Source organism: Lissotriton helveticus, chromosome 3_1 (assembly GCF_964261635.1).
Source record: "Lissotriton helveticus chromosome 3_1, aLisHel1.1, whole genome shotgun sequence".
In the NCBI taxonomy this organism is placed as follows: Eukaryota; Metazoa; Chordata; class Amphibia; order Caudata; family Salamandridae; genus Lissotriton; species Lissotriton helveticus.
Genome location: NC_136061.1, coordinates 1,864,668,658 through 1,864,946,855, shown reverse-complemented (window position 1 = coordinate 1,864,946,855; position 278,198 = coordinate 1,864,668,658). Strand labels below are relative to the sequence as shown.

Sequence of the window (278,198 nt, the reverse complement as noted above, 5' to 3'; positions counted from 1 at the left end):
TCTGATCTGACCAGATGCAGTATTAGAACCATTTATATCGAGTAAAACTTGACAATGACAATTTTTAATTACCTTTAATTGATGATAAAATTGGCCCTGTGTAAGGGAACTATTTTTAAACTTTCCAGGCAGATATTTAAACTCACAAACTGAAAATGATAAATACAACAAAACAACAGCAAAACGATAAAAAAAAAGAAGAGGAAGGAGAAGAAGAAGTAGTAGAAGAAGAGGGCTAAATAGAAGAAAAGGGGTAATAATCATAAGAAGAAGAAAACAAAGATGATGGGGAAAGGAAGAAGAAGAAAAAGGGGTACAAGGAGAAGAAAAATATGATGGATAAGAAGAAGGAAGAGAAGAATAAAATAAACACCTTTCTGGGATTTATTGGCATAAATGTATTAAGGAAGTATTCGACATAAACTTAACCTGGCAGAGTGGAGTCCGCAGCTAGAGGAGATGAAAACATGGTGGAACAATAAACCCTCGAAGGGGGTGCCAGGCCTCTGCCCCATCAGCATGGCTGACAAGGATCATCTTAAGAAACAAAAGTAGGCAAACCAAATTGGTTTCTGGGCGTGCCCACAAAGAGAAGTAAAGAAAAAGAGGAACCTCTGTACAAAACATCACAAACACAGCAAAAACATGGAAAGATGGACAACTTAGGTATGAGCAGAGCCGCACCCAGCATGCGGTTCTCTGTCCGCCTCAAGCAAACAGACAAACCTCACTTCCTCGTGAAATGTCAGCTGTTTGTGTCATTGTGGCTCGGAGGAGGGGTTACAATCTTTTGTTAAATGGCCAGTTTGTTTGCTTGTTTCCTAGGCATGACTCTCGTAACTTAAGGACCGAGGAGAAAGGAGAACATTGTGGTAACAGCTCTTTGCGTCATTACGTTTGATCTTGTCCAGAACCTGGAAGATGGAAGGGCTGGGTCAGAGTCTAAGAGTATCTGTGAAGCTCACAGTCTCCCTTATCTTCATCAAACACCATCAAGAAAATTACTTCTCTTTAAAATATCAGTCTCGTGCCACATTTTGTGACGGAGGAAGGCTTACTTAGTTTTTTCCGAAGTGCATACAAAATACCAGATGAGCACGTACCTCACATTGCAAAGCAAATAAACACCACAAAAGAAAAACAATGAAACGTAATGTTTTGTTTGTGTGTAGCCCAGTGCATGCTGTGTGCTCCTACAAGCACACCACTCATTTGCTGCCCTCTACTTCAAGAAACATGCCGTCTGATGTCAGATGAAGCCCAAGATCAGACCCACACGTCTACACATTTCCGGTCTGGTCTTGACACAAGGACAGCACATGTTTGCAGACCCACTGAATTAGGATTCCAGTGTGTCTGTTACAGAAGTCAGGGCTTTAAGTGGGCCGGGTCTCACCGGGTCTGAGCACCAGCAGTTTTTTTTAGGGGGCCTCGAAACGGGTCTCTATTGGGCCCTGGCACAGGTGGTCTGTTTTTCTGTGGACTGCAGTGAGCACAGGCACATCGATGTGCACAAGCTCACACTGCTCACTTCTCACTAGTGGAGAAGTAACGTCATGACATCATGCCAGGTGAGGGTTGTAGGGGAAGGGAAATCCTTTAATCCCTTGGCCGCGGCGGTAATTCCGCCACGGCGCTGCCATGCTGGTGACGGAACCACTCCGTCACCAGCTACGGGCGCGCTGTGCTTGTGACGGAGTGGTTCCGCTCAATAGAACACGCCGCGCAGGCGCGGAATCGCGGCAGCATGGGCGGGGCGGCGCACCGTCACGGAACCACTCCGTCATTAGCACAGCGCGCCCATGGCTGATGACGGAGTGGTTCCGTCACCAGCACACAAGGGGTTAAAGAGAGTCATTTTCTCTCTAGATTTCCCTTCTCTTTTTGAAACTCAGGAGCAGCAACATCGTGTGGTGTCACCAGGGCTTTAAGTGGAAGCTTTTTCAATATTATATACAACAACCCATAGTTGCTGCTTATTTGTCGTATGCAACTAACAACCATTGACAAAGCCAATAGTCCTGCCTTATTGTAGGTATGATTTTACTTGTTGTATCATATATCTGGATTTAATGACAGAAACTGCAAAATACAAGTAGGGTGGGCGGCACACTCTGCTAAGCGCAGATTTTTAGTTTATGTGTTTTAAGCCACGCCCTTAATTACATCGGCCACGCCTCTTTTAGAGATCCCCGCCCCCCCCCCCGTTTTTTCATCCCACTTAGAGCCCTGACAGAAGTGTTGATGCATAAGGCACCCACCCCCTCCCATCACAGAGGCGTAGGCCAGTGTATTCCGTCAGAAACGCCCGCATGCGCAGCGCGGATAACAGGTGTCACCTGCATAAGTCTGTTATTAAAATAATTGAGGCTGCCTGTGCGCCTCGCGCCGCAGACTGCAGAACAATGACTGGGGCCCGGCGTCTCGCGCTGCTTGACAAACCGGCTCAGCTCCAGGTCCTCGCTGCTCAGGTGGACAAACTGCTCAGACAGCCTGCCCCATATACTGCAGGACCTCGCCCACAGCAGTGAAAGAAACACTCAGCGGTGAAACAAGTGCGGTTGCATTGTTATCTAATTGCAATTATATAGCGCTTCCTACCCATGATGAGGTGCTGAAGCACATTAGCAAACTGGCAGCATGGTGGAGGCAAATTCTGCACAGGACACTGAAAATTCGGGATATAGAGTGACATTTCAGTACAGTAATTCAGGCCCAACCGTCAGTGTTACAGACACATCCGAGAAGTGCGTTTATTTACTATTTTTTATATTGTACTATGTCTTCACTGTACTCTATGCGATTGCCTCTAGGTGTGTCACAGTCAGGTGGCGCATTATGTCTGTGTTCAGTTATATATTGATGCCCTTGAGTACAGTGTCAAGGGCATCACCCCTACCCAAATATATTTAATCTTTTTTGGAGAGAAAGCAACAGAAAATGTTTGATTATGTAAACAATAAGGTATGATACTTTCTTCATCTTCTGCTAGTGAAAACAAATCGAACAAAAACATCTGGCTCACTTGACCCTCCACTAGATGTGAAACCTAAAATAAACAAAGGATAGAAGAGGAACACATACAATAATTCCAAAAAATCTCATGAATTTCATACCAAATATTTGTTAAACAGTGCACCACGACGTGCTGCACAGTGCACCATTACCCATTGTGTAGTGTGCCTCCACCAATGCCAAAGTGCATCACCACGGATAGCACAGTTACTCGGAGCAGTGTACCACCACCCTCAGACCAGTGCACCATCGCCAGCTGTGTGGTGTTTGTTAGAGCTCTGGTGGAGACAGGGCGAAACCAGGCCAAGGTTAGTGTTGTAGCAGTGGGACTTCCTCCGGCGTGTAGCCTCACTTGTATGAGCCACACACATACCAAACTGGACGGGGAGCAGAATCCTGGGGAGGCCTGACCAAGAAGAGGTTGTCAAAAAATGGCATTATAGGTAAAGTGCTATAAGAGCAAAGGGAAGTAAGTTAGCTCCCGTTGTCATGCATGAAAATGTTACATATATGGAAAAGTAGAGAGAAACAAATAAATATAATCTAAAAAGTCCTTCTGTTCGGAATGGTAGTCAGAGTTGTGATAGGCAGGGTAGGGGTGGGCCTGTACAAGGGTTTGTAACAGAGGGGAGAGTATGTAGCATTACGGCTAGAGCAGTCGACCTTGAAGCTGGGGAACGACACTCAACATCCTGTGATTCTGCACAAATCACTTATTCTCCCTGTGCCTAACAAAAATGAATGTATCTGTAATAAACTGGTGCTCATGTAAAGCACTCTGATACCTGATGTCTTGGGTCATGTTTCGCGCTATACAAAAATACAGGTGTTTAACTAGACAGACTGCAAGTTTCTATGCGTGGTTGCAATATCAGACAGCAAGCAAAACGTTGGAGATGTCTTTCCATGATGTCCCACACTGGACGGTGATGTTCTGCAGGTTTGTTGGTGATATGTGAAATTGGGGGCCAGCAGTGGGGATTACGGTATGGGGTGGGCAGTCATTTTTCTAAAAGGAGTTAGTGCCCATATAGAATAGGACATTGCAGTAGACCCATAGGCTATTTTAAGCAAGATAATTCAGTAGAATTTGCGCAAGATGCATTGGCCGATTTATCACTTGCAAATAAAAGGAGCACATCCTGCCATGGTCAACCCAGGCGCGTATTTTCTCCACCACAGCAAAATCAGTAAGGTTGAGTTTTCTAATAGTCACTTCAAGCAGTTAGTGGCGTGTCTGCTCAATAAAATGGCAGAGTGATGGTAATGCATTATTTTCCACTCTGACATTTTGGTGACAAACAAGATATTTTGTTGGGATGGGTATGTTGCTTGGGTGATACACGTGTGTTCCCCTGTCCCGATTGCCTAATTGCATGTATATCTGGTATTCTGCCTTTTTTTATTGGCCCTGGTATCACGCTAATATAATCATGTGTACAGAGGCCTAGGCTTGTCACTGCCCACAAGAGTTCACACAAGGCTAAGCATGTTCAAACTGTAGTAATAAATCACTGCACCTGAGTCTGATTCATGCCATTGCTGATTATTCTACCTGAGGTAACCCAGAACCAGGGACAACTCCAAGGGAAGGGGAAAGATAGTGGGAATACCTACAAGAGATAGCACCCAGATCACCCATGTAGTGTAGTGCAGTATTTAGTACAACTGTGTGATTAAATTACTTTTATTTTTGTAAAGCTAAGCACTCAGCTGGACTTCAACTATATGGTGTTTATTGGTACCTTGTTGAGTACTGATCTGCCTTCCTGAGAAACCGGTGAAAGGTCACCATTGCTACCCTGAGGGTCAAATGCGGAAGGGTTGTACTTGGCCAAGTTTGCAGAGTCAGAGTGGATTGGGCCCGGCACATCAGTGGCAAATAACCTTAAGCTCCCATGGCAGAAGCCAAGTAGCTCCTGCCTGCTCCCATGGCCCTTCAAACAGGGTCTGACAACAGGGTTGTCAGGCAAACTGTATTTTATTTCTGCACTGGCAGCACTGCTGTACATTTCATAGATGGCCCAATAGACACTTAACAAGTATAAGCTAGACTGCCACAAAATGCGCAAATAAATAGGTTTAAGATAGAAAAATGTACTTCCAAAGAAAACGGGCACAGTTGAAAAATTCAATAGGAAAAGGGGATGGTTGAGATCTCAATGTCCATGTTTCAGCCAATTGGAATGCCTTCTTCAGGAAAAGCCACAACTTGAAATCTGAACCTAAGATATGAGAATGTTCGGACCGATGGAATAGGTGGGATTGCAATATAGAATTATTTATAGCAACACGTCTGGAATTATCAAATGTGAAATGACTCTTAATGTATCTCTAGAAAAAGAAAGACAGCAGGAAAGCTTGGGGTTTTCCAAAAATGAAGGAATCATGATATATGCACTCCTAATACTGGGTCTGAGTGTCTATCATACGGGCAAACCTTTTTTCCAGGGGTGTGTGATACAACTTAAAGAGCAGGTTCTGGGACGAGGATAATTAGATGCTTCCAAGGGTTATATAAATACTGCTGTAGATCACACATTATTGCTGGAAGTAGGGCCGTTATGTCCGATTTGGAGTTCCGTGCGTAGAATATGTTATATCCATACCCACCTATATAGTCTACAACGTAATTTGCATCAGATATCACCAACTATTCTAAACCACAGATTTTATCGTTGGCTTGTTTATGGATTTACAATCTTGTATTGTGCAACCAAATTGTGAGTTTTTATTGTACATATTCCATATTTTTAACTGTGATGTATTTTGTGTGCCCTGTTCCTGTCTTGTTCTCATTGATTGTACCATGCGTTATATGTCCTATGTTATTGTGATTTTCTTTATATATCTTTGAGCACATACTTTGTATCATTAGATTGATGTTCTTTCTTTGCTTAGGAGGTTTTCAGACCCCATTGAGCAAATACAACATTTGTGTATAAAATAATGTACGTAATTTCGTTTTGACGTATGCTTCAGGCCCGTATCTATAGAAGTTGGTCAACTTAAACTCAGGTTGCCAAGGGGTGTTTACATACAATTGTTGCTTTTTCTCCTGCCCTTGGAACTATTATCCACTTTCAGACGGGGTCCCTTTTTCTCTGCACACCTACATTAATTTCAATCCTTGTCATATTCATTTCAATGTATGTTACATTCACTTCAAAATGTATCATATTTCTTTTCAATGCATGCCATAATCATTTCAGCAAATATTATATTTTTATCAGTGTAGTTCATTTTAATTTTAAGGTATGCCGAATTCTTTCAAATTGAGATTGTATTACTTACGATGCATGCCTTATTAATTTCATGGCATGTCATATTCATAAGCCATATTTATTTTAATACATGTCATATTCCTTTAAAGAGGGGTCATACTCATTTCAATGTAAACCATAATTAATCCAATGTATGGCATTATTATATCAATGTGTGTAATATTCATTTCAAAGCATGTCATAGTCATAAGCACATTGTTTGATTTTCTCAAAGGTCAAGTGTTTAAAATAATTTCAGGGCATCTCATATTCATTTCAACAAATTGCAAACTAATTTTAAGGATAGTCATTTTCCTCTTAGTGCATCCCATACTGATTTCAGTGCATTTCACATAAATTATAGTGTAATCACAATCATGTTAACACTTGTCATACTAATTTCAGCAAATTTCATATTCATTTGAACATGTGTCATTCGTTTCAATGTGGTTTATATTCATTTCAACATATCTTGTATTAAAGTTCACACATGTTATAGTCATTTTAAAGTGTGTCATATTCATTTCAATACAAGTCACACTCATTTCATTTGGGCCATATTCATTTCAACACCAGTCATATCCCCTACAATATTCTAGCACTCATTTCATATTTACTCAACTTGTATTCATTTCAAAATACAATTTATTTATTTTAAAATGTGTCATAATCTTTTCACTGCAGGTTGTTTGTTTAAGTGCATTATATTAATTTCAACATGTGCCATATTTCTCTTAATACATGTCAGTCACTTCAGCGAATATCTTATACTTTTTTTATGCAAGTCATATTCATTTCAGAGTTTGCTATATTCCTTTCAGTGAGGGCCATATTCAGTTCAGTAAGGCGGCATGTATTTTAGTAAATGTGTTATTCAGTTTGAAATATGCTTTATTAATGTCATTCATTAAGCAAAGTATTCATTCTGCAGTGTATCATATTTGTTTTGCTACACAGAATATTGATTCTGCCATGAATCGTATTGGTTTTCAAATATGTTATATTCATTTTGGTTAGTATTACATTCTTTTTGCTCTGTGCCATGTGTCATATTTCTAGAGCTGTAATTTTGACATGAACAGCTTCCCATAGTATTATTCTACTTGGTGTTTACAGTTAGTCACCTTTTTTATTGTAGTTAAATATTTCAAACCATGTGCTTTCCTTCCCACATCACTGCATAACTATGGGTACACTCTGAATAAAAACTGTCTGGTTGTATTAGTGAAAAGGTACTCAGAATTTTAGTGGACTATGATGACAGAACCTAAACAGGCTCTACTATGTGTAAATACCACAACAAAACATGTAATCATTTAATTGGTATCAGTCTTGTAGGATGCGTGATGTTGGTTTGCAAGCAACTGGTTTAATTAGTTACATGGCAGTGATGCAGGACGTATGTGATTACTCAATAATTCCTACAATAGTTGCCTCACAGTGACAGTTCTGCATTTCTGTTGAGCGTGACATTTAGACACTAAACAGGATGATTTCTTGGTGGCTAGGAATATTCCAGAAATTGTGGCTTTAATATTTCAATTTATCGTATAACAGTGGATTGTTCAATCTCCAGTGCCTCTTTTTGCATGTTCGTAGAAAATAGTTTTCCCCTGTAGTTTTCTTAGTCTTTTTTAAACATTTTTGACAGTACCCTTGCTTGATATTGTCTGCTTATCCCACCCCTCCATTGGTTACTGTTTCCTTTGAGCGTAGCCTATGGCTCGCAAAGTTTCCCTAAATATACGTCCAGCCATTACATTTTACTTCTAACCCTTTAGCTCTCACCTGACCTGGCTAGAGTGGTGGTCCAGCAGTAACCTAGCAATGGCCTTAATGTGTGTCTAAATCTAGATCCCTTCAAAATGCCCAATATAGCACTACCTTCCAATGCACATAATGTTGTTTCTACCTTTCGTACATCCCCACATAGCGAGCATGCGATCCCCAAAAATATCCTCTATTTCCCTAACATCTGGCATGAAAACTGACATTTACTTAAAACTTCTGACTGTAGCCTCCTTTTTTATTTCAAATGTTAGCTTTTTCCCCAACATTGACAAAGAAGGCAGGCTTTAATTTGATACACAGCATTTATGAATAGCTGTTCTTAACATAGTAGGACAAACAGCCACATTTCTCATAGCTCATCAAAGATCACTTTCTCTCCCTCTAACTAAAAAGTTATTTGATGCCCAACTATAAAGCTACCTCCCACCAATCTCAAACCCTTCACTTAAATCCTAAAGCGCGCACTCAGAAACGATTATTTTGCAAATGGGAACTCTCCTGAGTCTCCAGCCACTCTGAGCAGCTTAGGCATTGTTAGTGTGCAAGCCGTTGAATCAAGTTTTGGCATGTGAAATATTCTTCTGTATGTTAAGTGGTTTATAGAAGTGTGGCCATTCTTGGGTAATGTCAACTGGTTTGTTGGCGGTGTTACTGTCCTTTTTCATCAGCATCAGCACCGCATTCATTCTCTCCCTGTGCTAAACTGTGAGCAAATGATTTGCCCATTTTCTTTCTATTTAACCCCTCCCCTGCTGGTGACAGAACCACTCCGTCATCAGCCGCAGCCGTGCTGTGCTGATGATGGAGCGGTTCCATCACGGCCCGCTCGGCACGCCTTCGCAACACGGATTCCGCGCCTGCGCTGGACGTTCGATTGAGCGGGCGGGGCCGTGACGGAACCGCTCCGTCATGAGCACAGCGCAACCGCGGCTGGTGACGGAGCGGTTGCGTCACCAGCATGCACCTGCTGCGCGGCCGCCCCGCCCCCTTAGCAGTACGGCGGAATAGCCGCCGCAGTGAAGGGGTTAAGTAAGAATAGTGAGACATCAATTGCATCGAATACACTGTTATTATGATGATACTTGGCCTTGGTCAGGATTACCTGTGTCCGTGGCAGTGGGTCGTAAGTAATTGCAATTGCATTTTTATAGTGCTTATTACCCTTGATGAGGCATTGAAGGGCTTTATGTCAGGCAGCTCACTGATCTGGAACGCAAGGTTAGTGGTTAGGCCAGTATTATTTGGTATTGTTGGCTATTCGGATTTGTCTTGTGTGCTCCAGCAAACCATTCCATGCAGTCACTCCAGTTTCTTGTGGTTAATTAAAGTAATAGGAGTTGTTTGTGATCATTAGAGGAGGATATATGACACAGGCACATGTTTGGTGGGATTAACCAATGAGCTAGAGGAGATTAGTTATCCTTAGGTTGCTGGGGTATGATTTTCAGAGGAGGAAAAGTTATGATCTTGTAAATTAGTTGCGGGCTGTTTGGAGAGGTACAATATTGTGGATTAAGATGAACATGCATGTGAAAGTAGGTTGTGCTCAAAGAGAGGAGGCATGAAGAGTACGAATGTAAAGAGAAGGTCTCGCATTACTGAAAGTTTGAGCTATTGGCGTTGCATTATTATTTGCAATGCTGGTAGGTCAAACTTTCAGTAATGCGCGACCTATTGCATTGCAAATGCTTGTTAAATGTTGATCTTACCTCCACGATCTCATGACGTTCTTAATGATGCCAGGGGGCTGTAGAAAAGGCCCTAAATGTTCCCCCTCCAGATAACGACATGGATGTTGCATGCGCGTGAGGGATGTGCAAGGAGGAGTCAAGAGATGGCCAGAGCTGGCCAACCAAACGAATCAATTAGTGAAGTTCACTGGGAGGGAACCAGGCACCGAAAGATGTGACAGATGCACAATATTAACCAACCAGAGAAAAGGAATTTTTTAAAAGTAGCCCAACTAACCAAGCAGAAGCGGTGGGCGTGTCCAAAGTCCCCATTAGCCCATATAACGAATACAGCATGGCTTGCAGAGCAGCACATATGCTGCCCAGGCTTGACCTAAAAAAGGATTGCTTTCTGAATAGAAAGCTTATAACACATAATGAGCTGAATTTGACAGCGTGATGATTGAGTGTACTTTCAAATGTAAAATAGCCCCTCATGCATTCCAATTCCTGTAAGTTGGATTGATACACCTATTAGCCAATAGCACAAAGAAAGATAGTATTTATACTCTAGGTGAGGCGAAAGCCCACTCTATTTTATTTTTTTGAAGAATTGGTACCAATATGTCTGCTGCACTATCAAGCCAGGCATAAAAGCCACCTTTTCAAAAAGCTGCATGGTTGCCGTACTGTAGGGTTGAAGTGTGAACGCACTGAATCTCAAACAAGAATATGGTACGGAAAGTCCCTTTATCTATTGCACCTGTTTATCGACTGAAAATGTACGTTTTGCACCTCAAAGAGCAGGAGGTATTTAATTGCAAAAGATCGGATCCTTTTGAGAGAAATGATTTTATTCTCGATATCTATAATCCTTAACATCCCGGTGCCCTCAGTTAACACAATCAAATAGTACAGAGAAGCAGTGAGTTATATACATCTCTAGCGGAGAAAAGATGCAAAGTATAGCGTGATATCAGGGACACGTCTTAAATTATGTTTTTTTCAGTTTGTGACTCAAGGTCCCAGCTGTTTAGGTTTTTTCAGACGACTTCAAAGGTGCTTTTTTGGGCCCTAACAACACATTCGCAGACGGATATAGTAACAAAGACAGAACATAGCGGGGAACATTTTTTGCCTTTCTTTTCAGCTTGTTCTCTGCATGTGTCTCCAGCAAACAAATGATTATAGGCTGCAGACTGTGGTTGCTTTTGTTCCTGAAGGATGGGTTTATGAAAGGCGAGCAAGCATTGTAATTTAGTGACATCACGTCAGCTTTCCAAGTAGTGCCTTCCGAAGAACAAGCTTGTTAAAAAGATCCTGTCTTAATTTTGGCATCATTTTCCTCTAAATTAATTCAAATTCTATGACCTGGGACTTTGCAACTAGTGCCATTGTGGTCAAATTCCAGGCACCCATGCCACTCTGACAAATTAGGCGATGTGCGCGTGCTGCACTTGCTGCCTCGCTACATATTATGAGGACAACATATTTCCAGTCCTGGACTTTTTTTGTTACCATCCTTTGAGTTGGTTTTTAGTCCATCTGGTTCAATGGGAGCAAATTAAGACCACAATTCCCAGAACCCATTTGGTTGTGAAATGCTAGCCTATGTCTGTTTCGTGGTATCCCAATGAGATGGAGCAAGGTGGTCTCTTCATACTAAAGATGGGCGAGCCAATGCAATAACAGGGCGTGCGGTGCCAGAGCTGAGCCCCTAGTCTGGCTGGGCTGTAGGAGCCGAACCCTGAAAATGGTTGGCACATGAACTGTTCAATGAACGCCATGTGAAATGTGAGAAAGACTTTTCGGAATTAAAAAAAGATATATTTATTTAAGATGCAGAAGCGTTTCAGCTTAGTTCACAAGGCTGTATCAGTGCATTGAGCGCATTTATTAAAAGTGAAAGCTTTAAACATAAGCTTAAAAATATTCATGCCACCACCCGCAATGACAACAATGCCATTAGCGAATTAAGAGGCAAGTCAGTTGTCATGTGCACCCTGTATGTGGCCTAGATTTTTACAAAGAGCAACATTATCATCTCTTTAAATCAAGCACCAGAGAGGCGCTTGCATAGCACACACCCTGAACTCATATTTCAAAGTGCTCTCAAATGCGAAAAAGAAAAAAGGAACCATGTTGAAATAAAATATTTGCAGAGGAGCACACAGTGTGGCAAAGCCCGGAAACCGGGGAAAATCCCAGGTTTTCTCATTTCACTTTGTGTCATTCAGCCAGGGTATCTCTTTTCCTCTCCTGTTTTACATCAAAGGTTAATGTTTTATCTGTAATTCTTGGCACTTTATGTTAGAGTGTGGAACGCAGGCAGATGTTTTGATCGTTGTGGGCTCAAGGGTCCAAGAGGTGCTTAAGTTGAGCCAGAGCCAGGCATCTAGCTTGAGCCTGGTCGAGCCTTTAGTGGCTCGCCCACTTCTACTTTACACATAGGTCTCCACATGCTCAAAAGTTAAGACACAGTCTTCCCAACACCCTGCAGGGGGCATTCATAGAATTTCTAGTTCAGGCTTCAACGAGTAGCTGGTGAGCTACAGGAAGCTCTCCAACTGACTGTAAGTAGCTCTCTTGTGTTCATCCAAGTCTAGTAAGTAAGAAGCTTTAGCTTGGTTTAATTAATATATGTATATCAAAATTGAGTGCTTGCTGGATATGTAAATGTATGCAGTGTTTTCAGAACGCATTGATGTTTGCAGAGAAAATGGCTGCATTTCCAAAATATACTGAAAGCTGGTATTTCAGTGACACTAGTATCATTCTCTTGGTGCCAAGGTACAGTGGTGGCTGGGATGTATTTTCATTGAGCATAAGTAGCTCTTTCTACAGAAAGGGTTGGAGACTCCAGTTCTAGTATCATTTTTGGAAGACGCTTCATCGATGTGTGACCTCCAGTACACTCGCAGTCTCAATCCTTGTCTCTTAGTCCCCATATAAGGGCCAAAGGCCGCAAGGCAGAGGGGGCTGTGAGTAGCTGGGTGGGCCTTCATCAGAAGGCCTTTGGGCAGAGCTAAGGAATTCTGGGCTGTATCCCTAGGGTGACCAGAATTTTAAAGCCAAAAACCGGGACATTTCACAAAAATAGAAGAAGGACTACAATTTTACTTCAAGCGATGAGAGCGCTCCTCAGCAGAGAATTACAGAACAGGCAGTAAGAACATACATAAAATGCAATTTTTAAGCCCAGCAGCTTGCCTGTTAATTAAATTGCTTTCCTGAAACAACTGCTAACTATCCCTGCTTTGTAAAACATAAAAACCACCTCCCACCGTTTTCAGTCGACCCTCTCCAAAAACGGGGACATGAGCTAAATTTCTTGAAATTTGCTGGCACAGCAGGTTAAAGACAGGGACCGTCCTGGCAAAACGGGGACGCCTGGTCACCCTATGTATCCCTCAAAGACAACGTCTCGGGGGGGGGGGGGCACTGTGTTTGGCATGGCAACTATGTCTTTAGCACTTTCTATATCACTGACTACTCAAGCCAGGTCAACAAACACTGCTGTCACTAGACAAACACTGGGGCAGTTTTCACTTGTGCAAGCACCAAAGCGGTTTCATAGTTACAGGCGCCACAGCTCCTCTCTCTTAACACGCCCCCTTGTGACAGCATTGTATCCGGCACCATCTGACTGTCCCCAGACATGGAGAACAGAAATAGGTGGTAAAAGAGATGTCGTTAGCAAGAGATAGATACAGAGAGGCAGGAGTAGAGACGGAGAGAGGCAGTATTTTACAGTGACCCAGGCATGTTGCCTTGCGTGACACACTGAATGATTGGTTGAATGATGGAAAGATGAGACGCGTGCACCACTCTGTCACGCGGGCCTGCAGAGGTCTAACAGAGCAAATGGAAAGAGCCTTAGCCTGCTCAACAGGACTAGCATGCTCCGCAAGCCGTGGCTGGAACAGTTTTGGGGAACCCGTGGCCAACACTAGGGCAGCACTTGGAAACCGCATGCACGCCAGAAGTGCGGTCAACAACCGTTATTTTTGGACCGTCCTCTGTCCTCCCTACTACTGCCGGTGCTACCCGAGAGCATAGAGTGGAAGTACTAAGCCAGACTGTCCCTCTCAAGGAGTATGCTCATACCCAGCACTGTTGCAGCTTCCTGTGTGGTTCATCTCCTGCTTCGGCTATGCTTTAAAGACCCTGAAACTAAGATGGATTCCTGTCAATTTAACCTATTAAATAGCCCTTCTGAGCGGCAGAGCCTCCTGGGGCGAGGCAATACAGGGGCAAGGGTCTATCTTGCTCCTCACAGACTTAACCAGCAATTTGAAGAAACAGCGGCAATGTCCTCCTCGTCAGATCTCTAGGCTAGGCCATCACCACCCAGCAGACTGCCAGAGAAGTACATTTGAAAGGCCACAGCCAAGCCATTCCCACCACCCTCCTATGGAAATAGAAGCTTTCCCTCCTCCTGGTGGCCATTTTACCCATAAGTAACATTAAACCCTTGTGCTGTTTAATGCCTTCCTCAGCTCGGACTGGCAGACCCATTACCATAGCAGTGTGTGGCACTGGGCAGTCCAGGCTTGGGCAGCTTCACTCACAGACTCAGAAGACAACAGAGGGGCACCCTCGTCCCAGCAGATAAAGAACAGAGACAGCTCTTCTCAGTGTCCGAGTTAGTCCTCCAGAGCGAGGCTACTCATCACAGCGTTCTCTGCAGCAGGGACATTAACCTTTAGCTACAGTTATCAACAGGCGAGGGCCCTGGAATCAAACCTGGGCTGGAAGAGTGCCAATCACAAGGGAGGCAGACGTGCAACTAACCCTGGGATAGCCTCACCAGCACCACAAAGCACTATCCCTTGTGTAAAAGTGCATGGCCTGCCTTTACTGGATTGTGCCGTTTGAAAGTTCTAAAAAGTGCTGGTACTGTTCAATGAAGAGGAATACCTGCAGCCCTGCTGAAAAGTGCTGGTACCGCCACATCAAAAGAGGAGCAGCTCTTCGGAGCTGCTGCTGCAAGACAAGCACACTGGTGTGGAGAAGAGATGGTGCTGCTTCATTAAAATAACATGGTACCCTGTGTCATAAAATGATTACACTCACCTTCTGATAACTGTCATAGATCTGCTGAGAAGTGCTGGTACTCTCCAGTTAAAGGGACTGCGGTCCTGCTGAGACATGCAGAAATGGCCCCAAAGTGTGACTGCTGAGAGGTGTTGGTACTCTCCAGTTAAAGGGACTGTGGTCCTGCTGAGACATGGGGGTACAGACTCGAAGTGTTGAAGCGCCTCTGAGAAGTGCTGGCACTCTCCAGTTGAAGGTACTGCAGTCCTCCTGAGGCGTTTTGGCTTAGCCCCAAAGTGTGACTACTGAGCTGTGCTGATACTCTCCAGTTAAAGGGACTGCGGTCCTGCTGAGACATATGGGTACAGCCCCAAAGTGTTGCAGCCCTGCTGAGAAGTGCTGGTACTCTCCACTTAAAGGTATTGCAGTCCTGCTGAGGCATGTTAGCTTAGCCCCAAAGTGTTGCAGCCCTGCTGAGAAGTGCTGGTACTCTCCAGTTAAAGGTATTGCAGTCCTGCTGAGGCATGTTGGCTTAGCCCCAAAGTGTTGCAGCCCCACTGAGAAGTGCTGGTACTCTCCAATTAAGGTAATGCAGTCCTGCTGAGACGTGGGGGTACAGCCCCAAAGTGTAACAGCCCTGCTGAGACCGAGAAGTGCTGGGTCTCTCTAATTAAAAGAACTAAAGCCCTATTGAGACGTACGAGTATAGTCCCAAAGTTATGTTATGTTATGTTAGGGATTGCTTGTATAGCGCCTATCACCGCCGGTCTCTAAGCGCTTAACCAGAAAGAACATAACACACTGATGACCCTAGAACCTCAGTTGTTTCACCTCCTATGATGTCATGAAAGCCTTTCTGAAAAGATAAGTTTTTAGTTTCTTTCTGAAAGGTAGCATCCCTGCTGGGAATTGTGGGTAATATCACAGTAAAACTTCCGGCAGGCTGTAGTAACATTTTGATACTGTTATGTCATTGTTAGGATATGTCATATTAAGGATTATTATAATGTGACATTCCTTTGTCAAAATACGTAATGTTAGGCAAAATATTAACTCATGGCGCAAAAACTATAGAAGTTCGACCAATATTTAGCCACAGTTAAAAAAATTGCTTTATTCTCTAAACATTCTAAAACCTCTTGGAATTAAAAACATAGGTTCTGTGGTGCATATTTGTTATTCTTTAATTTATTACAAAGTTTTATAGAGCGCTCCGTCACCAACTGGTATCCTGGCGCTGACCAACCCGGTTAGAGCAAGTGCATGAAAAAGAGAAAAAAGAGAGATCATGAAACAGGATAAGACTCAGTATTACGGAGAGAAGGCGGCTCGGTAGAGTTATTTGGGAAACAGCCAGGTCTTGAGCTTTTTCCTAAACTTTAACAAGTCAGTCATAGCTCTTAGAGAGGATTAGCTTCAGGTGCATAAACTTCACCTTAATTATATGAATTCAATGAATTGTAATATATTATATTAAAATAGTATATAGAAAAGTAATGCCTTGGGGCTGATTGTTGTCTGGGGTGTTATTACCAGCACATTCTACTCCCTAAACTCTTATTTAAGTAAAGGAAATAACGCACAGTCATACATTATTCAAAAGCCTATGTGAGGTATATCTCCTGTTGATGTTTCTGCACCTCCTCCAATTTGGAGTCTCCTTCTCCAGGACAATTTTTTGTTGAAATTGTGATAATGTTCTCTGCACCAATTCAATGAAAATCAAGCCCTTTCAGTATATGATAGAGAACTGCTGGGTGGTGGTCCTTTGGGCCTTGGTTCACCATTATTTCTATAGAAATCTGTGCATTTACTTTTGATCTCCTTAGGTACAGGGTGATTTCAAGGGCTGAAAGGTAATAAAGACTTTATTTCTTAGTGTTTATCGATTTTCTGCCCACTATGGTTGTCGCCGTTAATCAATCAATGACATTCTAGTACTCTGACATTAATATTGCAACACCCCGGCAGTAAAATGCCGATACGCTGACTGCAACAGACATATCTTCGTACTAAACACACCGATGCCCAGATCGAGGCCATTTTATGAAAACCTCTTTCTGATGGTTAACACCCCCTTCCCTTTGCACGTGGCTCTCCCCGCGCTCTCTTCACTGCCCTGACCTCTGAGAGGGGTTTGGTTTGGGTGGGTTAATCTCCACACCTTTCTCCTGTGTGGCGCCCTGTCCTGCCCCGTGGGCTTTCCACTCTCAGGTGTGTGACTGGGCCCGACTGTGATGGAGCCTGCCCAAGGCTGCAATCCGGGGACATTTCTAGTGGCCAAGAGGCAGCGTGGCCGGCTTGCCTGGTCCTGCCGGTCACCTTGTCGCCGGGTCAGTGGGAGATCACCGGCTTCCCATGATCCGAGTGCTTGGTTTTTTTCCTTAAGCCCAGGCATATGAACTTTGACATCGATCACACTAGAGATTAGCTTTGGCAGCGCCTAGAGGTGAAACGGCAAGTCCCTTGAGTGCCCGCCATAGCGTACTGGACCCGGTGACTGTCTCAGTGGACGGTGAGGGGTAAGGGTCAGGAAAGGGTCATTAGATAGGTAAATCTCTGAAAGACAGAGAAACGATAAGGCTAAGATAATGTGGGCAAACAGTGATTGAAACTCGTAACTTTCAACTCGCTTCAATATCCACTAGAGGGCGCCTGCTCTTGGGGAGCAGGGAATGGAAGGTAGACCTGGTCTGTGGGAATCACCATGACCAAAGACCAGGCGTCTCTACTGTGGCTAGCAGAATTTTGTTCACAGAGACGCAATTAATGGTGAAACCGAAGCTACGCCCACCTCCTAGAGAAAGGGTGAGCTGTGGGGCTAGGGAAGGCGCTAGTTTCCGAGTGTGTGGGGGCGTTCGTTGCTGTGTGTGTGCTTATGTACCTGCTCCTGCTGGTAGGTCCACAATGGAGAGGGCGTGGCCTGCGTGGTCAGAGGTCATAGGAAGCTCTGTCTCACTCACAGCCAAGCAAAAGATAACCGAACCGAGCAAGCGTCAGACCCTCCATGTAATGTCCGCTTTCGGGTGGGAAGCACTGGTCTGTCTCTCTAAGAGTGTAATGATGCCAGCGTCTGCCCTGGGCCTGCTCTGGTGCCGACTCAGCCCTCCGAGGGGGAGCCCAGCATGCTGGGCTATCCGAGGTCCACATGTTGATGGAGACCAGTACCTCCTCACGCGCTCGCCTCTTTCCGGTTCATACAAAGGGAGGTGTGCCTCCTCTACAAGCAGGATTTACCAATCTTAGCCCTAAAAAGAAGTTTATTTCCCCAGTAGACCCTGTCCCTAGATCTAGTGTCTCACCCAGCAGCACCTTCAGTGGTGGCTGCTTCAGGTTCTCTGGGACTACTCAAGAGTATTGTGTGGTATACAGGCTCCATATGTTTACCTATCCACCCACATCTCCCAGCGGCCTGATTCGAACATTGAATGAACCAATGGAAGGTACAGAATCCCGTGAGCCACTGTATGTGGCTAGAAGTAACTGTGTGGCTGGTGGACAGCACATCTGGGAAAACATGACATGAGCAGATGCATGAAATGAAAATTAATTCTATAAAGCCGCCTATGCCCGAAGGCATCTTGGCGCTATCTAGACAACAGAAGAAAGAATAAAACGGAAAGCCTAGTCAGATTTAGAAATTAAAAAGCAACTCCTTGACATTTTTCCGGGAGGAAGACAAAGAGATGCCAGTCTCCAAGTGTAATGGCAGAGAATTCTACTGCTTAGTGGAAAACTATTGACCCCGTTTGCTAATAAGATGTGGCCACCAGGATGGTGAACAGTTTACTGTGAATGTAGTGTTACTATCTGTCGGTGGTGGAGGTGGCCACAGGTTGGAGGGTTTTTTCTTGTGTTGGCGGTAGTATCACCATCTCTTTGTAGTGGAAGAGGTGAATCGGGTGGTGGGATTGTTCTTGTGTAAGAGGTGGTTGTACCACTTGCCCATGTTTTAAAGGAGGTCACTCACATGCTGGATTTGTTCTTGTACTGCAGGTGGTGTTTGGTCTTGTATTTAAAGCAAAGTCACCATCAGCTCACGTTCTGCTTTCTCTCTCCATATTTCCAGGTTTTGGCTCTGTTTTAGGGTGGCATTCGTCAATAGCCTCCTATGAATGGGGTTGTTTCCTTGGACATGTTTTTCTTACTTTTTCGAAGAGCTGGACAAGCCCGTCCAGTACATACTTCAGCCGGTAACACCATCTGGTGATTACCATGGTGTTGAGGGAAGGGGTTAAACCGGAGTGTGCTCGTGTCCACTGTGCACCCCTCTCCGCCCCCTGACAGGGGCATGCCTGGGTTTTGAGGATCCTTCCACTCAATCAATACAGCAGCTAATCAGCTGTATCCAGGCACTGATTGCCCAGGCAAATTGGACTATTATCTGGAGTTCTCCGAGGCCTCTCAGGGGATTAGCTTGATTATGAATTGCAACTGGACAAGGTGTAAGGGAAACAACGAGCTCTCCCTCTGCCCTGCCCCCACCCCATCCATGTCCTGGTACAACTCTATGTGCAGGGTGGCATCTTGCAGCTCGCGCAATGAACACCCTAAGGCTGGGCATCCCTATGCAAATGGCACTTGAACATATTGGATTGTAGAATTTGATATTTTTTCGTATCTGACAATTATGTTTTGATCAGACTTCAAAACGCAGCTGCCTCAATCTCAGGAAATCTCTGCCGGATGTATGGTTTGCCCACAGGACTTCCCTGGCCTACGCCACCTCTCAAGGACGCAGGTGGGTTGCGCCTTACGTGGTTCTCAGTTGGGGGATGCGAGCCGCAGGGCCCCTTGGTGCTGGAGCGATAGAATGTGTTGCATATAAGTCAGTCAGTTAGGCTGATTGTTTAGGATGCTAATATTAAAAGTGGAAATACTGATTAGTGTTCAATTCCTTAGGTCACCAGAAAAAATGTAAATAAGTAATTTTCATTTGTAATGTTTATGTGTGATGGTGTGAATTAAACATGGCCGTTTGTACCCACAACTCTGGTATCAAGTATTGATTTGTGGGTTCCATGGGGGCGGGGCAGGGAGCGACCTGGGGGGTCCGGGCTCTAGTGCACCTGAGCCCCCCTTGTCAATTGATAATGGCCGCTGGCTGCAGTCAGATGGTTAGATTCTTGACAAAATGCAGCACTATTTGGAACAATCCCTGTGAGATGGTAAATGTTTCTCTTTTGACTAGAAATAGAGGCGGTTGTTGTTAAAATGGCCTTTGGGTGGAGAATGTGCGGTACAGTTTTACATTGGACCAGCCTGCATGCACAGAGGCGGCCTGGCATACATGGAACTAAAGAAAAGCATTAAAACCGTCAGCTGCTGACTCTTCCCCAGGCAAGCAGACCTCCCTGACCTCGCCTCTGGCTGACCCTGCATAGCTGGGATCTCACAGGGTCTTACAATGGGCCCGATTCACAGAACTAAGACAAATTCCTAAACTTACTACCATTTTGGTATTCACAGAAGGCACTTACTCATTTCGGTATTCACAGAAGTTAGGAGTCCTAACTTTAGAACTCCTAAATGCCTTCTGTGAATACCGAAAGTCCTAAAGTTAGGATTTTTCAGGAGTCTTTACTACTCCTAAACTGATAAAAATCCTAACTTTAAGACTTTTGGTATTCACAGAAGGCATTTAGGAGTCCTAAAGTTAGGACTCCTAACTTCTGTGAATACTGAAATGAGTAAGTGCCTTCTGTGAATACCAAAATGGTAGTAAGTTTAAGATTTTGTCTTAAGTTAGTTCTGTGAATCTGGCCCTCTGTGTCTGGGGAATGTGTCTCAGTCCTAGAGGTCAATTTCCTCAAGAGCTGCTCAACCTTCCCTTTTGCAAATTGGAGGGGATTATGGAGACATTGGAATGCTTCACCCCTGCCCCTCCCCACCCTCTTCCACCGCAGTTACTACCACAACAGAAAGCAGTGTTTGGGGGAGGGTTGGGGGAGAGGGAAGAAGGGAGTGTGACGTATGATAAAGCATCCTTTTAAGAACATATAGAGGGAACATCTACTTGACTATCTAGGCGGGAGAGTTACTCTGCATTGCCATAGACCAGTGTCTGTGGAGGCCTGGCGGCTTATATGAGGACAACTGGTTGTTAAACTGGCTGTGTAGTTCTACTAATACTGCCCTACATTAGTATTTACTTAAAACACCTGAACAACGTGCTGTCACCGAAGGCTGGCAGAACTTGCCTCTCTTGGTGCAGTGAGGGGGTACTGCCCTCGCCAGGGGTCGAGGTTCCTTGCCGTATGACGGGTGGCCTAGGGAGGTGGCGCACTTACTGCAGTTTTTGAATATCCAGGCTTTAGTAACAGAAGCGCGGTTCTACCTGGTGCAGCTGCCGGTGACTTTGAGCTTTCCCCTCTCTGTAAATTCTCCTTCGTGGCGGAGTCTGAACCAGAAACCAATCAGGTGCCTCGGTATGACGTCAGAGAGTTTTAGACTGAGTTCACAATGTTCCTCTTTTTACCCACAAGCGAGTACACTCCCGGGGGGAGTACGGTTAACCAACCAAATGTTTTTGTTTGTCAAGTGTCGTGTGTTTGACATTGCGAGCCCCGAGGCCGGTGGTTAGGTGCCTCTGTCTGTATTAGTGCACGCAAATACTTCACACAACACCAAACGCATACGTTAAAACCAAGCCACACCTATTGGCTTTACAAATGCTTGGTAACACTGATTTTCATTCAACATCAAATCAGTAAGTAATCTCTCCCATTCTTCCTTTCCTCTACAATCAATCTGTTAGCCAGTTATGCCCTTTCCGTCATACATGTTTCATTCTAAGTCCCTCGACTGCATGCCTCACACGTCATATCCTTCCTCTCCAGCGCTGCTGTTTCACTTTCTCCTTCTGCATGTGCATTACTTTCATCTCCTACACTTCTCCTGCCCTCTCACTATCTCTTACACACACACACACACACACACACACACGCACACACACACACACACACACACACACACACACACACGCTTGTGCGCTACAGTTTATTTCTTAGGCGCTGTCAATATTTCAACAGTTGTGTGTCACCTTCATTCACTTCTTCATAGAATACAATTGACACATACGTGACCATGTCCCTGTCCAATCTGCAAAGAGGCCAAAGATAGGATGAGCATGATGGTTTAACACATCTATTACACAGTGACAAACAAAACACTGTGGGAAACACACTGTCTTCAGCCTCGGCAGTTGAGTTCTCAGTCATGTCCTGTCATGAACAATCGTTCACAACATATCACCCACACACCTAGTTGTGACTCAGTTTGCTGTACGCTCCATTGTAAGCTCATCTGTTACATGAAAAACAAACTATAGAAACACTTGAAAAAATGAAATACTTCTAAGGGAATATGAACACATGTACCATGTATCGAGAAGTTCAACGTGAAATACAGTAGGGACTGCATGGCTGATTAAAAAGAGATTAGTGTCTCATACTTGCAATGTTAAGGATATTAATGTAGGGCTTAGAAGGGATCCCTTCCAATTACTGCCAGTGATGTGCCCCTCAAAGCCACCTGGAGAGCTCAACCCCTAAATGGTTCACACATTTACTGCCAGACATAAGAGACAGAGTAAGTCTAAAGGCTGTTGGGTGAGCATAGGGACATCATAAGGACTTTAGGGGCCCCTGTTCTCAACAGCTTTGAATTTATTATACGTCAGGTCTTTCATGCCCTCTTTGGCCAGGTCACTGAGAATGCACAGGCACACTAGTCCAAATTCTAAATGTGTTTACATCTATTTTTCAGGGATAGTGATGTGTGTTATCAATATTGTAACACAGAAACAGGTCATTTATATTACTGCAAATAATATATTTGACATCCGTCCATTTTTCATATGTGAGGTCCTGTTTTGATCTAAAAGAACTTTTTTATGGCTGTTGCATGAAACATAAACACAACATTTCTCTGCAAAATGTTGTAATAGACTCTCACACATCACCAACGTTAAAAAATAAATCAAAGGAAAAGGGTATTTAAAACAATATGTTTAAGAATTATTCAAGATCATCAAGGCTTGCCTTTGCAGAACAGAGCTGGCTTTATCAGGGCGCCACTAAAAAGCTGGGGCCCGGGGCCAGAGCCTACTTTGCCCATGCCTTCAATCGTCTCTGGGTGAACAGATGGGTTTGAAGTCGTTTTTCGTAGGTACGAGTCAGCACCGCATCCTCAGTGGTAAAACTTGCACATCAGTGGCTCAACCCTCGGAAGAACCATCACGTAGCCACCTGATTTACATGTCCAATTCTTAGATGTAAAGCGTCTTTTGAAAATACATCAGTACCACTGTTTCTGTGATTTTGTCAATATGTTTATGTCTATCTGTTGTATTTTGTATTGTTTATTCTTCTAATTATGTTGAGATGCTGTTTCATATGTGTATTAGGAAACCGATGATGTACGCATCAGAATGATTTTAAAGAATTTTGTATCGAATAAATGAATTTTTAATGACTTATTGTGTACACTAGTCCTTAACATTATGGTGTTGTGCTGTTAAGTCGTAAAGATGTTATAAACCTTTAGTTGCCTAGGTTTTTTTCCTTCAATTATGTTATACCCCTGCCCTAGGAACCTACATTAGTAGCAGAGGATCCTTGATTTTTGAAGTTCAACCCTCGGTTACGACACTGATGGGTAGGGTAAATGTGCCTCCTTAAAGATTTAGGGTGTGTCCCTGCAGTGTTGTCTTTGTGATGATAAGTGTCTTAGAAATAATAAAGACACTGGAGATGGGTTAATATGCGAGTGTTCTGTGTTACAACAACAAGGGCCACTGGAATTATGCAGCAAATGAAGACAAGATTTTGCAGCACGGTTGACCAAATTATCTGGCAAGAAAATGCATTTTATGTGGCATAATCTGGGTCATTCTGTATTAGCTTCATTTTAGCTACATAGTCATTTTTAACATGCACTAATACTGTCTGAGCAGAAATTTCACCTAGTTAGTATCAGTTTAACAATTGACTATAGCTGTCAGCCAAAGGAAGGTAATATTTTGTTGAAATCTGCAATTATGCAGCAGACTTTGGATTACGAGGCAAATGCATAATTATGTGGACACTCCATGAACATAGAATCTCATAATTGCAGTAGCATTGATCATAATTCAAAGAGCTGTCAGAGTTCCTCCTCGTTAACCTTTTGGGATGTATAGTACACTGATCATAGAAGGGGCGAGGCTAGACTAATCCAAGCGAAGTTTGCTTTAATTTAAACCCTATACTGATGTGGGTGCCCATGGGACCTGTGCTGATTGTTGCACTGTTACCTAACTAACTTCTGACTTAGTCTGTTTAAGTCTCTGACATAGTCTAAGCGCTATGATGTGCTTGGCAATAGACTCCACACAAGTACACACAAACATATTACTGGCTATCTTCCCTATGGAATCTCAGATGAGCTCCTGGATCTAATCTTCTTCACCTCCAGCAGCTTATGAGTCACTGCAGCACTTACTGTCTCAGGGGTGGAACTCCCTCTTCATCGGAGAAAGGGAAAGTGCTGGCATGACCTGAGGATGGCATAGGCATGCCCTGTCATGCCCTGGTTACAGAATCTCTTAATTCAGATCCAGAAATGAAGTCACAGCAAACAACTGAAGAAAGGTGCCCTCCTGCACCGTGGTCAAAAGGTTCTATCCCAGCTCTGACCAATATATAAAATTATACAATGGCAATCTAAAACATATAAAACCAATCTCTAGAGAAAATATACAAGTCTAAAATAAAAACGACACTCTGCTTCACAAAAGCTGTCAATAAAGGAATGACACTCATTCCTAAAACACAAAGTAAGAAAAAAGACATGGTAGTTGGCTCTTTTGAAAATGAGTAGTAATACAGACAGTCTCTTTAGAGGGCCACGAATAAAAAGATTTCGCGATCCGAGAGCCCAGAGGAGAGAGATTGTGAAGTTTTGGATAAAGCACTAATATTTTAAATGAAACATTATGATTTGTAGGTTCAGACAATCATTAAACTAAAACTATTTAACTAAAAAAGGCTGCCAGACTCTTTAAGAATGACTGCGATTCAGGATGTAATACTTTCCCCTGATACTGAGGGAGATGTCTGTAACATGTTTTGCTTTTTTGCCTGAGTCAGAGGGTGTTTGGTAGCCCCTTGTGTCAGTTGTTTTTTTAATGGATTTTCAGATGAAAATATTATGTGCAGAGTATGGGGTTTCCGTTTTTCATGGTATGCTGTAGGTCACACCGGAATTATGAACAGTAACCTTACTACACAAACCAGTGCATTCTGGGACATAAAATCTCTACAACGGAGGTGATTGGACTAATTCATCCAGCACTGTTTTTTGGTTGTATGATCCTGAGTTACAGGAGTTATTTGCACAATAAATAATCATACTTTTGTTTCTGTATTGAAGCTTTTGGTTAAGAAATATTTCAGGATTATACATATCTGAATGCAAAATTACAATTTGAAACACAGCTGCTAGCACACCCTTTCAATTTAGGAATATGTACAATAATGAACATAACATAATCCATTTTAAATTATAAGACATCATTGCTTTTAATTATCTTTGTACAGGCAAACAACGGGAAAAAGATCTCTATAAACATGCATCACAATTATTTTTTTAAATATATCCTGTTGCCACAAAATGAAAATGCTTAATCAAATGAGAGAGCTAACAGACTGGCAACATAGTTTTTCTATTTTTGTCGAGTCACTTTAGTTTCAAGATGTCTTTTTTGCTGTTTTCAGGCTTGTGTATCACCAAACATACTGTTCTATTGACAAATATATTTGTGCCAGCTAAGATATGAATAAAAATGGCTAACTTGTGTTTTGTGGGGATAATTTTCTTGTTCTATACTCCTTTGTGGCAGTAGTGCTTTCAGCGCTCTCTCAGAACGGACTTTGGCTCTCAAGATTGCAGGGAGTGTCTTTTTATTTCTTGCACCTCTTATGGCTCTGCTACATTGTAAAAACAGATTTTTGGTCTGAAATTTGTGCAAGCATTAGCATATGTGTAATTCTATATGGATATATGGGTTTCTGCTCTATGTATTCAAGATAGAGCTGATTCTTGGTATTAGCCTCAGATGGAGTAATTGCTTTTGGTCACAGTCCTCAGTGGAACTTGAGTGCTTTTAACACACTATGGGACTTCTCAAAGTGCCGAGGGCTGCTACCCAATGAAAGGGTCGGCTGGCACCTGTCCAATTAAAAGAAGGGCTACTGCAGGTAACGCAATGCTGTGTTGGGTAGCCAGTGGTCCTATGCAATACAGACATCAGGGTCGGGCTGGGACAGAAAATAGGCCCGGTACCAGAACTAGAACTAAAGTGGCCCTTATTAGTGACTGCGATAGTTAAAAATGTGAACCATGTTTGCAAATTAGGGCAGTTTTGAACTTGTAAAGACATGCTGTATAAGTGTTTTAGGGAACTGGAAGACTGCATAGATTTTAGTTGGCCGCAGGTAATGTTTGTTTTAATATCATGGGAATTAACAGTAAATAGTGGCGCAGCAGGCCATAAAACAGGCCTATAAACAACAACAAAATGGCCCAATTACTGGCCTGTCAGACCGGGCATTGCCTTCTTTCCCTATAGGCCAGTCCAACCATGACAGACATTGTCCTCATGTTGAATTGGCTGGTGCAAGCAATATTCCCATGAATCGCAGGGTGGGTCATACAGTGCTTCCTTGTAATGCAGTTATAAAGTACAAGGGATACCCAAAGGAGCAATAGGTGAGGGACCTTGGGTGCATATACTATTTCAAGGAACACTGGTCCCTAACATGTAAATGATGGTAGAGAATGAATATAGATCAAGAATGAAATCTATATAATCTGTCCAGCCGGACAGGGCTTAATAACACAATTTCAGGTATAGTCAGTCAATCTTGTACAATATCAACGTGGGACACAGCCTGTGTCCTACTACTGTATAGAGACAATTGTGACATACAAGAACGGGTGAGGCAAGAACGGGCAGTCTGCATATATTCCAAGTTTCGCAGACGGATATTACAAGAAGTACATTGTTGTGATTTAACCAATGACACAATCAAATCATCAAGTGTGAAGTGTCGACGGCGTTTCAATCCCCTTATGACACAGCCGGATCATCATCAGGACATTTAAGATTCATGCCTTTACATACTAAAACCAGAATCAAGCCCAAACATGTAAGTGAACCATAGAGACATTAATACAAAATAGGAGCAAAAAATGAGGAAAAAACAGGATGGGTAGTGGGGAGGAAAAGGGGTACAGGGATTAAGGAGCATTGTCATATAGAGGAACAAAAACAATGAACATAATGACATGTCTACTGAAGTGAGTACAGCCTAGGCTAAGCAGTGAGACAATTTACTGTAGTGGGGCACGCATGGTGCTGTGAGGTGACTATCGGTGTTAAGCAGGTGACAGTCGGGCGGATGTGGAGCAGGAGTAGTGAAGATTAAAAACCGCGATGTGGGACAGGAATGGTGAAGATTAAAAACCGCGATGGCAAAAAATTGTCAAAAGCAGTACCGGCGAAAGGATGGACCCGTGGGGTTAAAGTGAATGATTACCGTGTGAGGAAAACGATTGAAGGAAAAACAATGGGTCCTCCTGGGTGAAAGTAACCGGGAGTGAGGAGGAACTGTGACTGTGTGATTGAAAGCCGGTAGCTCGGCTTACCTCAATTGGTGCGAGGTGTTCAAGTCTAAGAAGATTAGACTTGGGATTTAGGTTAACATAGACCTGTAAAGAGAAGTACATAGTGAGTAAGGCGTTCCTGGAGATCTGAGTGTACTATTGAACAAAGAGGAGTTGAAATGGATACTCCGGACCAAAAGTATCCATACTGGCCTCAACCGCCTTGAGGACTGGACCTCGTTACTATAATCCTTAACCTTGAAATGAACTTTTCGACTGGACCATGTACTATGGTTACACACACAACAGTTCTGGCTTCTTGAGCCCTCCTAATCTCAAAATGTACCTTAAACATTATGTTGGCTAAATTGTATGTGCTTGAAAAGTAATTTTTTAAAATCCCTTGTTTACTAGCTGTGCACGTTTAATTCACTCTCTTTTCACTGAACTACTCCTCTTACTGCACTGAATTGCACATCATAAGATGGCCGCCGTGGTTTCCTAACCCAGCGCCTCCATCAGCCCCACTGTATCACGTGACCCTGATCACATGACCGCCCGGCTTCCTTAATGGAGGCTTCTCCTTAGCCTCACAGTCCACCCGAGCAACGGCTCCACGCGGTACCAAGAATCCAATTGCGGAACTGGACCAGCACATATCTCTGGTAAGCATTGTCTATCGCCCTGTTTACTCTGAGCAAGCTTCCGTAAGCACCAGCTTGCGCTCTACCGACTTGCCTCCCCCCTTTTTAGGTCGAGCAGACCTACTCTCAATGCGTGAGCATTGAGAGTGTCTGCTTCAGACCTTTTGTGGCCCGTATTTAGGAGAGTGGACAGCTACCAGACGCGCGCTTTGACGTTGTCAGATTTCACCTCGGGAGCGAGCGTCTGGTAGCTGCGCATGCGCGAATCAAATCCCTTGCTCACACACACACACAGGCAGCCCCCACCCCTCTGCATGCACGCACACACACACACACAGGCGCGCGCATGCACACGCAGGCATACGACACACATACAGGCACACATACAGGCACACTATCCCCTACCTCGCATTCTCTCTCAATCACACAGTCACGCATGCGCACACACATTCCCACACGCACACACGCGCGCACACACTCCCCCTCCCCCTCCCCCACCCCTTCCAGGCATACACACAGGCACGCACGCACTGCACTTCAGCCCTGGGCCCCACTCACCGACTGCGCTCTTCCGGCGGGCTCCTCTCGCGCTCCGCGCCTCACGGCGCGTCTCGTCTCCTCTTCACAATCGGGGTTCCCTCAGGTCCGAGGAGCCCCGCAACAGACGCCACACTCCTCCTTCTCCCCGGCCCCCTCCTGGGGACCCGGGCTGATTCGGACAGGCAGGGCGCTCCATGCGCCGGCAGCTCGCGGACCTCGGGAGGCGGGACTTCTGGTCGGCCGCGACCGGATTGGCCGGCCGGCCAAGAGCTTCCGGGTCGCCGCGGGACTTGTTAACACTACCGTCCCTGGTATGGCAAGGGTGGTAGTCCACATAAATGGCCACCGCAGACATAGTTCGTATGTGTGGTATTGTTTGGGTGCGATTACATGCAGCCCTCGCGTGTACCTCCGACATGCTAACATCGCGTGCGTCGACCAGGGGGTGGTGCTATGTGTGCTTGGAGTGTTTTTTCCTGTCAGGGGCATGGATGCGAATACAGAAAACTGCATTTTTCTTGTGACACCCCCGCCTGTTAACACCGTGAGAGCGCGAACGGTTGCCCACACAGTAAACCTATACCACCGTCTCCATTACGTGCGGCCTCCGGTCATACCTTGAGAGAGACGCCACGCGATCCTGTCTAACAACCCTGGCATTATGTGGGAGTATTTGGGGAACGGGACCCACGATTCTCGCACTCTGGACGTTCCCAACGATGTGCCAGCAGTGGCACGTGAAGCTGCAAAAAGCGCGTTCTAGTATCAAAGAACGGTTAGGTGGCGCGAGATGCCGACATTAAAGACCGGTGGGCGGGGTCATAACGATTTCTGGGTTACCTGCTAATTAGAAGCCCTTGAGCAGGGGTTATACGTGTTGTGTATAGCCTAATGTGTCCTATTCTGGATACCGTAGTTTTCCATGTGTGTCCCTCATGAGCTCTTCACAGTACGGTAAATGTCAATGTTTTCAATTGGGCAACTGTCCGGTCTTCTCAACTTCTTTTTGAGGAACACTTTTCAAAGAAGGGGCATGGCGCCCAGGTGCTCATGCAATCACGCGCTCTAAACTCCCTCTTTAATTTGGGGGGCATTTTACCTGCAGGACGTGACAGGCTCACTGTAATAGGGAAATAAAAGTAAAACGATGCAAGTGAAGTTCGTATTTTCAGTTTATTGCAGGAACATGCAAGGGATCAGTGCAGTTCTAAGATCAGCCTTATCGTATTTCATAATCGGTAAATATTTCATGAGCAGCTGGTATTACGACAATATTCGAGTACATTCTTGCTCTCCCAACAGTAATTTGAACCCAGGTTTCCTGAGTTGAGCTCCAAAGTTTCCAGCAATGTTGCATAAACCTTAAAGCAATTACCAGCACCGGTAACTAGAAGTGCTAAATGTCAAGATGCACCTCTGCTGACTGTAATGCAACAAACGACAGAAAGAAAACTATGGCCCGTTCACTGAAATGAAAGGAAACAAGCACTGGCAAAGCACATAGGACCGACTTTCCAAAGAAGCATGCGCAGACCGAAAACGCTGCAGCCAGAGATACACATGCTCCAAGCACATACACACAGGCAACATGTACAGGCACAAAGCCACCAACGTAGCAGACGTGCCGCATGCATACAGGCACCCCACCTGTGCATTACAATGTGTTCAATGACACCAGTACGCGCTGCCTGTGTTTCCATGTTGTATGTGTGCTTGTGTTGCATTGCGTGTATGTATATCTGACTGCATGTGTGTTACACAGATTAAAGACTATGTGGAGCCTTGAAATTTTTTTCCATATGGTGACTCCTGTTGTGCATACAGACTAGGGTCATGCGTCATATGACAGTAAACGTGCTGCTCCGAGTGCGGGCGCGAGCCTGTCCCGGCTCTGAGCAGCACACTGGTGAAAGACAGACCAGATCTTTGAAGACGCCAGTCAGCATCTTGCTGCATACATGGGCATCGCCGGAGTTTAGAAGAAGGATCGCACCACAGGTGGGTGCCGTCACTCACTGAGCCCTGCTGTGAAGAATGCCTGGGGGCAGGGCTTTAAGTGGACTGAAAAAACTGGGGGGTCTCTCAAAGGGGCGTGGTCAGTGTAATTGGGGCGTGGCTTTAAAACACTTACGCTAAACATCTGTCTTTAGCATAGTGTGCCACCCAACTTGTATTTTGCTGTTTCTGTCATTGCATCCAGATATTTGATGCAACAAGTAACATCATACCTACAACAAGTAAGGACTATCGGCTTTGTCAACGGTTATTAGCTGCAACTATGGCTTGTTACATATAATATTGAAAACGCTTCCAATTAAAGCTCAGGTGAACCTACCACAATGTTGCTGCTCTTGCAGTGTCGTGTGCTTGGCTTTTTTATAAGTAAAATTTAGCAGAGCGTCTTTCAAGCATATTGCATTAGAAATGCTATAGGCGTCGCATTTACGATAGTTATAACTATTAGCATTGTAAATGACATAGCTATTAATTTAGCTATTTTCAAAAACAAGACATAAATAAAAAATGTGTCATTTACAATACCAATAGCTCAAACTTTCCTAATGCGAGACCTATTGCATTGTAAATGCTTGTTGTTTTACAGGGGCTACTCTAACGTTACCCGTTTCACAGCAGAACTGCGCTTGCGGTAAGCCTCCTAGGCATGTTCCCGCCGCGTCACTTTGTATACTAGGAACGCCTTACTCACTATGTACTTCTCTTTACAGGTCTATGTTAACCTAAATCCCAAGTCTAATCTTCTTAGACTTGAACACCTCGCACCAATTGAGGTAAGCCGAGCTACCGGCTTTCAATCACACAGTCACAGGTCCTCCTCACTTCCGGTTACTATCACCCAGGAGGACCCATTGTTTTTCCTTCAATTGTTTTCCTCACACGGTAATCATTCAGTTTAACCCCACGGGTGAAAAGAGAGTGAATTAAACGTGCACAGCTAGAAAACAAGGGATTTTAAAAAATTACTTTTCAAGCACATACAATTTAGCCAACATAATGTTTAAGGTACATTTTCAGATTAGGAGGGCTCAAGAAGCCAGAACTGTTGTGTGTGTAACCATAGTACATGGTCCAGTCGAAAAGTTCATTTCAAGGTTAAGGATTATAGTAACGAGGTCCAGTCCTCAAGGCGGTTGAGGCCAGTATGGATACTTTTGGTCCGGAGTATCCATTTCAACTCCTCCTTGTTCAATAATACACTCAGATCTCCAAGAGGAAGAGATCTGAGTGTACTATAGAACAAAGAGGAGTTAAAATTACTTTTCAAGCACATACAATTTATCCAACATAATGTTTAAGGTACATTTTCAGATTAGGAGGGCTCAAGAAGTCAGAACTGTTGTGTGTGTAACCATAGTACATGGTCCAGTCGAAAAATTAATTTCAAGGTTAAGGATTATAGTAACGAGGTCCAGTCCTCAAGGCAGTTGAGGCCAGTATGGATAATTTTGGAACTCAGATCTCCAAGAGGAGGAGATCTGAGTGTACTATTGAACAAAGAGGAGTTGAAATGGATACTCCGGACCAAAATGATCCATACTGGCCTCAACTGCCTTGAGGACTGGACCTCGTTACTATAATCCTTAACCTTGAAATTAATTTTTCGACTGGACCATGTACTATGGTTACACACACAACAGTTCTGGCTTCTTGAGCCCTCCTAATCTGAAAATGTACCTTAAACATTATGTTGGCTAAATTGTATGTGCTTGAAAAGTAAATTCAACTCCTCTTTCGCATCCGCCCGACTGTCACCTGCTTAACACTGATAGTCACCTCACAGCACCATGCGTGCCCCACTACAGTAAATTGTCTCACTGCATAGCCTAGGCTGTACTCACTTCAGTAGACATGTAATTATGTTCATTGTTTTTGTTCCTCTATATGACAATGCTCCTTAATCCCTGTACCCCTTTTCCTCCCCACTACCCATCTCGATTTTTCCTCATTTTTCGTTCCTATTTTGTATTAATGTCTCTATGGTTCACTTACAAGTTTGGGCTTGATTCTGGTTTTAGTATGTAAAGGCATGAATCTTAAATGTCCTGATGATCCCGCTATGCCATAAGGGGATCGAAACGCCGTCGACACTTCACACTTGATGATTTGATTGTATCATTGGTTAAATCACAACAGTGTACTTCTTGTAATATCCGTCTGCGAAACTTGGAATATATGCAGACTGCCCGTTCTTGCCTCACCCGTTCTTGTATGTCACAATTGTCTCTATACAGTAGTAGGACACAGGCTGTGTCCCACATTGATATTGTACAAGATTGACTGACTATACCTGAAATTGTGTTATTAAATCCTGTCCGGCTGGACAGATTATATAGATTTCAATCTTGATCTATATTTATTCTCTACCATCATTTACTTGTTAGGGACCACTGTTCCTTGAAATAGTCCTTGTAATGCAGGCAATACTCCATGCAACAGAGTAGCATAACGCAAAACTCCTGGGTAGTGCAGAACTGGTGCAGGTAAAGCTGCTACATGATACAGCAAGTGCTCCCATGCTGTTCTTAGTGGTCTGTCAAGAGAACTATGCACTGCAGGGCAAATCAGACAGAATTCCCACGTAGTACAGCACATGAGTAACAATCCTTCCATACATGAATGTAGCAGCAGCCCTCCTAAGTGTTTCAGGAAGGGCCTCCAAACAATGTATAGTGGACCAGCTGTGTTCCCGTACAATCTAGGCCTAAGGCTTGGCAGTGTCCCTGTGCACAGCAAAAACATGTGCCCCCCATGTTGTGACATGCAAATAGGCAAATTGACAGGCACAATAGTAGGGGCCGAACATGTTTGTCAAGTGGCCTCATCTCACGTGTAACATTTTGTGTCAGTTCTGGGCTTTTAATTCAACTTCACCCTAGGATGTCTTTATTTCTTGTTATAAATCAGAAAACCACAAGTTAAACCATGTATCAAGATGTAGACCAGATAGGGAGGACCAGTCGAAGGAAGATGCCAAGCTCAACTTGGGGCCACTTGACGGCTAGACAGCCAGTTAGCCCACTTTCAAAGGGTGACCAAATGGCTCAATGTCACTGGAACACCACTTTTCCATTGCCGGACCTTGCTTTTACATATCAGTGTATCCTGCAAGTGGTAGTCTTGGTTAATTTTCATTGAGCGTATTGGACCAGCACACCTGATAACCATGATATGTAAAAGTCTAGGAAAGGAAAAGTGTTGTTCTTGTGACACGTAGCTATCTGGCACCCTACACTTGCAGGGAACAGCTGAAGCACACAATAGCCCTGTGCATTTTTAATACATTTAGGCATGAAACTAGACTTACATGTAATAACTGAAGGGACCTGCCACATGTTGCTGCCCAACGAAGGACTTTAATTTAGTGCACCACGGCAGGTCCCAACAGGCTACATACTATGACCGCTTATTTTCATCTCACAATGACAATCAGATATGGCAGCGTTTCCCAATCTGTGGGTCACAAACCACTTTTTGGTGGGTTGTGAAAATCCAAGCAATAAATAAAGATGCCTTTAAATTTGCATTTATCTTGTCACATTTGCTGTGCTTCAATGACAGAGGTAAAATGCCATGCTTAAATTGCTGATTCTTTTTTAACATGGGGATTAGTGTTTTCAGACTGTTCTGACTTTGCACTCAGAGAAAGAAAAGTAACCTGAAATATGTGGCAATCTTGCTCGGCTACAGAGAGTGTGAAAGGAAAGGCTATAGGGTGTAATTTTTTGTAATACAGAATAGAATGTAAATACCTGTAAAAGAACTGTACACGTTCAGCAGTATGGAAAGCCAAAATGAAGCACGTTTGTGGTAATTCTGAAGTAAAAACAAGACATTTTACTTGGTAATGCAGAAACCAAATTTCCACATGTTTATCATCTAAATTTTATGTTTGTGCACATTTAGTAGCCAGCCATTTAAATTGAAAAAGTGCTGTCTGTAAATGACAGAACACTACCATTTGATGCTTTGGTTACATTAAATAATCGCCTGTCTAATGTTCATTGGCTGGATGGGTTGCAAAACCTTATCATGCTACAAAGTGGGTCATGGTTCTGTTCTAAAAAAGTTTGGGAAGCACTGGAATATGGGATATTTTTGGCAAAGTACATCCCAGCAGATCTCTTCACTGTGTCTTCGTTCCTCCACCCCATGCCTGATAAGGACCACAAACTTTAAACAAAATATCTCAGACTAGACATCCCAGTGAATTAACCAGATAAAGGGATTATAATCATAAGAGATGCCATGATAAGACCTGCAGAGCTGTTCAAAACTCCCAGCTTGATGGAAATCACAACTGTGCATCCCTTTTCCTCGCAATTCTTCATCCATCACAGTGTAAAGCGCCACTTCCCATACATAACACAGTAACTGCTCCTTGGTGGCCACCACGCACAACATTGAAACACTTCTTACATAGGATCAAAACACAGTCAACACACTTCCAACCACAAACCCTTCATGGTGAGATAGTCCACTCCCATCTTTTTTCTTAGAATTCTTGGACTTGTAGTCCTGGTTTCATACCAGGTTAAATAAGACTAAGACCAGTTCCAGAATTCTAAGATTCTAGACTGGCCTAAGTACACACCCATGGATCTGAGAATCTTGGGAGCTAATCTGCAGCCAGCTCTTCAGCGTCCCACAAAGCGCTATATAAATGTTGAAACACAATAAAGTTAAAGTAAATCTGCAATAAATCCTGCAAGCTATGATTCCAGAAAGAGCATGCAACGTAAAGCACAGAGTAGCACAATTGCCAGGAATGCAGGGCTCTGACAGGTGCAGAAGCCCTGTACAGCAGTCGGCGCTAGGGCAGCAGGAACTGAAGGAGCTTTGTGGGTTGTGTCGATGCAAAGGAGGGGCGCAGAAGCCACGCCCACACCTGCCAAGCTGGGCCCGGCGAAACTGGAGCTGCGACGACGGCGGAGGGGCACGCGCTGCGAGAAAGGACCAATGGAGGCAGGCCGGGGAGGCGAGCGCGAGGCAGCCACAGGTGGCGCGGGAGCGCGCGCTTCACATTCTTGCAAGCTGCAGGAGCGCGCGCGGGGAGCTCAGCTGAGAGCGCAGCAGCCGGGCCAGCACCTGCACGGAGGAAGAGGGGAGTCCTGGTGCAGCAGGTAGGACCAGCTGACGCCCCTCCCTGTAACGTGCGGAACCCCGTATGAGCCAGATACATGGACACCAAGCCGGCAGCTTGACGCCTCCTTTACTTCTTGTGGAGTTGTTCAGTGTAGTTTAAACCTGTGACCCGCACTTACGCTGCATCGCCTCCCTCCACCCCCCGGCTCATGGTACGCACGCACCCCCTGTACCCGGGTCCTTCTGTCAAGCCTTCTACGACTCGGTTCTAGAAGGTTTCCTTCTCTGTACTCCACCTGCAGGGGCACTTTTCCTGGCTGCGTCCTACCTGTTCCGTTGCAAGTATTGTGTACAGCCGCCTTTTGTTGTTAAGCCTTAGCTTCTTGACGTTTTGTTTTAAATTATTTTACTTACAAGTGTTGTCTTCGGCTCTTTCTTTTAACTGTGCTAAGTTACGAAGCTGTAGAATGAAAGGCTCGTGAACTAGGGACTACTTTATGAGTTCGAAAACTTAAGTCTCTGTAATAACCCGCCTGCTGCTCTGCCTATGAGGGCATGCTCCAAGCTGAGGCTTGTTATGTGCCATGTAGGTAGTAGTCTGGCGTCGTGGCTGTCATGGTATGTTGTATACATCCCATCTCGGTCATCGTGATGCTTCAAATCGAGAATAACGTACGTACACCTGAGGTGATGGGTCATACACCTCCAAGTATTTAGTAAAGGGAAGATACAGACAAGAGAAAACGGTGCCCTCTTTTTATTTGGCGGAGGTCGTCGCTGGGCTCCCAAGGCGCCGACCTGTAGAGTTGCTTGCCCTTCTGGAAACCGGCTGCAGAAAACTCTGCAGACGCTTAAAGGGTATCCTCTCAGTCAGGCTTCTTTATGCTCTTGAGTCGGCTAATCTTCACAGTGGCTTTCTCTCCTCCTTTGTTCCCTCTCCCTTACCCTTCTCGAGCTCTTTGAAACAATGTTTTCGCTGCATCAGCACTTTACAATAACACCAAGTGAATTAAAATAACAGTATACGTGCCTGAGTACTACAGGTGTGTGAAGGGTATCTGCAAGTGCATCCCTCCCACCCCCCCCCCCCCCCCCCCCCTCCACCTCGTCTAGTCTTTAGCTGAGGTTTAAAATGACAGCGCAGGCCCAACACAAGTAAGTGCATGTCTGAGGAGGAGGCGACTCCGAGGCTGGAGGTCAGGAGGGGGCGGATTAGGAGTAACAATAAATATCATTTCTTGGAAAGAGGCTCCTCTCCACCGGAGAGCAAAAGTCAAAATAGTGAATTAATTAACAAAAACAAAAAAGGGACAGACACTACCTTTCTCTCTGAAATCTGCGCAGCATTTCTGATAGAAAGGTCCCTGATTGTTTCTAAATAAGTAATATGAAAAGGTTATCCATATACAACTTAGTTGGCAAAGCTTGGGCTCGCTTTACCAGGGTGTTGCTCCGATTCACTCGCTCCATTTTATTCCTGGGCTAGATAATCTCACACCTCCTGGAAGAAAAACCTTTCTACATTGGGACCCGGGTCTACGCCAGTTGCAGGGGAAAACTGACATGCTGTTTTTGCCTTTCAAACTGTATATATACCGTCAAAACGTAACGTGTCAGCCGTCAGTTGCCTTTATATACTGTTTTTGGAAACAAGTTTTATTTTCCTGTGGCTTGAGGGTCTTTTGAACCCACAAATATATGACATGGTGTGGGTGCATGCGTCCTGCCCCTGTCTTTGATTCAGGGAGCTGTTTGTTACACTTCAGGGTAGTTGTGTCGGGTGTGAGTGTTGTGAAATGCCACACTCTGGAGAAGCGTGTTTACACAGAGCCGGTGCCAGACGTTCAGGGCACCGCCAGTCCTTCCCTGACCCCAGCACTGCCCTCTGCATGGCAACCTGTAAAAACAATCCGATTTCACTGACCAAATGCAGTCCATCTATGAAAACATTCAACACCCTCCACCCTCCAACCCTCCAATCCTTGGAAACAGCTAAAAACAGATGGACTCGATTGGTGCAGTGAAAAACGTATTGGCGAGTGGTTTTAAGTAACTTTCAATACTGGGGAGCCCGGGGAAGAACATGTATTGTTAGGGCCACGTGGTAGATGCTCTTACCTCCTCATGGTTCAAGTGTGACATCTGTATCTTTCTTAACAATATTAAGTGAACTTCCACAAGAAGCATGCAGCAGAGCATCTTGTATGGTCCTCGAGAGCTGAGGAGAGGTGTATAAACCCCTGTCTATATTACCCAAGCGGCGAAGGTTTCATTTTACAGTGCTAAACTGCAGGGCCGGTGCTCAGACTCCCATGTAGGTGCATGTTTCATTGGTTAATCCAAACCATATATTTATTACCTATTACTCTACCATCTACTATATAAGTACAGTACAAAGGAGTTTCGTTGGGATTGGCCTCTAAAACATAGATACTGTCCGCCTGGGGTGTAGAAAATCAATATATATTTTGTACCTCAGTGAAATGGCAGATCTGAGTTTGAAATGAAATTAATTATAAAAATGATGGTTGTATATTCATTGTTCAGAGTGTGTGTACTGTTAGGTCAGCATAATATAAACATTCTTGCAAAGTCATCCGAAGAAAGCAACAGTCAATAGCCTGCTCGTGCTACCAACATCATCTATTTGCAGACTCTTATAACACACCGGATCACGCCTGCAGGCTCTCGAAGGAAGCATTTTGAAAACTCACAAGACAATTATGCAGAGGAAATCCTTATTTATACAAACTGATTGCTGCTGCCCACTGATCTTGGGACGGTGGCAGGGTGTGTGGAGTTTGAGTGTTCAGCACACTTTCTTTAAAGGCAATAACACTTTGAGTCGATGGATGCTCAAAGATTAACTAACTTGTACCTTAAAAATTGATTTAATAAGAAAATTAGTCATTGGCACAAAACATGAAATTGACAGTTTGCACATGCTCATACATTTGATGGATGTCATGTTTGTAGTGTTTGTTTAACCAGAGTTTTTGATCTCAGAAACAGCTAATGCACACATAGAGTGCCTGCTTAATTTATTTCAGATTAAACGTTCTTTGAAGGAACCAATATCTTTCCTTGGATGGGTTTTCATTTCTGTAATGAACACTAGTGGCCCTGTCGTGTGACTCCCGCACTCGCTGTAAAGTCATACTGTAAGTTCTGAACAATGGTGTTTTAGCGCAACAAGTGCAGGAAGTGAGGTGGGTTATGGGAAAGAGGAGGAGTGGTTCAGAGGCAATGCCAGTGCCACCCACTGATTGTAGTGGATGATCCACTAAAATTGTTGTGACCCCAGTGTTGGCTCCAGGAGGTTAATTTTGTGTTGGCCGTGAAGGTCCTGAGTTCATAAAACAAGTTGAGGGAGCAATGAGCAGTTGTGGAGGAATGCCAGTGTAGCTTGGCTTTCTGGCCCCAATGGCAGAGGCATTCTGTCTGGGCCTGACGGCATGTTGGTGCACAGTGCAGCCTAGCATGAAACGGGATTAGTGGACTCACGGCATGCAGCTTTTGGGGAAACAATGGTGAGGAAACAAAGCAGCCCTGGCCTGAGATGGATGGAATCGCTGAGTGCATATGATTGCCTTACAAAAGAACTGCGCCAAGTCCCCATCTGTTTTCGAGGGTCCGATGCAATCCTGAAATGGGAATGCCATCAGTAATTGAGATGAAAATCTAGTCCTACATCCTGGAACTTCATTTCCTGATAAATTTTGTTTTGTGGGAATATCCAACAAAGCTAGCAAAACTTGGTAACTCGTGGCTCTGTTACAGATGGCTTCCAGGCCAACATTTCAGTGACTCTGTCTTCACTCTTTCTCTTGTTCTGCAAGGCAAACAAGAGTAGTGCGCAAAGGCAATAACATTCCCAGCCTGCATGGTACTTTACGCTACAATAATCAACTTTCAGGAGGAAAGTATACAAATGGTTATTGATGGCAGACATCAATTTATCATTTTATAGATGACCAAGGCAGTTCAGGAAAGCTGTGCAACTGTAATTTCCATAAATGACGACCTACAATTTTCACTACTCGGTGATCTTCATAAATCCTATGGAAGTTCACAATTTCCAGAACGATCCTGAAAACTAATTCTGGCAGTTGTTTTGTCATTGTGTTGGCAGGCAATATTTGTTGACGATTCAGTATTGTTTCTGTGTTAGCAATTTTCAGGTTAAGGGTGAATTGTAATCAAGGAAAGGTACTTGGGCACTGTGTGTGGACATGGTTGCTCCAAGTAATGCTGGGTGATAATTGTCTGGAATCGCACCGACTCCACTCAGTGCCTTGGATTCTAGTGTTGTGTGCTTACAAGATCAGGCAAGTTTCTGATAGCTGGGCTGGGTCCCATTTCAGGCACGATTCACAAAGGGTCTCTGCACTCAAGGCAGAGGCCTTGCAGTCATGGCAGGACCTCTGCATTGAGAAACTACTGTGTGGAGGTCCGTCCATGAGCGTGGGGCCTCCCCCATGCGTGTGGAGGCCCTTTGTGAATTGGGTCAATCAATCAATCAAAGTATTTATATAGCACGCTACTCACCCGGAGGGTCTCAAGGCGCTTGGGGAGGGGGGGTCCGCTACTGCTCACACTGCCAGGTCTTGAGCTGCTTCCTGAAGGCGAGGTGATCTTGGGTCAGGCGGAGGTGGGTCGGGAGGGAATTCCACGTCTTGGCGGCCAGGTAGGAGAAGGACCTTCCTCCTGTGGTGGCTCTTCGGATGCGCGGGACGGCGGCGAGGGCGTGGTTGGCTGATCGAAGCTGGCGTGTGGGGGTGTAGAAGTTGAGGCGGTTGTTGAGGTATCTTGGGCCTTGGTCGTGTAGGGCTTTGTGTGCGTGGGTGAGGAGTCAGAACGTGATTCTCTTGTTGACCGGGAGCCAGTGCAGGTCTCTCAGGTGTCCGGAGATGTGGCTGTGACGGGGGATGTCCAGGATGAGTCTTGCTGAGGCGTTCTGGATTCGCTGGAGTCTCTTCTGGAGTTTGGCAGTGGTTCCGGCGTAGAGGGCGTTGCCGTAGTCCAGTCGGCTGGTGACGAGGGCCTGGGTGACCGTCTTCCTGGTCTCGGTGGGGATCCATCGGAAGATCTTACGTAGCATGCGCACTATGTTGAAGCATGACGAGGAGACGGCGTTGACTTGTCTGGTCATGGAGAGGGAGGAGTCCAGGATGAAGCCCAGGTTGCGTGTGTGGTCTGTTGGTTTGGGTGCGCTGCCCAAGGCAGGGGGCCACCAGGAGTCGTCCCAGGCGGAGGGCGAGGATCCCAGGATGAGGACTTCCGTCTTGTCTGAGTTCAGTTTCAGGCGGCTGTTCATCATCCAGTCTGCTACGTCTTTCATCCCTTCGTGTAGGTTGGCTCTGGCGGTGCGGGGTCGTTGGTGAGGGAGAGGATCAGCTGGGTGTCGTCGGCGTAAGAGATGATGTTAAGGTTGTGTTGGCGTGCGATGGCCGCAAGGGGGCTCATGTAGACGTTGAAGAGGGTGGGGCTGAGCGAGGAGCCTTGAGGGACGCCGCAGATGACTTTGGTGGCTTCTGATCTGAACGGGGGGTCCTCACGTCTGCTGGTTCTTCTCAGGCTCCAGGTGGTCTCTAGCTTTACCTTTGTTGACCCTGTCACAGGGGCTCATATTCAAGGTTTTCCCAGGTAGAGGGCTATTGCTGTTTACACCGGTGTGTGACGGGGATTTCAGTGACACCATCCAAGAGCTATCCTGCTTACTTCAACACTCTCTTGGTTTTCACCTTTAATTGTCCAGAACAAGAGGTACTCCCAGAACTGTGGTTAGGGCAAACATAAATCCTGGTTAAAGATAAAAAAAATAGTTAATGCCAAGGGCTCCAGAAGCTTTATTGACCAGTCACAGATTATAGAACGACCCCAGAAGAGGCCCTCCGGCTAAACTTCGAGTTGTTATTGGAGTCATGAGGCCTGATCAGTGTTTACTTTGTGTGAAGGCGATAAGCGTGGACTTTTTGTACAGTGCGACTTTCCTGGAGTCTCGCTGTTGTCACACCTGCTGCAGATGCCCTGCTCTCCTGAGCGCAGAGGTCACTCACCCTCCACTCTGACCTTGTTTACGTCAGAGCAGCCGCTGATAATTCACAGCACGAGGAGGCATGTGGCAAACCTTGGCTTTTTTCCCGCTGCCCACCGCATTGATGACTCAGAAATCCTAGTGCGACAAGCTCGGTGAAGCCTTGGAGCCCCCATGCACTCACCACACACCCCTCTCTTTCTTCACCCCACCGGCTCGAACGTGTAAATTGCAATCAGACTGACATTTCTACCAAGTACTTTGTTTTCAATGTCTGCTTTTGTTTCACATGCGATTCTTGTTCATAAGTACGCTATCTATTTTCTTTATTTGTCATTTTGTAAATTTCGTTAACATCGTCGAGGGTGTGTGACTGACTTTTTTCTCTGCGCCTCTCAGCACACCCTGGGAGTGCGGTGAAATCTTTTACTGCGCGCCCTATTGTGCGTAATGACCTACTTATTAACACAAGTGACCCCTAACCATTCTGTTGGCAGGGTTGTCGGGGAAACACTAGGTTGGCGTTTGTTGACGATTTCTTTCTTTTTCAGCTACTATCAAGAGTCCCCTCCCCCCTGTATACTGTTATAAGTAGTTTGGACAGGAAATTGCATTTCTTTGTGTTTAAGTCTCGTGTATAGCATCAATCATAAGGGTTCTAGGCGCTGCCTGAAACCTCCTCATGTGGATGGTGGGGGCGGAGTGTGTACCCAGACAGGAATCAGCAGTGTTACTTGGTGGTATTATACTTAAACCATCTATGTTTTGCTGATTCCATGGAACTCGAGTAAATTTAGGTCATTTCATTTTTCAGTTTTTAAAAAAAAATATATTGTTTGAACACCCCAAAACAATCACTGATGCCATGAACTCAAATTTAAGAAAAAAACAGTCGACACTATGCTCTGTATTTATTACCACCCTGAATTCGAAGTCAGTGCTTACCGAAGGGGGGGGGGGGGGTAAGGAGTGGGCGCAATCTGCTGCATGGACGTGGGCAGCTAATCCTGTAAAGTTATCAGCTCCCGTGACAATACCCATGCGCCTCCTATTTCCCAGGCCTTTTCCTGGTGGAACTTTTTTTTCTATTTTAAACCCAGAGGACGAGGGGTGTCTTGGCTGGCACCCTGATGCCGAGCTGACGCGCTGGTGTTTCGATTGTCAATAGTGGTTCTGTCTGTGTTATGTCTTGGGGTGAAATCCGTAGTTGTGTTCGTTGTGACGTGTCCTCTTAAGGAGGAGGCGCGAGACTGTCGTTTCTTGTGGTGAACCCGAGCGTGTAAAAGGGGGGTTTCGGGGCCTGGCAGGCCTCATTGTTCCTTTTATCAGCTCTGTCAGAGGGGAGATAAGATTGGGAGAGCGTTGCGTTCGTTCCCAGGCTTTTTGGTTTCGCACACCGGGGACTAATGGGAAGGTGGAGCGATAGCACCTTCGGAGTGGGGAGGAAATGGGCCTCCTGTGTGGCTGCGAGCACGGGGCAGCCCCTTCCACAGGTGCCGAGGAGGCCCTGGACTCCCCGGTGCTGTTACTGTTAGCCAGGCCCAGGTGCAGCTGGAGGGGGTGTTCATGCAAACACCACGGGGGCTTCGGAGCCTTCTGGGTGTGTGGGGTTTCCCAAGTTATGAATCCTGATAACGTCAGCAGGATGACGCAGCTGAGCCGTGCACAGAGGCACCGACCGTTATTCCCCTCGTTTTTTTGATGTCCTACACTACGCGCCGAGGTTGTGCGTGCGTGCGTGGGGGAAAGGATACATTGTGTGTGAGAGCCCGGGTGGCTCTCTACAGAAACGTGTTACGTGTTCAATAAAGTTCAGGGAACTACTCATGGTGACGTCTGTCGATGAAATCCCCAGTTTTACGTTCTATCATACAACATTCCATTGTAGTCTGCGGTCAGATAGTGCATGTTTTCACAGCCATGGGGGTCTGATCATTGACACGCACCCCCACTTCTCTCTCGACCCTGCCTTCCCGCCCCCCCCCCCCCCTCTTATCTCAAGCCCATGCACCCTCCATGTTTACTCCTGGGATGGCGCTTTGTCTCGTGTGTCTGTCTGCACTGTTCACTCGCACCCTATCCGATTAACGGAGCTCGGGGGATTTAGGCTCGGACAAACAGCGCATCCGTTTTCACTACTCGGCGAGTCCGTGCGCGGCGCCCAGGACCCAAGGAAAAGCACCTATAAATGTTACGGAAGCAGTTTTAATGTATACTTCAGCCATTCTATCTACCTTTTAAAGATATATTCAATTTTTTCATTGCCAAAGGGCGCTTGAGTCTCACATTTATTTGAGAATAATTATTCTCGGATGAGTGACCCTCCTGGATGGCGGATGTCTGTGTCACGCTTGTCACGCCAGTGGATCTGATGTTGGAGCAAGCCATTTGTTTGAATTAAGTTGTTGTAAGGGGATTTTGTCTCATGCCTCCCCCTGCCAGGAAAGCACATTCTTGGGGCAACTCCATTGAAATAGAACATAGACATCCAGTGGTGATAGAGAAGACAAGAGGAGGAGGCTAGAGCGTCCCCTCTCACAAGCACACTCTGGCATCTTTGAAGCCTTCACAAATGTGTACGGAGACCGCTATGTCCTATCTATCAAATTAACGTGTTCTACTAGAAAACATCCAAAGCAGCAGTCCAAAATCGCCATCACCCACAAAATTATTTCAAAGTTTTTATAATTCCCAGATGCTCCTAATCTGAGATTTGATTCTATCCTATCCTAATTTGTGTCTTAGCTTTGTTAGTTGCTGCTGTTTAAAGGAAAGCACATGTAAGATTGCCATACTTCACTCTCTATTTTCCCACCTTAAAAAAAGGAAACGTTTGCTATTTTCAGAGACTAAGTAGGTCAGCACACTTGCTTTCAGTGTTTAACTACCATGCACCCAACCCTAAAATTATATTTATCACAACTAGCTTACTTTGAATGTTTGGCCTAGAGAACTCTTTTTAACTTTTCGCCAGCCTTGTAATAAAAAATCACAAACAATACATAAATGAATATACACATAGTGGCTTTGGAGTTTGAATCCGCCTTCTTCATCTGCTGCTTTGTTCAAATTGCCCTTCACATTTTGCTTCCACCCACCTAAGTATACTACTTATGGGGCAGTGTGGCAGTCCTTTTCAGCTTCTGCCTGTGTTGCAATCCGAAAGCAGGCATTTACCTGACCCTATGTGCCCATCCACCAAAAAAGAAGTGAACTTCAGTGCCAGGGGTAATCGGAAATACTTCATTTTACCTGTGTTTTTATATTTCATTTAAAAAAAAACATTTTTAGCCATACATTTGTGTTCAAACTATGTCTTTAGGTTGTGCTTATTCAAACCCAAAGCATCTTTTTATTTGCACCAACAATAATAATATTTTCTTGTGATGTGCATTAAAAACTAAAAAGGGGTTTCATACCTGTTTTAAGTTGGCAAGTATTTTGGGGTACATGTACTCTATAGTTCAGTGCCTCCAACTCCACCTTCAGTGTTTTATGTATCCCAAACTTTCTTATCGGAAGGTAAATCCAAAATGGTAATACAACATATGATGATTATATATAAAGTTCAACTATGTTGTACTCCGATTTCAATTTTACAGGGATAGTCAACACTTTTTTCGCTGTAACACCTCTTTCTGAAAGCTGTAACACATAAAATCATTATATTACACAATAAAACCTCTATACAAATTGTACATAACATAAGACCGATTTGAATAAGTTACCCTTTATTCTCTTACACCAGGTATGAATTATCAATCATCCCATAACCAAATTGCAGGAGAATAATTCTCAAACTTAACCTTACCGCACTTACCAAAGTTGTTTAATTTCAAATGTTGCCTTGCATCTGTGTAAAATTTTAAATTAAACCTCTTGCCTTTGCCAATGTTTGGTTTTAGTGATCTCACTTTTCATCTAGTGAAGGGCCAGAAGTGGCACGCTGAACACAAGAGCTGACTGGGATGCCACATGTGCTGTGCCTGGCTCCAGTATATCCTGTGAGAGGATGGTCTCAGTTCCAGAATCAATGAAATTGGTGAATGGTTTAGGAATTTCTGGAATTCTACTCCTCCACCCCTCCCCCACCACACACACACACACACACACACACACACTGCCCTCGGCTCTGGCCTGCACATTCCTTATGAATAGACTCACTGATAAATAAAACAGATTATGATTCACGAAAGAAAACATGAGGTTCCATCGTTTCTTCCCTATTATGTTTTGTATTTTACAGTGCTGTTCCTGTTATAACACTTGAAAGCTTTTATTTTTTGTCATATCAGTAGGTTATTTGAGCGAAAGACAAACTTGAAGAATTTATGATGGGTTTTACCACAAAAAATTGTTTTTTTCTCCTTTTCTCCATTTTTTGGGTCTCGCTGGCAATGCATCCTGCAAGGATGCATGTGTCCAGCTGGAGACGTATAGCGATCAGTCTGGGGGGAAGGAGGACAAGAGGGTGTATGAGCTTTTTCTCCTGTATTCGTCCTGGATTCGTGTGCGCGAACGCGCACGTCGCGTCCCGCGCCGTACACATGCCCTCCCATACTCCCGTGCACGTCCCCTGAACACACACATGCAGGAAGGCGCACACACGCGCGCACCCCCCCTACTTCCCGCACTCACCGGCACCCCCCGCCGCACACACACAGGAGCGCACCTACACATACAGAGCCCCCCCGCCGCCGCATACATCGAAGCGCTGAACCCCCCCCCCCACGCCGCCGCCGCATACATAGAAGAGCCCCCCCCTCCCCTGGCCGCCGCCGCATACATAGAAGAGCCCCCCTCCCCTCCCCCAGCCGCCGCCGCATACATAGAAGAGCCCCTCCCCTCCCCCGGCCGCCGCATACATACAAGCGCCCCCCCCAGGCCCCACTTACCGTCATTCTAAAGTCTTGCAGCCTCCGCGGGGCTCTCCCTCGGGCATGGGAGCCCCGCGTCACCAGCACTGCTTCTCTTTTTCATTCGCGGCCGATGAGAGGCGGGCCGCTTTGAACTACAAAATGACGTAACCAACGTAACGTTTGTAGTTCAATGCGGCCCCTCGCCTCCTGGTAGAGCGGGGAGAGGTGTTGGGCTCGTAGTCTGACAGAGTTTCTGAGTTTATTGTGAAACAAACAAGGAGGGCACTCGACCCAAATCTGTCCCACAAATGTTAACGTTAGGTTACAATGGGGAACTCATAATCCGTGCCCGGCCTGGTTCATCTCAGAGTGTACCGGGAACTTTGGAGCCGCCCCCGCGAGCCCCCGGCCCCCCACTGGTGTCTATGAGCTCTAATCAGGCATCCTTTACACGCCAGCCCCCCGCCTTCTCCCCCGCCGGGACGGAGGGCGCATTTGCATTCAGATGGGTGACGCGTCCATGCCTGCGCGGCAGGATCCAATAGCCGCGCATTATTATCAGTCAGGATATCGCTTCACACCCTGCAGAAGAGAGCTCCCCTCTAATATTTATACTCGGCTCTGCCCCCCTCCATGGGCTCAAGGTTAAGCACGTCACCGGACAGACGGGAGGGATGCGGGCTGGCTCCCCGTCCCTGCTCGACGCAGTGCGGGCCAGGAATTCAGGCTGCCTCGAGTCCGACCCCAGAACTCAAGTGGTGCTATGTCAGGCCCCAGAACTCAAGTTGTAATAAGTAAGTTGTGCTATGTCAGGCCCCAGAACTCATGTTGTGCTAAATACGTGGTGCTATGTCAGGCCCCAGATCTAAACTCAAGTTGTGCTATGTCTGACCCTAGAATTCAAGGTGCCCATGTCGGATGCGATTAGCCCAAGTTTCCCCTTAGCCAGAAAAGAGGCACAAGAAATTCTAGTTGCCCCTTATCGGGAGCGACTAACTCAAACTGCCCCCTGTCCGCCCAGGAACTCCAGTTACCTATGTCAGGTGTGGGCAACTCACACTGTCCATTTCAGGTGTGAAAATCTCAAGCTGCCCCATGTCAGAGCTAAGGGCACTAGTAACTCCAGTTTCCCTGTCAGAAGCGAGTAGCTCATCCCATCTACGTTATATGCTATTTACTCACTGACTTGTAGTACTGTGATTACTCCTGGAATACAAAATTACAAAATTACAAAATAGGGGCATTTTTTCAAGTGGAGAGGAACCAGCAGACACTGGAGCCTGTGCCCCAGCAGGGCTCAACTGCTAAGAGCCCCAAAGACAAATTAGGCATCTACATCCAGTCCTGGTTTTAACAGGCATCGTTGTGCATTCAGGGTCTTGCAGTTTCTATTTGTGCATTACACTTAATGTAAGAAGTGGGTGATTAGTTTGGGAAGGCGGTGCTCTTTCCAACTTAATAGACACACCTTAGTTAGCTCACAGCACAGTAAGGAGTGGCAACAATTTTCAAGTAAAGAACAGAACACAATAAAGTTCTAGAACCAAGTAGGAAAATAGAAAAAATTTAGCAGGCAAAAAAATAAATAAAATTAATACCCACACAAAATGCTCAACATCAGATAAGGGGAAGCAAAGATATGAATTTTTCCCCACTTTTTTTGGGTAAAATAGCCTAAAAAAGCAAAGCAGTCAGCGGTTGACAGGAACTAGGGGCAGTTTCAAGTCGACTGAGAAGAGGATCACCTTGGCGAAAGTTTTTGCCTTGAGACTTATTCTACTTTTTGAGGCTGAACATCTTCCAGCGAGAGAGGTCTAAAGCTAAAGCCAACCTGGGTCCCTCAAACTCGGATATGGTATAGTAGCACTCGTGTTGAAGCCGTTGTTCTTCCTGACAAAAGTTCTGAGCAAGACAAACATGGATTTGATAGTCACAGAGGTTCATTTGCTGCTGAAAATACATTTCTGCCTTACCCAGGTCCCAGGTTTTGCCTTAATTCTTAGGCACTTTTTTGATTCGCCAAATCTCCTAGCGGGGCAAGGCTGGAACCTGTAGCCGAGTAGGAGTACTTGAGGTCAAATACCTTTACATGATGGGACAAACCAAGTGAGCAGCCTTTGTGGGCAAACATCTGCATCCTGTCCCGGGGATCTGGATGAGGAAAAAATGTATGTGTTCCACTTTTAATACAATTCCTGGGAAAATTCCTTGTGTTCACTTCCGCCATCCTCAGGGCTCCACCAAGTCTTTCTTCAATCAGGGCTTCTACAGGGTCCAAACCTCATTGACCAGTTTGCCCTTTTTAGGTCTCGCTGGCAATGCATCCTGCAAGGATGCATGTGTCCAGCTGGAGACGTATAGCGATCAGTCTGGGCGGAAGGAGGACAAGAGGGTGTACAAGCTTTTTCTCCTGGATTCGTCCTGGATTCGTGTGCGCGAACGCGCACGTCGCGTCCCGCGCCGTACACATGCGTGCGCAGACAGACACTCGCTCACACACACACACCCCCTCCCCCACAGTCACACACACGCACTCCAAGACACATACACACACACACACACACACACACGCACACACGCACACACACATACACAGCCCGCCCCCTCCCCCCCGCACGAGCGCGCGCACACACATGCTCCCCCCGCAGCTCAGCAACCCACTCACCGGCTTCCTTCGTGCGGCGGCTCTCCTCAGCTGCAGGGCCCGGCAGCAGGACTCTTCTTCCCTCCTTCGGCACCGGGGCGCAGGGTAGGCTCCTGCCTGCTCCGGTGCTCCAAACAATCGCGGCTCTTCCGTGGGAGGCGGGGTAGGCTCCCGCCCTCCTACTTCCTGTTTCCGGTTGTCGCGCCGTCCTGCCTGACTTCCTGGTCGCAGGCCGGCAGAGTGACGAGGATGTTTTATTTGCGGTATTTATTTATTTATTTATTTATGCATTTTTATATAGCGCGGACTTTACCCGAAGGCGGTATTTATTTATTTATGTATTTATGCATTTTTATATAGCGCGGACTTTACCCGAAAGCGGTATTTATTTATTTATGTATTTATGCATTTTTATATAGTGCGGACTTTACCCGAAGGCTTCAGAGCACTTCACATTAGGAACAGAAATGAAATATAATGAGAAACATTACAAAAGAACAGGTTGCAAAAACATACGTTACTTACATAAGGTAATAGTGACAATTGTGAGCAAACAAAATACATGAGGTAGTAAAAACTATGAGCAACCAAAAATACATGAGGTAGTAAAGGTAATAGTGACAATCGTGAGCAAACAAAATACTTGAGTAAAAATTGTGAGCAACCAAAATACATGAGGTAGTCAAAAGTGCACAAGAGGAAATGAAAGTGACAAGTGTGCAGTTATAAGAGAAAACAGAGTATAATTAGAGGTATAGTCCTGCAATAAGTGCCAGACACTCAGGCTCAGGAACAAGCGTTACATGGGCAAGGTGGCACTTGTGCAAGTATCAAAGGCAAAGACATGTGAGAGGTAGCAGCCGTGTGTTGCAAGGGCAGAGTGGTGTGTGCATGTTACAAAAGGGCACCGAACACCAGTACATGGAAAATACTGCAAAAAGGCAGACCCTCCAATCACAGGCATACACTGGGAAGGCACTTCCATGGTCATGGAAAGTAGAAATTATCAGTAGTGGGAAGTCTTCCTCACAAATAGCAAGAGGACGTGAATTACTTTTGGAGGTGTCTCTGGAGGAGGAGAACTTTGAGGTCCCTTTTGAAGGCCTGGGAGGAGGCGGTGGTCCGGAGCTTTTTTTTGTCCTCTCGCGGTTTGTAAATACAAAACGTATTGCATTACAAATGCTATAGGTATCACATTTGCGAAAGTTATAACTATTGGCATTGTAAATGACGAAGCTATTAATTTAGCTATTTAAAAAAAAAGAAACATAAATAAAAACTTTGCCATTTACAATACCAATAGCTCAAACTTTCCTAATGCGAGACCTAATGCATTGCAAATGCTTGTTTGGACTCCTTTTCAGTGAATAGTCCCTGTACAACAATCTTATTTTCAATTGTTTGCTTGTACTTCTACTCTGCAGCAAGCATTTTATACCATACATTTTGAATGCTTAAAAGTTCCGTCCAAATACAGTTTCAGGTTATAGGTAATTCAACCTTAATACGTTTTAGGACTGTTTGAAATCGCTTTAGCAACATTTTCACATAACACAAGAATAAACAAGCACTGGCAATGACAATAGTTCTGGCTTATAACTGAAACTACCAACCTCAGCAGAACGAAGCAGAAATGTACTCACGTTTATAATATGAGATCTTTCAAAGATAGTGGCACTACCTGGTATATGGTATGCCCATTCGACAGTTTGGCTATGAATAACATATGCGTACTTCATATTCTCTCTCCTGGAATGCAGATCTACACTTAAAGAAATATGAGAACCGAAAAGGTGACAAGAACTCTTTGCAGGGGCATGTGTGCTGAGACTCCACAGGTTGTACCCTCACATATACTGACTGTTAAACCAAAAGGCACTGCACTGCAGATGGTCACTCAACTTCCTAATAAGATACAAGAGTTAAGGTATTATCTATCTCCTGTGTCTGTATTGATGAGACCATAGATATAGACAATATTGATGTTGACCAAATGCAGTTGTGCATAACCAACAACTGTGCGGTCGCCTATCTTAACGTGTCCATTACCATATGTAAATTCAAAAAAGAAAACAAATGTGTCAACATGAGATCGACAAATGTATTTATTAAAAACTGCAGGACATTCCCAGTTTTTAACTTGTATAAATTTGGCACAGTTTATAATCTGTCCAAGTGGATAGTGTTTCAGAATAGTTGACTAGTTTCTGAAAATGTGCTTCCCAAGCAAGACTACCACCTTCAAAAGAGCGACATCCTTATGCAACTTATTTGAAGCGAAAAAAAAAATAGACAAACAATTAACTCTTGTACAATATTGAAAGCAATGTTTAGCAGTAAACGAGCAGGTGCTCTTTCAATATAGGTGTGTAAAGCTACGATGTCAATAAGCTGACACACATTGGCGCTCAACGGATGTATGACATTACAACACATGCTTTTACCACGCATGCCTTTACAACGAGGTTTTTACAACGCAAACCTTTACAACGCATAGCGCTTTGGGGTGCTGGATAGTGAATAGTTGAATTTACTATTCCAACTCCAGTCCCCGTGGACACTAGGGAAGGTGTTGGATAGTAAATTAAACTTATTCCCTATCCTAGAGCGCACCCCAGCGCAATGCGTTGAAATGGTTTGCGTTGTAAAAGTTGCTTCGTTAAGGCACTGTGTGGTAAAAGTTGCATTGTAAAGGATGTTTCCTGCGCTCAACTCATACACAAAGCCATTCTTGACCGAGGAACATCCAAACGCGCTTGTATATTCGCTTTTCTAGTGCGAGTGTAGAGGCCAGTCACTTTTCTTTCAATTTTTATTTAAGTTTGGAAGTGTTATATGAATAATGCCCTTGCCTTACTCCATCATAGAGGGAGGAGTCGCTACAGGGAGGCATCATGATCAGGAACTCGATAAAGGTGACTAAATAACTAATGAAGGCAGTTGCTGTGGAGAAAGGTAGCAGGGAGGTGACTGCTGGGTTCCGTGTCATGGCAGCCAGCAGAGGGGTCTGGTTTGCTAATTTCATCTTGCGGACATTCTGAAAGCTTCCCTCGGAATGGATTTTGCCCATTTCTTACCATTTGCTTTGTAACTCACAATTGCTTGCTTTCTATTTGCTGGCTTTATTTCTTTTAGTCTGTCCAGTTTGAGTTCGTCCCTCCCGTGGAGCATTGTCTATTTACTGTATTCATCCACCAGAGCTTGTTTCTGTAAACAAGTCTTTAAATCTTGTGCTTAATTTGTCACATTTTCTGTGCATTGAAAGACAGAGGTCAAATGTCAGGCTCCATCTTCCTAGGAGCCATGTTTTTTTTTTCTTTCTTTGACTTCAAAGTGAGAGGATTTATCTGACAATCATGCTGGCTGCAGGGGGTGCACTGGAGGAGGAAGGCTGTGCAATGTTATATTTTTCTAGCACACAACAAAATTAAAATGTCTGTAAATGAACTGTGCAAATATTTAGGGATATATCCGAATTAGGAAAGTACAAATGAAGCACATTTTAGGTAATTGTGATGGGAAACGAATATTTTAACAGGAGCAAAACAAATTGATACACTAGGTATGAGATTTCCACACACTACCGTTTGTATGCTAAATACTTTAATCAGTAAAACTGTATGTCAGTGCAATTGTAATGGTCATTTCAATTGAAAATATGTTGTCAGTAATGATAGTGCGCTACCACACCATGCATATTCTACTCTACACCACTCCACTCTGCACCATTTCACATCACAGAACTATTGCACTCCACTCTCCCTTATTGCACTCTACTATTCACCAATCTTTTGTACGCCAATGCACTTTACGTCAGTCTACTCTACACCACTGTGCTCTTCACCATTACACACTAAATCAATCCAGTCTAGGCCACTTCACTCTATACCACTCTACTCTGCAACACTGCCACTCTCGGTCTTTTTACTCCACTCTGTGATGCAACACTCCACACCACTCTCCTTTACACCACTAACTGTTAGCCATGCTGAACAGCTGCCATGCTGGTGCACATGTCTAAAACACATTGCCAAACCAATAGTTCTTGCATAGGCAAGACTTATTGGCTTTGCCAATGTTTGCTGTTGTGTCCTGTCATGTGGGATTCTGATCTATATTCTTCTGTGATAGCTGACAAGCCCCAGGAGCAATTGGGTGGTCCTCTGATAGTTCTCTGCCTCTGAGTATTGAGAAGGGCTGGGCAGGAGTCAGGGCAAAGGGTGTGAGTCCTCTAATCATTATGCAATTCCCTTGGAGAGGTGCGGCGCTAGGACCCGGGACCACCGTCGGTCAGTGATAGTTTAATGCACCTCCACTTTTAGGCCAGGTATGTCCTGTTGCCTCTCATCGCAAGATGTGGCAGGGCCGATAGGAAATGAAGGGTCATGAGTCTTGTATGTCACTTCCGAGGAGGCAAGCTGTGCATCGCTAGGCGCATCAGCATTGTCTTGGAGCTCAAGGGGTAGGCTCCACCATGATCAAACTCTCTTTCTTTCTGTCGTGGATCACCGCAGCGACCCCAATGGCAGGCACCATTCACAGCGAAGTTTGGTACTCCCACTGCTCCCCTTTTGTTTTGGCCTTATTCCCACCACGCGGAGCCTACTAACCCACCACCCTCTCAGGTAGTGGTTTTACCCCTGCAGCCCAATCCATCAGAGCCTAGAGAGGTTCTGTCTGTCTTGATGGACATTAGGCAGGCCTCGTCCGTCCTGTCTTCGGGCTTTTATGGGATCCCCTGTAGAGCAGCCATCAAACACCTTGACAACCTCATCTTTACGGAGACAGCCCCAGTTAATCACCCCAACCCAGTCCATGCCACTCCCACATCAAGACCAAGACCCCCCCTCTGCTCAAGGAAAGTTGCCAAATTCACAGGATGCTACGGCTGAGTTTAGTGGCCAGATTGCTCGCCAAGTCGGCAAACCTGGCAGGTAAGGTGAATGTGACCTCCTCCCTGACTTCCCCATGGGCCCCATCTGACACGGTTCTTTCAGCTATCGTGGATTTGGAGAAACCGGTTGAGTCACTCAGCAAAACACGTGCTAACCTAGAGGGGGGTAGGAGCAAAAGTGAAGTTAAATCATCTGGGGCCCAGGACACTATGATGGTTGTATCCGGTAAAGAGACTGTTGTGGGTGTAGAATAGGGAAGTTCTGCATCCACTAAGGCGATTGGGGGACAAGACTCGTCCCTCTCCTGGCCGAGCAAGTTGGCTTCCCATGTGTCTGCAGACATCAAAAAAATATTTAGAAAGGGGATATTGCAGATTTTTTTTCATTGATAAGGGCTAAGAGACGGGATGGCGAGCACAAAGATAAGGAAGGGAAAGATTCCTCAACAAAGGATAGGAAACCTAGAATTGAGGAGTCCATTACAAATTGGTTATTTGGCTTCAATGTTTATGTTGAAAATGGCCCTTTTTGCAGGATTATCCCCAAACCTTTAGCTTCTTCCTCCTATTTTTTCTTGACTTGTCTGTGTTGGTTTTAGGACTCTGGGCACTTCACCACTGCTAATCAGTGCTAAAGTGCATATGCTCTCCGTGTAAATTGTGTTATGGGTTGGTGTTTCCATGATTGGGTATTTAATTTACATGTTAGTCCCTAGTAAAGTGCACTGAGTGTGCCAGGGCCTGTAAACCAAGTGCTACTAGTGGCCCTGCAGCACTGATTGTGCCACCCACGTGAGTAGTCCTAAAAAAGTAAACTCAGACCTGCCATTGCAGAGTTTACGCGCAGTTTGTAACTGCCATGTCGACTTGGCCAGTGCGCACACTTGCCAGTCCCTAACCGTCCCTTTTCTTACATGTCAGGCACACCATAGGAAGGCCCAAGGTACCCCTGTGGGCAGGGTGCAGTGTCTGTGAAAGGTAGGACATGCCCTGGTGTGTGTGGCATGTCCTGATAGTGAATTACAGCCCATTTCGTTTTTCACTATTGTAAGGCTAACTGTTCCCCATAGGACATAATGGGTAGTTTGTTTATAACATTTTATAAACACAACTGGCCCTCCCTGGGAACTAGGTTAGGAAAATAAAATGTAGTATACCTGAACTCAGAATCTAAAGATGCATCTTTTAGTGAAGGCGAATTTTACATTCTGTGTTTGAAAATACCACTTTTAGAAAGTAGGTATTTTCTTGCTCAGTCATCCTGTGTGTCTCTGCTGGAATGTGGATTGCCTGTCTGGGTTTTGGATGACTGAAGGCTGGGGGAGCAGGAGGGGCACCAGATAGTCTATGTGGGTCAGGAAAGGGCTGATAGATCTGGGCTGCGATGGGGGAAGGGGGAGGAGATTTCATGCACCTCAAAGGGCCCGATCTGCCTCTGACAATGCCGTCTCCACCTCCTGCCAGGAAATCACACCAGAGAAGGCAGAACTGGTTCCGGCTGGGCACAGACACTCTCTGCCTAAGAGATCAAAGGATTTTGGGACATAAATATTGGGGCCCAGACCCCTGAACTTTAGAACTCTTTTGGATCAGGAAGACTACCAAGAAGAAGAGCTGGAGAAGCTGTGAGGAGGAACTACCACTTTGCTATGTGCTTTGCTGTGTTGGCCTGCAGTGGTTGCTTCTGTCTTGGGAAGTGAAAGGACTGGACTGAACTTTCTGCAATGTACTTTTGTGAGGTTCTCCAAGGGCTTGAGGTAGAGCTTGCCCCCTGTTCAAGAAGTCTCAGGAACAGCAAAGACTTCAATCTCTTCTGCCCTCAGCACTGGGGACTATGTGTTTGGTGCTGCAACAAAAGAAAAGCAACCTGATGATTTCTACGACACCGCTGCAGACTCCGTGTCCTAAAGGCACCACAGAGGGCACCGCTGCAACACCGCACCGCGACCCTGGTCTCACCGACGACGCCTGCTGACGCTGCCACCGAGCCGCTGCTCGCACCGCGACCTGTGGGTACTGCACTCCGCACCGCCTCCCTTCACGACTACGCCTTGGCACCGCAGAGGGCACCGCCGCAATGCCGCACCGCGACCCTGGTTTCACCGATGACACCTGCTGCCACCGCCACCCAGCTGCTGCTCGCACCGTGACCTATGGGCACCGCACTCCGCACCGCCTCGCTTCACAACGACGACCTGGCCTCCCCGCTGCCGCCGCTCCACTTCGCACCGCAGCACCCTATGCCTGCCGACGCCAGCGCTCCTGACTCCAACAGAGAGATCGACCTGTGACTTCAAGGGCCCTGACGACTCCTGCACTGGCCTCCAGAACCAACGCCGGTGGACGCCGTGTTTTCGGAAACTCAACGAGAGGTCGCCGGCGCCTTGCATTTCTAAAAGGAACTGTTTGCGGGTCTTCCCGACATCGTAGCTGGCCCGCGACGCCGAGGTCAGCCAGAACTGTATCGATTAGTTTGCTCGCCGTGATAGCCCCGGATGGAGATATCGACATCAAGGAATTGTTTTTAAAGCTTATTTTGATAACTGTAGATTTTTAAGTAATGTATTGTGGATTTTTATCATTTTTGGTCGCGTATATAAAAATATTGGATATTTTTCTAAACTGCTGTGGAGTCCTTTTGTAGTGCTTACACTGTATTACTGTTGGTTATGTACAAATGCTTTACACACTGCCTCTAAGATAAGCCTGACTGCTCGTGCCAAGCTACCAAGGGGGTGAGCAGGGGTTATTTTAGGAGTGTAACTCCCTTATCCTGACTAGAGTGGCGGTTTCTGCCTGACTTTGGCACATGCCCTAGCCGACCAAAAATCCAATTTCTAACAGTTTACAAGTCGGTAATGCTCGAAAAGTAACCGGAGCGCGAACCTCCATGATATTTTATTCCAACAATCTACTTATAGTACACTGTGTATGGGGGTAATGTGTGGCTGGATTATCATTGCGATCTTAGATGGACCAAAGTGGAGGATCCAGACATAGGGAGGGATCAGACAGTGGTCAATATCTGGTTAGAAAGCATCAATAACAAGACTCCACAGAAGCCTCCTTTTTGTCACCAACTCTCATGGGGCAGGAAGGGGTCATGCTGGGCATTCAATAGGAAGGTATGCACATGCCCAGTGGGGTAATGTAAATGCAAGAAATGTTGTTCCTTTCGCGGCCATCCCTCCCACCCCAAGTTCAAGTGTAACAAGAAGTCCAAGGGAAAAAGAAAGGACAGTGTTACGCCCTCCAACTAGATTTCAGTTCCCAACACTAGTACAGGTCACCAAGTTACTGGTGAATTTGTATCCCAACAAAGAAGCTCCACAGTTGTTATATTTGGGTTTTTCCACTGGTTTTAGGATCCCAGCACTTGGACTGGCCGCCATTCTTCATTGTAGCAATTTGTTTTCAGCCCACCTGCATCAAGCCGTAGTCTACAAGAAGTCAGTGAAAGAGGGTTCCTTGGGGAGGATTATCGGGTCTTTTCCCGCTCCCCCTCTTGAGGATTTTGTCTGGCCCCCACCTCTCCCCCCCCCCCCCCCCCCCAGGCGTCATACATAAGAAGGAACCTGGGCAGTTTATGTTGATTCATAACCTCTCAGCACCCAAGGGGTCTCCTGTGAATGTTGCTATCGCATACTGCATCTTACCCAGCCCTTCTCTGAATAGAGAGAAGTGCTCGGCAAGCTGTACTTGTAGGCTTACCATCCTCACTACTCCTCCCCCCCCCCCCCTCCCCCGTCACTGGGTTGTGAGTCCTCGGAGTGAGACTAGGCTGGTCTGCCTCTGCCCTTCTGGCACGCCTTGATCTCTCACTCCCAGCAGTTTACAGCTTTCCACCTCTTGCTTGAATACCTGTGTCCCTGGACTCCCTGGAAACCATTTTTACAGCTGCTGCAATTCTCCACCCTGGGAATCATTAACCCCTTCTCCAGTCTGCGGCAGTCTGCGGCAGCAGGCAGTCCCTCTCTTTATGCCTTTCCTTTCTTCAGGCTTCTGTCCGTGGGTTTATAGCTCTTATTGTTGTTTGAGATAAAGACAGGAATAATGTCCTTTCAGGTTGGTGGCAAACACCTGTTTCTTTGTTTTGACAGGTACACGTTAGCTTTTCTCCATATTATTTGTCGAGACTCCATTGGGGGGCCTAGGTTTTGGGTGTTTCTTCGTGTTTCCACACAGAATGGACACGGTAAAGGCCGAACCTAGTGTGTCTGCAGCATTGCACGGGGATGCTGGTACCGCTCAGGTTTAGATGCAGGAGCACCTCTTAGAAGTAAGAGCCACTTTGTTTTCTGGGTCGCAGCATCTGTATAGACTTAGGGCTACCCTGTACATTAAATACATTGAAGGAGTCTCTCATAGATAAGCTGCGCGCACTAACTTACATGCAAAATATTGTTTAATAAATAGTCCCACAGATTCACTGCCTCTAATTTAGAAATTCTGCTAAAAATAAACCAAGTTGAATCTTCTTTTTAAAGGTTCCTTTTGTTATTGTTAACTTTAAGTGGACAGGGCAGGCATATAACAATATTGCCTGTAGTTTCAAATGAGATAAATCCCTGGCATCCAAAGGTGGATGGGATCAAGGTTTATGTTTGAGAAAATAACAACCTAGGCAGTTTGTAAATACTTGTCTATTCAATAATAGAAAGATAGGGAACCAGAGACAAGTGAGCAAACACAGTATTCAATTATCCAAAACATATAAAGCATTTAATTAAAACAGTTCTTTTTATTTCACAAACAATTAAAAACATATAAATGAACTGAAAATACAGAATAAAAAAATAATATATATATATATATATATATATATATATATATATATATATATATATATATACAAACAAATCATTTATTACACAAATTATAATTAAAAGGAAGAGTTAAATTGTCGACGCGCGTTTCGGCGAACCAGCGCCTTCTTCAAGGTCCCCTATCTTTCTATTATTGAATAGACAAGTATTTACAAACTGCCTAGGTTGTTGTTTTCTCAAATGTTTTTTCCCTGACCTAGGAGTGTATTCACCCATTTTTCAGGGGGTCCTTGTTTTACACGTGATCAAGGTTTATGTTGTCATCGTAATCTTTTATTACATCTCGTTTTAATTACTAGACTGAAGGATTGTCAGCTCACTCTCTTAATCGAGTATTTAAAAGGAAATTATATTTATCTGATTTGAAACTACAAACAATATTGATATCAGTCTACCCAGTCCACTTAATTATCTTTGCTACTGTAGGTTCAGTGGGTTTTGCCCACACTAAGGGTAGGACAGTCATATTCAGATGTTCAGCCATTCTGGGGTAGTGCAGTCTTCGGGTTCCTACCCCGCTATTCTCTTGACTTTTTTTGATTTCAACGTATTTTAATACATTTTACATACAGTTATCATTGCTTTACCATTACAGGGGATCAGTCCAAACTGGTGGTCAATGCCATGGTTACAGGTAGGTGGGATACATGTTTGGCTGTCCCCCTTTCCCCTGTCTTGCTAGGAGAATAAGAGTGGTTGAAAGGGAAAAGAAAGAGAATAGAAGAGAGAAGAGAGGAGATAGTATACAAGAAGATTACTTTAGTCGTGGGCCTATTCTGGGCCTGTGGGGTTATGCTTTGTGGGCAGGCGCCCTTCTTTAGCGGAGTTCACGGGGGTTTGTTGGGGTCCAGGTACTCGTCCAGTGATGCCCACATTCCCCTGGTTGCTGGTCTCCAGGGTGAGTTCCGCAGAGCGGTACTGTCTGCGCCTCTGAGGTATTGTTATTAAAATAGATGTTCATTCACTTCTCCATACAATTCACAAACCACAAAATATAAAAAATGCAAAAAGGTTTTTCCACTCATGATACCTCTAAAAGAGGTTTCATCATGATATAATTCTGTCATTCCCCAATGCATTTCGGACATATAGTCCTTCATCATTGCGGATTACATTGGAGAAATTAATTCCATTGTGTTCTCACGGGGTAGGTTATCGGAAGGAGGGTCAGGAGCCACCCTATTCTTCCCCTTTTGATGGTCATGGCAATGCAGGACCAGACTTTGGCACAGCAGTCAACGACAGGATGGAGTTGGGAACAAGGCAGCCAAGTCAGGGCGTGGTAGAAGGCCACTGATCTACCTTTCAGCTCAACATACCTGTCCTTCTTCAAAGCTCCCTGGGGTTCCTAGAGAACATCACGATAAAGCCCCTGACAATCGACCTCCCTGCTATAGTCCATGGCCTTTCTTTGGGGGCACCGTCGTCCTTTGCTTACATAGCGCGTTATGCAAAACCAAATTTGTCACACTCTCTCACTCGTCTTCAATTATCTGTGTGTTGAAAACTTTTAAGGGGCAGGAGAAAGATGAAGGCGAGGGGCAAGGTTGAGCAGCTCTACAGGAAGAAAACGAAACCAAATGAGCACACAGTCACTAGAAACCTTCTTAAAGTGCTTAAGCACTGTTTTCTTTGTTGCTAGGGCAAAGGGATACTATTGCAGACAGCTTCAGTGCTCCCCTGACTGGCAGTACCCTAAGGGTGGGCCCAACTTGCCCATGCTAAATGTCGGCCCTGACGGATGGTCACGGAGTGTCCCTTTTTTGTCTCTTTGATAACAGCGCAGTCACTGCATAGCATGGCCGAGCAGATTACCTTGTTTCTGATCTAAGGTGGCAGTTTATTTTCAAAGCACCATGTCTCCTTAGTGGAGGGACTTCAACCATAGTGTGGTCTTAGCCTAGTGTGGCGACCACTTCTCGCACTTAACCGGCTAACAGATGCTCTCCATGCTGCCATTGCTTAATTTTAAGTCTTTGTGTCAGCATATTTAATTCTGGTTGCTTCTTAAGCAGAGGAGCTGGAATATCAATGTTGCACATGGCCTGGCATCGCCAAGGCGCTTCAACACTAAAACCGCAACCAGCCACGTCCTCCTGTCACCCCACCCCACCAGAAACACCAACACTACACAATTCCTTGAATTAAGGGTAGTAAACACCGGCCGTATTTTATTACAAACATTAGTAAGAACGAAAACCCACAACGTTTTTGTATGCTCACACAGTAACCCATCATGTATACAGCTTTATTTACACCAGGTGATGCATTCCTAACCTTAACAGAGACGCTAGACATCATCTTTCTGCCACTATCTAGACATGTTCCTGCGTATCCCAAATTGCCTCAAGTGAGATCATTGTTGGCTCCCCTGATATCACCCCTGTCCAGGCCCAACCTATCAGCTCAATGACCTGTGGTGGGTTCCTCCTTCTGGGAGGACCCCACACCTCCACACCCCTTGAGGGTGTGCCTGTGCCAAGAGCCCGTCTGCGTGCTAGGATACCTTCCTTGGGTGCCCTCTCCACCTGTCACTTCTCACCCCTTCCCCCCCCAAGACCAGTGCTAGGCATGCCTATTGCACATGGCCAGATGCCAGTGATCCCTCGCAACCCCCACGCCCCTTGATCTTCCCATCGACCTCCTGCCAGCACCCCTTTGGGGGGGCCCATGTCTTCTCTGTTGTCAATCAATCAATCAATCAATCAATCATAACACTTGTATAGCGCACTACTCACCCGGAAGGGTCTCAAGGCGCTTGGGGGAAGGGGTCCGCTACTGCTCGAACAGCCAGGTCTTGAGTTGTCTCCTGAAGGCGAGATGGTCCTGGGTCAGCCGAAGGTGGATGGGGAGGGAGTTCCATGTCTTGGCCGCCAGATAGGAGAAGGATCTGCCTCCAGCGGTGGCTCTTCGGATGCGTGGTACGGCGGCGAGGGCGAGGCTGGTAGACCGTAGCTGGCGGGTGGGCGTGTAGAAGGTCAGGCGGTCGTTGAGGCACTTGGGGCCCAGGTCGTGGAGGGATTTGTGTGCGTGGGTGAGGAGCCTGAACGTGATCCTCTTGCTGATGGGGAGCCAGTGCAGGTCCCCCAGGAGGCCGGAGATGTGGCTGTGTCGGGGGATGTCCAGGATGAGTCGGGCGGAGGCGTTCTGGATTCGTTGGAGTCTTCTGTAGCTTGGCTGTGGTTCCGGCGTAGAGGGTGTTTCCGTAGTCCAGTCGGCTGGTGACGAGGGCCTGGGTGACCGTCTTCCTGGTTTCGGTCGGGATCCATCGGAAGATCTTGCGAAGCATGCGTAGGGTGTGAAAGCATGACGAGGAGACGGCGTTGACTTGTCTGGTCATCGAGAGGGAGGAGTCCAGGATGAAGCGCAGGTTGCGTGCGTGGTCTGTTGGCTTGGGAGTGGTGCCCAGGGCAGGGGGCCACCAGGAGTCGTCCCAAGCGGAGGGCGATGGTCCCAGGATGAGGACTTCCGTCTTGTCTGAGTTCAGTTTCAGGCGGCTGTTCATCCACTCAGCGACGTCTTTCATCCCATCGTGTAGGCTGGTTCTGGCGGTGTCGGGGTCTCTGGTGAGGGAGAGGATCAGCTGGGTGTCGTCGACGTAGGAGATGATGTTGAGGTTGTGTTGGCGTGCGATGGCTGCAAGAGGTCTCATGTAGACGTTGAAGAGGGTGGGGCTGAGTGATGATCCTTGCGGTACGCCGCAGATGACTTTGGTGGCCTCGGATCGAAACGGGGGGTGGCGGACTCTCTGCGTTCTTCCGGCGAGGAACGAGGTGATCCACTCCAGTGCCTTCTCTTGGATGCCGATGTTGCTGAGGCATTGGACTAGGGTGCGGTGGCAGACAGTGTCGAATGCTGCAGAGAGGTCCAGGAGGATGCGAGGGGTCGAGGGATCCGTTCATCTCGAGGAAGGCGGCAAGCTGTCTGTTGACGATCTTCTCGATGACTTTGGCAGGAAAAGGGAGTAGTGAGATGGGGCGGGAGTTTTTGAGGTCGGTGGGGTCCGCTGTTGGTTTCTTCAGTAGGGCGCTGAGCTCGGCATGCTTCCAGCTCTCCGGGAAGGTGGCGGTGTCGAAGGAGGTGTTGATGATGTTCCGGATTTGGGGTGCGATGGTGGAGTCGGCCTTGTTGAAGACGTGGTGGGGGCAGGGGTCGGTAGGAGATCCGGAGTGGATGGTGTTCATCGTTTGGATGGTGTCTTCGGTGGTCACCGTGGTCCAGGTGCGGAGGGTGGCGGTGGGGGGCGTTGGTTCGGCGGTTGGGTGCGTGGATGGTGCGCCAAAGCTGTTGTGGATGTCGGCGATCTTGCGGTGGAAGAACGAGGCGAGAGAGTCGCAGAGATCTTGTGAAGGAGTGATGTCGTTGTTGCCGGTGCTGGGGTTGGAGAACTCCTTAACGATGCTTAAGAGTTCCTTGCTGTCGTGGGCGTTGTTGTCCAGTCGTTCCTTCAGTGATTTCTTCTTGGTGGTGCGGATGAGCTGGTGGTGCTTGCGGTTAGCGTGTTTGAGGGCGGTCATGTTGTCAGTGGTTTGGTCGAGGAGCCAGGCTTTCTCGAGGGTGCGGCAGGTCTTCTTGGAGTTCTTGAGTTAGTCGGTGAACCAGGGGGCCTTCTTGCTTCTGGGTCTGCTGGGAGGGTTCTTCAGTGGTGCGAGGTCGTCGGCGCAGGCGGTCAGCCACTTCGTGAAGTTGCGGGCTACTTCGTTGGGGTCCGTTGTCCTGGCGGGTGGGTTCTGGCTGAGGGAGGTGGTGAGCTGGTCGGCGGTGATCTTGCTCCAGCTCCTGTGAGGAACCTGTTGTGGGTGGTGGTGGGTAGTGGTTCTTCTGAAGCTGAAGTGGACGCAGCTGTTGTCGGTCCAGTGGAGTCCGGTGGAGTGGCTGAAGGTGATGTGCTTGCTGGATGAGAAGACTGGATCGAGCGTGTGGCCGGCGTAGTGGGTGGGGGTGTTGACCAGTTGCTTGAGTTTGGCGAGGTTGTCCAGCAGGGTGGCGGTGTTGCGGTCCTTGTTGTTCTCCAGGTGGAAGTTGAGGTCCCCTAGGAGGATGTAGTCGGCGGAGGGGAGGGTGTGTGGGCTGATGAAGTCTGTGATGTCTTCGCTAAATTGAGTGCGTGGTCCCGGGGGTCTGTAGATGAGGGTGCCTCTGAGGGTCGTCCTTGGGTCGGTGTGAATTTGGAAGTGGAGGTGCTCGGCGGCGGCGAAGGAGTCGTTGGAGTCGGTCGAGATGCGGATGGTGTTCTTGTGGACGATGGCGATGCCTCCTCCGGTCTGGTTGACGCAGTCCCTCCTGATGATCTTGTACCCGTCCGGGATGGCGACGGCGATGTCGGGCGCTGAGGAGGCGGTCATCCAGGTTTCCGTCAGGAAGGCGACGTCTGGTGATGTTGTGTCGAGCAGGTTCCAGAGTTCGACGGCGTGTCTGTGTATGGAGCGGGTGTTGAGCAGGATGCACTTGAGGTGGTTGCTGCTGGTGCTTGGCTTGGCGGGTGCGGTGCTGCTTTGGAGGCAGGTGAACTTGCAGGTTTTGCAGGTGAAGGGTCTGTGGATGCGTTTTGGGGCGGCCTGGTAGCAGGCGGGGTTCCGGCCGGCATTGAGTGCGTTGAGGGCGGCGGCGTCGTAGGTTTGTCGGGTCGTCTTGCCTCGGTGGGGGCCAGGTGTCCTGGCACTGGGCGCGGTCCAGGCGCGGACGGGCGCAGACGGGCTTGCCTTTGGCGCTCCCTCGGCGCACCCGCTGCGCGTACGTGCGGTCGCCATTTAAGGCTAAGTGGGAGGGAGGAGCAGGGAGCGGGGCGTGCAGGCACAAGGGGAAATACAACAACTAATTAACAATTAGGCAGAAAAATACAACAACAAACCGAGAAACGAAAATACGGCGGAGCTGCTGGGTAAGGCACAACGAGGCTGCGAGCAGCGGCGAGGGGGCACACACACAGCTGGTGGCCGTGCGGCGCGGGGGTGTCCTGAGAACAGGTCACACTCAGCTGCGCCGCGCGGTCGCCATTTAAGGACAAGTGGGAGGGAGGAGCAGCTGGGAGGTGGGAGCGGGGAGGGCACGGAACAGAAGGGGGCGTGGCCGCGTGAACGGCGGCGCGGGGCGGGCAGGCACAAGGGGAAGTACAACAACTAATTAGCAATTAGGCAGAAAAATACAACACAACAAAACGAGAAACGAAAATACGGCGGAGCTGCTGGGGAAGGCACAACGAGGCTGCGAGCAGCGGCGAGGGGGCACACACACAGCTGGTGGCCGTGTGGCGCGGGGGTGTCCTGAGAACATTGTGTAAATATACGGAAAGGTAGCGCCTAATTGACCCCAAAATCATGAGCCCCACCCCCAAGGTGCCAAACGAAAAATACTACAAAAGCATTTGACTTGAAAATAAGACCGATTTAGTAATTAAAAAAAAAAAAAGCAGGCAAGCCTCGTACCCCACGTGTGCACAACTTAACCCAGTGTGCTATGGACATGGTGGGCAGGGCAAAAAAGAGGCCACCGGCCATTTGCGGCAGGAGCAAGTAGTGAGGGCAGCGTTCTTCCGAGGTGACAATTGGGAGAAGAAAGGCCCGACCATCCCCTCACGCCCCCTTTTATGGGCAGGGCTTCGCCGTCTTATCGGACGCTTGCCCCGGAAGCCAAACCTATGACTTCCGGAGTCTCAGCCCTGCCCGCAGCCAATTGTCATTCTTATTGCTCCTGGGTGGCAGTGCGACGTGCTCCTGAGCTCCGCCCTTTCGGTGACACTGGCCTGGCGAAACCGCCATGTGTACGGCTCTCACGAGGTGGGTAAGCCTTGGCCATCACTGAAGTCAAATGGATTGTGAAAAATCGAACAGTCCCACAACAAAATGTGTGGCAAATGAGCCATGCCCATTCTGCAGGAGAATGGTAAGGGTGTGGTATGAACCCAGTGGCGCATTTTGGAGCACAATGTCGCAAATATACTACTAAAGCATGGTGTGGGAGCGCACTGTAATTTGACTGCACCTTTTCTACTGAAATGGTAACTGAATTTGCACAGACAGTTTTACTGATAGAACTATAACCCCTTCCATGCTCGCATCAGCCAACGGCTGTCGCGAGCACTACCTGGCTAGTGATGCGCACGTCCATTGGCCGACGCGGCCCGCCCCCTCTTCAGAACTCCCACACCGCAGCGGAATTTGTGCAGCGGTTAAGGAGATATAGGGCACAGACAATAATAATTGGAAATGTTGTTTACATGAAAATGTATTATTTGTGCATCATCACAGAAAGTGTCATTGATTAGTTGTGCTCCTATTAAAATCTTCGTTTCCCTTTACGCTGACAAAAATGTGCTTTATTTGTGCTTTCCTGACTGCTTGTACAGTTCATTTACCAGTATATCCATGTTATGTGGTGGAAGGAGGGGGGACAGCGGAGAGTCTTCCTTGGGCACTGGGGTATCTGCCATGCACATCCAGGGCGTGAACAAACAGTCACCAGCTGATACTGCTGGATACTTTCAGCCTCCTGCAGGAGGGGACACTAGCGGAAGAATCCCTGATGCAACCACTGGTGTCTTGTCTTCTGTAGCACAGTTGCTCTCACCATGTTGGCTGATGGTAATAGCAAGCCCTCCACTGATCAGGCCCCTTATTTCACCATGGGTTTCATCTGGCACCGTAGCCACCCCAATTACTGATTTACGAAAGCAAGTTGCTACATTTCAGCATAAGTGAAGGGAGGGCATCAAAGACCAACAAGCCGCCCACATTTGAAGACACACAAAATAGGGTGAGGGGGCTCCTGTGAAGGGTGACCATTCCTCTCTCAAGAGAATTGGGGGTGTTAAGAGACTGTATTATCCTAACCAGAAAACGTTGCCACTCATCTATCAGTGGGCGTTATAAAAACGATCTGGAATGGGGCTTTTGTTGTGGTTTTTCTCTAATTCATTCGAAGTGTAGGAAGCTGGGGACAGAAGAGGAAGTGTGAAAGGATTTATCAAAAGGATGATCAAGTCGAAGCAAATAAGAATATCTAGAACTGCCTGTTGGACAACTACTTTGGTGTAATTCTGGAGAGTTTACATAGCACACACCCTTAGGCGTGCTCGGCCATAGTGTGTGGGACACCCGTGGGGCTGCATCCCTCTTTTGCCCTTACGACTCACTGACCGAGTCGGAAAGGGTGGTGGTAAGAGGTGCTTCCTGCCACTCGTCTTGTGAGTCACGAGATGGGGTACAGGATTTTACGGACGTGCTTAGCGTGTCAGTTCGCTTGTTGCAATACCATAGGGGTAATTAGAGGTGCCAACTTAAGGTCTCCTACTGTTTGCTGGGGGGGCATTGAGACTCAGTGACCAGGAGGAGCTCCGTCAACTGCCTTTCCTAACCCACCAGGACCTTTGTCTAGTGACAGAGGTAATACTGGCTCCTCACAGGGATTAGAATTTTTTTCTACACCAAAATACCTCATAGGGCAACAGTGAGGGGGATGAGCAACAATACTTAGTTCTTTTTTTTTTAAGTTCAAAAGTAAGTTTATTGAGGTAAAGGAATACATTAATGCAAAAGATATGATAACAGTGGAGATAAAAGAATTGCATACAATATATCATTTGGAATTACTTAATAAGAAAGGTTTGAATAAAGAAATAGTCAGACATAGCTTATATGAACATAATATGGAAAATCGATATGAAAAAGATGTGTATAATGTACAAAAATTCACATTGATAAAAATAGAATATAAGTTAAACTACATATTATCAACATGGAGGAAGTCATGGAGGTTTAGGTACTTCTTGTTATAGGGGAGAAGGCGACTGAGAGTGTCTGGTGCTTTTGTCGATGAATATCGTAACAGGTGCCCACAAGTCTAAGCGTTTTGTTGCCATATGTAATGGATATACAAATGTTGTGTCTAATCTATGATTATAGCAGACAGCATACCACCAAGCTTGATATGATAATTTGGTGAAATCCTTCCAGTTCTTTGTTGAAAGGCCACTGCTAACAGTAAATCTATTATCTTAACATTGGAATCACGATTCTCCCAAATAGGGGATAGACTGCCTAAACAAATGTGTGAAATAGAAAAAAGGTGACTGGAATTAAAAATGGAGTTAATTTGAGACCATATCTTTTCCCAAAAGTTCTGAACAAGTTTGCATGTGAAGAGCATGTGATGAAGGTCAGCACATGGTGACGAACAAGACCAGCAAGTATCCGGGGGCTAGAGTGTCTTGCACTAAGAACATGTGGAGAAAGTAGGAGTCTATTGTAGATGAAGACGAGTGTTTGTGTGGTATTTGCGGCTCTAGAGGATTTCCTAAGTTTAAGCCAGATTCTATCCCAAAATTCCACAGACCAAGAATGTTCGAGATCTCTTTCCCACAAAGTTTCTACCTTGGTTTTGTCTCTCGGATTACATGAATTATGTAGAAATGTATATATAGTGGATGCCTTAGATTCGTTAATGATAAGGGCTCGTAATTTATCTGTGTGAAGAAGTGCAGGGGGAGTGCATGGTTGGGGAGGTATATATTGTGTGTGAGCAGTTTGGATAGCTTTCATTAAAAGAGAGTATTTAGAACTAAAAGTTGAAGGCAAGGCAAACAAAATACGGGCTTGTGCAAAAGGTATAACAAGGTTCTGATCATATAATTGACGTACCCAAATAAGGCCTCGCTGTCTCCAGGATTTCCAAAATAGAGGTTTGTTGTTTATCAAAATGTGTTTGTTATGCCATATAGGAGAATTGAGAAAGGAGTTTAAAGAGGCAAGTGGGATTATCTCGGAAGTGTGGTTAATTATAGGGGTGGATACAGACTGCGGTTTGAGTGTAATGGAAAGATACTCCTGAAATGAGAACGGTAAAAGAAAGGATTGTTCAAGTGTAGTCCAAAGAGGAGAATTTATGGAAGATTCAGAAAGCCAGTGTGACGCCTGGTGCAGCAGGAAGGATTTGTGATATGTAGGGAAGTCAGGAAAATGTATCCCACCCTCTGACTTTGGACTAATCATTTTGGAGATGGACATACGCGATTTCTTATCTATATATAAAAACGAATGTCTGTCTGTCTGTTTGTTCTTTATGCATTACTACACCATTCATCCGATCGCCATGAAACTTTGGGAAGTTGTTGAGTACACTCCCGTGAAGGTTTCTGGCATACATTTTTTTAAAATATCGGCCCCCCAGGGCCCTCATAATCTTTCGAATACTGATGTACACACCAGACGGAAAAACAAAAAATCGTGTATCCACAAGCACTCGAATAAATAAATAGAATTAAACGACACTTTGAAATGTTTTCCATATTAAAATGAATAAGTTTCAATAAAAATGACACCATGTAAATTGAATGTTATCATAACGAGTTTCCTTGAATTTCCTTTCTTCGGAGATCGCAGCAACGCGCGACAGGTAAGCTAGTTACTCCATAAAAAAGAGGACAAAATGGAATTAAGTCTTTTAAAATATTTTGAGGGAATTGGCACCGGGATATTAGAAATCGTATATAAGACAATAGGGGTAAGCATCATCTTTATGGTGTCTAGGCGACCTCACCAAGATAAATATAGGGGATGCCATTTCGTTGTTAAAGATGACAATCTTTGTATACAGTTCTCTAAACAGCGAGATACCGTTCCTGCTGTAGATGAAGTAAAATGTAAACCTAAGTACTTAATGTACTGAGAGCTCCATGTAAAACCTGAAGTAACGAAATCAGCACTAAAAGTATACTTGGTTAAGGGTAAAATCTCGCATTTATCTTTGAGTTTGTATCCAGAAAAAAATGCAAAGGAGTCAACTTCTAAAAAAGCAGGAAGGGAAGCTTGAGGCTGTGATAGGAATAAAAGGACATCGTCAGCATAAGCTGCCATTTTAATATTGGTCTCCTTAAAAGTAAAACATGAATATTGTCATTTTGGCGGATCCTTAATAAAAAAGGTTCTAGGGCGAGATTAAAAAGAAAGGGGGAAAGTGGGCAGCCCTGTCTGACACCTCTACCAAGGTGGAAATAGGAAGAAGTGTCTCCATTTGCTGATACAGCTGCTCTTGGATTAGAATACAGGATAGATATTAAAGCAGTATTTTGGGGCCAAAGCCAAACCATTGAAGTGTGCGAAAGAGATGGGGCCATTCGACTCTATCGAATGCTTTCTCAGCATCCAAAGTTATGGCCGCCAGGCAGTGGGAAGTATGTGAGGCTTTAGAAAGAATATCAAAAAATAAGCGAGTATTGTCTGTGATAAGTCGTCCCTTAACTAAACTGGATTGTTCTGCCCCCAACAAATCAGGCATCTGAGATTCCAATCGTAATGCTAGAGCTTTTGAAAATATTTTGTAGTCAACGTTGACCAAAGAAATAGGTCTGTAGTTCTTACAATATTGTGGGTCCTTGCCATCTTTAGGTATAAGGCAGATAAGGGCATCTGAAAAAGAACCAGAAGATCCGCCAGATTGTAAAAAGGTATGTATGAGGGTATGCAAATGTAAATGTGCAAAATGAGTAAAATAAATTCCACAGTAAAGCCATCTGGGCCTGGGGCCTTATCTTTTTTGAGTGTATTTAGAGCGGCAAGGAGTTCTTTCTGTGTTAAGTCATATTCTATGAGTGAAAAGTCTGAATGCGTACTGTGGGTATGTTGGATTCTGGAAAGAAATTGAGAAATGGAGTGGTCATAGGAGAGAGTTTCAGATGTATATAGTGACTTATAGAATTGGAGAAATTCATTTAAGATGTCTTAGTCTTTGAATTTCAATTGATGATCTTGACCAAAAATAGATTATATGTTGAGTTTATTTTGTTTAACCTTTAAGTAATTAGCCAATAATTTCTCAGCTTTGTTCTGACCTCAATAGAACTTAGCACTAGTCTTTAACAGGTAGTTTGAAGCATTGTTAGTTGCATCTAGGTTAAATTGAAATTTGGCTTTTATAAGGTCAGATAAGCAATCTTTTGATTTGGAAGAATAATAAGCGTGTTCCAGCGATTTAATTTTGGATAATAGGGCGCTATTGGCTTGTTGTGCCTTTCTACGTTTTTCTGAGACAATCGAATAACAAAATCTCTAGCTGAGGCCTTAAAAGCGTCCCAAACCACATGAAAAGGTGTGCTGTCTAGTTGGTTAAACAAAAAATAATCAGTAAAAGATGAGGTGAAGACTGGATCTAAAAGCAAAGTGTTATTAAATCGCCACTTACGGGATATTTTAGGCTTACGCAAAACAGCAATGTGAATAGTGACGGGAGCATGGTCAGATATTAAGATGGAGCCAATATCTGCCACCACTAGTGATTGAGAAATATTATGAGATATAAAAAAATAATCTAGTCTTGATTGAGGTATGATGTGCCGATGAGTAAAAGGAATACTCTCTCAATGTGGGATTGCAAAATCTCCAGGCATCTATGAGTTTATGTTGTGTGATTGTTTGTGAATAATTTATGAGATTTATGAGGGACGAAGGGAGTTGATGAATTTCAGTCAATGAAGGGATCAAAAGGTTTGTTGCAATCCCCTGCAAGGATAAAAGTATCATCATAACATTGTGTGATTTGTTGAGCTAGGGAAGTCCAAAAAGAGGGGTCTCCTACTGTGGGTGCATAGACATTCAATAAGGAAAGTGGAATATAATCCACCATACATTTCACAAAAATCCATCTACCTACTTGATCTGCACATTGTGATATGACCTTAATCAAGAGGGATTTACGAAAAAGAATAAGAACACCATTACGTTTACGATCACCTGGGGAGAAAAGGACCTCCCCAACCCAGCTTATTTTCAATTTGGCAGATTCATCAGCTGACCAGTGAGATTCCTGTATACATCTACAACAAAAGGAGGTACTGGGGTGTTCCTACGGTATTAGTGCAGGTCAGAGGTTTTGTGGATGTAGAATGGTGGTTAAATGGTAACCAGCCAATGGGTATCCATTTTGTTGGATATAATGGCCTCACACACCCTTGCAGGTGTCATGCTTCATCATGGGCCAGTGCTCCTCGTTGGGTGGGCGGTGCAATACCCAACGGGCTACACCTCAAAAGAGGGGCTCTTTAGCGGAGATCTTTTTTCCAACTGCCCATGGGTGAAGTGTGGGTGAGGGGCCAGAAATGGTAGTAGACGGATCGTGAAGTTAAAATAGCACAGGAGTACCAGAAGGAACTTTATTCCGATGGTCCCCTGCGTTAATTAAAAACAATAGTTAGTCATGGAGTTGTGGAAAATTATGTTATCCGTACACGAGACTATACTACAAAGTGATGATAATGGTCGACATGTTTCTCGCATAGGGTGAGATTACCCGCGATTCATCAGGACCTAGAGGGTTACTATCTACTGTGTTGCTGATCTGCCTAAGTATCAGTGTTCACATCAAAGAGTATGGAAAGTACCTGTTAATACAATGTTCCAAGCCTAAGGGTCAGTGGTAACTTGTATCAGCAGTTCCTGGCGGGAATGGCATCAGTAAGTCTAGCCTCTGTTGCTAAAGTTAGTTCTCCTGTGCCAGTAGTGGACCGCCTACCCCTCACCGCCAGTACCAGATTCCTGTATACATGCAATGTCTGTTCCTAATTTAGCTAAATGAGTCAAAACTCTGTCGCTTAATAGGTGAATGTAAACCTCTGACATTCCACAATACTATTTTTAAAGGCATAGAATAAAACTGTGACAATATGATACATACCGAATAAAGTAAAACCTTGAGCATGTTGATCCATGTCTAACAACAAACCAACTGTGTATAAATTGAAACAGCTGAAATGGGAAAGAGAAATAGGAAAAGAAGAAAGTGCAATAAGAAAGCATTCAAAGAATAGAAAAGTAACAAAAAAAATAGAAAAATTCAGAGGTAAGTGGAAGTGGATGCAAGATATGTAGAATAAGAGAAAGATAGAAAAGAAGAAAGCGAATACAAGAAAAAAAGAAATTAGTTAGAACAAGAGACTTGCATATAATCCAGAACATACGAGAGGTGGAGGGGTGGAAGGACACACGGAACAATGACTTGTCCAGAACCCATGTGGGAGGACGGGAAGGAGAACAGAACCAACGGACGTCGGAACATAGGGGAGGGGCTAACACGCGAGAATAACCTGTTATAGGAGAAAATAAACTGTTAAATACATGCTTAAAACAGTAAAAATAAAGATGTACTATGTTTACATATTAATAGTCTATAATTGAACCATAAGCAAAGTTGAGGATTATGAAAAGAGGAAAATCATAAGTGTCCAAAATGTTCATTTGAAGTTTGATGCGGAAGTGGTATCCATGGAGTCAGCCTGATAAGAGTGAAGGAAGCTCTTTAGTTTTATTGGATCCTCATAAGTGGTAGTCTTGTTATTGATAGTCACTTTAGATAGGCATGGGTGGAATAGACCATAACGTGCACCTATCGAGCGTAATTGAGGTCTTAGTGCTAAGAACTCCCTACGACCAGCCGTCGATTTAGCAAAATCCTGAGTGAAAAATAAAGAATTCCCTGACCAGGTGATTTTAGTCATTGCTCTAGCCGCAGAAAAAACTTTTGACAGGTCAGTGTACTCAAGAAAATATAAGATCACTCCCCTTGGTTTTCTTACTGACGTAGAGGATACCAGGTGTGTTGTTGGACCTAAGCGATGAGCTCTTTGGATATTCAGAACGGTACTTTACGGGAAATTGAGAAGCTTTGGGATGAATGATTTGAAAAAAGGAATTGGATCTGAACCTTCTGTTCCGTCAGGTAAGCCATGAATACGAAGAATATTTCTCCTATTTCTTTTTTCCAATTTTCTATTTGCTTATGCAGGCGCGATACCTGAGAGCATAAGGAGTCAATTTTAGAAGTAGAAGAACTTAGGGAGTCAACATTCTGTGCCATGGTATTGACACATTCTTCCATACTTAACCATTTGTCAGAAAGCACCTGGAGCTTAGAGTTAGTCTCCTCAACAAATGGACATAAGGCCCTCATTTCTTCTAGCAATATATCCATTGTGACTGAAGAGGATTGCTTAGGAGGTGAAGGAGGATCTTTCTTCAACCGCTTGGTTGATGCTTTAGTAATACTAGAAGCCAGAGTGGACGCCGATGTCGACGGACTTTTAGGCGAAGTGTTAGCTGGGTCATCCATGGTTAAGCACTGGTAGCACAAACTGGTTTGGAGTAGAAATCTGCGAGATGAAGATTTAGGTTGAAGCAATCCTTTAAGTTGTCTTCCCATGAAGAATTTTGAAAAGAATACGGAGTATTAGTAGTAGCACAATCTCACAATGTAAAATCTGAATAATGAGCTTCGTAGTACACCAAAAATAGATAAACATACAAATAGATACGCAATGCATATATAACTGACTACGTTTCTGCAGTACCCCAATTATAACATTAGTAATTATTCAAGGATAAAACAAGAGAGAAAGGAAAAAAGGAGGCATAGTATATATTCATCAAACGAATACTGGAAGAGGGTCACATGGGCTATGCTATACTAAGAATAAATGCAAAAACAACAGTTGATGGACAGAATGCAGAACAATGTCATACATTCGACCCAGTACAGAGATCTGTTCCTAAATCCATTGTTTTTTTGCTCACCATGCCATTCCAGTTTGAACCCAGCCATATGCAAATCAGTCTTGACCCTGTGCCCCATGGGAACAGTCCAGCCCGAACTGCCAAGCCAGGTCCTCCCTGGACTGGAAACAAGCATCCTAGGACCGGCTTCGGTCTTTCAACCCTCACCAGCCAGGATAGCTTGATTCCAGTGGCATGGAGAGCACGGGACTCACGTCTGAGCATACCCGTCCCACTCGGGGTGACAAATGCAAAAACAAGTTTATTTATAAAGTTTTATCCGGATGGACAGAATGCAGAACAATGTCATACATTCGACCCAGTACAGAGATCTGTTCCTAAATCCATTGTTTTTTTGCTCACCATGCCATTCCAGTTTGAACCCAGCCATATGCAAATCAGTCTTGACCCTGTGCCCCATGGGAACAGTCCAGCCCGAAATGCTCAGACGTGAGTCCCGTGCTCTCCACACCACTGGAGTCAAGCTATCCTGGCTGATGACGGCTGATAGCCAGTAACCGGTCCTAGGATGCTTGATTCCGGTCCAGGGAAGACATGGCTTAGCAGTTTCGGCTGGACTGTTCCCATGAGGCACAGGGTCAAGGCTGATTTGCATATGGCCATGTCTGAACTGGGGTGGTGTGGAGTGCAAAAAAACGATGGATTTAGGCCCAGATCTCTGTACTGGGGTGAATGTATGACATTGTTCTGCATTCTGTCCAACAACTGTTGTTTTTATACTAAGAATAAAAGCATGCCAAGAATAACCTGTGTGAGTATTTGAAATTGGTGCGCATAAAAAAATAAATCATGCAGTGCTTAAATAAAGAATAAGCAACATTTGAAGCATCAGAAGTTAGAAATTCATTAAGCATAAGCTGACTGCATAAGTTGAGTGAAGCAGAGTTCAGACAAAAGATCAGTCCGTGTGCTTAGAGGAATTCATGCATAAAGTGTCCCAACATGACAGATATTGAAAACTGCAATTATTATAAGCCTTGTAAAGTGTTAAATGAAATGACGCTATGTTAAATCAGTCAGCACTCATTTTGCAGCAGTGAACACACAAAGGAACCGCATTGGAGAGAGACTCCGTCGGCGGTGAGAAAGACGAGGGGGCAAAATGGCGGCCGGTAATTCAGCAAAGCTATGGCGCCCCTGGTTCGTGAGGAAAAAGTTGTTTGCAGGCTTTAAGAATGCTTCAGAAGAGAATACCTTGAATGGCCCAGGAGAACGCACAAATCATCTTTGAAAGGAGTAACGCATGTAGCGTTGAAAGCACCTCATTGAAATCGGCTCCGTCAGGGTGTTACACGAAATGGCAGACGGAAGCTCAACAGAGCCGCCTCTTCACTTGCAAACTGATAATTGCAGGCCTGATAGAAGTTCATAGTAGATCTCCTGGAGCTCCTGGGTACTTCGCACACCTCATCGTTCGTTTTGAGGTCGGTGCATGCAGAAAAAATGCCTCGTTGGTCCGTCTCCACTCCTGCCGTCCTAGGAGAGCTATGGAACTACCGCCATCATCGTCAATAACAAAAATGGGGTAGCCCAAGAATTCCTGGACCTGGGTATACTGCGGTATTGAAAACAATGGTCAATTTCGGAGTGTGTCCCTTCAATCCACTCTAATCAATCAATGCACAAAGTTCACAGAGGAACAAGAAAATGAAAATGCAACAGCAATAATTACAAAACCAGAGACCATTTTAATTCATTGTTTCTCCAATTGAATGCGAAATAATCACAATTGTACCTCAATAGGTTGCCCCAAGGGAGCGTGCAAATCACTCTTTGCTCTTTGCACGCTCATTGATTGATTAGATTGGATTGAAGGGACACCCTCCGAAATTATACAGAAATATTGATTATGTACTTATTGATTCAGTTTATGAAGGAATAGCCATCATCGTCCGGCGCAAGCCACGCCCCCCAGCAATCCTTAATTCTGCGAGGGACGTCCACACTGGTTTGCGGGTATACTCTTATGGTCGACAGTGCCGATCATGGGACTTTTGTCCATTCTATAGTCTGCCCATTTGACAGCTTGATGTGTGGGAGGGTGCAGGACCTTGACAGGTGGTCCAGAGTGCAAGGGTTTGAGACCGCACCCCAGGCATTTAGGTGGTTTGACCTGTGGTCCAAACAAGCATGCAGAAGGTTAGGCTATTCAGATCTCAGTGCTGTGACATCTCCGGAAATTGCTCAGTTGTAAATAGATAGCTCAATCAATGCTGTTGTTTGCACATTTTTCATTGAAGGGTTATTTGCACATTTTCTTGTATGCTTGAAATCAATCATTCATTCCCCAAATTGCATTTACTGTTCAAAGTTTATGATCGTCATGTATTTGTGAATACATTTTACCTTTTTACCCATGATAGGCTGCAGTGTCTTGTCGCTGATTCGTTTGAGTTGGAGGAGGGTGTGGTCCAGTTTGGGGGCCTCCAGTCACTAGGAGGGGCAGATGTATATTCTAGACGCCTGTAGAGTGAAAAGTGACTGTGTAGTCTGGAGGCAGCTTAGTAGGATGTGGGGCAGTTGTGTACTCTGGGGTCATATCTGGAGGGTAACTGGACTCTGGTGACACACCTAGGGGGAGCAAGGGGTTGTTGCCTTTTTTGGGACATTCCTGTACTAGGGAGGCAGCTGGGTATCTCCCATATGGGTGAAGGGCAGTGGTGTAGTCCTGGGTCTGCTCTGTAGCATGATGACTACTTTGGGGTCATTCTGGAGAGTTTTTAGAGCGCACACCCTTAGACGTGCTCAGCGATAGTGTGTGGGACACCTGTAGGGCTGCATCCCTCTTCTGCCCTTACGACTCACTGTCAGAGTTGTAATGGGTGGTGGTAGGAGTAGCTTCCTGTCACTCGTCTTGTGAGTCGCGAGATGGGGGACAGGAAATCACGGACGTGCATAGGGCGTCAGTTCCTGGTCATGGTGTTGCAATAGCGTGGGGGTATTTAGAGATCCAATCTAAGGCCACCCACTCTTTGCTGTGGAGCCATAGCGACGCGGTGACAAGGAAGAGCTCTCTTCAACTGCCTTTCCTCACCGACCAGGACTTTTGTCTAGTGGCAGAGGTAATACTGGCTCCTCACAGGGATTAAAAGTTTTTTCTACACCAAAATACCTCATAGGGCAGCAGTGACGGGGATGAACAGCAATCCTTATTTCTGCGAGGGACGCCCACACCGGCTTGCGGGCATACTCTTATGATCGCCAGTGCAGAGCATGGGCCTTGTGTCCATTCTTATAGTCTGTCCATTTGACAGCTTGATGTGTGGGAGGGTGCGGGACCTTGATAGGTGGTCCAGAGAGCAAGGGTTTGAGACTGCTCCCCAGGGATATAGGTGGTTTTACCTGTGGTCCAGGCAAGCATTCAGAAGGGTTGTCTATTCAGCTTGTCCTGATTCTTTGTGGCATGAGGCGTTGCTGTGTACTCTTGGGGCACCTCTGGAGGATGATGGGTAACTGTGTATGATTATAACACCACTTTAGGGTGAATTTCAGCTGCTAGAGTCATGACTGGATCGTGAGAGGTATCTGTGTACTCTAGCGCACCTCTGGAAGACGAGGCATGACTGTATAACCTGGAGGTTTTTGCGTAAGCATAAACATGTGTTAAAAGGTCTTGGTCCAAGCACCTGTCTCATTCACCTACTGAGTTGTAACTGATGACCCCGCTGGCCTTCCATAAATAGAAACCAGTCACCGAAAGAACTTGTGCCATTTCTTAGAGCTTTTAATAACAGGAGTTAATATTACACAATGTAAAGATACTCGATGTATGGACATCTTAAGGATGTTGGGGGCCCTGGGCCAAACGTATTTTGGGGGCCCCTGTTCGGAACAGTTTTGAATTTGTGTTCCAATTTCAGCTCTTTCAGGCCTTCTTAGGCCAGGTCCCTGACAGTGCAGCGGCACATTCTAAATGTCTTTACGTCAAATATAGAACGATAGTGATGAGCGTATTCAATATTGTAACACAGCAGCAGCTCACTAACATTACTGCAAATAATCTCTCTGACACCATCCCATTTCTCATAACTGAGGTCCTGTTTTGATCTAAAAGAAACTTTTGCATGAAACATAAACACAATGTTTTTTTGCAAAATCCCTGTAATAGACTCTCAACCATCACCCACATTAAAAATCAATTAAAGGAAAAATGTATTTAAAACAATATGGCTAAGAATTCTGCAGAACAGAGCTGGCTCTATCAGGGGCCTTGAAGGCTGAGGCCTTGGGCCAGAGCCCACTTTGTCCATGCCTTAAAACGTCTCTGACTCGATGTACCAAGGCTGAGTTGCCTTCCTGGGATTCACAATCGGTATGCAGATTACATACATGCCTGCTTCTTATCTGGTATTGAAAATGTTTATTTTAATAAATCAAAATCTAAGTTTAACATTTTTAATTGCATACAACATTTGAAGTGCCAAAGAGCATCTCGCTTGCTCCATGTTTCATTATAACTCGTAATCGTTGTAACACACCCTGGGAGTCTTCAAAGCAGCATGTGGTGCCGCACAAATCACAGAAAAGGAATGCTTATCGCTCTGCTTGATCTGGAACTAATATGAGCCACCTTGGAATCAAGCCATCTACCAGCACCACTTCACTGCTGACCTCCAGAAAGCTGCAGGCACTGTCCTGGGTTGCAGGAGGGGGTGGGGGGGTGGGGGGAGGATAGGTGGTGGGCTTGGAGTGGGTTAAGTATCATATAGGAACAGAGGTCTGAATTTTAAATTCTTTACTATCCAGCCTCACCAACTCCCCCTTTGAGGTCTCTTTCGGTCCAGATCCAGGTACAGGCCACCAGGGAAGCTGTTCTGTCCCATCTGAAACCTACATCCACCCTAGAATGTGGAGGGAGACACCAGTCTCGTCAAAGGCTGCAATGGCTCCCACCTCTTTTCGAGTGAGGACATAATTAGAAGGCTTGCTGCTATTTAAATGCATCATCCCATAGGTAGGCCGCACAGGAGGGGCACCTTGTTCTCCTGCACCCGACCCACCTTGTGCAGGGCACAACTTGTCTCCGCAGACCCACCCACAGTAAAGAAAGCCGGCAGTCAAGACTGTGCACCTGCCAGACCCGTCCCATCCCCTAGGACCACACACATTCTGTGGAAAGGAAACCCATGGTGCATTTGTATCCACTCTTCATTTGTTTCCACTCTTCATTTGTTTTAAATTAAAAAAAATTAGCCTGGAAAGCACAAGTAATTGAAAAAGGAATCTCGCCTTCTCAACTTTTGCCTGATTGTAAACCTTTTAAAAAAAGTAGAGCTTCATTGGGGACTGAAAAGGTGAGGACTGCAATCCCACCTGTATGTCCATGGCCCATGATTGGCAACAGATTTCAGAGGTAGTAAAACACCACTGAATAGGGCAGAGCAGAACGACCAGCTACATGCAGAGCCAGACTGCTACTTCTCCTGGAGACCAGAGTCCTTTAATATCCACAGGGTTTACACAGCGGCTGTAATTATTTTACCCACTGTCAAATTTGCTTGAAAATAATTATCATCGCAAGTCGCCTAATTTTATTTCCCCTATGTCAGGGCCATGGTGGAGTAGCCAATGTTTAGGTTTCGCCAACAGATAGTGTTTGGCTGTCTGTGGTCAAACATCTGTTGTGGAAAATACCAATGCTTACAGTAGGCATTGAGTCAGCCTTTTGCATTCCATTGGTTGTGTCTTGTCAATTGAATTTTCTTGCTTCATTTTCAATGGCTTTCCTTCCTCTTCTTGTATTTATTCCTTTCTTAGAGCATAGCTTATTTACCATCGTTTTGATTGGATTGCTTGTATCCTTGCATTTATTACATCCCGGAAGCATTTCTTTCTTTTTCTATCAGCACTCCAGGGGCGTCCATATGTTTTCTTGCTCTCTCCCTCATGTGATTGCCTTGTGGAACAGCATTCTCAAAAAGCCTGGGTCAAGTAACTCCATTGAAAGGCAAGACCTATGCTTTTCCTGAAGTGTCCTACTGTGGTCCAAAATCCTGGAGTTGCATATGGTGTTCTTGAGGCAGGAAGTAAGTTGGGGGGCTCTATTCCCGAGGACCACCCACAGAGTGAGGGAGTACGAGACAGAACTGGGCTTTTAGGCATGTAAATGATGGTGCTCTTTTCTCGCATGTGTTCACAAACCAGTCATGCGGTTCTGCCTGGCGATTAATGTTTGACATGTTCAGTAATGAGCCAGTACTGTCCTTGGACTCTGCTTTGGGTGTTGCGTAAGGGTCTGTCATATTGTGTGTATATTGCTTTGTTTTTATGAGTGCTAATGCTGTATACTTGTAACCAATAAGACCCAATCACTTCGCCAATGCTGGTGATTAGTGTTTATTTAGTGGGTTGGCACGTGGACACTCATACAGAAGAGCGGAAAGGTGTGGTGAGTTAAAGCATCACCCAATGCATATTGGAATGCATACAGCTGCCGGTTGGGTCCACTGTAGGTGTGGGGTCTCAACTCGGGCTCACACACTTCTCGTTTTCATTACACAGACCTGGTCCAGCATAAGTAACTCGCTCCATGAGGGCTCAGTCTGACTTAAAGCCAGCCAGGCCCTACTAGTCAGGGTGGTTGGATGGGCTTTCACAGACTGGCCAAGTCATATAACGCTGCATGCTGATGCACCCCTAGCGGAGAAGGGACTCTGAAATAACGTTCGCTTAACCTTACTACCCACTGCAGTACGGTTTGATTTTGTTTTGTTTGTGTCGCAGATATTTTGGCTCCTAATCGACAACAGATATTGGATTTCTTTGTGCATCTTCATCTTTACCCATCAGTGGCAGCGTGGCGCGTTTTTAATGGTGATCTCGTGGTAGGGCTCGACCTACCTCACAATATCCACAATGCCCGACTGCGTACTCCCTCAAGTACTTGATCCTGCTGTCTATTAAAACACCTGGGTGTTCATTTCTTTGGGGGCGTCAGTGCCCATCACTTCCCAGGTTGTTTGCATTTGCATTGGGGGCGTCACATTCTCCCCAGGCCTGACCTGCCCAGGCTGTTATGAATGTGGGTGTTGAGACAAGGGCAGGTGAGCGCTTCCTGCCTGTCAGGGTGTCTCTGGCAGGTAGAAAGTGTGAAGGGGACTCTCACCGCGATGATGGATACGTCTAAGTTTATCACCTGTGAAATCCGCCCTGGGCCTCCTTTGAGGCTGGGGCTGGGAGACCTGCCTGGGCCTGCTCCCGGGAGGAGCAGAGCCCTGGCCTGGTAGCGGGGTGGGAAGACGTGCACCGAGGACAGTCACGGGCAGGCTCCCCCTCCCTCCTTGCGCGTTCTTGGGCCCTAGGAACTGCACCCAGGTGTGATTGCACCGACCACCTGTGCATCGAGACGCTTAGGCCTCATTATCACTTGGGGGTTAAATTCCAATCCCAGTGCAGACAGGCGTTTATAATGGGAACCATATTCTGAATTGTTGAATAATTATAGCGCCTGCTGTTTTCATCTGACAAATGTGTACATTTCAGACCAGCAGAAAATGATCCCGCCCGTGCGACTCAGTCAGTGGATAGGATGAGAGAAGGAGGGAAACGGGCAAGCCATGTGGAATTTGAGCTCTGGACACCGATGTTGTCAGCCAGGGATGATCCCCTTTTGTATCGCTTTGTTCGCCCTAAGTGTGGCAGGGAATGCTCAGACGTGAGTCCCTTGCTCACTTGGCCACTGGATTCAAGATAGCCTGGCTGATGAGGATTATGAATCCGAAACCGGTCTCAGGATGCTTGTTTCCGGTCCAGGGAAGACATGGCTTGGCAGTTCGGGCAGGACTGTTCCCATGAGGCACAGGGTCAGACTGATTTGCATATGGCCATATCTGAACTGGGGTGGCTGAGTGAGCTAAAGAATGATGATGGATTAAACCCAGATCAGTTGACTGGGGGTGAGTGTTTGATTTGCTCAAACGCTCCGTCCATCATCCCCTTTTGTATCGCTTAAATGAGGTGAGGCAGCACGGCAGGAGAATTTAAAAAGTGAACTTCTGTCCCCATTTCTAAGAGGGCCGGTCGAATTGTGGGCCTGCATAACACTGTGATTAACGTGCAGGTTCACCCGACCCTCCCTTAAAACCTGGACATTTCTTTAAGTAAACCAGGCATTACACAAACACGGGACATTTCTTCAATTTGGAGAAAAGTGTTGGTACACTTCACCAAAACAGGGACCGTCCGGGGAAATCCGGGACGTCTGGTCACCCTACTCCTAGTGCGCCATGTGTTACAACCATCTCACTCAGCATGTGTGTATGTATTAATAACTGAATAGGCTTAACATATGGTGACGTATTGTTGCCTCACCATGTTGTTTCTAACACCGAGTTGTTTTCTGAAAAAACATTACTAAAGGAAACAGACCAAGACTACAACTTCCAGATTTCATTTGGTTGGAGGCAATCTGGGACAGCACCTAAAGTTTGAACATATGTCTCTTATTAAGAGGGAATAGCAATACTACTATTGAAGCAGCAACAGAACCCCTCTTACAAAGTCATGACAGTTCACCCAATGAATTAATGTTGGGATAAATTGCTACAACAATGTGATGTAACTCTGCTTCCACTACTCAGAACAGGTTAGACTTGGTTAAAGGAAAACGAAAATGAATGCTTTTCTTTGAGATTATTTCTAAGAGTATAAAGACTAAAGAATCCTCCTGGGCAGGAATCATGCCCTGTAGTTCTAGAGCAAACTCGGCTGATTCATTGTAATTGTGGATGAGTTCAGCTTCAGAAGGCTCTACAAAACAAATCTGCCACCGCATGAATATATGCTTTAAGAAGTTTAACATGTTCACCACCCCCCACAAATGCACATCAACTTATTTGCCGTCTTTGTTTTTACATTCCATGTTTTACTTTTTCCTGCAAAGCCTTCAGATCTCAACCTAATGTCAGCATGCAACCGTCCCAAACAAAAATAAATAGCTTAATTAGTTGTTTTAAAGTTGTATTGAACCATAGGTTCATCTTGTGGTTGAGCAGCAGTGCTAGATTTCTAAGCATGTACAAAGTTATAGTGAAAAACTGAAACATTAAGTGAAATTGATAAGTAGACTTCTGATTTGCATCTCAGTAGACTGCATTGCATTTTGGAAAACTAGGCAAATGCCAAATTTCTTACATCCGATCTCCTAGAGAGGAGCAAGTTCCTGCTCTTAAACAAACTCCCAGCATCAATTAATAGGTGACTCCCTACTTCAGATAAATGGACCCCATCCTTGTGAAAAAGTGCTCATTTTTCACCTTCAGGAATGTGCCTTAAGCAAATCCTTCCTGTGCTCAAGCAGGACATTTTTAAGTTGAAGCATACCAGACAGAAAAGATGTTGTGGGGACATTCAGTAAGCTTCCTTCGGAATGCATTCCTTTGCTTACCATTGGTTTTATGATTTGTAACTCACATTTTCTGGCTCTCTATTTGCTGGCTTTATTTGTTTTAGGCTGTCCAGTGTGAGTTCGCCCTTCCCAAGGAGTAATGCCTTTTACACTGCCACTCTTTGTATTCTTTCAGGGGTGCTCCTTTCTGTAAACAGGCCTGCAAATCTTGTTCTTATCTTATAAGGTTTACTGTGCATTCAAAGACAGAGGTCAAATGTTGGGCTCTGTCTTTCAAAAGAAGTTGGTGTATACTTTTCTTTCTTTGGCTTCAAATTGAGAGGATTAATGTGACAATCTTGCTGGATACTGAAGGTAGGCAAGCTTTTTTTTTTGTAGCACACAACATTTAAATGGGCTGCAACTATTTCAGAATATATCAGAATTAGGAAAGCACAAATGAAGCAGTCCAGTCTACGCCACCCCACAGTACGCGACTCCACTCTAATACACAGTACTCTGTGCCACTCCACTCGCCATTCCACTCTGACACTCAATGCCACTCTCCTCTATGCCACTTTTAGCAATGTGAAACAGCAGCCACGCTGGTGTACAACATGGCTAAAACACATTGGCAAAGCCAATAGGGCTTGCATTGACTTGTTGAATTAAGGAGGCTCATAGACCCGTCGATTGTCTTGGACTTTGTGTCTGGGCCCTCTACCTACCTCAGAATCATATGTGACCACCTCTGTGCACCAATGCCGTTCCTTCAAGTGGGCAGTCCTGGAGTTTCAGGAGCAAAGAGGGCGCACCCAAGATGTGGCCTCACTAAGTATTCCTGTGAAACCAGGACCGGCAGTGACGCACAAATTGTATCATCTGTTCCAGCCCCGCCAAGTGCCACGCATCATGCATTAGACTAACGCATTTCAGTGTGGTGGTTAAAATCAAGCATTATAGCGCCTCAGCTGTCAAGCCAGAGTGATGCTACAATGTACCATACTGTGACTGGGATCTGCAGTGGCAGCGTGCTGGAAGGCTTGGGGCTGGCTTTTCTGCTTGCAGCTGTAGCTGCTACTCTGCTGCAGTGTCACTCATAGGATACCCCCCCCCCCCATTGTGTGCCATTACATCCACTGATGAGTCAGTACCCATTGGCTACTATCAAGACATTGAGTTTGTCAGACAGTGTTTAACCGCATGCGCGCGGCGGCTTTTCCCGCTGTACGCGGCGTTTTTTTAAAACGCGCGTTACATGACTAGCTCAGCTCGTCATCAGCGTGCGAGCGGCGCAACTGATGAGCTGATCTCGTCATCAGCGCCGAAGTGGTTAATAGGTGGGTCACAGGTCCGTCCCTCTGCCCGCAGCACGAGTAAGCAGTAGTTCATAAAGTAAGTTTTGGCTGCTGCAGTGGGTAATGGCAGAGCAGCTCGCCACACGCACCGGGTAGTAAATGTGTTCCTGGGACATCACCGGACCCAAACCTACCAGGGCCGGTGACTGACTCGTCGTAAACATGCTGCTGGCAATATGGCAGAGTTTGCTGCTCGCCCCACGGCAGTATTGATCCTGCAACTGGTCCAGAGTCCACCAGTGTGGCGGCAGAGGCTGGGCTGAGTGTGAACCACACCGGACCCCGGCAGCCATCGGAGTAGTTCCTAAGCAGCAGCCCAGAGCAGTGTCACCAGTCCAGTGTGTGTGCTAGAATGATGTGGCGTGGCGTTGCCGCAATATACCACAAGTCATTGCAGGCCGGACACTGCGGGACCCGCCTGTTGCCGCAGCTCTGGCTTGCCTCGCAAAGAATTAAGTGACTGAGGGTATAATCTCCTAGTTGCTATGCTAAAAAAATGCTTTTGGTGCGCGGTCAATATCAAATCCTCATCTGAGCTGCTGTCTAACTTGTTTTTGGTTGGGGTGACAACTCACGAGACTTAGAGCCACCGTGGTGCAACTGAACCCGCAGGTAGCGGGCGGCGTGCCAGACCCCGGCCCAGGTGGTTGGCCGCTCAGGTTAGCTAATGATTTTTATAAAGAGCCTAAGTCTTTTTGAAATAATAGAGCTTGCCTGGCTGTGACCTGTGTGCCTTAGTCTCACTCTCCTGAGCCTTGCAGTATGCTGTGCGGTCAGTGACTGTTAACTCTATAATTACTTCATGATGTAGGCTGAGGCAGCTGAGAAGAGAGTAGTGTTGGGGCCTCACATCCTTTTAGTGCAGTTTCTCAGTGCTCAAATGGTTATCCTTGAAATGTCACACATATTTATTGAAATGCCACATGTAAGCACTCTGAAATGGTGACAGCCATGCTGTTTCTTCCAACTGCTCTGCAAATCTTGGGTGAGATAGTTAACCAGAAAAAGCTCACTGCCCTCCTGCGTGACCCCCCCTCTCTATTCCCTGTTTCGTGCCAGAGAAATGAAGCAGGGGCGGCTCCTCCATCAAGGCGGAGGAGCGTCGCCCCACTGCTTTCTCACAACGCAAGAAGCAGAAACATAAAGTGGTAATAACTTCCCGTTATTACCATTTTATGGTTAGTTGCGGGCGGGCGGAAGGGGGGGGCTGGTCTGCGAGCAGGGGAGGAGTGGTGTGCCCACTCCTGAGGGTGCACTGACTGTTTGGTCAGCCTTCTGGGGTCGCCCAAACCAGTCATGCGCACTCTGCCCTTTCTCCATGCAGGCCTCCCCATAAGCCCTAGACAGGGCGACGTCCCCACCAATCACAACGCTGCCATTGCAGTGTTGTGATTGGCTTAGGGAAGGGAAGGGAGGCTTCCCGCTTACTGTACCTGCCAGAGGCAGGAGAGCAGGAGCCGAAGACGCAGGACCCGACCGGCAGACAGGTAAGTTTTTTTTTTTTATGTATTATTAAATTCAAACCCCAAAGGGGTAATTGCTCTGACTTCCAGAAGAAGTCAATCAACCTCTGTGTGGGGGCATGTATGTCCTGGAACCCTAAAGCTGGGACCAGCCTCCTCCAAAATCCCCTACGCTCCACTTTACTTATGCAGTTCTGGACCTCTTTCAGTCAGAAGTGATGGCAGTTATGGAGGTGCCTCCAGACCACCCCCAAATTCACAGTCCCCTTTGTCGGGTGCTGGTTAGGTTTAGAATGTAGTTCTTGAGATATTAATCACTGGAATCCTTACACCACACACCGGATTTCACTGGCCACTGAGGAGTGAGTTTGATTGGGTCTGGGCCTGAATTCCCTTCTTAGAGTTGAACCTGTGTCCGCTTCTTATAGTGTTTTGTTCCAGCTCTGCCTGTGTGATCCGGTGGGGGATTGGTTCGTACACCTTCCAGGAATCTTATCTTTGTCTAAGCCCTGGTAATGGCTGTGAGTAAACCATCAACCAGGCTAACCTGACTGGTCGGGGCCAGGGCACCCGGTTAAGGCGAGGTTTTCATTAGGGCGAGGGAACCAAATTGAACATTTCCTTCTCCTCTACGAAGACTCGTCCAAACCGGTTGTGTTGATGTTTACTGCTGTGGATTCCTACCAAAAACAGAAGCCCAGTGTTTCTGCTAATTGGGCGAGTTTTTTGTTGCCAGCACTGAAATGAGTGAACTTTTTGGTTTATGGCGGAAATGCGCCAGTTTGCTCTGGGTTTGGGGTGGAAGGTGGCTGGACTGTCTGGAGTTACACTTTGAATGTGGTCAGTGCGCACCCTGCTGCACTTCGAACTGGTGAGTGCAGGCTAGTGTTGGAACTGGGACAGGTTCTAAACTGCCAAGAAGCCTCATCCCACCCATACACACCCTTGTGAATCACTGCAAACCCAGATGCATCGATAGCTTGTCCATGCGGGGCAGTGCGTAAGGGGGCTGCAATGCCCTAATGGCACTCTGCAGGGCCGGCACTAGGCTCACGCAGGCCCTGAGCAGGGAGTGTAGGTAGGGGGCCCGAGGCCGCCAAATCCCTGCCAGGGGCCGCCACGCAAATATGTATCTAAGGATATATATTGGCGTGGCGGCCCCTGGGGTTTGGCGGCCCTGTGCAGGTGCACAGCTTGCACATTCCTTAGGCCGGCCCTGCACTCTGAGAGAAGTTCATTTGGCACCCAGCAGCAAAATAGTTTGGTATTTAAATCTGAAGATTCCTCTATCATGTCTCTGGCACTGAGAGGCCAATAGGGCTGGGGTAGAGTCTGATCCATGGTGGTATTCTGGACTGATTGTGCTTGATGGGGGCACACTTATGATGTAGGTCAGTCCTCTGTCACCGCTGGTGAAATTGATCTCACGCTACCTGGTGATTATTGTGCTTATTCATTGAACGTGCATGGGTACTGAGGTGGAACACTAATAGAAACCTCACACTTATTTAAATATTGTTTCTCTCCTGCCTTTGAACGTGATAACTTACTTTGGAGCTTATGAACGAAAATCAATGTTAGTTTTTTCTTTTTTTTTTCAACAGTAGCAGGCTTTTCTGGGATTTTATGGTACACCAAGTAGTTTCAGAGGAGATGTTAGATATTTCCTCTACTGGCCCAGGACTGTATGCACTAGGAATGCAGTGGTTAGTAAAAACTCGTAGACTTTACACTTATAGCTGTCGTTGGTCAGTTAAGTCTTAACTCCATGAGGTGGTGTCAAGGTTGCTACCAAATACAGTGTAACTTAAAATTATAAGCCAGAAAGCTGAATATCAGTGGTATTACTTAAAAATGGAAATTCATTATAGAATTAGACTATAATTGTTAAAATAGGTACCCTGCTGAAACCAGAGGACTATCCCACTCTGTTAACAAGTTCCTAGTCCAAACCGTTATATCATAACACAGTGCAGCAAAGACAGTGAGTATAGCATATTAAGTGAATGGGGGCAGAACCGACCTGGGCACAGGCTTTGTGAAGCATGTGCCATGAGACCTTACAGAAGTCAGTGTTGCTTCTAGTATTGCAGTGCAAGGATGAATTGTGCCTTAGGATTTCTGGGACCTTGACGGTAGCATAGGACTGTTTTCCACAATTAGGGGTATGCCACTGGCCAATTCAAAGGCCTCTTCTACTTCTGCCTCACTGCAGGTCCGAAGGGTGCAGTGGCCATAGATGTCCACAGTGTGAGAGCCCCTTTGTTAATGTCAGGAGTCTGTACAAGGGCTGCCAGTAGCTGGACCTGCAAGTTGCCCAGCAGAGGTCAAATGGTCTCTCTCAAACGTGTCTCCAAGAGCACTTTTCAGCACACAGGTGGGTGGAAGGCCTTTGCATAATGCCATGCTCGATTGACACATTTTCAGAAGGCAGGGAAGGACCTATTTTGGAGTCCTCCTGGGGTCACGGGAGAACATTAACTATGCCGATCAGGCAGTGACTCGACTCTTGCATTTTGACTGCCCTTTGTCCTGGTTATGGTCCACTTGGTAAATCCTCCACCACTGCTATACGGGTACTTTGGGCAGCTCTCTGGAGGGTGGTCAAGCTGGTAATACGTTCGGCTGATGTCCTTATGCCGCTAGCAGATTTTTGGTTTGTATATAAGAATTTCAGATTGGGTCTTGAATAAAAAAAAACTTAGTATCAGTTTGAGGTGGTGCAGCAGCATGCAGTCCCACCTCCACTCATAACGTCTATGTTGCCTTTGATTTGTTTACTTTTTAAATTTCTGGCTGCAGGGGAGTAGGATAGGTATACACTTTGGGCTCTCAATCAGAAGGGCTTGGTAGGAAAGTTTAGGCTGAAAATCACTATTGCATTTTTTATTATTTCCTGGGTGGAGTGGGATCTTGGTGGGAAAGTGTATTCCAGGCTAATCACAAACACATCAATCTGAAAATAATTCCTTTTGATAGATTTAGAATTCTTGGTAGTGGAAAAGAGGGTCCCATTCACATGCCGGCCTCCAGTGAAAAGAAGACATGAATCCGTTGTGTATAAAATTACCAGATAACTCTGTCATCGTGGACACAATTTTCGAATCCTCTGCTTGCCTTCATCAACGTAATGCATTCTGGGAGTTGTAGTGTTGCTTAGTTTCTAGTGGGCCGATATTAGCACTAACTCACTTTAAAGCTATGGCTCGTGAAGTGAAATCTGGTAACTTTACTTGAGTGGTGATCTCGCCCTAGTTTGCTGTCATTGTTGCATACCCTAAAGGGATGCTAACGAGAAAGGGGGAATAGAATATTCCGTTTATAAGGGGCCAGATGTATCTGCACATGGCAGTAGATTTCGCACCTAGGATACAGAAACAAGATTTGGAAAAGCAAATATTTCTGGCCTTGAAAAGCATGTTTTTTAATGTATTTTTTTTCAGACATATGCAATATAATAAAATAAACGGGCAACATATTTTTAAAAGCCCTGGCATGCTGGTGCAACTGGGACTTTTTTTTTCTTCCTCTCACTGCAAAAGAGATGCCACAGATACGTAAAAAACATGCCAACATGTAAAAGTGCTTACCATATGCTTACAAAAAAGTTAGATATTAAAAAAAAAACATTCATCAATGTATCCGTGCGTTGTGTGTTGTAAATAATGAGCAGGAAATAAGGATATTACCTCACCTAATCAAGTACTCCGATCACAAGCTGGTACGATGTCTCTTAAACATTTCAAAATTCTAACTTTTAAAAGGAGACTGAAAATAAATCACCATCCAGCTGGGCACTGTTTTGGTTTGATATATTCAAAACCAAATGGCAGCCTCATCATGCACATGTGTTATGATGCATTTGCACCGATACATCATGAGACAAGAACGCACCTATAAAATGACGCACAAGTGTCGTGCTTTTTTTTCTACTTTTGCTCGTTCTATATTTTATGAACAGAAGGCATTGGCACAACCAATAGTCGTACACTACAGAATTCTAAATTATAGAAAATGTGGTGTTAAGTTTGTTGGCTGAATGGCTAAAGTGCTGCATTATTGGCTAAGCGTCCTCTGGGCAAGAGGGCTGCTTCCCCTGCCCCGCACGTTCATTCCATTTGTTCAAATCTTCCAGTTGGACGGCCACAAAAACTCCACACACATGTAACCAATAGATTGACTTCCAATTTCTGACATTCTGGTACCACATGCCTGTAAAACCTCTCCTGGATCATGTCCTTGGTTATGCTGATACAGAGGTGGGGATGTCCAGTGCTAGTGGTGTTGCACTCTGATGTGGTCATGAAGACTTAAAGGTCTGTAACAAGATCACAGTGCTTATGTCACCGCAAGCGTCATGATACTGTTAGAGCCACCTGTTCCCTTGTTACGGAAAGGAGTCTTAAGACCTAATCTGCTGCTGGGAACTTTCCACTGACCTGCTGCTATACAATGGATTAAGAAGGAGTTTTTTTTTACCTACACAGGCACATTCTTGGAGGTAAAACTGGTTAAAAGCACCTTTCGTTTTTCAGTCTGGCTTGACTGCTGAGCTATCGCCAGACAATTATGTGTGCATCACTAGAGAGGACCTTTGGCTTATCCCATCCCAGATGTTGGGAGTCAGGAGTATGTCTTGATTTGGCAGAAGTTGTGTGCTTCCATTAAAAAGAAGTGCTTGCCCTCCAAACAGCTGTGATCGTTTTGTTTATTTATCAAGCCGGCTACGCTACTTTCAGGGTCACATGCATGACCTTGGAATGCTCTTAAAATATCTTAGATAAGATTTTTTATGATGTTTTTTTCTGGCAGCAGCACAGATGAGAGCAGGGTAGTCATTAAACTACATGGACTTTTATCAGAGGCGGTGCCTCTATTAGTGTGTAAGAGCATTGCCCCGCCCCCTGCTGTGAGCCACTCATCACATATTTGTCATATTAATAAACGTACTTGTTTTTTTCTGTTCCCAATGCCCTAACTACGGCACTCTGTTGTGCTGGTCAGGTGGTGTTTTTCAGGGCAGGGCCATTGCTGGCAGAAGAGAGACTGCATCAAGCATGGTCTATGCATCTGAAGTGCGCATGTCTGGTTGGATGGTGTTTTGGAACGTCCAGCCCAACATGCGCAGTTTAAGCCTCTCAAATCCTTGCTGCATTAGGAGCTGGGTAGAACACGGATGCAGGTCCCCAGTCTTCTATGGAGCGTAGGATTTGCCTTAGCAAACCAATCTTGTTGCTGCTCTTATGCTTTTTGCTGTTAAAAACAGTATGAGAGCAGCATCAGGATTGGTTTTAGAGGTTCACCTTTACTACTACGGACAGGGCTCAAGCGGCAACGTGGGGGCAAGAGAATTGCACAACATAATCAATCACAGCGTGTTTTTTTTTTTAAAGCTACACAGTGATTGGTCATTTGCCTGTAACAGTCTCTTCCCTTGCAGTGTGCTTCCTCCTTTTGCACTGCACAGCTGACAACACTGTGCGAGCAGCAAGAGAATAAAAATAAGAGTACTTTCATCGAAAGAGCCTCCAATATGCCCAATCCTGAACAGGCAAGGACACGGTTCAATAGGAATGACTTGATTTAGATTTGTTTTTCTTTAATTTAAATGCCTATGGATGTGGTTACATGTGAGCAAAAGTGGCTAGATCACAGTATATAAACTACTGAAGGTGTCTGAGCCCAATGAGTTCGGCTTCTTAGTGCCTATTCTGGCCTCCCCAGCAACCCTATAGATACCCCTTCAACATCGGCTTCCTCAGTAGCAGGTGCAGCTGAACTGGACCTGATGCTTCATTCCAGGCTGTGATACTAGGATTCTTGGGCCTACGTTACCCTGGTGCAATACTGCTAGGGTCTACGGTCATGGGGGTGCCCAGTTCAGCCCCCTGTAAACTTATTTTGCCATTATGGCCAGGATCGCTGGTCTGATGCCATCGGGTACTTGAGTTTGCTGCTTCTTGAAAAAGTGATGAATTTCCTTAAAACGCACGTCAGTGATGTCACTGTCTCTCAGGCAAGTAGGACGTTCAGATTATGAAGTCAAGTGTTGGGGTTGGTGCCTCAGCCAATCCATCAACAGCTACTTTTACGCCACAAAGTCATCATCCGCCACTGATTTTGAGGTCTGGTTTGACCGTGCAACCAGGGACGTAATGCACTCTCCTGAAGCCCCTACTGTGCACCTGGGCCCTCAACCCTTCGAGAGGCCCCATTTAGCCCAAGACCAATGTATATCTTTTTGATATGGGAGACTATGGAGACACTGTTCACCTTCTGCAGAGGGGCCTCCTCATTTTGCTTTACGCCAGTGAAACTGTCAACTGACCTTTTGGCCTACACCAGTATTATTCTACAGTTCTTTACCTCCACACACATGCAAATCTATTGCTATATTGTTGCTAGATATATCTGCCTACTCAAAGTAGTAGTACTCAACCTATACGTTTCCTGCTGCCTATGAGTCACTTTTTATACACACTGTTGCCATGTACCTGTACTTTCCCCATGTAATGGCATATTCTCCACATGTAACTCATGCAACTGCTAATCCAATACCTGCTGGCAACCTGCTGTCAGATATTTATGCACACTCCATATAATTGTCTTTACCCCACATGTAACTTGTGTAACTTTGATCTTGTCATCTATGTATGATACGTCTGGGTCAAGTCCACGCTATACAAAACTCTATAAATAAATAAAAATAAATAAATTTGCTATTTACTTGTAATGCTTTACATTACCATACAACATTCCTTTAAAGCCAGACCTATGGCCATTGCTTGTTTTCCAAAGTGTACCGGCAACATGTGGGGGTGAAAGAGTTTGTCCTATTGAAGCAACAGCAGATTCTCAAAAACACACAGTGGCCAAATCATGAGCGTGTCCTAAACCAAATGTCAAATGTGTGGTAAAGGACCACCAAAAAAAAGAAGGTGCTAACTTCACAACAAAAAGCATGGGTGTAGGAAAGTAGGATCTGCTTTCATGGTCACCCCAACGTTTTGCTGGTGACTAGTCTGACTTGGATCCTACTAATTAGGACCCCAGTCTCTGTGCTTCTTCCCTAAATTGAAAAAAAAAAGGAACAAATGATGGACGGAATGCTGAACAATGCAAACATTCCCCCCCAGTCACAAGGATCTGGGTTTAAGTCATCGTTCTTTTGCTCACCACGCCACCCCAATTTGGACCCAGACAAATGAAAATCAGTCTTGACCCTGCCCCTCATGGGAACAGTCCTGCCCGAACTACCTAGCCATGTCATTCCTAGACCAGAAACAAGCATCTTGGGACCAGTTTCAGGGCATCACCCCTCATCAGTCAGGCTAGCTTAAATCCACTGAGCATGGGACCCATGTCTGGGCATTACTATCCCACTTAGGGCAGCAAAAGGAACAAATGATTGACGGAATGCTGAACAATGCAAACATTCACCCCCAGTCACAAGTATCTGAGTTTAATCCTTCGTTCTTTTGCTCACCACGCCACCCCAGTTTTGACCCAGCCAAATCAGTTTTGACTCTGCCCCTCATGGGAACAGTCCAGCCCGAACTGCAAAGCCAGGTTCTCCTGGAACCCGAAACTGATCCCAGGATGCTTGTTTCCACTCCAGGCCTGGCCTAGAAACCACTTTTGCGGCTTGCTAGTCTCGGGTTTTCCAAGCTGCTCTCTTTACAAATAAAAAGGTATATAAAGATGCCATCATTGATTTCATTTGAGATGCAGGAGTGATGTCATCAATGATGTCATTGAACTTGTCATGAGCGATGTAATGTGTGAGGTCTAAACAGTGCATGGTGCGTATGCAAGTTATAGTTGGCTCAGTAAACAATACTGGTGAATTTGTTTTTTTTTTATTTAAAATTTAATTTTTAAACTGATATTCTCATCTAACTATACCCTCACTTTGGGTTTTTTCAGTGAATTTCAAAGATTTTTTTAAAAGTTAAAGTAAGATATTATTACCAGACCTAACTAGGTCACTTTAACCTGTGTTTTCTCAGTGAATTTCTAGATTTAATGTAAAATAAAATGTGACTAACATACCTAATTTCACGTAGCAAGATCTTCACTATGTGAGGAGGATAGAGACTGTGACGGGAGGAAGCTGTTTATGGAGAGCTGTGCGGAGAGCGCAGCCTTCCTGTAATAGTGGCTCACCGATCTAATTGGGATTTGGTGTCTGGGGGGAGTGAGCTCTGCAGACAGTCTGTGCACTCTGTGCTGACTGTGCATAGTAGGGACTTACCCCCCTAATGGCGCTTGAAGGTCTGAAAGAAGGAGCTCTATGCGCAGTCTGCACACGGGGTGCTGAATGTGCGCAGTAGGGGGTTGTCCACCTAAAGGAGCTTAGGTTTTTTTTGTGGAAAGTTTCAGGAATATTTGTCAGATGGCGTGAAAGTTATTAACGAAATAAAAAACTCTCTACCTATAAAAAGTCTGACCTACCTATAAATACAACGAGGCAATGTGGAGATATATATATATATATATATCCACAAAGCATCTCCATTTTACCGGGGCCCCCCGATCCTGCAGGGCGAGCTCTGGAGCCAGGCATGGAGATCCTGATATATATATATACACATACACACATGCTTTGCTTCATCCTTCTTCATCCGTTGTACTATACAATTGTCATTCTCGTTTTGCTTTCCCCCACCACTGTGTTCTTGCACTATGGGTTGGCAGTTTGCCTGATCCCATGTGTACATGCTCCTAAGGAGAAATGCTGGGACTAGTGGACCAGTTTTTAAGTCACGCCTACCAAAAAGTGCAAGCTGTCAGTTTGTGAAAATACCTATTGTCAGCTTACAGTAGCTTGGAGGCCTTTGTCCCCCTCCTCACTTACAATTTGTTAGCGTTATTGTCAAAATCATTTACTTATTTTGTTTGTCCCTCCCCTGAAGCATGGCCTCATCATGTGTGTCCTTCCAATGTTTACTTTTCAAGCACTATTTCCTTTTTCTTTTTAGGTCTCGCCTGTCGATGCGCATGCGCATCGAGCAAGCGAGACTATGGTGGCTTATCCACTCTTTATCCAACTTGCAAGGAATCGTGGCGATTCCTTGCAGTGCACGAGAAATTTAAGCTCAATGCGCATGCGCATTGAGCTTAAAAGCGAGTGCACATGCCCCCAGCCGCCTGCCTTGCCTACTCTCCCAGCTGGTGCCGCTCCACCCCCTGCGGCATCAAAGGCTTTCACGGCCGGCCGGCCATGCTTTCAGTTTCACGACCGGCCGGCCGTGTGAAGTACATTTTAAAAGCCCGCTCTCCCTGCTCCGCCCCCTGCTCCGGCCGAGACGCATTTCTCCTCCCTCCTCCCCCCTCCTAGGTCAGTTCCAGTCCACCTCAGCCCAGTAGTTGATGTACCGCCATCATGGAATCCCACTGAGTGCTTGTGATAATTCCTTGCTGCTATTTTCTTGCACGGTTTTTGAGTTTGGAAATCGGTTAATGGTGAGATAAAAACAGCAGCAGATTTTTTTAGCATTTTTAACGTACATATGGGGATTAGCTTCGCCCACCCACTCCCCATATCTCTGCCACATTAGTTATAGTCCCATTTTGTGTCACTCAAATTTAGATATGCCCTGACCCCTGCCAGCTGCCAGGCCCCTGCTCCGCCCCCTCCCCTGCCCGCCGTGTCGCTCCAAAGCAGCCTACGGCCAGTATAGATAAATCTGTAGCTCTGAATTCGCAATGTATAAGCACACCGATGATTGGGGAATACTCCACAGTCTGAGCAGAACTTTGAAGTATCTATATTGTTACTTTTCATTGAAAAAAGCGTGAGTTTTGCTTTTTTTCTTCAGAAACATTACAATAATTTGCAGTTCACGGAGTTCACAGCAAAGCGTCCAACCCTAAAAGGGAGTTATTAATGTCACAACTGCACGCAAGTGTGCTTCGGCCGATTACTGTGCATTTTGGGAGTTGCACAGATGACTGCTCAAGAGCGTGAACATTTATTGCTTCATCAACGCTGAAAGCAGTTGCTTTAGGTGCACAATGTTCAAACGCACACATCCCATATACCCCCCCCCCCACCCCCCGTCAGCCACCACGTGCTTCCCACATTGAGCAACGCGGTCAGTATGCCGGCTCTCACGTGGGTACCGTTTCCTGTAACTGAAATGCGACCATGCTTGACAAACATCCCGCGCACAGGAAAAAGCCCCACCCGGGCTGCTGCTCTCTCCCTCCGTCCCTCGAGCCACAATAAGCCGCTTCTCACAGGGTGATTCCAACGCCCTCCAGAAGTAAGCACCAGGTTCAGACCTCCAGGGGGCATTTCTCCTCCCCCCTCCCCTTATCTGCCGTTCCTTCGTCTGTTCCTTCTCCCTGCTCCGCCCCCTCCCCTGCCCGCCGTGTCGCATTTCTCCTCCCCCCTCCCCTTATCTTCCTTCCCTCCGTCTTGTTTATATCTGTAATCTATTGACTTTCGTAAAAAGCCGTGGGAAACGGTTTATGGGGTGATGGATGTTCGCCTCGACTCTGGGAGTAGGGCATGCTGCTGGACTTTGGGAAACCATGCATTCCTTCCTCGAGGACCAGACGTCTCTGCAGAGGTAAAACATTTTGTATATTAAAAACAAAACTCTGCCTTTCCCGTGACAAGTTCAAAGGTGCAACATTCAGCTTATAGGACGGACACATTCTAAACAAACTGTGCACCTAACCCTGCTCGAGAGAGTCCTCGTGGGCGCAGGCTGCCTCATTTCCTGTTGCACGTACATACCACAGCCTGTCCTGCTTTGCAGCACCCCGCCCCAAGGGCTTGGCTCCCTTCCAGGAAGCAAGGACCGCGAGAGAGGGGGGGGGGGGAATTGAATTACTATTTGAATCACATTTTAACCTCTCCAATTATATATTTTTTATAAACCGTTGCTTTTTGTTGTGCGTCTAGAAAACCTGGTTTGGATCACGCCTCCAGGATATAAGTTTAAGAGCGTTTTTCACCCACAACAATCCTCGCGGTACAGAGTGGAATGTATATGCACATGGACATCAGCTCATTAATTCGCTGAGGATAGCGAAAGTGACATCACTGATTATTTGACTCCTCGCCAATGACAGCACACATTTGACTGCCAGGCCCACCTTTATCCCCTCAAGAGACTCCTGTTTCATGGTGCTGGGACCAAAGTTAAGAGCAACGAGAGGCATCACTGATTATTTGACTCCTCGCCAATAACAGCACACATTTGACTGCCAGGCCCACCTTTATCCCCTCAAGAGACTCCTGTTTCATGGTGCTGGGACCAAAGTTAAGACACAACCCCTCACTCACCCTCACCCTCACTCACCCTCAACCCCTCACCCTCACTCACCCTCAACACCTCACCCTCACTCACCCTCACTCTCACCACCCTCAACCCCTCACCCTCACCCTCACTCACCCTCACTCACCCTCAACCCCTCACCCTCACTCACCCTCACTCACCCTCATCCTCACTCACCCTCAACCCCTCACCCTCACTCACCCTCAACCCCTCACCCCCTCACTCACCCTCACTCTCACTCATCCTCACTCACCCTCAACCCCTCACTCTCACTCACCCTCAACCCCTCACTCTCACTCACCCTCAACCCCTCACCCTCACTCACCCTCACTCACCCTCACTCACCCTCACTCACCCTCACTCACCCTCACTCACCCTCACCCTCAACCCCTCACCCTCACTCACCCTCAACGCCTCACCCTCAACCCCTCACTCACCCTCACTCTCACTCATCCTCACTATCACTCACCCTCACTCACCCTCACCCTCACTCACCCTCACCCTCACTCACCCTCAACCCCTCACTCACCCTCACTCACCCTCACTCACCCTCACTCACCCTCACTCACCCTCACTCACCCTCACTCACCCTCACTCACCCTCACTCACCCTCACTCACCCTCACTCACCCTCACCCTCACTCACCCTCAACCCCTCACCCACCCTCACTCACTCACCCTCACTCACCCTCACCCACCCTCACCCTCACCCTCACTCACCCTCAACCCCTCACCCTCACACAGTGCAATAGGTCTCAGACCATTTCAGTTAGAGCTTTTAGAAATGTTTATGGCTTTTTTTATTTGTAATTCTTTAGCATTGGCTACAGGAAACAAAAATGTTAAACATTTACAAAAAAAACCCATAAACAATTCTAAAAACACTAACTCTAATGGTGCGAGACCTATTGCATTTCCAATGCTTGTTTAATAAGCACTCCATGAGATTGCACCTTTTCAGCTCACTCCCTCGTGTACTTATCTTCCTCCCCTGCCGCCGTCCGAGTTGCTCTCTCTTGCCCATGTGTTTCCCCCCACGCCCCTCTGTGATACACTCACTCAAATGCTTCTCCCCGATGAGTCGCTTTCTCGCCCTCCTTAATTCTCCCCGTTTCCATCTTACTCTCTCTCGCCCTTGTGCTTCTCCTCGCCCCGCGTCCTCCATGTTGCTTCTTCAGCATGTTGTAGAACTTCTCCCTCTGTGTTGTTTCCACCACCCTCTGTGTTGCTTCCATCCACTTGCATCCTCCGTGTTGCCTCCGCACCCCCGGCTGCCATCCATGTTACATCCTTCTGCCCTCTGTGTTGCTTTCCACACGTGCTTTAAAAAGAAAAACACTTTCATTGTGTTTTTTTTTCTTTTTAATGGCCGAGCCAACTCAGATCGGAAACAAAAAAAATAACTGCCATTTTGTAGGCACACGTGTGTGGTGTGCATGGCTACAAAATAACATGGCTAGTATCGTACTAGCCTTTTTTTCTTCCTCCTCTTTAGCCATGCTGTATGGCATTGAAGATGCTGTATAGCATGGGCAAAAACCATTGACCAATACAGAATGTCCTAAAGGCAAACAATGCTGGTTTTGTTAAAGCTTTTTTTTTATCCTTTACTTTGTCTTGTTTTCTTGCGTGTTTAAAGTATGCCTTCATAATACAATAAATCACAGCCCATAATGCATATTATATGCGCCAATAAGGATAATAATTTCCTTTGATGTGCGTTAAAACTAAAAAGGATTTCTTGACTGCAATTAACCTCGTGTGCAATGGCGATTTTATTATTGGAAACCTATGGCTGTCATGTTTAGACAGAGCAGCAGCATGGCGGTTTTTTTGTAACATTTGCTTGTTGCAAAAAATAAAATGTAACCATTGCACTCTCTTCAGACCTAAAGGCTTTACCATTGCTTGCTTAACATCTCTTCAGATTATAATTGCCAGTGAGATACAAAGCGCACCGAGAAGCCTCTTCACTTTTATCCACGCCTGTCCCTCTAGAAGTGCAGATTGCTAAAATTAGCCCTGCCTACACAAACACTAATGTATGCTTTTCTTATTCTTAAGGGAAAAAATTCCCTGTTTCCTTTTCATGTGGCTGGAAGGAGACGAGATAGCTGCTTTGTTTTTCTTGTTCCGTCAAAGGGGCTGTGGGTAAACGCTCTATATTTATCACCACATTTTAATGTCCCTTTAATGTTCATGCCTTGTTGTAATGGGGCACAGCGTTGACTACCGTGAGCAAGCTTCAGATCTATCTTTCAATTAATTCTCCAAATTAATGCTAACAGCGTCTGAAGTCCAGATGTCTCTGTTCATTAATGCTAGCCACAGACAATGAATGGGATCTGCAGGTCAGGTGTATCAATCCGGACATGGTCGCTAAAATTTAATGCTGTTAAGCAATACCGGAGATTTGCAGCGCTTAGAAATTGCACAATTTGGTTTTGGTGCACTATAGAAAAGAGTAGTTTATTACTATTATCATTATTATTGATAATGATAATTGTTGTATAACTTTCCTCCAACGCCTTGGTCCACAGAGCTATCCTGACAGCCGTGACAAGACTGACGGTTTCATCAGAGCAGATAACGTTTTCAGGTCTCTTGGACACCTCGCTTCACGAACACTTCACCGACACTGGTGAACATTGGAATAAGCCACCACTGCTTTATAGGGGGTTTGGGGTCTGTGCTTTCACATTTTTCACTGAACTGCTTTCTTTACCAAATTTCCATTCTGATTTCTACTAAAGGTTTAAAAGTTTTACTTTTAGTTTTCTATGCAAAAAAACCCTACCTACACTCTTCCATTAAGATAGAGGATGGATGAAATTATTAAAGAGGCATACACGAGTTTTACTCAGGACTCCCCATGAGACAGCCCTTCTTCTACAAGGATCAAAGATCTGACTCTAATCATTGTTACTCGCAGACCAATGTCGGTGGTGAGTTGAATGCATTATAAATCCTACATTACTGCCGACGCTCATAAAATGTTTCCTTTGTGTATGTTCTCATGTTAGTACCTGCAGTGTTGCAGTTAAACACAGCCTTTTGTATCCAGTGAAGCCATGTGTTCATGTCTCCCACCAGGGAAAGCGTAGCTCGTTTCTCTCCACCCCACTGCATGGGATTTCCTTTAAAACCTATCCATTGAGGGTGAAAAAATAAACACCTATTCATTGAGGCAGTAACACCATAGTATACTTAAGGACCAGTACCCATAGGTTTGCTGATAGCCTGGTTTGAAATGTAATAAACCGAAACACACTGACCAGCTGGAAAGATGAAATTGACAATTTCAATGGATGACCACTTGGCTTTTCCATGGGTGATACTTTATTATTGACTTATTCACTAATGTAAATGGGTTGGAATGCCAACACCATGAAATGAATTCAGTCTATGGCCAGAGTGACCCACTGCTGTGCGAGGGTGGTGTGTGATTGCTCACATCGGTGTGTTTTTAGGGTTGTATGAAGGACAATAGTGTTGGATGTGAGATTGTGTAAATTAGGAACCCGTTTTATAAGGTGATGTCAGGCAGGCAATGTGAATGTTCCTTAGTCGCAGTTCTTAAATTGGTGTTTAAAAAAATTGTTCTTAGGAGCCTGTCAATATTGCTGCTGAATGCCTCCATAGCCGAATACCAAGGCTGCCTAGTTTTGATTCTGCCCCATATCTCTTGTGTACACAGCCCTGCACTTCCTGTCTTTTTTTCTCACTAATGCATGTTTTTGTTATCCCTGCTTTCTCCTGTCTTCACTGTTTTTACCATCTTTCTCTCCTTATCGTTCCATTTTCTTCTGTCTAGCAATGTCAAAGTCTAATGTCCCAGTCTCCAAAATAAGTGCCAGTGCACACAACCTGCAACCGCTGGCACATATCCTCCATCATATCCTCCACCTTTTTGACAGGGAAGTAGTTGGTGCATCAGCTTGTTGTTTTTGGGGTCATCTGAAATAGGTGTTGTCTCTACACATATCTGGAACCAGCATGCCGTATGAGCAGCCACTACTTATCACTTTGCACCTCCTTGTCAGACATACCCAATTGCCCCAGTCAATGATGCTGGAGGAGAACTGTTTGATCAATGATCCATTTGCCTCTTGAGTGGGTTTCAACACCTGAACTGCAAACGTTCTGCGTGTGGCACCATGATTTCACCTGCTTGTTTCATATTCTGTGTCCTGATTGTTCCCCTTTGTGTATCCTCTATACTCCCATTTATGTTCATGTGTATTCCCCTCTTGTTCCCTGGTACTCTCTGCTTGAACTACCCTTGTACTTTATCCTGCGGACCCCTTTCTTACTGTTTTTTGTAGACCCCCTTCTTCATGCCCTCTTCCCGTCTCCTGCCAGCCCCTTCTTTCTGTTGCATATGTACTCCCTTCTTCTTACTTGATACTTTCTTTTTGAGATACCAATGTTAATTTTAAACGAAATGTCCAATGTCTGTACTTATTCGATGTTAAATTTCAAAACATGCCTCTACATTTATTCAACAAATATTATGGCTACTGTGCATACATTTAAATAACGCACCAGTTGTACAAGCACATCCCTCCCAGCTCCACCCTTCCTTGTTGCGGTGCCTCGGAGGGGGGTCCCTTTTACTTAGAATCTGTAGACATTCATCTGGCACCAGCCTCAGATCCTCCAACTGGGAGCAGTGTGACATTGTGAGCAGAAGCTTTGTTTTTTTTGGATATTCCAATAAAGTTGAACGGTTAGTACAGCCTCACTTGACATAATTATACTTCTCGCATTGTTCTATACCTTTCCTGGGTCAGTTTAAGACGTGGTTTGAATCCAAATGGTTTGAGGTGGGCAGTAGAACGCCTTCCCAGGGTCTCTTGGGTGATACCATCTGCGGCATGGGCGATGCACCTATGTTGGACCTAGAGGTACGGTAAAGACATATCTTTGTCCATCACAACCAACTGCTGTAGCTCCACCCTTTATCTCAATGCTAGGTGTGCAAAGGTTACACCTGTAGGAGATCCTGGCTCTATTAAAAATTGATGCTGTTGTTAAACCTTTCAAAGTTCTAAAAATGTAGTGCATGGTTGAGGGGACTTTTTCTGGCTGTTGTTGCATTGGCTCTACAAAACTGGATTGTGAAATATTTTCTTTGAATATGGAAATCGTTTTTTTCTAGTAATCTTTAAAAATCAACTCTGAGTGCTCAATGATTTTTTTTTTGTGTCAATAAATGTATATGGCTATCCTTTAGTCCATGTTTTCGTAAGTATTCCAAAAACACTCCAATGCCTTTAAAGTACCCATGAGGAGTAAGTATAACCTTGTGGGCTAGTGCAATTCTTCCTCAATCTTTCTTGCAATGGTACTGGATTGTCTTCACCCTGTCAAATAACAGAATACTTTAATATATCTTTTAAACATCTGTTTACTTCCACTTATCGTGATTTCAATCAGTCAACGCTATAAATTGGCTATGGTACACCTAAAATCAAAGATCTTTTACACAAAAGCTACTAAACCCATCCATTAGACATGTAGGGCAAGCTCAGTGCATTTTACACTGGCAAGGGCTTTCCCAGGAGATGCATGACCCATACAGCACTGTATATGTAACTTAATCCGTATGCTGTGTGGATGATTGTTTAATCACTGTAAAGAATCAGGGGATTTTACATCCTCAAAAGTCTTATTTGGCCAATCTACCCTGCACAGATTCCTCTTTCTACAAAAACCTGAGGGTTTGAGTCTGGCAGTCCAGAATGCCAGGCAAGTCCATTGGGCATTGCAACGCCACCTTGATGAGGAGCACAGCCCATTGATGAAGTATGCCACGTTTTAGCGGGCGAGAGCTTGTCCTTCTGACCTCAACTGTCTAATTACCAAATGTAGACATGTTGGACCATAACTACAGCACTGTTCACCAGTTTATGGAATTGCATTACTGGAACTCCTCTCTTCCCCTCCTTTTGTATTGAGCCCTTTACCGTCGTGTATTCATTACTCAAAGTGGCCAAAGGCAATTCTTAAGTAGTTGAAACCTAAAATGCAGAACTGTTTTATTGGGAAAATAGGAAGGAAATCCATAGGTGTTTAGGATCCCAAAATGTGAAAATGAATATTCGTGGTTCACAGAATCTAACGTAGCTGTCTGAAATCTGTGACATCGCTGGCCATTTGCAATCCTGGTCTGTGAAATGAGTGAAAGTGTGCAATCCATAAGTATAGGCACTGGCTTACTTTTGTGATGGAAAATTAGTGGACTTGTACAAAAGTAAATTCCGTGGATAACTGGCCCTCTGTAAGGTAAACTTGGAGGTTTGTTGAAAGCCTTCTATAATATTTAGATTTTTGTGGCAAACAAAATTACCAAATGATGCGGTAGTGTTGCCTAAATTATACACCAAGGAAAAAAAATAATGCAGCATAATGAGCAATGAGAGTCCTTGTAGGTTGCACGATCTGTGGCATTCTGACCTAGCTCTTTTTACTCTTGACTAGTGTTTATTGAACTTCAACCATTGTGAGCTGACTGCTCTTGTTTGCTTAATCGATTTGCAGTAGGTCACAAGGGATTAGGGATTTGCCTCACTGGAGCAATGTTAGTCGAAAATCATGCCCGGGCATTTCACTTCTCACTTCTTGCTTGGATTGATTCCAACAGCGTACCTGACATGCATGTTAGGCCGCCCTGTAAACTTAAAAAAAAAATTCTGTAGCACATAGGTGAAGGCATTTGGTTGCAGGCAACTGGTAAGCGTCCAATTTCCATTTGCTTGTCGACAGTTATTTCATTGTTACCTAGACTCGGATGCGGTCTTGCGCCATTCCATGGCACGCCTCTGCATTATCTGCCTAATCAGGGTACATCCTGCCCTGGGAGAGATGAAGGTCAGGGTGGTCTGAAGTGAAGGAAGGTTTATAAATACACACAACATGGTAGGCGACGGTGAAGGTTTTTGTGAACACCCAGTTATCAGCACTTGACAGATCATCGAAAAGCCACCATTTTCGCTTCAAGCCCTTCCTCTTCAGAATTAGGTATTCGTCATTTTTCTGATATTTGTTGAGGGCACTGTGCAGATTCAAACATGAAACGTCCTGTTCTTATCTCTAACCAAGGATAATGAATACTGTTTCCTACAGAGGTTAGCCAAGACTTTTTGTCATCTACGTTTCCAGCGGGTAGCTGCTGTTGATGAGGGGCTGTGATGAATGTTGGTCTTAAATACAGTGTACCACATAAGAAATTACACTTTAAAACAGGTCAAAATCAATATGTCCAGAATTCTCAAACGGACAACAAGTGTGAAAAACGATCCATGTACATGTTACAGAGAAATGTCACTTTGTGTTGCCCGTTGTTACACTGTGGGTAGCTTTTACAATGAGTCTGAGGGAGTCAGGCCTTTGTAAGTCTTTGGTCAGATTAACAATCAGATAGCCAGTGGAGGTATACACTGTATTTTTGGAAACCACAGTGTTTTATTCCGACCTCCTCGTGTAAGTTTGTACGTATTTAAAAACAGCTCAGTTGGTTTAGTTGCAGAAGTGTAGAAGTGATATGGGTCAAATGACCATTAACAATATCTATTCAATAATTCATAATTATGCTTTTATTACAAGACATTTTAAACCTTTGAGTTGAAAGGTTATATCTAAGAGTGATCCAGAAACTTCCTTGGTCCAGGGTTCCTAGATGGTGGACAACCTGGCCAATATCTTGCAACTATATGGTTATGGTAAATGTTTTTGTCACACCGTTTCAGGAGACCCAGGAGTCTTGCACTCCTGGCTACACAGAAAACATCATATAGCTACATTTTGGGATCTTCAGTTGATTTTGAACAATGATTGTGCTGGTGAGCCCCTACTAACCTAATGCAATTTTGCAAACTCCAGAGCAAGAAGACTTTGATTTTCTCTAACAGCGAGCAGAGAATTAAACGGTTTAGCATCTCCACCCTATGCCCTAAGTGTATTCCAATCCACTGGTGGTGGTAGGCCCAAGACCCAACTCGGTTCCATCAAGGCAAAGAGATTGTTGTCCTGTGAAATAGCATTGAGGGTGTCAGGTTTCTCGTAAGTTATTGTTGGTGCCGATGAGTCACCTCACCAGAGGGATTAACTAATACAGGCTACTCATCTATACTTTATTGTGTAATAGTAAATTATGCCATCATTCTTTGCCATAATTTGTTTTGCTATTCCGATTAAGACACTCTAACCCTTAGTTATGGCAATTATGTGAGTTTGCCTTTGAAACTTCAATGAAAGCTGTTGTACCGAGCATCCAATCTGAAGTATCATGTATGCAATCATCCCGAGCCTCTCCGATTAAGGGCTAACATCAGTGAGCCAGATGTGCGCATCTGATCAGTTCACAGTATGTGTCAGGAAAAACAGTCATGGAGAGTTTGGTCCTCTCCCTCCTCCCTACTCAAAACTGGAGGGCAACATGTCTAAGCTCTGCACTAGGGTGGTGACCCAGATGTGCTCCTTGGGTGCTAGAGAGCCTGCTGGGTGATATCCGATGAACAGCACGGAGAGCACGGGTAGGCAAGGGACTAGTCGTGGAGTTACTGGGAAGCAGCTAGAGCTGTGCATAAGAACCATGTTCACAGGCAGATGGCTGAAACTGGAGAAGGAGGAAGTAAATATCCATGTAGATGAGTCTAGTGGCATCCATTTAAAACTTGAAATTAAGATTTCACTTTAATAATTTCTGTTCACAGTACCACGTAACTCGAGCTGCATATTCAGAAAAATATTGTGCACTTTTTTTTATTTCAGTAGATTTTTATTGAAAATTAGATTTATATTTACATGGTGCAGGGTTTTAGGTAGTGATTTGCAGTCGTTTGTTCACTTTATTCTCACTTCTTCTTCAGTTTCTCTTGGCATTACCCCTTCCCCCTTGCTGAATTGTCCAATTGCCTTTTATTATCATTTCATACCTAACTGTTATTATTTTATACCCTTCTTCCATATTACGGTTAAGTCCCACATAATGGCATGCCTTGACTGGGGTCTGTGGTGTATATATATATTATTTTGGGCTCACACTCCAGTATAGAAATGTTCTAAACTTGTTTTCCTATAAACCTCTTTCTGGAAAGTGCAAGATGGGCCAGAATTTACCTGCTTATGTAGTTCACTAGGTTGGCAGATTTGATCTTTCCGTCATGTTGAAAATGCTCCACTTGCTAACTGTGGAACCCAGGCATATTTTTCAGATGCCCCGTGTTACCCACCGTCTTGTTCAGGGCGCAAGCCCCTTCAGCGCTCATTTTAAAGAAAAGGTTTCATCTCGGTCAGCCAAGCAGAACAGCACTACAAGCCTTGTTATCGTTTTACAATTCCTGCCATTGGGAACTACCTGGAAGATCTGAGGCTTTTCTACTCCAGTGCACTGACCGTGGAAAAGTGTTCCATTAGCGCTGCACTTTAATGTTTGCTGGCCTTCAGGACAGAAACGGAAATTTGTTTTTTTGTGTTTGTCTGCTATGCTTCGCTCCCTTCGCTCTTCTGGTGTCAGTATTAGGGATCTTTATGGTAGTAGCACACTCTATAAACTGACATATAGCCCACACCCCTTGTTGTGTGTCTTACATGTCATTGACACTGCCCCAGTCATACTGGCTTTGTGGTATCTGTTTATTAAAGGAGGTTTATTATTTAAAGTACGCAAGCCTCGGCCTCTCTGTTGCTGGCAGGTGCCTGTCCGGGTGGAACAGAGATGGGTCGCAGACATCAAATGGCAGTCCCTGCCCGTTTTATGCCTGCAGAGTGGAGGTATGTGTCAGCCAATAGGGAGCCTGCTATCAAATGATTGTGACTGCGCATTGCGTCACAACCACCCCCCCTGAATGATACTTATTTCATCAACCTCCTAAGGAGTACGTCTGAATTGGCGCACCTGGATTTTCCCAAGTAACCCAAAAAAGTTCCCCCGAATATCTGCATCAATCACTTGACCTCGCTGAGGCGGCTGCCTTCTGCTGTGAAAACAGGGTTTTGAAGTGCCATAACAGATGCGGGTCATCCATACCAGTCGGGTTGTGCCCGCCACGACATTTTTGCCAGCGTGCGCTTAACAATTCCACCCCGTGCAATGGATGCTTGTTAGCAGGCTGCGTTTGCACCGCATAACCACACGACCAACACCTGCTAAGCCGATAGAATGCCTTAGGCAGTTTATCCCGCACCCTCGCAGCTCCGCACCAAAGACGTGTAGGGGTTGTTGGGGCCTCGTGATCTGGTGCGCAGCGCTGCCGTCGCTGCGCCGAACACAAGGACCCGGGACACCAGATTGTCGTTCCGCGTGGTCCGGACTAACTCCGGGGCCACGCCTCCTTTATTAAGTAGCCCACGCGGCGTGACGTATCACGCTCACGTAGGCACACGGCTACGTGCGCATCAACTAGACTGCGGGTACGCAGTCTTTAAACATTACATTCCTTTTAACCTTTATTAAAACAAAACACAACGGTCATTCAAAAGTCACTTTGCATCATGTTGATGGAGAAATAAGTAAGAACGGCCATCCGGCCTGTTACCAGTCTGGCGATCGGGTACTCTGACTTCAGCCTACTGCAAAGTCCGCCAGCTGCGAAGATGGGGCAGGGTTTCTCCTCAGTCCATAGCCCGCAGCCTCTCCGCGGAACAGAACTCTCCGTGGGGCTTCCTGTCGGGACATGGTTGGCGACAGCCCATCCCCAGTCAGGTGGGGGCTAGCAGCGCTAGGCGCCTCAGCGGCCGGTGAATGCACCACCGACCTGTCACTAGGAGTTCCCCGCTCGTCTCCTGGTGGGCTGTTGTTTCCTTCCTCTGGGTTGATCAGTTCTTGGTCTGGCTCTTGGCTGGGATGACCGTTTGACGGAACGGAGGCTTTCTTGAAGAAAGTGACATTACGTGTGATGGTTTCTCCGTCCCGTTGAGCAGTTACCAGGGTGCCGGAGCGGCGTGTGACTGTCCAGGGTCTGGGTTCCAACGGGAGCCGGAATTTGCTCCCCGGGTATCTGTTTCTTACATAAACTTGATCTCGTTCCCAGATGGACTGTTCTTTGGCTCGGCGTCTGAAACTGGCTTAATCATTCGATCGCTTCCGATTGAGCATTGTTTGTCAGGGACTCACTTCATTTGGGGCCCAGGTATGATGGTGAGGTATTGTGTCTCGGACTATCCTTCCCATTGTCGATGGCCCCGGGGCAGCTTCAGTCGTGCGATGGGGCGTGAGCCGGTACTCCCTCAGGAAAGTGTAGATAGCTTTCTCCAATGGTGCCTCTTCAGCATGGGCAATCCGGATGACTTTATTTAGAGTCCGCATAAACCTCTCAACTTCCCCGTTGGCTTGGGGCCATCTGGGGGTCACTTTTCGGTGCTGAATTCCCCACTCCTTGAGATAATCAGCGAATTCTTGCCCCTGAAATGGTGGTCCATTGTCGGTCTTGACCCGCTCAAAGATACCGTGTGTGGCGATGACCTTTTCGAACTTTGCTACGACTTCTTTGGCAGCCAGTGAAGTTATTATTTCCACTTCTGGATACTTGGTGAAGTCATCAACGATGACCAGCATGTATCGTCCATCTGGAAGGTGTCCGAAGTCTGCGCTTAATTGTTCCCATGGTCTTCTCGGGTTATCTTCGGTGATGACTGGGGGCGGGCACTCAGGTAGTCCTGCCGCCTGGCATCAGTGACATTCCTTGACAGTCTGTTCCACTCTGGTGTCCATGTCGGGAAACCACACTTTTGCTCTAAGTCGACTTTTGGACTTCACTATTCCCTGGTGTCCGCGGTGAGCCAATTCAATTGCTTGTTGGGTCAGACTTGTTGGCATCACGATCCGTGGTCCCCTTAGGAGGCACCCTTGGCTGTCCACTGACAGTTCTTCTTTTACCCTGAGGATGGCTTCCAATGCCCTCTTTGCTTCGGGCGTCCTCTTGCTTGGTGATGCTTGAAGGGTTTTCCAGTCGTTGGCCCGCAAGGTGCTTACTACCAGTTGGAGAACTTCATCATTGCGGGTCGCCTCCAGGATCATGTCGACACTCCTAGGTAGGGGTCTTGACCTTTCCAGTACTAATTTCACGTATTCCTCCGTCTCTTCGGCATCTTATTCCTCCTTGCTGGTTGCTGCTCTGGGATGCCTAGACAGATAGTCCGCCGGGTTCGTCGCCCCAGGTTTGAATTCCAGCTTGTAGTCGTACTCCTGGAGTTGGAGGATCCACTTCTCTATTCGGGGCGGAGGTTTGGACACGGACCCTTGGAATAGTGGAATTAGAGGCTTATGATCAGTGGAAACGGTGAACGGATGCCCATAGACGTACACGTGGAAGTGCCTGCAGGCCCAATGGATTGCGATGGCCTCCCTCTCAATTTGAGAGTACCTCTGTTCGGTTTCGGTCAAAGATCGACTGGCGTAGGCAATGGGCGCCCAGTCTTCACTTCCTTGGCGCTGCGTCAGCACCGCTCCTAACCCGTACGGACTGGCGTCCACCGCTATGTTGGTTGCCTTCGCTGGGTCGAAGTACGACAGAGTCTTGTCAGCCGACAGCGCCGCTTTTGTGTTTCGGAATGCCAGGTCCTGCTCTTCTCCCCACTGCCAGGGGGTGGTGGACTTAGTGAGCTCACGTAGAGGTCTGGTGAGATTGGACAAATCTGGGATGAACCTTCCACAGAAGTTTACCATACCTAGGAAACTCCGTACCTCCGATATGCTGGTCGGCGCTGGGGCCGCTTGCACGTCTCTCACTTTGTCAGGGTCTGGGGCAATTCCTTTGTCGGAGAAAGTATATCCGAAGAAGCTGATTTTATTCTGGAGGAACTGGCATTTCTCGCGGTGTAGAGTCAGGCCTGACTCTCTGATTCTCCGCAGCACTCCTCGTAGCCGTTTGTGGTGATCCTCGACAGTGTTCACATATATGAGCAGGTCATCGCTCACGTTCAGGACTCCTGGGAGTCCCCTTAGAACTTCTCTGATTGTGTTTTGGAAGACTTCTGCTGCACTAGATATGCCAAAATTGAGACGTCGATACCGTCTGAGGCCTATGTGGGTGGAGAAAGTGGTGATGTAGTGGGAGTCCGGGTGAAGGGGCAGCTGGTGGTAGCCCGACCGGAGGTCCATCTTGGAGAACCACTTTGCTCCGTTCAGCTCTCCCAGGATGTCGTCAATTGTGGGGGTTAAATGCCGCTCTCTTCTAACTGCTGCGTTGGGTAGGCGCATGTCTATGCATATGCGGACCTGACCTGGTTGTTTGGGCTTGCGTGCCACCACGATCGGGGACACCCACGGGGTGGGTCCACTGACCTCGATTATGCCCTGTCTCTCGAGGGCCTCTAGTTCTTCCTTCACTTTCTTTCTCAGATGGAATGCTATTCTGCGATGCCTGAGAGCAACGGGTTGGATGGAAGGGTCGATGTAGAGAGACACTTCTTTCCCTCTTAGACATCCGATGCCCTGGAAGGTGCCTTCAAACTCTTCGAAAATCGTGTCCAGTTCTTCTTCCAGAACCGCCAACGCGAAGAATATTAGATGGAGGTCTTCGGCTGCCTGACCGCTGAGTAGCATTCCACTGCCTTCCTTCGTTACGTAGATGGTGGACGGGGTCTTCCGGTCATGGTGTTGCAGCTCTGTTTGGAAGCACCCAATTAGCGGGATTGGGGTTTTTTGTCCATAGGCGAACACTAGGATCTTGGCCGTTTTCAGCACGGGCTTCTCTCGCAGTTGGTTGTAGACATTTACCGCCATGAGTTCAATCGAGGCACCTGTGTCAATTGTGGCTCTCACCTCTTGGTTTTGTATTCTTATGCGGCACTTCGGGAGACGTCGCTTCTTCTTTTGTGGTTGGTCTATGGCAAACACATAGTGGACCGGGTAATTATTGGAGTCGTCGTCCATGTCTTCGCTGTCCGGGTCTTCTCTGACGGCATGGGCTGCTTCGGGCTTTTGCTTGGAGGACCTGCACACCGATGCGAAGTGGTTCAGCCGCCCACATGAACCGCATTTTCTCCCACGCGCCGGACAGTCTTGAGCCCGGTGTGGCGCACCTCCACAGTAGCCACATTCTTTCCGACGCTCTGGTGGCCATCCTCTTCCAAAAGGGCGTTGCTTCGGCCGGACGACATTGACTTGTTCGGCCACATTGACTTGCTCCACTTTGACTGGTCTATGGAGCGCCGCTTCCATGTGACGCTCTCGCCTGTGACAGTTCTTTGGAGCGGCCCAGCTTCAGAATATCTGCTAACGGTTTTCCATCTTCTTGGAGGATCTTCACCCTCAGGTTGGAGGAGTAGCACCCCTGTATGATTTGGCCGCGTATTTCCTCCTGTTCGTCGCGAAAACCGCATGTGCTGGCCAGTTCTTTCAGCCTTCCATGGAAGGCGTCGAGGGATTCTTCAGCTTCCTGTCGCGCCTGCCTGAAGATGAACCGCTCGTAGTCCTTACTGGCCATGGGCTCAAAATGTGCGTGAGCGCATTGAGGAGCGTGGCATAGGTGTGAGGAGTGGCCTCCACCAGGGTTTTATAGATCCTGTGAATGTCCTTCCCTCCAAGGTGGAGAAGGAGCGCCCTGAGTCGTTCTCTCGCCGTACCGTCCCCCTCGAAGTAGAATTGTAGGCGCTCTGTCCAGTCCTTCCAGCGTGGAGCCAGGGACGCAGGAGCGCCGTCGACCACATAGGGTTCAATGGGCGGAATGGTCACCATAGTGGCACGTGGTGGCCACCAGTGGGAACGCAGGGGCGGATGTCGCAGGATGAGGGCTCCTCCCTGTCAGCCACTCCAATGGGGCGCTATGAAGCGCTGGATAGTGCCTCCGCCGGCGGTGGACGGCCCACGTGGGACTGAGGTGCGCCCACCGATGCAGTGAGGGGGGGCGCCGGGGCTCCGCAAGCGATCACGGGCAGAGCCACGCCTCTACCTGGTGCTGGAAGTCTGTGCACCGGCTCCGTCGTCAGGGCAGCGTGTCCGCCGCTGCTCCCCGTCATGCAGTCACCGCTGCAAGGGCCTTCTGTGGTGCGCGTCGGGACTGCCACATGTGGGGCCTCCGACAATGGTAGCGCAGTCGCGCACAGCAGCGGAGCCGATCAAAAGGGGCGTCGGGGCACCGCATGGGTCCGTCTGGACCTCGTCGCCATTGTTGGGGCCTCGTGATCTGGTGCGCAGCGCTGCCGTCGCTGCGCCGAACACAAGGACCCGGGACACCAGATTGTCGTTCCGCGTGGTCCGGACTAACTCCGGGGCCACGCCTCCTTTATTAAGTAGCCCACGCGGCGTGACGTATCACGCTCACGTAGGCGCACGGCTACGTGCGCATCAACTAGACTGCGGGTACGCAGTCTTTAAACATTACAGTGGTCAATGTGTTGTGCTGTGTTCTCCAACAATATAAGCGAAGGTCCGAAGTGTGCTGTACACCACCCGGGAGCATGGCGTGTCGCCTTGAGGGAGGCCTCCCTAGGAAGGATCTTTCTCTCCCGCCATCAGCATTACCGAGTCCACGGTGGGCCCCCGCCGTACCTGCCACTGAATATCCTCTTTGTGCGTGGAGACAGGGCCCTCGCGGGCGGACTGTTCATCTCTGCAGTATTAGTTACCTGAGCATCCACTCTGAAGAAAAGAGGCATTGTTCTTCAGTGGGAGGGAGGGAAGGGAATGTGCGTTTGAAAATACTGTATATCCTCTCTCGGTGCGGGTGAGGCGGGCTGCGGGCCCGCGCTTGTGCGCGCATCTGCTCATAGCGCCCGCGGAATTCCACGGTTGGACCCTGGGCGACTGCAGCCTTTACATCGATCTTAAACGTTCATACTTCTGAATGCTAGAGGCGAGACTAGGGTCAAGCAGCCGGAGAACTCCCCGTTCACTTTTGTCACACAGTATTGCGCTGACATCTGGAAGTTTCTCCTCAGACAGTCGTGCCCTCCCATCTGGTCGCTCTTCCACCGACCTTGAGAGGTCTCGGCATGACCTTTAGAATATATCCTCTTCTTTGTCTAGCGCTAGGTCTGCTGGCATTAGTCCTCTTTCCTTAGCCCCGTTGCACCTGTCCTATCTATACTCGCCAGAGCTCCCTCGAGATGCCCCTTCCCATAAGACCTCAGCCCACGTGCTTCACTTGCTCCCTAAAGGTCCAGCAGGATATTCCTCCGTCCCTATAGCTCCTCTAATTCGTGTCTCCTCTCTGACTCGTAAAGCCCCCTCCTCTGTCTTCCCTCCCTCTTAGCTGCTGCCTCCCCTGGTTTAGCTCCGCCCGTGTGATCTCCAGAGCTCTGCAGGCGGCCTCTGCCCGTAGCTTCTCCTGGCCCTTGGCTGGATGCGGGCAGCATCGGCTGTGGGCATGACAGATCTATATGAGATATATATGTGCAGTGGGCGCGCTTTCCATCAAACAAAGCTTATCTGGGATAATCCCAGCGGGCTGTGCGGCCGCACAGGGCGGACAGAAGATCCTGGACTGACGCCAGCGGTGTACAGCGCCTACTCTCCTCTGGAACCTTAATAAAAATCCAGAGCCTGCAATAAAAGCTAACGGGTTTGTGTAAACAACACTAGTTTTTGGCATAATGTGGTCACCTATAAATAAGAACTAGTTAACATGAAAATTATTTGCAGCATTTGTGGGTGGATGGTCCTTAAGGGGCATATAGGCCCTTCCCTCTCAAAGGCTAGCATGACTGGTGGAGACTCAGGTTTAGGCTGGCAAACCCTGGCATCGAGGTGACTCTTCCCCAGCTCTACCTTTCTGAGGCAACAGCCTTTCCAGAAATGTGAACATTTTCCCTTCAACAAAATGCTCGCCGGAGCACCGAGTGTACTGTGATCACTGTAGAGAGCTGTTGCTCCACTCTGTCCCACTGGCTGGTGCAGATTTTTGAGAATCGTACTGTTGTGTAATTGTATTCATATGGAGCTTTCTACCTCGAATCTGGCGCTGCAGGTTGAGTGGAGGGGCAAGCAGGAGTGAGATTGTCTAACGTCTTCAAAGCTATATGAATGGCACATTGTTGATGAGGCTGGGCCTAACTATGGGGTGTTGAAATGAATAATGTTCCCATACTGTGCTGGGAAAGGTTTGATGTGCCATTTGGCTGCCCGAGGGCCCCTGACTCATACTGTTGAGAATAAAATCCCAGGAGAGGCAGCCTCGGCAGTGTGTTTTTTTATGAATGTTACCTTTTCACCTGACGCTGCAGAAATAACATGACTCTTTCTCACCTCTTTTTTTACGTCTCTGAGTATCTCACCTCTTTTTTACGTCTCTGAGTTTGCAGACGCTCACTCTCAGGAGCCCGAGGCAGCTCCCATTTTGCCGTTTTGGCTGTGCCTAACATAACAGGAGGACTGCACCCAAACAAGTGCAGAGCCTTCACTGCATAAAGGTGACTTTCCCAGGTCGCCTATTCTACCGAGATGTACTACGTGTAGAGGGAACACCACAGCCAGGTTCACCTCTCTTCCCCGTATGGGAAAGAACTCTGCAGTTGAGTGATCAAAGCGCTCCCACCACAGGGGTGCGGCGTGAGGCCTGGGGCTTCTGTGGATCCCTATACCTACCCTACTCCTGCTCTACCTGTTGGCCCAGAGAAGGGGACAGGAGAAGGTTCGCACAGGGAGACCTGAGGTGTTCCAGATAGTGGGGAAGAAATGGATGATGTGAAGAGCATGTAACCCTGTGGGCCTGCTGTCGCATGAACAGGTAATTTTATAGGTCAGTTCCATCTTTGGTGCTACCTCTACTTTAACGAAAACAGGGCCAGACGCAGCTGTAACATGCATCGCTTGCGCCTACTACCCACCCATGCCCTTTAACTGAAGCAAGAGACCATGGGTTGGACAGAACTGAGGTGGTCCGTCAAGTTTTCTTCTTGAAGGGCATTTCACTCTAGGTTGGGTTCAAGACTCACAATTTCACTCAGAAGTGTAGGGCACGGGACTGTAGCTCCCGCTCACATGGCAGAGGGGCATCCCAATGGTACCTGGAGGCAGAGAGGAGTGGGTTCACAGCAGGTGTTAAGTTTGGGCAGAGGTCCAGGACTGCCCCTCGTGGATGAAGGTGGTTTCAACTGTGTGGTCTGGGTGGAATGAGATCAAGAATGGACCCGAGTGCTGTGCAACATATCCTGCAGTCCAGCAATGTGAATAGTTGCATATAATTATGCACCTTTATGAAGATGGAACTGTTTGGTAGAAAGAAGTGCGCAATTTGTGGTAATCTGTTAAAAGATGGGAATGCCACAAGTGTTAACATTTCACCAGCAACATTTCTTAAACACAAAAGTTTGTGTTATGATGTTATTTTGTTGTTAATAAACATGAGCTGTATGTACCCAATTAAAGTGAGGTTCTAGTCATGTCATTGATTAGGTTGAGTTTGAGGGGGAGGTATCCCCAACTGAGAGCATCCTAGGCCTGATCCACCCCACACAGTAGGCTTGTCCTTTGGGCTTACGTTGCTCATGCTAAGAAGTCCTACCTGTAACCTGTCTTTTCTGGGCCAAAACTCCAACTATGAATTCAAAGGCCCCATCAACACATAGACAAAATGTATGGCTGGGGTGGTGAAATAACTTCTACTACTACACTCTTTACGTGTGAATGAGCATCTGAGAAGGCCTCAGTGGGTGGATGTACTGTGAATACTGCCACCCAAACACCAGGCCATCTCATTTGTGTATAGGGTGATTACGCACCTTTTTCCCTCCTTGGGCCATCCACGTGTCAGCTATACCTAGTTCCCAACAGTTAAGATCATATTTTATTCCTGATTTCTCTTACACTCCATTCCACATCTTTCTCCAATGCTGAAAAGAGACCCAAGGCCTCAATGGACCAACAGTCCGTTAATTTCACGGACCATCCGTTATTTGGATCTCACATCCGTTGTCCGTGATGATCCCTTTTACGTACGCCTTTTGTCTGTAATTTTGGGATTACAGCAAGCTGCACTTTTCCCCTGCAAAAAGCCACAGAGCTCTGCAGAACTTCCTTGAAGCCGCCTCGCACTCATCCTCTGCTCAAGAGCAGCCCCACTTCGATCTCCCGCAGGCTGCGATTTGACCCATTATCATCCTGGGTGCTGGCTTATTGTCACATACAGAATGACAGTGGGCCAGTCTGGGCAGTCACAGCATGAGATGGGCATCCTCGGTCAAGGGCAGGGCATTCTGTTTTTGTTCAGGGGCTTGTTCTGCCACACCAGGGGGGCCAAGATGGGGTGGGGAGGCGGTATTTTGAAATAGCTCGCATAGACTGGAGAGTTCTTGTGTGCTAGAATGTTTTTTGTTCTTTTTGCATTTGTTTAACCCTGGGCGTAGTTCGCGTAGTAGCGGTACGCGTAGTTACCCGAAGAGCACTTCACGCTACACGAACTGCGTAGTGCACTGTGCAAAATTCTGTTTGCACTAATTGCACAGTGCGGACAAGCATCCGGCACTGTGCAATCAGTGCAAACCGCATCTTGCACAGTGCAAGCGGTCGTTTTTTGCCGCTCGTAGATTTCTACTCGAGCGGCAGCTTTCTCAACGCGGACTGGTAGTTTCTCATTGCGAGCAGTCGCGACCATACGCGACCACTCGCAATGAGAAACCTGACCTCCCCGCGTTGAGAATCTCACCGGGAGGTTTATTAGGGCTCGCCTGCTGATGCGCTTCAGCGCATAGCTGGCGAAGCTCTATAGGGGCTTATCCAGTGTTTATCCACTGGCGATTCCACTGGCGATTCCTTCAAGTGCATGTGCTTTTTAGGTCATTGCGCTTGCGCAAGCCCTAAAAAGCGCGTGCACAATGCCACCAGCCGCCTGCCTGCCTGCCTCGCATTACCACATCAAAGGCAGCCCTCCGAGCGCATTTCTCACCCCCTAATTATTCACGGCCGGCCGGCAGGCACATCAAAGGCTGCTGCTGCCGTGACTCGCATTTCTCCTCCCTCCTCCCCTATCACTGCCCAGGCCGGCCGTACTTTCTCTTTACAAGGGCGCCCATTCCTGAATCACTTGAAATCTCTCCACATTATTTGCATTTTGTTAATTAAAAAAATTAACTTCAACACAGCGTTGCACATTTTTCTCGACTTCGGAAGGATGAGTCCCAATCTCATTTGTACAAAGTGTTGTAATGGGATTATTGGAGAGTTAGAGAAACGTGCTCACAAGTTACATTTTTATGCAAATCATCTGAGTAAATAAACAATAGCATGGTGCCGTTTGCGTCCTTGACTTGATCTGGTTTTTATTTTTATTTTGCTATTATTCTCACAAAGGCTAAGAAGGTCTGCCTACTTTAGTATTAAGTGCTATACGTCGCATAAGCAACAGCTAACCATTCACTCACCCACGCAACGCCACTCACCCATGCAACGCCACTCACCCACGCAACGCCACTCACCCACGCAACGCCACTCACCCACGCAACGCCACTCACACACGCAACGCCACTCAACCACGCAACGCCACTCACCCACGCAACGCCACTCAGCCACGCAACGCCACTCAGCCACGCAACGCCACTCAGCCACGCAACGCCACTCACACACGCAACGCCACTCACACACGCAACGCCACTCACACACGCAACGCCACTCACACACGCAACGCCACACACACACGCAACGCCACACACACACGCAACGCCACACACACACGCAACGCCACTCACACACGCAACGCCACTCACACACGCAACGCCACTCACACACGCAACGCCACTCACACACGCAACGCCACTCACACACGCAACGCCACTCACACACGCAACGCCACTCACACACGCAACGCCACTCACCCACGCAACGCCACTCACCCACGCAACGCCACTCACCCACGCAACGCCACTCACCCACGCAACGCCACTCACCCACGCAACGCCACTCACCCACGCAACGCCACTCACCCACGCAACGCCACTCACCCACGCAACGCCACTCACCCACGCAACGCCACTCACCCACGCAACGCCACACACACACGCAACGCCACACACACACGCAACGCCACACACACACGCAACGCCACACACACACGCAACGCCACACACACACGCAACGCCACTCACACACGCAACGCCACTCACACACGCAACGCCACTCACACATGCAACGCCACTCACCCACGCAACGCCACTCACCCACGCAACGCCACTCACCCACGCAACGCCACTCACCCACGCAACGCCACTCACCCACGCAACGCCACTCACCCACGCAACGCCACTCACCCACGCAACGCCACTCACCCACGCAACGCCACTCACCCACGCAACGCCACACACCCACGCAACGCCACACACCCACGCAACGCCACACACCCACGCAACGCCACACACCCACGCAACGCCACACACACACGCAACGCCACACGCAACGCCACACACACACGCAACGCCACACACACGCAACACCACACACACGCAACGCCGCTCACCCACGCAACGCCGCTCACCCACGCAACGCCGCTCACCCACGCAACGCCGCTCACCCACGCAACGCCGCTCACCCACGCAACGCCGCTCACCCACGCAACGCCGCTCACCCACGCAACGCCGCTCACCCACGCAACGCCGCTCACCCACGCAACGCCACTCACCCACGCAACGCCACTCACCCACGCAACGCCACTCACCCACGCAACGCCACTCATCCACGCAACGCCACTCATCCACGCAACGCCACTCATCCATATGCAAAACGAAAAATGTCAAACTCTTCTATTGCGAGACCTATTGCATTTTCAATGCTTGTTTCCCATGCTCGCGATTGGCACCTTGATGTTGCTGATCGCGAACGAGGAAAAAGTCTCGCCGGAATTACATTTTGATCACTCACGGTCACCAACTTGACGTTGAGGACCGCGAGCAAGCAAAAAATGACTGCTACACTACAAGTGTTTGCACTGTGCTACGTGCAATTCGCGTAGTGCGAAGTAGCGCAAACTATGCAAGCGTTGCATAGTACCTCCCCCAGCATTACATTTGTCACCCCGAGTGGGACGGGTATACTCAGACGTGAGTCCTGTGCTCTCCATGCCACTGGAGTCACGCTATCCTGGCTGAGGAGGCCTGAAAGCCCGAAACTGGTCCTAGGATGCTTGTCCAGGGAGGACCTGGCCTGGCAGTTCGGGCTGGAGTGTTCCCATAGGGTGCAGGGTCAAGACTGATGTGCATATGGCTGGGTCAAAACTGGAATGGCGTGGTGAGCAAAAAACCCAATGGATTCTGGCCCAGATCTCTGTACTGGGGTGAACGATGACATTGTTCTGCATTCTGTCCATCAATTGTTCTTATTGCAGAATGTTTTTTTTGGCACATAAAAACATTTTTTGTTTAACTTTGGTGATAAATGTATCTGTTAGAAAGATCTGAATTGTGCCTAGTCCCAGTCGGCTCAAAGTAGCGCAGAGCAATAATGTGCCTCTTGTGAAGCACAAGGTGTAACTTGCAGATCAACAAATTGTTTATGTTGATAGCTCAGTGGGTACCTGCTGTTGTCACTTAATGTCTTTAGCTACCTGCCTTTGTTTTTCCTCAATCGTTCATTATTCCATGGTTGCTTAATAGGGTTCCTTCGGATAATAACATATACTAGTTAGTAAAAGCAACCCCAACCTCCATGTAATGTTTTAAATCCTGAGTTTCTATATTTCTCCAGGCCACACACTCTTAACATATAATACCTACCAGTATGAATGACATACGACTCTTATACCTTCTAGCCCTCATTGTCTTAAGTAATATTTTCTATACATTGATTTACAAATTTAGATCAGTCATTGTCTCTGTATAATATGTGTGTGATGTAATGTATTCTGACACCCTGCTCTACATACTTGGGATGAGTAGCTCTATAAAAGAAATTAAATACACAAGAGAGAAGATCTATGTGAAGATGAGGGGCACCATTGGAGAGTGGTAGATAGGTTGGACTTATCTGACCGGGCATCAGGCGTTTCCCCGGGAGACTGGAAGTGTGAGGAGGCCGCTTTTGTTAGTGGGAACCGGTTTTGTAGCCGTGCAGCAGTAAAAGCACTGCAGTTTTCCGGCAATAATAAAAGTGTCAAGTTAACATTTGTTATTAATGTAACTGCTGGAGAAAGATGGGAGTTTTGTTTAGTGGCAGTTCTGTTTCATCTAAGGTTGCTCAGAGGGATAATATGCCTGCTGCAAAGAATGTGTACCATGCATATCAAGGAACTTTTTTCTCACCGAGATTCTTTTGTTACTATGCAGTTCCTAATTTACATTCGTAATCTAGCACAGTGAGCTATAAACTGCCAACAGAGAGCTGCATGAAAACTGCATGTTACCGGTAAGAAAGTTATTCTTCCCAGTCTTTCATTATCCTGATGTTACTAAAAATGTTTTGTTTGGGTAGAAATAAATTCTTATGATTAAAGTCAATCCTAACCTCTGTGTTATGAATCCTGAGTTTGTCCTTCTTCAGGCCAAGTACTCTTAAAAAATGCCTGCCAGTATTGGTTAACTGTGCATCCTACACCTTGTAGTACCCTTTGCCTTATGTAACATTTTCTATACTTGTGTGTGTGTGTTTTATGTAAAGTGCTGCAACACCTTATACTGGTATGAGAAGGGCTATAAAACAAAAAAACATGTGAGAGAGGGACTATGGAGAGATGAGAGGAATGGTTTGTATTAGTAAGGGAATCATTAAAGAGCCCCAGCAAAGATTTTTGTATCTGGGTGCACAGTAAGGTCATCATTTACAATGCTTTAGAAGCTAATCCAGTTGAATATATAATGACAAATGTGTTGTAGAATGCACCATGCCTTTCCCAAATTTTCTTGGGGGTGCAAAAACAGACTGTAAGCTGTCATTTGTTTTTTAACACACTACAACTTTTAAATACCTGTAAATGAACTGTACACATGTTTCAAAAGATATCAGCAGTTAGGAAAGCACAAATGGACCACTTTTTGTAATTTAGAAGTGTGTTGGAAACAGTTTCAATAGGATCAAAACAATCAAGACACTTTACTTGTTGATTTTCAAATTCTACACATTTGCTGAAACTGCATTTCCACACAGTATCATTTGTACGCTATGTAGTTTTATCAGTAACACTGCATGTTGGAATTTTGCTTCCATTTCAATAGAAAATGTTCTGTGTTTAAAAGACAGTGCCTCCTTCTGACCTACAATTAGGGCTACTGGAATTATGCGATTGTGTGGCCAAGGCGATTTTTGCATAATTGTAGATTTGCCGCTTTTGTCATATAATCCATCCTCTTTAGCATAATCTGCAGTGTGGCTACTGCGATTTTTGCATAATTATAGATTTGCCTCATTTGCCATATAATACATCCTCTTCTGCATAATCCCCAGATTTTAACAAAAAAATGTTTTGTTTCTAGCTCAAACGGTTCAGCAGTTACTAAAAATGCAGCAACCTGTGTAGCCGCGCAGTGGAAGGCCTTTTGCACAGCTGGACTGGTCACTTTTCTGTTACTTATTGCTATATTTGAGTGTTAAAGTCATTATTAATGAGGTGTAACCTATGCCCAGACAGTATTTTCAAGTTTAAAAATGACAAAATAATGAAGTCGTACTTTTACAAAAATGTGCTGCATTATGCCGCATAATTTGCCTTTTCTGGCTGCAAAATGTACTCAACCCTGACGCATAATTTGACCCTCCCCTGTTGCATAAATCCAGTGGCCCTGCCTACAATAGTGCTTCAACAACATACAGTTTCTAGTCTGTAGCACACTTCTGTGCATCAAGGAGAATCTAAAGCATACAGCTCACAGAAATGAAACAGCCCAATCGGTATCCCATTTACCATATTCCGGTAAAATTAGGAGGACTGACATACGGCTAGCAAGGGCATGATATAGTGTCAACTCCTATCTAACCGTTCTGGCCCACAATAATACCATAACAATCAGCAGTGTGCAGCCAATTATAGCTCCTGCAGGCTGGTTAATAACTCCCTTTTCCTGCCTACTCGTACCTTCACACAAGACCTGTCTGCTATGGGTTTTATCCATCACTCAGTACTGTACCAGCCCCTAAACCAGTCCTCATCAGCTGAACAGACATGAAATACCTGAAGCGATCTGACACATAAAACTACACTCTAGGCGAGCACTGTAGGTCCCAATTAGCCTCATTCTATGCGTGCTGCTTTACATCTCACAATGGCACTCAGATATGAGATGCTAGTAACAAAGTCCATCAGAGCAGATCTTTCCAACCACTTCTCGCACCAAACATGCCTGCTAAGGACCATGAACTGTAAACAAAATATCAGACTGTACAATCCAGTGCAGTACCCATATAAATAGATTAGGATCATACGAAATACCACAAAAAGACCTGCACAGTTGCTCAAAGCTGCATGCATACCGAAAAACTGTGACGTGCATTATTGTCTCAACCTAATCTAAACATATTTTGACTTTTACTTTTGTTGGTTGTCTATTTACCTATTTATGTACTATTGTGTGACCTGCTCTGATGTGTCTGTAATACTTACCTTTGGCTTGAATTTTGACACTTTGTCCTGAATTTTTACACTCACCATCATGAATTTGCACCCAGGCCAGTTGGTCACCTTACCAGGTTCTGCAGCCGTTCGATAAGCATGGTACAGACACACAGTTGGCATGGGTATTGGATTATTGCTCAAACAGCACATGCATGTAACTGGCGAACAACTGGATACTCTCTTCAGCAGAAATTATATATCTGCTCTTCATGTGATCCCTGTGATGGGTAGGTGCATTAGTGGCCTACAGAGGGCGTGCCGCTCTCCGCTTCAGCATAAGTGTTGTGCAGGCCTGCTGAGCTCCAAGGCAAAGCTGATGCAATTGCCTTATCCATTCCTATTAGAATATCACATCTCTGATTTATCTAATGAACTTTCTAGTGAGTTCTGGCTACATTTTTGGCGTGCTTTCACGTGCTTAATTTGGAACAGAGTAAAAGATTTTTTAAGTCAAAAGTGAATTAAGGAGGGAATATCCTAGGATACTGGCTGGCAGTGGAGCACCAGGGCTACATATTAGTTTTACTGCACACCATGATGAGAACTCATTGAACCTTTGCAGTTTACATGCAGTATGCAAACATCCTCATTGATGAATAGTGTCACCTCATCGGAACTCCTTTTCTTCTCAATGGATGGGCGGGGACATTTTTTTAACTCTGGTATCTGCCACATTTTTTGTTTGCTTCTTTGTTTTTTCTGAAGCACCTAACTTTGCCTCACTTCATAATGAATTTCTTCTGTCTGTGAGACCCCCTTCCTCAGATCCCATTACTGAGCCTTTGAGCCCTCCCTGCACCTGTCCAGTCGTTTTCTTCTTCTTGGTGAGTGCTGGTCTATAGCATTACCTCTGCAGCTCTTTGAAGTTGCCATTGTGTGCAGGAGGGGTTGAGGGCAGATGGCACCGGCTGCCGGTGTCAGCGGCATGATGTTGGCCTAGTCTCCACATGCGTGTGCCTCAGGGGATGTCTCATTTCCGACCACTTGCGGTCTGTCTGGACCACAGCAGCTCCTCTTACCGATCTGTCATGGGACTGCCAAGAAGGGTGGTGGTAGGAAACTGAAGAGGTGAGTGGCCGTGGTTCTTCGGAGACCCGGGCCTCCTACCTGCCACAATGGAAGAAGAATAGGCCCAAGCAAGCCCTCCAGGTCTACTACATGTGCAAGGTCTCCCCCTTAGGAAGAAGGCATGGCCAACCCAACATCTATGTATCAGCTTCATATCAGTGAGTAACTAGCGATGCAGAATCCCTCAGCCGTGCGTTGTACCACCCTGCTGCCTGTAACACAAGTGAACTATGACCTGAGTTCGCTGTTCTCGTAGGGTGACTAAAGCACGTATTCGTCTGCTTCGCAGAAATAAACAAAAGAAGTATGGTGTCCTTGCCCGCAGGCTCGGCTCCCCTGGAGCTTGGGTTACCGGCTGTGGACGTGTGCTGAGCCTGACACTCGAGCCCGGAGCGCGCCCGTCGGCGCCTCTTTCAAGGATGCAGCGCGCCCAGTGCCTTGGAGACCGAGCAGCAGTTGGCAAGCACAGGCCGTGGGCCCAGTGAAGCATGCCTGGATGCCAGCACCTGATCCCACCGCTCCTCCGACGCTTCCTGCTCTGCGAAGGCCGCCCTTCGGTTCTGCCCAGGGTTGGGGAGCAGCGTGGCCAGGCCTGAACCCCTCACTGCGCTAGCGCGCTGTCTAAGAACGTCCGCGTTTTACATAAAATGCGCTTCGCACTGTCAAATCCCTCCTGTCTCCGTATATGACGTGCGTGCTGCGTCGCCACTTATATTTATTTTATGCGTTTTTATATAGCGTGGCCCTTACCGAAGGTGTCAGAGCGCTTCACAATAGGAACAGTAATGATACACGAGGAGAAAATTACAAGTGAACACATTACAAAAGCAAATGTAAAATTACATGAGGCAAAAGTGACAATTGTGAGCAAACATAATACAAGAGGTATCAAACGGTACATTACGCCCTCGCCTTACGTACTCGCAGGTCAGACCACGGCGCGAGGTCTGCTAAGGCCAGGCCTGATCCCACCTCTCCCCGCAAGTGCTTTGTACACTCCAAGGTCAAGCCCTCATAATAGGAAGAGGATGTTTTCTCGCCCCCCTCTGACCCCTGCCACTTGGGTCTTGTTTTCACTGCCTGGTTTAACGTGCCTGTCAGACGCTCCCTGAACAAAGGCCTGCCCCAGGCCGTGTTATGCACACCTTTCCAGGTATAGGACACGGCGCATCTGTGTCTGAGAACTCTTGCCTGTCGAAACGTCACTGCAAAAACCTGCTTGCTTTCTGCTGGGTGTGTCCTTGAAACCATGCCCTACCACACATCCACTCAACAGCTACACTTAATAGTCATCTATGCTTGTAAAGCACAAACAAATCACCCCTTAAGGTTTCAAGGCGCTAGGGCCAGAGGCGGGGAGATTAAGTGAGTCACACGAAATTGAACTGTCGCCAACGTGGGGGATCGAACCGTGAACCCCCACGCTCCAGAGTCGGCAGCTCCGGCCGCTGCGCCACACCTCTCCCACTTGGGTTTTTAATGGCCGGTTACTTACCGGTAATATTAAATGCTTAGAGTTTTACTCTTCTCCCTCACAGTCCTTACATGCTGAGCGTTAGCTGCTCCCACCAGATAAGTCACCAAGCTTAACGAATATAGTTTCTCATCCTCCCATCGGGCCCCCAGCATACATCCTGTCACCTGGTACAAATGCCTGGGGCACCCATATCACATCCTGTAATACCCTAGTAAAGTGAATTCAACACTTGTATATAAGAGGGTTTGGGAGGGATGGGAATCCTGGACTGTGGCAGGAAAGAGTAGAAATCGGATTGATAAAGGTTAAAGTAAGTAACCAGGTAGCAGTTAACCGTTTCAAGCCCTGAATTGCCAAACCAAAGGTCACAAAAATACATCTGTTTTTCCGAAAGCTTTTGATTTTTCAAATAAACCCTCAGTGCCCTACCTACATTAACAAATGAAGAGCCTTTTCCTCTGCTGACTGAGGAGAAAGGTACAATACCGGCAGAACAAAATCTTCTAATCAGTGAAAGGAAGAAACCACCTTTTTGACAAATTGAGGAGCAGGACGCAGTAATCTACCCTATCTGGGGAAAAAAACCTCCAAAAAGTGTTCTAATGGTAGTAAACCAGCCAACTCAACTACCCTTCTATCAGATGTAACTGCTCCCAAAAACACCACTTAGAATGTAAACAACATAAGCTTTGATTGCTCTTTTTGACTCAAAAGGGTGTCTCTGCAGCTTGCAAAGAACTAATGGCATGTCCCAAGAAGGTAAGTTAATACGAAAGAGTAGCTTTTTGAAAAGAAAAGATTTCAGCAACCTAGCCTGTAAGGACAACTTTCCCTCAAATTGTGGATCTCTAAAGGCCCTCACCAGAGCCCACTGATACCTAAATATAGATGCTTACAAACCCATGTCAAACCTTTCTTTCAAGAAGTACAGAATCAACATTGGCTCGACTAATAATACTGAAGATTGTCAATTAACACACAGTTAGTTAAATTACTGCCAATGCTGTGAAATTTAACGGTAGACAGTTGTCTAGACCAGGCCTCCAAATTCAACTCTTCAAATTCCAAGCCCTCAATCTTAGTCTCCGCAGGGTTGGCCAGGACAACTGCTGGCCCTTCAGAGGATAAGGACATAATGGTTTGATTCATGAGGGAGTGAAAGCTGTTTGTAAAAGTAGAGCGTACCTGGGTCCACATTGGAAATATCAGCAGAACATTTACTTTGTCATCCTTCACATTCGACAAGGCACTCTGAATTAGGGGAAATGCATAAATAAGTTTTCCTGGTCAAGGAAAGGACATTGCATCGATTCTCCCTGGCTGCTGAAAAGCCGTAACTGTGCAGCACTTTGGGAGGAGGTTCTCTGAAGAAGCAAAGAGATGCACCACTAGGAGGCCAAACCTCTTCATCAATTGATGAAACATCTGACTCGTTAACAGTTGTGTCATTGTCATTGACAGGGAAACCCTTGCTGAGGTGATGTACTGCAGAGTTCTCTTTTGCAGACAGGAAGCGGGTTGCACAAAGAACTCTGAAGGAAGTGTTTGAAGTCTATTCGGAACCCATCTCTGAAAATCTGAAGAACCCAATGGTCTTGGTCTGTAGAATCCCATTTGTCTACATAGTATTTCAGTCTTCCCCTTACTGGAAGATCTACTTGAACCTTCCTGTAGTCAGGCCTTTGGATTGCCGGACCCGGATTTGCTGCTCCAGGTTGCTGATTCCTGTACTTGTCGAAATAGACACATCCGGCCAAACCCTCTTCTCTGAAAGGGCTAAGCACCTCGTCTGGCCTGAAACGATTGGTAAAAGGCTCTCTTGAAGCCTGAATTCCTCCTTCTAGAGGCCTTCTAAACTGGGGCCAACAATTGTTTGTCTTCTGCAGAATTCTTGATCATAGTGTCCAATTGATTCCCAAATAATTTTGGACCTGAAAAGGAAATCTTCATAATCAGATTTTTCTGGCCCTCATCAACCGTCCAAGACCGCATCCTCAGCTGACATTGAACCTCAAAGGAGGCTCCAGCCACTGAAGATGTAGTATTTAGGAAATCATAAGAAACATCTGATAGAAACCTTACTTGTTGTTCAGTTAATGACAGGGTTGAAGCTATTTCAGGCCCCTGATCCAACAGCTACGCAAGAGACAGTTGAATTGAGCAGTATAAATGCCCTAGGCTGCCACTCTCATAAAAAAACCTTCCACTCCATGTGATCTCTTTAGTGTGGTTTCCACCCTCTTATCAATTGGATCTGAAGATGATACATCTTCTGAAATAATTGCCCCCTGGGTCACCAGTCCTGTCATCAGAGTATCTACTTGAACCACTGAAGGACATTTCTCTGAAACCCCCAGAATGGGTATCACTTATTAAAATAACAAGGAAATGTATGCCGGTCCACTACTTTTCATTCTGCCTCATAGACCTTCTTGACTGCTACATTTAAACGCAGTATCCAGGCTCTTTTTTTTGTGCTAATGATAAAAATATCTTCAGACTGATCAGAAATAGGGGGTTCAGGAAAGGCCACTTTCAACCTTATGTGGTGCAACGTTTCTTTGGACTTTTGACCTCCTCCTCCTCATCATTATGGTTATCAGGATCCCTACGTGGTCTTTTAGTAGAGGGATTCCTTCATCTAGCCTTCAAGTAGCAGCTTCTGTTTACTGAATCATGACCTTTAAGTCAGCGGTGGAAGTAAGGCAAACACAGGTTCCTTAATAGATGCAACTGATCCACATTATGAGCCTTGCTGCCGCTCTCTGTTTCAATACTGAGAACGGCACCCTGACCGCCGGTTATTTTAAGCGTTTGTGTTAGTGTACCTACAATTTAAATCTGCTCACCACCAATGCAATAGTAAATATTTTTGCCTCACACCGTTTTCTCTGACCCCACTACAGCTGAGGCTCTTGCAAGCGGTGAAGCATAGTGCACGAACCTGCCCCACATGACCTCCACAGTAGCACAGTACAACAAATAAAAAATGAAAAGGAACAAAACTCACCTGCGGCCTGGTGACTCACCCACAGAAAAAAAATACAGGATGTTAGGTGGTGCCCCAGGCTTATGTACAAGGTGACAGAATGTATGCTGATGGCCATATTTGGGGGGGGGGGGGCTATATTCTGTAAGCTTAGGGTTTTATCTGGTAGAAGGCGCTGACACACAATATATGAGGACTACGGACGAGGAAGAGGGACGAGAAGGTAATTCCCCCCGCCACAGCACAGGGCTTGGGAGGAAAAAGGCACGTTTCAAGGCATAGGGTACTGAATATCATTGAACATAGACATTTTCATGATCAAACCTAATCAAAATCAATTTAACATCAGATCACAATGACATCAATTAATTAGAATTCCAATAAACATAAAAAAGGCACCCTTGCTTGCGAGGCCACTACAAGACCACACAAATTGTACTAAGGTTTGATAACTTATTGATGCAGGGGCTTGCCAAACGTCTCTTGACTTCTTTGGTCCTACAGTGGTCCTACATTGATGGGTCTGATCTAGCAGGTAGGGGTTACTCGGAGGTAGTGGAACAGCATATTTCTTTATAATACTGTTAAAAAGATTGGATAGTAAAAATAAATCACAACAGGGCGAACAAGAAGTCCCTAGTATTAAAAGTTTGCAGAGATACAATAGTTAAAAATCACACATGTTGCCTATATTTGCATGAGTTTTTTTTATGTGGGTTGAGCTCCGCAAACCCTGTGGTTTCAGGAAACGGTATTCTTTTTATGAACCATCACTTCATGAACCATGCAGTCTAGCACAAACATTCTTAATGCCTAGTAGCGATTCCAAAGTAGCTCGGGAGGGTTAGCTAATGCAAAGTCTGTTGGGGCAAATTCAATCACGGTCCATTAAACTATGATTTAGCAAGACTTGGTGGCACATTTTTTTTTGTTGCTCTTGGCTGTTGCAATGTGTCCAATATCTATGGTGTGCCAAAGCCTCCCCTGGGTTCAAGTTGCCAGTTGCGGCTACCAGATGGCCAAAAAGGGCAATTTTTTTTTACGGAGTTTTATATAGCACAAACTTGATCGGAAGGTGTCTGGTATCAGAGCGCATTACACGAGCACCAGTTGTGTTAGATGAGGACACACTCATTTTTGTTAGGCATGGGGAGATTAAGTGATTTGCCCAGAACCACAGGATGTTGTGCGTCCTTGCAGAGACTCGAACCCGGTTGCCCAGATTTGAGGTCGACAGGCCTAGCCGTTAGGCCAACTCCTCTATCTCAAAACTGATTGGTCCATGTCTGCAGCGTCTATGGGATGATTTGATCTCATGGTCAGGGCTTTATGTACAGGGCCGCCTTCATGGGCCTTTATCACACAACTAACCCAAGGCAGTCAGGATTACTCAATGCCCAAAGTGTTCCAGCAGCCCGAGTTAAGGATTATGGCTTTCGAAGAACCTTTAGGTTGCAATATCTCAAGCTATGGTTCTGGTTAGTGTAAGGGATTGGGTTGAGCCACAACCCACCTAAAGGAATTTTCACAACCTTTGTCAGGGCGAGCCCCCAAAATCACTAAATTAACCTGAGCTCCACCCCCTGGCACAGTGCAGACAGGCTTAACTTGGGGCAAAGAGTAAAGTATTTATGCAGTACCAAAACCGAAATAATATCAAAATACAAAACAATAAAAATTCCAAACCATATTTGAAAAATAGAGGAAAATGTAATTAAACAAAATGACACCTAAACAGCAAATATCCAATAAGAGTGATCTAAAGTTTAAGTAGGAATCGAACTGATCAGCTATGCTGATGATACTCAGCTCGTGGTCTCTCTTAACCAGGCCGATCTGTCTCACACGAGTCTGAGCAACTGTCTTGAAGAGGTATCAAAGTGGATGGGCCTGTCTCAGTTAAAACGTAATAATCAAAAGACTGAACTGATGCTACTGGGCAGGTAGGCATCATTCAACTCCCCCACGCTATGGCCCCCCTCTATGGGCGCTAGTCCAACCCCAAAAAACGTGATCAAGAGTCTGGGCTTCTGGCTTGATGATGATGATCTTACGTTTAAAGTACAAGCCAGAAAAACCGCGGCCACCTGTTTTGGTTTGCTTAAATCTATACGTAAAATCCTCCCTCAACTTCCTGACAAAGCCAAAAAAATACTGGTTCAAGCCACGATCCTGTCCAGGCTGGATTACGGCAACGCGCTCTACCTGGGAGCCTCGGTCTCTGTAGTCCAGAAACTACAGGTGGTGCAGAACTCTGCCGCTAGACTGCTGACGAGCACTAACCATCGCTCCTCAGCCAAGCCAGCGCTGAAATCACTCCACTGGCTGCCTATAAAAGAATGGGTACACTTCAAAGGCCTCTGCATTGCCCATAAAAATCTACAGGGCAAAGGCCCCCCCATACTGGCCAAGTTGATCAATCCACACAAAACTTTGAGAAACCTCTGTTCCAACGACCTCAACCTGGCACGAGTAAGCAGAATCAATAAGGCTCGTACGGGTGGTCGCCTTTTTTCCTACAACACCTCAAAGTTGTGGAACTCCCTGCCCCCCCTCTTCGTCAGGAGCCCAATTATCTCTCTTTTCGTAAGAAAATAAAAACTTGGCTCTTCCCTACAAACTAACGATTCTGACCTCGTCCACTTCGGCCCTTTTCCCTGTTGTAGCTTCAAGCGCTGGGATGCCTCCGGGTAGCCATGCGCTATAAAAGAGTTATTTCATTCATTCATTCAAGAAGCATAAAATGTTGAGGCTAGTCATTGGTTGCAGTTGACCAAGAAATAGGTGCAACTTGACGCTGATTGCGATGGAGTGAAGGTTTGATACACCAACCAGGCTCATCCTGGTAAAAATTTTTAACTTCTGATATTAGTCCTTTAAGTCCCAATCCACCACAGGAGAACACTTCTAAGGTCTCCTTGGACCTCTGAGAAGGCACTTAGAGACTCATGAGTGTCAGGTGGAGGCCAACAGCAGGGTGCAGTCCAGTTGCCACTGGTCAGCTGAGCAGTTGCAGGAGAGGCCACTTACAGCTTGATGTATACCTGTAACTTGAACAGGAGGTCAACCTTATGACCCTCTGAGCCAATTCTTTGTCCTGGGTACAAGAGGCAACCAGTACAATTCTTCAGGTCACCTCTCTGGTCACAGATAGCAGGTCCAGTCCTCTTCTCTTCATGTTCAAAAGTGTTCTGGAGTGGGTGCCTGGAGGTACCACGTTTATATCTGCACAAACTAGTGGGTGGGAATAATACCTGGGCATGATCTAACAAATTGGGATAAAGTTCATGGAGCCTTCTCACTTTGGGCATTTTAAAGATCGTGAAAGACTTCTGCCACTCTAAACATGGGTTCTGACGGCTGGGGTGAGTGTGGGGAATGTACTCTGGTAATCCTAGCTCCCTCCTACATTTTATAAAACATTCTAATTTGGGACAGTCCCTGTACCCACGATAAACCTAGAGACTGAGGTTTAGTACAACAAAAGTAAGGTTTTCAGCAACAAGACAGTGGCTATACAAGAATTATTTTGACATCCTCTTCCCCTTCCTTTCAAGTGTGCATCAAGGAGATCTATGTATACTCAGCAAGGTTTTACATTCATGCAGGATTTGACACTGTAAAGTTAAAAAGATTGCTCACAGCTCCACACTGCATATTCTGTCAGGTTCATAAGGGTAATTTCTGCCGATTCAGATCAGCCTGTTTGCTTCTGGAAGTCACTTCACACCTTTTTCACATCTATTCAGATGCTTGTTATTGGATGGCAGAAGTGGGAGAGGAAATGCAAAGTTAGCCTCCAGGAAGTTCATGCAGGGAAAAGCTAACCTTCTAAAAGTTACTTTTTAAAAATATTTCTTCTAAAATCTAACTTCAACATTGAATTGTATTTTTGATCAGTATTAGAAAAAAGTTGTTTAATTATGTCTCTGTCTAGTCCAATTCCCAAGATACAGTGTTAGGATTTTTAATCTGTACACTGGTTTTCGGCATAAAACAGCTAGGCCTCCCAGAGTGAAAAATAGCTTTTGGGTGCTAGTGACTGTACGGACATGTTAACATCCTACTTTTCAGTACTATGCATCCTGTCTTGTAGGGTGATTTTTTTTTTAAGTTTGATTTTATTGAAGGGTGATTTTTTTAATATTTAAAAGGGAGGTTTTGACCTGTCAAATGGGTTTTCTTTGAAATGTTAAGTTAGTAATGTGTAAAGCGCCTGGTTGCTCGCCGTGCTAGGTTTTCTCCTAAAGCAATCGGATCAAAGTGTTCAGAGAGCAGGCACAGTAGTTAGATGAACAAAAATTGCCTGAAGAACAAGGTATTTAAATTTCTACGAAACAACATTTCTGAAGGCTGCATTCTAAGATTCAAAGGGAGGAGGTTCCACATCTTTTGTCGAATTACAGTGTTTAAACTGCCACATGCAGGCTACAGTGGTAGCCATGTTTTACACGGTCACTGTAGTGGATAGCAAAGTAGGTGCTGTAGTCCACTAGTGGCATCTAACTTCCAGGCCGTGGGTACATTTTGTACCTTAGATTAGGGATTTATATGCAAGTTAAGTATACAAGTTAGAAATATGGTAATTTGTCTATGCTTAAAGGGGGAGCAAAGGCACTTTACTGCTGGTTTGCAGGGGTAAAGTGTACAGAGTTCTAAAGACAGGACAAATATAGGGTTAAGTCAAAGGTGAAAAATAAGGTGTGATGTGCTGAAAAGGAAGATTTCCTACAGCTAGAAAACGTTTGGTAGGAGGGTCGTGGTTTTCTGGGTGCACCTTTTACCTTTTTGATGAAATCTTTGGGTTTGTAGAGACAAGTGGAATTGAGTCACCTGAATGAGCCAACAAAGTTCACAACTCACTCTTGTTATGTTACGAGTTGCTTATAAAGCGCATGTACACCCAGGGGTTTCATGGTGCTGCGAGGGACATACTGTGAACAGAGGGAGACTATACATGCGCACTTATAAACAGCCGCGTTTTGAGCGATTTCCTAAATTTAAGTAAATCTGTACAGGAGCGAATCTCCAGAGGAAATGAATTCCAGAGTCTAGTGGCCAGGTATGCAAACCGTCGTCCACCCTGTCGTTTCCGTTTACAGGCAGGAGTAGTCAGTAACTGAAAATGCATTGAGCGGAGGCTACGGGAAGGAGTATACCTATTTAGAAGAGTATTGATTGAATATAGGGCTCTTGCCATAGAATGATTTAAGGACCAGACAACCCGCCTTGAATTCTGTCCTTTGGGGTATCAGGAGCCAGTGTAGTTTTTTAAACAGTGGTTTGGCCGATTGCTAACTGGGTTGTTGATGGATCAGCCTGGCTGCCTGATTCTGGACCATTTGAAGCCTCCTAATAAGAAAAAGAGGCCGCCCAAGGTAGATTGAATTAGCATAGTCCAGGTGCGATAGTACCAATGCCACAGTCACCTGAACTAGCGCTGCATGGGTAAGCATGCGGCTGATTTTCCTAATCCTTCGTAATTGATGAAAGCATTTGGAGACCACTGAACCTACTTGGTTTTTTAATGATAAGTCATTATCTATAATGACCCCAAGGCTCTTTACTGAGGTAGAAGGTACTGGTGGGGATCTAGATCAGTCGGCCAGTACTGTGGTCCCCAGAAGATCTTACTTTTGCCTGTCAGTAGTAGTTCTGTCTTACTAGGGTTGAGCTTTAGATGATTTTGATCCATTCATTGACGGATGGATAGCATGGTGGTCTGGAATTCAACCACTGACTTAGGGGAATTGTCAATAGTGAAGGTTAGCTGAAGGTCGTCTGCATAATTGAAAGTCGTTACGTTCATTTCCTTCAGTGTACGAATCAGAGGAAGATGGTATAGATTAAACAGATGGGGTAAAAGCAAGGAGCCTTGTGGAACCCTGTATGATATAGTTAGCTTGGGGGCTGTAAATTAGGCCAGTCGTACAGATTGAGTACGATCTTTGAGAAATGAACTGATCCATTTTAAAGCCAGTCCCTGTAAGAGAAGAGTCCTGTAATACAGTACTACAAGAATTTAATGACAAGTGACCAATGGATGTCTTCACCCAGGGGTAAAGTAAAATGAATGCACTCTTGCTATGCCAATTTCCAATAACCAGGCAATTTTCCAACAGTTAGACCAGGGAGTTACTATTTGAGCAAAACATGTCGACCACGTTTTTTAGGTCATGCTTAGAGCCAGCGCACATGCGCTGCTCTGCAAGACTTGTAGTGGAGTAGGGAATATAAGCCCCACCCACTCTGCCCATATTTGCCATATGCTTTTGTCATTTTCCGTCCTAAATGCAGGCTGCTGATTCGTAAATAGGCTTATTAGTCCCTCCTTAGTACTGCCTCCTCTTCATTCGTCACCTCCCACGGCGACTGGCCCTTTTACATTGTTTGTTACACTGTACCCACTGTACCTGTTATTTAGTCTTGAAGCACTATTTTCTCTATCCAGTTTCTATTTCTACAGGCACAAGGTGCTTTGGTGCCTTCTTTATAACCATGCCCTCCCTCCCGTTATCTGTGCCTTTTTTACCCCTCGCCCTCCATCCCGTTGTCTGTGCCTTCTCCCCTCCACACCCCTTCCGCCCTCCCTCCTGGTGTCTGTGATGCCTAACATTTGCAATGCAACAGGTCTCGCATTTAACAAGAGTTTGAGCAATTGGCATTGTAAATAACAATGGATTTTGTTTGTTTTGGATTTTAAAACATAAATAAAACACATTGCCATTTACAATACCAATAGCTTAAACTGGCGTAAATGTGAGACCTATTGTATTGCAAATGCTTGTTTATTCTTATCATTGAAGAAAAGGCAAGTCTACATGTATGTACAAAACATTACACAAAGGAAGAAGGGAGACTCCTGTTATTTGGTTTTGGATGTGCTCATGGCATCATATATTTGGTTATGGCGATTTATACAATACAGTTATATCAGCACTGTGGGCATAAATTGCAGAGGCAACCCAAAAAGGCAATAGGTGCACATTGTGCTTTATGACAGGAAAAGTGACGGCGCAAGTGACACGTGGTGAAGAACAGCGATAGGCGCAAGGTGACAATCTGAAGAAGGATATATACAGAGTTTTGGTTCAGCTTTAAAAGTATGAGACATTGATTTGTTTTGTTCAAGATATTTCAGTGAACCATAGAGATATGTGCACCGTGAATTATGCTGAAAGTTGGGTGATGGCGTTTCGATCCTATTGAGTCAGAATAATCTTCATGACCAAGTTGCCGATTGACGGGTGCTGTATGTCAGTTGGAGCGAGTGAGCGGTGTGAAGGCGGTCATTGGTCACTTGAACAACACCACACACTACCGTTGCGGCCCGGGGCTTATACCTGCACACCCCGCAAACTCCGGATTTCTTCCTCAATCAACACATCGATCCCCAATTCCGCGTGGCACTGTGTTTGGCACTGATCGCCACGCACACTCTGGCTGGCTTCACTCTGCGCCGCCCAATTGGTTTCTTCCTTGGATAGCTGAAATCCCCCTGTGAATTGGCCCTTTAGTGGTTTGGGGCTCCGACCACTCCGCCTGCACATCGCTCACTCGTTCCAACTGACAGACACACCCGTCAATCGGCAATCCGGTCCTGAAGATCCTGACACAATAGGATTGAAATGCCATCAACCATGCATGCTACTCGACTAGGGCCACACTGCAGCCCTCATCCTACTAGACCTCTCTGCAGCCTGCTACACCGTCTCACACCGCACTCTCGCAACCAGACTCTATGACGCTGGAATACGAGGAACCGCCCTCGACTGGATCTGTTCCTTTTTCTCCTGCAGAACCCAAAGGATCAGACTTCCTCCCTTCCTCTCTGAACCCACCTAGACCAACTCTCATCACTATGATAAACAATATTTTGCTTGTGCATATCCACCTAAAAAAAAAGTATACCATTTGAGTACCAGAACTGGTAGGCTAATTCCTTGTCTATTTCTGCTTTTATTTTATGTTTTAAACAAATAATTGCAATAGGTCGCGCAAATATATGCATGACTCCTTTAGAATGTGGCATTCTTACTTTCTATTAATATTACACTTTTAATGACAACTGCATATGTTTTCCAAAATATAACGTAAAAAAATCCTTGACAGCCAAGGCTAGATAAAATGCCTTTGACAGTGCTTTTCTTCAGCACAGGGAGAAAGGGGCTCTTTACAAAGCTCGTTTACTGTCTGACAGACTATTTCCTACGTGATTGAAAGTGCTGATATTCACTACTAGTGCATATGGGTCATCTTACAGGAAGGCCCGTCTTCACTCGAAAGAGTAACCCAGGCAGGGGCACTGAGTGTTTTTTAAAAGTTCAGTTTCTCATCCACAGAGCCTTAAACAATGAAAATATGCCTGAGAGGGATTGGTGGGCACGGTAACTCATGGTAGAAGGATATTTGATTGGAGTGAGTTCTCGATTTACTTAACCGTTGTTTCTCATTGTTGTCCGTTTCAAAGCTTGTTTGGCGACCTCAAGAACTGGTTGCCAGATGTTAATCACCTCACCCACTTACAACCCTATCCTGTGCTGCATGTGAAATTTCTGGCTGCCTTCTTGCCTTGTGTAGGATATCTAGAGAGGAGCTCCGGTTACAGTTTAGCTGATAATTTAAAGTAGCCAAATCGCAATGGGCGAAGTTTAAAAAAAAATGGCTTTTCGTGAAATTCCATGCACACAAAAATAGGTGTATATTTTTAAGAATGTTTTTCTTCTGGGACAGGAGGGGAATAATATCAGGCAAGCTTTAGGTTGAAACTACACCTGCCCTTAAAAGTGTAGAGAGGTTTTTTTCTCTCAAGGTAGATCACGTCACTCCCATTGTGGCCAAGCCCTTTGGTAAACAAAGATGCAGCCGCTCTAAACAGACAGAAAAGAAGACCAAGCTTTTTTCGCAACATTTACTTGTATTTATTTTCTGCTGTAGAGAAGGAAGAAGACGAGCCCGCTCGGCCCTCTGTGCGCGTCCAGTGGGAGGGTGATTCGGCCACTGCGTGTGTGCGCCAAGCACTGGCCCGGAAGTTGCTTGTCCTGAGCATGCCTTTAGGAGCGGGGTGTTGATCGGCCAGGTTGGCTGTGGAAAGATGACACATGTAAATGTAAATGTAGGTGTACTTATATAGCGCAAACCTGTCACCCAAAGGGCATCCTGGCGCTTGCTTAGGGAACCCGTCCTGGTATTCCCCTGTGAGAAACCCCGGCAGGGTGTCCACAAGGTGAAAGCCAGGCATCCCACCGCGAGGGGCCCACCGCGAGGGGCCGTAGTGGAGATTAAGCAAGCTATTGCCCAGAGTTGCAGAGTGTGACCCCCGTGATTCGAGTAGGCACCGGAGCGAGAATTGTCGAGTCCGTGGAATTTTTGAGCCCGAGACCCGCCGAGGCGGGGAATCGAACCCTGGTCCACGGTCGATCTCAGCTTCCGGGTCTGCCGCCTCTAACCACTGAGCCACGCTTCTCCCACATATTTGGTACTAACAGTCTAGCACTAGTGTAAATGCGGATAGGTAGACGCACAGACCGGTGTAGAGGGCAGGAAAGGCGTCGGATATAGCCACCCGATCATATCTGTCTTAAAACCATTTTTCCACTCTACTCCAAGTGCATCTTGAAGGAAGAGTGCTTGAAGGGTCCACCCCTGACCTTGTCTCCAGCCCCCGCCCTCCCCCAGTCCCGTGTGTGCCTCGAGTTTCGGTGCACACACACAATGGGCGTCACGGAGCGGCCCTGTGTACATTCCCAGCCCCGGACAATGCTTCCCTGCAGGGGGTGGTCCCCGCCAATGGCAGTGGGAGGAGCGGAGACCTGCAAATGAACCCGACATTGATGTGTTCCATTAGCGCCTCGCTGGGGAAATTAGCATCAGGGCGCTTTGCGCCGCATTGGGGTGTTTGGGGGACTTGTGTCCTCTACTATGGAGCTGGCTTTCCCAAGCTGGTCGAGAGGAAACATTATCTACATACACTGACTGCGTTCGGTGGGGGTGCCGCGTCACACATGAATGTTCCTGCAGAATAGGTCACCTCTGACCACCTTAAGCCAGCACTCCCTGAAATGGGGCCGCAAATTGCCTTACACTTTCTTTTCTGCTCACATTCTAGATACTGTTTTTCCCCCGCTTCCTTTCCATCTGTTTTACCTACTCTGCTGATGTTGGGCGCGGTGGCCGAGCAGGAGTTAATATCCAGGTCTAGTTAAATGCAGTGATTCCTGACATGAAAGTATGCAGAGTTTGAGGGGTTGTGCAAATAAATCAAAGGGAGCTGCTTTGTTTAATTTCTCCTGGTAAATCATTCACAGGCCGCGCACCCCGGAGCCAATGTTCCTACCTGTCTGACAAGGAATGCATGTCACACTCACATTCCTCGTAACCAACACAGTTAAACCTGGAGAGGCCCCTGACCCAGCCCTCGTAGCCGCCAGCCTCCGTTTCCACAGGAGGAAGCCAGGTTCTACACCTGCCTAGGGTTTTTGTTGTTCTTTCGGTCCTCCCTGACTTATTTCTTTACATGTCCAAATCATTTCAGCCTTATAGTCCAAAAATCTCCGTATTATCCTCACATACTCCTTGAAATTGTTTTTGGAACGTGTGAGACAGGGAGAGCCCATCGATGAGGAGGGGGTTGTGAGAAAGTTGATTCTGGGGAACTCCGATTGTTCAAAATCTGATTTGCTAGGCTTTCTGGTCCTGTTTGCGCTTTTCTTTCTGGCACCATACAGTCCTGTTTCCACCATGTTTAGTATAGGGCTTCAAGTATCAAGAAGCAAGCAGAAGGACACAAAATGGGATTAGCTGCGTGAGTGGATGACGCAAAATCTTTGGACTAAGAATGGGGTTGCAGATGATATCTCATCATAGACACTAGGTGCTAGCCATGTGCTTTTCTTTACAAATCCTACATCTCCCAAAATACATTAGGTTGGTAATTAAAGACCTGACACTGGACAATACTGTCCCAGATGACAGAGTCGTCCAGCACCTTGAGTAAGAAGGTGCATCGGTTGTTATGCCTGTGTTCAATAAAGAGGGTGCGTGAGGGCTCTGGCTGCGGATGCTTTGCTGCATCCAGGGTAATGATTGTTGGTGGGTGAGGAAGACCTGGGATGAATAAAACCTGGGGGTGGGACTGTGAAGCAGGGTGTGGGGGGCTCTCGGCTTTTGGGAGGCCTACGAGTAGTGCCACCCTACATGTATGGGTTAATATCCAAATGGCATGGCCACCGCAACACGGGGTAAATTCAGATGCGCCTACCCAGACCCAAAATGACACCTCCGTTTGTGAGTGTGCACACTTCAGGCGAAGAGCGTCTGCATGTCCGATGCCTTTGTTATACTAAAACCCAAGAGCGCTGTGCTGTTGGAGGGGTCGCCCCGATGACAAGCGATAAGCGGCACAGAGCAGGCAATCTACAAACATTAGGTATGGAGTCTGTTCCACAGATAGCTTGCACACACGCCGTGGCCCGTGAGACTCCGCGCGTCGCATAGCTGCCTTTTATCTTGCTGGAAAGGAAATGGCATAAAGTTAGCCCTTCGGCCTTAAATAATATAAAATGCATTTTCCACTAAAAGAAAAAAATATAAATAAGGCCGTATATACTAAATCCTAGTGCCCTATAGACTCCTTGTGGCAAGGGTGGTGGTTTTTTTTTTTGTGGAGTTGGGTAGCTTAAATTGTCCCTGCGAGTGTGGTGTAGCCCTCCTCCTCCCCCCTTTCCTAAAGGTCATGGGTTGGGCTGGTATCGGTGCACTACTAATCTCCATTTACAAGTGCATTGAAGGGTCTCCTTCCTTTCAGCCTCGGGGAGGGAGGGGTGGGTGTTGCCCCACCTCTGTCCGGTCTCAACAGGTGGGACCAGTTCCTAAATGCTGGTAGGTGGGGCTGCTAATTGAAAGACAATGGGGGGTGATCCCACCCCATGATCAGCCAGGGGGAGGTGCCATAAGGGCAGGACCTCAGTGCATCTTCGACCTTCAGCTGAGGAGACGTGCTGTGGACAGTCGAGGCCTGCACGCCCTCAGCCCCCTTGCTACAGTCTCGGCCTCTTTGGGTACCCTTCTCTCGTCGCCCCCTGCGCCCACGGTGCCATGCCTCGCATCGGCAGACGGGTGCCCTTCTCCTACTGCACCATGCCCTTCTTGGACGCCTCGTCGGGGAGAGTCGGTAAGTTGCTCTTGAACAGGTGTTTCAGTTTTCGACCTCCCCTGATACTGTGACTGCAGCGGCAGGCATGCCAAGTATGTGAGGGCTGGAGGGCCCACGCCGTGCCCCGCCGGTGCCTGGCACGAGGCGGATCCCACCGCCCTCCGCACCGGGAGGGGTGTGCTCGTTCTCCAGCCCCTGGGGCCCTGGCGGGCGAACATCTGGCCGAGCACCTCCCTCATCGATGGAGCATACCGAGGCCAGCCTGGAGAGTTTACTTGTAACAGGAAAGGGGCCTTGTGTCCGAACCACCGTCCAGAGCGTTATTGTCCCCACCCCGGATCTCTGCTTTGTATTCACTTAAGAGGAGGCCATCCTACCCTGGCCTCTCGGATATGTGCGTCCTTCTAGATGGAATATACACGTTCTACTAGAACAACTTAAGATTTAACTTTTCAGCGCAATACTTCAGCCTGCAGAGACGGTGTGTTGCACAAGCCGCGCCCAGAGGCTCTGTGAGTCGTCTAGGCGCTGTGCGCGGCGCCGCTCGTGCGCCCGCTGCCCTCGGAGCCCCCGGGCCCGCCTCTGCCGCCAGCCCTTGGCGCGCGGTTCCCGTACGAGGGCCTCATTACCTGGGAGGGGCGTTCCGCTTCACCTGCTCGCATTCCTGCCATTCCTTCCTTTATTATCCAGAATGTTTTCTTTTCCTCCTCGTGTTTTTCTTCCGCCCTCTTGGTTCATGTGTCTCCGGCCCGGAGGCGCCCTGGCTCATGGGGTCCTCGCTCACGGAGGGGGCGCGGGGCAGGGGTGGCCACGCGCTGGCATACCTTGCAGCCTGGCCCTGGCGTGGGTTACTCACCTCCAGGAATGCACGTGAATGCCGCCTGTGTGTGTGTGCGGGGCAGGTGTCTCCATTGGGACACTTCACGATTAGTGTTGTGAATGCTGACGTGTGTGCGGCCTTGTGTTGTATCGAGCAGTGCGCGCCCCCGGTTTCGGTGTGTTCCTCTGGGGAGGCCCGAGTTGGGACTTTTGTGGTGATCTTGAGCAATTTCTCGTGTGTCATCAGCTGACACCATAGTGTGTTTTTCCGACTGCATTCATACTTTTCCGGTGCCCCTAAGCACACATGCTGTACACAAGCACTTGCGAATCAGACGGAAATAGCAGGTGATTTCATACTCGTCAATAAATATATTACCCCAAAATTGTCGGGGTAGGAGAGCTCGGCACGCGAGTTCTTGTATGGACGATGTGACCTTTGAACCAACCGGAAGTGATTGCACTGTGAGCACAGACATCATGCAGTAGAGTTTTTGTTGTGTTGTACTGGAGAGGGTACATGGCAACTCATGGCTGTTTTTATCTGACGTCCGCATCTGTTTACCTGTGTGTTTTGATAACGGCGTGGAGGCACCGGGGGCCTGCGAGCTTGTCTTGTTGAAGTCGCCATGCACCAGAAAGCGGGTCTGTACCCCTGGGACAGACTTGCTAATTTAGGACAGTGCCAGGCTAGTCCCGCCAATATTTCCGTAAGGCGCAGAATAGGTGTTGCGGCACCTACAGGGGTTTCTGTCAATTGGTATACAATGTCATGGGAAACTTAAGAAAAAAAATGGGGGGCACTCCACGGCGGTAAAATACTGTTGCCTGGAGACACCGGGAAATACCAGCTCCGTTCACACCCCGCCACTTGTAAAGATGACCCGCTGCCACTGAAAGACGCTGCAGCTTGGACCAGTCGGGCACCTGTCATTGGTGGGAAGGCCTGCGTGGTCAGGAGAATGCTGTGGTCTGTAATAGACTGCATCTAACCAAGTATGACACTTCCGCACCACCACAGCGACAAAGGTGAACCTGCAGGCTATCAGTACTAGCACAGGGTGTACGAGGCAGTAGTTGGGCCACGCGCCTGCATTGTCCTTGCTGCCCCACTGGTGTCGGACCGAGCAGCAGTCCTGACTCGGTTCTAGTCGGTGGGTCGAAGGTTGTGGTCATAAACAGTATAGCACACAGGTCACTTAGGGGCATATTGCTTGTTGGGGGTGATTCTAAAGAGGGGCACAACTGCCTTTGCGTCTGACCGACCACTGGTTGGAATCCCGGCGGGGTGGGCTCAGTCGTTCATCCTTCAAAGCTAATAAAGTACTATCGAGTTGGCTAAAAGTTACGCTTTATATTGTTAAGTGACCTGGTGTTCACAGTGCGCGGAGAGCTGCATCCTGTCAGATAAATATAGTTTCTTGAAATGATAGATAGATGTAGGGATTCGGTGTTACATACAAGTCATGTATGAAGAACCTCCCCTCCAACCCCATGCACATATACAGCTAGATTCATCATAGTCCCGTTTTGCGAGTCCTTAATAGCGATTATTAAGGAATCGCTATTAAGGACTTGCAAAACGGGATTCATGTAGGAATGGCACAAAATATTGCGATTCCTACATCATCCTTATTTGCGATTAGCCTGTAGCACCCCTGAAAAGCAAATGTACACAGGTGTTGCGCACACACGTCCAAAGGACATGTGTGTGTAACATGCAACTGAGAAAAATGCACTAAAGTGTTTTTTTTCTATTTTTTCGCTATTTAACACGAAGTCAGACTTTGTGGTAAATAGCGGCCAAAAATTGATAATTCGCAATTTAAAAATGGTTAATGAATTGCATTGAAGGAATCTCAAATAGAGATTCCTTAAATGCTATTCCTCGCAAATTTGCGAATTTGCTATTAGCGATTTTTGCATTTGGGATGATGAATCCCAAATGCACAAATTGCGCTTGCAAAGGGCCAGATTCTCAGAATCTGGCCCTTTGCGAGCCGTTTTCGGCTTGATGAATCTAGCTGTAAGTGCTTTGCTTTAGTTGCACTCCTGAACTCCCACATACGCTAGAACGGCCACATGCATCATCCCGGCCGTTTGCGACTTCCAAATTGCGAAAAATACCGAATCGCAATTTGGAAGTCGCAAAACGGGATGCATGATTATTTTTTCTTAATATTTGCGATTCGGTAAAATTTGCTTTTTTTGCCGGTTCGCAAATATTATGCGAATTCTAATTGGCAAATTCGCATTTCCCATTGATTCCTATGGGCCAAAAGGCCCATAGGAATCAATGGGAATTGCGAATTTGCCAATTAGAATTCGCATAATGTTGATGCATTCCATGGGTGCAGGGGGGGGGGGTCCACAGGACCTCCCCTTGCACCCCTGAAATGTATTTTTAAGTGGATGTTTCACACACACATGTCCTAAGGACATGTGTGTCTGTAACATGTCAGTTTTAAAAATGCATTTTTTTACGTTTTTGAGGATTTTCGCAAATTAACACGAGGCTCAACCTCGTGTTAATTTGCACTTCCAATTTTCAAATTCGCTATTTTTAAAAAAATGATGCATTGCATTTAAGGAATCGCACAAATGCGATTCCTTAAATGCAATCGCATTTTTAAGAAATGCTAAAAATAGCGAATTAAGCACAACGGTTTGATGCATCCCAAAAACGGTTTTTGCATTCGCAAACGGCCGATTTTTCCGAATCACACCGTTTGCGAATGCAAAACACGTTGATGCATGTGGCCGGAAATCCGGTCGTAAATCTGGAGCACTGCAACAGTCAGTGGCCGCAAAATAAGTTCACGCTTCTTCCCCGCGGACACTGGGTGCCCTTGGCACGACCTGTGGCCGCGTCTCTCCCAGTGCCCGTGCTCCTTTCTACCCCTGGGTGCTTGGCAGCAGCCGGGCCTCGCCCGCTATCCCCTGTGCCAACCTCATCTCCGTGGGACGCCGAAACTACAGTCCGAAACCGGCCTAATCTCTGCCCCTCCATGAGACCGGTATTGTGCGCTGAGTTTCAGCGCCTCCCCTCACATTTTTTTCTCTTTAAATCTGTTTGTTTTCCATTTTTTCTTGGCTCAGAGCCAGGTGCTGGCTTCTGGGGTTTCAAAGAATGCAGACTTTTTTGGCGCCCGTTGAGTTGTCCTTTTACTCGTTTATTACACTTCACCTGACCATACAGTGGACGCGTTGTTAGATGAACACCATGTCAATCTGACCACCCGCCCCCCCCCTTTGCTAGAGGTTTGTGCTTCCGTATTTCTTGAACGTTAAATGGGGCGAGTTAAGCGATTCAAAGGAGCATACCACATGTGAAGGCATCGCGGGAATCTATTTTTCCAAACATGGTTCTTTTTGCGGGGGCTGGTCTGGGGGACTTTGATGCCAGGGCTCCTCTGATTAGTGTTTTTATGTTTACAGTAACGCGGTTATGTAAAAAAAAATTTAAACAGAGGCATATTTGTAGGATATAACACAACCTTCCAAGAGGCACCATAACACCCCGCACGGCCCTTGGGTGCCCCAGGGTGGGGAGCGGGCAAACAGGGAAATGTGTGGCCGGAAGTTAGAAGCAGCGCATCACTCCACTTCCTATAACAGGTTCCTTTTTACTGTGACTGTGGCCCTTTCTACAGTCTGCCCCGGCGTCACTGCTCCTGCTACACGGATACCTATGTCCCTGTGCTCTGGTATTACCCGGGCAGATGCTGGCGTGCCTCTGTTCCAGCCAGAACACACCTGGTTGTGGTTCGCCCAGAGAGCAGACCGCCACCTGCCCCACCCCCACCCCCACTCAAGGCTGTGCGCTCTGAGACCGTCGCATTTGCCCGGTCCTAGAGGTAACCCCATCCTGCCGGCTGGGACAGGTGGCCTTCAGGACAGATGCAGATCCCCGCGGTCGGTGCATGAACGCACCGAGCTGCTCGACTGGCTCACCACTCCCCGCTGTGACGCCTCCTGGGCGGCTGCGCCTGGCTCGCACTGACTGCTGTGTACATGCTCAGGGCGTGGCAGCGCGCAGGTGACTGTGTGATCCCAGCGCCGTCATTCCAGCTCTGGAGCCGGCCGCGGCTCGGCGCCGAGGACCCTAGCGCCTCCTTCCTATTGGCCCCAGGAGCTGACCAGGCGCTGCCAGAGTGCACAGGTGGGTCCCGCGTCCTCTTCTTATAAGACTTCCACAGGGAGGGTGGCGGCGGGCCTACGGTGTGAACAGAGAACCCAAGGAGCCCTGGGAGTGAGTGACCGAGCCAGACCGGACTCCACAGAAAGACGCCCTTAGATTGTCGTTTTGTGCCTATTAGTTTCCAGCGTAACCATAAAACACACAAAGAACTTGCACTGATCCGTGTGGGAACCGATGGGGCTGAATCCAGGTGCCTCATCTTGACCAATCTGTGCCGTTTTACTGGGAGAACAGTGATGACTACATTTATTCGTTTTCAACGTTGTTTATTTCTTAGAGCGTGTACTTATTTTTTATTAGAGTTTAAGGGCATTGGCTTAAGAAAAAGTCCCCATCTCGGCCATAACAGTTCTGTTTGCATACAAGCAGCCTTGTGTTCGTGTTCGAGGCATTTGTGTAGCGCTTGAGACGGGGTTTGCAAGCGCTTGGCGATCAGGGCCCGAAAGCTGGTGATAGATAGATGAGTGATGCAGCTGGGTCGCAAAACTGGGTAATGTGTAGCTTTGTATATGTATACTGCAGGTGCACAGGAGGCATCAGAAACTGGATGTGAATGGGCGCTTGTCCTCAGCATCTAAGTGCTATGAAGACAAAGGTAGGTAGTGAGGGTTAAGAATAAACTGCTGCCCAAAGCGCATCAGTAGGGGGTAACCAGGCAGGATCTGAAGGGGTGCATAACGTGGCACCTTTTTGAGGTAGTTTTAATGGACTATTTTGACATTTGTACATGTTACCTCTTTCTGGGTAGAGTTTTCACCTCAGTAGTATCAGTGTAATAACTAAATACAACAATCATCAAATGGAAGGTGACCAGATAACCCTTGCGGTAGGCTCGCCATTGCATGGCAACGTATGGCAGCCTTATTTTTGTTATTAACTTCCCTTCTGTTTGAGATAGAAACATTATTTTGTTGGTCTATACATATTATGCAGTAGATGAATAATTATGTGGCAAATACGGTAAATCATTAATTATGTGGAAGGCACAACAGTTGGCAAATCTCACAGTTCCTCTGCAGTATCTTAAGTTTAATTTCCAAAGCTAGGGGCCCCTATGGGACCCCAGCTTCCTGGCTCACGTACCAGCTGACTGGGTCCAAGACTATCTGGCCAGGGGTCCTCTTGTACCAATATGGACGCTGTTACCTGATATTTTCGTATTGTATGTGCGCCCGGTGTTTGGTCACTGTGCAGGCTTGGTCTCGGGTGTCTGTAAAAGAGCCGCCACATTTCTTATTCACCTGCCATTGTCAGGGTGCTCAGGTTAGTGCATGTTTTGAAATGTTTATTTTTTGGTCTGCGGCAATGCACTGCACACATGGGAAAAATCTGCATGTCTCTGAGTTTTTGTGGTTTTTCAGTTGTGTTTGTCTTGGGGAGAGCAGCGTTGAGTGTTTTTTTTAATTGCAGGAGGAGTGCTTCAGAAGACAGTGTATTCTTTTAACAGCTCGCCACCATTGTGTGTGTTTCAGGAACTTGGCCACTGGTTGAATATTTGCCTGTGATCTTGGGTATTCCCTTCCAGCATTTCATGGGTAATTTGACAAACCAAGTCAGCCTATGTGTACAAGTGCATTTTAAAGAAACATCGAAATAAATAGACCCCACTGCTTCTCAGTTACTTAAACTCGGCCATATCACAAGGACAAAAGTCCAGCAATCGCTGCAGATGATTGAAGAGGACGAGAAACCTAAATTACAAGCAAACCCAGCAATCTCAATCTCAATCTCTCAGTGGAAGGGAGGGACTTGGTCTCTTCCTAAGGCGGTTATGATGTAATGTCATGAAGTTTACTGCCCGGTGCACTGACATGAACTGGTGCACAGGGGCATAGGAAGTGATGAGCCTAAACCCTATTGCTGTGCGATTTAATCTCCTACTTATCGTTCTTTCAGGCTACGGCGAGCCTATAACACTTCATTCTGTAACATATTCTGAACAATTTGGATTTCACAAGTACTGCAGCCCCTTTAATTTCATAGGGGCCCATCACAACAAGAGCCTACCTGGGTCCTCTTTAGAACGTGTGCTTTTTGACTATCTAGTTCTAAACCCCCACTGAAAATGTGAAAACTACTTTTGCAAAACGATTTGAAAGCTGCGTACATTAAAAGCATTCCCGGGTCTGTCCCTCCATATCTTCCATATTTAACCACCCCTCCCCCAATGTCAATGCACCCAGAGTCTAAAGGAAAACAAAACATTCCAGGATACTTCAGCTGGGACAGGGGAGGCACCAGAGGGATACTATTCTTAAGTGTGCAAAGATGTGGTTCCGCAGATCGCTATTGCTCGCATTAGTGTTGCAAGATACATTAATGTCATATCCTATATGGTGTGATATCCTATTGCCAAGGGACCACTGAAGGACCGGAAAGGGACCGGTAGCAGTTGTCTGCATGAGAAACATAACCCTTGTAAGGGATCAGCTAAACATCCAAGAGAGTGAGAAATGTCTCACAGGCCCTCCCAAAAATAACCCCTCGTCCCTTTGTTTCTCCTGTGGCACATGGATAATCGTAGATAGTAAGCATGTTGTGGAGCACCTGCAAAGCAGGCAGCAATACAACATTTTAGTCCTCTTGGCACTGAAAATTTTGTTTTTTAGTTGTGGCTTAACAGAGCATCTGTTTTAGAGACATTGTTACCAATTCTGTTGTTTTTTGCTACATTTTCCCCTCCATTGTCATAGCAAGGGAAGGTAGGGATAGACAAGTGTGCGTGCGTCCCACGGTAATGCCATCTTTCCACCGTCTGGCCCAGTTTGGGCACATTGGCATGAAGTTTCTTGTCGTAGGATAATAGTAAGGGATAAAAAAAAATCTTCATGGAATCCTGAATATCTTCCACTCATGGGGTAGAATCCTGGAACTAGCACACGCTAGGTGCTTTTTATTAATGTGAGCGCTTTTCTTATGATGGGGGTGGAAGTGTCCTTGGCAAGCGCCAGAGTTATTAGCTCACTAAAAACAGACTGGCTGATGTGCATTTCTGCTCTCTAATTACAGGGTCTGGGGGACAGGAGGGCAGTACTGCTCAGTGACTATCACTGGTTAGTGGCCCAGCAGTGGGCATTGCTCATCACACTCATCACATGTTACCCATACTAATTACAGGCTGAGGGCTAGTCACTTCTTTTTATTCATTCAAAGCCGATGGGAGTGCAGTGCTACTCAGTGACCACAGACCCGTAGCTGGACATCTCCACTCGTTGGTTACAGACTCCAGGATGGGCATATGCAGAGTTCTTGTGCACAGTCCTATGTCCTTGTAAAATAGAATGATGCTACTAATAGGAATTTGAGGAATTAGTATGATTGACACTGAGTAACCAGCTGCTATTTCCTTTAATGAAGTTTGATGACGAAAGAAACCAGAAGAGCTATTTTTAGACTGAGCCGCCACCACCTGGGTGGTGAGCAGGCCGTGGGTGTTGTTGCGACATGCTCACAGTAACATACAGTGACGAGCGGAGCAGAGAGTGGCGAGAACATTGGTTTTTGCTGTTGTGCATTGCCTTTCGGTCACCAAGTATTCCCTACTTTGATGGCATTCTTGCACGTCAGACTCTCCTTTCTACCGGATATGAAGGCTTCTAAAGAGTTTGGAATTATCATGAAAGTCATTATACCTGAAGGACAACGCACGTAGTTGGTTTTAGTTATCGCCCTTGATGATATGCGTCTTTCGCTAGAACAATGGCTCGTCTGTTTTCATTCTGTTGGGTTTATTAGCGACTATTGAAGCTTTGTCACCTCCTACAGAGTCTTTGGAGAGTGGGATTGAGCATTGGTGTAACACTTGGATTTTTCACGTCTGGTGCACAAAGAGAGAAAGCAGTTCATCTTCCTCCATTCTGCTCCACTTCCCACCCCTTAGCAAGAGGTGTTGCTTAGGGCCCGGCCCATAGTTCCATGCTCTTTAATCTCTAGTTGGCCCGGCTTCTTGTTTAAGGAGCATGGATTTACTTTTTCACTTACCAGGCAATTAATAATTGATGGTAACTATGCATTCACAGTCTGGCATGAATCCTATCAAAAAGCTTTACATTAGTAAGATGTTTATTCTTGGATGAATTACAGTCATTCAAAGTTGAACGCTGAGAAGACTGCGATAAAAAAAAATTGCAGTCACCATCCCAAATCTCTTCGGTTGAACTATTGGTGGCTATTCTTATTGGGAACTCCACTTCCTCCAATGAACAAGCACACAACTTAGATCTACCATTTGATAGGGCATCTTTCTCATCCCAGTAAATGAAACTTTCTGTATCATGCTTTTTGACACGCAAAAGACGTTGCAAAATTCACCACTTCTCCCAATCCGATATTGCAAAATCACTGTTCAAGCACTTCTGTAGTCCAAACTGAAATATGGAAATGCGGTCTGCCTAATAAACTATATGTGGAAATGCTTTAGTTGCTTTACCTAAATTTAGGTCTCCCTAGGCATGATCACTTCTGATCTTCTAGTTTCCTGGCAATGGCTCCCACTTTAAGGCCACGTTCTTTTAGAATCCATGCTCTTATGTCACAAGGCCCTGGCAATGATCACCCTGCCGATATTAGTAGGTATGTTCCAGCGCGATCATTAGGCTCTGCGACCTCTAATCTTCTGTTGCTCCCCCTAATCGGTGGCATCATCTTTCTCTTTCCTGGCAGCAAAACCATGGAACAATTTACTGCCCATAATTGGATCCATGTTTAAGCAACTCGCTTTTCATAACACTCTTTAAATCTGGCTCTCTGGATTACAGATATGTGAGCTGATATGGCCCTTCCATGTTCTCTGTAGCACCAGGATACCTAGCAGTGTTCATTCAGTGTTTCTGGTTTACAAATCGATTCCATTTGTTTACATTGTTTCAGTTGAATACGATGGACATTGGTGCCCTAGCACCTTTACTTAAGTATGTTCTGTTCGTTGGCAGGCTCTGTATCCAAACATTTTACCTTCTAAGTACAGACAAATTTGGCAACAGAAAATGAAGCACTGGTTGTGCGGGAGAGATGAAATAAAATCCAAATCAAAGGCAGGGGTGGTGTAGTAGGTTTTGAAAGGCAATGAGCACTATTGGTGGACGGTGCATGCGGTGTACCCGAGGTACGGAGAAAGAGTGGAGAAGTACATAGTCTGCTTTGTTGCTGTGGAGCCAATGTTGGGCTTTCTGTGCCTTGCCATGAGGTGTGTCTATGCTTCACACCTAAAAGTCTGATTGGCCATGTTCTACTCAAAAAGTACATCAACACGTAATTTACCTTGACAAAAGACCATAAGGTGATGCCTTACAGGAGAGCGTAGAATCGTATTGTACAAGGCACTGAGTGTTTACGGAGTTAAGACCCCAATCTGTGTCCACATGGGATTGTAATCTTCAGAGGGTAAGAACTGCTGACAGCAGAAAATAAGAAGTGAGATAAAAACTGATGCATCAAGACAGCAGCAAACCAGCATGCATGAGGGGTTAGCTGAAGTCACACTGGTTAAGGCTCACGGCGTCTGCAGTATAATGTGAAAATACACAATCTCATGAGTACAACCGAGTCAGCGAGAGACCATTCCTTCTCATCAGTTTATTATGAATCTTTGTGGGCCATATTTATCTGACCGCGTTACACCATTAAGAAGAATGTGATTCTACTGGTTTAGGCCATGGGGAAGTCAATGGTTTTGCGATCAGGTTTGCAGTTTGCGATAAAACCTATGTACAAAGAGGTTGAATCACAAATTCCCCATTTAAAGCAGGTCACACAACCACCTGCCTAATGAATGTTAATTAAGAAGTTTGCTATTAACGACCCCTTGCGATTGACTGCAAATGCAGGGATGATAGCCTGCAAGAGACCACAGACCAGCGTCCCACATTTCAAATGAGAAGTTCTTTTAAGAGACTGGTCCTAATTTAAATAAAATGTTTCAGTCTGGGAAGACACTGGGGTGAGCACGTTGTAGACACTGCTTACTCCAGGACCCTCCCCACAGAGTGCCAGACATAATAGTCATAGACCGCTTCCCTTAACAAATCTCTTACAAGTGCAGCTTTGGAGTCAGTAACTTTTAAATGGTTTTAAACCACAATTGTGATTACCAACTATTGATACATTGAATTGCTACCCACACTTAGCGAATTGGTAAAGCTTTTCTGGCCTGCAGTACACATTTGATGCATCCAGCGCCAAATCTATTGAATAATTTCTATTGAATAATTCGTTCAATTTCAGACTGAAAAATGTCCTGGAGACTGTGATGTGCAATACATAGCTACTGCTGCTATTCTAATGCAACCGATTCCAAACCAGCCACGTGCTCTGCATGGGAAATGGGATTCTAATCCAGGGATTTGCCATCTGTGCTGAGTTAGAAAATAAAATAAAAATGATGCTTGCAGCTCATCCTCGTCTCTTACAGATGTAGCTTAGCTGTTCTTTTTAAAGAATCCATGGCTTTTCCTGCCAGAATTAAATTGGAAGTGGAAAACAATAACGGGCTGAAGTCCAGTCATCCTTTTAGACTTGCCTATAAGTGATGAGAGAGAATAGACTCTCTTCCAAAAAGCTCATGTGTGTACATGAGTTAGTAAGTGGATGAGAGAATTCAGTGTACACCATATCTAGTATTCTGACACCTTGATTACAGTGACCTATACAATGACTGTCACTCATGCTCTGTTTTGACTTGTGTTGTTGTCTTGTTTTTTTACTGAAGGTAAGGCCCACTACCATGCCCATGACTCTCTGAGAACCGGCACAGCCGTGAGCCTGGCGATGGAGCTGAAGGTATGGGTCGATGGCGTACAACGGGTGGTGTGTGGCGTTTCTGAGCTGACTTCCTGCCAGGAAGTGGTCATCGCGTTGGCCCAGTCTATGGGTAAGTACCCCCTATTTGGGTTTTTTCAGAATGTATAATCTAAGCGAGAGTCCTAAATACCGGAGATTCTCTAGAAAGGCTGATTCCTCTGAGAAGTCGTTACGGCTGGGACTGACCCTGTCAGTCACATGACCGTACTAGCATGGCTGCCATCAACAGACCTACTGACCTTTCAAAGACAATGGCCAACAAAAGGATTTTAAGAGTTGTCGATAGTCCCATTGGTATTGTTGCATATCGCAGTTAGTCATTGTTATGGCATCCTAGCTCTTTCAATGAGTTGCAAGTTTGAAACGTTGGGTTGGAAGTTACTGCATATAAATCTTCTTAATATTTATATGCATGATCATTGGTTTTGCATGTGTGGGATGCAGTGCCGTAGCTAGCGGGAGGTCTACCCCGGGGCACAAATTTTGGGGGAGGCTGCCCCCGCTCTTACCCGCTGTCTCGGGGCGGCAACAGTGCACTGCGGCCGCCGCAGGTCACAGACACATGGACCGCCAAGAGAATGTATTTTGAGAGTTCTGTCTTAATGTGCTCTTTTTTTGCTTAGTTAATAGGACGTAATAGTATTAAGTTCTGTTGTGAGCATAGTGAAACCAAACTGTATTGTGTTCTTGTGTGCTGTGGTGTGTTTGTATAATGTTCTGCCTAATGACTAAGCCCATCTGAACAGATGAATACTCACAGATACAGGTTAAGTGGTATAAGAGCCTCCCTCCCTATGTTCAATTAGAAGATTGCATTGCGGTGAAAGAGAGTTGGCCAATAATTATTTTACGCTGGTGTTGCACATCTCCCACTAGCTCCCCCGATCCCACTGCAGTTGGTGTCTCTCCAAAAAGATGTCAGACTTATTATTTGGCTGCTCCTTCACTTTTGAGGTGATTTCTTTGAACTAGGGCAACTTGGCATGTATTTTTCTTTGCTGGGGTTTCCTCTGTACTGTGGATTGCTAGTGCAGGTCCAACAGGAACCCTCCTAGAATGGCTTCCTTTCTCTAGGCTATTTGGCTAGATGTTTCCTTTCATGAAAACTGTGTCTTATAAGAGAACATGTTTTCTATTTTTCTTTATTTAACTAGAAATGAGCTCACATTCTCCAAGGTCTGGGACGAAATTATTTCCGTTACAGGGTGTGGTCTCCTTTAAGTATGCCACTGAGGTAAAACAGAACACACTTCCAGCAAAAGGTTGGCTGTTCGAAATGGTGGGCTGTTCCCTTTCAGGATTCCCACCTCTCACAGCCCCACCTTCAGGTTGCCTGATCGAATATCTGACAAAAGTATTGTGTAGACAGAATATCGGCTTAGAAACATCGAGGACCAACATTTTAGAGAAGTTCAGTGCAAATAGGTAAGATTTACTATCCGTAACTCCAGATATACGTACCTGGAAGATAACATGTATATATTGTCACTGTACATATATGTGGAGTTAAAGTAAAACTTTGTTTACCCATAGAAACTTACCTTGACAATGTTTTTGTCCACTATTCTTGACACAATATTTTGACTGCAATGTGTGTTTGACTCAACATTTTGTCTAAACACCCCTTGTTCATGGGATAGTAATAGCACATTTCAATCAGTGCTCCTCAGAAGCTCAAGAAGCTTTGTGCATTCAGAGTTACTAAAAAACGCAAGACTTTTTCATCATTGAATTAAAAATCAACAGCACTTTCCTCCTGAGTATCCACTACATGGTGAGGTAGTATTTGCTGCACTCTAGACATTTGTGTTGCAGCACTGCAGTTTGTCTTTTAAGTTGTGAGAGTTAGGGGGCTGGAGGAGCAAAGATTATTTTTTCGAGTTGAGATTTGTGATTTTATTGCTAGCTTCGGAAGGCTTTGTTCCAGTTGTTAGGATGGGAATGCCCCCTTCATGTTAAGTGGGCTTGCACCCCTGCCCTGAATGACACAACTACATTTGAAAATGGAATCCCAACTGAAATGCTAACATATAGTGTTCACAGAGGCCTAAGCCTGTCCGTGGTTATTCCAGGGTTGAAAATCTGTTCTGTGAACTGTAGGGGTACACCAAGCATGCCCTCTATAGAGACATTAAAATACTATTACAGCATTGGGTTGTTGACATCTAGTGGTGGTGGCGCAGTTTTTGTGCATTATTACTTAACAACCAGTTTTCTGATTTATAAGTAATGAGGTACCAACTGGCCCACATACATGCCCTTAGATATGACATACAAACCCCTGGGCATACATCCTGTGTGTGTGTCATGCATGTGTCATAAAGTATGTGTGGTAAAAAGACTGTATTATGGTGATATTATGATTGCTGAGACTAGTGGTATCCATTTTGGCTCTCGTGGTCTGACATGACACAAAATGGGAACCACTGCTGCACCAGGAAGTGGAAGTTTATTGCCTGCGTTCCTGGACCTGAAGGCGCAGGGCCTTGGACACTGCCATATGGGAGTATGGATACAGGGACTTCCTTAGAAATTCTAAGACTACCTTTTAGAAATGGATTGGTGATTTGTCTTTCCTGAGCACTACCATTTGGTAGATATTAGACAGGGTGAGTCTGGTTCTGTTGTGAATGTTGAGGAAGTTTCTAGGCAGGACCTGTCTGGCCCTCTTTTTCTGACTGTTATTTCGGGAATGCTGATGGCAAGTGTGGGGTCTTCACACTTCATTGAGCCCGTTTTTTGGATACGCCTTCTTGGAGCCACATCATTACCTGCTGTGAGGACAATCATAATGCATAAAGGCTTTGTCTATGCTACATGGAATTTGAAAGGGATCCACTCCAGACCACTTCCTGGACTTTCAGACAGTGGACCAACTGCCCCTGCCTGGCTCCAGTGACAAGTTTTTGTTGACCATGAAAAGAAGTGGTCTTTAAAGAGCTGTTGTGAATTAGACCTGGGGTCTGCGTGATCTTCAGTGTCCAGAGGTGAGGGGACATCTTCTGAAGTCTGCGTAACTTGCTGGAGGTGCCATGGGTCTACCTAGTACCTAAGTGCCTGCTAAAAGGGGGAAGGGGGAGAGTCCTGGCCCTGCAGGTGGAGAGATTGTTCTGGAGCAAAAGCCCATCCATATTCCCATTATGTGGAGCACCCAGAATGTCCAATTTGTACCAGAATTGTAACCAGCACAGACTTAAGCTGTGAGAACTAACACATCCTTCCCTATGCCAACAGTGTGCCATCTCGCATCACTGCAGCATGACTCAAGCAACTAGTTCTGGTGACCGCTCAGCCCTCCACAGGGCTTGGTCGCCCCACTCACTGCTGCCGCTCCTGCCTGCCTTTGCCGCCTCCTGCCTGCAGATTCCTTCGCTCGCTGCCCGCTGCTCCTGGGAATTTCCCGCTGCTCCTGGGAATTTCCCGCTGCTTCTTGGAATCACCCTTGTCTACAGACCCCCGGGACAACGCACACAATTCAGCGAAGACATCACAGACTTCATCAGCCCGCACGCCCTCCCCTCCACCGACTACATCCTCCTCGGGGACCTCAACTTCCACCTGGAGAACAACAAGGACCGCAACACCACCGCCCTGCTGGAAAACCTCGCCAACCTCGGACTCAAGCAATTGGTCAACACCCCCACCCACTACGCCGGCCACACGCTTGATCCCGTCTTCTCTTCCAGCAAGTACATCACCTTCAGCCACGCCACCGGACTCCATTGGACCGACCACAGCTGCGTCCACTTCAGCTTCAAAAGATCCATGACCCACCACCACCCGCAACAGGTACCTCACAGGAATTGGAGCAAGATCACCGCAGACCAGCTCACCACCTCCCTCAGCCAGAGCCCACCCGCCAACACAACGGACCCCAACGAAGCAGCCCTCAACTTCACACAGTGGCTGACCGCCTGTGCCGACGACCTCGCGCCACTAAAGAACCCTCCCAGCAGACCCAGAAGCAAGAAGGCATCCTGGTTCACCGACGACCTCAAGGACTCCAAGAAGACATGCCGCACCCTCGAGAAAGCCTGGCTCCTCGACCGGACCACCGACAACATGACCGCCCTCAAACACGCTACCCGCAAGCACCACCAGCTCATCCGCACCACCAAGAAGAAATGCCTGAAGGAACGACTGGACAACAACGCCCACAACAGCAAAGAGCTCTTAACTATCGTCAAGGAGTTCTCCAACCCCAGCACCGGCACCAACGACATCACTCCGTCACAAGACCGCTGCGACTCCCTCGCCTCGTTCTTCCACCGCAAGATCGCCGACATCCACAACAGCTTCGGCGCCCCACCCACGCATCCAACCGTCTCACCAACGCCCCCCACCGCCACCCTTCGCACCTGGACCACGGTGACCACCGAAGACACCGCCCGCACGATGAACACCATCCACTCCGGATCACCGACCGACCCCTGCCCACACCACGTCTTCAACAAGGCCGACTCCACCATCGCACCCCAACTCCGGAACATCATCAACGCCTCCTTCAACACCACCACCTTCCCGGAGAGCTGGAAGCACGCCGAGATCAGCGCCCTCCTGAAGAAACCTACAGCGGACCCCACCGATCTCAAAAACTTCCACCCCATATCGCTCCTCCCTTTTCCTGCTAAAGTCAGACAGCTGACCGCCTTCCTCTAGACGAACGGATCCCTCGACCCCTCGCAGTCCGGCTTCAGAGCCAACCACAGCACCGAGACCGCCCTCATCGCAGCCACCGACGACATCCGGACCCTGCTCGACAAGGGGGAAACAGTGGCCCTCATCCTCCTGGACCTCTCCGCTGCGTTCGACACGGTCTGCCACCGCACCCTAGTCCAGCGCATCAGCAACATCGGTATCCAAGAGAAGGCACTGGAGTGGATCATCTCGTTCCTCGCCGGAAGAACACAAAGAGTCCGCCTCCCCCCGTTTCGCTCCGAGGCCACCGAAGTCATCTCCGGCGTCCCGCAAGGATCTTCACTCAGCCCCACCCTCTTCAAAATCTACATGAAACCTCTCGCAGCCATCGCACGCCAGCACAACCTCAACATCATCTCTTACGCCGACGACACCCAGCTGATCCTCTCCCTCACCAGGGACCCCGACACCGCCAGAACCTGCCTACACGAAGGGATGAAAGACGTCGCCGAGTGGATGAAGGACAGCCGCCTGAAACTGAACTCGGACAAGATGGAAGTCCTCATCCTGGGATCTTCGCCCTCTGCCTGGGACGACTCCTGGTGGCCCCCAGCCCTGGGCACCGCACCCAAGCCAACCGACCACGCACGCAACCTGGGCTTCATCCTGGACCCCTCCCTCTCGATGACCAGACAAGTCAACACCGTCTCCTCATCGTGCTTCAACACCCTGCGTATGCTTCGCAAGATCTTCTGCTGGATCCCGACCGAGACCAGGAAGACTGTCACCCAGGCACTCGTCACCAGCCGACTGGCCTACGGAAACGCCCTCTACGCCGGAACCACAGCCAAGCTACAGAAAAGACTCCAGCGCATCCACAATGCCTCCGCCCGACTCATCCTGGATGTCCCCCGACACAGCCACATCTCCAGCCACCTGAGGAACCTGCACTGGCTCCCCGTCGACAAGCGGATCACATTCCTGCTCCTCACCCACGCACACAAGTCTCTCCACGACCTGGGCCCCAAGTACCTCAACGACCGCCTGACCTTCTACACGCTCACCCGCCAGCTACGGTCCACCAGCCTCGCCCTCGCAGCCGTACCACGCATCCGAAGAGCCACCGCCGGAGGAAGATCCTTCTCTTACCTGGCTGCCAAGACTTGGAACTCCCTCCCCATCCACCTTCGGCTGACCCAGGACCATCTCGCCTTCAGGAAACAACTCAAGACCTGGCTGTTCGAGCAGTAGCATACCCCTCCCCCCAAGCGCCTTGAGACCCTCCCGGGTGAGTAGTGCGCTATACAAATGGCATGATTGATTGATTGATTGATTGCTCCTCATTATGTTGTGGAAAGCAAAGGCAAACAACAATGCAGAAGAAGTTTGCACGTTACGGAGAGTAATGACTGCTAGTTTGCGCTCAAAATTTGGATTAAGTGACCTGCGGGTTATCAAACATGTTACTTGCCTAGCCTGAAAGTGAGCTTGCATCTATGCCTTGATCTTGCCTTGACCTTTTATCTCTGCTAGAACACTGTAGATAATGAGGGTACCATAGGAGATGTTTTAAAAAACTGTAGATGGTGTGATGAATGTTTTACTTGTCTAGAGTCCAATAGTTGATTGTCGAATTCTGCCAATGAAGCCCATTAATGTGCTATTTTGTTTTGCTGATGTAGTAAAGCACTTTCTTGTGTCTGTTTGAGTTTCTCTGCCCCAGCACTACCTACCCCAAGAATCCATTGACTGCTTGCATCTCTGCCCTGTGAGTTAAGTACAGAAGGGGTCACTCGGCCCAGTTTGCAGACCTGTAGTGCGGTGGACCCCAGGACACCAAATGATCCGAATCACATAGTTTGTGGCACAATAACTCTTTTCTACCCTGCGCCTCCCCTCTCTGCTGGTGTCTTACACCCATGAACTTGAATGATCTAGTTTTAAAATGGCTGTCTACCCCTTCACAGGCCTTGAAACCTCTGTGACTTGCTTGTCATTTAATACAGCACTAAGCACACGACGTGTGTGGGTGTGCTCTACCTCCTAAACAGGATCTAAAACGAGTCTTTATCCACCCACAGGTCCTAGAAATGTGTGTCTGGGTTTCTGTGCAAGTGTATCGCATATATAAATAGAAGAAAGCTTCAGTTTTAGCTACATGCTGCTCCTGCTAAACTCTTCACTCGCGCTGGTTACCAGTAATCCAGTGAGGATTTTTTAACATCCCCTTAGAGGGCTGAGATCTCTGAGCAGAGTGAGTAGTCTTGTGCTCTACGGGCCCAGCTATGACGTGCAGCAGAAAGCGTAGACATGTTTCTTACGTAACAGGGTTTCATTGATGTTAAGCATGTTCTCGAAGGAGGGGAGCGAGAAGTATGAATTTTATTTTGGAGGAGGGGTTAAAACAAGGAAGTCTCCATCTTAATTGGGGAGGCATTTCACGTATGCTGATGACTTAAGTACCTTTTGGACAAGGTAAGCCCTTTTAAAATGTTACCTAGCCAAAAACTTGGATTTGTAATAAAAAGTAGATGTGCATGCTTCCTGGGGACGACGTGTGAAGTTAAGACACATTGCTTGGCAGGTCCCTTGGACGAGAAGAGCTGAATTTGAGGTTTCCTAACCTTCCTCTCCTCCCCCAACCCCTCCCCACCCACACACACACACGCTCACACAGCGTGCCACTGGAATTGCCGGCTAAGGTATCAAGAGGTTAGTAGACCAACTGGAAGAGAGTACTCTAGGTAGAGCACAGCCTCATGTGAGGGATTATATGCCAGCCCAACTGCTATTGGAAATTATCCTAAATGTCCAGACTTCCTCTGACTTATTTGAGATATTGTATAATAGGAGGCACTTTGGGTATCCGGAAATGAACCAAGCCTGGGGAAGGAGTGAAGCAACCCACCAAAAATGGTGTGGTCTTACTATGGGGAAGGTGCCAAAGATGGAAAGAAAATAATGCAAATGAATGTTACAGAGGAGGAAGTAAGGATAGGTAGCGTCAGCCTCCGCCCTTCCCTGCAGCCCAGGCGTCTGTCTCCTAGTGCGCAACCTAACCAAGGGTCAGGGAGAGTTTGGCACGTTCCCTTGCCTCATTTGCATGTTGTGAAACCCACACAGGGATTACCTCATCCAGGCAGTCCTGGCCGCTGTAGCGAGAGCTGTAGGGAAAGCCATGGATGTGTGCCGGTGTGCACTGGAGGACCAACTAACAGGAGAAAATAGTGATAGAAAAAAGTTGGTGAGCATGTACCCTATTAACCAGGCTGTGACCAGAACATTACCGGGGCTGCTTTAAGAAGGCATGGGCGGTGGGCAAAATGTGGCTGATTTTACTTTACAGAGGCCACTCTAGTACTAAGCGGTAGAGTATCGAGGATTCTACGAAGGATCTGAAGACCATGTTGAAATGGAGACCTCTACAGACAAGATGGTTACTTGGGAATAATCCAGCCTTTATAGAAAGAGTGTTATTTTTTGGGGGGGAGGCAAGGGGTGAGGGTCTTTCCTCAGTGCTATTGGATGCAGGAAACTACGGTTGACCTGTATCCATGTAGGCAGGACTGGGCACAATCCATGTTGTTACTTCTGTTGAAATCTAGACTACACGTAAAAGAATGCATCCATTTATTTACTCAAAGGCCAGAGTTGGCTACATGGTGGTGGTTACACGTTTTTCATAATAGAGCTTTGTTGAGGGCCCTAGATAATGGATTAGTGCAGTTGTTGCTGAAGACCATGTATGGGGTCCGTCATATTGCAGTATATAAAACACAGTCGGTCATCTTCATACCTAGATGCCACACGAGATGATGCAAAGCAATGAAAAATTCACACCCAAAATAAAGTTGATATTTTTGTTGCACTAGTAGCTCACAAGTACACTTGTAAATACATGTGGATGTTAGTACATTCAATCCTGGGGATGATGCTGGAACCGTTTTCTAGAAGGAATACTTTCTAAGTAAGCACAACCCTGAAGTAGGAAATGACCGGGATTGTAGTTTTGTCTTAATGACCATTTTCTCCTGGTCTTCCATGCAATGCTGCTAAGTGCGTGAGTTAAAAAACGAATCTCATTCTGTTACATTTTCTTTTTCTCCCACCAGGCCAGACTGGACGGTACGTTCTCATCCAAACACTGAGGGACAAGGAAAGGCAGCTTCTGCCTACTGAGCGGCCTTTGGAGTACCTTTCAAAGTGTGGACAGTATGCCAACGATGTGCAGTTTATACTGCGCCGCACAGGCCCCAGTGTGGCGGAGAGGCCCTCCTCGGACACCACGGGGCAGCCCCCCGAGAGGATGCTCATGAGGTCCAGCCTACCCCTCATGCCAAGGCCTGTAAGCACTGAGGTGACGCGGTCTAAAGAGCCTCGGAAAGCTCTCACCTTCAACTTGGGCCCCATGGGCTCGAATGAACTGTTGGCCAAGCAAAGGTTAAAACATCAGCAAAGGCATGGAATGGACTCTAAGGAGAGCAGCCAGTCTCCCCAGGTGAGCAGTAAACCCTCCAAAGAAACCAGCCAGCCTCCCAGGGTAAATGGACTATCTTCAAAGGAGAGCAGCACACCTTCCAAGGAGGATGTATTCAGGATGGTGCTGCGTCAGCAGGAGCGTCTGCAGTCCTTGGAGCTCCAGAATGACTCTGCCGGAGCAGATCTCCGGACCTGTGAGAACAGGGGAGGCGCAAAGAACCAGGATGAGCTGCTGTACCTGGAGCAGCTCATCCACCGCAACGAGTCGGAACTCAGCTATGAGGACTTCTGGCATGATGAGCTGCAGCAGGAGAGGGAGCTGGAGCGCGAGCGCCAGGGCAAGACGCAGCAGCTGCGCGCCACTGTAGAGGAGTACAAGCAGCGCATTCAGGAACTGACGTCCCAGGCGGAAGCCCTGGAAAAGGAAATTGAGCGAGTGCAACGAGAGAAGGTCAGCCCAAGCCCCGCTGAACTCCAGGACATGGTAAGCAGGATGAGGCGGGAGCTGGACTCCAAGACCAGTCAAAGCTTGCAGCTGGAAAGCAACATTTCCAACGTGGAGAAAGCCTTCAGGGAAGCCGAGAGGGCCCTTCAGGTAAAACCGAGTTTATTTTTTATAATGGAATTTAGATTATTAGCAATGTGACTGTGCACTGAGAGGAGTCTTGTTAAGGAAGCAGACATACAGAATGTGCCATGCTGAAGTGCTTAGGAGTTTAAAGATGCCTGGTAGCAAAAACTACTCGCATCACCTGCACCTCAAAGAGCCCCATCAGCTTCTAATCCACAAACCAGCACTCTTCCAACTCCTCTCACACACATACAAAGCGATAACCAACATTGGCCCCACTTACCTCAAAACCATATACATTTCCACAGATCTACCAGGCACTGTCCTCTCAGTCAACCTCCTACTCTGGCACACACCTTGCACACACAGAACCACATCCAGTGGTTGTGCCTCCTGCTACCTCACTCCTTATGCCTGGACGACCTGCCCCTGCCACCAGAGTCCTCTCCTCAGTTCTTGAATTCCGCAAGAAACTGAAGACCTGGCTGTTCATCTTGTCCCGGCCCGGTCTCGTCCCATATAGCTCCTTTAGCCCCATGAAATCATCCTGGGTGCAAAGCACGCCACACAAATACGCATAATATAACCAGAGTTGCATGAAAAAGAACTTCTACTTTTTAAATTAAAAAAACGATGTGTAAGGTGGGTTTGTAGAGCACTGCTGGTCACACGGGAGGGTATCCAGGTGTTAAAATGTAACAAAACTGTTTTATGCATGTTGAAAACAAGTTGCTTTTATCTAACCCTATTTTCTTCATATCTTTTTCTTGTTCCCCCTTTCTCTCACTCACTTGTTCTAGCAGTCTTTCACTGTCATTATCTTGTTCTCTTCGACACTGTTCTGTAGTTTCAATAGCTTAATTGGGAAGGCCTCGAGGACTGTTTCCGGGCCATCTGTTCAGATCCCCATATATGATTCGTTTTCATCTTTTTTATTCTCTTTGAGGTCGTTATTTACTTCCACCAGTTTTCTCACGTTCCCAGTTGTGCTATTTAATTGCAGCTTAGCTGAACCTGTAATAATGGAGGAGGCCAACAAAGCTTTTGGAGACCGCCTGTATTTTGGATGCTAGCAGAACCGTAGTTCTTATAGGCGTAAAGTGCACAGCAGTTCCTGGGCTTTTTATTGTTTGCATTTGAAGTCGAGGCTTCTTCCGGACAAGGCATGTTTCCGCTAGGCATCTTTTCAGAAGGCTGTTAAAGTTCAAAGTTTGGTGACGGGAAAGGGATGTGCCTTCGAATAAGTGTGTTTTATTGGTGAGCTCCATGTTCTTCGTCTTTGTGCACCAACATGACCCAGTTAAATCCTGGCACTGTAAGTGTGGAGGGATGTCTGTCCAGTCCAAGAGGGGCTCGCCCGGGCAGACTTCTAAGCTTTAGAAACTGAGGTCGTCTGGCTCACATTTAATGTACTGTGGCAAAGGGCTAAAGAACAACCTAGACTGCCAGTGTACATTTTCAACAACCTCTCAGTTGTGAGTTTGTGATTTCCAAGCTGGTTCAGTCCCGCCCTTCAGGAGCTTCTAAAGATGCCCACTTTGGGCAGAGTAGGAAGCTGGACGTAAGCCTCTGATGTCATTGGCCAATGGTGAGCCAGGGCACCACCATGACGAGAGGGCCAAAGTGGAGCCTGCACGTGTGACTGGTACTTTGAGGTTGCTGTGTTAGTTTACAAAAAGCACTATTGCAATTCCAAACACTGACCGTACATTTGCCTGACTCCAGTCAGTGGAGTAGGAAGAATGAAGTAAGTTTGGGTGCCGAACTCATGTATTTAAATAATGCACCGGGCATTTCATGTTCAGGTCCTCTATAGTGTTTCATATTCCAGTTTGCTTGTTTCACTATCTGCAGCGAGTTGCTGCTCTCAGTCCGTTTCCCACTGGGCAGTCTTAAACCTCAATGTCCCAGTGAGACCACTGTGGATAAGATACGAGGCAGGTAAGTCCATATCATTTGGTTGCAAACGTCAAGATACATGGCATGCGTTCTGAGGAGGACAGCAGCATCTGCATCGTACACACGTTTACCCATAAATATTGAAGGAACAGATTACTTCAGTTTTTGAGGACAAATCCAGGAAATGACCCGCCCGTGCTCTGACCCTGCCCATTCCTGATATCTTGACCATTGTACCGATCTCTCCCGCTCAGTGTCCCTCTGCACCCACCCCAAGCAGCAGAAAGTTACACTAAAATGAGCTAGGTTTGTGAGAAAAACGTATATTCGTTTATACCGCTTTGCAGCATCCAAACCCTCTACCTTGCGGTTCCCTAATGCCCTGAGTTTGGGGTGAACTGTTAATGATGCAGGCGGATTTAATTTTTTTCTTTCTTTGGGTTCTCCCACAGGCTAAAGAGAAACTCCCTCTTGCACTGTTTGTTCAGTGTCTAGTGCAGGCAAGGTGATGTCATCCCTTTAAAAGGTCAAGACACCATGTGATCTTAAACACATACAGTTTGAGAATATGGGTGGCGGCGTCTTTTTTCTCCAACAGAATATCAGAGCGTGCTTTCTGCATGCAAACCGCTGTGTGTGTTCTTGAACCCCCCTAGCATCATGCGGGACACCAAAATACCTGCCACACAACCAGCTCTGTGATCTGGCACGCTGCCCGCCAAGCAAAGGTTAGGGCGAAGAATGCTACCTGTGGACTGAAAGCAGGCCAGCGCCCCTTCAGTGTTAATGAGCTAGCTACTCTAAACTAATCAAATATGTCTAGACCAAATCAAAGATTAGTGTTGCCTTTGCTTTCACAAAAAGAGCCATAAAAGTCTCCGAATGGGAGGTGCACAGACAGCGGTGCAGTGCATATCAGCACTCCAAAGCTTGTAGCTGGCTGCTTATCGCTCTTGCATAACTCATCACAGGGTAACTGGCAGGATGGTATTTATTGGCATATATTGTCGTCCTCCATGGCATAATGATGCCCATCTTTAGCATAATTTTATTTGTTTTTACTTTTTCTGTAGTGTATAAAAATATATATTTTTCTTTTTCTATTTTAGTTCATTTCTTCCATATACATCAGTAACATGATTGATAGTACAGATTTCATTGATTTATAAAAAGTACAATGCATCATATCAAAAACATTTGTAACATTTACCTAGCTCAGAAAATTACATAATACAAAACATCACCCTGATATATACACATAAATCACCAGTCACACTTACACAATCATACAGGTTCACACTTATACTCGCGCGGTTTCTCAACTTGACAGACCACTACGAAGATTCGGAACCGGGTGTTGGATGGCTCCTTCACGCTCCGTAACATAACTTGTTACATCCAGTGACACCTACTACAGTGTCCACCCGGAAATTTATGTATTACCCGCTCAGACCTGACCACTATATGTATTAGAGAAAAATCCATATGAAAGCAAATTTTTGCATCAGTACCGTGCTCGTGCTCAAAGCTTACTGGCATCCATCTTTAAATAGAAAACGCGTGGACTGTTTCACTTTTAGACAGCTCTAATTCGACATCTAAGAATTAGGTTCGCCCTCCTTCTGACATCATACTGAAGTTCCATTGACATTCAAAATACCATCTTGTGCCCATGTTTATAAGATGATCAATATGGCATAAAGATTTTCAACTTTACCAACCAAATGCAGTGCAGAGACAACCCTGTGTGCAGTGCAGGTACCCTGTATACACACGCAGAAGAAAGAATAAAACTCTTTCTACCTTGGTCCTGAGGAAGGTGGTCCTATCCCACCGAAACGCGCGTAGACCTGGCGTATAACTACACACAAACAACAACTGTGTTACCTCATTTGTAGGATCTGATTTTGATTGGGAGAAGACTGATAGTAGTATAAGTGTGAACCTGTATGATTGTGCAAGTGTGACTGGTGATTTATGTGTCTATATCAGGGTGATGTCTTGTATTATGTAATTTTCTGAGCTAGGTAAATGTTACAAATGTTTTTGATATGATGCATTGTACTTTTTATAAATCAATGAAATCTGTACTATCAATCATGTTACTGATGTATATGGAAGAAATGAACTAAAATAGGAAAAAGAAAAAATATATATTTTTTGTACACTACAGAAAAAGTAAAAACAAATAAAATTATAAAATGAAATCGTGGATTATGTTGTACCTATATTGATTAGAAGGCTAATGGTAATTTGATGAGATTGATCACATGATGAAGTAAATGGTGACCACGGGGGAATCTCTTATGTTATGTTGTCATTTTCCTCTCTTTTCCCTGGTCCTGAAAGTATCAATAGAGGGGGTCCCGTTATTTATGCTAATGGTGTGGTAATGTCCACCAGTGGTGAATGATTGCTCTGGCATAGGGGTGGTAATTCTTAGCATGTAGTGGGTATTCACGGCATGTTATGGTAATACATGGAATGATGGCCAGTATCTGTAATGGGTGTCAAATGTATATGCCATGAAAATGTCAATCTAATTTTTAGGCACTGAACATGCATTTGCTCAAAGCTGGTATTTCAGGACAAAATGATGTTTCGTGAAAATAAGCTTTTTGTTTGAGACTTGAGTTTATCTAGTCGAAATTAAAGCTAGTCTTTCATGGCTAACCTGTTTTTGTAAGCTGTAAAGCTGGCGTTTGGAGACGGATTGTTGCGTCTACTGCAGCCTTAGACCGTAGCCTGTAAGAATGGTGCAGCCTGTCTGAACATGGAGCCTGTAAGGTCCCCATACCCCCAAGTCATGGCACAGCAGTATGCTGATGGACGTTTTTTCTGGGTCTTGCTTTCTGGGGCCTGAATCGGAGATTTGTGCATTTGTCCCACGCGCGTACCACTTTCAAGAAGACACTACGTTATTATGTATAATAATGGATTGAAACGTGAAAAAGCGAGATGAAGTTAAGAAAGATGTTATTAACTATGGGAGCCCCCCCCCCCCCCCCCCCCCCGGTGTGAAACCGGTGGTGCTGAGTATATCATGTCCGTGCTTTGTGTAGCATGTTTATAAAACCAGTCTGTGTCTGGATGCGCGCAGCAGAAGAAAGCTACAGACTTCTGTTTCTGCTGCTGTCCTTTGTCGGAACACTACACTGTCTATCTTTGTGGTGTTTGCGATTTCAACGGTTCAAAAGTTTTTCTCAAAGTAGAGTATACCGTAAGGCGTAGCAAACAGATATAGGCGTGTGTTAAATAGTAAAACGTAGTAAAAAAAAGTATGCCCTTTCAACTGTCCACATGCCTCACAGCCCTAAGTAAATGTTACAAATACTAGATACTTTAGTCTTTAAACACTGTAGCTTGTTCTCTCTTATAAAAGTAAGTAGAAAGGGAAACTACGTTTTCCTGTTAAACCAAGCACAGCTTAACGGACTTTGGTTCCCTCTTGTGGATGATAATAGGAACTACAGAAACTTGCTGTGTATCGCTGGTTCAACGTGACCTCTGGGAAAGGACATTTGCTTTCTAATATGTAGGAACATTAAAGATCAATGAAAGTTTTTTGCTTTAGTTTTGATGTGTTAGGTAACTTGTTTTTTCTATTGACTGTTTAGGCAGCTCTTAGGGATTCAGTACTTTCTAGACTGATGGTGGTCTGCGCCGATCCTTCTCTGGTCGGGAGGTGTAGGACTTGCAGCTCCTCAGCCACACAACCGTTTCTGGTTGCGGTATACAAGGTAAACAGCTCTGCCCCAGTACAATGCTGCGCCCCCACATGCTCATCGGTCTGCACCTGCACCCTTCTGTTTCCCACCGTGGCCAAGTACACAGACCCTTTAGCTGCATTACTGGTGTGCTGGGAGCCTGAAAGCAAACACATGGTACCTGTGTGCACATCCTCTTTCACGTCATCTCCGTGCAAAGGGTGATCACTTACAACATCCATAGTAAGAGTTCACTGTGATATGGTTTGGTTGCTCACCACAGGCACTGCTTTCGATTCACTTCTATAAAGTGTTTGAAATACGAAACCCACACTGCTGAGTCTGTCTCCTCCTTATGGTTCAGGCACGACAGGATGAGCTGCACATGGACTGTAAACACGTGTGCTGTCACGTTTGCAGCCAAGCTCATACCTCGTACTGTTAGCAAACCCAAAACAAGTAGCTTTTACCAAAGTCTCTGCTTTACCTTTAGGGCTTGATGCATAAAAATGTCAACTCTGATAACAAAAGTACCGTTTCGTAGATAGTGATGGTCGGGAGACTTGCTTGGTGGCACATCGAAATGTCAAATAATGTTGTCTGAAGGTTGACAGCCTGTGCTGATGGAGTTGGGATTACTTGCATGTTACTGACCAATGGAGGCAGTCATTTACTTCGGATGTTGATCAATTGCCCAGGTTGGGTATCTTGGGAGGGCACCAGTGAATGAGTGAGGTAGGCAGGTACTCGCCATCTTCTTGTGGCTCTGTCTAGCCTTTTGGTGCGGACATTGAGGTCACACAGTTAATGGATGGGGCTTAAGAGGTCCACAAATGACAGGTGTGTAAAGACCAAGAAAAAAACCTGTTGTGGAGAAACTGTCTCTTCTCCCCTTTACTTCAGCAGCTGTTCACCCCTATTTGCCTAATCACCTCATATGTAACCTTAATCTGCTTCATGTTAAAGGAATTCCCATAGGTGGACGGCCCTTTTTCCTCCTTGGGTGTGAAGCACGAGAACAAACTTCGACGTATTTGTCTTCTCTCAAATCACCGCCTTGCCCGGAAATAACCGTACCCATTTTTTTCACTTCACTTGCCCCATGTCTAAAGTTCTTTTGCTAGCGGACCCTACTAATCAAGTTCCAGGACACCCTTTATAGAGCGCGCTGTATACACATCTTTTCATTCTTTCATTCGGTGCAGCTTTGGGAGTCGATGGTGCACGGTTATCTGGTGGGGGAAAGTCTGCCTGGCTGTAAACTTGTAAGCTTTAAGAACGTGGCGAACCTTTTAGTAGATTTACAGGATTTAGGCCATGCCATGTAAATGTACCTTTTTAAAAGACAAATATTTATTACCTTCTAAACGCACCCCAGACCCTGTGATTCTGGTTTTCGGGCGGTGCCTGTTTGGGCTCCTAGTTGAGTATGAGACCTGTCACCTGGGTCCATGGCTGCAGTTGGCTACCCACCTCTCCGGATGTGCTCCTGGAGGGAATTGCAAACACACAGGACATGGAGTATAACTAGCCACGGCCCTGCATATCGCCATGAAGTGCAAATGCCACAGGCTGATAGGTGAAACCCTCTCCTCCTGTTCTGCATGTAATGGTGCCTAGCAGACCTTTGCTTGCTACTACCATCAAATCCCTGACATTCCCCACCAAACGCATAAATATAATAATAAAATCATGTTTGTCATGACCAATGGAACACGTAGCCCTGCACTCTACATGAGGTGATATTATGGTTGTCCAGTTGACACTGGTGCTTCAGGTTGTACACCTGGATATTCTCTCATATTTTGAGCCATTCTAGGTTAAATGTTGGCGCCTCGCATGACCTGTTTAATATCCTGGTTCCTATGAGTAGTGGTTACGTTTCAAAGTGGAATGAGCAATACCTCATTTTCTCGTAGCGTGTATTTGCTGTTTCACAGGCAGTCTTCTCTGAGCTTGATTATATTTAACCCGTGTGGTATTCTATACGTTCTTTGAGAGATATGGGCAGGACCCACCAGTGGATATTTGGTATTCTATGTATTCTGTAGATAACGTTGGTAGGCCTTTTGGTGGGATTTTATTTTATTCTCAATAAGGTTCTACATATGCGGTGGATGTATGACCTCCTAGGCTCTTCATAGTGATCACCGAAACCTTTGAAGCTGTGTGTTTTAACAACCATAATGCACAGAGAAAATATTCACATTGGGAACTCGGTGTGTTTTATGATCCGTACATTATCGGACCCTCTGTTGAAGGTGTCTAGTGGCTCTGTGTTGCTATGTTTGTTTATTTTCTGATGCTTAAGGCCTAGATTGGAGCTTGACTTGGTCCATGTATTTTGCAGGCAAAACATCAGGAACTGGAAGATTTGAATAAGGACCTAAGGCAGTGCAACCTTCAGCAATTTATTCTGCAGACTGGCACCACGTTGACTGCTGTGCAGTCCAGAACCGAAGAGGAACTCGACCTTGAGCACTCAGACCACGAACTGCCAACCTACCAGAGAAATGGAGGTTAGACCAAAACGGAGCTAACTTTTCCCCCTCATTTTATATCCCTGCAGCCTATCACTTTTCCTGCGCTTTGGGTAGCCTGGTAGTGCAGTTTTAATCATCCAACATTAGACTTGACATCAATACTATTTGTGGTCATATTGGTTGGGATGGTAACTGCCAGCCTGGCCCAACCTTTGTATTATTAATAGCTGGAACCCAGGCCACATTTCATATGAATCTCTTGGATTTGCCAAGTAGTTGCGACAAGGCTAGTACAGATTTTACATTTCACAAGTGTAGACTTTTGGGGGAGTCAACATAACATGACTGCTGTGCTGTGCTGCCATTGTTAATTTTGTCAAACCTCTCCAGCTAATCATGGGATTGTCTCCACGGAACTTCCAATTCTAATTTAAAAGCTTGTTACTAATGCTATGTATCCTCTGTGTCGAAAGCCACAAATGTCTCCTTTGACCTTGTTACACTTGACTCTTCTACAATGTCAGTTCTAGATGTATCATAGAGCCGATGTAGACTATTGCGAGGTGGCATTAAGGTGAAAGAACTTAGTAAATTGTTGGCTGAAGTGCCCCATTGAAGGTGAAAATAGATTTTTTAAAACCATAATTAGCAACGTGTCTCAAAGAGCATGTTTCAAAGGTAAGCATTACAGTGGGATCTGATGCTCAGTGTTGTAGGCATGTTTGAGTTTTCAGATTACTTCCAGGTGTGGTAACCGGTTGCAGGCTCTCTGATTGGCTCCAGTAACACCATTTGTTGTGTTTGTGTGCTCTGGGGCTCTTACAGTAGTACAGAAGACTGCAGCTCGCCTACTGTGGCAACAAGCTTTGACAAAGCCAATAGGTCTTGCCTATGCAGGATCTGATGGCTTTGCCAATATGTTTTAGCCATTTTGTACAACAGAGTGGCTGCTGTTCAGCATGGCTAAAGGTTAAAGGGGTAAAGGAGAGTAGAGTAGAGTTGTGGAGTTGCATAGCGTGGTGTAGAGTTGAATGGCGCAAAGTGCCTTGGAGTGGCATCGTGGAGTGGTGTAGCGTGTTGTGGTGGGAGTAAAGTGTCAGCTTGAAAGAGTGGAGTTGATTGTTGTAGGGTGATGTAGAGCAGAGTAGATTGTTGTAGATTAGAGTGGCATAGAGTGTAGCAGTGGGATGGAATGGTGTGTCATAGACTAGTGGAATATAATGGCATGAAGTGGCATAGAGGGAGATTCATAGAGTGGAGTAGGGCCATGGAGTAGAGTGTTATGGAGCGGCATAGACTGTGGTAGAGATTAATGGAAAAGCCGCTTCATAGAGTTGAGTATAGTGGAGTGCCGTAGAGTAGACTAGAGTGAAGTGGCGTAAAGCACAGTGGTGTAGAGATAAGGTTGGCATAAAACGCATTGTCTTGGAGTAAAGTGGTGTAGAGTCCATTGGGCATAGATTGCAGTGACGTAGAGTGAAGTGAGGTGGAGTGGTGTGCAGAGTAGATTGCAGTGGTGTAGGATGGAGTGGTGCAGAGTGGAGTATGGTGTTATAGAATGCATTGGCGTAGAGTGGTACAGAGTAGATTTCAGTGGCAATATGCAGTCTTGCTGAGCCCAGTGGCGTTAACTAGAGTGGTGCAGTGGCAAAGAGTGCAGTGGTGCATGGTGAAAGGCACTGGCATACAGTAGAGTAGAGAGGAGTAGAGTGAAGTGGGGCAGAGTGAAGTGTCAGAGTGCAGTAGTGCACTGTAGACTGTAGTGACGTAGAGTGGTGCAGTGGCATAGTGTGGAGTGGCTCAGATTAGAGAGGTGTAGAGTGGTGTATAGTGTCATACAGTGCAGTGGCACAGAGTAGATTGGCATAAAGTGGACTGCAATCGTTTTGAGTAAAGTGGTGGCGAGTGCAGGGCTGTGGAGTGGTGCAGGGTAGATTGCAGCGATGTAGAGTGGAGTGTATATTAGAGCGGCTTAGAGTGAATTGGTGTAGAGTGTAGGGGCAAAGAGTAGTGTGGGGTAGAATGTATTGGGGTGGAGTACAGAGGCATTAAGTAAGGTGGAGAGGTACAGAATATATTCCAGTGACGCAGTATGGAGTGGCATAGTGTGGACTGGTACAGAGTATACCACATTTTTTGGTAATTCTGAAGTGTTGTGGAAATATTTTCATACGATCAAAACAAATCAATACACTGATGACATTTCCTCACATTATCATTAGCGCGCTGTATACTTTTAGCACAAACTGTATGTCCGTGCCAATGTAATAAATGGTTATTTCAATTGAAGTTGTTGTTTGCTATGGCAAATATGCTACCACACCATGAATACTCCATTTTACCCCACTCCACTATACTCTGCACCACTCCACACTATGTTTAGTGCAATGACGCATTGTGGAGTGGTGCAGAGTGAGGTAAAGTGGAGTATGCATGGTGTGGTAGCGCACTGCCATTGCAGACAACACATCAATTGAAATGACCATTACATTTGCACAGGCATACAGTTTGTGATAAAAGTATACAGCACACAAATGATGTGTGCAGATTTCATTGCATTGATTTGTTTTGATTGTATTAAAATGTTTCAACCACACTTCAGAATTCCCCAAAATTGTGCTTCATTTGTGCTTTCCATTTTCTGAAATATCTGCAAAGTACATTTACATTTTGCTGTGTGCTGCTAGAAAAAAAAAACTCTTAATGCTCACCTCGAGTAGCCAGCATGGTTGTCACACAAATCTTCTCACTTTGAAGTCAGCAGAAGAAAAATAAAAACCTAGCTCACTGGAAGACGCAGCCTGACATTTGACCCCTGTTTTTGGAAACTGAGCAAATGTGACGAGAGGAGAAGATTTAAATACTGGTGTACAGAAATTCAGTATGGGTGGAAGAATACAGTAAATAGGGTTTGGGCAAGGGAAGGTACAAACTAAAGCTGTACAGCTTAAAACAAAGTCAGCAAATAGAAGGCAAGCAAATGTGAGTTAGAAACTGCAAAGCCAATGGTAAGCAATGGGTGGAGTGCATTCCCAGGCAAACTCTCAGAATGTCCCAAGAAGTCATTAGCAAACCATAGGCTTTGACCTAAAAAGGACGTCACCGGGTGGGGCCAGGAGTGGTTAGACATTCATGCCCTGCTTTTCTGTAAAAGAACTGGCATACAGTGAAACTGCAAAACGTTCGGCGGTACCTATTAGTCGGAAGTGGCCCCAAATCTCTTGCGCGGTCAGTGCAGCAAAGGTTCTTGGATGACAAATTAGAAGAGACGAGTTAGCCTTTTTCGGCTTGGATTTTCAGAACTGGATGTCAGTTCAGCACTCTGACAAAAATCATGAAGTATAGCTAACCCAAATATTGGGGTAAGCTGGCAGAGTTTTTTGGCTCTGTATAATAAATCTGACTTGGGCGAAGAAATGGATAAGGGGCCGGGAGCAACTTGAAAATGGTGTACAATAATTTAACCCAGGGTGTTGAGCACTTTCCAGTGTATCTGATATCAGAAAGGGTGAGGGAGTAAAATGTATTTCTTTTGACAAATGTGGGTTTCTGACTCCCCCTTGAAATGCTACAGTGGGCAAGCCCAAACTTGTCATGGGTAAGTGGCACCTTCAGTGGGCCAGCAAAAGTTGTGGAACCCCCTGGCCAGTTGTATCATTTGACTGCTGAAGCCCACGGTGTGTACTTAAAAGACAAGACCTAAACAAAGGCTGCAGCTTCCTAATTGCTTAAGCAGCTTGCACTGTGACTCCACATTCTTATAGGGACAAAGAAGACTGTCAACTGTGTGAGGGTCTCACATTTCGATTGTAAAATAACATAGCAGTCAGTGAAGGAGTATCACATTTTGACTGTGTCGGAACACCGCATTTTCACCATGTAGGATTGCCTCATCTGATGGACTGCTGGTCAGTTAATATTTTTTAGGTAGATGTCATGGAGCATGGCCTCACAATGCATATATTGCAGTAGCAAGAAGCCGGTCTTCTCCCACATTGAATTGTCTGCATGCAGGAAGAAATTCCCATGCAGCTGAGGCAAGTCTCTGCTACTTTCCACAGTTGCAGGAGAAACCACGTATTAACCTGGAATGATGAGGAAGACCCCCTGACACTTGGAGGTTGGCGGTAAAAGGGTATTTGGCAGGTTCTGGAGTCGTTTCCTGCCATCAGCAGGGAATGGCAACAGCCCCAGTCACAAACTGTAAACTGGATCTAGAGGAGCATACGGAACTTTCAAAATCCCTGATCCTTGCCGTGTGAAGTTCTGGCAAATGAGCCTTTGTTTTTTATAACCATAACCAGGTACGAACCGGACACTGGAAGATGTGTAGAAATCTTGCATTAATTAAAGGTAGCTTGATTCCCTTTTTTTAGCAACTATTTAGGGATGTGTCTAGAATTTTAATTCTGATGCGTGCTGAAGATGGTGGTTAGTGAAGGTTCTTCAGAGCTGAGCCAAATGGTACCATGTTATCAGAGTTGGAATTTGAGTCCGTCAGCCATGTTCTGCATCATATGTGACCTTTAAAGGGCTCTCAGTAGCCAGCTGTTAACAACGCGTCTATAATTCACCCTGAAGTAAAAGATAACTCTCATCCGAAGTATCTTCCCATTAAGAGAAAGATAAGTGATGATTCTGGTTATGCAAAAAGGAATGTACATATATCTTCAAGTTGTTTTGCCTTTTATTGAGTTGTTCGCATTTACTAAACAAAATGTAATATTCAGCTTTGATGGTTCTGGGACTGAATTGGGAGATGTTATGTAGTAAGCAAACTTCTCTCCTGCTTATGTCTATGGCTCTGTTGTCAAGGATTAATGATACCGTTGTTGAAATTGAGATACCTGAGCGAACAGAGCATTAACTGTGCATGGTCTTTCTCATCAACAGGAACGCTCTATTCCAGCATGGACTCTCCTCCCCGACCCACTGCCAAGCAGTTCCTCGGCAATCCCCGAAACCTTCAGAACCCACTGGTGTCCAGCCTAAACCCAGAGGGTGTGTATGTGTGAATCAGCTTGTGCCTGCCTGCTTGCTTTTGCAATGCTCTTCTTTTCCAGCAACTCTGCAAAAACAAACACTTGCACTATTGACAGTGGCAGCTTGGACCTGCATGAGGAGGAGGCTGCTTGAACTCTTGGCCTGTCATTGTTGGTTCTCTCTTTTCTCTATGGCTCTTTTCAAGACTTTTGCATATTTTATTTCTGCGACAGAATGATGCTCTAAGATGGCAGCAGTGGCTTCATAGCAGCGCAAGGCATGATGAGTCCAATTTCAAACAAAACTGGACTTGTGTTAAACCAAGACCCCAATTGAGTGAGCTGCAGGCCGGTTCACTGAAGTTTGTATAGATGTTGTGGATTGTCACATTTCTAAAATTGAAGGAATTTCTGGTGTCACGGTTGCAGAAGGGTCTGCCATTTCTTATTTATGAAATTTGAAGAAAGGTGGTTGCGAGAATTTGTGTGTATTGACATCACAAGAAAACTGCCTTTAAATTTCTGTGTGAATGACTTAGACCTTCATCCGAAGATCTCATGACCTTGCCTAGTATCATTTTACCATGTTGGAATTTACGCTTTTTAGAGTGTTCAAATGTAATCTATTCCCATGGTTCTTTTTTTCAGTGTCTTATCTCTGTAGATTTGTGCCCACCTCCTCCATCTCTATTAATAAACAGATTTGCCAGCAGTTGTATGCTGAGAAGTATCAATCTGCTGGCTATGCACAGTGTATACAAGGACATTTGCTATCACTTAGAGTTTAGTAGAAGACATTTGAACCTTAACAGAAGCTTTGACACCAATTCCTTCTGGTCCTTTACTGCTAGTAATTGGAAGTGTCTACTGGTAGCTCAGTGATCACTCGTTAATTCTGGTAGCTGAGTTGCTGCTATGATCATACCGGACACCCCATGGTTCCTTTTGAGAAACAGATGAGGGAACTGTCCAATAGAGATACAGCAGTTTTTCAGTTTCACTTCACTTTTGGATAAAAGGACTGAGGGAGTTCTCTTTTAGACATTCTGGAGGCTCCACAATTTGGAGGGACTGTAATCCAATATGCTTCGGCATGCCATGGAAGCCCCGTTAGCGGATGTTTGACTTTGCCAGTCATGACAATTGGCACTTTTTGTATCAAGGTGGCCTGGTTGTCACCTCTACGAATTTCAGAGCAGAAGAACAGAAAGGCAATGTTGAAGAGAGATTTGTCCACCCTGCCCTTCTCCGGGAAGCTTTGTTCCTGCTATTCACCGAATGTATTACTGCAGGAGACTATGACGTGTATAACATACATGTGTAATCATAGTTTCCAGCTCTAGGTGGAGGGAGCTGTATTGAGAGATGTATGTAAAATTACCTAGCTACAAATCAGTGTTCTTATTTTAGATATGTACAAATATTTTTTTAAATATAGAAAGTAATTTAGAAGATATAAAAGTTACCTCTGCCTTCAGTGTCATCTAGAGATGCCACTGTCTCTGCCTCTCTCATCAACCCCTGATTCATGGAAGGGCTCCCTGTCCACTAACAATGTTTGTGTTGCATCTAGTTCAGTGTTAGCCATAAAAATTATGGAGCATCCCCTGTTCCAAATATTGACTGCTCCGTTGCACTATTAAAACTTTGCTCTGGAGTAGTGACACCCCCACCCAATCCTGCTTATGTTTAGGTTTCCATTTGAAGTCAAAATGGCATCCGCAGCATTGCAAAGCCCCCCCCCTACCCTCTCCTTAACCAATAAATCCTGCACATTCACTGCAAACCCAAGTCTTTTCTATAACGGACAAAGTCGGTCTGATGTTTGGGAAAACGCTGGTTTTCCTCCTAATCCCAGAGGTGAGGCTTAAACAGGAAAACTGCAAGATGGCCAACCTTTACTGTTGATCAGGACACGATTTGGAGGTTCGGAATTTAACTTGTGTGCAATCTTGATTTGGGAGCGTTTTTTTTCCGATGAGACTCAATCACTCAAGCAGTGCCCATGCTTTGGAAAAAATGCAGAACCTTGGTGGACAGCACAACTGTTTGTCTGTTAAACCAGATGCACGCTGCCCAGCTACGGCGCTTTCCCTCTGGTATCAAGAATTTGCCAACATTGAAGATGTATATCTTGTAAACAGTATGTGTCTAAAAGGACAAATGTATAAATATATATATATAGAGAGAGAGATAGTTATATTTACGCAACTTGAGCTGCAGTACGTTCAGCCTCTGCATTCTCGCCTGAGTATATCCGTAGATTCCCTTGAGCTTTATCATTAATTTACTAACAGTAGCAATCTGCTGGGGTTTGTAAGGAATTGCAAACCCTTGTGGCCTAAACGTATACAGAGAGGGACACCAGGGCAGCTGGTGGAATGAAGTGGGTGGCTTACCACCACTGGTACTCTCGACAAAGAATACTATGGGTCGAACATAGGAGTTTATGCTCACTTCCAAAGGTATTGGCCGAGTAAATAGAGTTTCATTTACTCTATAGCCCACTCATGCAACAACGGTGGTCATCAGTCCACCTGCTTGAAAGATTTGTAGACTGCTCACATTTGTGGTGCACATTAAATGTAGAATTATTAATACACAATGGGTCCAATTTTATGGTGCCACAATTTTCTCTACACACACTTGTTTATCCTCTTTAACGTGCTTTATCAAGGCACCCTGGATTTGTGGATAGATTATTATTATTATCATTATTATTTTTTTGTTTGTTTTTGTTTAGCAAGTGGCATTTGTAATGAAAGCCAAATGCTAAAAAAAGAGCTGGCTGTTTATGAAAGATCTTAAAACTGAAAATCCGCTCTCTTGCCAAAGAGGTGATTTGCTCTCTGCTTCTTTGTGGATTTTTTGTACTCCTAGCCCCCGGTCCACCACATTCTTAAAGGATTCTGAAGGATGTGTGTTACACAAGGCCTCCGCTCTTTTTTGAGGGCATTATTTGAGTCATAAAGTGTTACTTGGAGAAATTGTTTATGTCACATTGACATGCGTGATCAAATAGGGTAACTTTAAGTAGGTTATTTGGGATAGTAAAATTCAAATGTTCACTTTATTCACACATTTACACGCCCTGCATGCCTCTAGGAAATGCTGCTTTGGTGTATGACCTCTTGCTTGTGTTTGTCTGACATCCATGTTATGTCAGCTCTGTACTTGTCTCTGGAGGCGGGATTTCCAGCATACATTCTGTCACTTGCTTGTGCTTGCTGTTGTATTTGAACTGGCATATCAGTCCAAGGATTGAAGAGCAACGTGGTGATTTCCTGGCGAGTAAGGGTGGCATGGGGAGGCTAAGTTACATTTCAGGTGCGAGTCTGAGCTGTAAACTCACCTGCACCAGTCCCCTTTGTTGTCTCCAGCTAATCTCCCAGTTTCCCTCCTGGACAGTTCTTCCTTTTTTTACCTCCTATATACGTTTTTCACTTTTCTCTTTTCGTGTTACAAATGAAAGTGTGTTTTTCTCCATTTAGATGTGTTACATAGTTTAAATGTATGCTTTTAACACCTTCTCTGTGTTTGAAATTTGGAACTGTTATGCGAGGGAGCCGTCTAGTTACTTTTTCTTGTATGTTTTACAGTACTATCATCAAAACAGAGCACCTGGAGATAAAAAAGACCAACAAATGAAGGACTATATGTACTTTTTAATTATATGAAATAAACCAGTTTTTAATACCATATGTTTTATTACCTTGTTTTTAATAACTTTTTACCGCACAATTGCGAGTGGTTACCATTTTTCACAAGGCAAAACCTTTTAACCAAGGGTGCTGCTCTCCTGTCAGTCACTTTGGCGAATCCAGGCATCTGCTTCAGTGCCCGAAATCCATGTGGAGAAGAAATGCTTCGTTTGGCCCACAATGGCCCGTGGTTGGTCTGCGGCACAGTCTGGCCATGGACATTTGTGACTATTGATGGCCGGTCCTGCTCTGGCCGATGTCTGTGCTTCCACTACGGAATGTTGCTGCACCACGAGTAGGACAATGAGGCTGCAGCATTTCACGAATGCTGCACAATGCGTGAATCCATCCCCTTCAGATCCAAGCTCTTCAAGGTGGACCGCATGAAGAACTATGGGCTGGGGTGAGAGCCATTGCAGGAGTTTTAGACTGGTCTAGACCGGGTCTTCGATTGGGATGTTGGCCGGACCAAGTTGGGAAGATGGACCATTGATGCCTGTGTTGGCCTCAGAGTATTGTGAAGCGTGGCAGCACCTGTGCCAGAATGTATCTGTCGCTCTGTTGTGCTCTCTGTTGTGAAGATCAGACAGCTTGTTTGAAACCCTTGAACTGCGACGGCTCTAGAGCAACTGTCTGTGAAGTACCTCTTGAGCGTGAGGGTGTTCAGGGAAACATTTTCATGATATTATTATAACCAAGTAGGAATGCTGCAGTATTAAAACAAATCAATCCATGTTCTATCGTTTAATATTTCATGTAATATATTTATACATCACTTTCAATATTCCTCATGACAGCCTTAGGTCCTTCCTGTGTATTTCTCATCTTCCCTTTTAACCTTCTTCCTTCTACGCTTATCTTTTTTTGTCACTCAACTCCCTTGTGCTCTACTTTCCCTTCTTTCTTGTATTCATTCCCTACATTTCTTCTGCATTCTCTACTTTGTTTTAGTACTGTTTTCCTTCCTCTGCTTTGTGCCCATTCCTTTTAATCCTTTTCATTCTATTATTTAAAGCTCTTTCCCACTACTCTCCCTCCCGTTGCAAGCCCCCCAGTCTTCTTGATCCCTTTAATCCAACACCCCTCCCCCGATTTTCAGATTCAATACCTTGGGCACCCTGCAGTGTCTAACGTTGACGGCAATGCTATCTTTGTCCATGCAGTTCCTTGGCAGTCTGTGGCAATGCCCTTGATGAATGTGGTGCTGCAAGGCAGTCGGTCCCAATGGCCAATCATCGCCACCCAAGCACTGGGCTTACTTCCTCCTTCACCATGCCCACCCTAGGCTGTCCATACCAATTCATTTGCTCTCTTCGCAGCCTTTCTGCAGTCTGTACTAATACGTGTCGCCGCCATGCTGCGCCGGGGCTGTTGGTACTGGACTGCCAGAGTACCACTTGCATCCCCTGGCAGGGGCTATGCTCACACATCTGTGCAAGACTTGAAATGTCCTATACTTCTCTCCTGGGTTCTTCTGAAAGGACTCGCACACACTGCTCTTACATTAGGAACTTCAGCTGACCAATCTTGTCTCAGTTAAGTTGTTCAGCAGCCCATGCGCATCTGTGGGAACTCATTCACAGCACACTGGCGTACAGTGCGTGATATATATTTGTTATGTAGTAACTCGAAACACTGGTTCCTCAGCGTGCGTCTGCATTTGCTACAGTCATTCCTTGGCAGCTGCTCGTTTACCTCAGTCTTGTGCACAGTCGCAGTTTTGTATAGACTCTTATTTTGTAAGAGAGAGATTCATGTTCGTTAAAGAACATTATCCGAGCAAGAACCACTTGCGTTCCTTGGTGTAATAACGTCCATCTTTAAAGTCATGCCGTCATTTCCAAAGGTCATAGGGTCGTGTAATTAACTAGTCTTTATTTCATGTAACCAGCACGCCCGAACACTACTTTTAGTGACACATAAATAAAGTTTGGGGTAGAACGAAATTTAAACAAAGACATGGCCACTTTTTTAACGTTTTCAAATCAGTATTGGGAAATGGCCATTGGTAATATCTATTCAGGTCCCTGGCACCTATCTATGCCTGTGCTTGGGGGGTGGGAGGGGGGTTGGTTGGTGTTTGTCTGCAGACCAGTCTGTCTTCTTGCACAGGCGTGAGTTTTGTGTATACTGTGGCATAACTGTGTTGCGTGCATACTATCCTGTACATGCACCACAGAAGGTGCTCTCCAGGCTTGGAAGAGCCAAGTATGAAATGGTTGAGTCGTGTGCATTCCTCCACATCTCGCCATCGCCACACTGACCAGCTGCCTGCTTCCATTTACCCTAACACCACTTTCCCCACACGGCCGCACCAGCAATAGGTCTGTGTTACATGTTATCCCTCGACTCTGCCAATAAGGTCCTCCTTGGGCGAATGGAAAAAACATTTCTTGGCTGCAGAGACTCGAGGATGCGTCACTTGGGACCATTGTTGGCCAGTCATGAAGTGCCCCCGTGAGCATGGAAGTCCCTGTATTATTCAATAGTCACGTTAAATTCTTTTCACGACAAGCATGTCTTAAATTGTGTATGCCGCAGCTGTGCAATACGTTTAGAGTTAAGCTGCAGTTTCCCTATGTGCAATTCTGTGTCGGGCACAATATGCAATGATGTGTCCTATGTCTGCACCGTGCAATCTCGTATGTTAATGTGAACGGTTCTAATTGTTGTATCCTTTGCTGACGCGTGTGCTGCTCCATCACGAGCAGCTTAGTAACCGGAGTTAAGCTCGTGCCTCTCGGATGCGCGAGACACCCCCAAGTTCTTATTCCAGCAGTCTCTCTGCATAGCAGGACATCGCCTTCCAGCACCAGTGTCTCACCCTTGCACAGGACGCCCGCCCAGAGCACACTGCATGCCTCCATTGACGGCGGGGCATGGAATGGGTCCTTTCCACCACTGAACCTACTAAAGTATTTAGCATGTTGTTGTCGGGAACAGACCCCTTTTCTTGTGCAGTGCTGTGAAACTATTTGGGAGCCACTTACCCCTGTGGTTTCATGGCTGTTCTGTTATTCTCTGAATGAGAGAGGGATGTCACGGTTATGAATATAATCATTGTATCTATGAAATGTACTTAAAATAATAAAGTTTTCTATGATCCCAAACTATGTGGTTCTCTAATATTTATTTTCAGCGCCACCAATGCAAACCCACGGGAGAGCAAAATCCAGCGCACCCGTGTGTGTGACATCAGTGCAGAATGATAGCGCGCACATAAAGACACAGCCCAAGTCTGCAGGCGTTGGACAGATTTTGAGACTTTTGTTGTTGGAATCGGGTGGAGACTAACCAGCACCACTTGGAATTTAGATCTCCCAATCATAAATATGAAGTGCATTGATTTATATCCGAAGCGAAACCAGAGTAAAGCACTGTAAATATTACAGCTAGAATTGTGCAGCGAGGCCTTAGTAAAGTGCATCAAGGTAATGGAGGTCCAGAGACTCTGCAGCATACTATTAGCAGCACACTTATCCTATAGCGCACACTGGCTGAGTAATTTAATTGTGAGGGCACAGGAAATGAGACGGGTTACATACTCTATAGTATGCAGTATATTGTAGCTCCTCACATCATACTTGTCCACCAACCTCCTTGCGTCACATCGCTCTTATGCCCTCTTTCCCTGGGTCCTTTTCGACCTGATACTGTTTGAGGCGCAGGGGCAAGTATTGTGCGGTGGCTTGGGGCACAGACTGCTTTATGCAGTCTGTGCACCTGTCCCAAACCTGCTAATGTGGGTACAAACAAGCTTGCAGTGGATATTGACAAGGAGAATATTGGAAGTCACCATACGATCTCAAATGGAGAGAATACTTGACTCATGTACCCCAATGGTGATTCATTTGCCATTACGGGGGTCAGGGTAGTCAGGGGGGTAATGCCCAGGTTCCAAGCCCCTGGAAGTGCCTGTCGCCATCTGGTAAAAGCCATCTTTATAGGACGTGCAGGTAGTTTATTTTTACTTTCAGTTCTTTTTGTTTTTTCATTTAGTAATATACCTTCTCTGAGATGGGAGCCTCTCTAGAACGGCTGGGCTCCAGTTTATTTTTATTTCTGCCCCCTTGTGTTTGCAACTCAATGAGTCTCGCATCACTACTGTGGCCACACCCCTTATTAATGGTGGGCTACTGAGGCACATGTGGAGCGTGTCAACCACACACTGCCTAAATTCTGTAATCCAGTTTTAAATTTTGTTTTCATTAGACCACAGAAGCTACCCCCTCCCAACTCCTCAATTCCCCCTCCATCCTCCCCAGAGCCTTTACACTCCGTACCTTTAATCTGCTGTAGCATCAGCCGCTAGAATAACCCATGCCGCAACAATTGGCATGCCACTTAACCACATGGAGCACATAGGCTCCTGCACCCCTCTTAGGTCTGAGAGGATGTGGACTGGTAGAGGGTGCCTGCCCTAGTGCAAGATGTCCAACATCCTAGTCAGTCCCACGAGGAAGTGACCTACTTCAGGGTGCAAGGTGAGCCCTGGTGCCGACACCTAGCACCATGTTAAGGCCGTGAAGTGATATGCAGATTTGGAGAGCTCACTATCACGTAGAAGGGGATCCTGGTGCTGAGCAGGTATGGGTCTAGGTTCGCCTAGTAGGCCTACTCATCGACTGGTCTAAAGATTCCTGCGGAATTCTAGTAGTGAGGAGGCAGATCTTATATGTAGTGGCAGGTGGTTTCATGCTTTAGGAGCAATATAGAAGGCTGGACCGCCATATCTGGGTTTCCATATGTGTGGGATTTGTGCAAGTAGGAGCCTGGACCAGCGGGGATGTGTGGGAGGTTTGTGAAAGCAGATGCAGTTGTTTAGGTATGCTGGGTCAGCTTTAGGTGGTGCCTTAAAAGTGTGGGTGAGAAGTTTGAATTGTGTTAGTTTGTGAATACGGAGCCAGTGGAGTCCTTCGGGTGTGGTGTGATGTGAGTGCAGCATGGAAGGTGGAGTGATTCTAGCTGCTGATTTCTGAATGGTCTGCAGACTTCTAGAGTTTTTTCAATCCCTGCATAGAGGGTGTTCTTGTGGTTCAGCTTGTTTGTGACCAGGGCATGCATGAAGGTTTTCCAGGTGCTGATTAATCTTCCTCAGCATCTTTAGGGTATGGAAGCATTAGGCGGTGATGGCATTGACTTGAATGGTCATGTTGAGTTTGCTGTTGGGGATGATCCAGAGGTTCTTGGCATACCTGTGTGTCTGTCCTAGCTTTGTGGTCACCAGGTGGAGACCCACAGTTATGAGCTCCTCCCAAAGATCATGATTTCAGTTGTCGATATTCAGCTTTCGGCAGTTGGTCTTTATTCAGTGGGCAGTTTCAGTCATGCAGGCACTGGCTATGATCCAGGTACTGGGGGAGGGGGTCTTGTCCATGAAGCAGAGAATGAACTGCTGAAGAAATGTAGTCTTCATTCTCAGGGAATACTTACTGATAAAAAAAAGAACTTGGCACAGAAGCTGAAAGTATGAAAATACATCTTTATTAAATTTAATAAGTGAGGCCACGTCACACAGAAGCCATGGCAACTGAATGAGGTAGTCTGAGGAGTACAGAGAACAGAGGCCTTATATATGCTCAGGGTTACAAAACTCAGCATAAAAGTAAGGGGCAGTCCTTGCTTTTGCAAGCATGCAAAATGCCTAACCTGGACATGCAAGGTCTGCCAAACATTAGCCAATAGGACAAAAACCCACTATTTACAATTGTCCAATCATAGGTATTATTAAGCAAGGTATCACATGATGACAAACCCACTTTTCAGTTGTCCGGCCCACCATTAATTATACAGAAAAGCCCAACATTCCTTCTTACACAAGCCGGACAAACCCATAATAAAAGGACCACAACCCATATCATAAACAGACCATAAAAGAAGGAACAGAAAACAGTTAGGAAGCAGGATAAGGGGTGTGTGTGTGCATACCAAACTCTACAATGTCCTGTGCTTTGATCCTCAATCTTGATCAGCTACTGGGCAAGGAACTGGCCTAACAAGGTCAGCTTCAGGCAACGGGGTCAGTTCACTCGGGTCATTCAGAAGTCAGCTAAAGTGTACGTGTACTAAAGACTCGTTCGGCCGCAGTCATCGGCCTATGTGAGGGCAACCACAAAATGGCTGCCATACACAAAATGGAACCCAGGGTTCAGAACGAAATCCCCAAATACATAGTGAATCCATCGATCTAACATGACGAAACCACTCGTACTTGTCGCACTCACTAGTTACGGTTCGCTACTATCAAATTCGTAACAAAACCATGATATTTATAAAGTGGGTTCAGAATTCACGGAACCTCAGACCCTCCTTTTGCCCTTACTTGGGCAATCACTCAGTCTGTGTCTGAATCAATATCAATATTATCCGTTATTCCCTTCACTAAGGCATTATTACTCGAGTTATCTTTCATGGAACACAAGGGAGATAGACTTCGAGGGCATAAATGAACATCGTCTGAAAAGCCCATAAAGATCCATTCTGACTAAACGTTAAGATCAGATAGGGAACACCTCTATCTGTAGTATGTGGCATAAGACCACACACCCAACAATTAGTGGTGTTCATTACTAACTGGTGTTGATGCAGAAGCTGTACAAAGGAATTATTAGTAAACTCTGACCTCCTAACCAGTTCATGTTCAGGTAAAGTATGGAAAGAATGCAAAGAAGTAGTAGTAGGAAGAGACATAGGTTGGGAGGTGGGTACAGATGTCAATTGGGTAGCAAAAACAATCCAACCCACACAAGACAACGTCATGCTTAAAAATACTAGAAAACACGTTATTAAGAACAAATAGACAACAGGAGAAAGTAATGACCACTATTACAAACAAAATTATCATTTTTCACAACCCTAAACAGAAAGCAAATCCTAAAATCGTCTAGTAACATTTTTATGGCTCCTATGCATTTCAGTAACTTATTATATGTTCAGGTGAAACAGTGGCGATCCTTATCAATGCTCTCAGATGAAAAGGGGTACTCTTCCACAGGGAATGGACTTTATTCTGCTTTTACTAAACAGAATACTACTTTAAAACAATGCCAGCAAAACAGCAAAAATCAGTCTCCTAAAACCCATTTTATGCAATCGCACGGGAAATACCCAGAGTCCGTCCAAGCCTCTCCGGCAGGCTTCTATTGTTCATCAAATCCTCTTCTGTTGTTTTCTTCTGCATGGGCCTCTTCATTCAGGCCTTTCATGAAAATGGTCCTTCTTAGTATCCATTGGAGTGCCCTCCTGGCAAACACTCGAAGCTTATTTGAAAGTCTCAATGTCTCAAGGCAGTGCACCAATATCTCCTCTGCGGAAGGCACTACAGATAGTGTGCTCTCCATTGATCATGGGCACAGATCATCTCATGCAGACCCAAGTACTATTAATCAGGAAAGAGCAACAGGCTTTCATACTCAGCAACACTTTCAGACTCCAACACTCGCTTTTCAGTGTCAGAGGATGCTCGGGCTGCTCTTTCATTTAATCATAGGTACCACAATGTAGTGCCTTTTGCCGGTCTTGGATCCTCCGGTGCACTGCCTTTCCGTTGGAGCAAAGAAAAGGGGTGTGTGGCCAAAACTCAGGCCAAGGGGCTCAATGGACTGCCTACTGTCAGAGGTTACCAGCACATGACAGGTGAAAAACTAAAACCTCAAAACAACTGGAATCCTTCTTTTTCGCTCTTTTGCACTGAAACTGGTTCTGTGATGTCCAATGTCGTCTGATGGAGCAAGTACGATTCTTTGGAGATACCATGGATGGCGTGCTGGCGATCGCTGTCCAGCCTTGCTGCTTCTCTGGGTGCTGGGACTGTCACTGATGGGAATTAGCTTTTCATCAAAGGTCCGCAGGTTATTATGACTTAATCCCGCAGAACCTAGTGACGTAGGAAATGGGACACATTTATTAGTTACCTTCAATTTAGTACAAAAAAGAAGTTTGTCTTTAACAAAAGGATTTCAAGCAGGTGGTCTGCAATCTGCGAGGGAGTGGCCATACGCCATGAGACAATTCTGGTCTAGAACACACGGTCATTCTCAAAAGCAATACAAAGACAAAGGTAGTAGGCAAAACAGTGCCTCTAGCCTCTTCAATTCATTTCCATGTGAGAGCATATCCTCTATCATCTAATGGTAGATAGCGACACAGGGATTCTATCTGAATGGATGTCCTCACGCATGATGACATCGTCAAATGGGGTAAACATATTTTTTTCTCTCAAGGATTAAGGTGTTCCTAAATTCCTTATCTAGAACATCTCAAAAGAGAAATTGCATGATACAGATTCAGGGACATGTAAATACCTCCCTTTTAATAACTGCATCATGTGCACTGTGCAATACACAGACTAATGATCAAAATGTGGAAGCTCGTCTTATAATAGCATTGAGTCAGTTAACCAGTCCATTACTACCATGACGGTCAGACTGGAAAACATCGAGGTAGGCATAAAGAAAATTCTTAAAAACCAGTCTTGTTATGCAAAAGGTATTTACACATAATATGGGGGTCTCTGGTACATTACTGCAATCTGGAAGTGTGAACCTAATACAATAATAATAATAAAAGAAGGCTAACTGGTGAAAGGAATATGGAAAAGGGAAAATGGGACTAGGACACAGCTAAAATCCCCAATTACTAGGCACGATGCAACATCAATGAGGGGAGAAGTGATGAAAGAAAAATCTATAGGAAGAATAAGAAATTACTTGGGTGATAGTCAGGCATGTGACACAACACCAAGAGTGGGGGTGATGCATAAAAATCAAAATAGTTCACGAACGTTAGCTCTACTGCTGGCCTCTACACCATATACGGTAATCTCAGCTAATGTTCCAGTTCCCTTTTTCAGGGAAAAAAATTAAACCTTGTTTCCTTTATGGTACAAGGCCATACACTATTTAGGAAGCAGAACAAAACTAACTAATGTAATATAAAAATTAGGTCACCATGCACAAAAGTCACAGATCTATAATTTATCCTTGCGTCCAATTCAGGATACATACATTTAGGGCTGCCTGTTCCTTACAGGAAAGGGGGCAGCAATGTGACTAACTGTAGGTGAAACCTTGTTTCCTGTATATCTCTTTTATTTTACTTCAATAGTATATAGCCAAAATAGACAAGCACTGGTGAAGTGTTGTCTGTCTCGCTCACAGGATGAAAAAATATCATATCTGTGAAATTTAGCGCAAATTCACCCAACTGTTGTACAGCGATATACATCGTCATGTAGAACCCTTCACAACACAGGTGAACTTGTAATAGTATCTAAAGCAACAACATAAAACAAAAACATGCATAAAAATAAAAACGCACAGAACGGACATGTCAAGCCATCAGATATACTTGCTGTATATCAAGCACAAAAAAATAGACAAACAATAGCATGTGTGAATGAGCGGTGACGCACACACTTCAAGTCCTGTACTTTATGCACTGTGAACCTGCAGCCCAAAACCCACTATTCAGGCCTTCTTAATTTGTCAGGTTTAAAATCAAAATTACACTTTCCCTTACTTTCCTCACACTTACTTTTACTTTCCTTACCCTTCTTTTGACACCTGATCACTAGTCAGTCGTGATCGGCTGGCAAGACAATCTACTGTGTCACTTGAAAACCACCTGAACATTCCTTTCCAAAGGAGTTACGCAAAAACACATCTCTTTTCAACCAACCAAACTTACGTGTCTTGTCAGCCTTAAAATCACCCAGAACAATCCATGATTGATCTGCGGGCAGAAGCCAAAAAAAAAAAAAAAAAACACAACACACAAAAGAGACATTTCGCATAACAAACAAATATCCTTTATAACTTGTAATCAGAAGACAAAGCATGATATACATTAACAGACACAAAAATAAATTTCCATTACTTACCTGTTACCATCTTGTCGGTCAGCTTGCAACATTAAGCTAAAACAAAAATTCTTTCACTGACACTCCATGTTAACTTTGTGCCACAATTTTCACTTTGAAAAATAATTCTTAATTGGCAAATCGTTCTGACTTGGGCATGTAGCCTTCAAAATTTGAATAAAGAGCTTCCTCTTATTTTCTGTCTAAAACTTAATGCAATGCCTCATTTTCTGTCAAATGAAAGCAACTAGCGGACATCATTTTTTCAGAGCAGAAATACTAATGTATCATTTCTGCAGAGCATTTAGCATGATGTTGGGCCTTTCAAAGAAACCCTTTTTCATATTTTTCCTTTGTAATTAATTTCTATAATGTTATTGATGTTCTTATGGAGAAACCAGAAACCCTCCCTTTTTAGAGGCCTGTTTAGCAAGGTCATTCTGCATTTCACAGAGACAAGGCCCTAATTTAAAAGGTCACAAATGTCAACATGACAGCCTCCTTCCATTGTTTACAGGGAAACTAAAGATAACACCACAGCGCGACTTGAGCAAGCCTCTGCAGCTCTACTAGCCCCCACCCTCTGCTCATTCTGAGGCTGACAAAGGCAAAAGGCCTTCTTAATTCCTCCTAACCTTGAATAATTCACTCCATTTTGAAAAATAATGTCTCCTTTCTAGGCACTAAAAAATTATCTCTGTTTCCAGATTATTAAACAACATTTACTGTGAATATTTCACAGAACCTAATAACACACATACCAGCTTTTAGAACAAATGCTTGTTGCAATGGTACTTATTTCATCAACCTTAAATGGATCTCACTGGGTCATTTAAAAGCAAACCCCAAATGGGGACAGCCTGCAAATTTGTATTGTACCTAAATGTATGCATTTACTGAAGCCTAAAGCACTTTAAAGCTATTATAAATGGCAAAAATACCCAAATTCGACTTTGATATTTGGGGCACTTAAAAATAAATATCCTATAAGTATGTTACATATTAATCATCCTCAGAATGTTCTTTACACATTACAGATATTAGACATTAGACATATCTCATGTAAATCCTTAGAAAAATGAGTTTTTTTACGCCTGCGCTAAGTGAGATGTCATATGCTAATGTCCTCATTATGCAGTGCAACACAACTCAAATTAAATTATAATGCTAGGAGTTCACAGTATTAGCATTAAGCTTCATGAATAGTAAAAAACGAATTTTGTAGCACTTATTTTTAATATTTTTCATAATTTAATAATTATTTTTAATAAACCCAATCATTTTTGATAATACCACATGTACTTACCAAAGTTGCACTAATGGGAAAACCACATAGACATTTAAACACACATTTAACCCACAAATCAATACTCTGAACAAAAACAAAGGACAGCCCACAGACTGTACTTAAACCAAACTATTTGCAAATACTAGTTGTAAGTCATATTTACAAGAAACGCTTCTCAATAGTGTTCCAAAAGACTGCAAAAACAGACTGCTGCATATCCAAGAAGCCAAAACACACTCAATTCACTAGCTTTGGCTGGCAGAACACCAAAAATCGCTCTGCATATCTTCATTTATAAAATTGCGCAGAACAAAGGATCCTTGTTTTGTATTATGTCACAATTCCCTGGGGATACAAAATCACCACGGAAGAAATATGTTTGTATACTTGAACCTATTTAAGTATTCCTTCTAGGAGAGCCGGCTAATTAATTTCACATCACACTATGGTACCGCCAAGAAAAAGCAACACATTTTTCCATGTGAGCTTAAAAAACAGGCATGCCAAAAATATTTGCAGAATTATGCAAATATTATAATCAAAGTAGTGCTTAATGTACTTTTCGTACGTGCACCGTTCAACAAAACCAAATAGAAAAAAATCTCATCATTACCTGCCTATACAAATTGCAATTTGCATATCCAAAATCCAAAACATATCTAAAGTTGGCCAACACAAATTCCAAAATTCTAAAGTTACAGTCCTAAATTTGCTAAGATCAGGCATCTTATAGCTCACTAATCTAGCTTCAAACTTCAAGGGGTTATCAAAAACGATATACCTGCAAATATACGAGCCCCTCTGCTTTGGTAATTGCAATAACCAAATCAAAACCAAGAAACCAACACCTCGGCTTTGGTAATTGCAATAACCAAATCAAAACCAAGAAACCAAACAAAGTCGTGGGAGCGACCCACTTGTACTTTTTATTCTTACTAATCAAAAGGTTATCCAAATTCTAACTGTCAAGTTCTACATGACCTAACTGTCTTTTTTAGAATACTCACGCCAAAAAGGTTCTCAGTCAGGAGTGACATGTGGAGGATCAAAATCAGGAAGATCAGAAATATACTGGGCTGCAGAAACAAAGAATCTCCAGAATCCCTGTGCACAGAGTACCTCCTTAGTAGAATCCTGTTCTGTCCTCCTCAGTAGATTTCAGTCCTCTGACAAGATCACTCCCACAGATAGTCACTTCCCTGATGAAGCCCACGTTGGCCGTGCCATTTGAAGAAATGTAGTCTTCATTCTCAGGGAATACTTACTAATAGAAAAATGAACTTGGCACAGAAGCTGAAAATATGAAAAGACATCTTTATTAAATTTAATAAGTGAGGCCACGTCACACAGAAGCTGTAGTAACTGAATGAGGTAGTCTGAGGAATACAGAGAACAGAGGCCTTATATATGTTCAGGGTTACAAAACTCAGCATAAAAGTAAGGGGCAGTCCTTGCTTTTGCAAGCATGCAAAATGCCTAACATGGACATGCAAGGTCTGCCAAACATTAGCCAATAGGACAAACACCCACTATTTACAATTGTCCAATCATAGGTATTATTACACAAGGTATCGCATGACGACAAACCCACTTTTCAGTTGTCCGGCCCACCATTAATTATACAGAAAAGCCCAACATTCCTTCTTACACAAGCCGGACAAACGCATAATAAAAGGACCACAACCCATATCATAAACATACCATAAATGAAGGAACAGAAAACAGATAAGAAGCAGGATAAGGGGTGTGTGTGTGCATACCAAACTCTACAGTGTCCTGTGCTTTGATCCTCAATCTTGATCAGCTACTGGGCAAGGAACTGGCCTAACAAGGTAAGCTTCAGGCAACGGGGTCAGTTCACTCGGGTCATTCAGAAGTCAGCTAAAGTGTACGTGTACTAAAGACTCGTTCGGCCGCAGTCATCGGCCTATGTGAGGGCAACCACAAAATGGCTGCCATACACAAAATGGAACCCAGGGTTCAGAACGAAATCCTCAAATACATAGTGAATCCATCGATCTAACATGACGAAACCACTCGTACTTGTCGCACTCACTAGTTACGGTTCGCTACTATCAAATTCGTAACAAAACCATGATATTTATAAAGTGGGTTCAGAATTCACGGAACCTCAGACCCTCCTTTTGCCCTTTCATAGGCAATCACTCAGTCTGTGTCTGAATCGATATCAATATTATCCGTTATTCCCTTCACTAAGGCATTATTACTCGAGTTATCTTTCATGGAACACAAGGGAGATAGACTTCGAGGGCATAAATGAACATCGTCTGAAAAGCCCATAAAGATCCATTCTGACTGAACGTTAAGATCAGATAGGGAACACCTCTTTCTCCAGTATTAGGGGTGTCTTTCATAGATTCACATGCTTGAATATTCCCCGTCGTCGAAGTGGGAGTCCCACGGTATATAAAAAATAGCAATAATGCTAATATAACATAAATGATAATATCATATAATAATAAAATAGAGATAATACACTGTAAAAACCTCTACAATGGTAACTTCCATAGGAAGACAGTATAAGAGAAAAAACTCATTTGTAACATATCAGTGTCATTATGTTGGTCCAAACTGCAGCCAATCAGGCTCACGCACCCTCTAGAACCTTCTCCTCAGAAGCTCAAGCCCTCAGATTTTCTACCGCACGTCGTGTGAAGGGAGTCTCCCTGAGCTCTGCTCAGTTTTCTTCAAAGTTTGTCTCTTCAAATTAATTTTCCAAGAATGTCAAGTAAGAAGTCCTTGTTTAGAGCTTGCTCTTCATGTGGGAAACTACGTTTGTTTGAGAAGGACCCCCACCAAAAGTGTATTTACTGCCTGTACCCTGACCACAAGGTGGATGAATGTAAAATCTGTAGAGCTCTTCCTTCTAAGACTCTCAGAGACAGGGAAGGTCGCCTTCTTATATGGTTGAAGCGCCTCCAAGATAAAGAAGATGTTCTGTCAGACGCAGTAAGTCTTCAGTCAGGCTGTTCCACTGTTCCTTCCAAGCGTGGGAGTGTTCAAGACTTGCCTTCTCCTTTTCTTCAGAAAAAGAAAAAGCTGGCTTTGCCTGTGGCACAATCTTCAAATTCTATGCCTTCTGTGTCAACGCCCACGAGACCTGGCTCTCAGGCGTCTTGTCCAGGCTCTATCAGTATTCTGACAGTCCTGACTCCCAGGTCGTCGACGGGCTCGTCGACGACCGTTCCGTCCACAAGATTGGCTTTGCTGTCTTCGTCGACGACCTCTGTGACGACGACGTCTGCTTCCTCGTCGTCGACGACGGTGATGTCGACATCCTCGACGTCGACGAGAACTCCTACGATCCCGTCGACGATCCCTATTGTCTCGTCGGCGACGAAGTTGCCGTCGACGAAGAAAACCTCTTCGACGTCGAAGAATTCCTCGTCGACGAAGGTCCCGTCGACGTCAGCCTCTCCGTCGACCACCTCGTCGACGTCGGCATCGTCGACGAAGAAGGCAACGATGGTTCCGACGACGAGAGCCCCGTCGACGTCGAGTGCTCCGTCGACCAGCTCCATGACGACGGCGTCGTCGTCGAAGAAGGCGACGCCGGTTCCGTCGACGAAGGTACCGTCGACGAAGGTACCGTCGACGACGATACCGTCGACGAAAGTATCGTCGACGAAGATACCGTCGACGAAGACACCGTCGACGAGGCTTCCGTCTCCTCAGATTCCAGCAAAGACGGCTCCGTCGACGACGATACCGTCGACGACGAATCCCTCAGTGGGCCCTACCTCGTCGACGATGGCGATTTCTTCAGCGGCATGTTCAGGATCCTCGTCAGGATCGGGTTCTTTTGCCACCATGCCTCTGGTACCACTGCCTTCCTTGACCTCTGGCAGGGATTCTTCTATGCAGCTGCCGCCTCCTGATCTCCAATTACCCTCGCCTTTGATGGCAACTGATCACGAGACTGGATCTATGGGGGAAGATGATGACGATGAAGCTCACAGTCCATCAGAATTGATTATAAAATGTCAAGACTCCAGTTCTGACCAGGAGGACGTGGAGGAAGTGGTCCAACCGGATGACCAATTTGTCCAGTTGCCTATGGCATCTTTTCCAGTTTCTTTGTTTTCAAACCTCCAGCATATGCTGGATGACTACAACAGAAGGTTTCCGCCTACCCCTCAGGGTACTCCAAGCCACGCTCCTGCGGAGGACTCCGGCCTTGCCACCCATCCACAGTCTTTGGAGCAGCCTATTTTGACAGAGCTTCCCCGCCCTCACCCCCCTCTTCTTCCGCAACCTGGTGCGCACGGGGTGGATGAGTCGGACAGTGAAGAAGGGGAATTACACCAGGATACTGACGATGATCAGGATCCAGATATGGCGGATTACGACGACTATCGGATACAGACACCTTCTCCGCAACAGCCAGAGGCGGGTGATGCGCCTACCATTGATACAGCAAGCTTCCATGTGCTGATGAATAAAGCGGCGGACCGCTTTAAATTGCCGAGAGAACAACGGCAAGAAGATTGCTTTCTCTATGATTTCAAAAACAAACCATACAAACAAATTCACACCATACCAATCATAGAATTTGTATGGAAAGAAGGGATAAGAATTATGCATTCTCCTAACTCCTTGCCGGCACAAGTCCCTCGCCTGGAAAAGAAGTACAAGGCTCCTGCGGGTTCACCTGCTTGTTTGCTGTCGCATCCCAAACCGGACTCGGTTGTCACACAGGCGGCACAGCGACGATCCCGTAATCCGGCGACTCCTCTCACTACTCCACCTGATAGAGAGGGTCGACGTTTGGACGCCATTGGGAAGAAATTTTCCACCATGTCCTCTACATCGGTACGCGCTGCAAATGCGTTGGCCATTCTAGGTCGCTTCGACAGGCAAATGTGGTCGGACATTTCCGCATTCGTTTCTCTAATTCCAGAAGCGTCCAGAGCGGAAGCCCAGCAAGTTCTCCAGGATGGCATGAGGGCGTCAGAGGAAATGATTGACTGCGCGATTGATGTGGCGAGTACGGGATTTCGCATCCTCGCCAGTGCTGCGGCTCTCCGCCGCCAGGGCTGGCTTAAATCCACTTCTTTCCGGCAAGAAGTCCAGTCGAAGATACTCGACATGCCCTATGACGGTGAATCTCTTTTTGGCGCTCACATTGACGAGGCGCTTGAGTCAATTAAAAAGGACACCGATACAGCAAAATCGCTAGTCTCCTTACAGTTTAAGAAGCAGCCCTTTCGTGGCGCCCGTGGAAGAGGTTCGTCTTCCACGAATTTTCGAGGAGGACACACTCAGTACCGCCAATTCAACCAAGGCAATCAACGTTACTCCTCTCAGCAGTCTACTCGCCAAAATCAGTCCCGACCCTATAAAGGAAAACCTACTTATAGGGGTGCCAACAACAAACGCCAGTGACTCTCATGTCACACAAGGAGTTGGAGGGAGAATCTCGCAGTTTTATTCCCAATGGTCTCTGATAACATCGGACCAATGGGTATTGGACATTGTTCGCAAGGGTCATGCCTTGGAGTTCACAGAGATTCCTCCTCATTCTCCGCCATCAGGCCCGCCACCTCCCCATTTTCTAGAATTGCAACATCAAGTTCGTCTTCTCATACTAAAAGGTGCAGTCGAAGTGGTTCCTATATCACAACAAGGGACAGGTTTCTACTCACGTTTTTTCCTCATTGCCAAGAAGACGGGAGAGTGGCGGCCTATACTGGATTTGAGGGCGCTCAATTTCTTTCTGAAACAGCAGTCTTTCCGCATGCTCACATTGTCAGAAGTCTTGCGGCTTCTCTGCAGCGGAGATTTTCTGTCCACGATAGATCTGCAAGACGCCTATTTTCATGTGCCGATTCTGCAACAACATCGCCAATTTCTGAGGTTCAAGGTGGGCACTGTCCATTACCAATTCAAGGTGCTGCCTTTCGGCCTGCGTTCGGCACCTCGTGTTTTCACGAAGGTCCTGGCCCCAGTCATGGCTTATCTACGTCTTCAAGGAGTGCAGATTTTTCCTTATCTGGACGATTGCCTTCTGAAATCTCCGTCTCCTCTTCAGCTGGCTCACGACACAAGTCTCTGCCTGCGGACTTTCGAGTCACTGGGGTTGACCATCAACGTGGACAAGTCACACTTAACACCATCACAAAGAAGGAACTTCCTGGGTGCCATTCTCGACACGGAATTATCAAAAGCCTTCGTTTCCCAAGAACGACAGGTGAAAATAGTACGTCTGGTCACCCTCATCCGTTCAAAACAGTCAGTTTCTGTGCGCATGTTGAAGTCCTTTCTGGGGATGGCGTCGTCCTGCATCGCTCTGCTTCCGAACTGCAGGCTCCGCACTCGCCCTATTCAGGAGGAACTAGACCTGCAATGGCGCCAAGTGTCAGGATCCTTCAACGATCTAGTGAGAGTCTCGTCTCGCATGAAAGACAGTCTCCTTTGGTGGAGAGAACCATCCAACCTAAACGAAGGAGTTTCCTTTCTGGCCCTTCCTCCGGATCTAACGCTGACCACAGATGCATCCATGGAGGGTTGGGGAGCTCATCTCCTAGACCTTTCAATCAAAGGGAAGTGGACACCGTCACAACGAACATGGCATATCAACAGATTGGAGCTGCTGGCGATCTTCCTTGCTCTCAGATCTTTTCTGCCAGTAGTGCAAGGAGAGTCCGTGCTGGTTCAAACGGACAACACAACCAGCATGCACTACATGAACAAACAGGGCGGCACAAGATCTCAGCCCTTGTCTCGGCTAGCTCAGAAGATCTGGAACTGGGCTCTTCATCATCGAATCTCCCTGACGGCGGTCCATCTGCCGGGGGTTTCAAACATCCTAGCGGATTCGTTGAGCAGGTCCACATCGTCTACCCACGAGTGGGAGCTTCATCAACAAACTCTGGACATGGTGTTCCGCCGTTGGGGTCGTCCCCTGATGGACCTTTTTGCCACTCCACTGAATCGGAAGTGCCCCGCCTTTGCGAGCTGGCATCCTCATCCGGGGTCCAGCGGCAACGCCCTTCTCATGGACTGGAGCGGCCTGTTCGCCTATGCGTTTCCTCCCATACCATTGGTGCCGAGGACGTTGTGGAAGATGCGCAGGCAACCCTGCCACTTGATACTGATTGCACCTCGTTGGCCCAGACAGGCTTGGTTCTCGGAACTTCTTCTGTTGTCCCAATGCACGCCCATTCGTCTGCATCCACGTCCAGATCTTCTGTCCATGGACGAGGGCCAAGTCTGCCATCCAGACCCGACCACTCTTCAGTTATGGGCATGGAACCTGAATTCCTCGAATTCGCGAATTTAGAGATGCCCCAGGAATGCAGAGAGATTCTGGCTTCTGCTAGAGCTTCCTCAACTGTTCAAACGTACAAACTAAAGTGGAAACGGTTTTGCCATTGGTGCGCAGAAGCAAATGTCCACCCACTCACTTCTGCCCCAGAACAGCTGTTGCCCTTCTTTCTAAGCCTTGCTCAGTCTGGCCTCTCTCATGCCACCTTGAGGGTCTTTCTGGCAGCTATTTCACGTTTCAGGCATGATGGCTCAACCTCTCTCTGCTCATCCAGAATTATCAGACAATTCTTTAAAGGTCTCTTCAGGAAGTTTCCTCCTATCAGACGCCCGCCTCCGGCATGGCAGCTCAACGTGGTATTGTCACAGCTCATGAAGCCTCCTTTTGAGCCAATCCACAGAGCAGACAACAAGTTTCTTACCTGGAAGGTCGTTTTGCTTTTGGCCCTAACGTCTTCTCGCCGTGTCAGCGATCTTCATGCTTTCACAATCAAGCCTCCTTATTTGCAATTCAAACCAGATGGGGTGTCTCTTCGGACCAATCCCTCTTTTTTGCCAAAAGTGCCTACAGATTTCCATCTGAACGAACCTGTCTTCTTGAAGACTTTCTTTCCGAATCCACAGTCACCGGCAGAACAACGCCTTCATTCCTTAGACATCAGCCGTTGTCTAAAGTTTTACATTTCAAGAACTGCCCCCTTCCGCAAATCAGATCAGCTTTTTGTAGCATATGGAAGAATGCGAAGGGGACATTCAGTGACAAAACAGACACTTGCAAGATGGCTCTCAGCAGCCATATCCTACTGTCACCAACAAGCTGGCAAGCCTTTACAGGGTCCTGTGAAGGCACATTCGACGAGAGCGATGGCGTCCTCCACCGCCTTGTTTGCCGGAGTGCCTCTACACCAGATTTGCCGGGCGGCAACGTGGTCGAATAGGCACACCTTTACCAGACATTACTGTTTGGATTCCATCAACGAGGCGGATACCGCAGTGGGGCAAGCAGTGCTTCGCCATCTCTTTAAATAAGGTGAGCCTCTGTTCCCTCCTCCTTTCTCTTCTGTGATTGCTATATGCTTTTAAGCTAGGTGTTTACTTCTTGTGAAGATGCTTGCAATCCCAGTGCTAAGGAGTTACTGCTATCTATTCTATTCAAGCATGTGAATCTATGAAAGACACCCCTAATACTGGAGAAGAACTATTGTTACTTACCTGTAAACAGGTGGTTCTCCAGTATTGGTGTCTTTCATAGATTCACATGCGACCCACCCTTCCTCCCCTCAGAGGCTCTCTTCTCCTCATACGCTATTGTTACTAGTGCTACGAAAATCTGAGGGCTTGAGCTTCTGAGGAGAAGGTTCTAGAGGGTGCGTGAGCCTGATTGGCTGCAGTTTGGACCAACATAATGACACTGATATGTTACAAATGAGTTTTTTCTCTTATAATGTCTTCCTATGGAAGTTACCATTGTAGAGGTTTTTACAGTGTATTATCTCTATTTTATTATTATATGATATTATCATTTATGTTATATTAGCATTATTGCTATTTTTTATATACCGTGGGACTCCCACTTCGACGACGGGGAATATTCAAGCATGTGAATCTATGAAAGACACCAATACTGGAGAACCACCTGTTTACAGGTAAGTAACAATAGTTCATCTGTAGTATGTGGCATAAGACCACACACCCAACAATTAGTGGTGTTCATTACTAACTGGTGTTGATGCAGAAGCTGTACAAAGGAATTATTAGTAAACTCTGACCTCCTAACCAGTTCATGTTCAGGTAAAGTATGGAAAGAATGCAAAGAAGTAGTAGTAGGAAGAGACATAGGTTGGGAGGTGGGTACAGATGTCAATTGGGTAGCAAAAACAATCCAACCCACACAAGACAACGTCATGCTTAAAAATACTAGAAAACACGTTATTAAGAACAAATAGACAACAGGAGAAAGTAATGACCACTATTACAAACAAAATTATCATTTTTCACAACCCTAAACAGAAAGCAAATCCTAAAATCGTCTACATATACATAGTGAATCCATCGATCTAACATGACGAAACCACTCGTACTTGTCGCACTCACTAGTTACGGTTCGCTACTATCAAATTCGTAACAAAACCATGACATTTATAAAGTGGGTTCAGAATTCACGGAACCTCACTGCATGTCATCGGTGTAGGAGAGGGCGTTGATATTGTGAGCAAATTATGCTGGTTAGAGGGGATCATGTGTGCGCTCAAGAGGGTCGAGGGTCGGGCTCAGGAAGGATCCTTGCAAAACTCTGCAGATGAGGTTGTAGGTGTCTGAGGTGTACGGTGTCAGGCTGACTGACTGGGTACCTCCAGTCAGGAAGAAACCGATCCATTGGAGTGTGTGATCTTGGATTCCAATGTTGTGTAGGTGTTGAATGAGGATCGGTTGTCAAATGCTGTAGAGAGGTCCAGGAGGATGGGGTTCTCCGTGTCTACTCTGTCCAGAGCTATGCAGATGTCATCCATGGCAGCAATGAGGGCAGTTTCCATGCTGTGATTGGGTCTGAAAGCAGACTGAGGTGTCAATGAGTCAGTGGTTGTTTAGGTTTTCAGTGAGGTGTCTCTTGATTTTCTCTAAGACCTTGGTATCTAGGAGATTGGTCTGTATTTAATGAGCATTGAGGGGTCTTCAGGGGATTTCTTGAGGAATGGGAGGACCGTTTCATGTTTCCAGGCATTGGTGAGTTTGCGAAAAAGATGGATGCATTTAGAATGGATGTGAGCATAGTGCTGATTGTTTGCAATCCTCCAGAGAACACTTGATTAGGTACGAAGTGGCCCCTGAGTTCAGGGACTTCATGGTAGTGGCGGTTTCTTCTGGGGTGATGATGGAGCCATGTTGTTAGCATTGGTTCTTTGGATAAGTTTGGGAGGCATTTGAGGTCTGTCAGGCCCGGTTGCAGGCTGAAGTTGCTGTAAATGGCAGTAATTTTGTTGTCGAAGAAGTGAGGAGGCCAATGATGAGGTGACATTTTTTACAATGGTGAAGATTTATTTTCTTCTGATAGTGCTGGCATTGATGTGGTCCACCAGAGCAGAGTGTTTGGTACTCAGTATATTTGGTGATGGCATCCCTGGGCAAATTTGACCATCCTTTCTGCATTGTCCTGGTTCGTTTTACATTTGCACTCCAGTTGTTTGCTATGGCATTCCATTAGTCTGAGTTTCTCCATGTACCTGAGGTTCTGGATCTTGTATTGTTGTGTTTGGGGGCACGTGGGCAGGGAGTTGGCGCAGTGGTGATCCTGTTTCTGAAATGTGTGATGCCTTTAGGGATGTTGTTGCTGCGTTCGGGTCTGTGGGTGTTGAGCAGTGTTCCATCCTTGTCAGTGATGATGTTCCAGTTTTGTCAGGCTGGGAATGCTGACCTTGACATGGGCGTGATTCGTTCATGGAACTTGTGTGGGCTGGTCGATTTGGACGTGCTGAAGTTGGTGAAAATAGGATTGAGGTGGTATCCGGCGATGTGGGTAGGGCCCTTTACTCGTTGTGCTAGGCCCAGGCTTCCATGGTCTTCAAGGAGTGATCTTGCGTTGGGGAAGGCATAGTCTTGCAGTTAGAAGTTCAGGTCTCTGAGGAGAATGCAATTGCTAGCTTCAAGGGAAAGTGGTTCGACTAAGTCCATGATGGTGTCAGTGAAGTTGGAGCTCGGTCCCTTTGGTAGATAAGGCCACTTAAGGTGAAGTTGGCTGTGACGTGGAAGTTAAACAACAGGTATTCCATGTTGGAGGATGACATGTATGTAGATGTGTGCAGCTGATGGTGTTCTTGTGGATGATTACAGTTCTACCTCTGGTCTAGTGAAGTCTGCCTTGCCTGTCACTCCTATAGCCAGGGAGGACTGGTGTGGCGATGTCAGGTGCCAATGCAGACTTTATCCAGGTTTCTGTGAGGAAAGGTATGTCAGATTCATTGTTGTGCAGCAGGTCCCAGATAAGTGACATGTTTGGTGAGGGAGCAGGTGTTGAGGAGCAGGCTGCCAGTACAGAGTATTGTGTGGGTGCTTGCATGACTGTGTGAGAAATTGGAGTGTTCGGGGCTGTCGGTCTAGTGAGTGTTTGGTGTGGGTAAGTGCATGAAAACTTGCAATGCTTACTCAGTGTTATGTGGTTCAGCCAGGCAGCAGTTTGTGGCACAGCTGCTGGTGTTCAGGGCTGAGTGGGTCGCAGCATGGTAGCAGTGAGAAGAACAACGAGGGCTTGTGGCAATGGTTGCTGTCGGGCGCAGACGAGCATGCCTTTGGCACACCAGTGGCTCAGCCACTGCATCAGCCATTAGGTAGGTCCTGGGAGGGGACAGGAGTGTCAGACAGTCAGAATATCTTTATTCAACTTATTCAAAGTCATACAAAGAAAAACGATAAAACATTTCATACAAAGTATTTTTCTTAAGAACGATAATATAAATATACAGTTTTTAAAAAAGTATTATGCACAATTAAAATGTTACGTTCATAAAATGATCTTACATAATGAAACATTTACTTTAAGGCGAAGTTTGGCAGACAGCTTTCACCCTTGAGGCGGCTACCAGGAAATTAGCTATGCAAAAAGTAATGCGGGGATTAGGCAGTAATTGTAAAAAAAGCAGGGCCGGTCTCACTTGAGTGAAGCCGGCCTCTTTCAGGATAGGGAACAAATATTTTTTCCTCTGCTCTATATACAACCCACAAAACATAACGAAATGCATTGTATCCTGCACAGAAAACTGGTCACAGCTACAGGGAGGGGCTAAATCCGGCTTCTGCCAAGTTTTAAAAGAACCTAGATGAAAGTGTAACAAATTAAATCTAAACTTAGTTAATAAAAACCTATGGAAGGGGATTGTGACGAAACTAAGGTAAGATGCAAGTGAGGATGAGCTGACCAGGAGGCAATGTTCCCTTACTGATGGTTTCACCAATTCAAATTCCTCACGGCATGCTTCCTTCCTTACCCTGAATGACTTTTTTATAAAGTCAATATCTTGTGCCTTAATTTTCTCTGGGGAGGAAAAAAGCTCCGAACGTCCCAAATCTGCAAATGTTTTAGCTAAATAGGCCAGCCATAGGATCTTGTTAAATTTGTCCAGGGACAAAACATCGTGCATAATTTTGTGGTTCAGGGGAAGTTCTTCGTTCATCCACATTTTCAGCCAAAAAATCAGAGGGGACATGCTCAAAGTATCTGACAAATAAGGTAGGCCCACTTCTTTGTGGATTGAGTAAGTTGGGGTTGACTGTGGTACAGAAAGCAGGGTTCTAATGAATCTATTCTCTGTTCTCTGTATTAGATCTAAATTTACATACCCCCACAAAGCGGAACCATATAACGCAATGGCCACAGATTTACACTTATAGATTTTTAAGAGGGCTTCCATAGGCCTAGCCCCTAACTTGCCAGCAAAGCTCAGAAGAGCTGATGACGATCTAATTACAGCTAACCTCTTTGCTCTTATCTGTGGCCCCCAGGACCCTTTCTGGTCAAACAATACACCGAAGTAGGGGAATGTGGATACCTTAGAAACAATGTCCCCCCTGCAGAAAAATGTTTTATGACTTTCTTGTTGCACTCTCGCCCCATTACCATTGTATGTGACTTAGTTACATTTACCTTAAGGTCCAAACGCTCCATGAATGAGCCGAAAGCATCCAAAAGGTACTGAAGGCCGACACCCGTGCGGGCGATTAGCACAGCGTCATTCGCATACAGGAGTGCCGGAATTTGGGCATCTCCTGCATGCGGGACGTCGGCTTCCTGCCCCCGCAGGTGTGCGCCTAGGCCATTGATATAGATGGTGAAGAGCAAGGGAGCTAGTATACAACCTTGCCGTACCCACCTTAAAGATTTAAAAAGGGGGGTACGTCTACCATCATTTGTTACACGTACAGCTGCTGAGAGGTCCTGGTGCAAAGTGGCCATGAACGCGACCAAGGCTTCATCAATGCCCATCTCCAACAGGATCAACCACAGCTTTGACCTATTGACCAAGTCAAAGGCTGAGGAGAGGTCCATGAATGCGAGATACACGGACCCCTCCTTGGCCACGGTATATTTGGAGATAAGCAAATACAAATTAACGCACTGTTCAATGGTCCCTTTTCTTTCTCTAAAGCCATATTGTATCTCGGACAACCCGCCACAGCTCTCGACATTTTCCCTCAATCTAGATAAAAGAACTCGGCCTAAAATTTTTACAGTTGAGTCCAAGAGGGATGTAGGCCTATAACAGGCGGGATCATCCCGCTGACCTTTATTTTTAAAAATAGGAACGATAGTGGATGTTGCCCATGAGGCTGGAACTGGGTTACCATTAACTGCATTAAACACATTTGACAAAACCTCTGCCCACAGTTTTGGTGAATACATAAAGTCGTCAGGGACACCATCAGGGCCGGGTGCCTTGTGCTTTGTAGTAGCCAAAATTGCTTTTTCCACTTCTTGAGGGTTAAAAAGGATAGGGCAGACAGCTACAATGACCAACGGGACATCCTTAATTTCTTCATCCTCATCCCCATAAACGTTTTTACAATGAGACAGCCATTTGTCATCGGGGATAACGCAGTCCATGGGATCATTATTATCATCTGAAAATAAAGGCTGTTTAATAATCTCCCAAAATGTCCTGCTGTCCTTCAGCACTGCCGCTGAGAGGAGATTTTCCCATGCTTCGCGTTTGATGGTGTCCTTTCGTTTCTTAATAGCTAACTTGTAAATTTTCCTTAATCTGGTAATATCATCTTTTACCCTAGGAGTATTTTTTAGGGCTACCAGCAGTGATCTATGGGCATTTGAACATGCTGCGTCAAATCAGCGCATAGTTCCTGGAATTCCTTTTTTTGGCTTTACTAAAAGGTCCTGTGACACCTGGCCACATATTAGCTCAAATGACTCTACTATTTCTTTGCCCTGCACACAATGATTTTTGCAGATCTCGACCTTATCCTTGATTTTGGGGAAATTTTTTGCGTAAAATTTTTCTGGGATCACTTTAGCCCATTTCACTCGCCTATCTTGGTCAGTAATCCTCAAGGGGTGGGCGAGATTTGCTGTTGATGGGGATACTCCCATCTGGGCTCCCCAGGCCACTTCGAGAACTACCGGGTTATGATCGCTAAAGTGTATTTGTACTGTGCGATAATCCATAATCCGGTTTAGAATGCCTTGTGGAACAAAGATGTAATCTATTATTGTGCCTTGCTGGGCACCAATAAAAGTTGGCAGTCTCAAACCGCCATCCGGTTCATAAAGGTCGAAGTTAGCAAGCAGTTCTTCTAGCTCCTCCCCCTCTGTAGAGTGTTCAAAGTGGGGTCCCTGTGGTCCCTCGTCCCCATCGTCTCCGCTTCCCCTACAGGCTAGGTTACACAAATGAATGTTAAAATCACCTAATAAAATAAACTCAAAAACGTGCTTGATATTCTGGCTTACTGTTTTTAAAATGCTGTCTAGATTAGCAACATTGCAACCTCTGTAGTCACTGTTACCTGAGTTGTAGAAGTTTATGTATATGGTCCTGCTGGTATTATTAATCACCCTTTCAACCATTAGGATGTTGTGGGAATCGGTGCTTATCTGCCTATAACTTCCCTTCAAGTCAAGAGAGAACACGATCACTAGACCTCCCTAGGCTCTCCCCATATGACTGGGGACTGCTGGTTTAGTAAAACTGGTGAACCCATCCCACCAGAGGTTAGCAGAAGTATCCCAGGTTTCCTGGAGTGCAATGATATGGTGGTTTAAGACGAAACTTGACCATGCCTTGTCCTGTCTTTTGACACTTAGGCCTGCTATGTTCCAGCATATAATCTTGCAGGAGTCTGTGGGTTTCTTAGATTCTTGGTACCCCGCCGGGGTCCCTTCAGCTATTCGTGGCGGTTTTGATCCCTCATTACTTCCCACTTGCAAAAGACTCTGTGAGTTATCGCTGACAAGGCTCTGGATTGCACGGTGCTCCGGCCGATTTAGTATAAAAAGATAATCATGATTTAATATGACTTGGCCCTCTAACACTGTCTGGGGGGTGGGCTCTCTGGAGTCTTGGCCATTGGTGTGTTGACTTCTCTTGGGTGGAGGCATATTCAGAACATCAATTGCCAAATCAGTTCCATCTGTGAGTCAATCACAATCATTTAGGTTCGATAAAGGTCCATACCTATTCCCCATTCCAAATCCCCAATCAAAAGGGGTAGCTACCTGGCTCCAACCACTGGCTGTTGTATTCCACATAGGACGTGGGGTGTTTGGGCGCATCAAAGACTGATCATTTCCCATCCGTGATATAAACCCATTACCCTGAGCCCTATGGTCGTAACCCAGAATTCCAGGACCCCAACCATTAGTAGTGGGCCCATGCAACATTACTGATCTGGCAATTGGCTCAATCGGATAGTTATATTTTCTTGTCTCATGATTGGGCATGGGCTGAAAACGGTCATTATTATATCGGGGTCTAGTATCCCCTCCCCAGCTGGTGATATTTATGTATCTCCTAGGTCTAGGGATGTCGGGGAAGGTAGCAAACTGGGTCTCACTATAAAAGAATTTTAGGGTGAGGGGGATTATAGAGCCACTTCGTCGTTGGGGTGGAAAGATGTTAGACAGGATATTTGGGAGTACCTCTGCGTTAGCAAAGTTTAATATTACGCAGTCCCCTTTAAACTTTTTTGGCTTGTTCCCAATCCATGATACCCTCCTTGTCATAACAATGTCCCCTGCTAATTGATCAAACCCTTGATATGCCATATGCATATTGTTTGTGAGCCAGTGTAACGCTTTATCTTTTAGACCCTGATTAGATTCTGTTTTGTCTTGTGATAGGGCAGGGACATTTGCCAATACGAGTACTACTGGAGAAGCTTCCATAATGAATTGGGCTGAGTCATCCTCTTGTTGCAGTCGTTCTGATACGGCAGAGGGTACTGCGGAGGCATCACCTACTAGTTCCTGGCTGGGCACAGGTAATGATGGAGATGCTGATGGCTGCCCTTGCGGGATAGTCTGTGTTTGGCTTTCCAATGGGATATCCTCCGCGTCCGTGTCCGTGGCCACCAGTTTTGTAACGAGGGTAGATAGATTCTCCACCTCTTCAATCAGCTTACTTTGTGACCCGCCCAACTTTTTGACCTCGGAAGTTAATTTATCCAATTTCCCGATCATAGGCTTAATAATTGTCCTAATTTTCATGTCTATCATATCTTGAATCCTATTAAATAAATCATCATCAATGATGCGTCTTGACTCCTCGTCAACGTCAAGCTCTACAGTTTTCCCTTCCTGTCTTGGTGATGTGGCCAGCTTTTTCCTACCTTGCTGTCTCCCCCCCCGCTTTGCCTGAAACTTTCTGCAGGTTCTCACAGCCCGTACTACAGGCAGCTGGGGTGATGGAACTTCATCCACCGTGTCTATCTGATGGTTAGAATCGGAGACAATGTTTGTAGACAAATCTACTAGTGGGTCTGAGTCACCGTCCTCCATGCCAAAATCTTGAGGATTAGAGTCTGGTATGTATATGGGAGGGTTTTCTACAGGTATGTCGGGCTTTAATGCACTGGAGGGAGGGCTTTCTGGAAGCAAAGTTGGCGATTGGCTCAAGCCTAGGGATTGCCTTCTTTCATTATTGATCTTACTGACAACTTGTACTAGGTAAGAGTCTAAAGTATTGAGTGGCTCAGTGGCAGCAGGTACCAGTTTCTTTCCCATGTTAACGATAGGCTTTTAAAAGCTATCAGGAGACCAAACGATGCTCAAGGGATTAGCTCCAAATAATTTGCCCAGTGTTAGCAGGGCAACAGGGTGTGGCTATCGTGCGACAATGTACACTTTCTTATTCAATTCAAGTCAACTCAAAACATGACCCAGTCGCGTACTTAACTAAGGATCAACGGGTACAGTACCTTTGCGGCTCAATGCAGGAAATATCAGGGGGGGTGGCCTTGCCTGGCCTTTTCGTGCCTCTGAGGGCCACAGAGGGCCCGCCCTTTGCCCGGGCTTAGCCCCGGGCATCCCGCTCGCGTCCCGCGACGCTGAGGGCTTGCTGTTTATCTAGCCCCTCCTGGCGCGATGTCAGGGAACGCGCCGCCGCAAAGGCTGCCGGGATATGGAGTCCCGGGGCGGCGGGCGCGCCTGAAGGAAGCGGTATCTGTAATCCCCGGTTGTTGGTCTGCTGGCAATGCGCTCCTCTTGCGCCTCGATCCTCTTCCACGCAGGTAAGGCAGTTGTGACTTTTGGGTCCCCCCGCTCCCCCGAGGGCTTGCTGTTTATCTAGCCCCACCTGGTGCGATTTCCGCGTCAGGGAACGCGCCGCCGCAAAGGCTGCCGGGATATGGAGTCCCGGGGCGGCGGGCGCGCCTGAAGGAAGCGGTATCTGTAATCCCCGGTTGTTGGTCTGCTGGCAATGCGCTCCTCTTGCGCCTCGATCCTCTTCCACGCAGGTAAGGCAGTTGTGACTTTTGGGTCCCCCCGCTCCCCCGAGGGCTTGCTGTTTATCTAGCCCCTCCTGGCGCGATTTCCGCGTCGGGGAACGCGCCGCCGCAAAGGCTGCCGGGATATGGAGTCCCGGGGTGGCGGGCGTGCCTGAAGGAAGCGGTATCTGTAATCCCCGGTTGTTGGTCTGCTGGCAATGCGCTCCTCTTGCGCCTCGATCCTCTTCCACGCAGGTAAGGCAGTTGTGACTTTTGGGTCAGGAGTGATGTTACTTCATGTGTAGATGGATGATGGGGAAACCAGTGATGTCACTCCCTGTGTAGCAGGATGATAGAAAAATGTGGGCCTTGGTGCAAGATGCCCAGTATATCTCTGCCTGTAAGTGGCTGTGTGCATGTTAGGCACACCCAGAGAGCCGGCGTCGACTTTGCATGCAAGTCTAATGCTCTGATTTCATGGTTTGTGTGCATGCAAGGTCAACCCAGGCAACATTTTTCATACCATTCCAGTAGAGCCAGGTACCTTCAGTAACCAGATGCAAAGAAAATAGGACAGTCCCAATTGTTTAATAAGTAGAATAGGGCTCGCAGTTTTATGGTATACATTTACACTACACCCACATGTAAATACTAGCATTGAATACAATATATATACTATCATATGCCTATATGTAAGGAAATCCCATCCTGTTTTTTTAACTCCCCATGCTGTATATCTGCCTAGCTTGGCCTGGAATTCATGAAGGACAGCGTGGAAAGTCAGTCACAAGAAGCACAAATTTGTGTATTTTTCCACTTTTCAAAATAAATACAGATAGGAAACACATTGTTGTTTTGTCTGTAAAACAGACAACTGGGAGCCTTACTAATAAGTAGCAAGGAAAAGCTGATCCTCTTAGTGCAGCTGGTTCTAGTTTCGCCAGTCCCTGTTCATACATGAAAATGAGATAGCTTTGAAGCGGGTTTGTGGTGCTTTTAGGGGGTTAGGGTACAAATGGCAGGAAAGGAGGGCTGGCTTTGGCCATTTGTGTAAGCTGCCTTGAATACTCCTACAATGGAGCAGAACTCCATCTGATAGAAACATCTAGCCGCAGATTCCTGAACTTAGAATATCCCTAGGCGTCAGACTGGATCCGGATTTTTTTTTACAGCAGCACCTCTGCGCGCCGGGGGACGTCACCACACGACCCGCCCTGACGTCGTCCACGTACGTCACGCCAGTGAGGTCATATAAGTCCCTCCCGGTGCGCTGACGTCCATTTTCCTTCTTTTCCGCGTCCTAACACGGATCTGGGAAAGTAATACCTCGGGCCTGTTTTTGTTACTTACAGGCCTTTTCGACGCCTTTCGCGCCCAGGAACAGTGTGTTACGAGCAGGACCGGTACGGTGTGAAGCCCACAAGGTGCATCGAACAGAGTTCAGCGATGGACCCTCAGTACATCTGTATGTAGTGTTTGGAGAGCATCATGACTCCATGGAGTGCTCCGCTTGCTGCCAGCTGCGGCCGAAATCCCTGTGGACCCCTTGCAACGCAGGTCTCCTTCTCCAGCGGAGTCGTCCACGCAGTGCCAGTCCTCATGGGAGGACGTTCTAGTTCAGGGCAAGTCCCAGGATCGTCGTCGTCCCTGGCCCCCGAGCCTCCCCCCTTTGGGGGGTTGAGACGGCCTCTGCAAGAAGTGTTGAGACCTGGGGGAGAAACCGCTCACTGGGTAAAATTGCTGCTAGCAGGCCCCACGGTGAGTGCCAAACCTCAGCGCCCTTGAAGCACGTGGCAGAAAGAGGACTGCCAAACAGAAGTGAACGCTCACCTGCAAAGGCTGGCGGAATCTTAGCAATGCACTGGGAGGCTGCACTTGTCCTGTCTGACCCTGATCTTCAGTGCATGGCTTGCACCATGGCGCCAGCACAAGGAAAGTTACCTTGGCCACTAAGCTACAATGGCCTTTTCGAAATTACCTGCCTTTTGGCTGCCTATGTATGTGCCTGAAGAGATGGGAGAAAATCAGTGGCCACAGCTTTGAAGAGAATGCTGAGACGGCCTTGAAGGAGAAATTGTGGCTGGAGTCCCACCTAGCAATTAGTTGTGGTACTGCACCGCAATGAAGAACACGGTTGGCAAAGAAATGGGCTCCAACTTGTAGAGTCAGGCTGCGTATTCCACAAACCCCCATACCTGAGTCTCCAGTGCTGATGTAGCCCATGGCATCAGTCAGCGAGGCTGCAGCGGCTGATAAAGTGCGGCTGCCTGAGGCCACGCAGTGGCCATCAGGAGGGCGGCCCGCGAGCGGGAGTTGGCACCAATAACTCATTTCCTTTTGGTATGCGGGTTGACTAGGTTTTCTTGCGAGTAACCTGATAGCATGCGGCACCAGTAAATTTTGGGCATGTTATGCAAGCACTAGTTTTAGATGGGTATTGCTCTGACCTTCGGCAGGTTAGGCTGGAGTGGTTCAGTATGCGCGTTATTTTGTGGTTCCACAGCCGATCAACCATTGCTTGCGGAGGCTATCCCAGAGTGCTATGAGGTGTTATGCCACTGAGTGGCACAGTCACGCTGTTTGGTGGTTTCTCAATTTTCGCCAGCTTTCCATTGTACTGCTTTGCTTGGCATGACTGAGGGAATATGCTTGGTGGGGGGATAGGAGTGAGGGTCATGCCCCCCCTCCACCCTCACCCGGTTGCGTTGGGACCATGCACACGTCGCTCTTCCTCGTAAACATTGTATCCTACTCTAGCGTTTGCTTGCTTTCATCACCTGTATCGGGTGCCATCTGTGCCACGTGGCGTTTTTGCTCATGAGTTGGAGTGTCCTCCATTATTAGAGCGCTATACCGTTATGTGAGTTTGGGCGCTTCCGTGACCTGGACACACGTCATCTCTTCCTCCTGTCATGCACCGGTTGCTACCCTGGTTTGTTGGCTCGTCAGCCACGTTTGCTCCACTTATTGTGGCGTTTGCTTTGTGTTTGTTCACGTGTGATGTGCTAGGGAAGCGGCTCGACTCCTATTGGGAGGCGCATGAAGCCTTCGGGTCAGGCCCGCGCTATATAGAAACGAATAAATAAATAGGTGCATAACGGGTCAGTCTATATAGGTCACTGGGATCCGAAATGGCCAGCAGCAGGCGCCTCGGGCGTAGTGAGTGAAGTTACTCTGCATAGTTGGCACTTGGTTTTAGGGGCTGGATGACTCTACCCTTGTCCGTATTCGTTGCAGCGAGCCTGTGGGCAGCTGGGTATGCGGGCTCTCGGGCAGATGTGCGTAGGCCCGCATGTTTTCCAGCCATAGTAGTTTGTCTGCTTACATCCCCTCCCCCCCCCCTCCCTGGGGTTTGCTTTCGGCCTCCTGGTCAGCCTTTCTGTAGGGTGAGTTGGAGCTATGGGTGGTTGCAGACTTTTTAAGTTTCAGGCCTAGGGGGTTCGGGTCGCCGCGCTAGGGTCGGCTCAACGCACGTGTGAGTCCAGGGCATTTGTGCTTAGGCCCACACTAGGGTTAGTGTCCGAGATTCGATTCACAACAATACTGCAAGGAGGGCCATTATCACCTCAGCTCCCTGGAGCAGCAGCAGCTCTGTACTTTCCCTCGCCTCTGCTATGTCATCGCCCTGAGGCTCTTCTTGGCTGGAGAGTTTGAGGGGGAAAGTAAGGGGACCCGCTGGGGGCCTGTTGTTGGCTACTTAGTGTCAGAGTCTTTCAGGTCTTGGTAGACGGACAGGGGCGTGTTTGGACAGGCCTTGCTGCGAGACATATTTAAAAAAAAAAAAAAGAAATAGAGAGGATGTAATGTTAGGGTCAGCGCTGCTGAATTTGGAAATAGGTCACAGTTGCAGCGGCTCATGCTGTGTTGGTGGGCAATGATTTGCCCAAGGCCCAAAGCGAACATTATGTGACCTTTTAATATGACTGGTGCTTTCATGCCCATGGCCCAAAGCGAACATTATGTGATCTTTTAATATGACTGGTGCTTTCAGAACATCTGCCCTCGGGCTGAGTTAACTCTAAAACTACATTAAAATAATCTCCTGGTTGCCAAGTTCTAAGACTGCATCTAGAGCCTTGGCGTTCGGCCACTTTATCTCACCTCACTTCACCAGCCTAAAAGTAGTGCATCTAGCTTTCTCCTAGGTGTCTGCCCTATGAGCTTTATAACATGATAGGTTTCAAATATTTCAATATGAGCCCTAGGAGACCAGTAATATGCTGTTTTACAATTGGTTGTGGGCCGGGAACGTGGGCCACTTTCTCTAGGGGTTCAAGGGCCACATTGGGGTCCCATTCCAACCCTGCTGGCGACAGTCACACATAGGAACAAACGTTACGTAGGCGATGGTGGCTCTTGTGCAATCCCAGGAAGCTGTCGCGTTGTAAGATAGCTAACAGCGAGTTATAAGAGAATAGTATTATGTGCATGTCACATAAGAGTACCGTTCACAGGTAGTAGATTACTGCATAGATGACGACTCTCAAACACACGGACACGCTGTGATGACACTTCCATAGTCATAGCTAGTAGAATTTTCATTAGGAAGGTCTGCCATCAGACATTGGAGAGGGCATGTAGTATTGTTGGAAGTGTCTCGTTAGGAGGAGAACTTTGAGGTCAGTTTGAAGGCTCACGTTAATACCACACTACGGCATCAGGCGCTGGAGGTACGCATGCTTTGCCCACCTAACTCCTTTCGGTAGGGTCAGGTGGACAAACTAGTACTCGTAACTGTCTAACAGGCATGGCCTGGGTAGCGTGGCGGCATTGATGGCCCCAGTCTCATTGCGGAGATACAGATTAGTATCTGGGGGGGGGCAGGGCTTCTAATGGATGTTTTATCTTAATGCAGGAACCATGATGGAGAACTGCCCCACCCTTGGGGGGGCAACGGAACTAACAGGCTTCAGGGTTATAGCACTTTGGGGACAGTCTGCTAGGGTCTGGGACTCCCAGGTTCTCCCCAGGCCCCATGTATGTATATTAGTCGTAGTCAACTGGGGTACCGGAGCTTAATAGGTAGCTCCAGTACAATAATCGGATGTTGCTCTTGTAGAACTTTCGTTGAGTCTGGGCAATTTGTTGATTTTCTTTACAACAGCCGTCCCCCTAACTTTATGTCCTTGTATGAGTTTATGCTTCCGCCTCTCAAAGAGCTGGGATCCACCGGGCTCCAGTGAAGAGAGGACGCTGCGATGAGGCAGGACACCACCACGTTAATCGTGGGAAAGATTGTGGTGCTTTAGGCGTTTGATGCTGTGCTGTCTGGCTCTGAGTAGGCTGGTCTGAGCGTTTCCAGTGCTCCAGGTGGCCCGGCTTCACTATACAGGTTGGTCGTTAGGTGAAGTTGTGGGCTTGAAAACGATAGTTCTAAGAACTGCTGAGTTTTTGAAGGAGACCGACATGGAACCGCAATCTACAGCGCCGCCAATGTAAAGGGGGCTTAACATTACAGAGCCATGCATGTTGACCACTTGACTCCTTGTCGTTGGGGACACAGTTTCTAGTCCTGGCCTCCCAGGAGGTGAATGAGGCTAGCTCAGCAGAGGGTGACGTCGAGTGATATTCCTTAAAAAGGGATAAAGAAAAGTGGAAACCTACCTAAAGTCAGCAGTTGTGACTTGGCCTTGTCCGGCATTAAATGATTCATGTAACAGCTTAGGCCACCTTGAGGGGAACGGTTTTCACCTCTCCCTGTGGGGTGGACCTTTCTTCTAGACCGGCAGGTAGCATGCCAGCTTAGAGGTTGCAGGTAAGAAGGAAGCTAGGTAGTGGGGGGCCCGGACGGTGACGGTTGCCGCCGGCAGGGCTGTGGCGGAGTTACAGGGCGATCGGAAGCAGAGAGGTGCAGCACTGTACCTCAGCGGGCACATAGGGGTGCCAGAGCCTAAGACCTGGGGCCTCAGGGAAGGTTCCGGTAACCAGTGTCGGCGCCCCAGTAGTCCTTCGGGCGGTTGTGGGCCTGTGCAACCGGGGGTTTGCGTAGCTACGCCCCGCAAGGGACGTGAGTAGAATCATTACCATATGGGGCAGCACATAGGTGGTTCGCCACGGTGCTGCCTGGCTCAGCAGGCGGGCAGGTGGCGAGAATGCGGCCTGCCCTTGGATCGCCCGTAAGATAACCCACTATGATTACATAACGTTGTATGTAATAAACCTGCAGCAGTTTTTTCCCAATCTAACACTTGTGTCCAGTGTGTTATTTGCGGGATGCATGTTCATGTTGTGGGGTGGGGGGTCCTGTTGCCATCATGTGACTATGCACGCACCACACCCAGAATCAGCATGAAGTAGCCCAGACGGGTCCCAGCCTGTGAAAAGGACATGCCACCTTGCTTCCCAGTAAGAAAGCCCTGCCTGCCGAGGCCCAGTGACTTTGCCCTATACCATAATGGGAGACATGGCCCACAGCTTCAGTAAGGCTGCTGCACCACAAGGAGAAACAGCTGCTGCACCATCTAGCGGTTGATGGGCAGCACCGCATCCAGCAATAGTGGCTTACAAGAAGCAACTCTGCCAGGGCTAATACTATTTAAAAGAGACTTGCCATCTGGCATGACTAATATAGCCTGCAATGCCCAGTGACCTTGAGTAGATAGCCAAGCTTGCTGCTGGTAGCCCACAAACCGACCGTCCAGAGAGAAGGCTGCACCATTCTTCCCCCTATCAGACCCACATACCTGCTACACCAGAGGAGCAACTGCAGGGCAGGTGAGCCCTGTGTGGCAACAGCAGTGCATGCCCCCTAAAGGCTGGCTGCCACTTTTAAGAGACAGTACAGACACCTTCGGCTACAGAGAAAAACAGGCAGTGATGGGGAGAAAAGCATCACACGCCGCTTGGTGGCAGGACCCATCCACTGCAAGAAGGAGCAAACACTGGGCACCAGCAGATAGAACCCATTAGGACTAGCACCGAGCCCCAGCACAGAATGACCACAGTTGGCCCGTTAGCGAGTGCCAAACGAGTGACCAAATCTGCCAGGCATGCCTGTACTCAGGCAGTACCCAGTGCCGTGATGGTGTAGTCTCAAGGCACAAGCACTATGCCCTTGAGTTAAGAAAAGAAGACGCAGGTGTACAGGGAACCAGCTGAGGGCATCCCCAGACAATATCAGTCATAGAAAGGGCCAGGTTGCCTGCCAAGTTCCAGCAAGAGATGCTGCCACTGATGCCATGAGGAGGAAGACTGCCATTGCTCCCCACAAAGAGACAAGAAAGGAGCTGCATGCCATCTACCCCACACACCCAGTGACACCATCGCTCCCCAGAGACAAGATGGAAGGAAAGGCCTAGCGTGACCTTAGTGCTGGAAGGACAGTATCTGCAGAGGGACAGAGACTATCAAGGGACTGCACCCAACACTGCCTTAACTGTGTCACATATCGGCTTATTACAGGAATGAGGAGAGTTGCACGTTCCTAAGTGGCAAGCTACCACCACTACAAATAAAGAGACCCTAGTCTCCCAACACGATCCTGAGTTGCACCAAGAATACCTTGTCTAGGAGAAGAAGGGTATGGAAGAGGCTGCAGACCAGATCCATGAAAGTGAACCTACCTTAACTGCCATCAAACAAAATGGCTGAAACAATGGTGAGAAGATGGACAGGACCTGCGAGTGGTCCAAGACGGGAGGAGATGCTCAGTTGTGTGGACAGGATGGAGCTGGCAGGATGTCCCTGTGTGGAGAAGCAATCACCTTGCAGTACGTGCAGAGAAGACATGCAGCATGTTGCTGGACGCTACATCACACAGCAAGCAAGAAGATCAGAGCATGGTACAATGCCACATCATAAAGAAGAAATGAAAAGGAGAGGAAATAAAGGAGTGTGACGGTTTTGTCACACTGAAGAACCGGATGACCACAGGTGTGCAGAAAATATGAACAAGGGTACAAGACCGAGGATTTGTACCACTAAACATGTGTGCACCTACAGGCACAAGTCAGCCACAGATGAGTGGAGTGACATCCTAGGTGGCAGTACAGCGGGAGAACCAAATGTAAACAACCTGAAAGTGCAAACTGCCTCTCTCCCCCACACTTTCCTGTGCAACCACCAGTTCTCAAGAATCGGCTGCTTGAACCAGATGGCATCTCTGCGCACAACCACACATGCCACGGGAGAAGAACAGCACCAGTCATCCTCACACATCAAGCCAGTCATTGCTACCTGTCATCCAGGTCATCAAATGGCAATCACACCACCATTGCCGTGTGCATCACCCAATCCAGTGAAGGAGCAACTACACCATCATTGCCTTGTGCACCACCCAATGCAATGAAGGAGCAACTCCTCGCCAGAGTGGAGCCTTACACCCACAAAACCCCAAGAGGCCGAGGTGCCCCTGGCAACGTTAGAGACCAAGGGTCCAGAGATTGACAGCCCACCGCACCTGGATCCTGTTGGCAAGCACACCGACCATTGTGTCATCTGCCATGACTGTTGCACGAACGACTCAGCCATGATTCTCTTAGCAAACCTTTAGTGGACCCGAGGCAGCCCACAAGCAGCCCTGCACCGTCCACGTGGTCTAATGGCAACTCGGCGAAAAAGGGCCTTAAGGATATAACTGCACAAAGATATCCTGGTACAAGAGATGGTCTGGTAGCTGCTCCAGTAACAAGGTACTGGGAGGCACCGGGACGTCAGTGGAAACATTCCAAGCATCGTTGATGCCATCCCAGTCCTGGCAAGATGTCTTCACAGAACCAAGACGCCCCAAGAGTACGCTCCGCAGCGGACTCCACCGACACTCCTGATGCTCTAAATTCGAACTGTGGACACAGACCACTTCAAAGCAAAAGCACGCAAGACTGACCATAAGTGTGTGTGTAGACACTGAGCCAACTGACATGCTGTCATAGGACCTGGACTAACTCTACACAGTGCTCGTGCCCAGTGGTAGCTGGTTAAATTATGTATGCCTGGGTGCTTCCAGCTGTACTTGTCCAGCACTGTTCTGCAGACTGCCTCTCGAGGTTGTGAGACTACAGTTTGTTTTAGTTGTTTCATTAATTCTCACAGCTTGGACAATAACGTTTGGGTGGAATGTAGTGTCCTGCTGGACACGTTCTAGTGTCTTAACAGGCTCTAGTCTGCTAGCCACTGCTTTGAGGACTGGCCATACACCCACCCCACACCCATCCAGCATAGGTGACCCTGCCAATAAAAGAGCCCGAGTGCATGTGCCCGAGGCCAGTTCTGTGTGCAGTAGCCATTTGTTTGTGACACTTATGTATCTAGTATTTGGGCCTAGGGGTAGGATTTCGACATAGAACACCGCAACATCTACTGTGGAAGCCAGTTCCTTTGATTCGTCTGCTTCATTTACATTTATTTTGGCATTTTTGGCACCAAATGGTAATGGCATGTACAGGAATTCAGATAAGGTATGGGAAGAGTTGTACGGCATAATGCTTCGACAGTATCCACATTCTCATCGGACTGTCTGCGGCACAATTTTCCTTCTGCTGAAACACAATTGTGGCGCGTCTGCCTCTCATATTTGTCATCACTCTTTAGGCTGGAGACTGCTGCGGCTCGTTGCGGGAAGTTGTCATGTCATGCTCACGTGCTGACATTTTGGCTTTGCCCATTCTTTATTTAAAACATTGGATTTCAGCATTTGTATACAAATGTGAGCCAATTTGGAAAGGCCCAAGTATGACTTAGTTCCTTCTCGAGTGTTCCTGGATGATCTTATATTTTCTGGCTGCCATTTCAAACAGTATAGTTATTTTTCAAGTACATTATTAGTATATCTACTACATGTTTTTAATACACTACTGTGGACCGTTTTTTCTCTACAGAATCTTCAGAATTTTTTCCTTTTCTTGTAACATTTGAGTGAACTTTTACCGCTAATTGTCATAACATACAAGCTATCATGCCAGCCTCCCGTTCTTACAACCTCTAGGTCAACCACTCATTAAATGAAAAGAGTGTTTCAGAGTCTTTAATGCATACTATGAAACAGTGGCGGCTCGTCCGCCAAGGCGGAGGAGTGTCACCCCACTGCTTATTACAGTGTTAAAAAAAGGAAAAATAAAATGATAATAATTAGAGGTTACCATTTTAGTTTTCCCCGTTGCAGCATGTTTGTGGGGTGGGCTGTCTCAGAGCAGTGGGAGGAGTGGTTTGCACTCCAAATGTGAGCATGAGTGCTTGGCCGCCCTCTCGGGCCGCCCAAAACAGTCATACGCACATACTGTGTTCTCCATGCGGGCTGTATTAGAGCCTGCGTGGAGAACATGCCCACCCTTCCAGCCCTGGGCTGAGCGCCGTCTCATGACGCTCAGACCAATCACAACACGGCATTGCAGCATTGCCATTGTCTGCAGGGAGCATGGGAGCCCTGGTGCATCCTGTCTCCCCCAAGAAGCAAGGAAGAGGACATAGGAGAAGCGGCAGTTGGCCAGCCGTTAGGTAAGTGATTTTTGGTTTTTACCCCTGCCTCTTCCCCACCCCACCCTGCCCCACTGCTGCTTCCAGTTAGCGACTGCCACTGCTTAAGAGCCATCAATGGGTTCATATTTAGACCAGGAAGGAAACAATGGCTTAGAACATTTTCTTGGCATGGAAGGACAATATATTTTTAAAGACTTGCTAAAGTTTGTGCAGAGGATAATGAAGAAAAAGAAGGCGAATATAAGGAGACAGTCTAAAGGTTAGAAAATAACTTAAATAAACCTCTTAATAAGATATTTAGGAGGTACCATTTTTCTCTCTCAAGAGAACAATCCGCATAGGAGTCCATTGGCATGTATTGGTTATCTTTACAAAGTCCATTCAGTGTTGGATGAGGATCAAGAGTGCCCCTCAAAAAGTGTAAGCAACATGGTACTACGTGTTCTAATGCGTGAGAAAGATTTGCTATTGTGCAAAAATCTTATTGAAGACTTCAAAGAGTTTTACAGACTCTGATTCAAACATCACCAGTATTTCTAGGCATACTATTTCTCAACGTGGGTAGACTTTTATAGGGCTTCTCACCTCCTAGCCCAAATCTTGTGTGTTCTAATGGGGTCAAAATTGGAAGGTTATCTTGAAACTATTATACAATTTAATTAAAATTCTTTTGTGGACAAATGTTATGTTTCTGCCAAAGGACTCAATATTTTAGGATGACACCATCAGTGTTGCCTTGGTATTGTTTTGAGACCTGCTTCTCTTCCTCAAATCCTTTGTATTGGTAATGCTGAAAATACTGCTACGTATAGCAGAGTGGCGTAAAACATTTTCAAATAACTGGAACAGGTGAGCAAGTTTCAACAGGTTATAAAAGTAAAGGAAAAAGCTTACCTGTAAAGCATAACTTACAATGCATTCCATTGATTATCATGGCAGAATTAAGTGACCTCTATAAGAATTTGAGAAAAGATGGGGTGATTGAGTCCACCGATTCTACTTTATGGTTGTTACCCATTGTTGTAGCTCATAAAAAGAACAATGAACACAGAATGTGGATAGAGCTTAGGAGTCTAATCATAGCTCTTTGGGTTGCTGACCACCCTCTTCCAAAAACTGATGAACTCTTAGCATCTTTGAGTGGGGCATCTATTTTTTTAAAATTACATGTATTCATGTTATGGTCATGTGCCTTAAATTCTGGTGGAATGTCATTGAAATTGTTCATATCTGGAGTGTTGGTTTTCAAAGGCTGGATCAGTTAATCTGGTCATTTTTCACTGCGAAGATCTTGGTAGTGTCGAGGTTACATTAAAGCTAATTTTTTTTGTGTGAGGTTCCAACAAAAACATAGGCTACAATTGAATCTCGAGGAGGGTCGAGATGTGCACAAACCACCAACCTCTCATAAAAGATTTTCGTCAAAATGATCCTGTTGCTTTGCTGTCAAAGAATATAAGGAGCATGGCACGAGGGAGTAACTGGTAGCGTTTGATTGCCTAATCGAGATTTTGCATTTTATTTAATTTACTTTAATTTGGCCTGCCGGAAGAGCAGTAACCGTGCATGTGCTGGCGCCTTTGCTGTCCTGAAATGGCGTTGCCAATGTTGTGTGCGCAGCCACATTTGCATGGCAGTTCAAGTGCACGCATTTAAGAACAAGCACTTGCAATGCATCAGTCTTGATTTTGGGACCTTATGATTTAGCAGTGCAGCATATTAGCCTGGGTAGTGAAACATGTACTGTGCTTTAATATGGAGGTAAAGAGAGCACCAAACTGTGTGACACTCCAGGTATGGGATCACATGGAGAGAAATATTGCCTTTTAGCGGGAAATAGTATAGTCCAAAGCTGTGTTTTTAATATAGAATCAGGGCATTCTGCTGTCATATCACTCAAAATACAAGATTTGAAAAAAATATTTCTACAAGTGCACATGGAAGACAATTTCTATGGACCAATCTCTGTGTGGGCAGAAGGACATGGAGAAGGTAGGTAGCATGGGTGGCAGGCAGTGGTGAAAAGCAGGACACAGGATACCTTAATAGCACTTAGTATGAATTAATGTGCCTCACAACTGGATTATTCTAATTGGGTATTCATGTCTTTGCCATACCTTTCTAGCTGACGCCGGCTTGTAGACAGACCATGCTTCAGTTGGCAGCCATGTTTCTCTCGGCTCCGCAGACGAACTGCAATGCTGAGTGTAGAATAATTTGAAGGGGGTGAGATGGGTTTTGGGGAGACCCTCCAGAAGAGAGTTACAATACTCTACTACACCTGCTAGAAGTGCTGAGCTGTTCCACATGAACACACATCGGTAGCTCACTGTAATCCTCAAGATGATGCTCACAATGAATACAATGTAGGAACAGCATGAAGAGCCACCGCACAGCTAGCACAAGAACAGAGCCGAATTAAGCAAGATGACAAGAAGTTGAAGACGTGAATAACCTGGCAAACACCTGCTGCGCTCTCCCTAAGAACCGAGACTGTTAACTGAAGGTCACACAAAGCGCTGCTGAAAGCGCGGTGAGATGCTGTGCGGGTTCCAATCTGTGGCCAGAAGTTTACACTTCTCTAGTTCACTCATCTGAGACAGGAGAGTTATACAACAGATGCACTATCAGCCAAGGCATCTTAGGGGCCTGAAAGTTATATGGTGATCTTTACAGCAGGTAGCAATACAACGTACCCCATCATTGCAGCTGCCCACAATCAACAGTGCAGCTGGGAAGATGAAGCATCAGTGGGACAATGCCCACTGTGAGCCACACTCACCGGGGCTCTTCGTTGCTGATCTCTGCCTCTTCTGATCCCCTTCTTGGGACTCCTCTAACGCGGGGGAAGCTCGACCGCTTCTCTCCTGGCAGGACAAGACTCGTGGAGCTCTTACTGGTACACAGGCGCCCCGCCTACAAGCAGGCATAAGCTTGCCTGACTTCCGGTCGCCACTTTGGCCTCACGCTGCTACTTGTGGAGACGGGTATGCTCCCGCCCTCCCACAGGCTGACTCTGGTACCCTTAGTAAGACTTCCTGGGGCTAGCTCCGCCCTTGGTCAGGCTGTCCGCCTGACTTCCGGTTTCCGCGGCTCTCAGCCGTGGTTTCACCGGGGCATCAGCAATGCGGGGTAGGCTCCTGCTGGATTCCTAACACCACGCAAATGCGGGGTAGGCTCCCGCTGCACCAAGCAGACACCAACATGCGGGGTGGGCTCCCACCACGACTCCAGGCAATGCAGGGGAATCCAGGCATCACGCGCATGTTAATTTACACAAGTCCTATTGCATTTTAACAAAATTGTGCTTACAGTAAAGGGGCCAATAGCCATGGAAGGACACAAGTGACAACATGGCCGTCAGTAGGAGGGACTAACAAGCCTAAAACCAATGGGAAGACTGCCTTTAGTACCTAAGCCAAGGCAAAAGGTGGGCAGAGAGCGGGCAGGAGCTTAAATGAAGCATCCACACTATAGTATATACTGCATGTCTCAACGAGATAGCGTAAGCGCTGCCTAGGCGAGACCAAAAAATGGTTAAATATAAACCATACCGCACCTCAACATGTTTTATTTTGATCACTGTCTTCCTGACAAAACAAATTAAAATACTACTAGTTGTGCAGTTTATATTGTACTACTATACTGCCATCTGGTGGGTTAACACAAGCAGCATTATAAAAATAATGACATGTTTTGGGAACACCATGACATGAATAACTACAGCCGCTGTACTACTGGGTAAGGAATTTCTGTGTGGAAACCAATGAATGAATGAATCTTTTATTTTAAATTGCACAGTTACTTAACACCATTTGCAATATGACTTGCATACAATTTAAAAAGAAAGTTAAAACAACAATAGTTTAAAAAACATTCTTATAAAAATGGGTTTACATACAGCATTATCAATACCGAATAAAAATATATATTATATACATTAGTAAAACGGCAACAGATTGTCAGTTCAACCTTTTTGCAAATTTGATACAGATACTAAGATTTAATAGTGAAAACGGCATCTTCACGATCTGGTTACTGGAGATTAATTGTTTAACAAACCAGATTGCCCTTTATATTGCCTGGGCCCTCTTCTTCCATGAGCCTAAGACGCAGCACGGCCATGTATCTCCCAAATCTGGCCAAGTCTTGCGGTAGGGTGCAGGAAAAGAGAACCGAGGTTGCTTCTTTCAATGTCCGGACCCCATTACGCAGCCATGTTTTAAAAGGTTCTGACGGGGCTGTAACATACCAGGACAACAACAAATCAAGTGTATCAGAGTTTCAAATTTAAAGTTGCAGATTCTACATCTGATTTTATGTTCAAGGGATTTGTACCCAGGGATTAATTCTTTAATTGGGAGGGGCACTAGTCTGGCCCATACAATGTTTTTTAGTGCTTTCCTGCTCAGAGCTTGATTGAGATAGGGCTGGATTTTGTGTCCTACATATGATGTTATCAGCCCTGGTGGACCTCTTCCTGTTGCATATTCTGCTAGGTCAGTTCTAAGCGACAGTTGGTAACATTGTTTATTAACTGAGTTTTTGATGGCCAGGTAATTTATCGACCCCTGGTCCTAATTTTCAATTGCTAATCCCAACTTTTCCACTGCTTCCTCCATGTAACGTTGCCACGGGTTGATTGACCCCCCCCCCGTAGAGTGGCATCAGCATGCTCTTTAGGCTTCCGGCTGGAGCTGTTAGGACTTGATAGTAATATTTTCCGTGCGCTCCCAAGCATTCTTTACTTTGTTGCTTCAGTCCGAATTCCATGCGAATTAGGCTCTTGCGAGTGTATTTAGGCAGTTTGAAAATGCATTTATAGGCCTGGCATTGTGCTTTGTCTAACATTGATTCCATTTTGCCCGGAAATGCCTGCTGTGCATAACCTGCAATTGCCTTGATTTTGGCTTGTATTACTTTCCTGATGGGAGCTGTTGTTGGACTTTGCATTAGCTCATTTAGTTTGCATAGGTCATAAGTTGTTGACTGTGCTTTAGCCTTCATTTTGTGCAGATATAATGTTGCTTTACCCGTTTCACTTAGCCAGCAACCAAGGTAATTGTAGGATTTCGCAGTGGCGATGATTTCTTTGCCCACATGCCATTTCGATAGAGCCTTTTTTTGGGTAGTGTCCAAAAAAAACTTTCGTTTTTTGAGCATTTATTATAAGCTCATTACTTTCGTTGGAGTTATTGAGGGCATCTAGGCCCCTTTGTAGCCCGATTTTTGTGATGTCCATTACCACTAAGTTGTCTGCATATTGTAATATTTGCAGTTTGTTGGTTCCAATTTTCGGAGTTACAAGACTAGCGTTGTGAAGCTTCTTCCCCAGGTCAGCGGTGAATAAGTTAAACAATGTCGGGGCAATACACATCACTGTTTTAGTCCATGGTTTGTCTAACACTTCGTCGTTGTGGTGTTGTCTGCTAACTATACTTTGATCCAGGTGTTACTGTACAATGAAATAATGGCGTTAAGAAGACCTGCTGGGATATGCCAGTTACGCAATTTGTTCCAAAGCTTGTGTTGAGGCACTCCATCAAAGGCAGCTGAGTAGTCAACGAAGCATGCAAAGACTGGTTTATTGTTTTTGCCATTTGTGTGCTGGTTTAGCTACGACATGGCCACCATATTATCAATTGTGGAGCCGCCTTTGCGGAATCCGGTCTGGTAGGGGGGAGGATTTCGTTCGCTTGAATCCATCTATTTAGTTCATTCAATAAGGTGCTGGCGTAGGCTTTTTCTTCAACGCCAAGAGGGCGATTAGTCTATAATTTTTTGGGTCTGCGTTGTCTCCTCTCTTGAAGATAGGATGTTAAAAAGACCCTCACCATGAATCGGGAACCTTTGCTTTCAGTCGACATTCAATAAACAGATTGGATAAAAATGTTCCCCAATATACCGGATCTTCTCTAAAGATAGCTCCTGGAAGACCATTGGATCCGGGTGCCCCATCTTTTCTTATTTTTTTTTATTACTTTTTTGACTACGTTACTGTCTTGTTCTTTGCCCAAGAATTCCACTGAGGCCTCCTCCTCTGTATTTGCGCTGGCCAAGGGACAAACTTCAGAGCTTCCAGGGTCTATGGTTCCCTCCTTTTCAGTATAGATTGTGGCATCGTGTCTCAGCCATGCATCTGCGTGTACAGAGTTGCGCCTGTCTACTTTACCTTTCTCCAGGCTAGCTATAAATTGCCAGAGCTGATGTTGTTTGTGTGATTTTGAGAGCTCGTGTATCATTATCCAATCTTTCTCTATTTTTTTTTTTTTAAGAGACCATAGCTGATGTCTGCGCTTTTTGGATAGGTCTTTACATATTTCCCTTATTTTTTCCGTTCCTGCTATCCTATGTGCTCTTTTTGCCCTCTTAAGCTTACGTATTATTGTACCTAATTTTTTGTTGTTTTGTCTAAGTTGTGAGGTGTACATTGTCGTTCCATGAGGGCTATCTTTGTAATTGTTGACAAGTATAGTTTTTAGAGCACAGATCCAACTCGTCCAGTTATCCACACTAGGTTGGTTTCCAGGAGGCTTAACTTTGCACTCTTGTTTAACTTTCCATGTGTTAAATAGCGTGGCCTGATGCTTGTTCCATTTTACCTTCTGACTAGTATATGTTATTCAATCCCTGTTGAATGGGATACTATAAACGCTTGTTCCCTCTGTGTAGTACTGGATTTTAATTCCACTTGCAGCAGTTTGTGATCGCTAGTTTTGTTTGATTTTGCTTCAAAGTTAACTATTTTCCGAGTGAGAAGGCTGCATAAAAAGATGTAGTCAATTGTAGAACAGTTCTTTAAAAGTGGCAGTACCTGAGTATTTGAGATCTAAACTTTTCCAGGTTTCAATAGCAGACTTTAGGTCATAGTTTTGCAGAAATGCATTGAAAATTATTTCAAAGCTGGTTGGACATAACCTGTCACTCTTATTTGTTCCCAGGTAGTGCAGATTAAAGTCTCCTACAATCACTTTGGCCGATAGTGCATTAGTATGTAAAATTTCCTGTATTAAAGTTATAGTATTTTTTTTAGCTTCCAACTTTTTCTGTCCGTATACGTTTAGGTATATGTTTATAACTAGGATTGCGGCGCATTCATCTCTGTCCCTATTTCCCACTATTAACAGCGCCTGCAAAACCTCTGACTCAATTTTTACCCTTTTTACTTTTATCTGTTTTAGATGTTTTACATAAATCGAGATTCCACCAGATGGTCTACCAAACCGATGATGTTTAGTTGCCAGTGTGTGGAAGCCGGCGTAGCCTTCAAGGTGGACATGATCTGTGGCCCAGGTCTCTTGTAGGCATACTATGTCCTCTTCTTGCAGTGTATTAATTACTGTTTCTTGTTTAAGTGCTTCACGTATTCCTGCCATGTTCCAGGAAATGATTTTAAGATTGGAGAGTGATTTAGGTTAATGTAGGGTGAACTTGACGTTTCCGATAATATGGGATTAGTGGTGGACGACCCTTGTTGATTCCATAAGGTGTTTGATAAGACAGCTTGGTCATCAGGAATAATGCATTGTTTTTTTTTTTACCTGAACAGGACATTATCAAGAAGAACTCAAATTCATATTACCATTGACTGTAATGACAACAGCATCATTCAATCGGATTACTCAGTTCTTGAAATGGAAAAATAGAAATTCAGGTACTCTACATCAGAGTACCTGCTTGTTTCTGAGAAGTGTCGGTACTCTCCAACTAAAAGTATTAAGTCTCTCTTGAGAATTGCAGGCACTCCTTCTCAAAATCAAAAAGTCTCAGTACTCCGTAAACCAGACGGTACCGGACCATTGAAAGCATTGGTTTTACTGTATTACATAGATCAACATTAGACAGTGTATGAGCAGCCTCAACATAAATCCACCCACTGTTAATTTTACATTCATGTTAAAACTTCCTGTTTATTTTACCTCATTATTTTAGTTTGATATTATACCTTATTATTTTATTTAAATTTCGTGTTTTAATTGAACATGGTAGCTATTAGTATGTCACGGTCTTCACATTTCTTTTCAGAGACTGGCAACCTTATACTACAGTGGAAGAAATGGAGGAAATTGCTTGACTTTTACTTAATAGCAATTGGTGCTAGAAATTTACAGCAACCAGAAAACAATGAGTTTTGTTCAATAGTTTAAGAGTACGATGACGCAACATTTATGAGAGTCTTGAAGAATTATTCATAGGAAAAGGAGAACCTAGAGATTTTGAAAAATATAGTATCCGAAAGACACAAATTATTCAACCCTAGTCAAGCCAAAGGTGGAAAATGTATATAGCATGTTCGAGAAGCTTAGCATGTACATTTGATTTTGGTGACCTAACTGAATCACTAATTGGGGACCAACTTGTTTCCCTGCACTAGGGATCAAGAGCAATTATTTGCTAGAAATCCTTCATTCAAAGAAGCTATTGACATTGCATAAAGTACGAGGCACACTTCTAACTGGGTCAAGGAAATGAGGGGAAATTGGCAAGTTTATTTGAAAGCGTAATTGAACACACAGGAAATGCGATTGAGGATAAAATAGAAAGAGTAATGATACACAATACTGGTGCAGAACATTCAAGCATGTCAAAGGAACAAAAAAAAATGATTTACAAGTGTGGACATTCAGAACATATGCAAAATAGACCAAATTGTATTGCATGCAATGCTTATGGTAAGAAATGTGGAAAACGTGGCCATCTTGTAAGGGTGTGTAAAGAGATTCAAGTGCAAAACATTGAAGCAGGGACATATTATACGGGTGAAGCAGTGTGACATAGTAAATGAGGGGAACAGTGAGATTGATGGAGGGCAGTTTACATGTCTTATTATGTAACAGAAGTTGAAGGGAAAAAAGCAACAAGGCTGGTTGATTCAGGGTTGCCTTTCAGTCATATTGCCAACAAGAATTGGGAGAAGATCTATGGCAATGACAACATTGTATGCTCACCACCCTATTTAAATCCAGGATGTTATTGTTGGAGTCAATAATGATCTGAATGAGTTTTCTGTAATGAAACTTTCATTGTAAGGTAGAGAGAGTGTGGGCACAATGTATGTATCCATGAGGGAGACAACCTATCGAGACAGAGCGATTAGACAGACCTAGACATCAGTGTGAATCCTAATTCCCCAGAACAAGTTCTCTTGGTAAATAATATAGGTGATGATGAAGATATTGTCTCTGAATTTGGCGGTTTTTGGGAAAGATTTAGGTGCGTCTTGTCCATACATTATTTTGAAGGATAATGGCAGGTCGTGGTATATAAAGTTGGTAAAGTTACATACCTGATGAAAGATTTGTGCGAAGAGTTTGAAAAGTTATTGGAAATGGGCAATTTTTACTAAATTGAAGCCTTTGAATGGCTGGCACCAGTAGTACTGGTGGTCAAGGAGGCCAGGACCAAGATTAGAATGTGTGTGGATTTTCACGATCTCAACCAAAACATTTTGGTTGACTGCCAACCTTTGCCAAACATACCAAAAACCTTGACTTTACTTTCGAATGCCAGCATTGTTTCTCATGAAGATCCAAGCATTAAACTCTTGTCACTCCCTATGGTGCATTCCGATTTTTGCGTATGTCTTTTGGGTTTGTGTCTGCTTCCTGTTTTCAGAGGATCATGACCAAACTACTGGCTCGAGTCAAGAAAGTGTTGTTCTCTCAGGATGACATTTTAGCATATTGGTTTGACAGAGTAACTCATGATGGGGCTTTGAAGAAAGTGCTGTGTAAGTTGAGTGAGTCTGAGGCCCACTCAAAAAACAGAAATGTAAGTTTAGAGTGGGCATTGCATCTTATCTAAGACACACCATATCAGGTGAGATGATTAATCCCAAGGTTTAATTTGCTGAGTTGATTGCAAAGGCAACAGTTCCCGGAGATAAACTGTTCCCTTTTAGTTAGTTCCCTTTTAGTCTTTGCAGACTATTGTTCCAAATTCATCAAGGCATTTGCCAGCATAATTCAACCTCTTAGAATGCAATTGAAAAAAGGCACTAGGTTTTAATGGCCCGATTAATTCGGCCAGGCCTTCAATTTTGTGAAAGGAGAGATGGGTAATTTGCCCATATTGGGGCATTTTGATGCCAACTGCAAGGCTGTATTGATTCATGATGCCAGTGTAAAAGAATATGGGACAGTATTAGCTCAGCAAGTTGATGGTGATGAAAAGGTGGTGGCATTTGCTTCCCCTTCTCTACATGGGGCTGAGGAACGTTACTCACTCCGAATAGGAAGCTCTTGCCTGGTCATGGTGTTGGGAAGTGGATTATTAGTAGGGACAAATATATATCTGCCATTGGCAATAATGCAACTAACACAGTATAGGGCTCAGAATATTATCTCTTTATGAGAGTCTTGAATAATTATTCATAGGAAAAGAAGGAGAACCTAGAGATATTGAAAAAGATTTTAGTATACATATAAATATAGTATTCAATTCAAAGAATCTATAAATATAGTATCCGAAAGAATAGGTCTTAGAAAATTATTCCTATGCTCAACCATTGGTAGCTTGGCTGCGTTCAGGCAGGCTTAACTTCAAAGACAAGTATGTAAAGCATTTAATAACACAAATTCAGTAAATAATTAAGACAAAACACAATTTCAAAATCCAACACCAATTGATAAAAATCGGAAATATTATTATCTTTTAAATGACACCAAAACAAAAACAATCCACTGTAGGGAACCAGAGATGTGCATTTTTAAAGATTAGTCACTTTCTATTGCTTAGAAACCAACCGTGTCCCTTTTGGTCATTTTGTTGCCACTAACAGGGACACATTCACCTTTAGCAATTGTTCTGGAGGATCTCTCAGCAGTCTTGTGCAGCCCCCTCCAGTAGGCTGGGTTCTGTTAGAACTCCTTCCTCAAGTTATTCTTGTGGGCCCCAAAGTATCCAACACACAATCCAAGGTTCTGGAATCTCCAAGAGGGTCCTTGAAAGTGTGAGACTTCAATTCCAACAACCCACTTGGACAAAACTCTCACAAATCCACTGGTTGTACTCCAGGCTGGGGATTATTTGTGCTGATGGTCCAGGCGAGCCCTGTTAACCTTTAGCTTGCAGGGAGTTCACTCTTAAGTCCTTTTGAAGCAGGTTTGATCTACAGGGCTGTAGTTTCAGATGATGCAAAAGGCGCAATCGTCAGAGTGCAGGCCTTTGAAAATGCACATCAAATTCTTCAGCATGGGCCCTTCTGTTCTCTCCGGTTTCAAAAGCAGTAGATCTGCAGGACTCTGCCCTTCTTAGGTACTTATTCCAACTTCTTTGTGTCAAGCAGAAGGTCACTCCTGTCAAGGGGCTGCAGGGTTCTACCCAAAGGTCTGACCACTTCCTACAGAGTGTGGCAAAATGCTAACACAGAAACCACTAGTCTTCCAAAATTCAATATGTCCGAATTTTCAGAAGGGAGTGAAGAGCCCTAGGATGGCTAATCTCCATAGTCTCTCCTCATTGCATCTGCTCATTCCTTCCTTAATCCTAGCACCTTGCTGGAGGCGAACAGGGTAAGGTTGTAAAAGACACTCGGGTCCTCCACTTCTCTTGAAGTCCATGGATACCGATACCTCCCCCTGCTCTGGCATTCCTGTGTACCAGGACCCTGCCCTCCAAGCAGAGATGTACAAACCCCAGAAGCTCTTTATCACCTTTTACAAGAAGACTGGCTAATCCACTTAACTCTAACCCATCATGTCAGACCATTGGAAGGCTGAATTGGGACTTGCAAACAAGAAAGTCTTTTAACTTCTTGTATGTACCTTTTAGGGGAGATTCAACACTATCTCATTGTTGGATTTATTATTACCATTATGGGAAGTCTTTGAATGGTACATTTATCCTTCTCCTATCAAGAGCTATTAGTTAATAACTTGCTGCCATGTTAACCTATGTGGCAAGGGATTTGCAATGGAAAAATGACTTGGGCCATTTCCCCAGCACCAGGGCTTATAAAAACACATTTTATAAGTACTCTGCCTATATCTACAGGACCCCCACCCCTGGTATACCTAGAGGAGACTTTAGGGGTTCTGAATATGCAGAAATATTGCATATCCTCTCTCCACAGTGCTCCTACCACCAAAGTCGATTTTGGGCAGCGCTTTATCACAATGTGGGGAGTGAAATGTACAATTTCACTTTATCCAGGGCATATAAAACTAATTTTATAAGGGTCCACCTCATAGATACCATTACCCCCCCACCCATGGGACACCTAGGAGATGTTACCTAATATGCCCAAACATTGTGGGTTAACCATTTGTAAGTGCCCCAAACACAAAAGTCGGGGTTGGGCACAATATACTTTTTAAAAGCAGTTCTGTAGCACAGAGCCGCTTTTAAACTGACCCCAGGCTTCAGCAGTGCAAGTGCAGAAAAGGCTATTGGCCTCTAAACAGCCATGCCCTATTATATACTAAGTACAGATAAGTAGTGTAAAACCCCCTGCAATATTATGTACTAGGGCCCTATGGGGTAGGTCATGCCATTCACAGGGGTACCCCAACCCTTAGTGGACCATAGTGGATGTAGGCGTTTTCACTGTATTCTATGTGTTTTCAGCATAGCCCTTGCCCTGGTTAGGCAGAACCCAGGATCAGTCAGAGTCAGTTACCACCAGTACAAGTCAGCAAAAAGTTGGGGGGTGCCCAGGGCACAGGATGACTTAGCAACAATGGGGGAGTCACCATTTCAGATTTTTCTTGAGTGATCTTCCATTTATCTCAAGTATGATCACAAACCTCTTGGTCAATTATTCACTTGCAGGGTCAGAAAGGGCAATGCTATGGATTAAGAGGTGGATTGAAGGGTTGGAGAAGTACAATTTTCAGGTTAAGTACATACCTTGGATAAGAAATGCTGAAGCGGATGGCTTCCCACGTTTACCTCTGTAGGAAGCATAGCGCTTGAGGAAAATACATAATCTATTGGCTTAAGGAATGTGCTTTGAGGGAGCCAAAGTTGAGTACAGACCCTGAGCAGGATGAGTTTTGATTGCAGTTAAGGAATTTTGTGATTGATGGTTGGCATAAGGATTAGTCAACCTTCTCTCAAACGCCTAGAGATTTTAGAATATTTGTTATGAACAGTGCTTTGCAAATGGACAATTGTGTAGAGGTGAACGGTTCGTACCCCCAAGTGGCTTGAGAAACAATTTTGTAAATCTAGCCCATGAGGGAGATTTTGGTAGGAATCTCACCAGAGTAAGAGAGCAATATTTGATGGCTGAGGATTGATAAGCAAGTAAAAGAAGTAATGGGGATGGCAATCAATGTGGCAGTGGTAACAAGCGGAAGGCTCTGTTTTCTACTTTCTCTACTTTAGATGTGCCTGTGGAGCCGCAAATGAAGTGAAGACTAGATATAATGGTATCTCCTCCGGAATGGTATCTTGGTTCTAGTGGATTATACTTCCAAATGGATTAGTGCCTATTGTGTGAGTAACCACCAATATCGACAACGGGTCCCTCAGATATGTGTTTGAATCTGACAGTGTGCCTAAGATCATAGCCACAGATAATTATGTTCAGTTATTCTCACATGAGATGAGATTTTGAATTACCTTGAATTTGTGTAAGCCATAAAAGCAAAATAAATAAACATATAATGTACACTTAAAATCACAGAGTGGGAGTCATAAAAAAAATCATTAGTTGCATTCAAGGGCTCTCAATTGGTCAAGTAAAAATGCTCAAATTATCACTGCCATAGATTGTATTAATTTTCAGTGACACACCGAAACCGGTGCTAGGGTGCTTGTTTCCTGTACACAGAGGACCTAGCCTAGCTGCTTTGCATATGGCTGGGTCAAAACTGGATTGTGTAGTGAGCAAAAAAACAATGGATTTTGGGCCAGATCTCTGACTGGGGGTGAGTGTTTGACATGTCCAGCATTCCATTCATCAATTGTTCTTTTTGATGAGATTCAGAAGCCCTGGATAAAAAAGAAAAGCCAGTTTGAGTCCATTAGATGTGCCAAGAAGTTAGATATCTTAGAAAAAGCGTAGTGCTGGCCGTACAAATACTTTGTAACGTCTCCTTAATTGGAGTAACAAATCACCTATTGATTGAGGATTTGTATGGTATTTTTATTTATACCTTATGAATTATTCATTTTCAAACAACACATTATAGTTTGACGAAAAAGACATCCAATATATACACAATTATTCAAAAACTCAACAGTACAAAATGATGACACTACTACATAAAACATGAAGCAAAACATTTCATATGCACATTTCATATGTACATTTGCACAATATTCAAATTTGGTCAATATCATATATATATTACCAAAATGTTCATATTATTGATGCAATTCCAATCAAGGAATGGTGAACACAATTAAGAGAAAATCAAGAAGAAATCAAATGGAGAACAGATGAATCAGTAACATGCACAATCTTAATCAGTGAAAGAAAAGAAAACACTGAATCAATGTTTCAATCATTCAAAAGTGCTATTCTCCAATAGGCCTATTGGAGAATAGCACTTTTGAATGATTGAAACATTGATTCAGTGTTTTCTTTTCTTTCACTGATTAAGATTGTGCATGTTACTGATTCATCTGTTCTCCATTTGATTTCTTCTTGATTTTCAAATGGAGAACAGATGAATCAGTAACATGCACAATCTTAATCAGTGTAAGAAAAGAAAACACTGAATCAATGTTTCAATCATTCAAAAGTGCTATTCTCCAATAGGCCTATTGGAGAATAGCACTTTTGAATGATTGAAACATTGATTCAGTGTTTTCTTTTCTTTCACTGATTAAGATTGTGCATGTTACTGATTCATCTGTTCTCCATTTGATTTCTTCTTGATTTTCTCTTAATTGTGTTCACCATTCCTTGATTGGAATTGCATCAATAATATGAACATTTTGGTAATGTATATATGATATTGACCAAATTTGAATATTGTGCAAATGTACATATGAAATGTGCATATGAAATGTTTTGCTTCATGTTTTATGTACTAGTGTCATAATTTTGTACTGTTGAGTTTTTGAATAATTGTGTATATATTGGATGTCTTTTTCGTCAAACTATAATGTGTTGTTTGAAAATGAATAATTCATAAGGTATAAATAAAAATACCATACAAATCCTCAATCAATAGGTGATTTGTTACTCCAATTAAGGAGACGTTACAAAGTATTTGTACGGCCAGCACTACGCTTTTTCTAAGATTTACATATGGTCCAGCTGCCCGTACGTCCCAGGACCTAACTCCCTGTTTACAACAAGAAGTTAGATATCAGCAGAGGTGATTGGGTACATGTAAAAGTACTGAACATCAACCCAATAAATGGTGAAGTGGGATTCAGTGGTCCCTGGTAAGTTTAAGAGGTGAGTGAAAAATCCAGTGCAGTCAGGTTATCTAATGGCAAGTCATGGAATTGTGAAAGGATCGTGAAAGTTAGTGAGGAATGTGTGAATGCAAGTTTGAGCACGGAAAATGAAAACTCTGAGATTGAGTTGAACAACGGTGATGTCTTTTTGGGTATTCAATCCCACTATGGTAGCAAAATTCATCTTCACAAGCCTCGAAGGTCAGTTTCAGCCAAATAGCAGGATTTTGTCATGTATTAATTGCAAAACGTTACTTCATTTTCATATGAGTTGTGGGTCAGTTTTTGTCAAGTATCAAGTTCAACATGTATTTATTTCACTAGTTGGTTGATTTTTTTTTGCTGTGGTTGTAGTCATGCCACATGAGTGGCTTGGTTATAGTATGCTTCTATTGTGCTTGTAATTGTTTTGCTATTATTGCAGCTTTATTTAGACTCAATTAAAAGGAGGGAAATGTGTCTTCTCTTACAACTTTTAAAGAATTCTAGATTAGAATCCGCTAGACCAGGACAAAGTCACAAGTTTAGGCTGACTGCAAGGGAGTGTGGGCTGGATACAGGGGCAAGGTTAGTTCAGCTGAAATATTTACCTTCTCAAAATCTGGTGTGGGGAGTTCAAAACTTTAGGATTTCACTGGAGGAGATCAACTGATGCCAGCCAAGGGTCCAGGACTAGGGGAAGTACCTCTTAGGATTCAGGAACTCACTCCACCAAAGGCCAGCAGGGCGCAGGCAGGTCCAGTTGCATGTAAGACTCTGGAGCTTGTTGTGTCCCTACAGTTTAGAACAGGAGGTCACCCAACTGACCCTTGGAATTACTCAGGTTAGCCTCGTATTAAGGTAGCAAGTCTGGTCTTGCTTCACAGAGTGCAGGGTAGGCCTCAAGCCTCAGGGCCCTCCTCTGAAGAACAAGGCTGACCTCAAGCAGTAGGGCAATCCTTTGAAAAACATGATAGGCCTCAAGCAGCAGGGAGGTCCTCTGGGCAACAAGGCATGCCTCAAACAGCAGGGAAGTCCTCTGGGCAACAAGGCAGGCCTCAAGCAGCAGGGAAGTCCTCTGGTAACAAGGCAGTCCTTCTTCTGTAATGTCCACCGGTACTGGAGTGTACTGATGAGTAGCGCAGGAGGTCCAATATTTATACCTGGTGCTGCCTTTGAAGTGGGGTAAACTTCTAGTATACCACATATCTGGTAGTGGAAAGTTCCTTCCTTTCACTTTTGTCCCCTGAACAAGCTCCAAAGGGTCTAGGCTGACAATAGGCTAGTGTCAAGTTCCTTTGTGAGTGTTCTGGAGGCAGTACTTTGAAATGTAAGTAGGGTAGGGAACAGCTCTGCCACTCCCATCCTGGCAAGATGGTCCTCTTCCAGCTTCACCCAGGTCCTATTGTTCACTGTCTGGGACCAATATGCATTCCTAATGGGCGAGCAATAAGCAGGCCTAGGCAACTGGAAACTCCTAGGTGCCCTGAAAAACTGGGTGTGAGTGTTTGATTGGTTCAGATGCTCCGTCCATCACCACCCCCTTTTGTACCGCTTTGGCCGCCATAAGTGTGGCAGGGTATGCTCAGACGTGAGTCCCTTGCTCACTTTGCCACTGGATTCAAGCAAGCCGGGCTGAGGACGGGCACAGGGTCAGACTGATTTGCATATAGCCATGTCTGAACTGGGGTGGCAGAGTGGGCTAAAGAACGGTGATGGATCAAACCCAGATCTTTTGACTGGGTGTGAGTGTTTGATTGGTTCAAATGCTCCGTCCATCACCACCCCCTTTTGTACCGCTTTGGCCGCCATAAGTGTGGCAGGGTATGCTCAGACGTGAGTCCCTTGCTCACTTTGCCACTGGATTCAAGCAAGCCGGGCTGAGGACGGCTGGAATGCCAGAAACCGGTCCTCGGAAGCTTGTTTCCTGTCCAGGGAAGGCATGGCTTGACAGTTCGGGCTGGACTGTTCCCATGAGGCACTGGGTCAGACTGATTTGCATACAGCCATGTCTGAACTGGGGTGGTAGAGTGGGCTAAAGAACGGTGATGGATCAAACCCAGATCTTTTGACTGGGTGTAAGTGTTTGATTGGTTCAGATGCTCCGTCCATCACCACCCCCTTTTGTACCGCTGAAAAAGTTTAAGGCAGGAAAATGGCAACTTTATAATTTTGGCATTTAACATTTATTAATCTAAAATCCAACTATGCCTTTAAAGAGGGGGTTAAATTACAATTCATTCGAGTCCAAACATGACATTTCTAACTGGTTCCAATAAAAAGTTGGTATTTATTTAATGTAATACTGTAACACAATGTTATCCTATGGGCGAGGTAGGCCTTGCAAAAGTGAAAAATGAAGGTGGGAGTTTTTCACTAGCAGGATATGTAAAACTTAAAATCACATTTCCTATCTTTTAATAGGAAAACACCCTGTCCTATGGGCTGTTTAGGGCCTACAATAGGAGTGACGTATGTGTTACAAAGCAAACATTAGGCCTGGCAAATGGTTTATTTTGCCAGGTCAGATTGGCAGTTTAAAACTGCACTAAAGGCTGCAATGGTAGGCCTGAGAAATGTTTTAAAGGTCTACTTAAGTGGATAAAAAATAAAAGCGAGAGGGGTTTGCCCATTACACCCCATATAACCCGAGCAGAAAAATACTCATAATGAAAGTGATGTCCTGTAGGGATAAATTCATAGAAAAGCTCTCATACTGCAGTGAAATAATTCATTTCCACCAGGAACTTGACTTAATCAGTCATGGATGATTTTATCAATTACATACATGAGTCTATCTGTACATCAGTTAATATTTCACAATATTTATAGACAAAAAATAATTTAAATCATATATAAAGAAGACATATACTATACAAAACTACAAATTCCTACAAGTCGCTGGGAAGCTCATTGTCTATTTATTTATTTGGAAGTTTTGTATAGCGCGAACAAGACCCTTTCGTGTATCAGAGCGCTTTACGGGGTCAATGTAAGTAAACAAATACACACATAGAAAAAATGTAGGTAAGACTAATACAAAAATATTACTAAACCATACTAGCAGGTAAATTATAGGTTACATGTAAATAGATCAGGTAAATGTAGCCATGAGAATAGCTTTCACTTCTTTTTTTGAAGAATGCAGTGGAGGGATTCAGTCTCATTTCTGGGGGCAAAGCATTCCAAATCCTGGGAGCAGGGCCGGCCCTATGCATGTGCAAACTGTGAACCTGCACAGGGCCGCCAAACCCCAGGGGCCGCCACGACGACCGACGGACGAGCCGAGGATCGGATCGGAACTTGGATCACTGGCAGCCCCCTGGCAGGATTTGGCGGACTCCGGGCAATCAAATGGCAGCGACGCGTGAGCGTTGTTGTTGTTTAGTTTACACTACAGTTAGTTTGGTTTCACAAGTTGCCCAGGCAGCCAGCCAGCAGTTGGGTCCCAGGACCGTCAATCTTAGCCCTACGACGACGTGAGCGTGACGGCCCTGGGACAGCCCCCGCGCCGCGCGCTGTGCGCAGTGCGCAATTTAGCCGCTCAGTGACGCGTCACGGTGCTGTGGTCACGCTCCGACCCGCCTCACTGGGAGAGTGCGTCAGTGAGCGGTGCGTCGACTCGTCACGGTCACTCATCGTCATGTGAGATTGAGAGCATTAAAGAACAAATAATTAACGTCGTCCTGTCGCCACGGATCACACCCGATCATCGATAGAGACAGAGAACACCTGTCCGACTAGTCCGGCACTACTATCTCGACTCTTCCCTCCGACTCCAACACTTCAAATAACGCCGGTGAGAGTCTGACTTTCTTAGCCCCAGCCCTTTCCAGATGTGTACCCCAGTGAAGCACCATTGCATCTCCGATTCAGTCCTGTTCCACTCCACAATTTATCAGAGTTGGTCCGCTACATAGTAGTGGGGAGGTTGGGGATTCCTAGTCCACCCTCCTCCTGAGACAGGCATGCATACTTTTTTAGCAACCGATGCTTTTTGCCCTCCCAGGCGAAAAAACTTTAACAGTTTCTGCAATTTGACAAAGCCCTTGGGGTGCGCTGAAGTGGAAGGGTTTGCATTACGTACAGGATTTTGGGGTGAAGACTCATTCTGCGACCCTACTCAACCGGGATAGACCCAATACCTCCCCGTTTGCTGGGTCTGAGGATCTTTGCAGGCTATGGTCCATAATTCAGAGTAAGTCTGAGCAGCTGTTTTGTGAGGTGAGGGGTACAGTTTGATCCTAAACTATTATTTGCGTTGTTCGGACCTCCTTAGCGGTAAACGTCTTTGAAGTGTGTTCTGGCTCCAGTGACGTTTTAATGCATGGGCGAAGCGGGCAATTGCCCATGGCGCCCGCCTTTCAAGCGCTCCTTCCGGAAAGTGAGTGGGGCAGTCAAATTCCTTCCATAATAAAGCAACTCATAAAAACAACTTCTTTTTCAAATTTGACAGCCGAGCATGCTTGAAAGAAGATTTAATATGGGGTTAGGCTGGTGTAAAGTGAAGTGAAGCAGTGCAAAGTCTTACAAGGGTATTTACTTTCCAGCGCAAAATATATGCAAAATATATGTTGCACTCAAACTTGCTCTTTTCCCAGTGCAAACAGCGCTTTGCACCACTTTGCGTCAGGGAACATTATTTGGGAGTAACCTGGCCAGATTAGTGCAAGCACCAATAGCTTTTGACATAAAGATCAATCGAATCGGATAACTATACCGAAGTTTGTGTCATAAAATAATGCCTTCTTGAAGCAGGTGCTAACATGGTGAAATGTTTTAATTTCTCCAAGTATTTCATACATCGTATGTTTGTTACACTGTCAAGCACACATACTGTGTCTGAGACGAGACTGCTCTGTGCTCACAAAATATATTTATAATGTAATAATCGCCTGCCTGTCTTTCCAGTTGAGCTGCCTAGTAATGAATATATGAGTGTTAATAACAACACATGTCTCAGATGCGCAGCGTAGTCTAGTAGTCAATACTGAATGGTTTGTCTCTGCATTGCCACATTATGCATGTTCACGACACGCGTGTGTATGTGAGGTGCCTGAATTGCTTTTGAGAAGAGAGTAAGACTGTTCCTTGTGTCACCCAATGGTTCTGTATTAAGATAGTCATGGACATTAAAAAGGCCAAACTGCATGCAGTTAGACGTCTCCTTAGCTGAAACTTGTGCAGCATTCATGCGAAGTCTAGAGATGGAACCATTGCTTGAATTCGGGAGGGTAGGAGCAGCCGCAGGTACTGGTCAATCATCTAACGACTTTTCTGGACGTATTATTAGTAAATCACCTTCCTGAGCTCCGCCCCGTCCGGACCCCCTCTTCCGGGGCCCCCACCTACGCTCCCTGCACAGGGCCACCATGAGCCTAGAGCCGCCCCTGCTGGGAGCTATTCCTGAGAAGGACCGGTTGTACATTTTCTTCTTGAGAAACCATTGTGGTTTCAGTAGAAGATTGCTGGAGCTCCTGGTGAATCTATTACCACATGATGGCTCTAATTTCTGAGCTAGATAACTCAGAGGTTTGTGATGTAAAGCCTTGTGTGTCATACAAGTGATTTTCAAGTGAATTCTAGCCTTGAACGGTAGCCAGTTGAGGGCTCGATGGTTGGGTGAGATGTGACTGTTTCTTTTGGAGCCAGTGATGAGTCTAGCAGCAGCGTTGATTGAAGCTCTTAAAGGGGCTGTCATCGCTCTGGGAAGTCTGCAGAGAGTTACACTGCCATATTCCACTCTGGCGATTACTAGAGCTTGAACTGCATGTTTGAAGTCATTTGAGGGGCAGGAAGGGTTTCATTTTTCTCCAGGTGTTCATCTGAAAATGTGCTCCTTTTGTAGAGGCGCTGAGGTGTTTCCGCATGTTTAGATTTCTATCTAGGGTCACTCCCAGTGATTTCGCGGAGTTGATAATGCGAGGTTGACTTTTGAGTGTTGTTAGGTGGTTCATCCAATCGAGGATGGTGGTTGATTGGTTGGGGGGAGCGATTAGAGGAATTCAGTTTTGAGAGTGTGCTGATGGTTTTCGGCCAGCCAGGTCTGTATTTTTTTAAGCGTTGTATTGAGAGATTTGATGTCCTCAAGTGAGTGGATCTTTATGTAGAGTTGAGTGTCATCGGCGTACATGTGGCATTGTACATTCAACGAGCTGAGAAGTTCGGTGAGTGGTTCCATGAAAAGGTGATCTATCAAGGTGTTGTGTTTGACGGTGTCAAATGCCGAGGATAGGTCCAACAAGATTAGTAGACAGGCATCAGTTTGCTCAAGGATTTTTAATGTGTCATCTATTATGTGGGTCATGGCTGATTCCGTACTGTGTCCAGCATGGAAGCCATATTGGTATTGGTTGAGCAGGTTGAATTGGTCTATGTGTTTGCCAAGTTGCACGTGGACACGTTTTTCTAAGGTGGGGGATGTTGGATTTTGGGCAATAGTTATTCAAGTCTGATGGGTCCGCCGATGGTTTCTTTAAGATGGGGGTTACCTGCCCAGCTTTAAGAAGTTCTGAGATGGTTCCTTGAAGGAGAGAAGTGTTTATATCTTGGTCCAGAGAGGCAGTAACAGTGGAATGAAGTCTTTTATGTGGTTTGTGGGAAGATAATCAGTGAAGTGACTGGAGGGGTTCAAGGCCGTGAGCATTTTAAAAATAGCTTCTTGACTGTAGGTGTGGAAGGAGGACCAGGATGTTTTTTAGGTCGATCTTTGCGGGACCTATGAATGGGGCACCAGGCGAGGGCAAAGAAGTTTACAAGTGGGGGTAGGTAAGAGAAAGTAGGTCGTTGAGCAGGTCCGTCTTTGTTTTCTGTCTTTTTTGCAAAGAAGTAGGCAAATTCCTCACAATTGGGTAGTGTGTGTGGCTTAGCTTGGTGGCAGTGGGGTACTTCCTTACATTGTGATTTGATTAGTTCAAAAAGCTTTTTGGGACAGTTCTTGGCTTGGTCTAATTGCTTAGTAAAGAAGTCTGCTTTTGATTGTCTGATCTTTCTGTAGTAGGAATTACTCATGCTCCTTAAGAGCTTGAGGTGGTCAGAGGATGTTGCCGCCCTCCATCTTCGTATGATTAGTCTTAGGGAACGTTTGTCTTCATTTAGCCTACAATCATACCAGGGTTTAGAGTCTTTGGTGGCTACTCTTTTCAGTTGTAAGGGGGCTAGATTGTCTAGTACTGTGTTCATTGAGTGGAAGTAATGGTTGGTTAGATCTTGTACATCGGATAGGCATCTGGGGAAGTAGGATGTTAGGATTGTAGGTTGTGAGTAGGTCGGAAACATTGTTTAGATTTCTCGTCCAGATTTTAGTTTTCTTGGGTTGGGTAGAAAGTAATTTAACTGGTTCGTTGATGTGGAATGTAATTATGAAGTGGTCAGACCAGTCACAGGGGAGGATCGAATCAAGCTGAGTGGAATCGTTTTTTTAAATTACTAGATCCAGGGTTGAGCCTTTATCATGTGAGGGGCTGGCACAGATTTGGGAGAGGTTAAGGTCTGATAGGAAGTCTTTTAAGCTGTTGACTCGTGGGTCGTCAAGGTCATCCCAGTGGAGATTGAAATCCCCAAGGAATGTTTGAGTAATTTGTTGTCCGTCCTTTGTAGTAGAATGTCCATAAGATGTTCGATGAAGGTGAGGTTATCACCTGGCGGGTGGTAGAATGTGTTTAGAGCGCATATTGGTTTATTATTGCTAGTGATGTCTAAACACAGGTGTTCACATGAGGATAGTATTGAGGAGGGGGAGCGGTTCACTGAAAGATTGCTCCAATTTATACAAGCAATACCCCCACCGGGCCTATCAGTTCTGTCAAGTATTGTTATGAAATGGTCTGGGGTATTAATATGGGTGTAGATGATTAATTTTGCCATGTTTCAGTCAAAATTAGTAGGTCCAGTTCATTCGAAAGTATGAGGTCAGCTATATCGGTTGCGTGTCTTGAGGCAGACCTACAGTTCATAAGTATACATTTTAGCCGATGTTTGATGGGTGTTGTGGTGGGTTAGTGCAGTGCTTCCCAAACTGTGTGCCATGGCTCCTTGGGGAGCCGCCAAACCTAGCCAGGGGAGCCGCACACAAAGCACTTTAATGCATTTAATGTTGAAGGGTCTGTTGGTTTTAGTTAAACTAATAAGACTTAAATGCATGATGTCGATGATTTGTAAGTAACATGCCTAAAGCTGTAAACGTAGTGCTTAATTGGTGGCATGTCGAAGGAGATGATCTATATATATCATTGGATCCCCACGTTCCAACACTCCCAAAGTAAGTGGAAGATGTCTGATTTATTTTGTTAGACTCGTTAATAGTCTTGCTTTTTTCCAAATGCATTTTACACCAATGCAAGTTATCAGGAAAGTACAGTTGTCCTTTCTATTAAACACACTAAGTATTATTAAGTATTGACATTTGTTCTTGAATCATAGGTACTTCCTGTGCACATTTCTTTCAGTACACACATATTTCCAGACAGGCCTGCTCTCTCCTTGAGCACACAGAAGTAAAACACCATATACAGCATAAGGCCAACATTTAGAAGCAGAGACGTTTAAAAAAATAATCGGAGGAATTTGTTTTACTTGCATTGATTTGGAGGCAATTTTAGGGAGGAGACAGCAAAAATAAAGCTGTATGTGGTTTACAAAATGATGAGTCACCCTGCTGAGACAGGTGTGTTGACACGTATGACGTGGGTAGAAATGGAAGTGCATGCAAATATTCTTCAAGCGCAGAAACACTTTGGCAATGGGGCCTACATGCATAGGGGTGCTTTCTAGCACTATAAGTAGGATAAACAAGCATTGAAAATGCAATAGGTCTCGCAATAGAAGAGTTTGACATTTTTCGTTTTGCATATGGATGAGTGGCGTTGCGTGGATGAGTGGCGTTGCGTGGATGAGTGGCGTTGCGTGGATGAGTGGCGTTGCGTGGGTGAGCGGCGTTGCGTGGGTGAGCGGCGTTGCGTGGATGAGCGGCGTTGCGTGGATGAGCGGCGTTGCGTGGCTGAGCGGCGTTGCGTGGCTGAGCGGCGTTGCGTGGGTGAGCGGCGTTGCGTGGGTGTGTGGCGTTGCGTGTGTGTGTGGCGTTGCGTGGGTGAGTGGCGTTGCGTGGGTGAGTGGCGTTGCGTGGGTGAGTGGCGTTGCGTGGGTGAGTGGCGTTGCGTGGGTGAGTGGCGTTGCGTGTGTGAGTGGCGTTGCGTGTGTGAGTGGCGTTGCGTGGGTGAGTGGCGTTGCGTGGGTGAGTGGCGTTGCGTGGGTGAGTGGCGTTGCGTGGGTGAGTGGCGTTGCGTGGGTGAGTGGCGTTGCGTGGGTGAGTGGCGTTGCGTGGGTGAGTGGCGTTGCGTGGGTGAGTGGCGTTGCGTGGGTGAGTGGCGTTGCGTGGGTGAGTGGCGTTGCGTGGGTGAGTGGCGTTGCGTGGTTGAGTGGCGTTGCGTGTGTGAGTGGCGTTGCGTGTGTGAGTGGCGTTGCATGTGTGAGTGGCGTTGCATGTGTGAGTGGCGTTGCATGTGTGAGTGGCGTTGCGTGTGTGTGTGGCGTTGCGTGTGTGTGTGGCGTTGCGTGTGTGTGGCGTTGCGTGTGTGTGTGGCGTTGCGTGGCTGAGTGGCGTTGCGTGGCTGAGTGGCGTTGCGTGGCTGAGTGGCGTTGCGTGGCTGAGTGGCGTTGCGTGGCTGAGTGGCGTTGCGTGGCTGAGTGGCGTTGCGTGGGTGAGTGGCGTTGCGTGGGTGAGTGGCGTTGCGTGGGTGAGTGGCGTTGCGTGGTTGAGTGGCGTTGCGTGGTTGAGTGGCGTTGCGTGGTTGAGTGGCGTTGCATGTGTGAGTGGCGTTGCATGTGTGAGTGGCGTTGCATGTGTGAGTGGCGTTGCGTGTGTGAGTGGCGTTGCGTGTGTGAGTGGCGTTGCGTGTGTGAGTGGCGTTGCGTGTGTGAGTGGCGTTGCGTGTGTGTGTGGCGTTGCGTGTGTGTGTGGCGTTGCGTGTGTGTGTGGCGTTGCGTGTGTGAGTGGCGTTGCGTGTGTGAGTGGCGTTGCGTGGCTGAGTGGCGTTGCGTGGCTGAGTGGCGTTGCGTGGCTGAGTGGCGTTGCGTGGCTGAGTGGCGTTGCGTGGCTGAGTGGCGTTGCGTGGCTGAGTGGCGTTGCGTGGCTGAGTGGCGTTGCGTGGCTGAGTGGCGTTGCGTGGCTGAGTGGCGTTGCGTGTGTGAGTGGCGTTGCGTGTGTGAGTGGCGTTGCGTGTGTGAGTGGCGTTGCGTGTGTGAGTGGCGTTGCGTGTGTGAGTGGCGTTGCGTGTGTGAGTGACGTTGCATGTGTGAGTGGCGTTGCATGTGTGAGTGGCGTTGCATGTGTGAGTGGCGTTGCATGTGTGAGTGGCGTTGCATGTGTGAGTGGCGTTGCGTGTGTGAGTGGCGTTGCGTGTGTGTGTGGCGTTGCGTGTGTGTGTGGCGTTGCGTGTGTGTGTGGCGTTGCGTGTGTGAGTGGCGTTGCGTGTGTGTGTGGCGTTGCGTGTGTGAGTGGCGTTGCGTGGCTGAGTGGCGTTGCGTGGCTGAGTGGCGTTGCGTGGGTGAGTGGCGTTGCGTGGGTGAGTGGCGTTGCGTGGTTGAGTGGCGTTGCGTGGGTGAGTGGCGTTGCGTGGTTGAGTGGCGTTGCATGTGTGAGTGGCGTTGCATGTGTGAGTGGCGTTGCATGTGTGTGTGGCGTTGCGTGTGTGTGTGGCGTTGCGTGTGTGTGTGGCGTTGCGTGTGTGGCGTTGCGTGTGTGAGTGGCGTTGCGTGTGTGAGTGGCGTTGCGTGTGTGAGTGGCGTTGCGTGGGTGAGTGGTGTTGCGTGGGTGAGTGGCATTGCGTGGGTGAGTGGCGTTGCGTGGGTGAGTGGTGTTGCGTGGGTGAGTGGCGTTGCGTGGGTGAGTGGCGTTGCATGGGTGAGTGGCGTTGCGTGGGTGAGTGAATGGTTAGCTGTTGCTTATGCGACGTATAGCACTTAATACTAAAGTAGGCAGACCTTCTTAGCCTTTGTGAGAATAATAGCAAAATAAAAATAAAAACCAGATCAAGTCAAGGACGCAAACGGCACCATGCTATTGTTTATTTACTCAGATGATATGCATAAAAATTTAACTTGTGAGCACGTTTCTCTAACTCTCCAATAATCCCATTACAACACTTTGTACAAATGAGATTGGGACTCATCCTTCCGAAGTCGAGAAAAATGTGCAACGCTGTGTTGAAGTTAATTTTTTTAATTAACAAAATGCAAATAATGTGGAGAGATTTTAAGTGATTCAGGAATGGGGGCCCTTGTAAAGAGAAAGTACGGCCGGCCTGGGCAGTGATAGGGGAGGAGGGAGGAGAAATGCGAGTCACGGCAGCAGCAGCCTTTGATGTGCCTGCCGGCCGGCCGTGAATAATTAGGGGGTGAGAAATGCGCTCGGAGGGCTGCCTTTGATGTGGTAATGCGAGGCAGGCAGGCAGGCGGCTGGTGGCATTGTGCACGCGCTTTTTAGGGCTTGCGCAAGCGCAATGACCTAAAAAGCACATGCACTTGAAGGAATCGCCAGTGGAATCGCCAGTGGATAAACACTGGATAAGCCCCTATAGAGCTTCGCCAGCTATGCGCTGAAGCGCATCAGCAGGCGAGCCCTAAAAAGTTGGAGAGGGTACTCTAAAATTGGCATGGGCAAAGAAGTGTAACTAGGAGTATTTTATTAGAGGCACTGCCTTAGTAATGCAAAATAACCTGTGTAAATGATTATAATACCTGCATCAGCTTCATCCAAATTATTTACAGGGAGAAAAATGCAAGTACTCCCGAGGCCAGGCTTACATCCACCCCCCACCCTCCACAAAAATAACAGTGGGAAGCCACGGGCAATGGCCAATGGATCAAGGGAGCTGTTGGTCGATAAAGTTTGGCAACCACTGGGTTAGTGTGATATGGGGACTTGCATGAGGTTATTTTCCACTATACCTCTATATATTTGTCTTCTAACTCTGAGTATTTGGGGGAAAGGATTGGATAAGGGCAGTTATAGGCAAGCTGTCTGAGTGCGCTGTGTTAAGGGAGAGGGCTGGTGGCTCATAAGAACGGAGTAGGGAGGTTAAGTCTTTGTCTGAAAGAGATCTTCATTCTGCTCGGACGGGATGAGGCATTAGGGTAGGGTATTGTTGTCCAATTGGGTGGCACCAGTTTCGGGGAGCTTGTGTGGTGCTGTTGGGTGCGTTTTGAGTGGTTGGTGTGATGGTAATTTCTGGATTCAGGTTCGGAACGCATGCATTTGGGTTGTTGTAGAATCTGGCCCTGAAGAGTTTGCAGGTCCTCTTTGACTTGTTGTAGAGATAGTAGTATTTCATCAAATCTAGGGTCTGGTGTCAAAGGTAACAGAGTAGCTGTCTGGACTGTGGTTAGGGGAAGATCGGGTGCGCTGTGTGTTAAGTTTGGGAGGAAATCTTATTCTGATTCGTAGTAAAGTCATTTTCCTGTGTGGTTGTCCGAGAGCAGGGTGTGGAGGTGAGATGTGGGCAGGAGAGGATGTGGGTTGTGCGTGGGACCATGGGGTTGGTAGTGGGGGGCTGAGTCAGGTGGGAAGGAGGGATGCGGTGAGGTAGGTGTGTGGTGATGGTGATATAGAGGTGAGATGTGGGGAGGTGGGGAAGTTGGTTATGTGTGGGACAATGGGATTAGTAGAGGGGGAGGGTCGGTTGGGCAGACGGTTAGCAAGAAGGTAGGTGTGTGGATGTGTGTATGGGGGTGTAGAGGTGAGGGGGTGAGGATGTGGGATGTGTGTGGGACAATGGGATTAGTAGAGGGGGGGGACGGGCGTGTGGTCCACATTGGATGTTACTTCCTGTGATGTCATCTGGGTCAAAAGGCATACAATGTCACTTCTGCTAACCCTGCCATTTTAGGTGAATTGACACCCATGCTAATATAAAAAATCAATGAGAGACCACAGATGATAGAGAGAGGGTAGTTATTCATACATACATTGGCTAGACTGCGCAATGTGCATCCTTAGAAACCCGGGTTTTCATCTCAACTGCCCCAGTTAAATTGGGTAATGTAGTGTACATCAATGTACTTTGGGGTGCTGCATTTCATTGAGTGGTGTTGCCACTGAAAGTGTGAAAGAAATGCAGCGGTGGCTGGCTCAGGTAAGCGTGGTGAGGCGGGGGAGGGCGCCGCAGAGGGGGGAGCCAACAGACGATGGAATTGGTTACTATTTATTTATTTTAATTATACCTAGTCCGACATCTGTCGACTTCCCCTCAACCTCACCACGTTTACCTGTGCCCACTGCCACTGAAGACATGCGGCTGCTGTTTACTGACTGCATTTGCATCTCAGAGAACACGTCTGTTCTAAGCTATTTCACTGTGCTTCATTTCTACTTAGTGTCAGGCCGGAGTGCACCAGGAAGAAATTCTTTTCACAATATGAAATATAGAAATCTCTTTCAGGTATGATAAACTAAACAACAACCATACAAAATCGCCACCGAGACAGAATGCAAACCTATTTAAAGTGCACATATGTAAGTGTCAAAAGTCACTTTTAGGAATGGGTGCCACACATCTATCAGGTAAAGTTAGAATCTGAGAGAGAGACAGAGTGCTAAGATTAGAAATAAAGAGAGTACTAGGACATGGTGAGGGCACTTGTATTAGGGAACTGGTAGAGCCTTATTTGAATACATTATGATAGTGACTATCTCAACAAAAGTATGATGTGGTCTGACAGAGGAGAATGAATATCCAAGTAAGGGACCACTGGAATGTACATCGGGGGCAGGCACAGGTAAAGGCGGCGGGGCAGGGGTTGGAAGGGGGGAAACGGACTAGGTATAATTAAATAAATAAATAAATAAAACCTATTACATCGTCTGTCTGCCCCCCCCCCCCCCGCCCCCCCTGCCACGCCACGCCCTACCCTGCCCATTGCACTTACCTCAGCCAGCCGCCGCTGGAAATAGGTTAGATGTTGCCAGGTAACACAATTTGTTCGGTGGGGAAAAGGTTATCTGAAACCAGGTTTTTGCCACGGAATTTAGTCACTGGAAGAACAATGGCTTGTATTCATTTAATTAATGGTCTAGATTTTTATCTTTAACCCAGGCCTGGAATAAAAGCTGGAGATGTTAAAGCTAGGAGCCAAGCTATTAATCCAGTTTCGTATATCTTTTCAGAAAGCCCAGATTATTTCCTGATGTAGACAGCAGCGGCAGCCGGCTCAGGTAAATGCGGTAGGGCATGGCAGGGGAGCAAGCTGACAGACGATGGGATAGGTTTTATTTATTTATTTCATTATACCTATTCTGTCGTCTGTCAACTTACCCCCCTCATTCCCACCCCGCCCCACCCTACTGTGTTTACCTGTGCCGGCCGCTGTTGGGAATGTAAACCTTGTAGAGCCCTTAGCCAGGTAGCTTCTGCGTGCAGGGTGAGCGGAGTGCTTGAGCAAGTGCAGGGTAAGGAAAGTGGCCACGTATCTGTAAGGTGAACAGGGTGAGTGAAGGGGCCAAGTGAGTAGGTTGAGCAGAGTGAGTGCAGTGTATGTGTTGTGAGTGCAGTGTTGTGCCGGTGTGAGTTCAAAGTGAGGGGAGTGCCTTGTGAGTCCAAGATGTGCAATGTTCCTGTGTTAGTGCAGGATGCATGCTGCATACTAAAGCCACTACAGTAGACGCAAAATGATTGCGCTTATCACATCCTATTCAAAGGTCAACTCCAAATCTAGGAATGACATTGCTTATAGGTCTTCTGGCTACTGTGATTGCATCACCATGTGAGTGTGGATGAGCTTAAATGCAGCCAGAAAACCATGCAAACTAGAACCACCAAGTACATATAGGAATTACATTTAGGCACTTGACGGTGAGTGAGCAGTAGGAGTGGTTTTGGTTTCCTTCCCAATATCAGGGTCTTGACTGTATTGCACTGGAGTGGCAACACTATTGGGCAACAGAAAGGAAGACTGGAGCAAGTCAATGGGTACTTCTGGCATAAATCATGCCATCTCTACTGGCATGAGTAATACTGTGGTACAGTCAGGAGAGGTGGAGGAGGAAGAATCTCGGTGCACTCACTTTGTTGGTACTGTTCCTCCACACTCCATCAGGCACCATTTTACAGTTCTGTAAACGCATGTTTCTCGGCCTCAGAGGCACATTCTTGCAAAGCGGACAAGTCTTTGAGGGTTGGCAAGAGAGTCAAGCGTCTGAGAACAAACCGAGTGACTTCAGGACTTGAGGAGAAAGCAGCCCTTTTAGCAGTCAGCTCAGCAAAAGCATTCCCCTTAGACACCTCATCTTGAGTAGACAGATTGCAGCACACTTTACAATCTCAAGTTTGGACAGTGGCATAATAGCATTAAGCAATCCTTTAACATAGTGCTATGTCTAATTGTGGTTCCGGCTGATGTAAGCAATTCTCATTGCATCCAGAGGAGCCCAAAATCATGGACTACTCTAAAGGCATATTTTGAGTCAGTAAATATGGCAAAACGCTGCAACACGGATACAAGCACAGGTAAGACCAACCCATTTAATAACTTGAGCTTAGTGAACTTGAAGTAACCAAAGGCTTTGAACAACTACAAACAGTGTACATTTGGCATGACCAGACACTAATGAGTGACGGTCATTTATAATGCAGAATCCATCAACATAATACACAAGACCAAAATAAGTTATCAGTGTGTGAGAGAGCAATATGGGTCTTAGTCAGAGGGGTAGTTACAAGGAGACTGTCTTGGTGCTCACTGGACATTGAACTAGGATAATATGAGAAGCAGACAACAAAAAATTTCATATCGGAATAGTCTCACCATGGACTAATGATTTTTAGTGAGCAAAACGGGCAAAAATTGCATAGCCAACAGTGACTATGAGAGTGGAGCCAAGGGAAGTGTTATCAGGGGCTTCTCCGAGATTGACAGCAGTCACCATGACCCATAAGCAAAGTCCTGCCACACATGCATTAAGAGTAGGGGGAGTAGTATGTGACCGGTTTCTTTTGATCTCTGTGATCTTGTACAAATGTCCCTGTGCAAACCATCTTTATAATACAATACAAAGTGAATGTTTTTTTGTAATCAGGGTGTCCTAGTCAGGGGCGGATGATATGGCTTGTTTTAAAGCCATAAAAGCTTGCCCTCTCTTTGATCCAAAGCGAAGGTTCCGGCGTATCTTTCTTTAAAGAATCCTGAAGGTGGTAAATATCTGAATATCCGTTGACTGCGGAAACCTACCTGCCATTTCTAGCAAAGTGCATACCTGAGAGATGGTGACTGGTCTGGGCAACTGAGGGATGGCTTCAATTCGACCTGCAGACAGGCGCCTCTCACCCGCTGAGATGTCATGACCTAGATAGCTAATATGGGGGAAGACAGATATACAGCTTTTCTCTAGAAGCTTTGTGCCTTTTCTTAGAAGAAACAGTGAGCAGATACAGTCTTGCATTGGCCCAAGGCTTGAGAGGCCACCATTAGATCATCTACACATTGAAATAAAGGCGATCCTCCTACAAGGGAGTTCGGATCTTTATTGAGAGGAGATAGATAGTGACTCAGAGGTGACACCAAATTAACTGGGCCACTGAGAATGAGAATGCAGAGAGAGAAACTGTCTGTCAGGGTGTATGGGAATAGTGAAGAAGGCTGAGCAAAAATGTACTGTAACTGTAAACCGCCTGGCACAGGCTGGGATAAAATACAGTATGGTTGCAGCGTTTGGGCCAACAGGAAAACTAGGTATCATCACAGCATTACAAGTTTGCTGGTCTTGCACAAATCGGCATGCCTTAACCAAGCCCTTTTGATCGATAAAATAGGAGTTTTACAGGCACACTTATAGTAGGCAGTAGCCCAGTGGTTAATTTGTAAAAAAATAAGTGCTGGGGCTCTCGTCAAGAGACAGCTTGCACCATCCCATTTCTCCTGTTAGCACTGCCTATAACAGAACCAACTACTAGCCATGAAAGTGGGGCGAGGATGAGGCGTAATGGCTGTAGATACTGACTTCGGAGCTGGGGAACTAGGTTCGAGTCTCGGTGTCGGCTCAACATCCTGTGAATCACTTAATCTATCTGTGCCTACCATAAATGAATGTGCCCTTGACCGGTGTTCATGAAAAGCACCGGTGTAGCTGATTAAGAGCTGGTGCTGAGCACCAGAAACCACTGGCTCAAATTATGCACTGCAGTAGCCCTAGTTGTTTCAGCAAAGATCTAGGGCGCTAGAGGGCGCACAAGCAGCATGGCCACACTTTCGTGAGGCTCCTGCAGCCTGTGCCAATATCCGCTAATTATCCTTCTTTAACCACCTCCAATGCTGATGTAACTCGGCGAATTTGTGGAAGACCCAAATACCGGCACACGCTGAAAGTTTGAGAAGAAACGGACATCGGGGGGCGGAATTATCCCGGTGAGACTACTACACCGACTGTGAAGGTGGAGCCTGCTTGAGCGCGAGGTGGGACGCTGGGACTGCGAGACTCCGCGGCTTCCACGAGGTGTGCAGGCCGCGTCCGTTAGAAGAGCGGGTTTCCCGCGGACGCACTTGGATACGGATCCGGGGCGGTGGAGGAGTGATCTGAGGTGAGAGGCGCCACGGGCGGAAAACGGCCCGGTGCTGCTGGACGAGCTCCGTGCTCCTGCCCCCCCCCCCCCTTCCCTCCCGTGGGAACGAGCGCGGGAGATAGCAGTGAAGCGCTGTCACGGAGAGTCTCCCGGCGATGTGAAAGGCGGCGAACGCCGAGGGAAGTACTTACAGGTGACGTGACTACAACAGCCGGCGATCTGAGTGCGAATGCTGTAATAGCGGCGACCGGAGCGGACTGTGCGATGCGGAGGGTGCCCTGACATTAAACAGATCACTCGACGGCCCTTGGGTGCAGTGTTGGTGTGCTAACTACGGCTATACGTGAGAGTGAAGGAGGTGTGCTCTGTAGAGATATTGCCTGCTCCAGTGGCCCAGAGAGTGCGGCCCCGCTCACGGAGAATGGAGCTGTGAAGAGAAGCACTACCGGGGGCACTAGCGCGTACCGCTCAAAGGCCTGTACGTACCCAGGGCAAGATCGCGTTCAGGATCCTGGTTCTGATTGTTTGCGCCTGCTGGCTATACACGTGGTACATAACGCCGTGGCCATCGCCATTGACTTATATTGTAACATTGGCGCATCGGATGCGAAGGGACTGTAGTGTAGTTCCTATCATCCCAATAGGCTCTGCGCATTGGAATAATACCTACAGCAGTAAAGGCCTAGGCCAGACGTTAACTAGGTCTACTACTGTCGATACTAGACTTAAAGTTTTGGGTTTGCCAGCTTAGCTCAGAGTTCACTAGAAACTTTCTCGAATGTTCAAGGAGGACTTAACTTCCCTGATTAGACAAGAAGGGATTTAGTTTCTGACAACCATAGAACATGACAACTTTGCTCTCCCCTAATCAAGAGTATATCTCGAGAGTCGTGTGAACAAAAGGCAATTTATTTTACTCAGTCAGTACGTGCATTCTTAGTCTCATCAGAATGTAGAGAAAAGGAAGAGACGGGCGTGTTCAATAAAAAGGTGTTATTTATTGATCAGTCTCTTTTCTCATACAAGAGAAATGGATCGATATTATTGCAATACTTATAGCTAAGTAAAGTGCATACATTAAAAGCAATAGTATAAAATAATACTGTAAAAACATTGATATGGTTTCTAAGCCATAAGATGTTTAAAATGAATAAAATATATTACATACACATATACATTTGACTAAACGTACTCAACTGGTGTTTCTAGATACGCCTACCCCGTGTACCTGACCTAAGTCTAATGCGTGGGCGGGAATAGATAGTTACAGTTTAAGTTAAGTTTGTTTTTGCCAAGTGAATAACTAAAGAATTCTCTGTGAGGGGTTATTCAGTTCTGTACCTGGAAGTTAGGATGAATGAGGAATGGTATCTCTCTCTCTGGTCTCGATATTCCAGGCTGCCTGCGAGGGCTACCCAGAAACGCCGGTGCTGGATTCTCGGCAGGAGAAAGCAGCGCGTCTCTCAGCGCGTCAGGAAGGCGGGGCTGCTGCCAGCGGGGTCTGCTCTGCTCTTGGCTTCGGCAAGTATGGCTGCTCCGTCTCGTCACCACGCGTGTGTTTGCATAGGGCAAGATCGGTAATATTTATACCTTTAAGGTGCCGAGATTGACGTAAGGATGGACATAGATACGTCAATAAAGATGTCATACGACTTGCTCTTTAGCACATTCTTTTACTGAAGTTCTCGGTGAAATCAAAACAATGGCCGCAGGGTTTTGCCCAGGTTGTCATAGGTTTGATTTGTTATGAGAACTCCGTATGCCTTATCAGGGGCTGGAGGAATATCGCTTGTCTAATTAGATCGCAAGCGTTATGACTTAATCAGATAACACGTTCCTGTGCCGTAGTGTGACTGCGTCAGATAACGGTATCTGCATCATGGGGGTTTTCTGCCTCATGGGCTGACTGCTAGTTAACTTGTTGGTTTGTTTAACTAGAATAGGGTCAGGAATAGGGGGATCGATTCAGAACCTATAGGAATACATGACAGGACTGCGCGTGCTGTGTTTGGCTACGATGAAATCCGCTGGAGAGGTACTGGCTCTGTAATGCAGAAAGGTGCGATGGCCATGCTCCTGGTAGCTCATCGGAGTTCCATGCGGCGCTACTGATCTAACGAGCGGAACCTGGGTAGTGCGTGACACTGGTACAGCGGCGCTGATCCCGGGGCATTGAGCACCCACTGCTTTGGATATATCATAAATAGGAGAAGAGTCACGCGGCAGCAGAGAAGTGTTCGGATCGGAGCAGGTGATATTTCCGGGAATACGCAGCAGGGTTGGTGTACGTTCAGGACCACGGACGTAGTTTGCGGAGCCCCTGGTGGTCAGGAGAACAGGACGCTGAGAGCGCACCAATTCATGTCCGGGGCCTCTGACTCGCCACGAGGCGGTAACAATCGTACGTATTCGTTAACTGCAGCGAAGTCGGCTAAGGGTGCCACCATGGGACGCCAAGATAATCGCCAACCGAAGATTTCCTTTGACTCGGCTCCGGCGTCAAAGAAGACTGTAAGGACAGTGACGGAGACAAGTGGTACTCCGAGCCCACCGGAAGCGGGGACTAGCCGTGATGTGGCTGTGCCGGACATGCATCTACTATTGCAGGAAATGAAACAAGGGTTCGCGACGGTGGTGGACAAGGTGGATCGCCTGTCCTTCAGGATGGACGCAATTGTGCAGAAAATGGATGTTCATGAGGAACGACTCACAGAGGCAGAGAGGAGGATTTCAGACAATGACGATACTACGGCGTCCCATGCAACTAGACTGACGCGAATGGACAATATCCTTAAAGTGATAGCTGCAAAGAACGAGGAGTTGGAGGCGCGGAGGCGCGCAGTCGCCGCAATAAATGTCCGCGTGGTAGGTGTGCCGGAATCCACGAACACTGGACGTATGGAGGATTATGTGGAACGGATTGTTCAGACGGCGATTGGGGCGGACGCCTTTTCCAAGCAGTTAATTGTTGAGCGTGCACACCGTTCCCTTGGTCCTCAACCCAAACCGGGGGCTCCGCCTCGACCGATAATAGCTCGACTACTAAATTATCGGGACAGGGACATCGCACTTCGAGCCGCAAGGAACGCTAAGCAACTGACGTGTGATGGGGTTAACTTCTCAGTATACCCGGACTTCATGCCCATTGTGCAAGAACAACGGAGAAAGTTTATAGACGTGAAGAAAAAACTAAGGGATCTACAAATAGACTATGCTCTATTATACCCGGCTAAGCTTAGGGTCACGCATCAGGCAAAGCAGTTCTTTTTCTTGAACCCACAGCAGGTTGAAGATTTCCTGAAAACATTGAGATGCGAGCGAGGGAAACGTCCTGCGGAGGAAGAGGTGGAGAATGAGGAGGACTGCCCAATGTGATGTGATTACTGAGAGGATCTCTGACCTGCTGTGACCAACGGTTAATGCTGCGGTGCGGGCTGTTCTCATGCCATCGCACTCGAGAACTCTGCCGACGAACTGCAAAAATTAACAATTGAGTGGGATGACGACGGCATTGGGACAACAGGTCGTAAAGTATGCCAGGCAACACCCCCCTCCCTCGAATTTCCCCGCTAAAGGCGGTTCTGACTCGGGGACCAGGGGTAGGGGGTGTCAAAGTGTGTACTCTGGATGACCCTACTAGGGTGTGCCCCATTGACAATGTTCGTTGCACTGCAGCTGTTGGGGTGTCTGCTAGAGGTGATGGGTGGGGGGAGGGATGGGTTTGGTGGAGAATTGGGGATACTTCAGTGGGCGGGGGGAGGGATGGGGCCAAAGTTGAACATGTTGCCCGTAGGCTTTCTTGAAGGTTGGGGGGAAGGCATAATTAAGTTAGTATCTGACATAGGTCCTTGGTGGGGGAAGGTATTGAGGGCGGTGACGAGTTGGGCCCCCTGGATTGGAAGGGATGGGCATGGTGAGGTATGTTTGACTGACAGGGAGATGAGTCAGATGATGTACAAATATATGGGAAATGAGAGGGTTGGAGGGGGGGACGCACGGGGGTATGCTTGAGTTAGTTGGGGGGACTCATGCGGGAGGGGGGATGTCGAGGGTGTTTGTTTGCATTGGACAGAGGTTACACAGGGACTTGAATTTTTTTGGGAGTATATGTACTGGCACACGTAGGCGGTGGGTGGACGGGGCGGGGGTAAATGCTGATACCATAGACGATGGCTGATATGACGGGGAGCTCATTGATGATAATGTCCTGGAACGTGCGGGGCATTAATGATGCTAGGAAAGGGAGAAATATACTTGCATACCTTGACAGGCATAATGTCCAAGTAGCCTTGTTACAAGAGACACATTTCCGCCCAAGGACTGATCCTAGGTTTGCTAGTAAATGGGCCTCGGTCAGGAAGTTCGCTTCTTATTCCTCGTACTCTAGGGGTACTGCTGTATTGATCAAAAAATCTGTCACCTTTTATTTGCTGGGAGAGATCCTTGATCCTGATGGACACTATGTGATATTGTGGGGTAGATTGGGCATGGATACTGTTGCTATAGTGAGCTGTTATGCTCCTAATGTTGATACACCGGAATTTTTTACTATGCTGTGGGGGCATGTATTGGGTGCGGGCGCAACACATGTTATCTGGGGAGGGGATTTCAATGTTGCATTACAGCCAGGCATGGATAGATCGGATGGTTGCGGTCAATATAACAGACAGGCTAGGGTTGTGCTGCTGGGCGTCATAGAGGAAGCAGGGCTGGTGGACAGCTGGAGATACACACACTGTACATGTAGAGAAGGCACGCATTTCACATCCCATGCTAATACTTGGGCTCGACTGGAATACTGCTTTGTGACAAGGGGACTTGGTACGGGTATAGGTAGGGTGACACATCTGCCTAGAACGCATTCAGATCACTGCCCGGTATTGTTGTCCCTGATGGTTCTGGGTTTTGACAGAATAAGACCCCCATGGAGATTGCTCCAGACTATGCTATTAGACACAGTATTTAAAACAGAGCTAGGTGACGAAATAGAGGAGTTTTTCCCCAGAAACAAAGATTCAGTCAATAGTGTGGAGATGGTGTGGGAGGCTTTCAAGGTAACGGTGAGGGGAATTTGCATGTCCAAAGGTGGAGGGATATTGAAAGACATCCAAAGGACGCTAGGCAAGTTGGAGCGCGAGCTTAAGGAGTTAGAACTTGAGATGGCAAGGAGGGGAGACTCGGAGCTACACACGACATTTAGAACTAAACTTTCCGCGTTTGAGGAGGAGGCAGCGAGGGAAGTCAAATTCAGGGGCAAGTATTGGGCAGCGCGGCGGTATTGCGAGGGGGAGCGACCGGGTAAAATGCTGGCTGCAATAACGAGAAAGCCACGCTTCAGTGCCACTATATTAGAACTTGTCGCAACAGACGGCACACGATGTCAGGACACGAGGAGGATTCAAGAGGAATTTCTGTCACATTATGAGCAGTTATATACTTCTCAACAAACTACCTAGGTCGATATGGGGTGCTTCCTTGATGATATTGCACTGTGCTGGCTCAGTGATGTGCATAGACAATTCCTAAGTGCACCATTGGAGATTGATGAGATACGAGATGCGATCATGTCGCTTGCCAATGGCAAGGCGGCGGGATTGGATGGGCTCTCCGCGGAGTTTTATAAATGTACATAGATATCATGGCTCCGGTCCTTAGGGAGGTCTATGAGGAGTCGCTTGAAGTTGGGGAATTGCCGGGATCGATGAGGGAGGTGGTTATTACTTCCTTGTTGAAACCGGGTAAGGAACCGACGGATACGGACTCGTATAGACCGCTTTCCCTAATCAACTGCGATGCGAAGATCCTTGCTAAGGTTCTTGTACATGCCTCTCGCTGATTATGCCTCAGATTGTTTTGCCGGATCAAGCTGGCTTTGTGCCGGGCCGCGCCACTACACATAATCTTAGGACACTATTTTCTTTGATACAGACGATTGCCCTGGAACTTCCAGTTGCTGCTGTCTTTCTAGACGCGACGAAAGCGTTCGATTCGGTAGAGTGGAGATACCTATTTGCTATCTTACATAGGATGGGGTTCCCCAAACTGTTTATCAATTGGGTTGAGCTGTTATATACCAAACCGACTGCCAGAGTAGTTGTTAATGGATCACTATCGGCCCGATGCGGATAACGAGGGGCACCAGACAGGGGTGCCCACTCTCCCCTTTGCTCTTCGCTATGGCAATTGAGCCTCTGGCGTGCCGTATTCGCCAACTGCACAAAGAGAGTGCCTTTAACTGTTTTCAACGTCAAATTGGGGTGTCGCTATATGCAGATGATATCACACTTTATGTGAAGCATCCTCAGGACAACCTTAATTCCATTTTACGGGAGTTCCTGGTCTTTGCTAGGCTGTCAGGGTTGCGCATAAATTGGAAGAAATCTCAGTTCTTTCCGCTCACGAGAGCCGTTACGAAATTCAAGTTGGATTTTCCACTTGAGTGGTGTGATACTGAACTTCGCTACCTGGGCATAGTGATATCCCTGGACAGGGAAGAGACACTCAGATCAAATTACGGGGTAGCCATCACGAAATTAGCTGATAATGTCACACGCTGGAAAGCTCTGCCGTTATCGATGGCGGGAAGGGCGTCACTAATAAAGATGGTGGTACTGCCGCAGTTCTTATATCTATTCCAAAATGTGCCGTACTTCCTGTAATAAAGCTGAGGGAGTCCAAGTAGTTCAGATAAGCAAGTGTAGTTTATTCAGCCCCAGCCAACAGTCAGCTAACAACTGACAGTCCTGGAATTCACAGTAATGGGAACCTTGGTGACAAATGGTTCCAAACACTAGGTTCCAACATGGAACCAGAATATCTAGAAAGACAAGCCATCACACTTCTCCCTCTTAAACATTAAACAGGTTTACACGTCCAGCAATGAAGTAGGCAACAGAAAGATAAAGAACTCAAAAGAAGAAACTACCTAGACATAATCCCGCAAATGAACAGGAGGCCTGCATACTCTCACACTCTTGCGAGAATAATTAGTATGCAGATCAGGAACAGCAACAACATCATCACACTTCCCTTTACCCCCAAAATGAGAAACACGACTATTGTTCCAGATACGACCATCCTCCGTCTTTACAGCATTTTTGAAAATTTTCACAATGGTTCTAGGAACAGAAAACTTCGACCAATTTTGACAGCCAACAGGAGCCCTGATCTTTACTATCTCCCCCACCACAAACTTCGAATCCTTTGCAGAATTTCTTCTATCCACATATATTTTCCTTTTCCTCTGTAGTTCCAATTCCCTTTCTCTCCATGTCCCCACCTCATTATTTTTTACACCTTTGTCTGCAATCATCCAGGCAGGACATAAGTAAGTGTTAGGTGCTCTACCCTTGAAAAGTTCAAACGGAGTTTTTCCTGTAGTTGAGTGAGGAGAGAATCGATATGCTGAAATTCTATTCTGTAACTCCTTTCTCCAGTCCAAATTGTTGACCCTTGCTAATTGAATGCTTTCCTTCAAAGTTTTGTTGAGTCTCTCCAAAGCACCATTCGCCTCAGGGTGATACAAAGAAATTCTCTTGTGAACAATGCCACACTTACTGAGGTACTCCTCAACTTTCCCTGAACAAAATTGTGGTCCATTGTCGGAAAGAATGGAGTTCGGAAAACTCTCACGTTTAAAGACAGACTCCAAAAAAGAAATAACAGACTCGCTTGTAATCTCCCTTACCAAACTAACCTCAACCCATCTAGAATACAAATCCAATAGAACCAACATAAATGGAGTTTGGTGCTCACCATGTAAAGGCCCCACAATATCCACTGCAATTTCATCCCAGGGAGACCTAGGCAACCTCCTGCAAACCATTGGAGAAGACCTCGTCTTCAAAACTTTATCACTTGCCTGACAAGAAGAGCAATCTCTAACAGTGCGTTCCACCAACAAGTCGATACCCGGCCACCAGAAGTCCATTCTTATGCGTTCTTTCGTCTTTGAAATACCCAAGTGTCCCTCATGAGACATGTCAACCAGAATACTTCTGAGATTAACTGGTGGAACCAACCTAGTACCTCTCATGAGTAAACCATCCACCACTGCCAACTCATCGGCAATCAAAGACCAAGGTTTCTTCAAAGAACGAGACCTTCCAGCAATTTAATGACCTCCTTCAACTCCTCATCCTTACCCAGCTCTTCTCTCCAAGTATCTTCTTTCACCGCCCCAAGGTGACATCACACACCTTTAAATCACCCTCAAAATCGTCAGCCAAGGCTTCCTCACCATTCTCTACCACATCTACCAACCTTGACAGACAATCTGCCGAGACATTAGTTTTCCCAGGTATGTACTCAAACTTGAACACAAACTCCTGCAACGAAATTACCCATCGCCTTATCCTTGCAGAGATGGAGTCTAGCCCTTTTTTTTCGAAGACCTCCTTTAGTGGTTTGTGATCCGACCTGACAGTGAAGGAGGAACCCCACACAAACTTTCTGAATTTATTCACAGCCCAATATATACCTAGTGCCTCTTTCTCTATGACAGAGTAATTCAACTCTGCCCCCTTCAAACACCTCGAAGCACAAGCTATCAGGACCTCTTTGTCCTTCCTCACCTGTAACAACAACGCACCCAGACCCTTGCTGCTAGCATCTGTAACAATGAACGTCGGATCCCTTGGAACAAACGCCTGCAAATTTGGTGCATTCCTCAGATCCATCTTCACCTGAACAAACTCTCTGCTACACTCTTCTGTCCAATTAAACACAGCATTCTTACACATGATTTTCCTCAGATTAACAGTCTTATCTGCAAAATTTCTGACAAACTTGTTATAAAATTCTGCCATGCCCAAAAACGATGAAACTTCTTCTTTTGAGCATGGTTCCTTCAACTTTTCAATTGTTTCTACAAGATCTTTTTTTGGAGATATGCCCTTCCTTGAGATGTGGTGGCCCAAATAATCTAGTTCATTGACACCAAACTTGCACTTGCTCTGACGCAGAGTTAAACCAACATCCAACATTTTCTTCAACACTAGGCAAACCCTCTCATCATGTTCCTGTTCGTTCTTACCAGAAATGAGAACATCATCCTGATAACATCTTACCCCCGGTATTCCTTTGAACAGATCTTCCATAATTCTCTGGAATACCGAGGCTGCTGAAACCAGCCCAAAAGGCATTCTTAAGAACTTGAATGCACCCATTGGTGTAATGAAACTAGTAAGCTCTTGACACTCTTCTTTCAGTGGAACTTGGTGATAGGCTGAAGCCATGTCTAAGGTGGTAAAATAGCATGCTCCATCTAATGTAGAAACCAACTCCTCTATGTTTGGCAAAGGGTACTTGTCAACTATTACTTCTTTATTTAAAGCACGAAGGTCAACACACAGCCGAATCTCATTGTTAGGCTTCCTCGCGACCACAATAGGTGCGAGCCACTCAGTTGCTTCTACTGGTTGTATAACCCCAGTCGACAACAACTTCTCAATCTCTTTACCTACAGCATCTTTTACACAAATTGGAATGCGCCTTACTTTAGCAGCAACAGGTACCGCACCCAACTTCAGCTTTATGTTGTGATTGTAACCCTTTATGCATCCTAGTTTTTCACTGAATAACTCTTTAAAGTTCTTTATAAACTTGTTCTCTACATTGTCTACAGCCTGAACTTGAATAACTGGACGAGCATTAGGATTGAGACTCACCCCCAACCTTGCTTGATGAGACCAACTCAACAAGTTGTCTCCCCTGTTTACCACATAAACTTTTGCTTCTGTATACCTTCCCTTATATTCAATGCCGTCAAAAAAGTAACCCATTATTTTTATGGGATGTTCTTGATAACCTGTTGGTCTTATATCCGGTTTACACAAGGACTTATTCTTTCCGAACGCATTCTCAAACACTTCGTTTGAAATGAAGGTGACGTGAGCAAGAATCAAATTTCATCAACACACGTGCTTCTCCTATCAACACATAATCAGAAGGGTGTGCCACCACATCATCATTAATCTGAAAGCTAACTAACTTGGTCTCGGTCTTCATTTCTCTCCCTACTCTTGTTCTGCAATTTCTACCAATGTGTCCCTTTCTTCCACACACATTGCAATTGAATTTAAGGGCAGGACACTCTCTCGCATTTGCCATATGCCCATACCTCCCACATCTGTAACAAGTTCCTTGAAAAGGAGTTGTGAATTTCTTACTTGTCTGTGTTTTAGAAATGCCACCATCAACCTCCCCTTTCAATTTTTCCTCCTCACACACTTCTTTTTTCTTCTTCTCATCCGCTCTCTTCACAGCCTGACACACCACTTCTTGTGTTGAAGAACTACTTGGCTTTTCATCCTTTTTCTCCTTGCTTAGTTCACCCACGCACTTTAACATGTGTTCAACCCTTTTTGCAATGCCTACTACTTCTTCTAGTGCAGGTTCATCTTTTAGCCATAACTCTTCCCTTATTTTATCACTCACACACCTCAAAACGAACTGATCCCTAATTCGTTCTTCTACCAAAACCCCAAACTTGCAACTTGATGCCAACTTTCTGAGCGCAGTAATGTAGTCCTCAACACTCTCTTCCTTGCCTTGTTCTCGTAACCCGAAATAGTACCTTTCCATGATGGTACTCACTTTAGGAAGATAGTGCAAGTCCAACTGCCTAGCACACACCTCATACTCATTCAATCCTCTTTGATCAGCATGTGAGAGAACTGGAAGTGTCTCCAGAATTTCCTGACCTTCTCCTCCCAGACAATGCATTAATAATGCATGCTTCCTTTCGCCACTCAAATTCGCTCCACACACCCTCGCATAGTTTTCAAATATTTTCTTCCACTTTTTCCACCTAATCAGTGGTTCCCCTGGTTCCATCAGAAAGAAAGGAGGTGCAGTTACGTTCTGCATCTTGCTACTCCTGTTCACCTCAATATTCCTTGACTTTATCTACTTTTATAATTCACCATCAAAATAGCTCCACCCTTCCCTGATAAAGTGTGCCTATCACCGTTGACAGGCTTGTAGTCACCCACTCAGTTGCAATTGTTTAGTCTCATCAACACTTCCAGTCGCTTTTCCAGCTTATGCCCCTTAGTCCAATGCTCCTTCGGCTTTACTCCTCCTTCTTTTCCACTTTCCACTTTTCAACAATACTGTTTTTATCCCCAAAATGAACTCCTATAATGTCATTTCCCAAAATACTGTTTTTTTAGTCGAAACGCCGAATTTCCTGTCTCCCTCGATGTCTTCTTCTTTACAAACTCGAAAAACGACAAAAAAAATTCAAAATGGCCGCCACCAACTCCAGAAGTGCACTCGGTGTTTTTTCTTAAGTCGATTGGCCTTGTTTTCTTTGTTTAGACTGACCCAAAATGGCCGCCACACAGCGATCAGACTTCTTTCTTCGGCTGATCGGGCTTGTTTCTTTTTCCTTTAAAACGCTCCCATTCAAAGATGTCTGCCACTTTCCTCCAACAAACAGTCTTTTTTCTATGGGAATTTGCCCACGAAAATCGAACTTCACACTCAAACTCCGTTTTTTCTCCTTTTCCTTATTAAATCAAAGAAAAGAGTCTACCTTTGCCGATTTTCGCCGCGTTTTGGTCTTTCTCTTCAATATTTACAGCGCTACCTTCGTTTTGCTGTAATCCTCCTCTGAAGATGCCAATCCACTTTCTTTCTTCCAGACAGCAGCCAAGTGGGTGTTTTTTCCTTCTTTTTACTTTATACCTGTTGTTGAGGCTGATTTGCACACGCAGACCTTTCCTCAAACGTCGCCAGTGTAATAAAGCTGAGGGAGTCCAAGTAGTTCAGATAAGCAAGTGTAGTTTATTCAGCCCCAGCCAACAGTCGGCTAACAACTGACAGTCCTGGAATTCACAGTAATGGGAACCTTGGTGACAAATGGTTCCAAACACTAGGTTCCAACATGGAACCAGAATATCTAGAAAGACAAGTCATCACACTTCCCTGGCGCATTCTTCTTCAAACAATTACGATCGGAACTTCTTTGACTCTTTTGGGGGGGCAAGCAACCACGACTGCGCTGGGCCATCCTGACCCAGACTTATGAGAGGGGTGGTTTCGATGTGCCAGACTTTGAGATCTATTATGTTGCTGCCCAAGCGCAATATGCCTATTATTGGCTAAAACCAACACCATACATGCCTCAGATCGCTGCAGAGGATTGGACTGCGCGCCCTCTTCCTCTTAATGGCCTAATCCTGGGTACTGTCAAGGACATAGAGACACCGTCTACTATGGTAACGTGCACCATAGATGCGTGGAGCAGGGTAGCAAGGCTTGTCGGTGCTCAACAATTGTATTCTCCGGCACTTCCTCTTATATATCACCCTCGCATATCGCTCTTGCAGGAGAAGGGTTTTCAGTTAATGTGTAGGCGCACGAGGCTCGCCAACTGGGGGGACCTGTTTGTTGACGGTCGGTTCCGTACCAGGGAACAACTGTTTCAGGCAATTACACCTACCCCTTTGGAGGTGTTCTATTACATCCGACTCCGACAGGGCTTGAAAGAAGTGTTGCCCAATTTCCCGGAGGAACCGGAAGTAATTTTGTCATTGCATGCCATGATTATATCGGACGGCCGCCATCTTGTCTCTCGACTATATAACAATATCAGGGCGCAGCGCCAAGGGCCTGACAGCCCTGCACGACTCCACTGGAGTATGGATTTAGATCGGGAAATTACTGAGGAGCTATGGCACTATTGCTGTGCTGTAACTGCTAGTATTTCGTCTAGCTGCAGGCTAAAGATCATTCATTTTAAATTTTTACAACGTTTCTATTATACACCTGTGAGGAAGCTACGCTTTCACCTGGCAGATACTGATAGATGTGAGCGCTGCAACAGAGAGGGGGCGGGATTCTTCCATTTAGCATGGGAGTGCCCAGGAATTTACGAATATTGGTCACAGGTGCATGATGCTCTACGGGTCATGACGTCCGGGGCGATAGGTAGAGACCCGTTAATTATGCTATTAGGATACACTAGGAATGTGCCTAAGTTTATTCGGAAATTCACGGATGTCGCATTATTACTGGCTAAAAGAAGAGTTGCATGTAGATGGGGAAGGGGAAGAGCTCCTAAGTTTAGGGACTGGATTGACGATCTGGTATATTGTCAGGATCACAATAATGTCTATGCCGACCTGACACCAGTACAGAGCAGACCCAAAGATATATGGGGGCTGCTGCAGAAATATCTTTTACAGACGGCAGCAACAGCTACAGATTCAGATGACGTCGCTTGACTTGAGTGCACAGGCTATGGATATCACTTATACATGACCCTCTACATATCCACTCCAGGAGACACACTAGAGTCCACTAGCGTGGGACACTAAGGAGAGTGGATTACAGGGGTAAACTGACTCATATTTGATCACAACCTGTCAGACACACATATCAGGGTCTTATGTATACTGAACTCTCCCTGCCTAGATATTCCGTGACACCTTTTCTGTTGTAGTGAAGTCGAAAGGCTGTTTTACACCTTCTGGACTGAGAGAGGCAACTGCCCGTGCTCCATAAATATGTAAATGCTATTCATTGTTTTGACTGTGCAGTATTTGCTCAATTGTAAAAACTAAGTTAAACTTTGAGAATGCTTTCTGCCCGGATTACCCGCCCACCTATGTATAGTGCCTGAATGATAGTCAGATGACTACGAGTCGTACCTGTGTAACCTACTTGGTTTGTTTCCTCTTTGTACTGTTCACCGAGAAACAAAAGATTTATAAATAAAGTTTAAAAAAAAAAAGATCTGATTTCATCGTCTGGACATGATGGGGTATATGAATCCGTTTTTTCATTAGATTCACCATAATCTTTGCTGGGCCTGGAGACAGCACACATTTAATGGTGTTTACATGTTAAGACGATAAAGTGAAAGCATTTGATCGAGTATGTCAGAAATTGATTTCAGTATTATTTTTACATAGAACATCATCAGTACTATCAGTGGTTTCACATAAGACAGCTAGACTTTCATTTTAATGTTTTGGCACATCCATAAAAGCACCTTCATTAGTGAAATAGACAGAAAGTTCAGCTAACACGATGGGTCTTATGCCGATAGGTCCGTAGGAGAGGTGGGACTCAACAGAGAGGTATGTTCTGTGATGGGATCGAGAGCCATTGAGAAGGGGCTGGTAATATGGTTGGGGACATAGGATTTTGAAATGCCAACAGAACCAATGGACAAGTCTAAGAGAGGTAATGAAAATTCTGAGATTTTCAGGCTGATCGGTTAGCGCCGTGATCAAGAAGTCATGAGGTGAGTTGTCCTTTACCACGTGTCATGTGGGGTCTATTTTGATCTACTAGGATCAAAGTATTTACAGAGCCGTTAGCATGTCTCGGCTACACAAAAAAATAAGGGATCGACTCTGAGAAACTTTGTTAAGCTCAGGGTGTTTGGGATCAAGGGATGCGTTACAGATGAGATTAGCGGCAATATTGTTTCCAGTGACCCAACTTCCCGCAACTCAAACACGCAGAACCACCAGCTGGGGCTGAGTCGCCTCATGATCTTCCATGGCCTCATCCCACTCTTGCTACTTCTGGCCTCAATCTCTTCATTGAGCTCCAATGGTTTGTTGAAATGACTACTTTGTAAATACCTCAATCTAGATTAGTTCCATTCAGTTTCCCTGTCTTACACTGCCCAGCAGTGATTAGAAACAGGTACAAGCTCTGCTAAACACTCGGCCTGACACACAATGCAAATGCAGCAGAGTTGTTTGTGTATCTTGGGCAACACACCTTGAACAAAAGTAGCACCAACAACTTCCGGAGCACTTTCGACAGGTTGGGCAATAACAGAATAATGTTCAAACACATCTTTCAGTGATCAAGAGGTAAGCTTTTATTCTGTTTACAGCTAGTTCATTTTTTAAGTTTTGACCAGACATACTTCCATTACAGTGTTAGCCAATGCCTCCTTTGCAGCCACAGGTGGAGCCATGTCACCAGGTGCCTGTCAAGGCCAATTACTTTTTTTCCAACAAATGATCCCTAACTTCACTCAAAAGAAGACACAAAAGTTGATTGTCTACCCACTTGTGTTTGTACAATTCAAATTAGTCTATAGCTTTTTTTGGAATTTCATGGGATTTTCATGGATATTTTGAAATAGGTTTGATGAAGCAAAGCTTCGCATATTTTGCGACTTGCCGAATTCATGAACCTCGTCTATGTGTAATCCAGTAATAAGTTGTACGTTTTACTAACGTTTCCTTTATGTTTAAACGAGGTTTCCTGACGCTTGCATATGTGTTTTACTAAAATAATTTACTCGAGTCATTTAACATGGTTGCCGCTTGTATTTAGTTACTGCGCATGCGTCAGCCACACTCACGTGTCCTGACGTGTCTGCAGGTTTGGAGGGAAATAGATGCGCATGCGTAATACATAGCTTTGCCAGTAACGTGGTACTGCTCGTGCCACTGCTCTTGTGTCTGTTTATATGTAGCTAACATTTAAGTTGCATAAGTATATTTTATAGTGATAAGTTGAAAGTACAAACCATGTGATGTGTTTTCATAATGTTATTTCTATGTATTAATTTGTTCTCGCTTACTTTTCATGTACCGCGGGAAATGGGGGTCTGACTGAACCAAATGCCATCTTGGAGGGCCTTTCTGCGCATGCTTCACTGTCTGGGGAACTGACAACCTTGGCTGATGGAACTTGGCCAGCTGGCAGGGATGGGCAAGATGCTCCTGAGAACTGACCTGCAAACCCAGCAGAACGGAGTCATGTGTCCCTATTCCGCAACAATGTAAAATTACTATTGTATTTTCCTGCAGTTTCTCATGGGAACCCCAATCTTGCTAGGCGGTACCCAGAGATGTAAATTAGGCATCCAAATAGTGTGTTATGATTAGTGTGTTACTCAAATCCTACCTTAGGACCAATCCAAATTGAGGGATTCTGACACTTTGCAACACTGGGGGGTGGTACACCGTCCCCAAACTGTATATCTACCCTGGGTTCACCTAGGGAATTGTCCGACTTGTCTGGTTTAGCTGACCTGTCACTGACCCATCGTACTCAATAGGTGACTGAAGATACAGAGAGCTGCGGAGCACTCTGTCCGAAATTGACCATAGACTAAGGTTCTACTGAACCTTAAAGTGCTGGCGAAGCACTTTGTTGGGAGTTCGCTGATCCAATCGGGGTCTTGATCGATAGCTGCAGAGAGGGTGGAGCGCAGGCGTTGCTTCCAAACTGCGGGTGTGGTCCTGTCCTGAGCGGTCCTGTCCTGAGGGTTTGCTGTCCTGTCCTGAGGGTCCTGTCCTGATTCCTAATCTGAGGGTATCCTGTCCTGTCCGGGGTGTCCATTCTGCACCTGCTGTCCTTGAGGGGTATCCTTCCTTGAGGGTTTCCTGTCCTTAACTGACCCGTGGCCAGGGTTTGGTTTCCACACCAGTCTAGGTAAATATTGCTCTAAATTCTTTAAACTTGCACCTTCCTAATTTTCTGTCTTTTGCTTTAATAAAGACACACCTTTGCACATGTTGATTTTTCCATGCTTTTGCCGCAACTATTGAAACGTAAAGTCAATTGCATATTTTCTTAACTTGATCCTATGTTATCCTACCTTTTAGAAATCATATTTTGCATTGCAGTTTGTCATTTTCTGATATGGTCTAGAACGGCCTTACTTAAACTATCTAAAGAATTTTTACCTTAAATGCATAGCGTTTCTTGTTGCATCTCATATTAGTACTTTCATGATTACCCTGACTTTATTTCTTTATAGTTATGTACTTTTCATTATCTTGGTTATTGATTGTCTCATTCTTGTAAACTTAATGCTCAACGAAGACGAACTTTAGATAAAGCTTTTAAAACTTCCAGTTGTCCGTGGTCATTTACAAACAGTATTGAATGTCATTTTGGGTTGGTATTTTGCTGCCTTTCCTTTTACAGCTAGCTCCCTGATCCGTTGAGGTCATAGGTACCCGTGTCGGTGGATGGTAAGTTGGGTACGCTGAGTAATAACAGTAGGGAAACACACACAAATTGGTAGAGCCCGTGAAGTCGCCCGATCAATGTATATGGTAAATTGAAAGTATATGGGCTCTGAAGCCGGAAACGGCGAAATTATTGGCTGGGTGACCTCGCGCGCTCTATCAGGTTTTTGATGTTAAATAGATGTGCAGAGTACAGGGTGATATCCAGATTCATTGACTTGGCCCCGGTGCCTTCAAAATGGTGGATAATGATGCAGTGGAAGCACACTGCTGGTTCCAGGGTTGAGCGGTTGACAGCTGAGCTACTATGAATGCCGGATTGGGAGTGGGGGGGCACATTACTTAAAGAGGCATACCAGGACAGGAAGCCTATGGATTTTGAATGTGCTTGGGAGGCACTGACCGGTGGGAGTAGATCGTGATGGGCAGTTGAGTTGGACTAGTTGCCCTATGACCCTGCCGGGTTGCAGCTTGATGCTGTTGGAGACCATGGGCCTGGTGACATCCTCGCCGCACTAGGCTGGCTGGCGCCCACAGAGTGCGCGACAGTTTGAGGTGCCTGGTAAAGTTGTCTACTCTTAGCTACGAAGTTTGCCGCCTCATTCCACCATGCTAGCAATGCAGGTGACAGAGTGAGAGCATAGACCACCACAGCGTTTGGGGGAAAAGGGGTTGCTAGGTTGTTCTGGATGGTATTGTGAATTTAATCCTGTTGCAGCGGAGCGTTCAATTCTTGCCCCTTACCTCTGATGGGGTGGGGGGTGATCAACACTCGGCTATTTTCCTGCTCAGCAGATGCTCACTACTGTTTCGGTGGTGAGACGGGGGGGGCCCTTAATTCATGCTGCATTATGTATGTTTGATGCTTACTTTACCACTTCAAAAACATCTGTTTGCAAAAATAACAACTAGATGTGCAGAGTATTGAGGGACGTGAATGGAAACTCCACCACCTACACCAGGCCCTGGGTAGTCTTGTAGAGATATAATGACATCGGATAGGTTGAATGGGCATCCTGGGATCATCATTATCTTTTTAATTCGACAAAGGGCTATGCTGGTTATTTTTAGGAGCATTTTGAATTTCTCTCACTCTTCTGCTAACTGTGCACCTCAGATTATCGCAGGTTATAGCCAGGCTACACGCTTTACCAGTATAATCGCTAGGATCAGTTTAGTAAAGTGCAGAGTGTGAAAGAGTCCAAGAAGAGGTATTGAGGTCATGGAGTCAACGTCTCACCTTGCACGTGCTGCACCAATCTCTAGTGCTTCACCACCTGTCCTGCCACTGCTTGTATGCTCACTGTGCCCAACTCACTAATCTACGTTTTATTTGTCAACACTGCTTCTACCGGATGTTCAGCTGGATCTGCTTAGTTTCCAAGTGCCAACACCGGGCTGCTGCGTGTCTGTTTTAAGGTTGAGTGACAAAATGTGCATTTGTGTGCATCTCAGTTGAAAATCTGGGAGTGATGTATGTCACATTGGACTCATGCAGGACCACCTGGGCAATATAAAAGCAATCTGAATGCCTGATCCCAAGGGATTCCACGAGACGGGCCGAGGTGATTGGATGGCTGCAACGGAGAAAGATTTTGCGGTCGCCATTACAGGACTCGGGGAGCCGGTCTTGATGGACTTATTCGCAGCCTTTGATATGGTCAACCACTGACCACTTCTATCCATTCTGCCCTCACCTTTCTTGTAAGATTCAATAAAAAAATATTTCACTGTGTGTGAGGTTTAGGGATTTGTGCTGTCAGCCTAACTGCAGTTCTGGCCCTCCGCCACCAACTTCTCCACCTCCTCGAAACATACAAGCTTGCCACTGATGTCCTAGTCTATTTTTAAAATCCATAATGGACATCAGTTATTCAGAGTCTACGACGACGAGCTGGAAACCCATTCTGTGCATGGGTTTGCAGCTCACCTCCCTGTCATATCGACTTCCAGCTGGTGACCGTGTAAAGACAGACGATATTGAGTGACACACAATAACCATGCGAGTTAGCAGGTTTGAAGTCTAGCAGTCCTTGAACTACAGTGGTAGATATTTTTTAGGTCGAGCAAGGGCAGCGCATGCACTGCTCTGCAAGACATTCTGTACTCAGATATGGACTTGTAGCCCCACCTACTCTCCACCCATACTTGTCATTAGCTTTTGTCATCGTCCTTCATAGATGCTGGCTTCTGATTCGTTAATAGGCCTGTTAGCCCCTCCTAAGTACCGCCCATGAGGACTGGCCCATTTACTTCTGAATTTACATGGTATGTCTTATTTAGTCTGTAAGCACTATTTTCTTTAATGAATTTCTCCTACTGCTGGCAAGACATGCTTTCCTGCAACAATTAGCGCATCATGCGTGCTTTCACTTTTCCATTCAGCCTGAGACAATAGTGGCTGCTTCTTGTTTGTAAATGAAAGTGCCTTTTATTTATCTGTTAATTATCAAAACAGATAAATAAAAGGCATTGTCATTTACAACGCCAATAGCTTAAAGTCTCCCAAATGCGAGACCTATTGCATTGCAAATGCTTGTTCCCTATGTACTCTGTCCTCAGGCTGGAGGGGAGATTAGTAAAGGAGGAGGGCACAAAGTGTGTTTGCACAGCGCAATAGCACCAGACCCAGATCGACAATCAGGCAAGTCACGGCAAGTCCCTAAACTTATATGAGCTTGTGGAGAGCGAGGCAAGCGGAACAGGTGAATAGTGTAATATTAGCAGTCAGTGCTGTTAAGAGAGCCCACTTATTGCGATCTTTAAACTGCTGCCGCGACCCAGCGTGCCAAGAAGCAGGCAAACAATGCGCGTACCATAAGAATGCGAAGGAAAACACCTAAAGGTCTGGGATAGAGAATGACATCTTCTATCGTATTATCCCTTTGGCTGCCTCCATGTGGCCCTAGGCACCTCTCTGAGTCATTTATGGTATCACAAGAAATTTAGAAATGTACCAGTTCAAAGATTTTGCATGATTAGGGATTACCACACTTCTCGCATACTTGAAGCCCAGTTTTTTAGCATGCCGAATGAGATATATTTCAATGTAGTGGCTCTAGATGGAAAGAAGTATATAAGGCAAGGTTATCTTGAAACTTGGCTGGGGTTGGCTCTCTTGAACCTGCTGTGGTTTAAGGGCAGCTGAGGTTGTACCTTCGGGCTGCACAGTCTGGTTTAACTGCAGTAATTTCTATCCATGCCTCAGTACAGACTCAATAGCCCTGTCTACTTTTTGTACAGTAGTTCAGTACCTTGCCCTGCCCCAGACCCCTGAACAGTCTCCCACTGCCTCTGCTTAGCCTGCTGTCAGTGTCCAATATGTTAAGGGGCGGCTGCCTGCTACAGCACCCTTTGTTTTGCCATTCATCCTTTCAAGGCACTGTTGAGCAGCCAGTAAGACTATGTGGCGTCCACCCGGGAGTGACAGAAGATGAAGTCTGGGTGGCACTGGTAAGCCACCGGAAATACTACATGAAGTTCTCTCAGGAAGCAACAGACGCTTACGTCCTTGAGAAGGTGTTAACCACCAGAAATGCTATATGGAGTCCACCAAGGAACGACAGTCACTAAGTCTCCAGTAATGGCCGGTGGAGTCCACTGTGGCGTGACAGCTCAACTCCTTGAAGCAGAGTTCACACACCACTAGTGCTATCTGGATTCCATCCAGATAGAATAGCAGCTCAGCTCCTGGAAGCACTGTTAACCACCAGTAATACTATATGAACAGGAACATAGAAAACCCAACCTCTACAGGCATTGGCACACCCCCATAAGAAGCATATCCCGGACCAACAGATGCTCAATCCCTGGAAACTTTAGTATGAAGTCCACCCTGGAATGACAGGAACTTAACCATTGGAGGATTAAAAAAAAAAAAAAAAAAAAATATATATATATATATATATATATATATATAATTTATTTTATTTTTTATTTTCCAACTGAAAAATTTGCACAATACAGTTCTCACATAGTACAGCTGCAGAAATCAATCACAGACAGTTACAAACAATTCCGCCACCGACCAAGCCACATCTCCCCCTCCCCCGCCCCTTTGACTTGTATAAATGATTATCATGCATTATCGTTCTGAGCCCAGGAACAGCAATGAGTGGGCCTCAGGGATGGTCACCAGGGGGGTACGCCCTCATGCCCCGTGTCAGAGTCCCCTGTGTGGCCTGCGTAACGGACTGTTGTGTGTCGTCACCTGTATCGAGTCCGAAGCATTGTCTCCATGGGTCCCAAATTTTATGATATTTTTTCAGACACCCTCTACTACGGTATGTGGTTTGCTCAGCCATCATATATATCCATCCACCTTGTCCATTCCTGAATGGTCGGCTTGTCGGCAACCCCCATCTCCTGGCTATATCTCTTTTGGCTACTACCAGTCCCAAGGAGGTGAAAATTAACTGTGTTCTGGTGATGTCCACATCCTCGGTATCCCAAGTATCACAAACCTTGGCTCCATCGGCAATGACACCCGCAGGACCGTTCCTAACAATTAGATTACCCATGCCTAGTATGACTGCAGCTCAGAACACGCCCATACTGTGTGGAAAAAGTCGCTTTTCGCTGTGGTGCAAGCCAAGCAAAATGGTGATTCAGCCCTGCCCATCTTATGCAGCCTATCCCTATCATAGTATGTTCGGTGTAGTATCTTAAGTTGGATAAGCCGAAGCCTCGCCTTTATAGCAAATTCTCTGGGGTGCATTAATGCCTTCTCCCAATCTATATCCTCCATGGACCCTACCCCTCTCTCCCACCGTGCCCGGAGCCCTACAAGTCCGTCCAGGATGTTATTGTTACTGATCTTATATGTGAAGGAGACAGCCTTATGCATTAGTTCTTCTTGTAAGAGCCTGCCCTCTAAGGGTGCGTACTACAGGAGTTGTTCACTGTGGATATTCTCTGACTGCCAGGCATGGTGCAATTGCGCGTATTTAAGGAATTGGGAATTGTGCATGTCGTATTCCTGCTTGAGCTTTGCCCATGTTTTAAGTTCCCCTCTTTCAACAATGTCCCCTACCGTGGAGATCCCCAGGATATCCCAGGTCCCGAACCCCTTACGCCTGAGTAGCTCCCTAAACTAGGCTCCTTCCCAGAGTGGGGTGCTCTTCGGGATCCTTCCTGTCCACCCCATGGTCTTAGTCGCCCTCTTCCATGTCATCAGGGTCACCTGGCTCGCAGGCAGAAAGCGGGAACCACCATTCCCTAAAGGTAGTGTAAGGGGCAGCATTTCTTCCCTCTCGTGGGGGTGCCCAGTGGTGCAACACTAAATGAAGAGAGCTCTGCATAGTATTGTGAAGGGCTCCGCCTAAGATTTCTCATAGGATGGCTGGCTCACAATGGCATTGAGCTGAGTGGATCCTCCAGAAGGTGATAGGTACCAGTGAACAGCAGGACATACCAGCATCTTTGTTGGTTCTAAATCTGCATAATGTTTGTGGATGTGTATGATTTCATATAAACTCTTCAGTGATGGAGATAAGAGCTAATGTGGGGTCAAGTCAGCTGGATGCTTCGGCTTCTGAACGACATCAGTTTTCAATACTTTGCAAACCATTTCTGATCCAGAAACTAAAACTCTGCACAGCTAGTGTATCTACAAAATATTTTATGTGGTTTCTGATGCAGTGCGCTTTCTACCCTTAGCAGCATTTCTTCAAGTACACTTGAGTCTAGATGTACTTGACAATTTGAGTTTAACACAGACAGTAATATCCTTCCTCTTATACACACTCTCCTGCATTTTTGCCATATATGTCGGCATTTGATACCAAGATATCGCCATATGTTTATATGTTGTTCTATCATCTTACAGTCATGTTTCCTGACTTGCCTCTAGGTAAGCAGTCTGCAGATGCATTGCATCCTGGAACATAGGCAATCTGGTAACTACAGCCTAGTGAGTTTGCTGCTAATCTGGCCAAATGTGAAGATACCTTAAAGAAGAAATCATAATATAACTAACCAAAATCTATATACACTGTGACATCTCAAACAACACCCAGGACTACATCCACAATTCACTGGACTCTCCACAGCAACTAAGTCCAACCCGCACCTGATTGCTCACCAAGCTACACCCATGTATCACAGAGCAATCCATCCCACTTATCCACACGCGCACATAATCACCACAACCTACCACCTGTGTGACCCAAACGCAGATATTCACTAAGTCCTCCACCAACATGGACCCTGTACTGTCTTCCCTAAGCTTGTTACACCATGATGAACAGCAGCAAAACAACTCTGAACATCACACACGACAATTAGCTATGAACAACCCACGCCAAACACACTTGCACAATTACCCACAAACAGGTCAGTTTCTCATATATATCACCTTGACACCCTTAATACCGGTGAGCACAAAATGGGCACATCCTATGAGCCAAATACCGCAGAGCGGGAGAGTCCCCGCCCTCCTCCTTAAAATCTTCCTCAGAACCCTTTCTTCGAAGTGGAAACACATGGAAAGGTAAGACTGGAAATCCCATCTCAAACTGGGGCACCCACACCACTCACCACTTGAGCATGAAGAGTAATACGACCATGATAGAATGAGAATGCTTGAGAAACGCAGATACTGTTGAGAACGAGGACCTTGGAAAGAAAACAGAAATACAGGAAGTGGGAGGCATGTGCACTGGGACAACGGTGAAGCAGAATTGTAAGACAGAACAGCACAGTCCTGTTCAATAACAACAGCTGTAATAGTTATCACCTAAGACTATCCTTGGCAATTCAATCAAACCCTTATTCTAGCAATATAACTCTCCATCAATGAGAAAGCCTAACTCCCGGAACAATTATGCAGGCTCCCCAAGGCAATCACCAATATCCGCTCCCCTCGCTCACTCACGAAAGCTATGCACTAAAATGTAAGTTCAACAATAGCCTGTATATCATACATTTCTGTCAGAACACCAAGATGACGGATTACTCCACAGAGCCGACACAAGTAGTTAAATTATCAAAAACTGCACCACCACTGCAAGCCATACAGCAGAGACAACCGCAAGGCACAGCTCGCGCATTAGGTTTGGCCATTGAAATCAGAAGACACCACCCTTCCTTTCAGGTCACCACTGTCAAAAATAATCTATTCAACACAAACCCCACAAGCCAGGCCAGGTCTGTTCTCAAACAGCAATACTGAAAGACCTTTTGTGGGCACACCCTCAACTGCTGATGCACATTTCTGGACCAAGGCGCTTTGCTGGACCATGTAGGTGAGAGGGGTCTGGAGGGGTGGTTGTCTGCTATATACTTGCAAAACACAGCATCCGCTCTGCCATCGCCATTTTATGATGTGTTCTGATGACATATGGTGCACTCCATATATAGTCTTTACTTTGACTTCCTGCCCACATTCATGCTACAGCATTACTTCTAGAACAGCATAATCATATTAGGCGATTCTTCTAGCTTTGGTAGCAAACTTAAGCAATGCCATGTTTCCCTTTGTGTTCAGGAAGAATTACCCCTAGTCTATAAGCCCATGCATTCACAAAAATCAAAAGGCTCTAATGTCGGCACAGTACATACGTCTTCTTTCAATTTGTTGCTCATACATCGTCGTCATTTTGCAAGAGAAATTGTTTATAAATTTTGCGTAATATTTGCTAAATCCCATAAAACTCAGCAATTGTCCTTTGCTCTTACGTGCTGGTGCTTCCCATGTTGCCTGTAAAAATCAATGTTGATTCCTGTCCTTCACGCTCATGCTGTCTTAAAAATGTTCCAATTGATTTTCTTAGATAAATACCGGACCTTTCCTTTTTGCAGGACATTTCGAGGCTTGCGTGTGCTGGAATATGTTGTATTAAAATATCATCTTGGACGTACATTGCTTGTTTTTATTCCTAAATAAATTGTTCATTAATCTCAGACATACTAAGGATGCTTAAGCCAGCCAACGGCATTCTTCGGAATCCACATAAACTTCTTGGAGTAATAAATCTCTTAAATCCCCGTCTAATGCGTCTTGGTAATTTACTTAACTTACGTCAAGGCTGCTAAGCAGTAAGCATGTCTGAGACACACAGAGGCATATTTACATAGAAATGACACAGCACGGTGCTGCAAGCAATGTAGCAGCACCATACTGAGTCATTAAAAAAACGCTGGGATGGACTGTATTCACAAGAATATGGCACACCCCTGTAGTTTCCCTTGCACCAGTGCTAAAAAAGCTGCCTAGTGCCAACGCAAACACTTTTGCGGCATGGTGCAAGGGTGCCTGCGTTGCAGGAATGATTGTTTATGTGCAGGAAGGGAGACCTTCCTGCATATAAACAATTATTAAAGGTGATTTGTTCCTTTTGTGGGGCATATTTACAAGGCAATTGTACCACCAGAGTGTCACTTTTTACGACACACTGGCAAATATGCCCCAATATCTTAGCAGTACTTGCAGTTAGGTCACAGTTTTTCAGCAAATTTCATTAACCCTTCCTCCATCTTCACAGCGCCTCATACAGTGACGCTTCTTGTCTGTGGGTTTTTTCTGGCTACCGTCACTGGGTAAAACAATTCTAATCTTTCAATAGGTTGAATCATGTCTTCTTTTCAAAGTTCACCTCTTGCTGTAGTTCAGCTGGAACACGTCTCGCCTTGTGCCGGATTGGCACAGCAGCTTTTATAAATCTGTTAAGTAGGCCTAAGTCTTCTGTAAATACAGTAGGATTTTTTTCTTTGGTTGCCGCTTTCTCTTGTTTATATTACGAGCTTGGCATACTTGCTTGTGCGCCTGGATCAAGTTCATTTTCTAATCGGCTTTGAGCTATCCATCCTAAAATGGCAACACCTTTTTTGAAACACAACAGTCTAAACTGCCACTCTGAAGAAGCCTAAAATGAAAACTTTGCCCCCACTTTACCCACCTGAGGAAATTTCAGTGTGGATTACTTTTTTAATGCTTTCTTTAAAAAGTGAGCCAGTAAAGGATTTATAGATTGAGCTTGAATCTGTCATTTCCTTTTTGTCCATGTGAGATTTACACTTATTGGTTTAGTCCTACACTCTTCTAAAATGCCAGCTGCTGTGGGACGCCTAAAATGATTTTTTTACTTCCTGCTCAGCTGTGACTGAATATTTAACTTGTGCATAGCAGAAGGCAGTGACCCGTTTTTCTGCACACTTTTCCAAAATGGTTTATTGTTTTCTCACTGGTCTTTTCTGTTTCACCACAGCTGGGCACTTCCTGTTGCTGGCCTCATGTTTCCCTTTCTCATCAGTAAGATTCTCCGATGTTAAATGATTTCATTTTTATATTACCATAGCTCACTTGTTTCCATGGCTTCTTTTATTTACTAAACACACTTTTTAGGTCGAGGGACCTATAAGCTGCGAAGCAGCTTCCGGTCCGGAGATCTTATGTTGTATAGTAGGGCAGTTTAGACCCGCCTCTTAGCTCCGTTCGCTTCCATTGGCTGGCTTCCTAAAGGAAGGCCAGCCATTGGAAGAGAAGGGAGTCCCTCCAAACAAGCTCCGTCTTTTTCGGATTTGGGGGCGTAAGTTTTGCTGTTCTTTAGCTCGTGACGTCGTCCGTCACTCAGGACAGCAAAACACGCCCCCAAATCCGAAAAATTTCGGAAGCTTTGAGGCAGCCATTTCTGCCCGACCACCGCCGCCGCCGGAAGAAGTCCCGGCGTGGGGATGCTCACCCC

General features: G+C 45.9%; 1 protein-coding gene across 5 annotated transcripts; it reads left to right on the top strand.

Annotated features, from left to right (window-relative positions):
- Positions 1 to 35,567: 35,567 nt before the first annotated feature.
- On the top strand, positions 35,568 to 182,507 carry RASSF7 (Ras association domain family member 7). Of its 5 annotated transcripts, XM_078682833.1 has the most exons (7): positions 35,568 to 35,747; positions 121,153 to 121,231; positions 152,846 to 153,007; positions 161,688 to 162,649; positions 170,582 to 170,750; positions 175,608 to 175,715; positions 179,296 to 182,507. In XM_078682833.1, exons 3-7 carry the CDS (start codon positions 152,905 to 152,907, stop codon positions 179,325 to 179,327), a joined length of 1,374 nt encoding a protein of 457 aa, XP_078538959.1. In that variant the 5' UTR covers positions 35,568 to 35,747; positions 121,153 to 121,231; positions 152,846 to 152,904; the 3' UTR covers positions 179,328 to 182,507. The 5 variants fall into 5 exon arrangements, with proteins under 5 accessions (XP_078538959.1, XP_078538958.1, XP_078538960.1 ...); XM_078682832.1 differs by lacking the exon at positions 121,153 to 121,231 and having other exon boundaries at positions 35,569 to 35,747; XM_078682831.1 differs by lacking the exons at positions 35,568 to 35,747; positions 121,153 to 121,231 and adding an exon at positions 141,047 to 141,137.
- Positions 182,508 to 278,198: the final 95,691 nt, after the last annotated feature.

Bases quoted from the DNA above. Each gene is read 5' to 3' on its own strand.
- RASSF7 (XM_078682829.1), top strand. From the start codon at position 145,953: ATGCTCAGGGCGTGGCAGCGCGCAGGTGACTGTGTGATCCCAGCGCCG. The intron at 153,008-161,687 runs GTAAGTACCCCC...TTCTCCCACCAG, and splicing joins CGCGTTGGCCCAGTCTATGG to GCCAGACTGGACGGTACGTT. The intron at 170,751-175,607 runs GTTAGACCAAAA...TCTCATCAACAG, and splicing joins AACCTACCAGAGAAATGGAG to GAACGCTCTATTCCAGCATG.